We start from the raw sequence: 226,106 nt of genomic DNA on the forward strand, positions 1-226,106 counted from the left end.
GCGCTGGGGCCCTTCGCACCAAACCCAGAGAGGGTTTTGAGCAGCCGCTCGGGGGTTCCTGCAGGCCCGGCTCTGGGGCTGTTGCAACCTGGCAGAAACAGCTTGGCTTCTGCCCGTGTTGGGGCTTTCCCACTGCCCAGCCGAAAGGAAAACCAGCCAGATACCTTGGCAGACACGGACAGCACTAGCCAACAAGGGGGAGCGCCAGGAGAGTTAAGAAAGAGTTAGACATTTGTTTCATTCAAGGGTTTTGGGGCTTTGGCCAGACATTCTCGGATTGTTTGTCCTTACTTCAGCCCCGTGCAGGCGTGGGGCATTCCCCACCAGCAGCCAGGAGGCTGACCGCTTTCTTTTCCATCAGCTGGGCTTTATCATCCAGAGGGGAACCGCATTAACTAGTTGCTAAAGACACACAAAGCTTCAGCCAGCACAGGAGCTGGTCAGGAGCACCATCACCTTGCACGCCCCTCACCGCCCCAAGCAAAGATGTGCTTGGACGACTTGGGTCACAAGGCAGTTTCGCAGCCTGCTCCCACCTCATGATACCCTTGGCAGCGGGCCCTGTCCTGCGGCTCCCCCGCGGAGCATGTGGCATCGTGGAGCACCGGTGCTCAGTCTGCAGCCTTTGCTGCTTCTCAAACAACTCCTCAGGTCCCCGTTTCTTTTCAAGGAATGGGACCAAGCACAGTACCTGAGAGGAGCGAGCAGTCTTCCCCACCTCCTGCTCCCTCTTCGAGAGAGACATACTAGAAGAGACGTAATTCCCATCCTCCTTTTCTTTTCCCTGTACAAAAACAACCTTCACGCCTCTCTCTTTACACCAATCTTTCTCCAGCCTCTTCAACCCTCTTAGCAGGGCAAGTTTGCTCTCCACTGGTACACCCACTGACCTGCCCGCCTGAGCCACCTCCAGGTGCAGCAACAAGCAGCGGTGGAGTTTGCTGCTGTCTCTCCTGATGTGGTTTCACATCCGTTCCCCATACGTCCCAACCCCCTTTGTTGGGGCTGTTTGCAGAGGCAGTTCCAGGCACTGCTTTTCACCGATGTGAAGCCAAGGAGCTCATTTATGAACAGTAGTTTGAAATACTGTAATACTTGCCTTTCTCCAGCAGCTTCCTAGTGAGGATCTCGAGGCTTTCTGTAAACTGGAATTAGTCAAACCTCAGAGGCCCTCCTTGTATTTGGCATTACAGCTCTTTTGCAGCTGGAAGAAGATATTTCAGTTTGGTTACGTGTCTTGCCTGGAGCCATGCAGTGAATCACTGGCAGGAAGAGGAACAGAACTCAAAAGCCATTTAACTGCCAGCTCTGGCCATCAGACACTTCTCTTTCCTCCACCCTTGAAGTTACTTAACCCAGCACACATTTAATACTTAACACATATGTTTTGCCACTACAACAGCAAACACTAAAATTTGGGTCTCATTTAACAGCTTCGTGCCTTCGCTCTGAAACAGTACATCGAGAAGAGCCGAGGCAGAAGGATGTAAAACATGTGCTTTCTGGCAGGCTCCCCAGTTGTCCTCACCTGCTCAGCACTGCTCAGCCACGTCACACACCAACCTCTGTCCTCTGACGGTGTCAGCCAGCCAGGCCAGCTCTCCAGCGGGGGTCCTGGGTGTCTGGTTATGGTGGACACTTGGTGTATTGGCTTTGTGTGGCAAGGTTTTGGTAGCGGTGGGGGGAGTTACAGGGGTGGCTTCTGTGAGAAGCTGCTGGAAGCTTCCCCTGTGTCTGACAGAGCCAATACCAGCCGGCTCTGAGACGGACCTGTCGCTGGCCAAGGCTGAGCCCATCAGCGATAGTGGTAGCGCCTCTGGGATAACACATTTAAGAAGGAAAAAAAAGTTGCTGGGGCACAGAAATGGCAGCCGGAGAGAGGAGTGAGAACATGTAAGAGAAACAACCCTGCAGACCCCCAGGTCAGTGAAGAAGGAGGGGGAGGAGATGCTCCAGGCACCGGAGCAGAGATTCCCCTGCAGCCCGTGGTGAAGACCATGGTGAGGCAGGCTGGCCCCCTGCAGCCCAGGGAGGTCCACGGTGGAGCAGATATCCACCTGCAGCCCATGGAGGACCCCATGCCGGAGCAGGTGGGTGCCCGAAGGAGGCTGTGACCCCGTGGGAAGCCCGCGCTGGAGCAGGTTCCTGGCAGGACCTGCGGATCTGTGGAGAGAGGAGCCCACGTTGGAGCAGGTTTTCTGGCTGGACTTGTGACCCCACGAGAGACCCACGCTGGAGCAGTGTGCTCCTGAAGGACTGCACGCCATGGACGGGACCCACGCTGGAGCAGTTCATGAAGAACTGCAGCCCGTGGGAAGGACCCACGTTGGAGAAGTTCATGGAGGAATGTCTCCCGTGGGAGGGACCCCACACTGGAGCAGGGGAAGAATGTGATGAGTCCTGCCCCTGAAGAGGATGAAGGGGCAGAAATAACGTGTGATGAACTGACTGTAAATCCCCATTCCCCTGTGCTGCTGCTGGGGGGGGGTAAGGTAGAGAATCCGGGAGTGAAGTTGTGCCCGGGAAGAAGGGAGAGTTGGAGGGAAGGTGTTTTGAGATTTGGTTTTATTTCTCATTACCCTACTCTGGTTGATTGGTAATAAATTGAGTTAATTTTCCCCAAGCTGAGTTTGTTTTGCCCGTGATGGTAATTGGTGAGTGAGCTCTCCTGTCCTTATCTGGACCCACGAGCCCTTTGTTTTATTTTCTCTCCCCTGTCCAGCTGAGGAGGGGGAGTGATAGAACGGCTTTGGTGGGCACCTGGTGTTCAGCCAGGGTCAACCCACCACACTTGGACTCAGCAGACTTGTTTTGGCTGTGCTGGGCCCAACATGTCTCTGATGGGGTATACAGATAAGCCCATTCTCATTTAAATTCTCTCTTAGTGGCAGACAGAAATGGAGGTGGGTTGTGAGCAGGAGCAGATGTGGGCAAGCTGGCCTTGCACAGTCCCACCTGCCAGGCCCCGGGCAACATTTCTCCATCTACCTTAGCCGCTGTATGGAGGGACTCCGGCTTCATCCCAGCAGTAGCAGTCAGCGATGATGCTCAACAGGGCAGTCACCGCACCCCCCGCTCCAATGCTCCACATCGCCTCAGTGGGGCACGTGGTACCTGTGCCAGGGCACTCGGCTCAGCCTGTGGCCCAGACCCTGGCTTCCCAGTTCTGCTCTCACCTGCCGGACCCTCCATCCCCTGCTCCCGTGACCCAGCAAGATGTGCCATTGTCCTTCCTCTCTCAGTTGCCCTGGGTGCCTTTATCTGCTGGAGAAGGTGAGCTGAGCTTCATGAAGTTCACTCTGGATGCCTGGTAAGCAGATAGATGTGGAAAGGATGCTTGTTGCCTTGGCAACATGGCAAAACACAAACAACTCTGACTAACTCAGCATGGAAATACCCTCCCTAGAGGGGCAGGCAAGAGGCCAGAACAGAGCGTGCAGCTCTGGGGAATTTCCATCAGCACTGACACAGACGGGCTCCACTCCAAAGTCCTTCCTGGCTGCCCGTAACACGGCAACTCCGCATTACCACTGATGAACCAAGACCAGCATTTGGTCCCTTACAAATAAGGGAGACGGGCAGTTGTGGGAATAACTGGAAGGAAGGCAGCATAGGCACATGGAAAATGCTCACCTGGTGGGCAGGAGGCTGCCTGCAGAGGCAGAGGCAGAGCCAGAGGCCATTTCACAAAGAAGCCCAAAGCTACATTCCTCAGAGCAAGACGCATGACCAAATGGTGTGGTGGACCCACACACCGTGACGTGCAGTTTGGCCCACGCCTGGCCCACGAGGCAGATGCCAGGTCCCAGGACCTGCGTGTCCCCGCTCCAGCCATCCTGCTGTCAGAGGATCTTCTCCCACCGCCCTGCCGCCTGCCCGTGCTGCTGGAACCCACTCGGAAACCTTCCCCGTTTTTATCACCTGCCCAATCCACCCCACAGCAGGAACTGGAGAAGTCCTCTCCAGAGGAAAGACACTGTGGAGGGCAGGGGCTGCGCTGGCAGAGCTCAGCAGGGCAGGGGGCAGGACTGGGCTGTGTGGTCAGGGTGAGGGCACGAAGGGCTATTCGTGTGCTGCTTGGTCCAGCAAGCCAGGACCAGGCTGTGGCTCAGTATTTCAGCCATGAAGGTTTCGGCTGCTGGCCCCCTGAAGCGCAGGGTTAGTATCACTGGAAGGGCTAGGGTGCCGGGAGCAGGAGGTTCTCTGGAAATCATCGCCAAAGGCTACACGGGACAGCACCGGTTTATCCCTCCGCATAACAGCTTCCACTTCCTCATGTCCCACCATTGGCACTATAAACTTTTAATATTTGCCACTGTGGAGCTTCTTGTACTGATCAATAAATTTCCTAAAATATTATTCATTTGTTGAAATGAAACCGCTGTTAATGGGAAAACCTTGATAGGAGACTAGGAAGGGCTCACACAGGCAAACACACACGTCCTGGCATCCTGTGAAAGGCAAACAGTGTGAGGAGCCTGGTGGCACATCAGCCCTTCACCTTTTGGTGCCTCCACTAACGCAAAAGAGGAGATACACTGAAGGATTAACTATTGATCCATTGTTTTGCCCTCAGATTTAAATTCATTTCTCACTGCATTCTTCTATGTTTCTTTCTCATGACAGGAATTCAAGATTCACAGTGTTACGGAGTGAGAAAAGAAAAGGCATTTATGTCTTTTCAGACAAACTTAAAGGTCTTAAGAAATACGCAAATTAGTCCTATGGTTAACTGTCTAATTAGGGCACAAATGCTAAATAGCAAACTATCTTCCTCCTGGATCTATTAGCAAAAATGATCTTATAATTAAATGCAAAGTTTTTAAGTTATGGAATGAACTCTTCAGGCAGGCACATAACCTTCCCTACTTCCTGAGACCAGAAGGGTCGAGTTTAGATTCTCATCTTGTGTTCAGATCCCAGTCCTAAATCATACAAACTTGGGGTAGGATCCACTTGCTAAATCAAAACTCAAGCCACCAAACCAAACAGAACGGACTGCAGTGACAGACAAAACACTCAGTAATGCCAGCACGGTGTCTCGAGCAGCAAAGACTTACAGCGGCAGAACAAGGAGGAATTTCCAGTTTGGACACCAGTCCTTTCCAGTCTGATGCATGGCATCCTATGATTTCTCAATAAATTTACCGTGTGTTACCTTTAAGATAACCAGGCTCCTTGCTCCTGTAAACAGCTTTTCCAAACACTTCCTTTGGAGAGGTGGGGGTCGGTAGAAGGCTTGCAATCCACTTTTATTTAGAACTAGTGTGTACCTGTCTTTTCTTGTGTGTATACTGACTTCAGTCTCTGGTGAGTTTTATTACTTTAGGGGAAAACATCTCATTACAGCTTTCATTTTGCTGGAATAAATAAACATCCCCCACCCGTGTTCTTACAAATCACTCTCCATTCCCCTTTTCTACACCTATTCCATTTTGACTTAATATTTTAGAATAGGAATGCATAGAATTAGACAGATTACTCCAGGTATTTTGCCAGGCCCTTTGTCTTAATCCTGACTTCTGTCATGGGGAATTTCCATGGATACTACAAGCAAACTTTCATGAAGTTATGGAAGAAAAACTTTTGTAGGTTGTAGCCTATGAGCTTCTCCTTTTGCTATCGAAGCACTGAATAGCAGTTCAGAATTCTGCACCTCTGGTTACCAGCTATTTAGCGAGATACTACGGTGGTTCTTATTTAACAAATTGTGATGGAACTTTCACTTCTTCCTTTCAGATGTCACATCACCTCTGGTAGCTACCGTGAATGATTAAGCAGTCATTCAGATTCCCCTCCCCAAGGCCAGCAATCGCATTTGTACATCACTTTGATTTTCTGTGAATAGCAGACCACTTACAAGTCTGGAGGAATGCATTATTCATCTTTGAACTCCCCTGAAAATAATTTTAAACCATTTATAGCTCCAGTTGTTTGGAACTGGGGTGTGCAACTTTGACTCATGACCAAACAGGTCTGGTCAAACTCCTCCCATGATGCCAGGCAGGGGCCAGTGCTCAGAAGGGATTTCTTCTCTGCAGGTGTGTTCTGTTCTCCTCAAATCGGTAGTAATGTTTCTCACAGATGTTTGTGTTCAATCCAGAGGGGAGTATCTCCCTTTACCTGTGCCGTGAATATTTGTACCTCCTACTGCAGTGTATCATGCACACATGAAGAACGGGGCTATACACACCTCTTCCTGATGAAAAATGTATTTTATAGGGATATTTGCATTGAAATATTCTCTTAATTTCTCCTCCTGTGGCATGCCTTCAACTTTCATTGTCTTAGCGGGAATTGTGTACTTCCTTCTTCATCCTGAGGATGATCTTTTATATTGTCTTTGAGCTACAGAAGAATACAGATCTACGAACCAGGCTTCTCTGCCTTTTTTTTTAACCTCTTTTCTTGTACATGAAGTCTATATTAAGTTTAGATTTTTTTTCTTGCTGAAAACATGAGATATTTTACCCAGAGTGTTCTTCCACTTTCTCTCCAGACAGAAACAAGAAGGAAAGCACGAACATGCTACACTCTGTCTCTCTGGGCTTGCAAACTGTGCTTGCAAAAAGTGCTGGGTTTAATGCGGTCTTGTCAACAAGCTTATTCTCTACAGCGAGTGACACTTCAGACTGTCATCCAGCATTTTTAATGAGGGATCCCCTAACAAGCTTCAGGGATTTCAACAGCATTTTAAGAGCCTTACACAATTGCACTCTAACCAGAGAGGAGTTGATGTTCCACAAAGCAAAGCAGCCCAGCAGTAATGACACCAACAGAGCTTTCATGTCAATGGTTCTCCTTTACTTTTACAAGAGTGACTGCAAAAGGAAGAACAAACATCAACATTTGTCCCAACCTTAATTGCTAGCTTCAAAACCAGAAAATGAATTTCTTATAGCCATGTTGTGCTCCTGTTTTTAATGCACACGTGTAAATAGCGCTTTTATAATCCTCTCTAGCAGCTGTGTAAAGAATTACATTACAATGACAACTCCAAATTTAAAGTTGAAAGACATTTTTGTTTTAAGATTTTCATCTCCTTCCTGGCAAAAAACTGTCTTGAAAAAATACTCCACAAGCCTCTTCCAACTTCTGCAGGGAGCTGCTGTAAATCTGAGGAGGGGGAGCTCTTCCAAAAGGACTTTCAGAAGCCCTGATTATTTATATTCTCGTGTTTCCCTTTCATTTCTTACTACCTCATGTTGCAGTGGACACACCATTCATAATACAAGCTATTAAACACAGGTGATTTCTGACATTATTGCACCTCTACATGAGCCCCTCTCCCTCCTACAAGTGTCACTGCCTACTAGTGCACTACCACCCACCATGAGTGCACTTCTCCCCAGTTATTGACTTGCAGAGGTGGTGGAAACATCTCCCGCTGCACTCAAACCTCCAAGTTTTAAGCCCAATCTAGTTCCTCTCAGTTTACAACCAAGTCAGGCCAGGCCACGTGCAAACAGAGCAGGGTGCACCGTTCCCATTGCAATGATGGCTTCAGTTCAAACTGGACCACTTCTAGGCCCACCACTGCAGCTCAGCTAGACAAGCATATTTACAAATGCCCCTGTAGAAGAGCTTGTCTCAGCTGACTTGCTGCTGTGGCTGCTTTTCTCCTTCCCTTGACTAGACAGCTTGAACTACTAATACTGACATAGGCTTAACTTCGTAGCAACAGAGCACAGAAGTGCAAGTCTTGTCCCCAGCGATGCCAAGTATGCCATGGCAAGAAAGGAAACCATTTAAAGGGAGATCCAGGAATATTTTTAATCCTATAGTTTATTCAGCTATAATGCCAAATGTGATCTGCATCTGAATTTTGAGTGCAGAGCCCCACGTGCATGGGGGAGGAGACAGAAGAGAGTGTCACAACAAAGTGTTGCAGTGTTCATGTCTTTTTATTGCACTGTTTATTGCTGCTGTGGAAGAGAAGATAACTTGTGAGAAACCCCTGCACTGAACCAGAACAGCAATGACTGCTAGAAATTGTATTGCCCTCCTCTGCATAATACAACTTCACCCTCCTTAGCTCAATCAGGCTCAATCTCAGTGCCTTCATTTCCAGTGGGTAAAAGCACCCACACACAATTTCTCTGGCTCACTCTTAGGCAACAGCCATTTGATGCGGAGTCCGAGCCCCTCCAGATGCAGCTGATGTTGGTCCCAACTCTGCTTTAGGCAACGCATTGCCAGTGGGTAGATGGAGGTGATCCCTCCCCTTGACTCAGCACTGGCGAGGCCACACCTGGAGTGCTGGGTCCAGTTCTGGGCTCCCCAATACAAGAGAGACATGGACGTACTGGAGAGAGTCCAGTGAAGGGCCACTAAGGTCATTAAAGGACTGGAGCATCTCTCCTATGAGGAGAGGCTGAGAGAGCTGGGACTGTTCAGACTGGAGAAGGCTCAGGGAGATCTTACCAATGTATATAAATACATGAAAGGAGGGTGCAAAAAGGATAGAGCCAGGTTCTTTTCAGTGGTACCTAGTGAGAGGACAAGGGGCAATGGGCTTGAAATGAAACACAGGAGGTTGCCTCTGAACATCAAGAAACACTTTTTTACTGTGAGGGTGACCACGTGCTGGCACAGGCTGGCCAGGGAGGTTGTGGAGTCTTCATCCTTGGAGATATTCAAAAGCCATCTGGACACAGTCCTGGAAAATCAGCTCTGGGTGACTCTGCAGGAGCAGGAGCATTGGACAAGATGACCTTCAGAAGTCCCTTCCCACCTCAACCAGCCTGTAATTCTGAACCGGACACCTCCATACAAGATACCTGCGCTCTTGAGGGATGAGACCAGTAACAACAGCAAGACTCAAGCTACTTCCCATCTAGCTGCATGAGGTGGGACTGGCATCAACTCAATGGGTTTTAGGTAGACCATGGATGTAGGCTATGGTGCAGCTGCGTTGGTTCCAGTTCAGTCACAAAAGCCCCTTCAGGCCAAAATTCTCTGGGCACCTATTCCTATTTTAGGCTAAGGTAACCCATGCCTCCGTTTCATCTCTGCTTTTCTACACTAGGAATCTAGACAACTAACTCAGGCATAGATATCCAAGGAAAATGGAGAGAATTCCACCCATTTTGGTGACTGCTTGGAAAAAATCTACCTGAGGTACACATCATGGCCCAGAATTGCTGGGTTTTGTTGCAGTCTCAATAGACAAAGCCAGAAAAGGGTAAGGACTGAGATGCAGCCCAGAGGAAAGAGAGAGGAGCAATGGTGGACAAATGTGTCATGGGTTGTCACAAGTATTTTGTGACACTTGAGTGCAAAAATGCCTGAGCATAAGGGACCAATTGAGCAGAAAGCATGTAAACCACTAAAGCACATTTTCTGCTGAAAGTTGGCAGCTTTTCTGACCAGGCTATTTTTCAGAAACTGCTGCTGTCATCTGTGAAGTCAGAAATTGAGTTGAGGTGACTCTCCAAATAACAAAATGATATTTTGGCTCAACGTTGCATATTTTATCTTGGCTTTTGCAGGTAAATCGATTTCCCAAGATTTTAGAAGTTTATGAGGCGGTTCTGAGATTTAATTGGTCCTTGCTGCCATTTAGGGGTCAGTCTAGCCATGTCTGAGCTAGCCTCACAGAGTCCCTCTGAAGTTTTGAGAGAGCAGGAGGGTATTCAGCACTGGGATATGGCCTCACTAAGCATATTGAAATGTTAGAGGTACACAGTGGTAGCAGTTAATTCAGAGCCGTTCACCACACACGTGACATCCAGTTTGCTCCCCCTTGCCCTGAGCACATCCCCTATGTTTTTCTGTTTACTCCATTACCAGCAAAGGTCCTATTTTTGCGAAGAAATGCAACACTGTGCCGAGGCTGGGGAGGGCCAGTGACACACATCCCACAGGGACTTGTGCCAAAACTCAGAGAAGTCTAAAAGCAAGCCTTTTTCACATTTAACTATGAAATCTTTGCTCCTCCCGTACGAGAGGGGAAGTCTTATGCCTCTGCAGTATTTGCTCCTGCACTTTTTGCCTCTTGTCCAAAAAAAAGGACAACATAAAAGGATTGTATTAAATCCGTCACTGGGAAAAGACATTTTTTCCAGATAGATACAGCCCTTTCCTGAGTTACTGAAGCTAAAATATTCTTCAAAAACACTCAGCATGAAATGGAGATTAAGTCCCAAGTTTATACTTTGAGTTTTCTTAGGGAGGTTTTCGTGCAACTCTGCATTAGTCTGAGCTGAGTTGCCTGGAACAAAGGCTCCTGTTGGTCCGAGTGATCAATTTTAAACTCTTCTCAAATTCAAGAGTTTAGCAAGGCTCTTTGTACAACTCCCGCTTTCGATATGAACAATTTTAGGGGAAAACTTCCAGAAATTGCCACTCTGAGTTGCAAAAGCTTTGAATTCACAAATATTTCAGTGTGTCAGGGACAGTTCTCTGGCAAATTTGAGTGTTATTTTCCGGGAATAAGTGATCAAGTGAGCTGATGTGAGTCAGTCACTGCTGTACAAGACACACAAGATTTACCATTAATTCAGATCAGCTCAGAACCATTAGCGCTAAGCTGATGCTGGTGCATCGACTGAGGTAGACAAAAGGCTGCTGATTTCTAGCACCAGTACCTTGGGAAAAGATGAACAGGATCTGGAGGACTGAGTGGGGCTGAAAAGAGATTCCATTTCATATAGCGTTACCTCCTCATTTAGCCTTAGCCAAGTAACAATCCATCTTTCTTGGGCACAAAGCAACACACCAGAATCAGAACCACAACGAAGGCGGTGCGTGCTCCTAAATCATCAGTTCAGGGTCTCACTACAATTTAAAATGAAGTCATCTGACATTAGGATTATCTCCATGGCTGGAGAAATAAAGCACAATATCCTGGGTAGGAAGACAGGCTGCCTTGATTTTCAATCTTTGTCACCTAACTGCTGTCAGAAGACAAGTGTGGTGGAAAACAGTCCACAAACATGTAACAGCCACCACTTTTTCTTACTTGCCTTTTTCCAACGGCTAACGAATGAATGCACATGACTCGCAAGAATTGGGTCTGAGCCATATTTCTGAAGGCAGAAAGACTGCATAAAGACAGCCCCAGTATGAAGTAGAAAAAGACCTTTGTGGCAAATTGAATTTAGCAACGTCACCAGGAGCTTCTGACTCAGAGCCCCATTCTGCCCAGCTGTGCACTTAAACCACCACCACCCCCTGCCCCATACGTACCAAACCAGCACGATTCAGCCCACTTGGAGCTCTGCCATGAGCAGCTGGACAAAAGACGACTGATGCAGCCATAAAACAACATCTAATGAAGAAATTCTTTTCATTTCAGGGTTGTAATTAAGCCATACTTTGTCACACTGCTACTGGCTGAGGCAGGAAGGCTACCGATGAGTTGTACCAGGAGAAATGGCAGATGGGATCAGGTTGTTATTCCACTTCAGACCAGTCCATGTTGGCTTGAGTCAACCTCAGACCAGTTTAACCTAGCTTCTTCCTGGCCTGTTTCTGCTCCCTGGCAGGTATCCCAGATAAAAGGGCTGCTTGCATCCCTTGGACAGAGAGAAGGGTGCTCTGTCTCTAGCCGTTAGCAGGAAGGTGTTGCACGGGCTGCGGTTTTCCAGGGGCTCTTGGTGCAATGGAGGGGGGCATTGCTACACCAACAAAACGTGCAAGACCCCGCTGCCAAATGTGGGGAAGCTTCAAAGAACTTCTCGGGCCTCCTGCTCTCACTGTTCCCCGCAGACTAGTTATTGTGGTTTTCATTGTACGGGGACACAAAACACCCCATACGTGCACTTAAAGCAAAAGATTGAAGCACTTTCAGGTTAGCGTCCACCTCCTGCAAGTCAGGCTTAACATCCTCCTCCGGTGGGCCACCTAGACAGCTTAACCAGCTCCCAGGTAGGCATCTCTGCTTGCTGAGCAGTTCAGTGGTGAGCTGACAGCTCCCTCCTCTGTCAGAAAGCACTAAAAGCAGCCTAAAAATCTGTCTTAGTGTCACTTGTAGCAGTGGACCTGAATAACAGAGGGTATTATGCATTTTCTCTCATTTTTTGAATGTAGGTAGGGAGATTCTCCAGGACAGTTTCCTGGTGGTACAGGACCCTCCAGCCAAATGCACTGAGTGCCACCGAAGTTCTCATCCTGCCCTGCTGCAGCTGATTTGGGTGAGCCTTACAGCCAGCAGCAGGGCACGGCCAGGACTTCCTACCCCTTCCAGCTGTATAAGGACGTGCTAGGTGTCCTGCTCTGGTCCTTCTGCGATTTGGCTTCTCCAGAGTGTAGCAGCAGATGGCAGGAAGGGAACAGAGCAGAGGCACTGTCCCACTCAGGCACGACTGGAGGTTCTTATAGGTCACTAGCAGGTCTGTCCTTGCTGCTTGGCTACAGCATGTTTCACACTGAGGGGGTATCCATTACTGCTTCCCTTCCGCATGTAAGAAAAATAGTGGATTTACTAAGCATTTAATGGCAGGCTGAAATCACATATGAAAATTTAGTCCCAGTAGGATGTTATCCCTGCTGCATTCCCTCTGCTGACAAGCCAGCCTGGGATATAAGCAAAGTGGTGCATGTGCTGTACCTTTGTGCTTCAAGCAGAATTTAAGTCTAAGGGCTTTTTTGCTGGTTCTTGAAACAAAACTGGAAGGCGGGGGGGAGGCCTTAAAACAGATTTTGAAATACTAGCAAAATGGTGGGGAAATTTAATTATTTCAGGATCCAGTTGCATCAATATATTCTGTTCAGTTTACCCTCTAAAACTAAGGGAAACTGGTTTTATTTCACTTTCAGTATAATTCACTAGAGCTCTTCCAAATACTTCTAAATTCAGAAAACACGAAGAAACCAATCAGATTATCTTAAACTGCACAAAAAGACTTAATATTAAATGCCTTACTGTACAATTGAAATCTTCTATTCCCTTTCTAGTCTATATTCTAATGTTTTACAAAGCATTAAAACTTCTGTATAGTAGAGTTATTGCTGGATCCTACTAAACATCTCTGAATTTTGTCCGTTCTGCTCCATTTAAAAACTCAAAAGTTCTGGATAAATTTGGTCTTCGAGCATAAACTGAACTTCACTGGTCTTGCTTGCTTTCTGCTAGTCAAACTGTAGATCTTTCTGATAGGGTTTTTAATTCAGTTAAGTCTCTCCACACATACAAGGTAACTTACTCACTTTCATTGAATTTTCTTGCCATAGCAGCTACTGTGCACTTAAAGCCAGCAGAATGCCATGTACAAGCTTAAAGCAAAGGTGCTATGTTGGCGTGAAAGAAGCTAAATAATTGTGAATTGAAATTCAAAGCAGCTTTCAGCTGAGATACAAGTTAAAAGAATCATGCAGAAAATGACTTGCAACAAAAAGAGAATGATGGTGACATACAGAAAAGGTTTTCAGAACTGCAGGTGGAGCTGCTTGTGCCCTGTTTGTGGGAGAGAGGAAGGTGGGTCACGCTAGGATTAAGGGATGAGCTTGTGAAAGTCACTGCTGTCTGGTGCTGTCACACCCAAGAGCCAGCCAGGGTCTCTAAGAGGTACAGGCTTCTGGATACATGTTCCCAGGTAGGGATACGAGGTAAACTTTCGGTTCAGTTAATAAATCACCTTCACATGAGGAGAGCAGGAGGATCCCACACTTGGACAGGGAGTATGGAACATGAAGATTTCTGGTCACTTCACTGTAGGATTTTAAGCAGGGCTTGCTGCATCTGGGGAGGCAGGGGATAAGCTTTGAGATCCAAGCTGTTCTTGGAAGGCCTGTGTTCCTCTGAACCTCGATGGTTTCTGTACCAGGGTTCCTCTCAGTGGGAATACAGAGCTGCTTTCTCCACCAGCAGTCCTGCAACAGAGCTCGCTGCTCCTTGGGCCAGGGAAGCCTGACCAATGCCATCTAGGAGGTGCCTATGCCACAAGCAAACCTGTGCCAGTGTCATACACTTCAGCTGCATTGAGCTGGGGCTCGTAGGTTTCATTTCTCCAGCCATGACTGAAAGCCTATGTTTGACTAGAGGCTAGCAACTTTTTGGAGCCTCTGCTCCCCCTCTGCAAATCAGAAGCTTTGGATTTCCCTCTCCCTGTGGAAGGGTAGTTTCCTGTTCTGCAAAAAATCCCCTGTCCTGAGCACTGGAGTTCCCCTCCTTGTTAGGGCTATTGTGACAGCAACACTGATCAACACAGCGCCCATGGGTCCATCTGTGGAGAGACACTAGTGAGTTAATTGCTACAGCAACAGGGCAGGATGCTGAAGGGCTGGCTTTCAAGGTGGCCACTTCCTTTAGGACTTCGGACAGGAGACTTGCCCTTCAGGCTTCTTTATCTGCAAGACAGGTAAAAAACTAACTTCATGAAGGCCTGCACTTGGCCTAAATGCTGTGTAGACTGGGGAGAGAGGAAGACTGATGTCATAAATGGAAGAAATAGATCTCCTTTTGGTTTGGACTCTACTGCTGTTACTTTTTTTTTTTTTTTTTTTAATACTGGCACCATTGGGTGAGTTCCCATTTGCTTAAAAGTTAGGCCACATGCGAGGAACCTGGGAAGACACTTCACATGTTTGGAGTGGCTTGACCTGCTAATTTTCATCCTTTATGAATCTGAGCAGCCTAGGTTCAGATGAAAGTTCTTGACTTTAAGAGGAACTGGATATCCAAAAGTTTGGAAAGGTAAGTTGTTGGGGACTTTTGTTCGGTTTTTTTAGAACAAAACACACACCCCACCACCATACAAATACATTTTTACTGGTGTAGACAGATGCTTCATGCTGCTCAGCTTATAGTTCTAAAGCAAATACAACATTGACATACCATCATATTATGTTAGTAAGCATGTCTGGAAACATGTCTGGGAATGGTATCTAGAAAAAACTTATAAAAGCAAATTATGATACAATTAACTGGGCTGGGTAAGTTATGGAAGGACTTGTGCTAAATAATGTCATGCTGTGGTGTTAGAAGTAAGCTCTCATAGTTTCCTGGCACAGAAACTAGGTTCACTCTTCAATCAAGTGTATAGCTCAACTAAAAATATAACCCACATTACACTCCCTCAGAAGAAAAAAACAAAACCAAAAAACCTTATGAGCTACTGCTTCCTATTATTTCCTCTCAGTTTTTGTTGTTATTTTTTCTGATAGCTGTAAACACACTTGAGACACTGCCTGACTTAAGTGGAATTGATTGCAAAAGGTATCTCTGCAATAAAAACATCTGCAAAAGATATTCTGGGATGTTTCAGCTGTTCCTGGCTATCAGTTAAGAAACCTTTTTTCCCCTGTATGGACTCTTTTCTTGGTAAAAAGTAAACTGGGGGGAAAACAACAACAAATTACATTTATGACCAAACTGTTTCAGAATATGTTGCTTTAACTCATAAACTAAGTCTCCACACGTTATGTGGAAGGAGCTGCACTTCTCTACTACCTTCTCATCCTTGAAGCTGAGACCTAGTGGGGTCCTGGCCATAACATGGAAGTCAGGATGAAGACCTTGTTTTGAACCATGACACACACATGAGACAAAGATAAAAGAATGTGTGGCAAGTTAGCACTATGGACACCTTCAAAAAGTGTGGTTTACAGAGAGAATTAGACTGAGGATCCTCATAGCTCATAGCAGAGCTTGTTGCCTACCATATTCATTAAAATCAAAGCTCTGGATCCATTAAAAGCTACCTGTTTACCAAATTGGAAAAAAGCAGCTCCTGAAGCACTTTGATTAACATCATGCCCACTTGAATAGCACTTACCTGAGAGAACAGGCCCTGGGGCCATAGCCCCATCCAAACAGCTCTCTGCCTTGGGCAAGGAGATACTGCTCTAGGAAAAGGAGCACACACATACTGTGATCAAAACACCTGACTGTTTTGTAAACAAAGGCCAAACTTTCCAATGGACCATGAAAAAAAAAAAAGTAGTAGGCCACAAGGATCTCTACTGGACAGTAAGAATAAAAAAAAAAAGATTATGAAAAGAACCTATAACTGATTTGTGGTTAGAGCCCCACCAAGCTGGTGTCCAAACCACATAGGTAATTTCACTACTGACTTCAGACAAACGAACTTATGTCTCAATGTTCCTATAATGTTAGAGGCAGAAGCACACCCATCACCCCACAGGACAAACTATCACAGGCCCTCATGACTGTGCACACTGTCAGCTGTCCATCGAGAATCAGTACCAAGCTGCATACATTAAAACCATTTATCAGCTTGTATGAAATGTTTGTTTGATTAAAAAAAAAGTCAGCTTCCTTGAAACAGTTCACAGAGCAAGCTAGTCCCAGAGACACACTTACTGACAGGGGTTAAGCAGCTCCTTCCTCTATGGACACCAGAGAGTAGACCATAAAAAGGTCAGTCTAAAGTTAGCTGGCAACACAAATGCTGTCAAATGAGGGAATGGGGATGGGAAGAGGCACGCACCTATTAACAGGATCACATACCAGGATTGGCACAGCACCCAGTTTCCCTTAAGGGAACCCGGATTAAATAGACTATGCCCAAATGCCAGCTAAAGACTACCGTGCCTGTTGCACAAGGGAACCTCAAGAGACGCACAGAGGCTGACTGTCATCAACCCCCTCCATACGCAAATTCCCTTTTCAGCGAAGCGATGCCCAGGTGCCCCTAAGCAGTACCCTTCCTCCAGGACACAAAGGCGGCACTGCATCGACAACGGGGTTGTTGCATCTGCATCCCGAGATAACGGCAATCCTTGCCATCAGGCACACCAGAGACGTGCTCAGAAGATCCTGGCAGTGAGACGTGGCACAGAGTCCGACCCTTCTAGCTCTCTCCTGCGCTGCCTGCCAGCTCCTTGGCTTCCTCCAGCTCTGCTCCGTTTTTCTTAACAGCTCGACTAGAAGAAACAGGGAACCAACTCCCAGCCCAAAGAGGCTCATCTGAAAGGCCTGTAGACAAACAGGGCGCCCTGACACACCAACTCCCCACCGCAGCCGCCTTCCCCCCGGCCTAGCGAGACCGGACGGGGAGCCGTGCCCAGCAGCCAGCTTTCCAACACCGGTAGCTCCCCCACGGCCCACGCACTGCTGGGGCCGAAGGAGCCCCGCAGCTCACCCGGCTCGAAGATAAGCCGAGGAAGCGCACGCACACACCCCCTCCTCCGCCGGGGAAGGCCTCGGGGCGTCCGCTAAGACCACCCTCGGCCGCAGGGAGGGAGCGGGCGCCGCGGCCGACCCTCACCGGCGGCGGGCCCCAGCCCGGCGCGCTGCCGCCCCCCCTCAGAGCGCAGGCGCAACCGCCCAACCCGCGCGGCGTAAATAGCACCCGGGCTTTTATAGCGTCCCTTCCCGGCAGCCCCCGCGCCCGGCCGTGCCGATTGGCCGTAGGGGCGGGCGGGGGCGCGCGCGCGCGCGCGCGCGGGCCGGAGGCGGGCGGGGCCGGGCGGGGCCGGGCTGAGGGAGCGCAGCGCCGCGCCGCGTCGCGCCGGGCCGGTGAGCGCGCACGCCCCCGCCCCGCCCGTTTCCGTTCGCCGCTGCTCGAGCTCGGGCCTGTGGAGCAGGAAGCGGCGGCAGCGAGACCCAGCGCAGGCCGCAGGTACCGGGGGAAGGGGGAGGGGGGTATCTCCGCCGCCCGGGGTGGGGGGCAGCGGCGGCGGCTCGCCGGCTTTCCCCCCCCTCCCTTCGCAGCGCCGCCGCCGCCGCCGCCGGCGGGTGGGGCCCGTCCGCCCGCCCCCGCCGGGAGCCCGCGCCGCGGCCTGCGGGCGGGGGCGGCCGGGCCCAGCCGAGCCTCTCGCCGCCGCGGCCGGGCGGCATCGCGCGCACAAAAGGGGAGGGCGTGTGCGGCGGCCCGGCTGCCTCTCCGAGAGCCCCCCCCCCCCCCCCCCCCAAGTTTCCGGGCCCGGTAACGGCGCCTTTTCCGGGCGGCGGGAGCGGGGGAGGGGCGGGCTGGGGCTGAGGCGCGGCCCCGGGGGCTCCCCCCCGCCGGAGCCGCCCCGCGCTTCGCCCGGCCCTCGGCGCCTGGGCCCGCGGCGGGGACCCCGCTCCCGCCAGCTCCGCCGTGGGCGGTGCGGAGGCGGCGCTCGCTCCCCACCTCTCCCACCCCCCCCCCCGCCCCAGTCCTCCCCGCCGCGGGGGTGTGACACGAGTGGGCACCGGGCGGTGGGGGTGACCCGGCTGACTGGCAGCTTGTTGTGGTGACGTCACCCGGGCGCGCGGGAGGCGCCGCCACGCCGGAGCTCGGAGTCGGGCGGCGGGGGTGAGCCGGGTCCCCGGGACGGGACGGGACGGGCCCGCCGGCATGGATCGCCCACGAGCCCCCCCCGTGCGTCCCGCCGGGGCTGGCCGGGGGCGTGAGGTCCGGCGGAAGCGCTGCCCGGGTTTTGTCAGCGTGCAAACTTTTAGCTAGGGGAGAAATCGCCCTTCGGAGCGTAACCACAAACTTTTAATTTTGTGCTTTCGCCGTAGCCGAAGCCGGTGCGGCCTCCGCAGGCCGAGGGCACGCGGAGAAGTGTGTAGTGAAGAGCTCGGTTTTGGTTTAAAACGATCTAGTGGCGCGATCGGCTTCGTGTGGCCCAGCAGCCTGACCTTAGACTGAAAATTACCCAGCTTCAAATTATGCGCTACCTAAACCTTCTTTGTCAGGAAACCCGTTCCTTCAGGGGCGAGAGGAACCTCGAGACTATTTCAGTTGTGTTTGGGTCTTAAAAAAAAAAAACCGAAACAAAAAAAAAAACCAAACACCAAACTTATTACAGACGTTTACAGAGCTAAAGTTGTTACAGAGACTCAGGACAGACTATTGTCCCCAGTCAAATGGTGCCTTAACTACTTTGATATCCCTTTAAATCTGTCTCTGTGAGGTGTCTGGAACCGGGGTTTGTTTGTTTTTAGTTGCTGCCTCATATCCAGCTTTTGTTTCTCTCCCGGGGAACAGTTCACCTGTTTGTGGCAGGGAACCCTTCATGAGCAGTGGTTCCCACCCACTCTGTCTGTATGCGATGCACAATTTGGAGAAAACTAAATCCTAAGACCTTCCTAGGGAATGTTAGGTTTGTTGTTGCCTTTTCTTTTTGACAGAGCTTAGACTAGGTAACAATTCTGCTGTCTGTGTGATTTTAAAACAGTGCACTTCTTTTAAAAGCAAACTTTTATTACCTTCTTTTTATCTCAGAAATCTCAAAAATTAGTTTTACTTGTCCTAAATGCTGTTTGTGACTCAAAGTGTTAGATTCTCCAAGGGCTTTATTTTGGGGGGTTTTTTTCTTCGTTAGGGAAATATGAAGTCTATCCCTCCCCGAGAAGATTGTTTGTGAAAATATTTATTTTCTGTTGAAGGCTATTCTAATGCATCTGGGTGCCTTCCTCCTGCCCTGCTCTGGCCTTACCCAGGTCTCCAGCCACACAGCGCTAGCATTTCTGTTTCAAATATGCAGACTAATTCTGGTTCTGATTTGGACCAAGGTTGCATGTTTAAAAAAAGAAAAATTGCCATTAACCTTATTTCATTTTAATTAGTTCACTGGAATGCTTAACAGCATATTCAGCATAAATGCTTGACATAAATTATTTTTAATGGGTGATTTGTATCATTTAACACTAGAATACATGGCGTTTTTTAAAAATAATTTCTGAAGACATAAATGCACCTTCACACAAGGGGCAAAAGAAATTCAGTCACAGGGCTAAGCTGAGCAACTCTTAATGTTATCCCTCCTAGTTCACCAAACTCACACTTTGGCCAAGTGCCACAGCAATTGAGAGCCAGAGGCGGGGAGTTCTCTGAGCCAGGAATTGACAGTAAAAACATCCTAAATGATCTTAACTGCCACCAGGATGTAGGACTAGCGATGGCTCTTTAGATAACCAAATTCCAAATAAAAACAAGTTGATAGTTTGGAGGGGCTTGGAAATATCATTGTCTTTCCTCATTTTTTTTAATGGTAACTCTTGTTTTTCCTACTTTTTACACTTCATCTTTTTCTCTCAATGTATTTACATTGCCCCAAACCCTGATGGCTCTTCTTTATGCCGTTGCTGAGGTCCACTCCACCCTAGAAGTTTCTGACCTTGACTATTACCTTCTCACTAGCCTATTGTATCTTCTCATTCAGTCTCTCCGTAACATTTTATTCCCTGCTGCTGTGATGTCATTAGGTTCTTTCCAAGTCACCGCTCAGACGCTATCTTTTACACTAGACTCTCAACTGGCTCACGTGTTCTTCCACATCCATTTAAGCTCTCCTGAACCTCTCTGTTGTCTTACGATTTGTCTTCAAATGCAGTTTAACTAATGTGGAGGAAAAGTTTAATCAGCGGCTTTGAGGAAGTTAGCATCTTGATAAAGGCTAGCCAGCATGCCCTTTAAATCTTAAATTGATCCATGATGAGTCTGTCCTAGTAAACAAGTGATAAGGGTGAAACCCCATAATACAGAATGGTGCTGTGCAAAATAAATGCACCAAATGACAGCTTACCTTCATTCCCAGGGATACAGCTATGCAAATGCACACACCTGAATGCACAACAGAAATCCTCTGCTCCTTGCCTATTGGTGTGATTCCTCTCCTGCAACACCGGACACTGTACAAATAGCTAGGTAGCTAAGTAGAAAGAGGTAGTTGCTTGTTACTTTGGGGATCATCTCAAAAATAAGCACAAATATCCCAAAAGACACTGGTTAATTTATCCTTGCTTTAAGCCATTTTCCACCACTGTTCAGTGTCCGGGTGCCTTGCGGCCTTGATGTGATCTCTGTTCTCACCTCATTCTGAACTGTGAATAAAAGCTACAGAAAGCGTAATTGGAGTTGGTAGAGCAACTCTGTTCTGTCGATCCTCTCTTCTGTCCTTTTCCTGTCACGATGTTTTCACTTGAGAAGGGCATTTGAGACAGCAGAAGAACTAAGATATCCATAGACCACCTTTTAATTAAGATATTTGCCATCCACTGTTGCGTACACACAGCCAACAGCCAGTCCTTCCTAAGTGAATCATCTAATTAAATAATCAGAACAAGGTTCACTGTCTTTCTCTGACCAGCCTTCATGACCAAGGTCTCTAGCAGAAGGAACAGATGGAGAGTCACTAGTATACTGAGTAAAATTGGGCAGTACACCCACAATGAATATGAAGTCTTTCTTTCCTCAAGGTCTGACAGTTATGGGGTTTTTGTTTTCTTTTTTTATTGTTGTTTTTAATCAGAAGCGGGGCTGAATTCAATTTCTTTGCTCAGTTAATTAGCGGTGCTTTGCAACAATAAATAGTTCTGTCTCACCTGACAGTGTACTGACGGATTGAACTGTCACATTTGGAGCAGATCGCTAGTGTGGATGTGTACAAAGTGATTCCTCCTCCTCATCTTCAGTTTTAAGGAAGGTTGTCTTTGCGTGTGTCAGTGGTTTGAAAAAACTAGCAGCTCTCCAAGTACTAGTTATCTCTGTTTGCATTCTTTGCTAACATTTCATTTTTCTTGTATTTTACACCTAGAGGCTCTTTATTCTTCACCTTCTCTGTGCTCTGTTGAAATTTTGTGAGATGAGAAGGCCATCTTACAGTAGGATCTTGACTTGGTACTGACAAAGTGAATTGGCTCATTTTTTGAACCTCAGTCCAAAAGCTATTTGGAAAGGCTGGGTTCCATGTAAACCGCAGCAGAACTAGGCTTCTGCGCTTGAAATTGAAAATGTTGTTGGGAAGATTTTAAATTATACTGTGGAATGTTGACAGATGAGAATGAGCATGCAGTTTGGGATAAAGAAAGTATTAGAAATAAGAATACAGCCTTCAGAAAGTTCAAGTCATGAAGTTGACCAGAAAAGTAAATAAGAACGTGAACTCTGGCAAGTCAAATGAAAAATAGAAGGACCCGCCAGAAAGACTCTGAGCAACGTCATACTAATAGCAAAAAAAAAAAATTCTTTTCCAAGTACATCAGAAGCAAGAAAGGTGCTGGAGTCTGGAGGGCCAATAGATGAAGAAGAATAGAAAGAAATATTTGATGATGAAGCCATCAGTAGAAAGTTAAATGACTTATGTGCATTCCTGTTTACTGTGGAGGAGTCCAAAGAGGTTCCTATGCCAGAAATTCTCTTTATGGGGAACAGGACTCATTGGAAGATCTATCTCTGCTTGAAGTGTCAGCAAAGAAGTTTTTAGAGCAAAGTGATAAATACAGTTACAAAATGCCAAGACCAGATGGTGCTTGCCCAAGGGTTCCAAAGGAAACTTGGGCCTGAAATGACCGACTTATTAATTATGCTATGTAACTTCTCACTTAATACCTTGAAGCTGGAGAAGGAGAAGATGGCTTACATGGTAGCAGTTCTTAAAGATAGTTCAGCAGGATATCACAGAGTTCAATGCCTTTTTTAAAAAAAATTATAAAAAAAAGTAACCAGGTGGACTAACAACTTACAGTGGGAAGAGTCAGTGTGGCTTTTGCAAGGGAAACAGTGCTGCTTAAATCTACTGGAGTTTTTTAATGACTCAACAAGCACAGAGAATGGAAGTTCGGGACAAGAGAATAGGGATCTGTGTTATACCTATACTGTTCAGAGTACTCATAAATGGTGAGAAAGGTGTGGGGTCGTAAGGGAAGAAAAGACAAGAGCTGACTAGGAAGAATTGCAGCTCGTCCTTCTGACACTGAATTACAGGCAGTATAATGTCAAATGAAATTTGTTTCAGATAAATACAAAGTTGGGGGGTGGGAATCTTAGTTTGTTTATGCACCTATGGGGTGAAAGTTAATTATTGCCACTTAGGAGGAAGAGCTTGTCATAATTCTGTGAAAATGCAAGTTTAATGTTCCACAGTGATCATATGAGCATGTGTGAGGGGCTTTGGGGAAAGGAATAAAGAAGGAAACGGAGGATAGGATAGCATCATGGCTCTCAGTCCGTAGCACAATGACTACTGTGGTTTTGCACGAAGGAAGATGGACTTGGAGATACAGTGCAAGTGGAAAAGCAAAGAGGCTGAGAAGAATGGTCAGGGATAAGGAATGGATTCTGTACAAGGGGTGTTTAAAAAGGTTTGAACCCTTCAGCGTGACAAAGACATGACTGAACATAGTCTGGTCTAGATCGAAACCAATGGTCCCTCTCCCGCAGTCCGTACTGAGACCGCAGAATGCAGCGCCACAAAGTGCTTTGAATGACAATGATTTACATGGCTTTAGAATCAAACAGATGAAATCACAGAAGAAAATGCTATCAAATGGGCTGTTGAGCACAAAGATTAAAAAAACCTAAGAATACCCCCAAGGTGGAAACTGAGAAAGTACACTTGCAGAGGTATCGGTGCGTTTGCTCTTTTTACTCTTAGTCATCTGAGATACCTGCGTGTGTCAGGCAGGGTGCTGGACTTGATGGGTGTTTGATCTGAACCAGTGCAATCTCAACAGATGTCTTCTGGTGGGAGAAGAGGAGGAACACTGGTGAGAGTGTCAGCTATGCATATAAAAAGATGGTTGTCTGGAAGAGTTAGTGTTAGTTTCTCTTGTCCATACGTGCTTCTGCTGCCAGCTACGGGACAGCAGTGGGTACCTAAAGACAGAGCTGTCTTGCCCAAGCAGAGCCTGCCTTTTTTAGCGTGTGGGTGCCCCACATCCCATTTGACATGCTGGAGGTGTCTGGGAAGAGAGGATACCATGAAAAAAACTGGCACAAATGCAAAGCATCTTGCAGATTGCACACGAGTGGAAATCCACAGATCTACTATAATTACCTCAATATTAAGCCCTAATCTCATTTTGTGTAAAGTAATCTTGGGACTCAGTATTGCATAAGAGAAGTGCTCTCGTAAGTCGTGGTACCTACAGATAACAAAGATCTAGTCAATAGGGCCAAAGTAACAAGAACATTAAGTGAGAGTAGAGGGACAGCAATGGCAGCCACAGATCCTGAGGACAAAATACTGCTTTCTGCCCCCGTAGTCCCAGCTCTGCCTTCAGCCTTGGAGAGGGACTTGTCATGGTAGAGTAAGGCAGGGGAGAAATGCTGGAATTAGTCGTCTTCCTTGGGTTCTGAAATGGTGTTAATTTATGAATTACATAGAAATAGGGAGGTGAACAGCATAGGGGTGAACTTTGCAGATAGTTGAGAACAAAGAAAACTTGTAGTAGACCAGGAGGACCTTGATAAGTTTGGTGTTTGCAAAACAGGATGCACAGTGACAGTGTTAAGACAGAGGGTTTTGCTAGCACGTATTGCTGGTTTAGTTTCTAACCATTTTGGCTTAAACAGGCTTAAAAAAGATGTTTCAGGAACCCCCTTTTGCAATATTTTTCCCCAATCAAGTGTTGAAAGCGCATTAAATAACCCGGCTTGGAAAGGAAATGAAGGCATCTGTTTTGTTTGCACTTAAAAAACAATGCAAGAAAGCCCTGCAGATGAAATAGGACAGAAGTAGAAACTGAAAGTAGAAAATACAAAACAGAAGCTCAAAAGCATGTAAAGTAACTGGGAGAAAAAGGGAGCTCCAAGAGAAACCTATGACTGAGAAATTATGGATCTAAAAAGTTGAAATGTGGTAGAAACAATAAAGCCTTGCTATCTGCCCTGTTGGGAGGCCTGCCTTTGCTTCCAACCTGGCTCATCCCGTGTACCCTTGTCCTTGTTTCAAAGACTGAAGGCTCAGGCTCCAGCTTTTCTCACCGCTGCTTAGGATCTTAAGAGAAGTGGCTGTAGGCATTTTCTTTCTTGGTTGCGTCTCTTCCAGATTGTCCTTTTTCCAGTTCTGCCATAGTTGTTCTTCATATAGACGCTGTTCTATAGTTCAATCATCTGTGTTGCCCTGCTCCAAGTCATTTCCAGGTCCTTTATAGCCTTTTGGCATGGGGAGGATCACAACTGCACACAGAGTCAAAAGATGCAGGCATGCTTGTGGATTCCTACATCAGCTTAATGATTTCCGTTCTGTTCATTTCTTCCTAGTTCTTAATAATGGAATTTTAAAATTTTTTTTAGCTCTTCAGAGTGTTGAGCTTGTATTTTAAAGGAATTAACTATATAACCGTAAAATACTGCCCTTGAGTAGCAGCGATCAGCTCCCAGTCCATCATTTCATATAGGAAGTTGAATCTGGTTTTTACCTTGTATATCACTTCACATTTATCTATTTCAAATTTTATTGCTTAGGCACAGAGTCCGTTAAGGTTCTGAAATTCATCACAGTAAGCCCTTGCCTTTGTTACCTGAACCTTTTGGCATCATCAGTAAATTTTGTTGCATTGCTATTTTTCCTTGCTTTTTCAGGTCATTTAGGAATGTCAAGCGGTGCAGGTTCTACTGGTGGTCTTCTGTGAGAACTGAGCATTTCTTTCTGTCTGGTTTCCTATCTTTCGCCAGTTATTTATCCCTGTAATAAGGTTTTTTGATTATCTCTTTAAATAAATTAAAAAAAAAATTATAAAAAGGTTGAATGGTATGGCATGCCTAATCTGACCAGACTTGGTAATCGACACTTCTGTTTTGATATATATCTCAGCTCTGAAGATCTCTGGCCTGCAAATGGAGGAGTTCTATATAATATTTTTTTCCCAGAAAGTTCTTTACATACTGCAGCAGTTTAAGGAGTTTGAAAGAATGCTAATATGCAGTAATAATAAAGAGAAGTAGGACAACCTTAATGATTATAATCCCATCAGACTAAGACATCAATCCCAGGTACAATAATGGAATAAGTAACAAAGCGTTCAGGAAAGAATTAAGGCAATGTCACTCAACCTGGACTGGGGGAAATAGAAACAATTAGTGTTAATTGTTTCAGTTTGGTTCTTAAGTACAGGTGTTCATCTTAGCCTTCGGTTAGCACTTGACAGTAATTGCACGTCATTTTCAGTGAGAAACTAAGCCAGTACAAAATCAATATGGTTCACATTAAATTTAGTAAAAAGAGGACAGCTTTAAAAGCCAAGTGGAGACTCAAGTGAATCTGTCTAGTGAGAACATGAAGGAGCTAGCTCTTGGGCTGTATTTCTTACCGATCACCTGGAAGAAACACAAAATACCAGTATGAAGAAATTTGCAGAGGCCAAATAAATGAGGAAGTGACAAATAAAACCTCATCACTAATGCAGAAAATGTAACTAACTGCTGGAGCAAGAAGCATGGTAGGGGATTCTCTGTTGTCGCCTATTTTAAAGTCAAGAAACTCCACACTCGAGTTAATGCAAGGAGTGAAACATGTACTGGGGAATGACCAAGCTGCAGCTTGTTTGCACTTGAAACACAACTCAGGGTGTGGTTCTCTGATATGGCATGAGTGCATATAACAGCACACCCTTGTGAAAATGGGGGTGTCCCTCAGGGCTCCAGCCCCTGGGGCCTGTGTTGCAGCAGCCCCGGTGCGTTTGGGGCCGTGATGGATGATGTGGGATGGGAAGGTACACAGTGTGGTGCTTCTGGGCTTCCAAGGGCCCTCCTGGCTGAAGCATTTCACCATGACACCTCTACCACTTTGTTACTCCTTATGCTAGGAGCAGCCAGCTGATAGATCAGCCAGTTGCTACAGTCAGAGGTGTAAAAGTATTAAAAACAAAACAAAACCGCAACAACAAAAACCCCAACTCTATGCTAGGGTGCTTCAGTCTGGAAACCCTGTTACGTGAACAGCAGAAAGAGGGTGAACGAGGTACACTGTTCGTTCTCTTTCCATTTCGGAGTTAGGAGGCAGTAAAAGAAACTAATAGAGACAATCTTGAATTTGAAGGAAGTGGCTTTACACACAATGTGTAATTAAGCTGTGGGAACTCCCTCCAACAGGATGTTGTGAGTGCTGGAAGTTTATGTGGGTTCAAAGGGAGTCTGGACAAGCTCATGGAACAGAAATCTCTTTGAGGTTACCAAATTCATGAGAACCACATCTGACCCAAGAAGCTCCTGAGCTGAAAATGGTCAGAGGCTGGAGAGCATGGAGGAGGAAGCTTTTGGTTCCTTTTTCCTCTTCTGCTTTTCTGTAGGAATCCACTCCTGAGCTGATCCTGAATGCCAGGCCCTGAGGTAGAGAGACCTAAGTCCCAAGCCAACGTACCTGTTTTTATATGTGTGTAGACCTGTAGTAACAGACAGTCTGTGAGTCTCTGGATGTAGGAAATGTAAGTTTAGCTGCACGGACAAGTTGGTCCCTTGGTCAGTGTCTGTGCTGTAGCTGTTTGTGGGGCACAGTGCTGGGCGTAGAGGGTTGCACAGGTCATGGCTTGGGCGTTTTAACAAAAGATAGTTTGTGTGTTCCTGGGAGTGTTTGATCGTGCTGGCGCATCGTTCCTGTAAAGCGCAGGCGGGTGGGCTCTACAGGGAAGGAGAGTAAAGCAAAATGTTTTGCTCTTTACTGTGGTGGTTAGAAATCAAGAAAATTTATCAGAATCCAAAGCAATTTTCTTCTCTGAGACTCAGATTAATTGTATGTTGTCATACAGGATTTATCCTGAAGAGGAAAGCAAGGGCAAAGGCTGTAATTTGATAGGATGAATCCAGCTTTGAGACTTCACCTGATATCTCAGATTAGACGTACTACGTCCGCATGACACACAACACGGATCTAGTACTGACTGCCGATTCAGGTTTCCTCAAAAACTTTGCACTGGCAGGCTTTGTGCTGGATGAGGTATCTCCTGCCCTATCGCAGCCATCATAGAGGCAGCATAAACAACGCACTGTGCTTAACTGAAATGTATTGTATGCCCATGCCTATGAAACACCAATTTTGTACTTTTGGATAACTCTTTATGACTGTATGAAATTCATCAGTCATTAAGGGTTCACCAGGGCTGGCACTGGACCAGCGTTGTTAAGACCTAATGCAGTTAAGCTGACACTGCTCCCAGTTCTGGTGATGTGGTACAAAGAGGCTTGAGCTGGTTATTTGTGGAGTTAGCTGAGACCTGGTGAGGTTTATTAGCTAGGGTTGTAACACAGCTATACTGCTCCCAGTTTAAAGCTGGCTCTGGAAATACACAGCTATGTTTGCAAAGCACTTTTCCCAAACTAGTAAAACTTGCCAGACTTGAGCATGGTTAACGCACAGTCTGAGTAAACTGCTAGCAGAAAGCTGAATGCTCTCCTTACCCTGTCTAAGGACCTTCCTGAAGGACCTATGTCCAGTATTTTAATCACATTGGCTACTACACTGACCTTCTGTGTAATTTTTTAGATTGTACTTCAATTTTATAATAGAAAATTTCTGTTTCACTGTGGATTACATTTAATGTGCAACGTCAGTAGCCTGCCCTGTGCTTTGCCAGCTTTGGGACTTTTTTTAAAGTGTTAGATTTCACATGTAACCCTCAAAAAAAAAAACCCAGCAGATATCTTTTCCTTACCAACTACTCCCACATAGTGCCGTAGTTGGAAATAGGTCTATTTCGCAGTACTGTCAAACTGCTTTATGTGCTGTAAGGAATATAAATATAGTTGTTTCCCAAAGGCCTTGTTAGCAATGCTTTAAATAATGTGGCTTATCAGTTTATGAATGCAAGTGTCCACAGGCAAATTTGCACAGAATTAAGTAAATTTCAATTATTGAAATAAGCTGTGTTGACTGTCTCCTTTATAGTGGTGACTGCATTCATGTTTTTAGTGTTTGTATTCCAGTGGCTTGTAATTGAACTATATTTCTACCCCAGTAATACTTGATTTCAATTCATACATGGTAGCAAACGAGCACCATCACTCTGAGAATGGAGTTCATCTGGCTTTACTTTCAGTGCAACTGTACAGATGAGTTCTATTCTGGATGTCTTCAGAAATAAAGACAATAAATAAGTGGTCACTTGCAGCATGTTTTGGTGTATGTAGTTCTTCCAGGATCTTCTAGGAACCCTGTAGCCGAAGCATGGGTTGTATCTAACTCCTTTATGTGATTGAATCACCTTTTTTCTTCTTTTTATTTTTTTCTTACTCTTATTACAGTCCCATGGCTGTTTGTACCCATTTTGCAACTTCTGCAAGAGGTGAATTGGGGTCATAGTTTCCTTTACTTCACAACGATCGCTATTTAAGAGCATAGCTCATCCTGTATGGGTTATGTGGAAAAAAAAAATAGCATGATAGCACACATAGGCTTATGTATGCTCAAAGGAGTTGATTTAAGGTAGCATGAATAGCATTTCAACAGCAAACTGCAATGTTTCTGACATTTGTTTATACATACTTTCACTAATGAAAAGCATAGTGGAGAAAAAAAAATTACAAAATGTATAGTTGCTGACATTTTCCATTGGGACTTCAGTGGAGGAGAAGGTTGAGACACTTGCCTCCTGTTGGTAATTAAACAGCTGGGAGATGTGGGAATCCTGGGTTCTGCTCTAGAGGAGGGTGGATTTGAGCAGTAACATCCTCCTGCCATCTTCCTCCTCGCCTGTTTGCCTGCCCTCTCCCCATTCTCTGCTTATGGTCTTTGGATCATTTCCCCCACCCACATGCTCCGTATTCAATCTCAGTTTCTTCGCTGTCTGTATACAGCTGCTCTAAAAGGAGACCTATTTGCTTTTGGGCTGATCTGCTTTCTGCTCCAAACTGTTTTGGTAGTTCTCAGTTTTGATGCCAGACCTTGCTAAACAGCCAGAAGAAAACTTTGGGAAAAGCCTGCTCATCCATGTCCTCTTCATCACTGGAGTCTTTGGGGAAACTCATTCCTCCCCCCCCTCAAACTTGAACAAAAGTGAGTATATTTTAAGAGTCAATTCAGCTCCTGGTGCAGAAGCAGTTCTCCTCTGTGGTAGGTAGAGGGCAGGGCTTGACTGATCGGGATGGGGGACACTTGAGCAGGGCTTCATCTTCTGGTCCCTCAGCCTTGCTCTTGTTCCTCCTGCTGGCCCAGGACAGGGTTGACTGAATGAAGGTGGAAATGAAGCAAGTGAGAAGAGTGCCAGGCTGTAATTCGCTCAATAGCAAACTGTTTAAGTGCTGAGTGTGGAGGAGTCGGCAGCAAAGCAGTCTTTACAAGATTTCAAAATCCTCGCTTTCCAACATTTTGGTTTTAAGGACTTCAACAAAATTAGGTGGGAAAGAATTTAAAGGACTTTTTCCCCCTCAGCATCAGAAACATCATTAATGGTCCTGCTGAACTGCTGCTGCTGAGTGCTTGCTCACATATGCAGTAATCCAGATCTTTTTTGACAAAACTGTGCATTATACAAGAGATTGTCTGCTATACCATACAGGCAGATGTGAAATTGGTAGTAATTGATTGGTAACTGAAATTTAATCTAGTCGGGATACCTATGTGATGGTAAAGGGCTGTTTCTTCCACCTTATTACTTTCTCCAGGATGAAATCCAGAGCGAGACAGGCAAACCTGGCATGTTTGTTACCAGTTTATCCAACTTCAGATTGTCAACAGTGTGTCCACAATCCTCACTCGTGCTGTGTGGCCTTGGGATTTGCAGGAGAGGAGGCACTGGAAATGTTGTTCCTTGGAAAGATAAATAGCGTGCTGAAGAGAAGAGGCAAATTCCATTGCAGTAAACAATAATACTTTGGGGGGGGAGTACATTTAAAACATGGAAAAAAGTATTTTCCCCATTTCTCATTCTTCTGGAGTATTTGCTAGATTCTCTTAACAAGCAGGGCTTTATGCTGCATGAGTTTAGGAGCGTCACTGCACTTAGAAATAGCAGCCTCATGTAACAAGGATATTAGTGTGGCAACTCTCAGCAAACAGGAGCTCCTTGTGTTGTAACCTCCTGTGATGTTAGTGGGATTGAGTAAACGATGTTTAAAGCTCTTGTAATACCTGTGAAAGGCACTGGCCTAGGTTGAGGAAATGTCATAATTGAATCTCTTCCATTCGGATGAGTCACCTGAGTCATGTTGTGAGTTTCCACTTTGAATCTAGGAGACTAGCTGGTTTTAAGAATCCTATAAATGCAAAGGTGGGAGGAGTGGTTTATTTAAGAGTAGGAAAAATTGCAGATCTGTCGTCTTGCTGCAGAAGACGGCACAGATTCCCCTAAAACATCACTGCAGCCATTCTGTTACACTAATTGGGATAGAATATTTCTTGCTCAGTGTGCATTGTCAGTGATGCTGTTCCAGCAGCTTTCTGGATTTATTGGTCTCTCCCAGCTCTATGCATTGCATAAAAGGATGAATGTGTAGTACTTGTGAGTTACAGTTACAGTGAGGTAGTGGTGGCTTGGATTTGGTCTATTTGTAATATCCTTTAGGTAGTTCATACAGGGTTTTTTTTACCTCTAAACGTAGACACATACTCACTGGTGACAGGTTTTACTGCAGCAAATACTAACTTGCATGTAACGTAAGTACCATACATCTTAAAGGAAACTTTTTAGGCTAGCAAAGTGCTTTTTGATTCCTGTCAAAACATACTGCTGGTCCAAATTTGATGTATTTCCAGGCTTCAGAATACTTGATTAAGAAAACCAGAGCATGTAAAAATGCAGCAGAAAGACTCGACTGCTGTGAATGCTGTTAGTGTTGTCCTTGTGATATGCACCACTAAGACGTAGCTCCATTCTAAGCAATCACTTTTTTTCTCTGTTGTACTACAGAGATGTTGCTTTTCTGAGTATTTGCCAGACCTGAAAATCCCTTATAGCTACCCACTGGATAGGAATGTATTTATTTTAACTAAAAATAATTAGCTAAAAGATGCTGATCTATACACTGAGTTCTCTAAATTAGGAAATTATTATTGTAAATATGCTTAATGCACGGATTATGGGATGCTGTTGCTGTGGCCAGGTATCTGCTAAAATTTGAAGAATATGGGGGTTTTGGACATGTAGCACCACTAGAGCAATTTCCATACACATGGAGACCTTCAGCGGTACAGACAAGATGAATCTGTCATGAGAAGAAAGCTGGGTGCATGCCCAACAGCAGTGTTCCATCCTTGAACATCCACATGTTGAATAGAAGTGAAGTATATTGTTCTGGCAGCAAGTAAGGGTTCAACCTCACCAGTAGAGACGAAACTTCAAGTACCGTAAAGCTGTAAAGTTTGTAACCACCGATGTCAGGAAGAAACAAGTGGTTGTGATGTTTGGTGACTTCCTTCCAAGGTGGATGGAGGGGTCTATCTGGTGATCAGACCTGACATCCTGAGGGCATCTCTGACTACCCAGCATTTATAATCTGAGCTGTTTCTGAAGATGTGGTGAGGTCCATAAACAAACTAGTCTCAGCCTGTGCTGCATGCCATGGGGAATGCTTGAGGTAAGCAAATCAAAAGCAACTCCTAGGGCTTTTGAGGTAAGTGAAAGCTTCAGTGATATAAGTGGTGATCTTTGCATCCTGAATTGAATTTTATACAACACATTTGTTCCAAGGATATTATGCAGAAGAAATTCTTCTGTGGTAATGCTTTGGAAGGTGAAACCACAGTAAAAAAGATGAGGATGCCATAGGTCACCAAGAGAAGATAAGGTGTTTGAGGCTTTTTGTGAGCATCTTGGCAGGATCCTCTAGAAGTTGGTGATGAGGGAATTTTAATTACCTAGATGTTTGATGGACTAGACGGAAGGGACTGTTCAGCAGGTTTGAGATGTCCTGGTGACCGTCCTGCACATAAAAGACTGTGAACAGGGGAGAATCTCATGGGGTGGATCCCAAGCAGTGGGAAGGAAGTGGTTGAGCATACACTGCTGAAGGGCACCTTGACTGACAGAGTGGTCTTCCATGTTGGATCCAAATAATGTCAACAGATCTCAGGAAAGATCAGGCAGGGAGAGTTTCGTGATAGGCTTTTCTCAAGAAAGAGATCAAATAAAACTCTGAAATAATTTTTTATATATATATATAATTTTCAAGCTGGTATTTTAGGGAAGAGTTTATAGAAAGCACTGTATTAAATGGTGATTTTTTTTTACAGAATTGCAGTTTTCTTGGAGAGCTTAGGCATAAGTACATAGAAGGCCAAAGCATAAAATGAGATTCAACTGGCAAGGAACACTTAAAAAAAAAAATCTAGAGTGACGGAAGTATTTAGAGGAAGATAAAGGAAGAGTTGATCTGATAATCCACAGAAAAAGACAGTTATCCATAGGTGATGCCAAAAAGGTTGCCTACCCTAGGTGCTGTTGCAGGTAACACAAGTGATCAAGGGCCAGAGCCCCAGCTGCTAGCACAGAAGGGAGAAGGAGGGAGGATACTGAGGAAGGACAGGTTATCCCATTCCGTCATCCAGCCACTTTGTCTCCAGTGTGGTTTCATCAATGACCCAGATAATTACCTGGGAGTCATGATTATTAAACTTGCATCTGAGGCTATGATTAAGCTTGAGGACAGAACTAGAACTTGGAGGTAGAATAAAACATCAGTCAGAGAAAGGATAAATGAAAGCATGACAGTAGAACATTCAGCTGTGTTGAGTAGAGAGCAACTTGCTATGTAGCAGTCCTAATGAAAAAGATCTGGGAGATAATCATGAATTAAAAGCTGAACGTATCAACAGTGTTGTCTACTGGGGAGGAAGTGGGGGCGCGGAAAGACATACACTTTACACTTCCAGTATGGTGTTTTAAGCAACAGTATATCCTGGCAGGTCAGTAAAATAATCCTTCAGCTCTAGTTAATGTTCATAAAGCCCAAGGTGAAATACTGGATTCAGCTTTTGAGCTCCATGCTTTGGTATATTTGTGCCAATTGGACTGTGCCCAGAAGGGAGCAACAGGAGAGCCTAGGAAATATGATTTACAGAGAAGACGATGAATAAACTGGAGTTGTTTTGCCTGAAGAGAAGACTAAATGAAGGCATGTATTCTCAACTGCACTAGGGAAAGGGAATAATCTATTCTCCTATGCCCATGACAAATAGGATAAACAGTAATGGGCTTACATTACATCAAAGAAGGTTGAGAATACACATTGGAGGAAAGTTTCTCATAGTAAATAGTAAATATAAAGACGTTTTGTAGGACTCGGCATTACAGTTTTGAAGGGCAGATTAGACAAAGCTGACAGTAGGTAGAACTTGTAAGTAGTTGATCTTGACTTGGTACAGAGGACAGATGATTTCCGGTTCTGTAAAAATCAAATATTACCATTGCTAGAAAGTATTCAAAACTATCTAAAACCACTGAAAGAAAACCTTTTTAAAGCTTGGATCATTTTAAACCTTCCACAAATGTAAAAATAACCCCAAATCCCGAAGGTAAATAACTTGAATGCGCGTACATATATATTCACAAGGTGAAAGAAGCCCATTTTAGAAATAGATTTGGATTACTTGAGCAGTTGTGTCTGACAAAGCTGTGCTCTGCAAGTCCTTGAGCCCTTGCTGCTTGATGGGCTGAAATGGTCCTTCTCTGCACCTGGAGCAGAAGTACAGAATCTCTCTAATATCTGCTGCTTCTTCATCACCTAATAGTACTAAAGGTTGCTTTTAGATGGTTAGTTCTACCTTTTTACTTAATTTCATAAGGCAAGAGCAGAGATGGAGAGGAGAAAATGTTTTTGCTATGTGCTTTAATTCTCTTCTGTGCTTCTTCAAGCCCTTCTCCCCTTACCAGCAGCCCTAGTCATCCTCAGAGAGCTTTGTACTGAGATTGTCATGGCAAAAGTTAACTTACAAGGGTGCTCTCTCTCTGGTATTTTGGTCATGCAATGGTAGGTATTATGGTGGTGTTGCTGTTTGCTCCATTTCCAGGAAGCTTCGTGGGATGACTAAGTGGCTTCCCTGGAGTGCCTTTATGTTATGGAGAAGAAAGTAGTTATGGTTCTGTCCTCATTCCAGTCCCTTGTAGCCAAGTCACTCCCTAAATCTCTGGCTTGTTCCTGCAATGGTAACAAATAAATGCCTAGGGTAAAGAAAGAAGAAAGCAGGCACATTTATAGTGCTTCCCAAAGTACTCTCTCAGCCTCAAAGTACTTTTACTATGGAGATTTTCTAAGGCAGATGCAGTTTCTGCATTCTTTAACTCACATAGGAAGCTTCTCCCATGTACTTGCCCGGTCCTGTATAAATTTCTTGTGTCAATAACATCCTCTTGTTGGGAGTTCCCAAGGCCCATTGCCTTCTAGTGGACTTGAACTTTTTTCTACTATCTTTGTATCACCCCCCTCGCATTTGTTTGTGGGAAGTGATGATGAACAGTCATACTACTTGGGCCACTTGTGACTTTGTAGAAATTTGCCAAATCCAACACAATCATCTCCTTCAGTCCCACCCTGACTCGAGGCTTTTGTTAAACCTTTTCAAGCTTTCGCACCATCTTTTTGAGGCCAAAGTTGCAAGTAAGCAAGCCGTGGATTTGTATGGTCCTGGTACAGATCAATACATTGAAGAGCAGAGACCTGTGTGGAGCACCATGGTGGTGTCTCCCTCTGTGTCCCACCCTTTACTTAATGTAAGCTGGTAGCAGGCTATATTAACCTGGTAACAGCGATGTCCAGGAAAGCGGATTGAGGAGTGGGATGTGTCCTTCCATAATCCTTTGCAGTATGGTGGTTGTAATTCGAGGAACAGGCTGGTTACCTTGAGATCCTTCTGTTGGTGCTCTGATGTGGCAGCAGATGCTCCTCAGCCCAGCTGACCAGCACTTTGTGGTTCAGACAACTCAGCATGACAAGAAAATGTTACTGCCCTTGAATGGAAGCACCTCTTATTTGATTACCTAGAAGACACTTTTCAGAAGGTGCTCTTGGACGGTGCTGCTTGCTCACTCACTATCTCTGGATGTCCCTGTCTCAAACTTTAGAATAGGTCAAGAAATGGCAAATCAGGCTGCTCTCCTCTCCTTTCTATTACTTTTGCACCCAGTGGCTCACCAGTATGTTGACAAGTGCTGGGGAATGTTTTTCTCAAAAGGATGGGAATTTGAACTCACGTGATTCCAGATACCTGTCTGTCTCTGTAATGGACATGTAGACCCAATTTAAAAGTTCTTATTAATTGAAAACTTAGTGGTTGTTAATTATTAGCATCTCAGTTAAAAACTGTAGTGGAAGAATTAATAAGTCGTCGTTTTGTTTTTCAGCTATGGCAGCCATTCGAAAAAAGCTGGTTATAGTGGGTGATGGTGCCTGTGGAAAGACCTGTCTGCTGATTGTATTTAGCAAAGACCAGTTCCCTGAAGTGTATGTTCCCACCGTCTTTGAAAATTATGTAGCAGATATCGAAGTGGATGGAAAGCAGGTATGTACACTTCTGTAACAGTCAAAATGAACTTGGATTTATTCAGAATAGTGTGGAGATCTCTACGCTTCTTTAATAAGTGGTTAGTACACATGCTTAGTCCTTATGTTGTAAATATATTTTTAAATCTTAAGCATGTTCCTGTGGAAAAAATATTGGCCTTGCTAGAACCTGCTCATATCCAATGTTTGCTTAACAACCTGTTTCTAACCTTATACAAGTTGAGATTCTAAAGAACATACAGTTATTCCAAGTAAAATGTTGCAGTAGGTGGGAGGGGATGGAGCAATTCAAAGACACGCCTACACACTGAGGACACAGGGCTACTAGCCTTTGGAATTGCGTAGTGGAGTCCCTGTTTTGATAGGGACCTGGTATTGTGATTAATAAAGACTAGTTCCTGCACAGAGTCTTGTGTTCATACCCACTCCTGGCAATGTGCAGGATTCTCTTCAGAACAGATGACTGACAAGCTTCAAAGGGATTTGATGCTTGGAGTGTACATCAACATCATCTGTCCTACTTGTCTGAAGGAATGCAATTCTTAGCAGCCAAGTGTACCCACAGCTCACTGAGCTTCATTTTTAGTTTGTACTTCAGTAAATTAATAATTAAAATATTTCATTTTAGTTTTAAATACTTTGAAAATCAGTTTTCAATCTGTGTGACCTCTGAGTCCTTTTGCTTGCCAAACAAATAAACATGCCAGACACCTGCTCCAAGAGGCAGTTTTCAGAAGGCTGCTCTCTGAACACCGGATAGGTTGTCTTCTGCACTTATGTTATGCAGGGCAGTGTGTGATGTGTAAAATTGTCACTTTCCAGGATACTCTGGAAACACACAAAGCAGAAACTTTGCACCTTGAAAGCTCAACTATTTTCAAACCCTTTCAAGCAACCATGGCATATGTCTGTGGTGTTATCCTAATCACACAGAGCTGACCTCAGTGCCATGGGTCCTCATGTCAAGCGTGTGGCAGGTTTTTATGCTGACTGTGCTGAGCTTCCCTGTTTCGCCCCTTGCTGTGACATGTGCCTTTGCTCTGGGTTCAGCTACCGTCAGAACATCTTTCAGTCAGTTCTAGTTCAAATGCAGTGACAGATTGATTGAAACTGCTCAGTTTCGATCCTGATTTGAGCAAAAACTTTTTGAGCTAGTTTTGGGCTTTATGTTAGATTTGATTTTCTTCTGTTGCAGGCATGGATTATTTGTGGGTTTTAGTCATGATAGTTCATGCTATTTGAGTCTGAAAAGAACTTTTCTCTCCCGTGATATGAATGAGTAAAAAAAAAAATTTACTTTTAGACTAATATTAGATGACGTTTCCCCCCCAAGTGACAGTTTCTGCAGTTTCTATGTTGTATCTTAGACTCTAAGGACTACTGTTTAAAATATGTATTATATCCATTTCTCTCTTTTGTCACCTAGTCAAACTTCCTCATTCCCTTCTGCCTGAATCTCTGCGTCTCTGAATGGGTGAACAGGGAATCATGCCCTATCAGCTATATGCAGCCGGTATCTAAATAAAAATGGCACGAGCAGCTTAAGCACTGCATTTTCTGTTGTGGAAATGTCAGCTGATCTTGACATTTCTTAGTCACTACAGGTTCCAGCTATAAACTAATTGAAAATGTACATAATCCTAAAAAGCACATACTTAGAGAGTCCACTTTCACCGAAAACTGGTATTTCTGGAATGCTTATCAGAGAGATTCCCAGCCCTTTGGAGCCAATTCCCTTCAATTCTTCCGTCTTGCTTTTCTGCTGGTAGTTTTTATGTCCTTTCAGAGAGTTAACACTGGTCATGGATATAAAGAAAAGATTTTTGGAGTTACAGAACATAAAATTTCTAATACTTCTCCTGTCAAAGTGGTTTGTCTTGTCGTCTCTTCCTTTTGAGTGGTGTTGACTGCAATATTTTATCCGCTTCTCTTGGGTTACTGGCTTCTGAATCAAAACCTCCCTGGTGATCTGGCTAACTGCCTTACCTTTCTTTTGCAGGTTGAGTTGGCTTTGTGGGATACAGCAGGACAAGAAGACTATGATCGACTTAGACCGCTTTCTTATCCAGATACTGATGTTATACTTATGTGTTTTTCAATTGATAGTCCTGATAGTTTAGGTAAGTAGATCACTAATTGAATCGGAACCACTTCTCTGTGTCTCTGTATTCCCCTTGGAAATTGTGCTGTAAAATATATTTTCATGTGCTGTAATGATTGAGAGTATTCCTAATTTCAAAATTCATACTGGTTTGAATGTATAGTTTTCAGACATTAAGATCTTAAAGGAACCTGTATTCTTCAGCGATGCTGAGTGGCATTTTGAAGGCCTCGGCAGCACACTGTCTTGACCCAGGGCTCTGCTGCATAATTTGAGCAATGCTTAGCAGGGAGGCAGCTCCCTGGCCTAGATCAGCACCCCCAGCCCGGCAACGTTGTCTGGTGGGCCAAGGCAGAGTGCTGGTGTGCTTGTCCCTTGGGAGGTGCTGCCTTGGCCACCCCAAGCAAACAGGGAGGCTGTAGTTGCACTCTGCTGTGTCCAGGAGCCCTGTGAGTACATAAGGTGTCCACCGAGTGGCATGGCCCACCCAAATTCTGATTTTATTTTACTTTTTTTTTTTATTATTATTTCTCCTTGGAAATTGCAGGTTCTTAGGTACTCAAGACCGCACTGTATCCAGGAAAATAGAGTAACTTTGTTTCTATGTAAATGGGAAAGCTCACTTTGTGTTTTCATCCCTTTCCCCCCTGTCCCCCATTTATTCAAGAGACATCAGCTTGAAACACCCTGAGTTATTAGTCCCAAATAACCTGGGGTTTTTTGCTCTCTGCTTGGTGACTTAAAAAAATGGGCTAGAACTACACTGGAGGGTGGCGCTCTCACTGGTGGAAATGATCAGAGGCTGGAGATTTATACTTTCCTAGTCTGCTTTCCAGTGACCGACATCTGCTTGTGATGGAGAAAAGAGAATAAAAGAGTTGCCTGATTTATGGTTTCTGAGCTCCAAAACCATACATTTACAAAAATCTGTGTATTAGTTGGGAACCTCTTCTGTGTGGAGTCCAAGACTGAAATCTTTACTGATTGATTTATAAAAATCTGATGCATAGATATCGATGTATTTGATCTTCCAAAGATGTTTTTGAGGAGGGTAAGGAGCAGGAGACAGAGATAGTCTTATTTCTAAGACTCAACGTCTCTGGAACTTTGATTCTCACCAGTGGGATTTGTTCACTAGTGGCTATTTGTGAGGTTTCTTATTAGAATGCAGATAACATTAAGGTAGATCTTTAGACACATGGATTCTCTCTGTGTGTGTGACCAATTGTACTCTGACAAGAACCTTCTGTACAGTAACTGACTGGTACGTGTTTGTAATGGGTCAAAATTATGTCTGTGCGTTCGGCAGCTCCTAGCCAGGAAAAGTGAGAGACCCCTCTGCTTTGTCTATTAATGACAAGCCTCAAATTATTTTAACTGGCACTCACAAATGGGATACCAGTTCTCTCCTAAATGCATTAAACCACTGAATCCTTTGGAGTTTTCTACTGCCAGGGTGATCGCAATCACTGCAAGCTGTCCTTAGAGAGGCTTTTTTACTACACCTCTGTTCTATCTTACGGATGAACCCTGCCTCCCAGAGTTGTGTCTTAGGAAGAAACAAGAATGAGACAAAAAGGATCCAGGAAGCACAGAAATACAGTTAATGGAAGGATTAGTCCTGAATGCAGCAACCGCAATGGTTGAAAAATACCATTCCTGCCACAATTCACAGAAGGTTTGAGTAAATGAGCAAACAAAATGTTGCTTAAGATGTTACAGTGGTGTTACAGTCTGACCGGGGTAATGTTTGATAGCTGCTCAGTCTCATTTCCTGCCTTGCCTCCGAAGGGTAGCACCCATTGAATGGGCAGTTGGGTGTGAAAGTGTCTTTTTAGAAAAATCAATGCCAGCTTGGTATCTGGGAAATCCTGATCTCTATCTTCATCACTTCCACCTGATCCTGTGTTTAGATACATCTTTCATTGTCTTTGTCTCCCTCCAAAACCATTTGAGGTTTAGTTGGCAGCGGTGCTGTGGTCATGCCTGGTGCGGCTGTTAATGCCTATGTACAAGGTTTGAGCTGTGCTTATTTCTACTGCACGTGCTACTCCCCTGGCAGCTGGAGAGCTAACTAACTGACCGCCCTGGAAAACAAGATGGGTTACTGAACCTGGAGGCAGGGGGAGAGGGGGGTTTAATTAAGTCAAGCCTGATCTTGGCTATTTTTGCCTCCCTCTCCTCCCTTCCTGCTCACCAGTATCAGGGCGCCTGTGTCCCTGGAAGCTGTGGAGGGAGCAGTGAACTGCTAGATGGCTCTTCAGGTGTGCAGCATCTAGAGGCCGGCACCCCCTGAGCACTCCAGGTGCAGCTGCAGAGTTGCTGTTTTGGCTGTAGTGCAAAAACTGGCTTCAAAATGCTTGTCTAAGTTGTTCTTTCAAGCAAGAAAACAATGCCATAATAGTGAACATCTCTTCAAAAGCTGAATGGAATTTTGTGAAGATAAAAAGGGGTTATGTAGCCTGCAGGTACATCCACCAGTGAATCTCAGATGTCTTGAGAGCTTCTGAAAGCAAAGCCAAATGTTTTGGGCTGTTCAGCACTTCCTGCTATATAGAATTTATCAAGGTTTTGCTTTCAAAAGCCCTGAGGTCTTCCATTTGCTGCTCCATTTTTAAAAAAGTCATGCAGGGAAGTTAGGAGGAAAAAGCTTCTTGTATATGAGCATAAATTCATTTGCTGCAGATAGGGAGAAATGGCAAATCTGCAAATGACTTACACAATGTCTTTGTTTCTGTGCATCTGTAATTAGTTGTAGAACAACATTTCTGCTACAGTTAATGGGAGAGTTCAGAGTCATTGTTTGATGTTGCTTTTTAAAAGGAAGAAGTCATGTAAAAACTTACGCTTCAGGATTGTGCCCATCTTTAGCTTCCAGAGATAAATAAAATGTTTCTCTTGAAGCAAAATATTCCATAACACTCTACTTCAGAATTCTGCATGCTGTTCTTTGAAGTACCTTATGCTAACCCTTGTCAAGTAGCTACTGAGAGATGTAGAGAAGCCAAGAGGTCAGGTGTCCTTCAGCCTTAAAATTACCATAGACAGGCTTGTCTTTTTTGGTAATACCAGAACAGGTCTATTTGTTTCCCAAATTAAGAGTAGAAAAAAGGGGCATCAGTGTAGATTAGTAAGCTAAAAGCACTCGGGCAGCAGGTAAAAGCTTTAAAATAAAATTCTCCCCAGAAGTGGGTTTTAGTACAGTCATACTTCCATTTATTTTTTTCAGAAAACATCCCAGAGAAGTGGACCCCAGAGGTGAAGCATTTCTGCCCCAACGTGCCTATCATCTTGGTAGGAAACAAGAAGGACCTGAGGAATGACGAGCACACAAGACGAGAGCTGGCCAAAATGAAGCAGGCAGGTTCCTTTCTGACAGTCTTACAATAAATGAAGAAAGTGTGTAGTGGTTGTACCAGAGCGCTAAGTAGGCATCCGCAGCTTGCTGCCAGCTTCCTATGGGCTGCATAATGAATGCTTAGCCATGACAGAAAACAGAAAGTATGTATTACCTTTAATTGAGTGTTTCTTTTTTCATATTTGGAGATTCAATTTTCAGAAAAACACATTCTCAACAATGAAAATGGCTATATTGGGTTACTAACAGTCAGCTGCTCTCTGTGCTGGAGAGCTGGATCCCTGAGGTGGAAGGGAATTAATTAGCAGACATCAACGCATCAAGTGCATGCACATTCAAGTTGTTCTTTATTTTGTATGTTCTGGATGAGAAAGGAAACAGTTTTGCTGGTAGGTGTTTTGAAGTGATAACCGCAGGTGCTGTAGCTCATTCCTGAGCCTATCACTAGGTTTCATTTTCAGATTGAGTCTGAAACCCCCAGCTTGGGTATGGGACTGCAGATATTCTGCTCTGTCCTGGAATTTTTCCTCCTGTTGCATAATATTTGTTTTTATACAAAGGCTGAGGCATTAATTTTGGGATTTGTTCATAGGCTTTTGTTACAATTTTGGCAAAGAGTTGCATAAATGTTTCCTCAGAAATAAGCAATCACTTGCTCAAGTTTCAAAGGGTCTTGCAGCCTTCAAGCTCAGAGGTGTTAGAAAACCAATCGTGTCCTCAGGCATTGGCGCAGTATGCAAATATACAGCTTGTCTCTGTAATCCAGGCTGAGATGCATGCTGCATCTTGAGAAGATGAGCAAATTTTATTTTGAATCTGTCTTTATTATTTGAAGGATCACTCTCAGGGGAGCAATTAATTATTGACAAGCCAATTAATTATGTGCATCTAATCCAGAAATTCCTTTGCCTTTGTTGGGAAGCTGGGTGGGAAAGGGAAGACTGGTGCACGCTGGTGTGGTCTTGGATTGTTCTCACCTGTTGCTTTTGTGCTGTTACAGGAGCCTGTCAAACCCGAAGAAGGAAGAGATATGGCAAACCGCATTGGTGCATTTGGGTATATGGAGTGTTCGGCAAAGACCAAAGACGGTGTGAGGGAGGTTTTTGAAATGGCCACTAGAGCTGCTTTGCAAGCCCGGCGTGGCAAGAAAAAGTCCGGGTGCCTTGTCTTATAAAGTGTGGCCAGAGGAAGATGGCCAAAGCAGCACCCTGCACTTGAGTAATTTTGAAGTGCTGTTTATTAATCTTAGTGTATGATTACTGGCCTTTTTCATTATCTATAATTTACTTAAGAGATTTAAAAATCGAGTCATCTTGCTACCAGTATTTAGAAGCCAACCATGATTTTTATAACAATCTGCATCAAATTCATCTGTGCACCCAAGGTTAACCTCAACATTCCTCTAACAAACCTTTTCTGCACTCACAGGATATGCCAGGCGCTAATTGAAGACAATTCTCTATCTTCTTTCTTCTCTCTAGAAAGAGAAAAAGCTGTCAACACAGAGGATTGGTCTGTAACTACTTTATAACTAACGTCCTATTCTAATTGAGTACAACAGTTACATGGCTGTATGTGGAATCAAGTGTAGCTTCAGTGCTATCACATTTAGGAAGATCTGATTTTCATGGCTCAGTGGTGTAAAACATTAGTTTGAAAATGTGATCACTCTGAAATGACCAAGTCCCATTCAGCTAAGGAAAAGTGAGGGTTCTGTGGTTTCATGTTAGTTACCTTTTAGTTACTGTGTAATTAGTGCCAGTTTAAATGTATGTTACCAAAAATAAATCTATTTACCCCAGCTTAGATGTAGTATTTTTTGTATAATTGGATTTCCTAATACTGTTACTTGTAACCTCTGCGTTAAGGTGTTCTGGGTTTTTTAAGAAACTGTATTTGAAAATAAAGTCCGATGGAAAGCAGCTGATCCTCTTCCCCTGTTCATTTGTAAGAGTCTGACCCATTTGAATGATTTGAGTGGTCTGCACACCCAGGAGGAGTTTTTTCCATGACGTGCTGTAGGGATGAGAAAAGACAGCCTGCTCACACTCAAAGCTTCTGAACTGTTCAGTTGCCTTAAGTTCATTGCTGGACCCAGTTTCAAAACTAAAAAAAAAAAAAAATGAAACTTTTTGTGTAAGTTTGGTTACCATGTAGTGATCAGACTCCTAACCTGTGAACTTCTTGCTGTTCTGCAGCCGACTAAACTCTTTCTGTATTTTCATTTTTCCAACAACTAATAGAATAAAGGCAGTTTTCTAAGCTCCCTGTATCCTGGTGTCTGTATTCCTCACTCTGGGTTTTTGGCCCAGCATCTGACAGCCTGAATCAGAAATACCATTTTTGATACAGCTGTGATAGGATTTGCTGAGCAGTTCCAAGGGCTTTAATACTTATTTGTTTCCCAGCAAGTGACACCCACCCGCTGCTCGCAGCAGTTTCCAAATGCTGCAGCAGAGCGGAGGTGGAATCCCTCGCCCTGCCTGGCCCCTGTGGCGAGTGGCAAAGCTTCCCAGGAGCTTCTTTTGATACTCAAACCAGATGAGAGTACATCAGTTGAGTTGAATTTGCTGGTCTTGAGCATGGGAATGGACGAGCAGGAGGAGGCTACATAGGAGGGGAATGTAGGAAGAAGGGAGAGGACAGCAGTGTTGCTGTAGACGCACGCAGTGGTATGCAGCATGCTGGTCTGCCCTGTTGTGTACTCCACATGCTGCACTGCAGCATGTGTGAGATGTTGCACATGGCAGCACGTTTGCCATGCTGTTTTCATGAGGGATGCTTACAAGCGCTGCAACAAGGGATGGGCTCGAGGTATGGGCCGTTGTGCTGCACCCACGCTGGAGAGCAGCTCATGCTTATCCTGGGTGAGAAATACAGAACAGCAGTGTGCATCTCCACACTTGCACTGGTATTTACAGAGCTGCTGTCGAGCTGAGAGGCTCTCCCCATGGGGCTGGGCAGGAGGGAGTCCAGTTGCTGACGTCAACCTGTGTAAGTGAGCACCTAGCTGCATCTGAGTAATGTCCTAAAAAATGTTGCTTTTTTTTTTTTTTTTTTTTTTTTGGACAATGTTCCTGATCCTGCAACAAAGGACAAACAGACCTGGCTGTGGGAGTGCCCCATACCTCTGGGTCCTTGTCCTCCCTCTGCAGCCACAGACACCCCGGAGTGAAGCGTCTGGCCAGCCTGGCGGTAGCGGTGGCACCAGTCCCACCCTTCCCTCCTTCCTCTCCTGGGTGCCCGTTCTGCCCGCGTGGGGTGACGGGGTTGAACAGAGCAAGAAGTTCCCAGCTGCAGCTGCAGGCCTGCCCAGGAGGATGTCATTCTCTGCCCTGTTAACAAACTTGCTCACTCCTCTGCAGTTCCCTTTTTTGGGGGGGTTTTGTTGTTGGGTGGTTTGGGGGGTGGTTGCAGTTGAGCAAAACTGGGGTTTTTCAGTCTTGCAGAGCCGCTGGGTTGCAGTTCTCTATGGTCACAGTTACAGAGCAGCTCTTCATCTGCTCTTCAGTGGTTTTGAGCAAGGTCTGCATGTTCCTCTAGACCCAGCTCATGGTTTGTGTATCGGCTGGTGCGCTTCCACCCAGAAATGATTAATTTGTTATCCCAGGTTTAATCTAAGCTCTTGTTAACCTACAGCACCACCTCCCCATCTCCTCTGTCTTGTCCACCAGCTGGTGTTAGGATTGCAGGCCTGGCCTGCCTTTCTTGAAGTTCAGACGTCTTGGTAAGTCACTGTCTTTCATTCGTGACCAGAAGCTCCAGCTCCCTCTCCTTGTCCCTTGCACCACTGGCATCAGAGCAGAAGCCTGCTTAGGAGCGTGTGATTATTAAGCCATCTGTCCTCAGCCTTCCTGCTTTCGAGGGCTGGCAGCCTGGCTCCCTTTGGGTTCCTGTTGCATCTGTCACCTCTGGAGGCCACCTTTGTTCTGGATGAAACTGAGATGGACAGCCAGACCAGACCTGGGAAATGAGAGCTCAGTGCTCACACAGAGCGATCCAGCCAGGCAAGGAGGGGTGAAAGGGGCAGGTGAAAAGCTAGGAGCCAAGTGCCAGCCCCCTGCCTAGGGGAGGGAGTTCGGTACGGGAGTGGGGAGAAGATGTGAGCAGGAGGCCAGAAGGTGTGTTTTGCAACCTTTGTGGTTACTCACTGCTGTTGCTGTTAAACAGCAACCTTCTGACCTCACAGGACAACCATCACTTGTCACACACCTCAAAAGAGGGTCCCTTGAGCCCATCTAGTCCCTTGGGAGCTCCTCACACTCCTCTGGATCCAAGTTCAGCTGGCTCTCCAGAACGTGTCCAGGCCCAGGGCATAGCTCTGAGCCAACAAGGAAGTTCAGCTCACTTGGTTTCCTTAAAATTCACTCGTCAGGGAAGGGAAAGCCCTAACCTGCCTTGTCTGAAAAGGGCAGGGCCCCAGAAGTAAACTCTCAATTTCAGACAAAATCCCCAGGTCCAGCCCGAGGATTGAAAGTGCCAGTCTGAGCAGGTGTCAAAAGCAGAGATGCCTCTGTGGCACTGCCCTAGAGATCACCCTGAAGAGAAATTCCTCTTCTTCAAACCACCGTGGCTTGCCACGCTCAAGGGGTGGGTGAGGAGTCGGTGTGGACTGTAACCGTCGATTGACTCAAGAGCAAACATGGATCACATGCCTCTGCTCGTCCCATCAGCCATTTCCTGGCTGCTCTGATCTCAGGATGCTTGTTGTGGCTCCTGCTATCAGTGCTGCAACAGGCTGCAAAAATTTTCACGTCCCAGAAGATGCAAGATAATCAGGCGAGTCCCCAAAACTCAACGCAGCCAGAAGCTATTACAGTTCCCAGTCGTGGGGACAGGTGCCAAGAGCAAAACCACCAGATCCTGCGGTCACCTGGGAACCCAGACCAGAGATGCAGCGTTATAAGGTGGCCTGTTAGTGACAGCTGGTGCTTGTGATGAGTCCTCGCTACCAAGCATGAAAGAGAACAGACAGAAGCAGAGGGGGGCCCTGCGTACATCCCCCCCCCCCTTCCCCGTGCTCTGGGGCCCAGGCAGCCTTGGCTGGGGGCCAGGGCTGATAAGCAGCTGTCTGACCTCGGGGCTGTTGTGGATGGAGCTCGCTTGGTGCAAACGCTGGCAGGAGCCTCGGCAGGGGCTCCCTGCTTCCCCATGGGAGCCGTGCCGAAGCTGAGGCCCTTGCTCTTGGTCCCTGCTGAGGTGTGCTGCCCCACGGTCCCCGCTGGTCCCACCCGTGGACATCACCTCAAGGCCTGGTGCTGGACTTGCCTCTTCACGGCGTGCTCTGGAGGAGGGCGATGTTTCGGCACCCAGACCTGTGGAGGAGTGGCTGGGCTATGTTGCCTGGCGTGGGTACAGGCAACAGTGTAGTTCACTTAGGGCTGCCTTGAATCCATGAGAAAAAGAGCAGTTGCTACTGCGTGATTTAAAACTCCCTAAAACACACCAAAGCAGTAAGGCAAGAAATGGAAAAGCCACAGATGGGGAAAGCAACCGCTGAAGTAAAGGGAGGCTCTACCAGCCTCAAAGAGGTGGAAAAATTATAAAAGGAGACTGAAGGAGGGAATCTGTGGCCCCTCTTGGACCCCTCCTGTTCCTCCTCCTGGTGCACAAACTGAAGGTGTTTCTCCCCCCAAAGCGGCTCTCGTTGGCAGCGGTGTCCTAGCAGGACGCTGCAGCCCCCGGTGCCGCTGCCATACTCGGGCGGCCTTGTCACCACGAGGGTTCTAGCTCCCGGGACCACTTTGCGTTTTGCCGATTTTCCACAGCGTTTCTGAGAATCGGTGACGCTTCCCTGTCTATTACCCGTGGATGTGTAAACCGCCCAATTCTGAGCTTTTAATTGATCAGAAAAACGCCAAGCCTTTCCGTGAAGATGGGAAGAAGGCGGGGGGCAGCTGGTGAGAGTAGAGACTCCCCGTGGTCCCGGGGAAGGCTCCGAGCGGGAGGGAGAGAGGGAAGGAGGGAGGGCCGGGGGGGGGCGATGCCGCCCGGAGAGGTGGTAAGCGGCGGAGGAGGAGGGTCCCGGCGGGCAGGCGGGGCGGCGCGGCGGGCGGGCGGGCGGGAAGCGGGGCCGGCCCGGCAGTGCTGGCCATGGCGGCGGCGGGAGCGGGCGCGGTGGCGGGCGGGCTGGCGGGCATGTCGGCGCGGCCGCTGGGCGCGGCGGAGCCGCTGGCGCTGGGCTCGCTGCGGGGGAAGGTGCTGCTGGTGTCCAACGTGGCGTCGCTCTGAGGCACCACCACCCGCGACTTCCTGCAGCTCAACGAGCTGCAGCGGCGGTACGGCCCCCGCGGGCTGCAGGTCCTCGGCTTCCCCTGCAACCAGTTCGGGCACCAGGTAGGGCAGGGGCGGCGGGGCCGGGGAGCGGGGAAGGGCCGCCCGTCCCGGCTGGGCTCTCACGGGCTTCGCTCGGGGCGGTTTTCTTTTTGCGTCCCTAGGAAAATGCTACGAACGAGGAGATCCTGCTCTCGCTGGAGCACGTTCGTCCCGGCAACGGGTACAAGCCCAATTTCCTCCTGTTCGAGAAGTGCGAGGTGAACGGGAAGAACGCGCACCCGCTCTTCGCCTTCCTGAGAGAGGCGCTGCCCTTCCCGCACGACGACCCCTCCTCGCTGATGACCAACCCGCAGTACATCATCTGGTCCCCCGTCTGCCGCAACGACATCTCCTGGAACTTCGAGAAGTTCCTCATCGACCCCGACGGCGTGCCCTTCAAACGCTACAGCCGGCATTTCGAAACCATCAAGATCCAGGATGATATTGAATTGCTTCTGCAGAAGGTACCCAGGAATGTTCTCGAATAAAGCCGAGCGTCGCAGCGTTCGCTGCCCGGCCCCCTCCCTTCCTGCTCAGCTCGCTGTGCTCCTGCCTGTTTCTTTCGCAGGGGGCTGCTGCTCTGGCAGAAATCCCAATGTCTCGTGCAGGTTTTGCTTATGATGGTGCACCTTCCAAATTCTTGAAGTGTACCTGATGTTTTCAAAAGTTGCATGTGAATGTTTGGGAAACTATGCCGGGGAAAGCAGCTGTGAGTCTCAGTAGCTTACTGTGATTCTCTGAATAAAAAAAATACGTGTACTTTCTTGACGGCTGTGGCTTGATAAATCCGGGCAAGTTGGGTAAAGCGTGGTGGCCATCTTACCTGTTCATCAGCTCGTGTGGGTGCTCACAGGGGCTGACTCAAAGCACTCAAGCGCGATAGCACAGTCAGGCTGAAATGTGAATGCAAACCTAGGGCAGTGTGATGGGCAAACAACATCTGCGGGCTCTGCAAACTGTGAATCAGTGCCACGTCTTGCCCTGCGCGTGACGAGCTTGGCAGAGCGGGGGGGCGGCACAGAACAGAAATACTTTGCAAAACTGCTTACTGGACCTCACTTGAGGCTTGCCTGTGGAGGAAAGACACAGTGGCACATGGCCAGGGTGTGATTTTACACTGGCTGACAAACTCCAAGCTTGGCTACCAACAACAGGCCGCGACAGGTTAATAACCGTTCAGGCAAGTAGATGAGCGGTTCTGCAGCCTCCGCTGCTCCAGCTGTGCTGGCAGAGGGCTTGGGGAAGAACAGCTCTTTGGCCAAGGCCCACCTTGTCATTTGGCCTCCATCAGCAGATGCCCAGGGGGGACCTTAGAGCAGGAGCACCTGCTGTCCCTCCCCTTGTTGCAGAGCCACTGCCCCCTCGCTATCTCCTGGCTCTATCCCTTTTTGCATCGGTGGTAGCCCAACACGGATCTCTACATACTCACCCAGTCCTACATGAAGCCCGTATCACCTTTGTGCATCCCCAGTGCCTTGCAACGCAGGGAATCACACAAAGAACCGGTTCTTTTGTGTTCCCAGTGCAGAATACCAGCGCGTTCAACCACTTCTCCCACGGAAACTGTGCCTTGCCTCGGAGTGTCCTTGTTGCCCTTTGGGAACAGGAATTGCATGTGACAAAGTGCGGGTGCCCAGGGTTCAGGCAGTATTTTCTTCTTTTTATTCCTTCCCTAACACTTTTTTGACTCCTGTCAACCATGGAGCTGACGGGTATTTCACGGAGCTGTTACAATAATCCTGACATGTTGTTGCTGCGTGGCAATCCTGGGTTTACAGCCTGTTGCTGAATGGCTGGAATTAGGGTTGGTTTCCCCTGGAAAACCGCAAGCCTGTGCCAAATTTCACCTGCCATCTTACTGCCCAGTGGCTCAGGTCCTTCTGCAGGTAAATTTTCACTCCTTAAATGGCTCTGTAAGCACGTTTGCATTACAAGGCACTCCTCATGAGGCCTCATAGCACTGAGTATAAACTTGGTGCTGGACTGAGGAGTACTCAACACAGACTAGAAACTCGGGCTTTCAAAGGGAAGGCATAACACTTTCAAGCATCAGTGCACTGTTTTCATAATTAAAAACACTTGGGATTTGAGGTTCTTCGCTTTTTTTCCTGTTCATAGCTTCTCACCTCACCAATTCACTGGTTGCTTTGTTACTGTACCTACATTCAGGGCCCCCTCCGGTCTGAGGAGAGACAGTGGGGCAAAACCTACAGCTGGCTCCACCCTGCTTGCCGCTGCCCCTGAGTCATCGATCTTTGAACTTGGATTGCACAATCCTCACCGGGCTATTTCTTAACTTCCAGTACAGCTTTGTGGAAAAAAAACAGGATGTTTTCAGTAGCTATTTCAGCTTTGGAGCAGAAGCTGCTTGATTTGGGGGATTATTTTTTCAGTTGAATCTACTTCCCTCGTTAATGCAGGATGTTGAAATATGTGGAGAGTCTAGAGGATCGTGGGCAGCAGGAACTCACTGCATTGAAAAATCTTTCTCCGCACCAGCTGTGGCACTTCCTCAATCTTGGCTCACCAAACCTGAGCCATTTGAGTGGGACCTCCTTTGCTTTGCCTGTTCCCCACCGCCATGGGGGAGCCGATCCCAACAACTGCTGCTGTTCCAGTGGCACCCCTGCCAGAAAGGGTCTATCACTGAGCCCACCGGTCAGAAAGGCATCTTACACCGTGCTTATTCAGTGCTAATGGCCAAGGGATTTATTTACCTTCCGGCTGTTGGGGCTGTGCTAGCAGAAAAACAAAGCAGCAGCTCCAGAACAGATAGAGCCACGCCAGCAGAAGTACAGTGACGTGATTCCAGGATGAAAATTAGCCATGCCAGCAGGAAAACGAATGATTCCAGTGTAAGCACACCCAGCAGGAACTCTGCAGTGTAGATAAAAGCCTCCCAGCCTTGTTATCCCCTGTCTCATTTCAGCATTCTCCAGAGTAGGTGGCTTCTGGGGTAAAGTGGGCTGTGGTGGAAAGGGCAGCCTGCGGGCTGGAAACCTTCGGCAGCGACACCCGCAGAAGAGCACAGCCCCACGCAGGCTCTCGCGCCCAAATGTTATTTGGTGTTGTGACCAGAAGGGATGAAAATGTTTTTCTACAGGTAGCAGCTCTATGCTGAGGGTAGACCTGAAGAATCCCAGGTGATTCCTCAGGGATTATAAAATGGCCGAGTTCTATTTCTGTAATTTCAGAAACAGACTGACTCAGAAGGAAACCTTAAAATAATACTACTTTAGCACACATGGATGCTTCCATGGCTTGAGGATGTTGTCCTTTCAACATCTGGTGTCTGCCACATCTACACTCCTACACTCTATTTTTTTTGTACACTTTTATTGCAAACAGCCAATCCCTGCTAGCGTTCACCCTGCTTTTCCATTCTTCTACATATCAGAGTCCCATATATCCCCCTCCCTTTCTAGAGAATGTTTGGTCCCCCTCCTCCTCCCCTTAGCTGCTGATTGTTGCCATCAACTTCTTAAATCTTTAAGCAAGTTCATGTATTTGAAGCTGTCAGGAGCGTTAACTAGCTGCAGAGAAGATTATTATTCCTGCCCCTATCTCCGTCTCCCAGGTTCCCTAGTGTTCTGCCCACCAAACCCTAACACATCTCTTGAAATCATGGCTGATGAGATGTGGTGTTCAGAAGTGTCTACTCAACGGAAATGCCATCCAGTGGAGCCTAAGACTTTTCTTACTCAGCCCGTTAAATGTTCTTTCAGCTATTTAAAACCCCTTTCTCCTCCTGCTGAGCTTTGTTGCACCCACTAACTTTTAAGATAGCTTTTAGTCACCGTTTTTGATCATTGTCATTGTAGGGCAGGTAAGAAACACCTGCCTCCAACTGGGTGGCACTGGAAAGGGCTTTGTTCCTGTCAGTGCCACTCTCGCAGCGAGCACCCATCTAGTTCAGCTGGAGACAAGGGCAGGAAGCCAAATGGCTGAAAGGAAAGTGCTTGAGGAGACAGGAGAACACAGACACTCCCATCTACAGTGAAACTGTAATAATGTCATTTCCTAGTACTGAATCAGAAAGCTTTGAATGAGACCATTTTAATTGTTTACTGCATTTTCTATTAGGAGTAGGTAATTCATTAGCAGAGCGAGGTCAGCCATGTAAGCATTATCTCAGAACAGCTGACTCATTTTAAAAACACACCCAGTCTTGCCATAACAGGGTGTGTTAGTTCCTTGAAGCCCAAAGGGGCCCTGCCCTTTGAGAAAAACAGGAGTAAGTAACAGGACTCAACTCTCACTGGAAGGAGAAAATGGGTCTTCTTTTTCAGTGTTAAGTGGATGGACTTGCCCTGCTGTCAAAAACATAAAAGGCCTTTAGCAATTTACCCTGGATAGCTGCAGCGCTGCCAGGCCTGGCTGGCAGGAGGTAGAGCCCATCCGCCTACCACGCTGCTGGACACTGGCTGCCCAGAAGAGTGCTCCCCTGCACAGTCACAGCCCCAGCACATCACCCCCTGCCTTTTTTTCTTTGAGGTAAATGGATTTCTTTGGTGTATCAGTTTAAAGCAGGTTTTTAAGTCTCTAAATCATCATCTGAATCCTTCCCAATTTTCCCACTTCTGAAGGACAGGCTTCCTAAACAGCACAGGATATGCTATTCGAGAGACAAATGCCTAAACTGCTTCTTGGGAGGGTCTTTCCAGAGACACTTTCGAAACTCCTGAGTGCTCCCCAGCTGGTTACTCAGACCCATTCTCCTGTCTACTCCTGTAACAATCTGAAGCCTCCTTCCCTAGCCAACGCTCTGACCAGAGGTCTCCGTGAAGTCAGTTGCCACAGAAAATGGAGCAGGTAACACTGAAACCACGGAGTCCACACCAAACACTTCCGCCACCTGCTTTGGAGGAGGCCTCTCCGGGAGACCCTCTCGGCCACGGAGCCACCTCGGGGACGAGGCCCACCCCCCGCGGGGATGAGGCCTCCCTGCACCCTCGCAGCTTCCAGCCCTGCCTGCTCGCCGCCCCGCCGGCGCTAGAGGCCCGGGGAGGGGGGCACCCACCCTGCCCGCCCCCGCAGCCCCAGGGGCTGCGCCCACCAAGGGCCCGCATTCCGGGGCGGCCCAGCGCGGACCCGCGGGCCACGACTGCAAGATGGCGACCGCCGCCACAGCGCCCGCGCCGCCGGCCTCAACCCCCGCGCGCGGCCCCGCCCATCCCGTCAGAGGGCGCGCGGGCGGGGCGGGGCGAGGGCAGCAGGCTGACCCAGCGCGCATGCGTACGCGGGCCGACATCCGCCCGCGACGGGGCTCGCGCAGCGACATGGCGGCGGCTGAAGGCGGCGGGGCGCGGCCGGACGCGACGGTGCAGCGGGCCGAGCTGGGGCCGCTGCTAGCCACGGCCCTCCGGCCGGGGGAGTCCTGGTGAGCGTAGCCGGCCGGCCCTCCCTCCGTCCCCTTCCCCTCCGGGCGGCGGGGCCTGTGGGAGCGGGCCGGGCCGGGCCGGGCCGCCGCTGAGGGGGCCGCGCCGGCCGGTGTCGTGTGTTGCAGGTACCTGGTGGACAGCCGCTGGTTCAAGCAGTGGAAGAAGTACGTGGGCTTCGACAGCTGGGATATGTTCGGCGCGGGCGATCCCGGCCTCTTCCCTGGGCCTATCGACAACTCGGGTCTCTTCGGCGGTGAGTGCTGCCCGGCGGCGCTGGGCCGCGGGGAGCGGGGCCCTGGGCAGTGGGGTCTGGTGCTCGGGTCGCAGCCCCGGCTCGGGTAAGTGGCTCCCACCTGCGGTCGTCTCGTCGTGCAGCTTTCGCTTTTGAAGCGCTGTGTCCCGGGAGGATACAAGTGGCCCTGCCGGCCTCGTAAGTGAGGAGGAGGCTGGTGCGGTTTCTGCCCGCCTGTGGGAGGGTTGGTATTTTTTAGCATCGTGGTAGTATGTGTGTAGGTCATGAGAAGAAAGCATGCTGTTTGATGCCATGCTTTCTTATGTCTGTCTCCCTTTTAGATCCAGAAACCCAGAGTTTAAAAGAACACCTCATTGACGAGCTAGATTATGTATTGGTTCCCACCGAAGCCTGGAATAAACTAGTAAGGTGGTATGGCTGCATAGATGGACAGCAGCCTATTGTGAGAAAAGTAAGTATGGGTGAACCAAGGTCTCTTTAGCCTGGTTTCATTTTCTGATCTCTACCAAACTTAGACAATGTTTATTTTGCTAGAAGTGAGTTAAGACAGGATCCTCAGCAGCTCTTTGGAGATAATAACATGAGGTCTCTTTGACTTGGTACCTGAAAGAATGACCTTCCAGTATTACAGTTAAAATGCCTGAATCTTCAGTGATTCTCAGTTGATGGGTTATATGGGGTGAGAACCATGAACCTTGTTCTGTTTAACTTTTTACGTTATGATTGTTTGGACTGGTGCGGTGCTTTTATGTTGCATGGAATAGTTTGTGTTTTGTTGAAAAATGCAAGTTGTTAGTCAAGCTTATTGATCTTCCAGGACAGAATGAGGCATTGGAATAAGTGGTCTTTTAGTACAGATGGCTTAGGGACTTCCTCTGGAGTTTAAGGTGGTTCTTGTTTTCTCTTCCAAAGTTCTGTGATTCTAAAATCATGAGAAGGGACTATTTGTGGTTTTGTTCTGTAAGTCTTACTTTTGTTTGGCAAATGCAGTCATGAATGCATTCTGAGTATATAATCTGTTCCAGAAAGTGAGATTTACAGGCTGCTTCTTTGGAAAACTGTCAGACACTCGTTTGTGGGTAAAAGGTTTTTTGTTTTTATTTTAGTCGTAGGTTTTTGCACTGACTAAATTGAGCAGTGCCAGTCTGTGGGGTTCATAAAGACTATATCAACACTATTTGTTTGGTGTAGTGATTATTGTACAAAATTAATATTGCTTAAGTTTAAGTAGCATTATGTTACAGTAAGGGTTGCTTCCAGGTGCAAGACCCAGGAAAGTGTGACACCAGAATGGTAAAAGAAAGAAAGATCCCTCTCTTGGAGGCCCACTCATGCTGATCAGTGGTACTGGAACGTTGTCTTTCAGTGTGGGCTAGAAATTTTACGTAACGAGAAATTCTGACATCTTCAGAAAGTGTAAATGATCCCACGTTCACCAGGTGACCCCAGCTTCACTCTGCTCAGTAGACAGAACTCCTGTGTAAACCAGAAGTGGGGGGAGTGGAAAAGGATTATAGCATATAAAGGAGATGTGGGTTTAGTAGAAACAGATAACTTCTTGAGGAATAGAAAGTCTATACTGAGAAGAAAAACTAGAACTATTACTGATTAGTGCTTCTCTGAATGAGGAAGCTTTTGTTCCTGAACTGGCTAACCACTTTCACAAAGCCTGGGATGTTATTAGACACTCGCTTTTCTGAAAAATTCGGAAGTTGGACAAGAGGTTTGGAAGCTATTGGGGAAACACTTGGGTGACAGGCTTAACTCTGAGACTCCTTCTCCTGGGGTATCAGATGCCACTATTCAACGCTGTAGTTATTGGGGGCTAGAGCTTAGAGCTAGTGCTGTTTTATAGATATAAGATGCCAAGTTATTGTGGTCCAGTTAAGAGTAAATTTTTAAAGTTTTGAATTGCTATGAGAGTTTCAGTCTCTGTTGTTTATTGTTAACCTGATAACTTAAGTGATTTTTATATTTAAAAAAATGTTGAAATATAGCAGCATAGTATGTTTGTGGGATGTTACAGCCTCTTACGAAAAATATAAATCGAAAAGTCAGTGGGATACACAAGCTGCAGAACTGCACCTGAGTAGAACGTGGTCAGTATCTGGTTACAGTGTTCTCCAGATAGCATTGGAAGTAAAGCAGTTAAACTTGCGGTCCTTGAATGCTTTAATCCTTTTCCTAAAGCTGGATCAGCTGTAATTCATACATCAAAATATCCATAAAAGTAGGATTTGGGAAGTAATTTTCAGGCATCTTTGTGATTTTACAAGCTGGTATTTCTTCCATCCCTATGTGCCTGGTGATCAGAGACAAGTACAGGAGGATTAGATTAGATTTTGTTTGTGGTTCGGGTTTCTTTTGATAATCTCAAACCATGTTCTTGGGCAATCTTCTATAGAGTCCCACTGCAAAGTGTATTAATGTGCAAAATATAGAACAGTGTGCTTCCTCAGCGGTTGAATGCGTGTTGTGCTCAGATTGCTGTCCAACGGGATGACCAGAGTTTTACTTTGACAGAGAACAAGCTAGCTGATCAGACACTGTTTAAAAAGACATCTGCAGGTGATTAGAGACTCTTCTTGCCATTCATCTGTCCTAATGAACACAGTGATCTGATCAGAAACTTCTTCTTGGAAAGAGTTTTTCCAATTCTAAATACGGTTCTTATTTGTTTCTAACTATAGAATACTGGAGAACAGGAAGTCCCATTTAATGAAATTCCTTCTGAAAAAGAAATGGAGAACTTGTGAATTGGTTCCTTTGCATTCTTTAAAAAAAAAAAAGTCTAATTTGCCTGTCAAGCTGTTTAAACAGGGAGTTTTACTTTCTGTTGTAACAGCAAAATACTGAAGATCTTTGCAAATGTATTTGTTAATCATTTAGCTTCAAAGCACCTTGCATATCTAGTACAACCCTATAAAAGATCAGAAGAGGGAAGCATAATTTAGCTAAATTCTCACAGTAAGTCTCAGTCTTAATTCTTTGTTTCTTTCCAAAGCTGGGTAAAGTTGTTTTTTTTTTTCTGTAAAATGATACAGATGTAGATCATGGCAAATCTGGGGTCATGCGAGTAGAATAGAATAGGTATATTTCAGTTGGAAGGGACCTACAACAATCATCTAGTCCAACTGCCTGACCACTTCAGGGCTGACTGAAAGCTAAAGCAAATTATTAAAGGCATTGTCCAAATGGCTCTTAAACACTGTTACTCTTAAAAATTATACCTGCTGGTTCAATTAAATATCTCAATTTCATAGGCTCTATAGCTGCAAAGAACTGGGGAGAGAATTGAGTTGTGGGTTTTTTTTTGTTTTTTTGTTTTTTGTTTTCATCAGTTACATCACAGTTGTCTCATAACTGGCCTCTGAAACGTGCTTTTTTTTCTGGTATAAAGTCTTTCATGATCTGTAGGTGAAGAGTTGTGTCTAGTCTTACAGGATACCTTTTTAAAAATATGCTGAAAGCTCGTGGGATGGGTAGATGTACCTATTGGAGTATTCTCTCAAATGCAAAATTGATTTGAAAATGACTGAAATGAAGCAATGTCATCAAAACAAGTTCTGACAGATTTGTTTGTTTTTGCAAGGAGAGAGTCATGAGGTAGATTCTGTATACCATGCAGAAAAATCATTAATGCTTTGTCTTACTCTCTTCTAATAGAAAGGATTTTGCTCCAGTGTTCTAGGCTTGTTTGTTTTATGTAAACCTTAGCCAAAGACTAGGGGCAAAAGATAATTTTTTTTTTTTTCTAGAATGCATTTGATCTGTGTGATCAAATATTCTTCATGGGTAATTAGCTGGCACTTTTAGTTCAGCTGTGATGATGGGACCTTTGGATCCACAGGGGAAGGAAAGTACTGGGATTTCTTACATTTTAAAAACAAAACAAAACCCCAAAACAAGCTGATGGAGGCTGTGACTGAATCTGGACTTGAGAACAAGTCAGTGTTCAGTTTATGGCTTGACTTGCAAGACTCCTAAAGACTTAAAGTATTTAGACAGGTCTACCTTACAGAGGGCTGCTCGGTATTTTAACTTCGTGTTATTTTGTTTCTCACATCTGCCTTTTGTTTGCAGGTAGTGGAATATGGTCTGTTTGTGAAGCACTATAAGGTTGAAGTTTATCTTCTTGAGCTGAAGCTGTGTGAGAGCAGTGATCCTGACAATGTAATTAGCTGCCACTTTAGCAAAGCAGATACTGTTGGTAAGTAGTTCTCTGATGCATGAAGCTGTGGTCTGATGCTACCTCGAGATATTTTGTGCCCTCCAGAACAAGAATGATGTTGATAAACTGGCGCGAGTCTAGTGGGTACCAACAGGACAGTTGGGGTTGGAGCGTGTGATGTGTGAGAAGAGGCTGAGGAAGCTGTGTTTAGCCTGGAGAAGAGAAGGCTTTTGGAGGGACCTTGTAGCACCTATGAGGAGGTTACTGAGAATGTGGAGTCAAGCTATTTACTGAGTCACAAAGCAAGAAAACTGTGTAACAGACAGTAGTCATAAATTGAAACAGGACAGGTTCCAACTGAATATAACGAAAACATTTTCCCTATTAGGACAGCTAGACATTTGAACAGGGCCTGGAGGGGTGAGGGAATCTCCTGCCTTGCAAGTTTTGAACACCTGATTGGATAAGCCCCAAGCAGTCTGGTCTGAATTCAGTGTTGACGCTGGTTTGAGTGGCTGGACTAGGAACCTCCTCAGTTTCTTCCAGCCACAGTGGTTCTGTGTGCAACACAGGGAGTTGTGGTTAAGAGCTTTGAGGAGCACATTGCTTACTAACTCATGTCCTTAAGAAACATCCATGTCGCTCATGTAAAGCAGTTCTGTCTCTGGTTCTCCTACAATTCCCTCTCCCTAGTGTGTGAATATTTTAGTCATCTTCTTAATGGCTCTTCCTACACTTCTTGTTCTTCCTGAAATTTAGCCCCTCTGTCTTTCTGTATCATGGCTGTGTTTTCCCGTGTTAAAATGGTGAATGACAGCTGTCATATATGTCCATAAATGTGTCCATATGTCCATAAAGATGCTTTTTTTTTTTCAGTTTGCTGATGTATGGCCTGACAACAGTAACTGAAAACACTTCCTTTTTGAACCTATGTTATCAAATGATGACTGTTTCACAGAAGTTGGCCTTTGGGCAGAAACTTTTCAATGTGTTCTGAACATTATTGGTTTGAGGGCTTAACAGGCAAATACATGACTGAAAACAGAATTTATTCATTGTTTCAGACTAAATATTAGACAAGTTGTATGAGTAATTATAACTTTCATGATACATTTTCTATTCAAAGGATCTTGAAGGTTCAATGTTGTACCTCCTTGCTGAATGCCTGGCTTGTCAGGTTTTTTTTCAAAAGCACTCATGTTTTAGGTATTTTGGTGTTTTTTTTTCCTCCTGAACAGCTACCATTGAGAAAAAAATGAGAAAACTGTTTAATATCCCAGCTGAGAAGGAAACTAGGTTATGGAACAGGTATATGAGCAACACTTACGAGCAGCTCAGCAAGCTGGATAGCACTGTGCAAGATGCAGGGCTCTATGACGGTCAGGTAAGGGGCATAACTTTTTTTTCCTTTTTTTTTTTTTTTTTTAGATTCTCATGTACTGCTTTCTCTGATGTGTAATTTTTTTTCACTTGGTTTTATGTACTTTGAGCAAACATTGAAAATGTGATTTGTTAATGATTTTGCAAAATGTGCAGCAGATTTGTAGTTATCTTTATTACGTGAACTCTCTTTCAGGTTGTTCTAATAGAAGTGAAGAATGAAGATGGCACGTGGCCTGGACAGCATTTCCTGGCAAAGTAAGCAAGCAAGCATGTTCTAATGGGTTCTACTATTTTGTCAAGCTTGTTCACTTGTTTTTAGTGACTATGTGTTCTCTGTGGAAGCCTAATTATTACTGCCTTATTGTGCATTTCTTTATTTTGGGTATTTTGAAGGAGGAGATAAAATCTTGAATATAAATATTCTTCGGTGGTTCTGCTGCTGGTTTCTTGTCTTAGCAACAGTCTTCTTTTTAAAGCCCATTTCAAATAGGTTGTATAAGCTTGGGTTTCTACAGTGCTTAGGAGATGAAAGTGCTATTTATGTTGAGCTAGTCTAGTTAAAAAGTTACCTCTGCAGACTGCACAGTAAAAAAAAATAGCTGTCTTCTACCATTGTGGAACAAAAAGGATCTTGGAGTATATTTCCAAAGCTGCCAGTAGTGAATACTCAGAGTTCTGGTAGTTCCTCCTTAAAAAGGTATAGAAATAGCTTAACAACCCCCCCTGCCACTCAAGATAATTAGAAGTCTGTAAATTTTACACAGATATTATCTCTCTAATATCTAATTTAGAGAAGAGATGAGCAATATGGGGGGGGGTGATGAAATAATGTATGTATAGAGTGAGTGGTGTAGAATGGAAGTTGCTTACAATGATAAGAGCTGCTCTTATCCAGTCATACTACAGAAAGTAAAATCCTGTGATTTTACTAGTCTGATGGCCTACTTGCTTTCCCATGAGTAGGCCATTAGACTCGATAATGTTTTTCTGTACAATACAATTAACTTGTAGAGCTTGCTGCCGAGTGATCTGATTTGAGGTCAAGATCTTACCGGTGTTAAACTTGAAGAATGGATCAAATAGGTCACTGAAACTTGTTTTGAAACAATTCTGTACTTGTGAGATATAATACTGGGTAAATGGATCAGGAGAATGTTCCTAGGATTATAATGAACTTTTTGTAAGACTACAGTGCGAAAAGCATCTAAACATTCATGTCATGTACATAACTGAATACTAGTTGACAGTCAGTATTAGAGAGGGTGCCGTGCAAGACCAGATCATAACCTTTTGTTTCTATGTGAAGCGAAGCTAAAAAGGAGCCCTGTAGCATTTCCAGGCCTCAGTCTTTTTTTTAGCAGCTAGTCTGATAGGTAAAGACTTTTAATTAACCTGTAGTGATATTTAAATGAAAATGGTTATCAGTATGCAGATTAGTATTTTCTAATGATGTAGAAATAAAGATTTGCTTATTATAATGTAGAACTCGTGAAATTTTTTGACTTGATGCTGATAATGGGTAGCTGAAAGAATTGTAGTAAGTCATACATCTAGGATTATCTGTTCCTTTGTACGCTGTCTTGGCTAACTATTTCCTTTGCCCTTATCTCTGTCAGTTAAGAAACTAAGCATGTATAGTCCACATAATGTCTCCCTTATACAGTTGGGTGCATTGGTTTAGCAAGTTTTGCGCTCTGGCTCTTGTGCCCTTATTTAGTCTTTTAGGTTAAATGCATAATAGCTGTTTGTTCAAAAACACTGTTCGGGAAACCAAAGAGGGGAAGAAGAAGCTGGATTGCCCCTCCTCATTAGGATTGACTTTGGTGTGTGCTGATCAGCACACAAACTGCTGATCAAATGAGAAGGACCTTTTTATGTGGCCAGGGCAAAGCCTGTCTCTCAGGAAAGCAGTATGCTTTAATGTCTTTGGATTATAATGAGCCCTGCTGGACTAACATCATGCCTTCTTATGCAAAAGGTGGCTGTGTCATGTAAGGCAAGTCAGGTAGAAAGATTGGACTTTAAAATTCTTTCTGTGTTTGAAATGGAAGGAGGAAAAAGTTGAGAACTTAATCTGTTATAGACATATGATAACAAAAGATGATAACGAGCAGTATTTTCCTGTTAGGTTCAGTGATGTTTTCTATGCCTTTTTATGTCTTTAAGCTGCTAATATTCTACAGCAGTTGCCTTGATAACCCCAAAACTGTGTATGAATCATACTTGTACTGTTGAAAATAATGAGGAAGGCTGTACTGGATCTGGACCAGGTGTGTCCAGTAGCCTGCCTCATAGTGTGGGCAGTAGCAGATGCATGTAGGAGGAGTAAAAAAAGTTCCCTGTAAGAAGAGGGCATAATTAGCAATGTATCTGCCATGGTATACTGCTGTCTTCTGGTAGCCTGCAGCTCAGATGTTTTCAGAGATGATTGAGTCTAGATATTTATGTTGAATATATGTTGACAGTCTGAGGGGACATTTCTTCTGCATTTTGGTGATTCCTCTGTTGTGTGTCATCACTCCATGTCAAATGTGAGTGGGCTGGTGGCAATCTAGACTGGATCATTTGTAGATCTTAAGTTTTCTTTCTGCTGCTCTTTCAAGGTGTCCTGGGTTTGGCTGGGATAGAGTTAATTTTCACAAGAAGCTAGGAGGGGACACAGCCAGGATAGCTGAGCTGAACTAGCAAAGGGGATATTCGATACCATATGACATCATGCTCAGTATATATTTCATTGTGCATAACTCACTTCGTATATTCTTTTGTTAGTATTATTGTTACTATTATTTCTTCTCTCCTTGTGTTGTCCTGTTAAACTGTCCTTGTCTCAACCCACGAGTTATTTACCTTTTTCTTCTGATCCTTCTTCCCATCCCATGGGGGCAGGGGAGGGAATGAGTGAGTGGCTGCATGGTGCTTAGTCGCCGGCTGGGCCTAAACCAGGACAGTCCTTTTTGGTACCCAACATGGGGCCCAAAGGGTTGAGATAATGACAGATATGACCACAGCGTGTTAAAATAAATTTGTTATACGCATTTCTTATATAGTCGCTGGTCACAATGTTGGTTCATTTGTTCACATGGTGGTGTTATCTAAGTTCTTATATGCACTATGTATTCCCTGCGGTGATGTTCTGTCACCTCTGGGAGAGGGATCAGGACTGTCATTTTGCTGTACCTAGGTAATGTTGATTTATGATTACATCACTGGTCACGAGGTTAAGCTGGTTCTTGTATTCGGCATTGTTGTCATGCCTGTACCTCGGGCACCTTCTCTCAGAATGTATTAGCAATTGCACCCAATCTATGGGGAAGACGGGAGCAGGGGGGATACTTTCTCCTGTTCTTTTACCTCCCCTTTCTCTTTCAGGCTAACTACAACAGCTTGTGAGAATTTTGAATATCCTTGGGATGTTCAAGCCAGCATGCTCTTATTGCTATGTCTCCTTAATGTGTTTCAGGTCTTGTTTAGGGTTACAAAAAACTTCTTTTAAGAATACCACCCAGAGATCTGCCCCAAGGCTGGATAGTCATGGGTGGCACGGCATATGGGAGAATATGGGCAGGTATCTAGAGAACTTCTCACCTCCAATGGTTTGGAACTTCACTCCTGAACAACTACAGAACCCTCATGAAGTGGTAGAATATTTGAAAGGAAAATGCTGTGGCTATTCCAAAGAGGCACAACTTACCACACTGTGCTGGGCCCTGGCCAGCATCTACCAAACACTGCTCAATATTATGCAGCACCCTCAGCGGGCAGGGAGGGAAAACAGACCGACAGGCACTGCAGCTATTCCAACCCTCATGACAAGCACTGTGGCTACTCAAACTCTGGCGACAGGCACTGTGGCTACTCAAACCCCAGCGACAGGCACTGCAGCTGAACCAGAGAACCAAACTGTGCCAGTATCAGTTGCCCCTGTACAGAAGAAGAAATACACAAAAAAATCAGCTCACTTAGTGAGGGATGAAAGTGAACCAGGGTCATCACGAGAACAGGAGGAAGAGGCAGAACCAGAGATAATCACCCGATCCCTATCCCCGAGTGAGCTGCGAGATATACAAAAGGATTTCAGCCGCCATCCAGGCGAGCACATTGTCACCTGGCTGCTCCGATGCTGGGATAACGGGGCCAGTAGCTTGGAATTAGAGGGTAGGGAAGCCAAGCAGCTGGGATCCCTGTCTAGGGAAGGGGTCATTGACAAGGCGATTGGGAAAAAGACACAAGCCCTCAGCCTCTGGAGGCGACTTCTGTTGGGTGTGAAGGAAAGGTACCCCTTCAAGGAAGATATTACATGTCACCCAGGCAAGTGGACCACTATGGAGAGAGGTATCCAGTACCTGAGGGAATTAGCTGTGCTAGAGGTGATTTATAATGAGCGGTTACCCACAGATCCAGATGAAGTGCAATGCACACAACCCATGTGGCGGAAGTTTCTACGAAGCACACCACCATTGTATGCCAACTCATTGGCAATAGTGTCCTGGAAAGAAGGTGAGGGACAGACAGTGGATGAAGTGGCTGGACGACTCCAGCAATACGAAGGAAGTATCTCTTCTTCCCTACGGGCCTGCATCTCAGCTGTGGAGAAACTGCCAGACATGCTAGCCGAGAAACTGTCCCGAGAGTTCCAGCGATTCGAGGATAAGTTCTGCCCCGCACCTGTCCAGGCCCCTATCTCAGCTATTAGGAGTCAGCATTCTTCTGCTGAAGAGAAAGGGTATAGAAGGTACACATCACGTAGTACCCTGTGGTTTTACCTGCGTGACCACGGAGAGGACATGAGGGAGTGGGATGGAAAACCTACCTCAACCCTAGAGGCACGGGTAAGTGAGTTGCAAGGAAAAACAATCACAAAAGGGGATTCTTCCTGGAAAAATGCTGCTCCAGTTTCCAGTGGGCAGTTCCCCAGACAGAGTAGAAGGGCTGATCTCATTTCTGATCCTCTTGAAGGGACTTCTGATTCATGTTTACAAAAAGTGCGTAATGAATACTATGACCAGGATTAGAGGGTCCCTACATCCAGCCAGGTGGAGGAAAGGGACAACTGAGTTTATTGGACTGTGTGGATTCGATGGCCTGGCACGTCAAACCCACAGGAGTATAAGGGTCTATAAGGGTAGATACCGGTGCACAGTGTACCCTAATGCCATCAAGCTATAAAGGGGAAGAACCTATCTGTATTTGTGGAGTGACAGGGGGATCCCAACAGCTAACTGTATTGGAAGCTGAAGTGAGTCTAATGGGGAATGAGTGGCCTACACACCCTATTGTGACTGGCCCAGAGGCCCCGTGTCCTTGGCATAGAATATCTCAGGAGAGGGTATTTCAAGGACCCAAAAGGGTACCGGTGGGCCTTTGGTATAGCTGCGTTGGAGATGGAGGAAATTGAACAGCTGTCTACATTGCCCGGTCTCTCGGAGGACCCTTCTGTTGTGGGATTGCTGAGGGTCAAAGAACAACAAGTGCCAGTCGCTACCACAACAGTGCACCAGCGGCAATGTTGCACCAACCAAGACTCTCTGATTCCCAGCCATATGCTGATTTGTCGACTGGAGAGCCAAGGAGCGATCAGCAAAACTTGCTCACCCTTTAATAGTCCCGTATAGCCAGTGCGAAAATCGGATGGAGAGTGGACACTAACAGTAGACTATCGTGGCCTGAATGAAGTCATGCTGCTGTGCTGGCCATGCTGGAACTTCAGTACAAACTGGAATCAAAGGCAGCCAAGTGGTATGCCACAATTGATATCGCTAATGCATTTTTCTCAATCCCTTTGGCAGCAGAGTGCAGGTTGCATTTTGTTTTCGCTTGGAGGGGTGTCCAGTACACCTGGAGTCGACTGCCCCAGGGGTAGAAACAAAGCCCCACCATTTGCCGTGGACTGATCCAGACTGCAGTGGAACAGGGTGAAGCTCTGAACACCTGCAATACATTGATGACATCATTGTGTGGGGCAACACAGCAGAAGAAGTTTTTGAGAAAGGGAAGAAAACAGTTCAAATCCTTCTGAAGGTTGGTTTTGCCTTAAAACGAAGTGAGGTCAAGGGACCTGCACGGGAGATCCGGTTTTTAGGAATAAAATGGCAAGATGGGCATTGTCAGATCCCAATGGATGTGATCAACAAAATAGAAGCTATGTCTCCACCAACTAGCAAAAAGGAAACACAAGCTTGCTTAAGTGTTGTGGGTTTTTGGAGTGTGCATATTCCAGATTACAGTCTTAATTGTAAGCCCTCTCTATCAAGTGACCCAGAAGAAGAATGATTTTAAAATGGAGCCCTGAGCAACAATAAGCCTTTGAACAGATTAAACAGGAAATAGTTCATGCAGTAGCCCTTGGGCCAGTCTGGACAGGACAAGATGTTAAAAATGTGCTCTACACCACAGCTGGGGAGAACGGCCAGAGCTCTATCTCTATACTGACTCATGGATTGTGGTAAATGCCCTGTGGGGGTGGTTGCAGCAATGGAAGCAGAGCAGCTGGCAGTGCAGAGGCAAACCCATCTGGGCTGCTGCACTGGGGCAAGATATTGCTGCCTGGTTAGAGAAGCCGGTTGTAAAAGTACATCACGTAGATGCTCACGTACCCAAGAGTCAGGCCAGTGAAGAACATCAAAACACCCAGCAGGTGGATCAGGCTGCCAAGATTGAAGTGGCTCAGGTGGATTTGGACTGGCAACATAAGGGTGAATTAGTTATGGATCAGTGGGTCCATGATGCCTCAGGCCATCAGGGAAGAGATGCAACATACAGATGGGCTCGTGATCGAGGGGTGGGCTTGACCACGGATGATATTGCACTGGTTATTCATGAACGTGAAACATGAGCTGCAATCAGGCAAGCCAAGTGGTTAAAGCCTCTGGTATGGAGGGCAATGGCTGAAGTATAAATACGGGGAGGCCTGGCAGATTGACTATATCACACTCCCACAAACCTGCCAAGGCAGGCGCCATGCGTTTACAATGGTGGAAGCAACCACCGGATGGCTGGAAACATATCCCGTGGCCCGTGCCACTGCCTGGAACACTATTCTGGGCCTTGAAAAGCAAGTCTTACGGTGACATGGTACCCCAGAAAGAATTGAGTCAGACAATGGGACTCATTTCTGAAACAACCTCACAGACACCTGGGCCAAAGAGCATGGCATTGAGTGGGTGTATCATATGCCCCATCATGCACTAGGGTCCAGGAAAATTGAATGATACAATGGACTGCTATAAACTACAGTGATACTATAAACTACAGAGCGCAATAGGGGGTGGGACCTTCAAACATTGGGATACACATTTAGCAAAAGCCAACTGGTTAGTCAACACCAGAGGATCTGCCAATTGAGCTGGCCCTGCCCAATCAAAACTTCCATGTACTGTAGAAGGGGATGAAGTCCCCGTAGTGCACATGAAGAATATGTTAGGGAAAACAGTCTGGGTTAGTCCTGCCTCGGGCAAAGGAAAACCCATCCATGGGATTGCTTTTGCTCAAAGACCTGGGTGCACTTGGTGGGTGATGCAGAATGATGGGGAAGTTCGATGTGTACCTCAAGGGCATTCGATTTTGGGTGAGAATAGCCAATGAATTAAATTGTATGATGTTAATTGCTAAATAATCCTGCCACTGTATGTCATTGCTACTACAGTTGCTATATGCCATATCAATGGGATTACAGTAAGAATCGCCCAAATCAATGAAGTATGGACTTTGATGAAACTGAGTGAAGTGCAGCAGTGATGGAACTTAAACTGGCTTCAGCAACTGGCGCCCAGCAACTTCCTCAAAATAGACATCTTCAACCTGCAGACTGTGGGTGTGGGCCGTGCCAAATACACCAGCTGTGAGCTCCAGATGCAGCAATCCAACGCCACACACCATCTCTCCTGCCCTGAAAGACTGTTAAGACGGATGGAGCCCCAAAGTCATGGATTAAATTAACTCAATGGACATGTTAGAGGGGGTGGCTCATAGACTAAGGGAATGAGATCTCTGTGTGTTTATATATGCGTATTAAAAAAAAGACAGGAAAAGTGGTGGTGACTAATTGGAAAGTGTAGGATCTGGGCATGACGTAGGTGGTATAGAATAAGGGGTGGTTAGTATCCTGGGTTTGGCTGGGATAAAGTTAATTTTCACAAGAAGCTGGGAGGGGACACAGCCAGGATAGCTGAGCTGAACTAGCCAAGGGGATATTTGATGCCATATGATGTCATGCTCAGTATCTAAACTGGGGGAGCTGGCCGGTGGGGGAGGAGGGATCGCAGATTGGTAGCGTGCTGGGCATTGGGTTCCAGGTGGTGAGCAATTGCATTGTGCATCACTCGCTTTGTGTATTCTTTTATTAGTATTATTGTCATTATTTCTTCTTTCCTTGTGTTGTCCTATTAAACTGTCCTTGTCTCAACCCATGAGTTTTTAACCTTTTTCGTCTGATTCTCCTTCCCATCCCACTGGAGCAGGGGGGAGGAGTGAGGAAGTAACCGCATGGTGCTTAGTTGCTGGCTGGGCCTAAATCATGACACACAGGTTATTTCACAAAGCTTTTTTACCTATTTTTAAGGGATTTATATTTAAAAAAAGAGAGTGATGCTCTGGTTTTTTTGTGGTTACATAATAGGTTCTTAGTGAGTAAGCTAAATTTAACTTCTTTTTCTTGAATCATTGGCATTGCTCCATAGTAATGCATTTATAATTGCTCTGTGCTTTCTTTTCATGTCAGTCATAATCAGTTCTGAATTTTATTTGGCTTCCTTCCCTTTTTTAGCATATCTTCATATAAATGCATAAATACTTAATACTCTGTAGTTTGTAACTTATTTGATGTTTGTTTTATTGAGAATCCTTAAATTTTTTTTCAAGACATTCTTTTATTAAGGGTAGTTTCATATTTCATTTAGTTTTGAATACACTGTCTAAATTCCACCTCCCTCTGAAGTTGAAATCTAGGAAAGCACAGTGCAAAGATTTCTTACTAATCTCAGGTTGAGTCTTTTACAGAAGTTAATCTTGGAGCAGCATGGATTATTTTCCCTTGGAGAGCAATAATTTAGTAAATAAAATCATTAATAAAGCTTTTCTATATAATGAAAAAAATTAGCTGCTTGTTTAACCACGTTCTTTCATTTGTCAGATATCTCAGCAGACAAACCTCAAGTGAAAGTGTACCCTGTGACTTAGAGTGTGTTCTCAGTTGATCTTTAAAATATTTTTTTTTTTCCTTTTGTTCTGGAAACATTAGATGTCTGTACTGCAATGAAACGTTGCCAGCATTTTAATTGTTTCTGTGAGCTGGTAAAAGACTCGCTAACCTTAAGTGTAGGGTTCAAATCCCATTAATGATTTGGGACATGGCTTGTCTTTCCATGGGGGGGTGTGTGCATATACCTTGTTGCATTAAATCAGTATTACATGTTTAAGACTCCAGATTAATGAGTTTAGTACAAAGCCATAGGGACTGTTTATATGTATAAAATCTGTGGGTGATTGTGAGCAATTGAACTAGACAGAACTGGTGAGAGAGGAAGGAGGAGGCAAGATCCAGAGTTCCCAGCCCAGAAGAGTATGAGTGTCTTACCCTGTTCACTGATGATGTTTTCAGGGTGGGTAGGTTACACTGTATTAATGTTACAGAGGGTGATTCTGTAGTAAAGGAGGTTCTTGTCTGTAGGAAACAACTGATGCTTTTTGGAAGCCAAAGGTGATACCAGAAGTGAGTTGGAAGTTGCATTAACAGCATGGCTAAGAAGGATAAGTGAGACTATCACCTTGAAAACCTGTTCTGCTCTTTTGTGAGGCTAAGCAAGTCTGTAATGTTGATAAGCTGTTATGCTTTCTAAATAAACTTATATTTTGAAGTTCTGAAGAATTAGGGTTGTGGGTACATCTAGTGTCAGCAGGACCTGTGAATGCTCTGTGCTGAGGTTTGGTATGGAAGAGAGTTGAATAACTCCCAAATTTTAATCCTATCTCAGGCAAACATTTTGCTCCAATACTCTCTTTCTCAGCTGGAGAAAATACTGTTTAGCCAAGACCATGGGGAACTTTATATTTGAAGATCTTTCTTTGGGCTGCATCACTTTAATACTGAAAGCTCCTGAGAAAGTTTTTACTTAGAGTTTTGATGGCATAAACCAAATGCGACGTAGAGCTCTCTGCTGTTGGTAGAGGAACGGCGAGCATCCTCATAGCTGCCTATGTACTAAAAGAGGCCTCGGAAAGCTGGGCGTTCATGTCATTCCCTACTCGCAGAATATGTGTGCACAAGGTGACAGTGGGGTGGATGGGTTCCCTGTCATAAGGATTTTTCCCCACCATTTGCTGCTTGTCAGAGGCACTGGCTCCTACCAGGGGAAACCGCTTTTCCACATGTTTGGCAGCCTTCTGTGGATTTCCCCAGCCATCAAGCTGGCTGACGTTTTAAAGAAAAAAATGCTCTTAAACTCCACAGCAGTCCTTGGGTGGTATATTCAGAGTATGCCTGGCCACTGCTGTTTGTTAGTTTGCTGCTCCCTATGGAATAAAATACTTTCTTGTAGTTGGAAACTGCTCTTGCTACTAGACAAGATTTCAGAAGAGGGAATAGATTATATTTATTCAGGAATTTCAGAAGTGGAGGCATACTTTGTTTCTGAAGGGAGATTATATCAATGGCTGTGTGGAACTTGGTCGTCTTTAATTGTTACTTATGAGACTCCCAAAATAAAATCCTGAGCTAACAGAGTTCCAGCTCAGTCCTAGCACACTTTTTTTTTTTTATCCTGAGTATCATTTTCTTAGCACAAACGAACAAGAAATTGTGTCAGATCTATAAAAACAGCACCTTTTCCGTCAGGTATTGCATTTGAAAACAGGAGTGAAGTTGTATTTAGCATGTGCCTTGTAGCTGTCTGCTTCCCTTTGCAATATGCAGCAGGAAAATACCTTCTGGTTCTTTGGTTGCTGCTAGAATTTTCTTGCTATTTCTTCTTCCTGCTCTTCTGTTTACTGATGGCACTGTATACTTGATGGACCTTTCCCTCCTCCCCCCGGTACTCTCCTCAGTAAAAATGTTGAGTTGTTGCTTAGTTCACCCATCTTGTAACACATGGCTTTTCTCAACTACTCTGTCTTGATTTAGGCATCTGTTCAACCTGATACAACATTCAGTGATATCACATACCAGAAATTACTGTACAATTTTAAGACCTTGGTGGTTGATAATGTATTTTGTAGGTACATAATGCTATAATTAAATGCCCTTTCATATTTAAAACTGATCTCCGTCCCGCAGCTCCTTGTGTGCTGATGATTTCAGAGGACCCCTTCAGCAATCACGCTAAATATTTTGTGGGCAAACCTTTATTACGTGACTTTCAAGTGCTTGAGTTTGCAGCAGATGCCATGCTTTCAGAGTAGCATTGAGTACATAAGGAGGCTTTTGCATGTAAGAAGTCTCTAAATGAAAATCCATTATGGCTTCTGCTTTGCCAATTAAATTTTAAGTTCTAGCTTTTCCTGCTTTGACAAAAACTTCTTGTCACAGTATTTTTAATGGTGGGTTGTTTTTTTTTTTTATATTGGTAGTTTAAAGGAGGAGGACTAACTCTATTGTATGCTGTGAAGGTAGCCTCAACTGAATTGAAATACTTTTCCCATCTCTGTCTTCCAACCACTTGAAAGCTTTTTACAATATTTTTTTCAAGCCCTTCAGCTTAGCAGTTTTTCTACTTACCAACCATATGGCCTCACAGTTTCTGTACTAGATTAATCTGACTTGGTCTTCTTTATGCTGCTAGTCTCCAGATTTCTCCTCAGTTGCCATTTGTGTGGGTTTTTGAAATGTTGCATGGCAAGATGTGAAACGGCTGTCTTTAATTGGCAGACGGGGGCCAATGTGCATCAGTATTATGAAGCATGAAGTTGTGTACGTGGGAATGAAGAACATGAGACCGAAATAACATGCTGGACCCTGTGGGAATGTGGTTCTAGTGCTGGTTCAGTCTCCTGAATGTGAGCTCCTGTAGCAGCCTTGAGGCAAAACCAAACAAAAAACCTCAGTGGTTCAGTAGGGAAACGCCGAGTGTGCATCAGAAGACTTTTTTGATAACTGGAACACTGATAAAACTGCATGTGGAATGATGATGTCCTGTGAGGTTGTCAACAGATATGAAAAGTAGACTAATGAGAGGGGTTTCAGAAGGAGCCAAGTGAATTGTTGAATAATTAGCAAATAATTTTTATGCTAGAAGACTGAGAAGTTAAAGTATATCAGTGAAAAATCTAAAAGTTGATTTTAACACATAAAAGCTTCTGTGGGATACGACAAATGGAAATTGAAGAAGGAACTCTACAGGCAGCAGATGGAGATGAGCACAAACCAATGTCCAGATGATGAAGCTAGATACTCATACAGCAAATGAAATGCAAGTTTCTTCTGACTGTAAGGGTTATTGGTCATTGGAACAGTTTATCTGTGGTCTGCTGGATTGCCTGTTGCTGGCCACTGTGAAACTACGATGGTAGATTTTTCTAGAAGACATTTTAGCTCAGACAGGAGTTATCTTGAGAGACTCAAATTGTGCTTAAGCAGGAGGGCTGATTCAGCAGTCATACCACGCAGTCTTATCCTCAAACCTGTGAAATTATTTTCTCAAATCCCTGAACTGTTGCATGGTTAGATGAAGTCTGTCTTTGCTATAGTTTACTCCTGTATAGATTTTGTTGATGAAATGTAACTGAATGTGTTTATCCTTGTCAGAAACATTGCAGTGGTGATCAAAGGGAAGCTGCAGAAGCTCAGCACCTTCCAGTCCAGTCTCTGTTATGCCTACAAAGAGAAAACTAAGCAAACTGAGAGTAGTTTCAGTGGTAACCCACTGAGTAGCCCAGAACATTTTAGAAGGTTCTAACTCACAAACTTCAAAGAAGAAATAATGTTTATCTTCTACTTCAGAGCAAGGTGTTGGGGCCTCCATTTCCAAGGGAGCAGAAGTTATGTACCATGAGAGATGGCAGTGGCTTTGACTGGTCAAAGTCTGCATGTTCCACAGAAATGCTTTTTGGGGCACTGGGGATAAATGCATGGCATCCAGGACTTCTGTTGTCACCTCTGTGTGCAAATGAGGCAGTCTGCTTGAGAGCTTACAGGATTGTGGGGTCGTTAACAGTAGCTTCCTGGGCTTAAAATGGGAGGCTTTCAGAGTAAAACATTGTTCTTAGCTGCTATCTGTGCCTTTCATCTGGAATCATAGCTACCTTTGTGACCATCTTGTGAAATGAGGGGGAGCAGCTGTGCTTAGTAAATCCTAAATCTTTCTTCAGTTATTACAGATAGATGAGTAACTTGTAAAATATAAGAGTGCTTAGCATTTTTATCTTCCCAAGTGTATTTGATTTCTGGTTTGTTTTTTTTTTTTTTTCTCCACACTTCAAAAGCTGTTGGCCTCTCTTTTGTTGTTTTACTTCTTACATGATCCTTCCCAATTTTCTAACAGCAATTCACTCAAGATCCTTGGTGACTTTGTAGGTAGACCTTTTCCCACTCTGTGACTTGTCTGTTATCTTTGATTTCTGATCCATTTTTTGTCTTCCCTCATAGTTCTTAGCTTTTTTCTGTGTGTGTAGGATACTATTGAAGTACTTCTTGGAACTCTTCAGTTGCCATCTGACTCTTGATTATGCACTGCCTCTATGCTTCTATTGGAAATTTTGAAATCTCTTAAGAGGTCATCTTCGTTTTCTTTTCTCCGTTAGATTTTCTTCATATTATTTTCCAAGTGTCTTATTCTGTTCTCTTGCTGGGGTCAAACATGTCAAGCAGAGATGCTACATTTTCAAGTCTAGCATTTTCTAGATTGCCCTTCTTTGCTTCTAGATACTTCACTTCTACTTCAGACTTTTAAAACGTGTTCTTAATGGATTTACAGCCTATTGTTAGCTTAATTATTTTATTCTTGAGCCTTGAAACTCCCACATGTGGAGCATGAATCTGATAATTGTTGTTATAGTCTAGACCCTCTTGTTCTCTCATTGATCTTATCTTTGTGTCTAGATAGTCTTGAGAAGTTTTATCTCCAACATGTAATGACCAGAAGGTTGTGTATTGTCCCAGAAACGGTTGTCTTAGTTATTTTGGTAGATCTGCTCATTCTTGCTGGTATACTTTCCGGTATACTTTTTGGTTGTGCTGGCTGGTGTGGGTTTTTTGGGTTTTTTTTTTTTTTATGCTTCAGATTTAGACTGTGTTTGGGGTTTGTGTTTTCATCTGGAAGCTCCTGTTTTAACTTGTTTCCTTCTGTATTTATTTTGCTGCTATTATATTTCCAAACTGGTAAGGCTGTCCAACTGTTCTGCCTCCTCTTGGCCATTATGGCTTGTTCTTTGACTTTTAGTTCTTGCTCCACAGAGGTTTGCCAAGACTGTTTTCTTAGTAGCATCTGAGCTATGAATATGCATTTTTAGTTTGTATCATTTGAGAATCAGAGCCACATTAAAAGATACACAAGAACAAGCTAAAGTTTGAGGGCACTGTCCTCTGCTGGTGCTTTGCTGTGCTTTGGGTGTATTAGCCACTGTTGTGTGGCTCTTGGTGTCCTGTGCCTTTTTGCATTTAGTTTTGCATGTTTATTTGGGGAAAGAGTTGGCTCTTGCTATAGAGAAATTAATTAGTATCAAAATAGTTTCTTTATTTATGTAGTACTATCTTCTGGATTTGCTTTTTTTTTATGGAGCCAAAGCTGTCTATGACAGAACATTGTTGAATTTTAGTGCCTTGTTGGTCTTGTAACATTGTGTTCTGGTTCCTTTCTGGACCAGGAGAGTAGTAGTGTGGAATAGCCTGGGATTCACAACCAGATAGACTTCAGGCTTATGAACTTTTTTCATCCATTTCAATATCTCCAGTTTCAAAATGCTGAGGATTGCTATGCGTGTTGCATGTACATAGCAGTGTGTCTCACCTCCAAGCATGTATGTACATAGCAGTGTGTGTCTTGCCTCCAGGCAATGTAGTTGTATTAACTAGGCTCAGTAGCAAACTGTTTTGTGCCCACCCTGGTTATCTTCTTACTAATTAACGTTCTGTTTGAGTGGGTGATTTGGATAGGGAAGTAGGGAAGGACTGACTTTGCCACTTTTAATGTGGGGCAAGTGTTTTGTGGTCTTAAGATAGGGATTTTTTTGCTTGCTTGTTTCAAGGTGGTTTACTCATAAACTTAAAGCTTGCTTCCCTATCACTCATGCCATCTGAATTGCCTACTTATTTCAGTCTGGGACCTAGATTTTGCTCTAAGCAAGAATTGTTACTCCTGCTTCTGATGCTTTTGTTTGAGGTTTCTGTTCCAGAGAGGTGTTTGGAAGTGTGATCACACAGATCAAAACAGTAAATTCTGTGTGAGGGAAATGACTGTAATGTGGCAAGTCCTTGGAGTTTTGCGGGAGGTGGGGGCGGGGGTGAAAAAAGTAGTAGCACTGTTTCTACTTCTTTTTCCTTTCTCCCAGATCAAGTACTGCAACTAGCAGAAACTTTACTACCTCTTCAAAATCATCAGCAAGTTCTTATTCCTCAGTGTCTGCCACTTCTGTCATTACTAACGGTGATAGCAGTAACTCCTATGGACTGAACAGCTCCCACCTGGGCAGGGGGTAAGAGCAGGAATGTTCTTTTTGTTTCTTCGTCCTTCATGTGAATGAATACTCCTGTGCATCCTTGCCTGTATAGAAAAGGAGGAGTTCTGCTACTCTTGTGTACCTGTTTATCAAACTTTGCTTTTGAAACCACTATGTTCTGCTGTTCCTTGCTCACTTGCAAAAGTAGCGCATGTTCCAGAGCTTACTAACTACTAGGGCATTGGCTGATTTTGATGGGATTGGGGGTATGAGGGAAGGGATTATTTTCTTTCTCCATCTGCCAGTGTGATAGAAGCCTTTCCAGGTAGAGATCATAATTTTCTTACTAGCTCTTACAATATATCATATAGATTTATACAGACTCTTGCTGCATTAGGATAGTGTGCTGTGTACCTGTAGACAAAGGAAATTAATGTGTTATGAGCCATAAATTAATAATAGACTGTGTAACAATTAACGTTTCCAAAATTAGCACATATACTTCACATTCCTGGTATTCAATGTTAGCCACTATGAAGCAGCAGAAACATGTAGGCTGGTTAAACAATTTCATTAAACATTTTTTTGACTCTTACTTAATGTGATTCTTAAACAGCATTGAGAATTGGTAAACTCATTGTGGGGTTCACTGTGTTGTCTTTCTTCCAGAGGTTCTGGATTTGTCTGTAACTCTTACAACTGCAGGGACAGTGCTTCCCTGTCACAGCCTGGACTCTGTGGACTCAGTAACCTTGGAAATACCTGCTTCATGAATTCTGCATTACAGGTAAGAATTGGAAAGAACCCTCTTTAGAATTAAGCAAAAGAACAGTCTCGCAGAGATTGTGGATTAAAATCTGTGGAAAGAAAAGCATGTTTTAATGTGATTCAATGAGGAGACTGCACCTGGAATGAAAAAAACAACAACAAAAACAACAACCAAAAAAACCCCAACCAAACCAAAACGATCAGTTCATATTTAGTTTGGCTTACGTGTAGCATGTTAGTACTATAAAACATAGTACGATATGAAGGGCTGGATCCGAAATACCTTCTGAAAAGGCTATGGGGAAATTGTACTGAACAGATGCCTAGCTGTAATGTAAGGTCCTAATGCTTTGCTCTGGCAAGAATGGGCTGACGTGGAGGATGTTTTAACTTGTATGTGCAGCATTAGCTACATGAGCAGGGCACTGCACACAGTTCTGGGGTCCCTGTTTAAAGACTCTTGAAAAATTAAGAGTGTGAAAAGCCGTAGGAAGGGTTCAGGGTGATTGTGTGGAGTGGTAAGGTTGTAATGGTTATGCAAAGCTAATAATTATTGGTATACTTATTTAACTTAAGAGATTCAGTTTATTTGGTTAATTTAAAAAAATGCAGAAGCTTGTTAGGGATAGTTGTTTGCTAAGGAATTAAAACAAAATATGAGCCAACATATCAACTTTGATTTAAGCAATGGGCAAACTTCTAGTGTGGCACGAGTGCTACATAATGACTTCTGTCACTCTGTGGTAGCTTTGAAAGCTAGAAGAGGTCTTAAAATAACTATAATGCATTATGCATGTGGTATTCAGGATACCACAATAAACTTGGACTGCCTCACTTTTTTTGTTCGACAGGGCTTTATTTTCAGTTGTATCATGGTAACCTTAAACCACATTATGTTTTCTTGAACTTTACAGCTAAGAGACAACTTTTAAAATTCATTTTGATTATCAAAGTAACTTAATCTAAACACATTTCAATCTTGATTTTGCATGCAAACTAGTCATGTTAAAGACCAATTTCTTTCTTTCTTGTATTTTCCATTAGGCTTTAATTTTCTAGACATCAGTCTTTCAAATGCAGATTTCTGCCTTAGTTTTTGGAAATTCTTGGAATTTTGTCAGTAACAGTGTTCCAGTGAGAGACTGGTCAAACAATAGCAGTCTGTAAGCACTTTAATGTAATTTGCCTGGAGAAAGACACTAACATCTGGGCACTGGAACTGGAAAAATTTGATGGGAAATAAATTCCACAAGGTACACATCAAGGCAGTGAAAATGGGGTTGGCTAAAAGGCAGGACTACGCTTTCCTGACTCTCTCCAGATTGCCATGTGTAACTGTGCTGGGAGATCTGTGTACCTACACCTAGTTCATGAAGCTCTGTGCAGGCACCTGCTATGGGTCCTGAAATTTCAGGCATTCAGAAAGAGCCCTGTTTAATATTTTATTGCTATCACAGTGCCTTGATGTCCTAGTAGTTTTGATCATAATCTCAGACTTGGCTCTCTTTGTTCACATATCTAAGTCTTCTGAGTGTCACTTATTGCTGTAAGCTTTGATTCTTTTATTGAATTAGGGAAACTACTGTCTGTGCTAGTTTTACTTGTGTCCTGAGGTTTACGGTGATTCCCCAGGATATATTTATTACATCATCACCATGATACACTGATGATAAGTATGTAAATAGGAGAGTAGATATGGAGTAGTATGCTTCCTGCCTTTAAAGTTTGTTAACTTTTTGATGGGGATTTTTTTAATGGCTTGTCATTCTTCGGAGGACAAAGTATAGTTTGTGTTTCACCTCAAGGATGAACAAGGACCTCTCTTATTCTCACAGTTGTTTATATTAGGATTTCAAGGTTAGAGAGTGGATATGGGATGTAGACTTGAGAATATTAAGGTGACATCTCTAAAGACCTTCCTGACATGTTCTGTGCAGATTTCTGTGTAATACATCAGTAAGGTAGCCTAGCCTACCACCTCAGTAATGTGTGGAAAAACAGGTACAATGTACATTAATTATAGGATTTGGTGAGTATTGGCAGGACTGTGATTGTAAACTTTACTCTTCTGACACTTGCAGGCTTGGTTTTGTGTCAGACTTCAGCATTACACCAAGAGACTCTACTCAAATTGAAGCATCAGTGGAAGTTACAGAACAAATTAACAAAATGTGGGGGGACATAATGCCAAGAGCAGATATCTTCCAGAAGTCTGGGTTGTTTTTTTTTTTTTCATAAGGTTGCTTGCTCTTTGCTTTGCTGAACTATTAAATACAGTAACTTTAAATCAATGCTTAAAATTATTCTGCACCAAAGGAATGGAAGGTGACAAATGCGATGTCAGTTTTAAAGAAATTTCTGAAGAACCAAGGAGCTGCAGACCAGTGAGCCTTACGCCTTAAGATAAGGCTTAAGAGAAAGTTAAGAGCAGTAGAAACTGCTCCAGAGGGGTGACTTACACTTGTGGGCAAATACATTGTATAGGAGGGAAGTCAGTGTGGCATCTGCAAAGAGAAACCATGTTTCAGAAATGAGCTGGTGGTCTTTTGAATGCTTATTTGGTGGTATTTCTTGTTGATTTCAACCATGCTTTTGAGTTGCAATGGTTACAGTGTCCTGCCTTCCCAATAGATTTTTTTTTTTTTTTAATTAAATATGTACTCAAATTCAGTCTCACAGGTTTGTTAATAGCTTAGTACATGTTCTGATGTGAAAGCTGGGTTTGTTATTTCATTGTTGCACAGATTTATTGTCCTGTGCAGTAAATTAATTTTATTAATGCTTTTTCAGTGTCTGAGCAATACCCCTCCTCTGACTGACTATTTCTTGGAAGATAAATATGAAGCTGAAATAAATCAGAACAATCCACTGGGGATGAGGGGAGAAATTGCAGAAGCCTATGCAGAGCTTATTAAACAGATTTGGTCTGGGAGACAGTCTCATGTGGCCCCACGTATGTTTAAAGTAAGTACTCTATGTTCTTGTAGCGTAGCTCTTTGACAGAAGAAACAGTGAAAGCTAATATGCCTTCCACATATTTTGGTGTTATGAAAGCAGTAATGAGAGAATTGCTTCAGGGTTGTTTCACGTTTTGTGTAAATGCTTTTCAGGGTACAGGGAGGAACTTGCCAGTGAGTAGTGTCATACCCCAGAATTGGTTACTGCTCTTTAATGTTCAATGCCTTACTTAGTAAATGACCTTCCAGCCTGAGAGCTGTTTACAGATGCATCAATATGATCTTCGCTACAAAACTAGGCAAGGTCATGTGAATTTCCAGCCGTGAACTTTAATCAGTGAGAAAAGGCGTGCAAGTTATAAATTTAAAAAATGAAATTATAAAGTGGAGAGCAAATGCATCCCCTTGTCTATAACGTTATCTATTGATGTCATGTTGCCAGTGCTTCAGTGTGAAGAGCTGCTTTCAGCTGAAGTACTGCAATGTAGCAGTTGTATATGAACCCCTTGAAAAATTGTAACTATGTCTTTTGTTTTAAATATATTGCAAAGATGCTCCAGTGCAGAACAACGTAATTAAAGCATCCAGGGAACACTAAGAGTTTACTTCTGTAGTGCAATCTCAGTATGCTGAGGAAGAATAACATCCCAAATACATGAAATGAGCGATGACCTGATACTAATGTAAATGTGCATCCTGTTGCTGTTTAGCTTTTGCATGGTATATAGTCTTGAAGTTGAGGGTATATGCTTTTGAGACCTGGAGCAAAAGTCTCATGGACTACAGAAATCTGTCCTCTGTAGAGTCATAGGTAGTTCTGAAACAACAACAAGTTTAATTTCTGTGACTTGGAGTTGCTGACACATTATCCACTGCTTTTAAAGTTGTTCTGTACACTTCTGTTCAGAGGAAATATGTGAATCTGTAGGATACATCAATAAAAGTGTCTTAATGTGGGCTGTTCTTGTTTAAGACTGGAACAAGAATTACTCTTTATTTCCTAGTACAGTATCACTTGTGATTTTTCTAACAATTGTTGCTGATTTAGTGACAGTGTTAACTATCTCTGTAATGTAAACAGCCCTTCAGTTTGGGCTCCTTTGCGGTTGTCATCCTGAGTGGTTAAAATGTATTAAGCATAATTTTGCAAGTCTGTTGGACTCTTTGTGTTTATGAGAAAAACTAGTGATGGTCACTAGGACTGACCACTCCTTCAGCTAATTGTTGGTTTTCCTGTGGGACCCCTCTCCATTGTTTTTTTAGAAGCAGGAACACTAAATGGCAGTGTTGTGAGATAGCAGCTATGAAATAACAGGCTGTTATATGGGTGTGCTTTTTCTGGCTCTTGCTAACTCAGGCTGTTACGTTTCTTAGCTTCATATCACAATTTTTAGAATAGCTAGAGATTACTGTGGCGAGGATTTCAATCTCAGTTTTAAGCCAGTTTTGTTAGTTCATAAGTATCTTCTGCAGGCATTTTCAGTCTTGCAGTCCACCTGCTTCAAGATGCTACCTTACAGCAAGTCTGCATTGTGGGAACTGCAGGTTTCTGAAAGAGAAATTAAAGTACAAAATTCATCAGGCAGGTAGGTTTTGTGTACTGGTTGTTTGCAGGTTCCTAAATTAATACTGATAACTTAGATTTCTAGCATCACACTGCTAAATGCATTCTTCCCTCTCAACACCGGGGCGGGGGGCAGACCTAGTTGGGAAAATTATTCTGGCACTCTTGCTGCGTTAGCATCCAGTTCACTGTGGTCTGCTGCTAACAAGGTAGCATGGAGTTGATCGCTGCAAAAGCCAGGATGTGAGTGTTTTTATTTCTGTCTTTTACACATAGGTGGTGCTCACCCCCCTCTGACTCTTGCCTTTGTGTTTCAGACGCAGGTTGGCCGATTTGCTCCTCAGTTTTCAGGATACCAGCAGCAAGATTCGCAGGAACTCTTGGCTTTTCTTCTAGATGGCTTGCATGAGGATTTGAACAGAGTAAAGAAGAAGCCCTACTTGGAGCTGAAGGATGCCAATGGCAGACCTGATTCGGTACGGTGCCCTTTACTTGAGGGTAAGGCAGGTAGCGCTTCCAAGGGAGTTTAGTTGGCTTTTGTCACACTTCCTGGCCTTCCCGCTCACAGGCCACACAAACATTCTCCCTGCAAAGCAGTGTACCTGGGAGGGGAGAACCCTGTCGTGCTTTATGGCATGGCTGACTCTTCACGACACCTTGTGGCATGTTGCTGTTGCTCTGCCTTACAGCAGAATGTCTGTTCTTATACTGGCATGCAGGAAGATGTGGTTATGATACAATACTGTTGTGGTTCTGCAGTGGAAAGGAAGGAGGTTGATCTTGTGACATAAAAGCTGTCTAAAAGTAGGCTGTAGTTACTACCATAACCTTTCCTCCTTGACTACTCAGGCCCACCTTCTTCTTCCTGGTAGATTGAGCAGCAGCTTTTAGCATCAGTTTGAGGAGAGTGCTTACTGTGCAGGCTATCATACTTGCATGTGGACTTGGGTGAGACTAGAAGCATTGTCATGCAGAGGTGCCGGGGTGTCCCTCAAATAAGGGGCTGGACACGTGCCCTGGGCATGGGGTTGTAAGCAGCCATTCTGGTGTGCCACTGGTAGACAGCAGAGTGTCAAATGAAGTGAGCTTTTAGGCCAGACTTCTCATGTGTGCTCCCTCATGGCCTCTAGACAAATGTAATCCATGAGATAGATTTAAAACCAGGTTGAACAGGGTACATGAAATCACTGGTCAAGACAAGGAGAGAACGAAGGTATAAGTGACTTTGTACAGCCGTGGATCTTGAATTCCTAGTGTTTGGTGAACTACCTCATCTCCTTAAGAAGCTTAACTTGATTTTTCTCCTTTCTGGTGCCGTGGAAATGGGTACACTGATATTAAAGCAACTTCACATTGTATTTAAATTAAATTTGAATTTAAACACCCTTGGGCTCCAGTTACCCACTCTACCTAAATAGAGAAAAGTAATTCTCTTATACCATTTTCCTGACAGAGGCCAGAAAGGTGTCTTCTGTTCATTTTTCTCCCTGCCTTTTCTCTATCCTCTGTTTCCCAGTCAACACTGATGCATGAGCCCCTTGCAGACACTTTGTTCCTCTGAAGTTGGCAAACACCATGCTCACATTAAAATGAGACACGTGATAGTGAAATGTCTTTACCTAAGTGAACTCACATTCTCCTGATCAGGCTTTTACCTCTTGTCACAGTACAGACAGCTGCAACATACAGACAAACGCGGGGTCCAGAGTAAATATATTAGGTGGAAAAATGCTTTAGGAGCCTCTAAAAGCTAGATGCAGTAATTATTTTTTGGGAGTTGTATGTGACTAGTTGTTCTTCCTGTTAACTGGCAATAACTTCATGTCTTTTGCCTTTTCTTGCATAATATAGTGCATGTGGCAACACCACAAGAAGTAGTATATGTAATCTTTTTTTTTCTCCAAGAAATGCTGATAATTGTGGGATGGAAAGGATGCCCAGCATGCCTTCCTTTTATTTAGGTACTTCCCTCCCCCTGATATAGGAAATGTACATGTGTTTCTGCCTTGCATCCATATCACTGCAGTTGGTGGAGCTTATTACTCTGTTCCCATCTCAGCATCCTCCTTAGTGACAGTAACGTTGCAGTGTGTGTGTATCTATGGCACTTATTTCACTTGAGATATATATAAAATGTATGGTATTGTACGGTAAACTGAAAGTCTCATGCTAAGAAGAGCCTCTGACTGCAATGAATAGACAAATGCCAGTTATCAGATGCCCTTAGGTAAGGAGTTTGTAAGTTGCATTGTGAAAGTCTTAAAGGGACTGTAATTTGTCTCCTTTTATACTTTTTTTGTGAAACGTGGACCATCATTTTCCAGGGAAAAATTCTCTACTTTTTTCTCGGAAGTTGTAACTGCAGTTGTCTTTCAAAAGCAGGGGCAGCAGTCCATTCCTCATGGAGGAGAGTGGAGTGTATCTTGTTAGCAGCTTGCTGTCCTGAAGAGCAGCGTGTAACCCTGTCACTGTCCCCTTGGCTCCATTCATGCTACTGGCATTGTGTGCACTAAAGAATACCTGACCAAGTGACTCAGCTAAAACAGAAGTATTACATTTGACTTGACACAAGGCCTTAGTTTCACTGAGGAAAAAATCCCAGTGTGTTATGCTGGACACACTGGTAGACCCCCCCCTTTCTGTGAAATTTACCTGTCAGTATCAATTTTCTGAGTTTTCTTTGATTCCTGTGCTTGCCATGCTATGGAAGTGGTTGCGAGAAAAAAAACTTTTAATGTATTTTTTTTTCTTTTTATAGGAGGTGGCAAAAGAGGCCTGGGAGAATCACAGGCTGAGGAATGATTCTATTATTGTGGATATTTTTCATGGTCTTTTCAAATCTACCCTTGTTTGTCCCAAATGCTCCAAAGTTTCTGTGACCTTTGATCCCTTCTGTTACTTAACCCTTCCACTGCCCTTGAGGAGAGATCGTCTCATGGAAGTTACCCTGGTATATGCAGACCCACAGCACAGACCTGTCCAGGTGAGGCATGTTGAAGACACGAATTTCTTTAAGTCATCTGAATCTTTCTCTTAGGTTTTAAAGTTGAGACTTTTCAAATAATCCAAAGGACGATGAAGTCCACCTTTGAGTGAAGTAAGATGGTTTTTTTAATGTAAAAACTGGAAATTGAACACGTGAAATCAAGTGGCTTTGTAAAATCTCGGTTTGTGAGACTAGGGTCATGGGTCAGCTGGAAGTGGCTTACCTGTTCCTGTGATGAGATTACCTGTGCGGGATGTATTGCTTCCTGAAAGCAGTAATGTGTTTGGGTTGGCATGTTTACCTCATGTTACCTTGGAAAATGTAAAGGTGAAACTTACCTAAATGGGTAAAGCCTCTGAATTTCAAACAGAAATGGAAAACAATCCCTCTTGAAAAAAAAAAAAAGAAAAATTACTTGATTGCTTGCTCAATTCTAAGATAGACTGATTTTTAATCCCCCCCCCTTTTATTTTCAAATGGGCCTGTGGATAGGCACACGCATACCTAAAGTAACCTTGTGCTTGCCATGCATGTCAAGAGAAGCACAAGATGTGGGAGCCCCAAGCAGAGTGACTAGATGTCCTGATGCAGTTTTGGAGGCACTGCTTGGTAATATTTGCATGTGCTGTGGATTATAACTGTGGGTGGTAAAACTTGTGCTTTGTATATACACTGTTAGTTTGAGGAGGGTGGTAGGTACAGTGGAGAAGAATGTATGCTGAATTCACAATAAATTTTCATCCTGCTTTTTGTACAACTATGAAATTAAGGACAGCTACACTTGTTCTTGTCACCAAAACTTTATAAAGGGCAAGAACAAAGAAAGGATTCATTGAGAAAACAAACAAGTTACCAGTAGCATAGAGACTGAAAGGATAAATTCTACTTTAAAGAATCAAGATTAACAGAACTTCCGCTACCTGGGGCTTTTTTAGATGAGCTGGCCACGTGCATGTTCTGCATCCCACCTTCAGTCTCCTTGTGAGCAATTGCATTTTGTGATCTCCCAGTTGGGAAGCCAGAGGTGTGCACCACTACTCCCCTCTGGTGTGTGACACAAGGAGGAACTGTGTCTGTGCCATGTGGGTTGTGCTAAGAGAAAGTGAACTGAAAGCCACAGTGGAATATGCAGATGGATAGTATAACTGAGAAGATTCTGGTGAATATTGATACATAACTCCTTTTAGTCAAGGCAAGTACATTCCATGTAATTCTCTCTGAGTGTGTGCCTATCGGTAACCTACAGTGCCTTTGAATCCTTCTCTAAAACATACGGTACTGATTACTTGATGGAGGAAGGATGCCAGGTTAAACCAAACTGTAAATGCCTGTGTTCTGGTGCACCCGTATTCTTGCATCCATGCACATTCCTGGTTGCAGAATGTCACTTAGCCATGTTAAAAGCTCACAGATCTGTCTTCAGGGAAGTGTTCAGAGCACTGGAAGTGGAACCAATGGATTATCATATGTTTAGCATCCGAGGCAGAGCATTCCCACTGACTTACAAGATACTTCTGCTGAGGAGTGTGGAAGGTTTCTTGACTGTGCCCCTCATACTTTTTGTAGCCTAATGTGAGTGGTGCATTGACTCAGGCCAGCAGCCAACCACTCACGCAGCCTCTTGTTCACTCCCCCCTGCCCTCTTCCCAGCAGGAGTGAGGAGAGACTAGAAAGAACAAAAGCAAGAAAACCCATGGGTAGAGATAAAGATAGTTTAATAAGTGAAGGAAAAGTGGGGAGATGGGGACAATGACACAAATGACGCGAAGGAAATCACTTGCCACTTCCCACGAGCAGACCGGTGCCCAGCCACTGTCTGAGCAATAACCTTGGAAGCCAAAAACACCCTTTCTTTCTCTACCACAATTTTTATTGCTGAGCATTACATTATATATATATAGTATGGAATAGCCCTTTGGGCAGTTCAGGACCGCTGTCCTGGCTGTGTCCTCTTCCAACTTCTTGCCCACCCCAGCCTACCTGCGGATGGAGCATAGCGGAGACAAAGAGAAAGCCTTGACGCTGCACAAGCACTGCTCAGCAGTGACCAAAACATCAATGTGTTATCAACACTGTTCTAGCCACAAATCCAAAATGTGCACCATACAGGGTGCTACAAGGAAAGTAACTCCCTCCCAGCCAGCCCCAGTGCAGGGTAATACATGGTGTGTCCTATTCTGGGTGAGCTCTGGGGATTTCTTTCAGTCTGAGGACATGTCTGGAACAGAACTCTTAAAAGAGGTAAACTACAGCCTGTATTGATGACATTGCCCATCAAATGAAGGTTCATGTGGTCTGATCTGCTCAGGAGGGTCCATCCTTGTATGCCATCCACACAAATGTTTGCCTTCCTGTCTGTCAAGACTTCTAACTTGACCTCCAGAGGCACTGGGGAGAATGGCTCTAGGATGTTTTTTATCACATAAAGAAGCAGCCATTTATGTTCTGAGCAACCTGCTGTGTCTGGTGATTTTTTTTTTTTTTTTTTTTTGCTGGGTTTTACTACTGCTGAGCCTGATCAAAGCAGAAGGCCAACTGTTTACGGCTCTTTCATTCCCTCCAAATCCCTGCTTTGTAAAGTAGAGCTGAGATACAGAAGGCCTTGAAGTGTGTGGCTGTGACCTTAACTTCAGCAGAACTCCTATAAATTAAAGGTTTTATTTCCATTTTCTTGCTCGCTGCATTGCATGAGTTTATTTTGCCTAGTGTAAGCATGATGTTATCTTTGTTTCTAGTACCGGGTTGTGGTGCCAATGATGGGGGCCATCTCAGATCTGTGTGAATCACTCTCCAAACTCTCTGGTGTTCCTGCAGAAAACGTAAGGATAAATGCAGCACAGTAATTTTGATAAATGTTTGTTTTTCTTGAAGCATTTTGGTGGCTTAGCTTTTAGATGGGTGATAAGCTGAACTTAATGAAATAGTGACAAAACCCTAACAAGTTTGAATGCTGTTCTTTGATTGTAAAATAAAAAGATGCATGAAACAATCTGTGTTTATTCTAATACTTCCATTGCAGTAGACGAAGGGACAGAAAGCTAGCCCCCACCCCCAGCATTTCTGATAGTGTAGTTTCTTAGTACTGAGAGATGTTCTATGTCTGTTTTGGGTCCACCTCTTCTTGGATATCCTTTTAATAACAAAGGGATCAGGTGAGCTTTTCCAGAGGGAATGGTTTTCTAGTTGGTGGGGTATTCTCAGGATGCCAGTGTAGCACTTAAATTGATTTCAGTTAATTATAGATGTGACTGATCTGTGCCTGAAATCCTAGCCTGTTGCCACTTTGATCTTGGGATCTGTGCTGCTGTTTCCACCAGGCTGACTTGCAGCTGTTGGAATTGCATCTCCTCAGTACCTCTATAAAATCAGTGTTACTTGCTTTGTTTTTCTGATCCATCTTAACAAACACAGCTGATTAGCTACTGGGTGCTGTTATAGAAAACAGCGTTGATGTTGGTGTGCTGAAAATTCTGATAAAGAGAAAACAGGAATAAACTGTTGCTTGAATTTAAAGTTAGTTTGCCTAAATTTATGTAAGCTTTTATTATAATCTTTTTGCAAATATCACTTGCTGTTCTAGATGGTGGTGACAGACGTGTATAATCATCGATTCCACAAAATCTTCCAAATGGATGAAGGTTTAAATCATATCATGCCAAAAGACGACATCTTTGTGTGAGTAAAGTGGGAAGATGCCATGATGCGAAGAATACTACAAAACGTTCACTTTGGTTTCAGGATATAAAACCCGAATTCCCCCCCCCGCCCCGCTCTCAAAACCTAAGCCTTCCTGTAGACCTTTTGCATGACTTAGCAGTAATACAGCACTTCTCCTAGCAGCAGATCAGCATGTGCAGTGTTTAGTAGGTGTTTTCCTAACACAAAGGAAGTCGTGGCCCTGGGTAATGATGAACTTTGTGTTTGGTCTGTGTTCTGCGTTTTGGAACTTTCTACAAGCCTATTTCAGAGATGATAACCTATGTCTGGATTACAATTATGCTTTCACTGGCATTTTTAGGCAAGCTCAAGCTTACTGTTCTTATGCTCCAAATCAGCCAAAAGCCTTGGAGTTCTTATTAGGATAGCATGAAGTCTAAGCTGTTGTACTTTGCCTTTCCAAAAACCATCATAGTTGTTATAGCACCCAACTAACCATGACTGGGGGTTCTTGATAAATTCTTGACTGGTGCTTACGCTATTTGTATCTTAACTGTGGTTGTGAGGGACTTCAGCGAAGGTGAGGATTTGGTTGTGCTTGACGTTCTACATACATGTGGTGGATGAGGTGTCTCCAGTCATCTGTGAAATCTGGTGAGGAAAGCAAAAGTCATGTTCCTCTATTGCAGCTAGAAAATGAAAAATATTGCACATGAAGTGCAAAACGGACTTTGAGGCTCGCAACTGAACCTGGGGCTTGTGAGGTCAAATCCAGCCCTTTATCATAAGTCCAGTCTTCCTCACGTGAGAATATTCCAGTGCAAGGATGTTGCTTCTGTAAAATTGCTGCGCCAGTGTGAAGTCCTGCATTAATATACTCTGGTGCAATGTGTACCTTTCACTGAGTGGGATGCTGTGACACGCTGCTTGGTCCTATTCTGTCATGCTATCTGTCATGATCTAATTGCTGAGATGTAATGTCTGAGTTTTTCTGAAAGTTCTTGTTGTGTTGTTTTCTTCAGTTGCACCGAAAGGTGTGGCCAGTTAGGATGCTTAGGAAGGACATTTGGCTTCTGTGAAATCCATTTTGTGAGGGTATTGTAAAGTGTTAGATCGTAAGTAAGTCTGTCTCCAAAGCTAGTAAAACATTGAAAAAACAAGCAGCGTGATATTACAATGGTAATTACAAAAAACCCCCCACTTTCCTACAGGCATAATGTTGCGTATCCCTCCACAGAAAACAACTATGTCTGAATTGGGTCTGCTCAGGGGGAAGCATTAGCTGAACTGCAGCTCCACGTGTATTTTCCTTTGCAATCACCACTTCCTTTTATGTGCAGGCACAACTGTAAATGAGGTGATGCTGTAAGTCATAGTCAGAGTGAGTGAACTGACCTGGGTTAAAAATAACCCTGCAAGGAAGAAGAGAGGTAGAAGGAGGAAGTTTTGCTAATCCTGTTTTTCTATGTACACCCTCTAAGTTGTTTTCAGCACTGTGGGGCAAGAGCAAGCAGCCAGGCACCAGGGCAAGAATTAGGAGAAAGCTGCTCACAGGAACTCCCTTTAATGGGTGATGCTGCCGGGAAAAATATATGTAAAGTAATATTCTAACCTACAGGTAACAAACAGCATTAATTTATTGAAAGGGAGTCTTGTCTCAAAAATGCAACAGAGAAACACTGGTTCATAAAGAGCAAAACTTCTTATTTAAAGGTAAATGCATAATTACTTTTGTCGTGGACAATCTGTTTACTTTGGTTATAAAAAGTGTGTTCTTAGGTGTTCTAAGATTTAATGAAATCATTCAAGAAATGGTAATAGTAGTCTGAAGGTTCTTAAATTCCACTCTGTTTCCATCTGTTAAAGTCTTGTATCTGCTGAAGCAGGTGTGAAAGGAGGAATTGACAGTACATCAGTTTTGTGTTAAGATTGGTACAAGGAGAGAGTGATCAGGGTGGGTCTTCAACTCGGGACTTCTGAACTGCGGGTTTGAGTGATTCTTTAGGAATTTTTACCCTTTTGCTGTTACTTGCTTGTAGAGCCTGAGGTGAGCAGGCTGTGAGAGTGTAGTGGCACTGGCAGAAACTTTGAAAATTGTCACTGAAAGGAGTCAGATGGATTTAAGACTAGCTGTGTTAGGTTTTTGGTTTATTGGGCTCTTGCAAACTGACGACACTAGGGATATGCTGAAGGCTTTTTATTTTTTTTTTTTTTTTTTACTCCATGTGTTATGTGTTTCTAATATCTTTCTAAGAAATTATGATTTTTTTTTTTAATTTTTCTTCACAAGAAATGTTTTTAATTTTTCTTTGTATGTAGCCCATGGTCTAAGGAGTCCTTGAGATCTCTTAAAACTCTTCAGTAAGTTGAAACTGTCTTCTATAAGTTTTTTCAGGCTTTCTAAATCTTAACATTTAAGACTGTGAGAATTGTCTGAGTTGCTTTTGGAGGGGTAATATGGTCTGTTTGGACTTGGTACATCATTGCTAAAAAAGTGCATAACTTCCAAAGTAATGTGAATATTTTTGTCCTGCTGGCTTCAAAACTTGTTTTCCATTGGGGAATGTACTTGTAGCCATGGAGGTGCATCTCTGCCTTCTGCTTCTTGCAGAAAGGATGATTCTATACCTGCTAGAGAGGACTCCTGCACAGAACCCCATCCCAGCACTTTTAGCTGTCACGCTGGCCCTTGTATGTTTTCTTTCAGTGCTGGGACTTCTCTTGGGTTGCCTGCTTGCTTTTTTTGATGAGAAGCAAATGCTGCTCTGACTTGCACCTACCACTGCGACCCACCTTGGGGCTGGACCCAGGCACTGCAGTGCTTGCTTTGTGGGCCTCTTCTCCAAAACCAGAGCAGGAGCAGCCCTCTTCACTCCTCCTGTGTTCTCTGCGTAACTTGTTCCTTCTAGCCTAACTGGTTTAGTGTTCCTAAAGTATCCTGCTTTTTACATTTTTGGCGTGAAAACATATCTTATGCTTATCCTAAGTGCTGGTTGACTAACACTCAGCATTCGTTCCTGCACCTTAGCTGGGTTGGTGCAACTGTGGAACTAAAAGATAACCTGGGTCAGGATACAGGGCAGTGTTAAAGTAACCGTTCTCTTGTCTGGCCTGGAGTGCTGTGTCGCTCTGGACACAGCTGTCCTGTTATACACGTGGAAGCGGCTCAAGAGTGGGGCAGGGGTGGATTAAACAAACTTCTCAAGTGCTTTTCAGCCTGTTACATTTCTGGCAGAAGTTACCAAAAACAATGTGTCAGATCAGGGCTTGCTGCCTTCCTGAAGATGCTGTGTGATGCATGGCTAAAGAATGTGGCAACCTGGTGGTCCTATGTTCAGATTGCTGCTGCTGCCAGTAACTTCAGGAGTTTCTGATATCCCAGCAATTTACTTACCTTCTTAGATTACAGGCAAATATCTTGCTGTTTATTAAATGGAGCAATAAAAAATATTGCAAAAAAATCTTAAGTCTTTCAGAATCTTCCACTTTTAAAGAACAAACTTGCTTCCACTTGAAACTAAAAATATGTAATTGAAATAATGTAGAGTTGAGAAACATTCTGTTTCCCCAAAGTCAATGAAGAAGACTTGAGTGCCGATTAAAAAGCATTTTGTTCTTTTATTTTTAAATTAAGGCAAATTCTTTAGAGAAGTGACAGGAAAAGACTTGCTTCTTATGACTTGAAGGATGGCTCTGTATGCCTGCATAGTCCACAAAACGTTCAGCTTGGAAAAGATCCCCTTGTGCTGACTGGTGATGTAGTTGTGGGGTGTATCACTAGTTACACTGAGTAGTGTATCTCTCTTCTGTTCCTGAAAGAAAACTATCTTTGTATTGCTTAATGAAGGGGAACAGCTGCCTTTTATTAGAAAGTATAACTGTGTAATGTTTCACAGTGACCGTATTTTCACCCAAAATTCACAACTGAAATATATAACAACCTAAAAAAGATTCAATATATCATGCTAACCCATCAAAAGTTTATTTGCACTACATTTATTCTGGATATTGCCACAAAATAAACTTCTAAGAAGACTTTCTAAAGTGTTAAGTTGGGCTGACAAGATAGCAATTAATTTATAAGCAAGGAAGAAACCCTCTGGAAGCTGCTTGCCTACCATGTTTTGAAAACATAATTTTTCCTAAGATTGGTTTGAATCACTTAATTATCTTGTGTAGTAAGACTAAAACATATCAGCTTCTATTCTAGGAGATTAGAAGTTACAGAAAAGATGAGTTTTTTAATAGCATTACTTACGTTACAAATCAAATAGGAAAACTGCATCATTTCAGGATATTGTGCTCACAGTGCAGCAAAGCTAAGTGAGAGGTATGTCAGCTATCAGGTGAGAAAAACAAACTGGAGAGGGATATCTGGTAATTATGGTACCTTTTGCAGGGTGTGTTCTTAGGTACTAAATGTTAACCTAGATGTCTTTAAAGTTGACATATAATATACAACCTGGGATATGACTGAGGACCCTTAGTTAACCATTTGTATTTAAATAAGAGATATTTTCTAGAATCAAAACATCTCTTGTATTTAAATTAGCATGATACTGTCTCATTTACTTGAACTCTTTCCTAATTCATTTTTTATTGATCCCATTCCTTTTATATAGTGATCATCTGTTCTTATGTTCTGGTAATGTCCAGTGGCAAGAATTCCCTGTTGGCATACTGTCACATGAACATCTCATTACTTGTTTTGAGTAATTGAAGTTAGATGCAAAGTTTCTTTCACTGGTTAGAAAACAAAGTGCAAAGAAGTAAGCAATTCAGAACCGTTACATCAGTACAGCATATTCAGAAATAGGTTTCTCACGTGTACATTCCCCAAACTTATATTTTAAAATTGCAGACTGCTCAGTGGGTCCTAGTGATTTTTGAGGTGTTTTCCTGAAGGATTTTGCTGCCTAGTCTTTGAATTTGGATGTGCTCGCAGGTCTTTCCATTTGTTCCTTCCCGATAGCCACATTGAGAGAATTACGAGAGAAGCTGTGATAAACTTAAGACGGTACCCTTCAATGCCTGGTGGTAGTGTTTAAATCATCTTTTTAACAGTGTAACAGTTTCCTCACCTGAAAAGTGCTCCTCCCTTCCACTGGCAGAAACAAACCGAGGTTGTGTTAGTAATTGTCTGTGGTTGTTTGCCAGAGTCTGAGAACACAAAGAATGAGTGTGTAGTGATAGAGGCAGCTTCAAGGCTCCTGGGCTCTGATTGCTGCTCATGAGCAGCTGCCATCACATTGTTCCTTTGTGCCTTGCTTTCCTTGTCCCCCTCTAAACAGGACTTTGCTCAGAGTCCAGCAGAAATTCCACCTGTGATCACCTGGGTGGTTGTCTTCTGTAACAGAAATCAGTTGTTTCAATGGTTCTGAAGCTTTAGAGTCTTGTAGTAACTTAAACTGGCAGTTCTTCCCTTACATACATTTCTTAGCATCACCTTAAGTTGTCTCAGGACTGAAAAATTGAAATATAAATGGTCAGTCTCTTGCAGTATTTCTCCAGGTTTGCTTTGCTGAAAGCAGTAGCCAGACCTGGGTCTGCGTATGAGAAAAATAACCCCGTTGGTTCTACAGACTTCTGATTTTAGGGTGTTGTGTGCTAGCCAGCTAGCAACACACATCTCAATTCAAAATTCAAGGAGGATTTGAAAAATGTGGATGATCTGTGTCCCAGCAGGGATGTGATTTTAGGGGGCAAAAAAAAAAAAAGTCTGTATTTTTGTACTGTTGTCTTGTTTTTAACACCAATGTCTGTTAAGTCTTAACTTTCTATTTAGGCCTCTGTATTGGTTGATTACTGAGCAGAATATAGATTTCCATGAAATACTTCAGTTGTAAATATTACTGAGCAGGAACTCACACAACATGTTGCAGTAGGAGTAGTGTAGCTGGAATGTGCTTTATTGTTTTTCTATTTGCTTGACAGAGGGCATGGTCTGCAGGCACAGATATTGTAGTCCAGACTGTACTGTTGATGAATATTTGTGAAATGTGCAATATGTGGGATGTATAGAATATTGAGCTAGCACCTTTTTTAGGTGATTTCAGTGGTTGGAAAAGCTGTATTTTTTTCCTGTTTTCACCATAGGAATATGACAGAAGACACGTTCAGCTTTGTGTGATTTTTGCAGAGCACCTTGGACATCTTGAGACATGCATTGTGAATTTCCATGTCACCCTAAAGTGGTGGGAGATGCTGAATCTTGGGGGGGGGGGGGGGGGCCAAGAACTGGACTCCGTTTGGAATTTAAGCTGAATGGACAGTAATTTGGAGAAAAAAAAAAAAATCTGCCCTGGATGGCTAAGATATATTTTCCCTTTCAGCTACTCGGTTTCTGGCTCATCAGTTCTTGTGGTGTATTACCTTACCTGGTATGCTCTCTGATATTAAAACTTCAAAAAGAAGACATGCAAATGTCACTGGGCTTCTTGATATTTAAGCGACTTTAAGTAACTGTCAGATGCATCCCCAGATGAATCTGGCTTCTTTTACACAGAAGGACAAAACTATCCATTTTCTTCTCCAGGTCACCTGAAAGGGGAGGAGAATTTGGGGCTAGAATTCTCCAAGCCTCTTCTTTCACGAGGCTTTGCACTCACCTCTTTCTCATCATGACAGGCTTGGAAACATAGTGTAGTCCTGATGCAAGATGTGTTAATATTTAGCATCAGAGAAGAGGTGAGATACTTGCAGAAATAGAGGGGTTTGATATAAGACTTGAAGCAAGATTGCTGGCATGATGTGTAGGGGCAGTGCAGCCAAAGAACGGTGGGACTAGCCCGCTTCTCACAGCATTGTAAATGTTTCTCCTGAGGCATGTTGTTCCTGTGAAAGGACAGGGAGATCTGTGGCAAATGATCAGAAAGTCACTTATGTAAAGGTGGTCTGCAAATCAATTTGACAACATTAGTTCAGTGTTTGTGCTGAATGCTCTCATTCTCCAGGCTAAGCAGAGAACAGCATTCAGCACATAACCAAAATGCTTACTATTTCTTTTTCTTAGGTTCTGTGAAGTCCAGCCCCGCTAGGACCTCCGGCTCCTGCTCCAATGTAACACCCACACATGCACCATGCTGGTGATATCACATCACCCAGGGATCCTGCTGGAGCTTGGAGCCGGCCTACAAGGGGTCAGGTAAGTGCCACTTGAAAACAAACTCCACAGCCCATTTCAGGGGTATCACTCTTAGTGTTTCTTCTTAGTTCATAAGGCCTAAGAAGAAAAACGTTTTGATGGATAAACTAGATACCTCTGTTCTCTTAGCCTGGCTAATGGGGCATATAATGTAATATGTATTGTTTACCTTGATACAAGTTTCACAAATTGATTTGCAGGTCACCTTTAACCTATAAAAGTGTGCATATTTGAATAAGATACATTTAGTTTGCCATACATACCATGTTTTCTGCCTTCTCTTACAACATGCTGTGTATTATGTTTAGATGAGTTCATGGTCTTGAAAAACCATGACTGGCTGCAGACATGTCAGGTTTGTTAATGTGACTGAGGCTACAACAATTATTGAACTGAGATAGGTCAGCAAACCAGCTAGACCAGTAGTTTTATATGAAATGTTTGAGATGTGCAAAATCTTGCAGCAGACTGATCTAGAAAGTTTGTTCTCTCTTGCTGAAATTGGTGTTTTCTTGTTTGAAATGAGGGTTTGTGTCCTTTCCAAAATGAGCTTGTATTTTTTAAGCTTTGTAAAAATCTTGCTGGTTGAATTCCCTCTTCCTTTTTAATCTTGCTCCTCTGTAAGACTGGCAAAATCCTGTGACCAACTTCTACAGGGCAAACTACCTGTTGTCTGAAAAAGTTACATATGCAGTTTCTTATCTCTGAATTTACTTGTTTCTATGTCTTCTGGTATTATGAAAGAAAGTAAACAGATCAGGAGTATTTCCATCTCCTAGAAGAGATCAGAATATGTGCAGCATTTTCACCCAGGTTTTTTCCAGTCCTCTGTTCATTCTTGCTGTCAACTTTTGAACCTATTGTAATTTCACAGCAGCATCTCTGGGTTGGTGTGCAGTAGTAATCCTGTTCAGACGGATCTGTTTGTCAGCTTCTGCAATGGCATTTTTTTCTACACTTCTCTGTTCTCTTACAAAATATACTACTTTGTTGTTGCTATAGACTGACTTGTGATCCACATAGTGTTTTCCAGCTGGAATTAATATCATAGATCCCAGCACTTGGGAGGGTATGTTTCAATAACATACAACATACATGTTAGCCTGGTGTTTAGCTCCGAACATGTTTTGCTTTCAGTGCCCTTTCATGTAGCTCTGCTTTGTCTTTCTGTAGCTTTTCATGTTCCTGTGTACCTGCTTAACTTTAGTTTGCAAGGGAACAAAAGTTACCTACTTCATTGCTCACTGCCTCCTTTCTGGATTATAACCACAGACCTGAAGCCTTCATAATGCTGATGAAGACTGGTCAAGTCCTACCCTGTTGCACAGCAGTTTTCAGACACTCTTCAGAGTTGTCAGGAATTATAAAGGCAACCAGCCAATATCCAGCAGTGTGTTAGCAACTGAGCTAATGATTCTGACTTCTAAAACCATGTTGTGTAGTCTGGCGTAGCATCATCTTTATGTTCTATTACTTCAATTAAGTTGCAAGATAGAAAATTACAGTGTATTTTCCAGTAATTCCCAGTATCAGCTCTGTAGCCTTCCTTAAACTATAGATAAAGTATTTTATCTCATTTTTTTTTTTAGAAGGGATGGCTGTTGCTCAAGAGATTCAGAAAATGACAGATTCTGATTCTGATACGTCTGCCTCTAATACTAGTATGTAAAAAGCTGTTTTGAGGTGGAGTGGGTAGAGGGGCACTTGACTAACCAAGTTTGTTGTGTTTCACTGAGAAGTGTGCAAGATGCTCTTCTGCAGAGTGTTATAGGGGTACAGCATGCTGGCTGTTTGTGATGGATGGCACCTGCGTATGGGTAATACTTAGCATTTGCTTTCTGTCTCATCTGTTCCGTCGCATGGGCAGGACTTCATTCAGATGCATGAGGGTGAAGTATAAATGGGGGGCTGCATTAACTGCTGCTTGCAGAGCACAGTGTAGGTGGTGTGAGAGGCAGTCACAAGAATGTTGAGGAACGTGTGTATGTCGTGTATTGATCTGTTTTATAGGAGTCCAGCTTAAGGGTCTCATAGGACCTGGAGTTAATCATAGATGATATTCTGGGACTGAGTATGGTCTGTTGTTATTTAAACAGTGCTAAGTAAAATAATTCACCTCTTTGTGGTGCTGTTTCTCAGGAAACTTTAGCAGGTTTGAACTGTATCCAGTGCTGGTATCCAGCTGAATAGCACTGGCAGCCTAGAAAACCTCAACAGCCATTTGCATTGGACTGTCTTATGCTGACTCTGGTCTCTAATGCCCGTGGTGGGCTGGGCTGGGACTCTCTGGCAGGATATTTTTCTTCATGTACTTTACTGACTCAGTGCGAGTCTGGGATCCCTTTTTGTTTAAGTAAGATGGAGCAGAACTACAACTCTGAAGTTTGTTCTTCTCCTTGCTCTCCAAGGGCATTTTGAACACAGGAATAAAAAAATGTTTCTTGGCTCTTGAGAGAAGGGAAGTGGCTTGTCTAATGTAAGACAGCTGTTAAGAGTTGGTACATTCATTCAGCTATGTGATTGTGGTCTTGGTTGTTCTGTGTAGTGGCATCTTTCATGAAATCTTTCTTTCTCTTTCAGTTTTAAGATAAGTCTGGGACAGGTGACTCACCAAATTAAAGAGCAGTGTGACTTGGCATTCCTGAAAATGAATCTTTTGTAATGGATAGCCCTGAAGCGAACAATGTGATAGTGTTGGACTATGTGGTTTCTTTTGACTCTGACATCTGCAAATATCTCATTTGCTTTTTTGCCCAGTTGCACAAGCTGTGTCTCAGTCTCCTCACTGTTCTCCAGAGCTGTTTGTTTTCTTCCAGAATGTTTTTCCTGTGTGTTTACTGTCCTTGGATTTTTCTGTGAAGCAGATGTTTCCAAACTCTTGGTTTTCTGAAGCATTGGCTGCTCAGTGATGTGAGCTCAGGCCATTAACTGTACGAGAGGCTGGGAGAATGCAAGACCCAAGGTATCAAGAGGGTTTCTTTCTCCAGAGGGAACGAACACTGTCTGAGGGATTTCAAAGTACATTTAGTATTTTTCACTGGCGTCGTGATCTGGTTGAAGCAACATGTAGTTGTCAGGTTAATGTCTTGAGAGGTGAGTGGCAATAGGGATGTGAATTAGGAATAACGATGGAGGGAATGTGGCAGCCAAGTCGGTGGTAGGTATGTATCCTGTGCCATTGTGAGCCATGGGAAGTGTTCAGGAAACTGCTCTGTAGCATGAAGACAGAGTACAACCCTTTTTGTCCTTCTCAGGAGGACCTGGTGGAGAGACTTGTTGGACTGAATTCATATTGGTTCTACATGCTGTGCTTCTTGGTAGTGGAAATAACCCATGGAAATACCTGTCTTTTGAACAGATACGAAGTTTGCAAGTCAAGTGAGGATGGCTCGGATTATGTTGCTCTCTCTGTTTACTTTCGGGAAAAGACAATGAGGCAATCCAGCAATACTTCAGGGACCGTACTCTTTGGTCAGCCACTATTAATATCTGTGCCGAAGCACAAGCTCACTGTGGATCACTTGTACAGTGTGGTTTTGGAGCAGATCAGGTAAGTCATGTCTGTACCTTTGAATCCTATGCAAAGTTCTAGTGGTTGCTTATTCAATTACACTGTAATAGGATTGTTGCATCCTTGTTAACGGGAAGAATTTTCCTTGACTTGTGTGTGGTGTATAAACCAGGATTTGCATTGCATTAGTGTCTGGAGGCTGCAGGGACATTTCAAGGTCCTGGTTTTTTTGGGCTCTGTAAAAGTGGACTGTAAGATAATGCTAGTGGCAGTCACAAGGAAGCTATCTGCTTGGTGTTGCAAAATGGGTCAGGAGCAGGCCATGTTTTCAGGGCTCTCGGAGCCACCGTAATTATTTTTGCCTTTTCCATTTACTGCCAATAAAACTTATAACAAGTAGTGAGAACAGAGACTTACTGAGTTGTTGGTGTTTGACTCTTGGCCTGTAAATGGTGCTGTACAGGATGGGTTCTGGTTTGCTGAGGGGGATTGGAGAGCAAGAACTGATGATGGAGAGAGGTGCTGTTGTTCTGATGTACAGCTTTGGTATGATTGTGTGATAAATGTATTCCCTCTCTTTAGCCGCTATGTGAAGCTCCCTTTGGCAGAAGAATACCCTACAACCTGCCCAGACAAAGGAACCTGCAATGGCTCCAATGGTGTCGTTGAAGGTAAAGTCCTTTCAAAATAGGCTGGAAGCTTTTCAGCACTTGAAGCTTTTTATTAACATTTGGTTGGCTTAAGCTCTAGCAGATTGTTTTTTCACAATGATTAAACCACGGTATTGCATAGGACTTCTGCATGGTGTGGTGAGAAATCTTGTAGACCATTTTCCTTCCAAGGGACATCAGATATGTGTAAGCAGGAGCAGGGCAACAAGGTGTGGTGTGCATTCATCTTGACCAATGTTAGGGAAGTCCTTGCTTCCCTATTAGGTGTTCAGGAAGCTTTTAACACTGATGGCAAATGCATGTTTCCCTTTCCTCTTTTAAATGATTCACTTGTGCTGCTGTGAGAGTAACAACTGGAACAAGTTAAATGGGAAATTTTAAATGCGGGAAAAAATCTGCCCATTTTTCCCAAAGAATGGAAATAACTTTCCTGGAGACTTACATATTCCCTTCTGTAAAGACAACTGCAACCTTGCTGATTCTCTCTTGGGATGTTTATTAGGATGTGCTGTCAGATGGTGTGGTTGTTAAGCTACTGTGAACTGAGCACTCTCTGTCATGTCTAGGATATAAAACCCACCACGTTACCTGTTATCTGCTAAAGTAAAAAATACAACTTCAGATGTAGTGGTTAGCAAGAACAGATTTCTTTTTCTGTGTGTCTTTACTTTCTGAGTAATCAGTGTGTGTCATAACAGGCTCATGCAAACAGCTGTCCGTGTGAGGTGTCAGTCTAAACTTTCTCTGAAGCTCTTAAATATTGTGCTTGTTTTAAATTTTGTCAGGTGACATTGAAGAGATGGAGCATCAGGATGGTGGACAGGAAGGCAAGGAAAAGCTGGCAGAAGTTGATCCCTGCCACTCTGAGGGTTGTATGCAGATTGAGTCAGCAAGAGACCCGCAGCCTTGCAAGAAGCAGCATTTCACTTTTAGCCTCGTGAATTCCTCTGGGACTTCTGAGATAAACTCCATTGTAGAAGGAAAAATCTTAAAACTGAATGGTAATTATTGTCTTGCTGTCTTTTTTTCTTCCTTCTCCTCACACCTTTGCAATAAATGTTTCTTCTTTCTTGTAGCTTTTTCTGCGCTTGCTATTGACTGGGATTCTGATACGCGGAGGCTACTTTTTGATGAACAGGAGGCACAGGTTGTAGTATGCTCTTTTCATAAATAATCTATATGTAAACTTGCATGGTACTTAAAAGATGACAGTAAATGGTGAAATGTAGGTGTAGCTCCATTCATAAAAATTGGAGTCACCAGCATGAGGTATGTTTACTTAAAATCTTTTAGTGATAAGGTCTATAGATCTGTAATTGCTGATCTGTTTCCACTGTGTTCTGAAAAGTGGACATTTTAATTTCAAAGCTAAGTAGTCTAGTTCATAGTCCGCTCAACAAACAAAACAAACCCCCAAAACTCGAAAGAAGCCTGAAACCAAATTCACAAAGCCTAGTAGAAAGCTCTGTATTCTTTCTGTGAGAGTTCTGCTGGATCATGTTTTGTAACAGAATAACCTGTTGTTACTCTTTTGCAAAAAACCCCAAACCCACCAACTTTGAAGTAAGGACATACTGTATTTTCTCTTATGGACGTTGCTAACACAAGAAAGGAGTAGCTGGAAGTTTGAGTTGATTGTGTGGGTGGGGAAGGGCAGAAATAGGCAGCATGGTGAAGGTGAGCATGTTCCTTTTCGTGCTGTCAAGGATTAAAGACTAAATGGAATTGAAAAAAGTGTGCATCTTTTTCACTAGGCATTTGAAAAACATGGAAGTATGTTACAACCACAGAAGAAGAAGGCTGTGGTAGCCCTCAGAGACTGCATAGAGCTCTTCACTACTATGGAAACGCTTGGTGAACATGACCCGTGGTAAGAGCCTCTGTCTGCCTCCCATGTTTATCATAAAATGCCATAACTATTTGAGTTCACATTATTTGTCATGGGATTCTGATAATTTCCCAGGTCTGTCCTTCTGTCTTCATCTGTGAGAAGTCTATCAGTTCTGTGTTAAGTCATTGACTCAACAGGCTGCAGAAGTTAGTTAACAAAAAGTATTTGTTTCCTGCCTTTACTTAGAAGAAGAAAAAAAAAAAAAAGAAAAAAAAGTGGCAGTGGGCTTGTAGCTTCCAAAGATCAGGCTATTTTTAATTCCCCAGAATACATCTGTCTTCCAGACAGTATCAGAGGAAGTGGTTGTGGTAATAAAGAGTGAAAGCATGTGGCTATCTTAGGGTTTAATCCTGTATTATTTCTAGCTTGACCCCATCCTGACCTGCTCCTAACTCTTACCAAAAATCCATAGTCCAGAGGAGCTAAGTCCAGCAGATCCTAAGTGACCAAAATGTGATTGCTGTGTGTGCAGAAGATCTTTGGAGGTTGTTTGCTAGCTGTGTAAGAAAATAACTTATAGTGTAGTAGATGACTGGTTTTTATTCATTTCCAGTTACACGCTATAGATGTGTTTGCAGCTGTTACCTGTTTGAGCTGCATCAGGAGACAATAAAGAAGTAATGGGACCTTTAAACCTTTTTTTTTAATTTACAAAAGAAAAATTAATCTTTGTACAATGTTCAGTTAACGCAGTTGCCATAGGACATCTTGCCTATAAAGTGAAAGCAAGTTGCAGTTTGGAAACCTCTGAGGAAGGGTGTTCACCTGCATATTCCACAGCCAGAATGCCTTCTGTAAGGCAGGGACTGTACTGCGCTATTGAGGCATCTTTTAATGGAACGCTAGAAGCTTTTCTTTTAACGTAGTCATTCATTTCCTTGTTTGTTACTCCTTCCTCAGGTACTGCCCTAACTGTAAGAAACATCAACAGGCCACAAAAAAGTTTGACTTGTGGTCTTTGCCCAGGATCTTGGTAGTGCATTTAAAACGCTTCTCATACAGCAGATACTGGAGGGATAAACTTGACACTGTTGTGGAATTCCCTATCAGGTAGGATTCTTCCGTCAAGCGAGGAAGAGCTTGAAGAAGCTGGTCAAGAGAAGTCTAATTCTGATGTTACTGTTGGGTGGGCTTGTTATTAAAGCTGTAACTGGAACTGTCTTCTGGGTTTGAACTGCAAGACAGCAGGCATGAGTTGAGTTGGTTGGGATTGTTGGGGTTTTTTTGTTTGTTGGGGTTTTTTTTTGTTAATCTTAACCTTAATCAGTTCTATACATCTCAAAGAACACTAGTTACTAACAGGTACTGTTTCTTCTGAAATTAGGTTAAAACCATGTGATTCTGCTGAACCAAGAGAACTTGTAGAGAGAATTTAGCAAATTCATGGGGCAGAGCTGCACTTGTAGTTCTGAGAATTGCACAAGTACAAGATGAAAGCCTGCCTCATTCCACTGCTTCTTCTTGTCAGCATCCTGCTGCAGGATTAAGTGTATTCCTTACTACTCCCATCTCACTTTTCATGCCTACACAGGGACACTCTGAACTGTCTTTGATTCAGCACCTCCCACTAAATCTCTTGGCGGCGCTTGATGTGTTTACCAGGGCCTGCCCTGTGTGGGAGGGGTAACGTGTCTGGTCTTTACACTAATAACATCTGGCCATTGAGCAGCAGAGTGCAGCACTTCTCCACCAGTGCTGCCTGCCTGCAGAGCTTCACTGGTGTCATGCATCACTTTTTAGAAAGTGCTGGTTACTGGTGTACTGATACTTTTGGATTTCCTTCCAGGGGTTTAAACATGTCCGAGTTTGTCTGCGACCCAAGAGCAGGCTCATATGTGTATGACCTCATTGCAGTTTCCAATCACTATGGAGCCATGGGAGTAGGCCACTGTGAGTAACTGCTTCTGCGTCCTTTGTGTGCAAGGAAATATGGGCAGAGGGGTCATGGGAGGAGGGATTTGTGTGTTGGAGACCTGCAGCAGCCCACACCAAGGGTGTCTAGTCCAAAGCTTACCTGTGTTCTGTATGCAGGGGAATATTGTATTGGAAGGTAATGTCCCTCCTATTAGGATTTGCAGAGCAGGTAGCCAGTTTGTGTAGTTTGCAGTTGCCTGAGGTCTGACTCTGATGCCTGTGGGACCTTGGTTAGTAGACATTAGAGAGTGTGATGGTGTTCCCCAATCTGTGAGTGGAGTAAAAATTTTTCCATGCCGAACGTGAAACTGTGGAAAGGAGCTTCCTACTGGGGAGTGATGGGGAGAGTCTTCAGCGTAAGCTGTCAGTTCAGCTCCAAGACTCAGCTTCTTTCCCTGCAGCATACCAGAGGGCAGCTGCTTGTCCAATGTAGGTGCAGCATCACAGCTGCAGAGCAGAGATTGCCAGCAGTTGAGCCAGCCAAGCAGGAGCTTGCCAGGTTCACCCGGTGGTGATAAGACAAGGTCTGACGAGCAGCAGTCACCCATAGGCTGGGAAGACAGAGCAGAGGGCATACCTTGTTGTGAAGCTGGGTCTGATGCCTTTCTGCATTTTCTATCCTGAATTCTGTTTGCTGCAATAGCAACTTAAAGCACTTTTTTTTTCTTTCATTTTCCTTCGTTCCAGACTTTTTCTAAAACAAGCCACAAACAAATGTGTAGTTCTTGTGACCTCTTGGTTGCACAGCTGGCACTAGCTTACAATAGAATGTCTCCACCTTTACACTGACAAGGGCTCACATAGCAGGGAAAATGTCATGCCATCAGGAGAAAAAAACCCTTTCTTATACACGACAAGTCTGATAGATGACAAGTCTGTATTTTCTGTCACTGATTTTGTTGCAGTGTAGATGAAATGCATTTGTAGATGGAGTTCCCTGTATCAGGTGTCCGTGCAGATCCATGCTGTAGGTGGCACTTCTAGAACCACCCAGAAGCATTTTACTATGGGAGGATGATGAACTCCCATTTGGCAGTGTATGTGCTTAACTCGTAGAGTACGTCACTGTAGGACAGCATTAGCTGAACGGGGATATGTTTTGAGATTGGAGATCATAGTCACGGAAGTCTTGGATGGAAGAGACTTTGCAGGACTTTAGTCCAACTTCCTTTTCGAGTGAGGACTCTTGCAAGCACTAGATCAGATCCATCATCAACAGAAAACTTCTCTTTCACATGAAAATGCAGAGTCTTAAACTGTGTGTTTGGGAAAGCTCTGACTCAAAGGGGGTGAACAAAACACTGTAATTTTTTTCCTAAGTTTCTTTGCCCTATATCTCTGTTACCAGGGCTAAGTCTGGTATGTGGAACATGGTTCTAGACTAGCTGAACCAGCTAGCATGTTCTAGAAGATGTGTATGTCGGTGAACTAGGTTTGGGGTAGTTAATGTCAAAGCTAGCTCCTGGCCTCCCGTGCGCACTCAGTTTGAGTCTTGAGCATTGCTAGTGCAGCGCAGCTGGCGTGGTGTTACCTACCAGTCTTCCCGGGAGTACTGAGCTGCAGTTTCTTCTCCTAACAGACACTGCCTACGCAAAGAACAAAGTGAATGACAAGTGGTACTACTTTGATGACAGCAGTGTATCGGCGGCTTCAGAAGACCAAATAGTGGTGAGTACTTGGCCTGAGGCTAATCTGAGTTTGTGCTGAAAGTGCAGTTTCCTGCTTTGGGTGTTACATTTCCAGCCAAGCTTTGTGGATTGTTTCAGATGGTTTTCTTCTTTGTTTGGTAGACAAAAGCTGCGTATGTGCTGTTTTATCAGCGCCGAAACAGTGAGGAACATACTGCCCCATCTCCTCCCCAAGAAGAGTGTGACGGCATGGATACCAACTAAACATCACCTCCAGCACTTGCCACCATGTTAGCGGTTGCTCTTCTAAAGCCATGCCTGAGGCGTATGAAAATTTTTCTTCCTTCTGTAGGAGTCAAGCAGAAAATCTAGCACTGAAAGATTCAGTGCTGGGGGTTGCAGAATAGCACTGGAGAGCCAGGAATAGGTGCTGACACTTGGGTATTTAGAGGCCAAAAATAATATATATTGGAGCTTCAATAAAGTTCTTTTTAAAATCTGGCTGAGCTGTGTGGCTAGAGGCAGGGATCGGGGCTGAGCTGGGCTGCGGCTGTGGGTCTTGGGCTGAGGGTTGTAGCTGGGGTCAGGAGAGTACAGCCTGAGCTGGAGGCCAGGTCACAGCTGAGCCTTGCAGGGGCCTGCGGAGGAGTACGGTGGGTACAATTCTGTGAATCAGCATGGGGGCTTCCTGCCAACCCTCTGGTGTTGCTGTTGCGCGCTGCCTGTGTCAGGGAGGCTTGCTGCACCCTTTCTGGAAGCGCTGTTCAAATTTGTGTATATCTGGCCTGTCTGTCGCAGTATCTGTCATCATACCTTGGTCCCCTCGCTAAGCAGGAAATGTTTCTCTTTGTCGTGTCCTTTCACTGATGCATTTGAGGCTCTTCTGGGCAGTTTTGACTCTGCCTTTTTCATGTGAACACTGAATCCTGTAAGGTAGGAAATTTCACCAGAAGCGAATCATACCTGCCTGTGGTATTGCATATGTGCAGGCTGATCCACACAGCAATGCAGGATACAGCTGTTTTGGCTCCCATTCTTCTGCAGAGAAAATATCATCCATAAGGTTGGCGATTTCTTGTCCTCTCCATCCATCTCCCACACCTCCCACTTCTAGGCTGCTCTGTAAGCACTTTTCTGCCTCCACCATTTCTCCTATGGTTTGTGCAGTGGCAGCATTTTTATCTTTTTATCATTTTTGTGACTCCTTGGAGCTTTTTCTCCAGCAAAGCTCAGCACTGTGTCCCCCAGAGCTGTCACCTGTAAGGGTGACAGCCCAATGCAATGGATTGTGTGAGTTTTCAGCCTTTTCTCTTGCGACTTTTGTTTTTTTGGACTGCTCTTTCAGCCTTTCTCCTCCTTCCTTGAGTGCTGCCCTTTAGATCCCATGCTCCATCATCTTCTGTGAGGCTGCAGGTGTGATGGTCCTGTCTGAGGTCTCTCTGCCTTAGCTGTTCAATAGTTCTGCTCCATCCTTTTGGCGCAACTGGCAAATGCTCTTCCCTCTGTCCTCCTTTACTGTCTGTGTTGCTTGTAGGACTCGAGTCCAGCTTTCTTCTTGAATGAGGACTCCTGTGAGCACTAGGTCAGGTCAGTCCTCAGTGGAGAACTGGTCTTCCATGTGAAAAATGGGAAAAATCTAGAGCCTTAGTCTATGTTTTTTAGGGAAAGATCTAGCTCAAGGTGGTGAACCAAACAGGAGAGTTTTTCCTTCTTGGAGCCAGGTGCATTGGCAGAACAAAAGGCTAAGACAGGCTACTCCCCTGCTTTTTTTCCCACTGAAATGCGTGCTTGCAGCCACTCGGTCCTCTGTGCACAGTCCCTGTGGCTTCATTGCTGACCATAACCTTCTCTGATGGTCAGTGTAACAGTGGTCATCCATTTAACTCTGAATACACCACCTCAGCTCCCTTTCCGCAGCTCTCTGCAACAAGCCCCATAGGAAACTGCTGTGTGCCCATCCCTGCACCTCCGGTGTGCCGCAGCCGAGCAAAAGCCCAGCCAGCTACTCGCTGTCTTCTCTGGCTCTGAGCAATGGGAAGGGAAGGCAGCACTATGCAGCCCCTTAGCCAGGGCACTGGGAGGCCATAGAGAGGAGGAGGGAGGGCTGCCTCTAGCTGGCACACTAGTGTTGTGATCCTCTTCTGCGGAATTTTGCTTTTAAAGCATTGAAATTTGAATTTTGAGATCAGAATTGCTTAATTGCTTCTGCTGTTCTGGTTTTGGGGTTGTTTGGGATTTTTACAACTCTTAATACTATATTTCTGGTTTTTTTCCTCAGTGCTGAGGGGAGCATCCAAAAAGCAATTTTTAAGCTGTAGCACTGCACCGAATTACTCTGATCAGCATTTTTTTGTTTGTTTTACCCTGAAAGAAAATCATGTGGGCATTCCAAAATGGGGAAGAGAGGAAAGGGAGGGGAGTAAAAGACCTTTTTAAAAGAAAAATCAATCTGAAGTAGCCTTTGTCCTCTTCCTTGCCTCCCTACCTGTGCTGACACTGAGAAACACATCAGTGGGGCTACATCTCCGATGCTCAGATGCTGAACAGACTGTTGTCGTACTGCAGAAAAAGTGGCCCAGCTCTTACTTTCTCTGCCTCTGAGCTGATGGGCTTCAGCTGGTGTGTGTGTGCTGTAATACCAGACCTGTTTTTTAGACTAGCACTTTGTAAGTGGCTGGCTCTATTGTACAAAGAGGAAAATTAAAGAGTGGTTTGCACTGAAACTGGGTTTTGTTGTATTTTCAGCTTTCATTATGTGACCTGAGACTGCTGGTTGTGGGGATGCTGGGTGCTCCAGGAGCTCTTTCAGCTAGGGGAGGGCAAGTCCTGTGGAGCCAACCCCTCCCTGCTCTGCCAGTAGGGGTTTGGGAGAAAAACAGATGTTGCCTGCACCACTCTGTACATCTGAGAGTTTGTACTCACTCCAGGGTTGCCTTTTCTCGCCTGCAGCGCTGGGTTGCTGATATCTGGTGCTGCAGCAAAGCCCGTTCTTGCCTTTCTGTGGCTCTGGGCAGCCTCAGCTACAGCTTCCTCATCATTCCTCTTCCTCTGCGGATCTCGGGGGGGTGTCCTAGCCTTCCTTCTGTCCCGTTTCTCCAGAGGTATCATGGCTGCTTGTGGCTGTACCACTGAAATAGTTGTCCTGAAGTCACTGCAATTTCCTCCTGAAGGCAACCTGAACATGTATATGAGAGCAGGCTGGAAAAGACTGAGGAAGTTAAATGTGATGGGCTTGTGTGCATTTAGCATTGGTGTGCGTGCAGGGAATCTGAGGGATTGTCAAAATCTTGCAGGTCAAGGTGGGCTGTGAAGCCCCAGCAAGAAGGTTTGAAGTCTTCATGTCGTGATTACGGTGTAATAGCGGAGGAGCTTGGTCTTAGCTGGAGCCTCGGAGATGGTTGGAAGAGCCTTACTGTAGAACAGCAGATGGTGAGCTTCACTATGAAATGCTGGCCTCCAAAGCGTGGCATGAAACCCATCATGGGAAGAAGGGAAAGCAAAGTGGCAGCTTTCGGACGCGGAGGTGTTTGGGTGTTTTGTGTCAGCGTGCAGGCTCGTGGGAATGGCTTATTGTCATGGTTTAAACCCAGCTGGCAACTAAGCACCACACAGCTGCTCGCTCACTCCCCGCCGGTGGGATGGGGGAAGAGAATTGGAAGGGTAAAAGTGAGAAAACTCATGGGCTGAGAAGGAAACAGTTTAACAGGTAAAACAAAAGCTGCGCGCGCAAGCAAAGCAAAACAAGGGATTCATTCACCACTTTCCATGTCCAGGAAAGCAGGGCTCCATCACGCCTAATGGTTACTTGGGAAGACAAACGCCATCACTCTGAACGTCCCCCCCTTCCTTCCCCCAGCTGAGCATGACATCATATGGTCTGGAATGTCCCTTTGGTCAGTTGGGGTCAGCTGTCCCGGCTGTGTCCCCTCCCAACTCCTTGTGCAGCCCCATCCTGCTCGCTGGTGGGGTGGGTTGAGAAGCAGAAAAGGTCTTGACTCTGGGTAAGCACTGCTCAGCAGTAACTAAAACATATCAACACTGATTTCAGCACAAATCCAAAACATAGCCCCATACTAGCTACTATGAAGAGAATTAACTCTACCGCAGCCAAAACCAGCATGCTTACACAAGAACACAGAGGGCATGAACCAAAATGAAATTCCCCATTGCAAAGGGGAGGGAAAAATAACCTGAAACACAAATCATGTTGCCAGTGAAGCACTGTTACTAGCATTCAGGAAAGAGGTCTCTGAGGCAGAAAAGAACATCTCTGAGCTAAGGCTCCTGTTCAGAGGGGAGACAATTTTGGCAAGAACAGAAAACAGGCTGTGTCTCAGACTTGGCTCAGCTCCTGCTTTGAAGAGGCTGTGTCATTTCACCCCCGAAAAAGGACTCGGGGAAAAACCAACAGCCACAGAGTATGGAAGAGCTTCTGTGTAAGAACTGTTTCCCTAGGTTAGGACTCTTCTCCCTGAGGAAGAGAGATCTGAGGAGCTCCTGCAGAAGGACTAGCCAGGAACAGTTGCTCCCTGTTCTCTACAGTGCAAGAAGATGTCAGGTGGGAGCCTTAAAGCAAGGTATTTATATTCCCCACCTGGCACGGTAAATAGCTGCACGGGGACTACAGGGAACAACAGCCAGGCACCCTTCCTTGCTAGGCGTACCTCCTGCTGTGAGTGTGGCAGGCAGGAGGGCCCCTGCAGGCAGTCTGAGGTGCTTATAAATGGACTTGGGAAGGATTAAATTAACGGGGAAATAGTCTGTGTGTTTGCTACCTCTGCACAGAAATGCCATCTCTGGCTCTCTGTTGCCAGAGAAGTTGCAGAAGTTGCCCCCGTGACCACCAGTGTGTCCACCAGCAGGTTGACCAGGGCAGAAGACAGCAGAGGGGATGCTGCAGCACCAGGGAGCCTTGGTGCAGGCTTGGCTACGAGAGGAAGGTGAGCTGTCCCATGCTTTGCCATGGGCAAGTGGTATCTCCCTCTTGCTTTTGTTTTCTTCTGAGAAAGCTTCAAACCCCGATTATTGTAACAGGAAAAAAAGAGTATAAAGAGGAAGGAGAACCACTGCTTTCAGAAACCCAATCTGAAGGTGCATTACATACTTTGTTGCTAAGCCAGTCTTGAATTAGCTAACATGATGATGTTGTCTTAATTGTTCAAAAACAAAGGATAACAAGCTATGCATTTGTTCAAAAGGATAAAACCAGAAACATAGGCAGTACTTGTATACTTTTTCAGTCTCATGAAGTTTTAAGTTCCTTAACTCAAGCAACCTTGCTCTTTGTGTACTAGAACTAGAAATTTTAGGTCTTTTCTCCAGCATACATTTCCCAGGAATAGAAACAACTCCAGCTAGAAACCCACACTGAGAGCCTTTGGCTCAAATACAACACACTCAGTCCTGGGGCTCAAATCAAAGTTAGGTAACTACAGTTCTGAACATGGTGCTTTTCTTTTATTCTCAGCCTTGCTAAAATACATTATATAGTTTTAAGGAACAGATTTCTTTTCAAATTAACTTTTTTACAAGAAGAGACAAAAGCATATTCTCAAATTCAGAAAATGGAGGTCTGAAGTTCTTCCTTAAACATGCCTTCAAAATGGAGGTCTTTTGCCATGAGCTCCTCTTCTACATCTTCTAAGGCCCACTGATGATCAGTCAGTTCTAAAGCTTCCCATTCTGTCTGCATTGATAATAAACAGGTAGAGAAAGAAAAGCAACACAGTATTGAAGTAGTTAGACAAGAACTGCACAAAGCAGCACTTATTTACCTTAAAAACTGCAAACCCCCCCCAATTTCTATTAAAAACCTAGCAATCCTGTCAACTCTCAGTGTTTTATGCTTAATTGGGCATTAGTTGGTCAATAAAAGTACATTATCTACTTTCTGAGAACCTTCTAATCTTCTGGAATATTCCATTTCTTCTAAAACAACTGTAGAAACACAGCAAATTCTGTTCTGGGGCGGGGGGGGTCAAGTGCTTTGTGGTTAGTTAATTCTTTAGTTCAGAGACATTTGACAAAAACAGTTACAGGCCAAAAATTTTGCAACTGATCACAGACTTGATGTGCCTCATTAGACTGTTCTCCAACCAACAAGCTCCCTGGAGCTGCAGAGTATATTAATTCATTAAGCCAGGTGTTCATAGTAGCCCAAGACCTAAGAACAGAATTTCATCCTAAATATGAGAACGATCTCCCCCACTACTCATTTTCCACCACCTATGAATACAAATCTCTCGTCCTCATAGTCCATTAAGTGTTGCTCCAGTAAGTATTGTGGAATAAGCTGCATACACCCTGCAAAATCATGCCGTGCGATGCCCAGCAAGAGATTTGTGTTTCTTGGCCAGAACACTTCTGCAATATGGGCTTGCTCTCTTTGCTCCTGCAGGGGACCATGTAGCAGGTTTAGGTCCCTACAGGGCTGAACGGCAAAATTGCTCTGGGTAGCCAGTACTGACTGGAAAGGAAGCAGAGGGATGTGAGCCAGGAGGGCGCATGATACTGGCTGGAATTGCGCCTCAGTGCTGACAGTTTGTGAGAGAACAGTCACTTGCTCCACCAGAGCTGCAAACTGCAGCCACCCTCTCCCCTGGCTGAGCCTCTGGCTGGGTGATGTGTTTTTTTTTTTTACCAGGAAGGTTACTGAATACAAGAAACTGCAGGAGCAGACCATCCTGACTTCCCAGGCAGCAGGTTGTGTGGGTGTAAATCTCTACTATAGGACATAAAACCAGAAACCAGGACCTTCCCTTCATGCATAAACTAGGGTTGTGAAAGGTAGAGGCAATCTAATAAGCAAGTGCCAACAGAGACTGCTTAGGAGAACTTCAAGACACAGTCAAATCCTGACTGATTTTCTGTTGAGCTAATAACTTGCTTGCTTGATTTTCTTACCCAAGTTCCATTGTGTGCCTGCTGGACTTATGCTCAGCTGCACTATTAACACAACTTTTTGGGAGCCAGCTTCTCCTTTGGAACTAGATCTCAAGGGAAAGAAAAAATCTTCCTCTGCAACAGCAGAAGATGGCACATGAATTCAGCTTGTATTAGGAATGACTAACTAATCAGGTTTACTTCAGGGTATTAGGGCTCTGCCAGACTCAGGGCAACTTCCATACCCTTCACCAGTTGTCAGCTCTAATTTTAGGAAGAGGAATCCAGAGCAATTGCCTTACTTGATGCAGGGAGAGGCTGAGTTACATATAGCCTACAATCCTGTTAAGTTCACAGCAAACAGGAATGCAGGTGGGAATACTGTACCTTAAATGCTTTGTTAGTATCTGCTGGCATGGCCATTGCTGCCCCTGTCATTTGTTCTTGCATCACCCTAGACTGATCTGCAGCTACAAAAGAGAAATGAGAGGTTGATTTTTATTTGTGTCATTTAAACAGCGTCTCTTGGAGCACGGTGTCACCAGGCTGGTTTCTAGCTATAGACTAGAAAGTTGCAGAAACACCCAGAATGCAATACTAACGTGCCAGGAAGAGTTCTCACAAGACGTCTTCTTCCCACCCCCTACATCTTAGCTAAGTTTACATAAAATATGGAGACAAATTCAGGAAAATACTGTCTTCTGCATTCCAATACCCCCAGAAACAGTATCTGTCCTGACCGACATCTAGCATTAAGAAATCTTTGCAGCCTTCCTTTAAACTGGTACTTGCTAGAAATAAAAGCAAGCCTGAGAGCAAAATTTCTGCACAGCAATGTGATGGGAAGGAAAGCATGGGTTAATTACCATAGAAGTTTATGAGCAGTTAACCAACGGCTGGTGCAGAAGATTTGGGTACTTGCTGCTGATGATGTCAAACTTGGCCAGTGGAGAGTAACCTCACAGAAGTGAGAGAGGTTTTTGAGAGCTTTTTGGCTGGAAATTTAGAAATCCTTCCCCAGCCTCCCTCAGAAGTCATCCCATGGAAGGAGAAGCCGGCTCTTTCACAGAAATGACAGTGTCTTACCATTGTCTTGGCCCAGGATAAGAGTATAAATGCTTCTGAGTCCAAACACATTCAAGAAGTACCAGGACGCAGAGCTCACCCTGATAAATCAGAACAAGCATGGTTGATTTCAGTTCAGAGCTGGCTTGTGATCTCATTTCAGAAGCACACACAGACCATTCAAGGGTTATTAACACATTCAAAATTTTCCAAGTTAATATTCGACCTTGCTTACTGAGGACACAGGCTTACCAGGACGCATCTAAAGTGAGCAGTTCAATTCCCTGCTGCAACATCGGTTTAAAACGCAGCGTCAGAGGAAATGGGACCTTTGCTGCAGTATAAAAAAAAAAAAAAGCCCAGTTTCACAAAGTGACACTACATAATTGCAAAGCAAATGGCAAAGCGAGTAGATAGTACTTCTATTAAATCTGATGTAGACTGGATGCAATGCATACAATAACAAGTTAACATGTACTTTTGAAAAAGCTGTAGTTCTATATTTATTTTAATATGAAAAGACTTTTTGAAACTCAATCGGATGACCAAACCATCACAGGTATTGTTTCAGTGACTGTGAAGGGGAATGTCTTTTGTTAAGGTAACAGTTATCACATAAACAGTAAGACAAAAACCAGAACTGTGAATTTTTGATGCATATACTCTGCATTACACACTAACCAACTCCCTGGACAGGTTCAGAGGAAAATCCACTGTACCAACTTGAAGTTTAGGCAGTTCTAATAAATTTAAATATCGGTTTTGTCACTACAATTGTTCCTGAATACATGAGCTATTTTCTTTGTGACCATTGCCAGTACTCTGAAAACAATTTTCCCTCCTTTGCTATGGGGCAAGCAAATCAACGCAGTTCCTGGAGTGAATAGCAGAAGTGCCACAAGCCAAATTCACACTGCTTCCAATTGACTGCTTTCAGGTAGAGGAGCAAATCTCTGGCGCAGCCCAGACCCTCAAGGTCATCATCAGAAACATGGCCAGACTCATGGGCTGTGTTATTGCAGACACTTACTTGTGACAAACCCCGAAAACGTCATGTTGATCCAACCGCCGATGAGGATCATAGGCAGAACATTGGTTACATTCCCTTTCATCATATCTGTCAACATGGTAGGATCTGCAAATCACAGATTTGACGTCAAGTAGCAGTGTATCACAATAAAGGGAAACAAGACATTACTTCTTTAACGTCAGCTATTTTAATTAAGAATCTGCATGAGAGATAACAGTCCTATCCCACTATCTATCCCATTATCTATTAGTTTCCACTGTTGTAAAATACTTTGCAAAATGAGATGAGAGGCCACTGCTGCTGCCACCAGAAGGGTGATGTGTTCTCCGCTGTGTCTGACCCCATCCCTTGCTCCAGATTGCTGAACTTGCTTGACCCCTCTGCAAGCTGATTTAGTTAGAAAAGGGACAATGAACTATACAGCTAATTGGCTGCTGAGGTCTCTGGCCACATTAAGTTAAAGTTAAATCAGTTTAGAGAAGGTCCTGCAGGAGCTGGTGCAAAAAACTGACGAAAGGACACGAGTGAGAGCAGGACTTCCCATTTCTGGCAACACTGAGATGGCTGTGGTCTTGTGAGACGCTGCAGGCAGCTGGAGGTTGAAGTTAAGCAAAATGAAGTGACCTAACGTGTCGCTACCAAAGAGAAGGCTCTCGCTCCCCCCTCCTCCCCAACACCCACCTGCACAGTCCCACGCCCTCCCTCACATTCACTGAGCTCTTTGCAAAGTTGGTTTACCTTCCTACCTTGGCAGAAACTTATAGTTTTTCTGCCCAGCTATATTTATGGTACCTTAACATACCTGTCATTGGTGAAGGAGGCACTACCTTTCTTTTCGTTTTCTTAAAAAATCCATCCTCTGGGTTATTAAAATAATATTTCCGGGTCAGGAAAGACTGAAAACAAAAAGAGTCAATGCCAACACCATAAGAAATGAAAGAACAGAAGCATTATTTCTTGCTCAGACATGCAGACATCTTATGAGCTCTTTCGTAACGCATCCTTCTTTCTTGGGGAGGTACTTCACTGCCAGCGTGCTCTAAAGCTCCTCACTTTTCTGTTTCCCTGGATCCAGAGTACCGGCTCTCTGGCTTTCTAAAATTCTTAAAATAACTCTAAGGCTTCTCTGAAGAAGAATCCACATTCATTAAAGAGCTTTTAGCGCTTTGTGCAAAGTTCTTGCTGGTTCAGTACTGATACCGGTACATCGGAGATTTTCACTCCCCCCAGCTGACTTCTGGATTTTACAACATACATACTTGGCAGCGACTGAGCCAATATGAATGAGAGATTTTTAGTTCAGCAAACTAAACATTGTATGACTACCTCCTTATCCCAAGCTGTTATTAAATCCCTCTGTATTTGTTGCCAGATATTAAACACAACGGTTCGGACGCAGGCTTCGTTTTAGTATCCAGGTAAAACACCAAGCAGTGGAAGCTAACGTTAACGTCAGGGAAAAGCCACATACGGTGGCCGTGCGTCCGGGCTTCCTACGCATCTGCCACCGACTGCGCTTCTAGGCGCTACGCTGGGCCAGGGGAGACCCGGCCAGACCCTCTGACCCCGCGGGGCACTGCTGGAGCCGCCGCCGGCCGGGAGCTCCTCTAACCCCGCTGGCACAGCCTCTCGCTTCGCGCTCCTTTCGCAGCTACCCTCTCGGCAAAGCGCAAAGCCGCTCCCGCGGCTCCGTACCTGTTTTGGAATGTATTTTCCGTTTTCCCGAAGAACTCTGCTCCGAATCAGGACTTGGCTGGAAAAGAGACATGGGGCGTTAGCGGCAGGGCCGCAGGCGGCAGCGGGCCGGCCGCTGCCCCCCCCGCGGCCGGCGGGCGGGAGCGAACCGGGCCGGGCCGGGCCGGGGGCCGGCGGAACCCAAGGACGGGCAGACGAGAGGCGGCGGCGCCAGGTCCTCCGCGGCCGAGGGGGGGGCCCGGGCTGCGGCGGGGCCCGGGCCGAGGGGGCCCCGGCGGCGGCCCTGACCTGTCGGACACCTGCTCCTGCGTCAGCCTCTTGTCGCTCTGGAGGAGGATGGAGACGTAGTGCCGGATCATGCCCACGAAGAAGGTGATGAAGACGATGGGCAGCACCACCCACAGCCGGATGTTAGAGTCCAGCAGCAGCTCGGGCTCGCTCATCGTGGCGGTACCGCTACCGGCCCCGGCCCCGGCCCCGGCCGCCCACCGGGCCGCCCCGGCTCCGCTTCCGCTTCCGGGCGCGGCCCTTCCGCCGCCGGAAGGACGTCACCGCGCGCCGGTGGCGGGAAGCTCGAGCGCGAGCGGCCGCCCCGTCGCCTCAGCGGGCGGCTGCCCCCGCTGCGAGCCCGGCCCCGGGTCAGCGCCCCGGCCCCGGCGGCCGCCGCCGTGCCGCCCCCCGGCAGCCCAGGTGAGGGTCCCTCGGCGCGGGGAGCGCGCCCCGTCCCCACGCGGGCCCACGGGCCCCGGCGGCGCTTTCCGAGGCCGGTGTGGTTCGGGACGGCGTTTCCGAGCCCCGTTTGGGTGGCCGTTTGTTAGGAAGAGCGGAAAACCGGCTGTAGAGCTGGGCTGCCTGCTGGAACGCTAGGCTGCTCTCGGCATCCGGCTGGCCACCCCCCCGGCTGAGGCAGCTGGCATAAGCAAGCTCAGGGCGGTGTAAGCTTTATCTACCCCATAGTGCCCTATAAACCCTCAGGTGAGGTAAGCTGGCTGCCACAGAAATTTCCAAGCGTTTGGGAGTAGCTATAATAAGGAGAGGACTACCCGGGAGTGAGCGCTCTTCTTCGGCCTGTCAGTCCGCACCTCGGGTCCCGAAGAGCCGCTAAAGGCTCATCGTGCTCTTTTGGGGAATTGTGCTGCTTCCACCCTGATATTTAATGGAATTTGTTTTAACGGCCTCAGCCAAAGAGTTGAAATCGAGCATGAGATGATCAAGCATCTTTTTTTAATGATTTTAAAGTTTTAAAGGTGAGCCGAGATTTATTTTTTCTTTTTAATCACTGCCACCCACCAGAAGAGGACGAGTTGGGTGGAGGTTTGTGCAGACAGAACTCTTCTTGCGGTTGTACTGGGTTAGGAGCATGAACGGGGTCGGCTAACGTGGTTGGGCTCGTGGATACTAAATTGCTAATCCTTTGTAGCTTTCTGCGGGTATGGGGAGAGGATCACAAGTTTAGATCAGTGGATATTATCTGAGACCTCCTAGCTACTCACTTTAACTTGCCATTTAATTTGCCCGGCATCTGAAAGAAAAGCTAAGCCTTGTTTTATGAGGAACCGAATTTTAGAAAAAGTGATGTATTACGCTATTTAAATATGACAAGCTCTAAAATCTCAACCTGTACAGCAGAAAAACTGGTTAACCAGGCAATCTGCTTTTCTTTGAGCGATTTCAGTTTCTGGAGCATTTCCCTTCACTGTTCACTAATACATTCTAGATTTGCTTAAAAAACCCTGAATTAAAGTCACATCTCCTTTGCTCACTTGTCTTTTTCCTGTGTTTTTATAGGCAACAACAAAGGTTTTGTTACCATGGTTTCCAAAAGGAAATTGTCAAAAGTTGATGCTTCTGGAGAGAGCTGCAAGACAGACTTGCCGAGTAGGTGCTCAGGTATAATCTTACGGGCAATAGAGACCTGTTGGTAGAGGCAGCAGCCCCCAGGCAGTTCTGATAATGCTAATTGTTAGTGACGCTGTTGATCTTTAAACCCCTCTTTTAATCACAATGAAACGACAATGCTGAAAGCGGTGCCATATCTTTTCTCAGTCCCTCTGTTCGCATAGTTTTGATCAGCGTTTATGATCTTGAGCTTCGCAGTCTGTGAATCACATTTGATCAAAACTGATGTCTATAAATCAAACCAAAATAACCTCTCTATGTAGCCGGAGGGAAGATAGTTATTTTTTACTTTAGCAGATGGGGGGATACCTAAGAGGCAGGTCTGGTGGGAGAACTTAGATTAAATTTGTGCTTTTCAGGTCAGAGGACAGTATGCGCTCTAGCGTTGCTCGTGATCTGTTAGTGGGTATGTCTCCCATGAGAGTCAGCCACTGAAGGTGTATCTTAACTGTCTCTGGTTATGGGGTAAGGAAGAAATGTTCCTTTCTGGTGTCATGCTGCGAGGATAACTGCTTTATAGGATCTGTGCATTGGCTAATGACTGCTGTCAAATAGCAGTACAGTTTGTTGGTCTGGTCCCATAAGTGTATTCCTGTGTTCCTCTAATTTCTTACTAGAAGGTTAATTTTTAATTAGTTGTTTATATGAAGAATCCTTGCTATTTTTATTGCAGAGTATATTTGACATAGCATGTCTTGTTTTCTCAGAAACAAAGAAGTCGCGGATTTCTGATACAGAAAAGGCCTCTGCCCATGGTGGAGTGGAGAATGAGGGAGTCTTTGAAGAGCTCCTTAGAACATCAGGAATTATACTGAAAGCTGGGGAGGGACAGAATGAAATAGGTATGGGTTTAACACTTGCTCTCTCTGCTTGTGTCTGAAAACCTGCAAAGATGACTGGTACAAAGTAAAGATGCATTTTACTTGCAGAGCAAAAATGCTTGAGCCAGCTTGTTCCAAAGTTCAAGTAAACCTTCATCTGGCCTCTTATTTGTTATATACATCTTGAATTGCACAGTTCCTGCTGAATTCAGTGCATCACCTAAACTCATTATACCAGCTTTTAGGGTGTATACATGCTGAGTCAGAAGGCTTCTGAAAGATTATTGGAGGTATATGGAATAAGATTAGACTGCATCTGTGGTTAGAGTATTGAGTTCCAGAGGCAGGAGCTCTGAAACAGGAAGACGAACATCTCATGTTGCATTTCAGCACAGAGAAGGCCTTCAGGAATTCGACTATTAAGCCTTTTTAGTGCTGTTAGCTACTCTTAGTCCAGACTGGAGAACGCACAAGTAGTGATACCACTCAGGCTTTTGCTAACTGGACTTCTCGATAGAGCAAATGCAGAAGTATTGGTGGATGGGCTTGAGAGCTTGTACTTAGTGTAGCTGATGTTATGATGTTGTATGGATAAAACGTGTGTGGTTCTTTATTTTCTTTTTAAACTTTCTCCTTAGCTGTAGATCAAATGGCTTTCCAGAAGAAGCTTTGCCTCGCCCTGGAGAAGCACCCTACTTACCCAGGTGTAAGTAACGGACTATGCTTTGGCAGGAGCCAGCTTTAAAACTGTGTGCTGTGTAGCAAAAGATGCAAATGCTGCTGCCTGTCCCTGCTAGTCCCATACAAAAGTGTGCAACATGGTAGCTTATCTTGGATTTCTGTGGTCCAGACTCTCTAATTCTCTCAGTGTTGCTGCCCCAGCCTTTTGGTCCCATTGTCCTTCTGCTGTATCTGTCTCTTCTCAGCTGTTAAGTCTGAATAGTTAGACACAGAGGTGACCAGCATGTGTCTCTGTTAAACCAGCCTTGATGTGCATGCTCCAAGTTTGGTTTTGCATAATTCCAAGAAAAAGTGCTGCACTTTCACCACCTTGCCCTGTCAAAGTAATTAATTGGCAATATTATTCAATAGATAAAGACTCTTAAGGGAGAAAAATAATTTGCTTAACTTTCTAGTGGAAGCTGTGTTTGGTTTTGTGTTGGCTGGGAGCTGGCAGCATTAAAACTGCCACAATGTGGTGCTCCTCTCCAATCAACAAGCCCAGTGTGAAAGTCCTGAGGCCAGTGATTTGAATTCTGCAAATGTTTTTTTGGGTGCAGCTCTTGTCACATTAAATGTTGCTGTCTCAGCTGAACAGGAAGAAAGGCAAAGCCCTTTTAAATCAAAGTAAAATGTGAAACACTTGCTTTAGAGTTATTTTGTGGAACAACTAGTGTTTCCTTTTGGAAATGGTTTAGACTAGAGTTCATTTATTATCCAGCTTTCCTTCCATCACAATTTCTGTTTGCAGTTGCCTGGGTAGCTCTTCCCTGTTCTCATCATCTGCTCGCAAAGAGCATCCTAAAAGACAGCAGTTGATGGGGGCATCTTTTCAGGACATGGATAACTTCTCTCTGCTTTGCAGGTTGTGAAGCAATTTATCAGCGGCTTGGAATCTCATATCAAGGACAGAAACCAATTCAAGAACTGTCTCTTGCCGTGTACTCCCATACGGACTGAGGGGTCGAGGTCAGAGAAAATGTATTTTGTCTTCCCCTTCAGTCAGAGCTGGTCTCTATTTAAATGTCATATAACATTGAGCAGAGTGGAGGGAAAGGCCATAGCTCCGGCTGATACACAACAAGACTTGTTTGTTATGCAAAAGTGGCTAGTGTAATACCTTGCTATTTGATAGCAGTAAGTTTAAAGCGATAAGTCACAGAATTTACTAGCTGCCTGTGGCATGTGTTGGGCTCCATGGCATTTTATGGCAAGAACCAAATACTGGGAAAAAAATTTTGACAAGGCTGGTGAAGGCCAACCAGTTCCAGCTCACACTAGTCTTGTAGAGAGTAAGCTCGTTCAGAGCTAAAATGCAGTTTTAAATTTTTTTGCGTGCGTCTGTGGTTACCATGTGTTACCATAAGTCGTTGTAAGTGTTTTTAAAAAAAACCCAAACCACAAATGGAAAGAGTTACAGCCTGTTCTCCTAACATGTTTTTATTACAACTGTAGTGGAATCTTTCATCTTGCAGGACTCTGGTGCACTCGTATTGTGAAAGCCTCATTAAACTGCTTCTTGGAATTAAGATCTTACAGGTATGCGCACCTTAGTTTGCTCTTTACAGTGGTGTTGATTTATTTAGGGACCCTTTTGCTTATGTAAGTAGAGGATTAATAGAACTAGTTGTGAGGCAGCTGAGGCTACATCTGGAATATTGTCCAATTTAGTGACACAAAGATGCTGAGGGCCTGCAGAACATGGCATACAAGAAGAGACAGAGGGAATTGGGTTTGTTCAGTCTTAGGAAGAGAAGATTAAGGGAGATCTTGTGGTCTTCAAATATCTAGTTACATGCTACAGAGAAAACAGAGCCAGACTCTTCTCAAAGGTGAACAGGGCCAGGACGAGAGACAATGGCTTGGGTCAACCATGGGAAATTCTGATAGGATATAACCACTTCCACTGTAGAGAATGTTTTCCTTAAGTGCTAGAACAGGTAGGCTAGAGAGGTGATGGAAACTCCATCATTGGAGGAATTTGAATCTTGGAGGTGTTTAAAAATGGGCAAGACGCTGAGCAACCTGCTGGCAAGAACAAGTTCTGTTACGTTGTATACAAGTTGCATCAAGATGTATATGGAGTTGAAGATGACAGATCTCTCACCAAGGCATGGGAAACCTTAGAGCAGCTGTGGATTTCAATCCTCTTATAATTAAAATGTTTTAAAAGTTCTTGTCTTAAATAAATTTTTGGAATTGCATTTGGGCCAGGATTAAAGGGGGGAAGAATTAGACCTGCAAAGGGAATGGCAAAAGCATGTAGTCACTGTTTTCAAACTTACCTAAAGCTGATGCTTTAGATTCCTATGTGGTGAAAAGCAACTCAGCTGGGTCTGAGAAAGAGAGCTTCGTTTGGCCCAGAGGAATTGTGCATCCTGCCCTTATGCTCTGCTTCTATCAGATTATGTGGATAGTTTATGCCACTCTCAGCATTTGTGGATTTCAGCTTGCAGGCTGTGTGCCTCCTTTCTGGCATTAGGGAAGAGGTTTCTTATACAGGAGATATTTTTATTTGTCCTTTTGAGTCTTTTATTCTTATTCTGTGCATATTTCATCTTTTGTGAAAGATAGTTTTGGTGGCAATGCCACAGCACAAACAGTAAATCATCATCCTGACACTGTCTTTTTGCCTTTCTTCTAGCCTGCTGTCATAACACTGTTGTTGGAAAAGATCCCCGAATTCTTTTTTGACATGTGAGTATAGACTGTCTTTTCTCTGCCTTGAAATGAAATTTCTTCTTTTGGACAATCACCGTCTGTTTGACTTTAACTGTTACTTCAAATTTACCTGAATGGGTGTTTGCACTGATGGTTTTTATTTCATACATGTGTAAAATTATCTGTGAGGTACCATGACTTTAAACTGGTGGGTGCATAAAGCAGAAGACAAATTTATAGAAGCTGAAATACAGACGTATTTCATGATTCATTAAGCTTTTGGTAGCTACTGGCACAAGCTTTGGAAGTATTTCAGCAGAGGGACTATGGAGTGTCTCATTGTTTAAAAAAAGATTAAAGTGGCTGGCAGAGTTTTAGGAGGCTGCTAGATGCAAACAGACCTCCTTTTAAAAATGCAGATTGCATTCGAACAAGGAAAATAGAAAAAGCACCTGTTGGTTTTTCAGTGTAGAACATCAGAGCAGAGTGGGAGATCTTGAGGTGCAACATAGGCAAGACTCGAACACTTAAAACTCTTTTCCAGTGCTCTGCATGTTTATTACAGAGTTAGTGGAGCAGGTCAAGGGATAGAAAGAAGCTGAGGCTCTTCCTGATACAGTATTTGTTTGTGCTGAGTATCAAGCAAGATACGTATGCTGTACAGAGGTTGAGCCTGAAAATTTGTCTCAGGCTGAAATCTTGTTAGAGGAGGGTTTAACACAAACAGTCCCAAGGACTGAATTGTTTTCACCCAAGAATTCTAAAGGATCTGGGATGTAAAAGTGATAAGCTGTTAATTGTGCTGTGAACCCTTTGGTAAGTCTTAAAAATGGATGTTGTTTCACTTGTCTCCTATCAAACTGTAAGAAGAGTGAAGTTTTTTCTGTGTATTAATGACCAGTTAAAAATGGCGGGGGGGGGGAAGGTGGTCCACTTTGCAGTAGAAGGAGGATGGTGTCAGGGAGATCTGGGTTGTTCAGCATGTTTGTAAATGAAAAAGAGAATGAAAAGTGAGGTAACAATTTCTGGTAACAATTTCCAGGATAATATAATATAAAACTAATTGTGAAGAACAGTAGAGTTTTTTCAGTGGACTTCCTACTGTTTTTTGTTTTGTTTAATTATGGGACAAGAAAAAACGCTTGTTACAGCTAGTCTGTAACCACACCTGTACTGGTGGGCCAATTTCTCCCAAATCTGATGTAAAAGCATAGACCTGTCAGACCTCTACAGGTTTAATGCCAGTTGATGCCTGGACAGAGGACGTTCAATTTATTGTCTTATTGTAGGAAAGGTAGGGAGAACTTGGTTTATCCATGCAGCTTGGCATCAGCCAATTTATTAATATGTATGTGTTCAGACCAGTGTGACCAGAAGTTACAGAAGAGGGAGGGCATCTTACACAATACAGCTGCATAAACCTTGTTTTCTTAAAAAATCAGACTAAAAATAATCCTTGTTGTATAAATACAATGACAAACTTGGTGTTTTCACTGAGGAACGGTATCTTGTATGGGTGCTTCTTTTTGTTTCTTATTTTTAGTATCAGTTCCATGCTTAGCAGTAGTCAAAGCAGCAAACAGAATATTAGGGAAGGAATTGGGAACAAAATGGAAGACATCATGTCACTGTAAATGCATGGTACAATCACATTTTGAATGTGGCATGCAATTCTGGTCAGGCTGTCACAAAAGTACAGAACGGTTTCTATGTAAGTAGGGAAAAATATTGTAAATAAACTAGAATTCTGCCTGCCTTAAAAGGAGATGACTGGCAGAGAGATGATAGATGTCTGTAAAAGCAAGAAAGATTTAGAAAAGGTAATTGAGGAAGGTTTAACCACTGTTTCTAACTATGCAAGGCAACAAACAAAAAAAGCAGAAGTACTTTTTCAGATTATACATAATTACCCTGTGGAATTCAGTATTGCAAAATGTAGAGGTCAGAAATTACACACAGTTGTGTTTTGTTTTTTTTTTTTTTATAAGGCTTAGGGAGATTAATGGAGGATAAATGTACTGCTGGATAGCAGACGTGATGGACTGGGTACCAGCTTCTGCCTTGGAAATTTGCTAAACTGCTTATTGTTGGAAGTTGAGTGGAAACTGTGAAAAGACTGCTCTGTGAATGCCCTGTTACCCAAAACTTATCCAAAAGCATCTAATACTACAGCTGGGGACAGGGATGCTGGGCTCAAAGGAGACTTAGCCTAAGCTAGTGTAGCCACTCTTACAGTAGCACAGGAGATCTGAAGTAAGGTCACGTTGTACGCTTTGATTTTTGTGCCATAGCTTAGGATGGTGGTGGTGTGTTGAAACAGGCTGGCAGTATCCCTGCTTTATGTGTATAGCAAGTAAGAAGTAGGGTTCTTCCTAGATGGTGCTAAAATCTATAGGGGTGTTAATGATGTTTTCATAATATGGTTTTGATAGTTGGTTAGTTTGAATTGCATCTCATGGTCTTGCTGACCAGCAGCAAAACTTTTGAGTCTGTCTGTAGATCTGACTAACCTGTGTTTCACTTTTTCTCCTGTTATAGCGTGGGCACCTTTGGAACAAATTTTCCCCGGCTCATCGTCAATCAATTTAAATGGCTTGACAGGCTTCTTGACAGCCAGGTGGGTACTGATGGTGCAATCACATGTATGTTTTTTTCAGTCAACGTTGGAATGCCTCTCAGGTGGGGTGAGATCAATTATTATGCTAATGAGAGCTGATGTTGTTTTCATATTCACATGCTGAAGTAGAGATTTAATTCTTTCTGTTTTATTATGATCACCTTCACTGACTTTTGAACATCCCCTTTTATTATTTTTCTTCTTCCCTTGCTCTAAGTCTCCTTTTTCATAAATTTGTATCTGTATGTATGTATCCATATGGGTGGCCCCATTTTAGAGCTGTTGCTGGCAGGAAGTTACAATCCCCTCTTTTTTAATTTTAACAGAGATATTGGATACTTGCAAGCATCTGGGGATGAATTCTCTGTTTCTGCCTTGGTGGTTATTTTCTTTCTTTCCCTAAGTTAGTCATTCTCTGTGGTTACTTGTTTCCTTTGCTCACCAAGATAGTTATATCCTACCTGTAAAATACCATTGTTCCATAAAAGTCTATGCTATAATTCACGACTTCAACTTGACAATGAATTAAAGGACGGTTGGTATAAATACAGGCAAGTGACTTCCTGAGTGACCTTACATGCATAATATTGTTGCCATGCTAATGAACCACTTGCTTATGGTGAGACTTGTGTTTTACAAGTGCTCCTCTTGTCTGCAGGATCTTGTCAAGAAGTTAATGCAGATGGTTAATGTTTCTCCTGTACCAATCCAGCATGATATTATCACCAGTTTACCTGAGATCCTGGAGGATTCCCAGCAAAGTGAGGTTGCCAGAGAGCTCAGGTACAGATGATTCTGGCTGGTTTTTTTCTTTTTTTACCTTTTTTTTTTTTTTTTCCTCCTTGCACTTAACAGAAAAGATATCACGTGTTAATGCAGGTTGCACCCATACTGACTAAAGTAGTAGGATAACAGTTTGTTTCTGTTAATGGTAACATTCAGGGACAGCTAGCACTGGCTTAGGATGTTTTATTTGTGCTGTTATGCTCTTAGAGAGGTCTAAATGCTCCAAAAGTACTTTTATCTAAAAAATTACTGAACCCTTGACTACCTGGATACAGTACAGGTAGAATCCAGTTAAGTACTCATTACTTTTGCTGGATCAGTCTGTGATCAGTCACTTGCATATTACTGTAGACAGCTTTTGATTTGGCTTGGAATCTGCTACAGTAAGTGTCAATGCTGTTTTTATTAATAAAAAAAATAATCCCACAACACAATAAATGTGTGCACAAAGCAGAACATTCTGGCTCTTATATATACATTTCTCCAGCATATTTACTGACCCAAAGAACAGGGGGACCTAATACCAATAGTCATCCTCCCAGAAAGTGCTACCTTAAGCTAGCCCTTGCATGTCTTTTTTTATAGTGTATTCATTTTACACAATAATTTTTTCAGTAGTCTTAGCCTATATTTAATTATACACATGAGTATTTCTAATTCTTATCATTACACAGATCACTTACATTTATGGCTGTGCAAATTATCTTTTCATACCTGTAGTCATTATTTCAGCCTACACCTGCAAGCAGCGCACCCTGTTCCTTGTACCCTCTCAAAAGTAATTGTAGCTTTGTGTTTCCATTCTCAGTTTACTGTCTCAGCTCCTAGATAAAAAAGCCCCACACAATTAAATTTTTTACGCTAATCAAACTCCTAAGACTTCTGTTTTGTCTACCTGTATTTTTTCACAGCTGAGAATCTAAACAGTATCAGCAAGGCATATTTATTTCCATATTCTTAATAACCTCTACCCATTTCTGGTGTGGAAAAGTACTCATTGCTTATTGTAATGAATTAGGGAGCATAAAAAGAATTACCAGGAAACTGAAGATGATGTGTTTTTTCAACTAACAAAATTCAAGTAGAGCTTCTTGCTAGAGAAAGTTTATAGAAACTTAGATGGCAGCCAAGAATGATTAGATGAATTTCGGGAAAGGAAAGTCCACGAAGCTGTTAAACACAGCTGCACTCCTTTGGTCAAGAAGGTGCCAAACCACAGCTTGCTGGAAGCCAGACCAGTTTACATAGGAAGCACTTGTAAATACTTGTCCAATTCTTAGTCTATTTGTTCCCTATTGACCAGTGCTGGGAAAAGGATGCTGAATTAAACAGGTGTCTGGTTGGGCCCATTGTACCTTTCATTACATGTTTGCAATTATTAGAGCAAATAGTGTGACTAGGGGAGAGGTCACACATGAGACAGATTCAGTCCCTGACTTTGGTGGCAGTCTCAATTACACTTTGCTGTTGGCACGTCCATGGGACAGAAGTGTGGCTAGAAGGTATCAGACCCAAGTGATGTGTGTGGTTAAATCATATACCAGCAATCTCACTAATTTTTTCTATTTATGGTGAACCCCGGACCTTCCAGTTTTCAAGTTCTTGCTTGAGGCTTGTACCAGGTCTTTGTCCATGCTCCCTGTTTTTACAAGATTTGAAAAAGATAGATTCTTCATATCTGTTTCTAATCAGCAACCACAGAATCACAAATTCAGCAGGTTCAGAGAGGAGTGATTTAGGGAACAAGTTTTCCATAATGCCAGTGGCTTATGTTGTTGTCAGTTTCAGAGATTTTTTTGCAGTGACCACAAAAACTACTGGAATCATCCAATTTACTAAAGATCCATTCATGGCTTTATTAAAAGGATCATTTGTTTTCTTTTTCTTGTGTGTTAGCTGCTTACTAAAACAGGGCAGACGGCTAACAGTTCCAATCCTGGATGCCCTTTCTCGTCTGGATCTTGATGCAGGCCTTCTGGCTGAGGTAAGAGCTTTCACTGAGCAGTTGAGCAGAACCCAGCCCCTGCTTAGCAACATGAGAGCTAGAGCTGTTCAATCCTTCGAAGTATTTTGCTAAATCTGACTCCTACAGGCCTTTAAAAGTCCTGACCTAGCTGAAATTGGAAAGGAGTCAGAGAAACTAAAACTTTTGGAAACACGCATGAGGGGTTCAGTGAGGAACAGAGAGAAGTTTTCTGGCTGTTACACTATGCATTCAGAAATTTCAGGCACAGCTGTTTTAGCAAATGCAGAAGCACTTGGTCCTGTTGCAGTAAATTTTTAGTGCCTATCTTAAACCTTCTTATTGTCACTATTTCTTTTTTTGAAGTACATTGACCAGACTAGACTGCTATATTCTAAGTAAAGGCAGACTGGTGATTAAATAATTGCATGATCATAGTTTTTCTCTGCAGAATGCTGATAAAGGAGAAGAGACGATGTGTCTTGTGTCTTCTGGACATGCTGGATTGTTGCACTTGTTGCAGTTAGGCATCTTATGAATAGAATAAAATTGGTTCATCTGAGTGCACGAAATACTATTTTACATAGTCCCGAAAGGCTAGTGCTCATAACAGGCTACACCTCTTCTATGCCTTTCCCTTTTGAAAGCCATTTAAGAAATGATGGAGCCAAGCTCTTCTTAGCAGTGCCAAGTGAAATAAGGGGCAATGGCCACAAATTACAGCCTAGGAGGTTCAGGTTGGACATTTGGAAAAATGAGTTAGGGTCTGCAGCACTGACATAAATTATCAAAGAGGTGGCAGGTCTTGGGGGCCTTTCCTCCATCCTTGGATATCTTCAAGACTCAGTTAGCAAAGCCACAGTGAGTCTGATGTAGTACTGACAATATTCCTGCTCTAAGCAGAAGGCTGGACTGTAAGCCTCCAAAGATTCCTGCCCACTAACATAACTATGTTTCTGTGAACCATAGTCTTGCAGCTGATCCAGTATTGCTTTCTCCTCAGGTGCGGCAGTCTGCCATGACCATTGTGCCTTCTGTAAAACTGGAAGATTTGCCTGTAGTAGTAAAATTCATCCTCCATAATGTCAAGGCAGCAGATGCAGTAGAGGTACAGTATTTTTCTCTGTACTGAAGACCAGTAAGTTGTCTAATCCAGTGCATGTTTTAACAGAGAGCAGTTGCTTCACACACAAAGGTGTATGCTTTAATGTTTTCAAGTAAAATTTTTAATATTGCCAAGCTGTTGTCCCAAAAGCTGGGTTCTTTCACCCAGTGTGTAATAAGCTGATCAACACATCAAGTCGAGATATTTGTCTTTATTGCTATACTGCAGTATCGGGTGCCAGCTCTCCAAATACCTGCACACCTTTAGAAAAAAGGTTGAGGTTTTTATACAATCTTGTGACAAGGAAACACACACAGCAAAAATTGTGATAGGCTACACAAACTTATATAGTGAAAAGATCTTTTGAGCATGTCATGCTCTTGTCCAGTTCATTATATTAAGGTGGTCTCACATTTACATATTCATTATGCACAAGTGGGTGTTAATTTCAGTATTAAAATTAAGCAAGGCAAGGCAAGGACAGGGTCTTTACTTGATTCTCATCCATCATTGACTAATCTACCATTATCTATTCCTAATGAATAAGATGTTCTCAGTTCTACATACTGCACATATTCTAAGTCTCTACTTAAGTTTACATGATCACCTAGCAGCATCTCCAAGGTAATGCATTTCTTCATACCAACTATTTCAAAATTTGTTAAGTTTTGCCAACTTTGCAAGTTAATTCTGCGAGTTACTATAACAAAGCATCAAAGCACATGTAGAAACTGTATCTGTCCTTCGACATGGATTTGGCTATGCCTTCAGGCCTGAGAACTGAAACCTCCTCCTTTCTGCTGGCTATTGTAGATTTTTCTCATTTGTTTTTAGAATTTTTTTTTGGGGGGGGGGGTAAACATCTTAAAGAACTGAAAGCAGTCAAATTGTCATGAGCTAAACTCTTAGACTGAAAAGCTGTAGTGAAGTTAAGCTTTACGCCTCTGAATTTTATCTAAGAATTGTGCATTGTACAGACCTTTTAAGGGTTTTAAATTCCAGAAGTATCCAACAGACATGGGACTGCAAGTTGGTAATTCTCTTCTTTTCTCCACTGAGTTCGTGTTTTGATAACATTCCTACAAGGGTAGTACTCCTGTTGGAGGACCATTTTCATTCAAAGGTGTAAGCTTCTTCAGTTTTTGAAGTTGCTTTATCTAAGGAAACATACTCAGAATATTTTAAAAATTAACCTGATGTATTTTGTCGAGCCAGCCTTGCGGAACTATTGAACATGCCTTTTTTTCATACTTTGAGGAAGCCTCAGCCTAAGCCAGATGAGGATTGTGATCTGCCCAAATCTTTCAGGGAGACCACTGTGAAAACAGCATGCCTATAACATGCAAGCCAGTCTGTGCTGATGCACTGCAAGTTGACAGCAGTCAGATTGGTAAACTCACATGCCCCAGAATTCCTGTGGCTGTCATATATCTTGCACAGCTACTAAACAGGATAGAACTAGTTCACAGCAGCATACAGCAGATATAAGTGGAAATTTCATGGAGTAATTCGTAAGAAATCCTTTCCTGCTTTTTGCATGCATCTGCAACATCATGACATGACGGGTGAAGAGCAAAGTGTTGCTGGTGCATTTTCTAAGTTTAAAAAAAAAAAAAGAGTTTGAGGATGGTTAAATGCTTATGAGTCTTTACAAATACACGAGTTCTTGATTTGTAATTTTAGGGTTATTCTGGGAGATTGTGTTTTCTTGTTCCTCAGCTTTTTCTGTTCCTCCCTATATATCACAGTGATTTGTGCAAGGATTTGTATTTTACAGGTGATTTCTGATCTTCGTAAGAGCTTGGATCTGTCATCATGTGTTCTGCCCCTGCAGATCCTAGGTTCCCAGAAGAAGCTTAAAAGCCAAGTCCAGGCCAGGTACTTGAACAGATTTACATGATTCTCCAAGGGTAATGTGGGACAAGAGGACTTCAGCTTTTCTTTATCTGGTCACTCTGGCACACATGGTTACATACATGAGGCTAATTTATCCCACGTAAAGGTTCTGACACCTTTATTCCTTCCTGCTTGGTGTTAATGTAACACATTTGTCAGTCTTTGCCCAGCTGTCTTCCCCTGCCATGCATGTAGTTCCTTTTAAGCCATCTGCATCCATGTTTGCATGGGAGTAAGCAACTCTATAATAAAGTTGCTGCCAGTTCATCTGTTTTAAATTCCCTCCAGTATGTTTTTGGTTGATTCTGCAACCTTTGCTTCCACCCTTTTCCAAAATTCCCTATCCTTGCCAGAGCATTTGCTCTAGAGCATGGCTTCTTTAAGTAACTGCTGTGACTGCTAGGCTGCCTTGTTCCTTTTACTACAGTATTTAAGTGACTGAGTCTCCTCCTTTCTGATCATTTACAGTTCTTCCATGAGTCAAGTAACCACCAGCCAGAATTGTGTGAAGCTACTTTTTGATGTGATCAAGTTAGCTGTGAGATTTCAGAAAGATGTCTCTGAAGCATGGATTAAGGTAAGATACATGCATCAGTCCTTGTTTCCTTACTTAATTGGACTTCTAGTTTGAGCCTGAGCTTTTCTTGTAATCAAATGTGATATTAAAAGACAAATGTTAGCCCTTCATTTTACTGATACAGATTTCATTCTGTGTTCCAAATTAGCAGTGCTTTCTCAGGAGTCTGCTTTCTTCCTCAGTTACCAATTTCACAGTGCTTGCCAAATGGCCACTGGGCTCCACTGTACAGACCCCAGATCTTGAAGTGCAGGATAAACCTGGTTCTACATGTTTGCGAAAGTGCTTTGGAAAAAACAGTCTTAGATTTTTTTTTTTCTGTCTGTAAGAGAGTAAAAATGTATACCCGTATGTTGAGATTGAGCTGTGTGAAGCCTTAAGGTGCTTGCAAATGTCCAGCTAGAAATCAATATTGGCTGGTATTTGGCTAAATTTAATTTTAAATTGCATTTCAGTGTAAACCATGAGGCTGCTTCTTGTTCTCAGCCTTTCATTGCTCATTACCTTAGTTCCTTTTTCAAGCCTGATGTTGTTTGAGAAAGTCCTCATTCAAGCTGAATTTTCATGCTGATTTTTTGAGTGCCTTCTGTATTCTCTGCTGTTGGCAAGATCCAGTTTGCTGGCTTTGATAGCTGTCCTGTTGTGGAGGAGAGAAATCTGTGAGCAGTATTTCTTTTGGTGTCTGCCTTTTTTGATTTGGTTTTGGAATATAGTATTGTACTCTAGCATAATAGCTTCCTTGGTTTTTTTCTCTTAGGCTATTGAGAACACCACATCTGTATCTGACCATAAGGTAATACTTCTGACTCTGCACTTGTCTCTGGGAGTGTCCTCTTCTGCTGGTGTTCTCAAGGGCTTTCCTCGTGGATGTAGATGAGGAGATTTTTCTAGTTGGAGCAGAAACTGCCAGTGATGTTGCATGGGTGGTTCTTTTGGTATTTGACTTGTTCCTAGTATAACAGCCATCCATTTTCTTTGTAACTCTTAGTTCATCCCTTCTGAATGTCAGGGCACAGAGTTATCCTGCTTTAATTCTTTTCTGTTGGACTGATAAGGTTTTTCTACAGTTGTGGCTTTGGGGCTTTTTGAGCTCTTGATTTTTTTCTCAGTTTTCATTTCAAAGTGTGTAGTTGTCTGGACTGTTTGATATCTTTTCAGCAGAATGATTGGTGGTTATTTCCTCTAAAAGGTTCTGGATCTGATAGCTTTGCTGCTAATCCATTCTACAAACACCAAGAACAGGAAGCAAACGGAGAAAGTATTGAGGAGCAAAATTCGACTGGGCTGCATGCCAGAACAGCTGATGCAGAATGCCTTCCAAAATCATTCAATGGTCAGTGCTGATTCTGCTTTGGGACTCCATCTTCTCTTTTATTTCTCAAAGATCTTGTCAGATGGTGATTTAACCCTGTGCTGCATTATTTATACCATTCCAGTTATGTACACTTACTTCTGTTTTTTAATTTTTGGTTCCAGATCAGTGTCCCAAGGCACATGCCCTCTGTTGTAACTGTCATGTGGGTTTTTTTTTAGAGATGAGGTTTCCTCAGATGGGCTTTTTATGTTGGTGCAAAACCTCTCAGCCTAAGAGATGTGGTCTAGCCAAGATCTCCACTGTGTGTTCCAGGCATGCTGTTGTCTCCCACAGTGTTTTTAGAAGTTCATATGTTTATATGCACCGTTTTTCAAGTGCAATGTTTTCTAGGCCTAAATATATATAGGGCAAATGTTTGTAATGTGATGTAAATTACCATTTACTATGAGAAAACTGAAAAGATCAATGAAAAATGACACAGCGCTGCTTGTTGGAGGTAGAGGGCAGATGAGAAACGCTGAGTTACGAATTCAAAATGAGTTAATTCAACTATAATAATGCCTTAAGTAGCCACATTTTATTCTGAATATAAGTGGGTTTAATTCAGTTTTAATTTAACTCCCATCCAGAATAAGTTAAGATCAAGTAAATTAGGCCACTTTACATCTGAATAACAGCTTGTTGTTCAAAGGCACTCTGTGTGATTAAGCTAACTTTAAAAGTATCTTGATGTAGCGGAGTCCTTCTGTTAAAGTAACACCAAGAGTGTGTCTGTCCTGGGGCTTATATTTAGTGACACATTGCTGTAATGTGACTTCCCTGGTGTCACCCATAAGAGATATGCTGCTGTGAGCTCTGTAGCTTTGCAGGTTGGCTTCTTAACCAATCTGGAAATCCTTTGTGTGGAGAAGGTTGGAGAAACCCATTCTGGTGTGCCTTATCTGCTCTTGTTGCCCGTTTGTGCAAGAGAGGACAGTCAGAGAAGGCAGGAAAGCACCTTCTAGACTAAACAAAGCTTTTGGGATGAGCTGGAGCACTCTCTTTATTTAGAGAACTGAGTGTGTTGAAAACAAGCAGCAATAATCTCCTCTTTCATGATTTCTGTATTTCAGGTTATCAAAGACTTTTTCCCTTCAATCCTAGCACTTGCTCAGACATTTCTGCACTCTGCACACCCAGCCATAGTCTCCTTTGGCAGCTGCATGTACAAACAAGCTTTTGCAGCCTTTGACTCTTACTGCCAGCAGGTATAGTGTGATGGATGGCATCTGTTTTATTTGTTTCCGCTTTGTTCTAGAATGTATGTCATGATCCTTTAGAGGGAGAGGATTTTAGGCAGTTGGAAGCCTTTGGAGAGAGGTCTGTGCTGTAGAGGAAGCCAAGCAGAAGGTGGGGAACAATCACAGCAAGACTCTGGCAGCAAGTGGGTCAAGCACAGAGACTGCTGGGAGGAGCAGGGAGCAAACAGGCAGGCCTCAGAAGTGACAGAACGAACAATATGTAGCAGAGGGGACTGTGCTGGGTTTGCTGCAATTCAGAAAGCAAACAAATTGACTGAGATCTAGCCAGGAAGTCAGGATTGGCCCCCAGGGTCATGGAGGAGATTTGTTTGTAAACCCATATTCCTGTTCTATCTTACCTAGTCACTTTGAACATCCTCTATTTTAAAAAGCCATTGTTATAGTTTGTATTGAAACATTTTTTCCCTTTCCTTCGATAACTTACTGTGATGAAAAAGTTTACACAGATTTCCCTCAGAGCTCTGACCAACTTGGGCTCCTGCTGCATATTCTGAAATAATCACAGACTAGGCTTTCAGTTCAGAGTATGAGTTCCTGCAGACGTGCTGACATCAGAAAATTTGGGAATTGAAGACAGCTCTGCACAAGCTTTTGAATGTATTTGCACTTTTTTGGGCACAGTATGTTTATAATTAAGAGTGTTTCTAGCATTGTATCTGTATTACTTATTACAGCAAACCTAACAAACAGACAAACAAAAAAGCAACTGGGAAAAACCTGAGATGTGAAGGCATACCATGTCATCTGCAACAAGCTAGTGAGTCTAGTAATACTTTGAGAAGTTAAAAATTTCAGGAGGATAGCTATATTAGTAATTAGTGACATAGGAAAGACCCAGAGCCTCAGACAGTGGATGGGAGTGGAGAGAGATCCCTGTCCAGAATCAACTGAAGTAAGGCCATAAAAATATTTTTGCAAAAAAAATGTCAGTTTTGAACTGCTGTTGAAAAATATTGCGAAGACACTGGAACTGCTGAAGTTAGAGGCAATGTCTTCCTGGCTATGGTGCAGTGTTCTGTGCGACTAAGAAAATAAGGTAGATTTTTATCATCTTATGTGTTGGTAACAAAGAGCAGAAGCTGCAGTAGTGTTAGCAAGCAGGCAGGAAAAATTGGGCGAAGAGCTGCTTTATGGAATCATGGAAGCTTTTAGAACTGAATGAAGTTCAGGCTCAAGGAGAAAGTCAATATTGTGGATATCGGGAATTAAAGAGCAAACTGAGAAGGACTTAGAAAAATATGGTTGAGTTTCAGCATGATTATCCGTACTCAATCAACATATTCTATATGAGCAGAACAGGGCAGACATTTTTGTGTTGATATTTCGCTATGGTTTCTCTGGGGGCTTTTTCCTTAGGAAGTTGTGACTGCTTTGGTGACTCATGTATGCAGTGGAAATGAGACAGAATTGGACATTTCTCTGGATGTGCTTACTGATTTGGTGATGCTGCACACATCCCTACTGATGCGCTATGCCACCTTCGTGAAGGTATGTATATTTCTGGGGGCATACTATATTTCAGGTCACTTACGCTACTTTGCCTCAGATCCAGAATAGGTCAGTACTTTTCAGAAATAGAGGTATTGGAACAACTTGTACCTGTAAAGCTATCTGTCTTGAGAAATGCCGTGGTCAGAAGTGAAAGGTATCTGCTATGAAAGCATGAGCTGTAGGATAGGACTGTATGATTTTTTTGACAGAAGAAATTGAGATAGACAAATTGAAAAAGTTACCCTTCCCTGTAGCTGGAGAATGCTTAAATTGCAGGCATGGAATGACACCTATGACAGAAGGAAAAAGCTGTCTTTATTAACATCAGCTGTTTCAAATACTTGGCACAAACCTGTCCGCTTTGTGGACTGCCTGTTCTACCACATTGAAAGACTGACAGTACTTTAGCCAGTATTTGAATCCTAAAACAAAATTCCTGGCAGGGATGGGAAAAGACTTATGTCCTGAAATTTAAAAGAAGAAAGTGCTCAATTGGGAGAAAAAAATGGACTATTGACTCCTAAGAATGACAAGCAGGGTCAGGCCTGTCCAGTTGCCTGTTTTTCAAAAGTAGTAAAAGTGGAGATTGAGTGAAGAGCAAAACAGCAAGGCAAGCATGTAGCAATACTTGAACACTCCCCCAAGAGCCCTTGAAGACTATGGGTATGGGTATTCCCCCCACCCCTCTGACTTTTTTTGGTGCCCCCTTGGTGTTGGTGGATTCCGTAGTTTAAGTACACACTGTGGGAAAGCTATATGCTTTTTGCTGTTTAGCTGGTTGATTTTTAAATGTAAATTACTTGCTTAAAATATGCGGCGACATGGACAGTGGGATTGAGTGCACCCTCAGCAAGTTTGCCAACAACGCCAAGCTGTGTGGTGCAGTTGACATGCTGGAGGGAAGGGATGCCATCCAGAGGGACCCTGACAGGCTTTAGAGGTGGGCCAGTGCGAACCTCATGAAGTTCAACAAGGCCAAGTGCAAGGTGCTGCACATGGGTCAGGGCAATCTCAAGCACAAATACAGGCTGAGCAATGAGTGGGTTGAGAGCAGCTCTGTGGAGAAGGACTTGGGGGTATTAGTGGATGAAAAACTGAGTATGAGCCAGCAATGTGCGCTTGCAGCCCAGAAAGCCAAAACAAAAGAAGCATGACCAGCAGGTCGAGGGAGGTGATTCTGCCCCTCTACTCTGCTCTCTTGAGACCCCACCTGGAGTACTGTGTTCAGCTCTGGGGCACCCAACATAAGAAAGACATGGACCTGCTCAAGCGAGTCCAGAGGAGGGCCATGAAGATGATCAGGGGGCTGGAGCACCTCCCCTATGAAAACAGGCTGAGAGGGTTGAGGTTGTTTAGCCTGGAGAAGAGAAGGCTCTGGGGAGACCTTATAGCTGCCTTCCAGTACTTAAAGGGGGCCTGCAGGAAAGACGGAGACAGATTCTTTAACAGAGTGTAGTGATAGGATGAGGGGTAACAGTTTTAAACTGAAAGAGGGTAGATTTACATTAGATATTAGGAAAAAATTCTTTACTGTGAGCGTGGTGAGGCACTGGAACAGGTTGCCAGAGAAGTTGTGGATGCCCCATCCCTGGCAGTGTTCAAGGCCAGGTTCGATGGGGCTTTGAGCAACCTGGTCTAGTGAAAGGTGTCCCTGCCCATGGCAGGGGGTTGGAACTAGACGGTTTTTAAGGTCTCTTCCAACCCAAACCATGCTACGGTTCTATGATTCTGTGATTCTAAAAAAGGCATTAAGATCTGCCATAAGAATTTGGAATGCAATCTGTCACAGACTCGATGGGTATAACAGGAAAAAATGGGACTCGCTTGTCTCCTGGCAGAGGGAAGATGTGATAAGGACTCAGGGTTGAAAGTAGTCTTTGGAAGAGACAACCTAAAACTCCTGCTCATAATTGAATGCGTTGTCAGAAGTGCGATGGGGAGTACTTGCTCACAGCAGTCTGCAAAGACCTGCTGACCTTCCTCCTGACCTTGTTTGCATGTTCCTGAGCTGGCAGATCACTTGCAGATTGTGGTTTCTATGGGCTGATCCTTGATGCATTACCAAAGCTCGTATGTGAAACACGTTAATCAGTGCTCTGGCCACAGCTCAAGGTCTGGCAGTGCACCATGTTTGACATGCATCTCGGAGGTGGTTGAGATGCTAGCCAGTTACCTGTAAAAAGATCTGTAGAGCTGCAGATGCCTGCCGTATTTGACACTGAGCTGGAGCCTCTCCAGCACAGAGAGAGCATGCAGATCTTAGTACAAATCATCTCCCCAAACAGCTATTTTTTAATCTTAAAACTAGGTGAATTTTCTTGAGGGTTGCAAAAGTGGTTATCTAGTCTCGTCAAACTCGACACCTCATTCCAAATCCTGCTTGAGGTTGGCCAGTAGTAGGAGAAAAATAATGGCAGCAAAATGCTGTGTCAGTTGTAGGAAAGCTAGCTTGGCTCTTGGAAACAGCTGGACTCTTTTTCACCGAAGCACTGGAAGAAGAAATATCCTGAGAATGCCAGCCAGCAGAGAAAATTCAACCCCTAGATTGTTAACAACTTGACTGTTACAAGGCTTGTAATGGAAATACTAGTAAAAAACCTATAATGTTCATTTTGTCAAATACTTTGAATCTTGTGACAAAACCTGTGATAGAAGATAAATAGCTGTCACTAATGGAATTGGAACACTCCCAAAATCCTTATTGTAGCTAGATTGTTCTTCCCATTCAGCCTGTGAGAAAAGGAACTGCTGTAGTTAAGGCCAGAGCAATAGTTCTGCATTTATGTTTGTTTAATTTGAATGTAGCTTTTTCCTGCATGTACAAAAAAGGTAAAGTTAACTGTCTTCCCTGTGGTTGACGATGTATTTTTGGGAATATGGAAAGGGTTTCTTGATACATCTGAGCTAGTTTGTGGCTTCTCTCTTGCAGACCGTTTTAGACTCTACACAGAAACTGAATCCATGCCAGATCCGGAAGCTTTTCTACATTCTCAGCACACTAGCATTCAGCCAAAGGCAAGAAGGAAGCTATATTCAGGTAAGCAGAGACACAACAGAAAGGAGTTCAGGCTGTGCCTTGGTCCTTTTTGCTAGGTTAACTTCCAGAGTTTGTGTTTTGCAAATAATAGCCTCATCTATGAACAGTGATTGATGTCAGGATGTCCTTCAGCTTAAAATTCTCTTCTCCCCCAGTGACTGCAAACCAGCTTGAAGCTCCAGACTTTCCACCCTGTATAGCAAGGGCTCATCACAGTGACTGCATGCCTCACATCTTTCCCAGAAAGGTCCTCTTCTCTTGCATATCTAAGAAAGGTAGAGTTGTTAGAAGTGTTGGTGGAAGGGGACCGATGGCAGTCTCTAATCTAACCTCCCAGTCAAAGTGGGACTGTCATCAACATGATACCAGGTTGACTGTGGCTTTGTCTAGCTGAGCCTTGAAGACTTGCAAAAGTGTAAATTCAGCAGCCTTTTTGTCAAGCTTTGTTTCTCCATTGCTTGGAAGCATTCAGAAAGCATATTTCAGCTTCCTCCCCAAGATGTTCATCTTGATTCAGCTGCTTAATGTTTGCACACCAGAGACAACACACTCTCACGTTAAAAGAACTGAACTACATAGAACTACTCTGCTGTGAAGTGGTAGACTTCACACCTTTTGTGCCTCTAGTTTAAACACAAGAAGCTATCAAACCTGGTCTGTCTAAATTCATATTCGTTTTACCTTGTATGATTCAGCTGCAGCATAATAGTGGTGGTATCAGATACCTTTGTCTGGATTTCTGACTCCTTGAGAATGGCAGTGATCAGATAAAGATAAAGAAATATCTCAAAGACATTTACTTCACAGTGGAGATGTCTGGGTTTAAAATCTTCCTGTTCATAAAGCTCAGCTCTTAGAAATTAGGACTATTTGTCTTTCTTTGAGTCCCTGCATAGTTTCTAGTTGTGGATATGTTTGCACACAGTAGCTTGAGACTATAAAGGAAATCTGCTCTTCCTCTCTTCCTGATTGGTCTGTGGCATGTAAAACAGCAAGTCTGTAGTCATTTCAGGTCTTCCCACTCACCCTGCTAAGATGGAGGTCTTCACTGCCAAAAGTTCCAGTTGTATGGCAGGTTTAGCTCCTTTCTGAACTACTTTCCTCAGTGATTCCCCGCCTCCCAGCCCAAGTCTTTATTACATGCAACTTGTGAAAATTGCCTTGGCAACACTCAGGGTGATTTTGCAGCCCAGAAGGACTAGCCATCAGGAAGAAGTGTTCTGCCTGTCACCCTCATAAATTGGAAAAAGAAGGGGAGTAGTGTAAGCTCTAGAATTTATTCTGAGCTGAGATTTTGTAACTGTGGGGTTCCAAGGTTGGCAGTTTGACTCTGTGCTCAGTGATACCAAAGACTCCAGGGGTAGATCTCCAAATAAATCAGTATCCTAGGAACCAACTTCCTCTTTGCCTTCTCTTAACTGTACTAAAACCGATGCCTCTTGGACATGAGAATCTCTACAGGCAGATTAGGCATTTGTCCTTGCACTTCACAGGTCATTCCACAGGCATCTTGCCTAGTGAAGGTCAAGAAAAGACAGCATAACCGGGTACTGTCCTTTTCTCTGCTACCAGTTTGATCTTGTTGGCACTGGTAGTTTGCGTAGCATAACTCAAGCCTTCATCTCTTGTCTCAAGACCTCTCTTTGGTCAGAGCTTGTGCTTTCATGCAGCTCTCAATTCCTGAGGATCTCTGTATGGGCCAACCTCCTCCTTTGCAGAACCAGTAGGGTGAGTTAATAAGAATGAATGCAGCCAGAGCTGTTTTGATTCCATGATGTTTTTCAGTGACCTGCAAGACCTTTGCTGCTTTTATGAAGCTGCTTCTGAGTTCTCACATGTGCTCTGTTGCAGTCTGAGAATGCTGCTCCTCGTAACAGGGATGCTGCTCTTCTGCAGTGGTCGCTGCTTAAGCTAGCAATAGGACTGTTGCTAACTGGCTAAAATAAGCGGGTTTTCTGCTTAGTGTATTCATTGTTCCATCCCTGCTTTGAAATCAATTACTTCCTGATACCTACTTTTAGATATCAGGAAGCTGAGCTGTCCCTTAGCTTTGGTCAGAACCCACTTGGCAGCCCTCTCCCACGATTGTCTGCTTAGCTAAGGTTTCTGTCTTTTTTTCACCTACAGTTTATCAGTTTAAGGGATCAGGCAGAACGCATCCCTTTGTCAGAGACACTATTCTGTACCAGTTGGTGGCTGCCCTGTTTTAGCCTCCAGTCAGCTGTTGAATCCTCATCTCTCAAGATGATGGCTTTCTTGATTAGCATTCCTCTGCCAGCAGTGCAGATGCAGCTTGGATTACTGTGGCTGATTTGCTACACGCTCTTCTGTGCTTTGCCTTCAATCTCTTCAGCAAGTATTAGACTTCTCATCCAGAACACTGGTCTCCCTACTCTCCTGAAGCATCATACTTCTATGACTGAGTATGCTTCATGTTTTCAGTGTCAGGAGACCTCTTAGTCTATCATCAGTGGTCTAGACTTTTAAGAAGTCTTCAGAATTGTTTATGCCCATTTTGGGAAAGTGCAGCCAATCAGCTGCTTGACACAGCTGTTGAAATAGAGCATGCTGCATTGAGACCTGCTGTGGGCTTACCGAGCTGCTGCAAAGAAACCTTTACAATTGTGCAGGGTATGATTGCCCACGCCCGGGGGACAAGGGAGGCAGCATGAGAAATGTCTTAATCCCAGGTGTCTGGTATGCTGTTACCTACCTCTCTCTTTGGACCTTCACCAAAAACTGCACCATCCCTCAGCATCCTGAAGTTGACAGTGCTTTGGAGGGCAGCTCTGCAGTTGCTGTTTGTGTGTGAATGGCTCCAAGACCATCTGCTATTTTTCTAATATATTCTTCTATTAATTATAGATGAAACCTGGACCAACTACATGTTCCGTGTAGTAATTAGAGCAAAGTCAAAGCTAGTCACTTTTAATGCTGTTTGCAGCCTTACCTAGAGTTGTGACCAGTATTTTCATAATAAAGGAATCGCAGAATGTGCATTGCTTTTGCAAAGGTGTAATCCCAATAAACCATCTCCCTGCAGGCTTTGGAGATGACATTAAGTGAAGATGCCAATAGAATTGTGAGTGATGCACACAAGTACCTCTGTGGTGATGTGGTCTGTGTCTGTCTTTTTAGGATGATATGCACATGGTGATCAGAAAATGGCTCTCCAGCACAGTTCCCAACCACAAACAAATGGGGATTATTGGTGCGGTTACGATGATAGGCAGCGTGGCATTAAAAAGGTGAGAGAGAATGTAGCAAAGATGAATTTAACATGCTTTCAGTTCAGACCAAAGTGGGAGTGGGACAAAGAAAGGAGGGCATTGCCTTCTTGCTCATGCACATCTTGGTCAAATCCAGGAACTTAAAACTCTTCTCTGCAGACTGCAGTATTTGGTGTTACAACCTGTTCAATACTGCTCACCTGCTGCTAATCTCAAATGTGTCCTGAATTTCTTGTTAATGCCTATTCATGGATGCCTTGACTAGCACTAGCAGGACCTATTGCTTGGAAAAAAAATTGAACACTGCTGGACTGACTGCAGATCAGCTTCTGACACTAAGGATGAATAACCTAGTGTGCTCAATGTTTGAATACAGGGAAATCTAAAAGAGAAGCGAAGAGAAAGATCGTTACTGCTGTGCTGGACATTGGTGTGACAATTGCCAATGTACCGTATAAGTAATTTATGAACAGCATTCATAAACCAGGCAAACTCCTGATAAGAGCTGTGAGAAAGATTAAAGCACCTGGAAAATAAGAATTTCACTGGTGTTGGGAAGAATTATGTAGCTTGCTGATCTTGCACTTCTTAATAAAATGCTTTTGCTCTTTATTACTTGAAGAGGAAAGCCCATCTTACCTCCAGGCCCCGAGTCAGTGGACTTCATTATGGGGATGACTAGAGGGCTTTAGGTTTCAACAGGTTATAAAAAGCATATCCTTGAAGAAGACATCGAGTCTTGTCCTGAGGGTCCCAAACAGCAGCAGGTCTTTTCCTAATAATGTTCCAAAGAGCATCTTTTTCATGTATAATTCTCCAATTTCTGGAAAGAGAACCTTGTGTGTGTGATGGGTTTTGCCATCTCTTAAGTGTTGTGCAACAAAAGCAAGATTATCAATTGCTTTCAGAAATGAAGGAGATGGTAGTTCATTGGAGAGACCAGAGCTTAACAGCGAGCGTGATGGGCAGGTGAGTGCCAAGAATGGGTAGTTACTGGGGCAGTGTGGGAGAGAGGGAGGATATGGTCAGCAAGGAGATGTGACTGGAAACACAGTCTTAGGTGAAGTAGTATGTGTGTAGCTTTACTGGGCCTGGGATTCTTGTATATTGACTGCAGAGCCAAGAACCTATTAAAAATGGTTTTGCAGAAACAAAGATCTATATTAAGATAGCATCCGCTGGTCTTGCCTATGGCTAGTCCAGGACAAGCAGTATTGCAGCCATCTAGTAAAAGTCTTCTATCCAGATGTTATTTCAAACACAAAGGAAAGAAACAGGACAATCTGCTTCGGTGAGCCAAAGGCAGCCTTCACCTTCCTCTCAGCTTGGCAGCAATGCCTTTCAGGCCATCTAGAGAAAGCACTTCTGCTGTACAGCGTTGGCCTAGCCTTGGCCTTTTTTCTTAATTCCTTTTGAAGAACCTTCTTCTAGGCTTGCACTCTATTTGGTGGTGCTGGGCAGACTCTTTTGTGTTACTTCATGGTGGAGCTGGGCCAGGACCTTAAAAGACCTGTGTGCCTTCTTAAAACTGGGTCTTTGCAAGACCAGTCACCATGGGCTGTTACCCTAGAGATGATGCTTTGGATATACCTCAAATTAGTGTAAAAGGGACTCAAGGTAAAAGCTTGAGTTGGATCCATTTACCTTACCCATTTCTGCAGACTGCTCTCTCCCCTTTCAGCTTTCTACCTTGCTGGACCTCGTGGGCTTCTGCTGTGAGCAAACACCAGAGGTCTTGGCTCTGTACTATGATGAACTTGCCAGTTTGATTGAGAAGCAGAAGGGGAATTTGGACTTGCAGCTACTGGTACGTTGCCGAATAGTTTGAACTTAATCACTTATCATGTTTCTGACAAATTCATTTGTTTTTCAGGCATTGGCAGGACAGAGTCAATTTGAGGATTTCACTCCAGTCTGAGAACCCTTTTTTTGTTCTAGGCATGCTTAAGGGCCTGTAAGAGATTGATCAGATACAAAATCCCCTTTCAGTGCTCTCAGTTTTTTTTGATTGTGGCAGATTCCTCATTGTGCTTTAACAGCTTCCTTTATGTTAACTTTTACATGACAACAGGGAAGCCTTTTAAAGGAAATTAAATTACATTTCAGAGCGTGCTTTTGAGATTCATAGGTAAAAGTAGAATCTGAAAGAACTTTAAACTTAGTATTGAAATTGGCTTCTGGTCAGACCGTTAAGGCTATCTGATGCCTAAGGACTTGGAAGAGCCACAGTCATTTATGGTAATAAATAAATAAATGGTATTTACGGTAATAGGAAGAAGTTTGTGAAAGCCACTGGACAGCTCTTTCTTCTGGCTGGGGACTCTTTTTGCATGTGTGCTGTGCCTGCCAGCAGGGTAGCAAGCCATCTTGGGGCCCAGGAGAGCATGGAAGGCTGCTGTGGAATTGATCACTCTTTGTGGCACAGGTGCTTTTTGCACCTGCTCGTTACGGAGAGGAGGAACTGCGTGTTAGAACGAGGGAAGGTGACCAGGGAGCTGTGAAGTGCTGGCAGTCACTCTGAACATCTCTGTGCCTAGGGCTAGAAATGCCAGTCTCCTGAGGTCCAGCTGAGTGCTCCAAGGAGGAAAAGTAAAGGAAGGAGGGTTTCTTCTTTTTCCTTGCAAGCTGAAATGTAAAAGCAAGCTAAGGTTCTTCTTCCAATTTTTGTGCAGATTTTTTGGGGTCTTCTCATTGTCTGTTTGTCCAGACTCTGTCACATCTATTATTTTACTTTTCCCTTAATTGTTTCTAGCAATGTAAGCATGTGAAGCATGTGGGACACATTGTGTGAAATAAAACTTTGCCAGTACTTCATAGCCATTTCATTTTGATGATCAGCTCTTAGGACAGAGAACTTCCCATGGCTGCTTTCCTCTTCCAGCCAGCTGCTCTGCCTCTCTGAAGCACTGTGGAACTTTGGAAGCCCACATCCAAAAAGCAGGGGAGAAATTGGTTGTGCATGCTTAGCAATGTTTCCTGGCTTTGTCTCTAAAGTCAGGCCCTGGCTCTCCTTGCAGGCAGTGGGCTTCATTGCTGTGACTGTTCCAGGATACTTTTGCTTGGCCTTGTCATCTGCATTTTCCACTGCTGTGTTGAAGCTTTCTTCACTAAGCCCCTTTGCTGAGCAGGTTTTTTTTGCTTTCTTTATAGGACGAGTTTGGGAGGAGTTTGGTGGAGGACTTTCCCAGTGACTTTGTGGTGGATCTCAACCCCACAGTGGATGGGTATGCTAATCACAGGCTAAGTATTTGTAATGTTTCTGTCACGGAGAACTGAGTTTGTCAACACGAGCTTGTCTGTCTTTCCTTGCAGTTCGTTCTTGTTCCCAGTGAAGTCCTTGTATAATCTGGATGAAGATGAAAGTCAGGGAGCAATTGCTATTAACCTCTTACCGTTGGTGTCGCAGAGCGAGCTTGGCAGGGTCACTGATGGAATGAGTAACCAAAGTAAAAGGTACTTAGACACTTAACTGTGGGATAACTGCAAAGGTAAAGGAATTGTTTTCATTTGGTGCACTTCACTGCTATCAGCCCTGCCTGCCGAAGTGCCTGATAAGGAGCTGGTCAGAGAATTTACCAGTTTCCAGTGTTCTTTTCCTTCTCTTGCTGTTAGATGTATTCAGGTAGGTCTAGAGGCATAAGCTGGTTGGGAACTGGCAGTCTGTTCTGGCTCAAGCTGTTTAGGTGATCTTGGGTAAGTCATGTTGCATCTGCCTTGTTTCCCATCTCTCATGTGAGAATAGTAGCTCTTTCTTCCAATGTTATGGTGATATTGAATGCCATATTGAGATGGATAGGCAACTCTGAGGTGGCAAAATTAATATTTTGAGTGATGATTCTCAAACAGAGAGTCACCAAGGACTTAGTGCGCGTCAGCAGTACGTGATTTGTTCTCACCTTCAGTTGTACTTTGACAACATAGATGGGCTCCAGAGCAAAACCACAAACATGCAGCCACAAGTGAAATCTGACTGAGAAATATGGGCTTTGTCTTTGGAGAATGGAACAGGAAGCATGTAAGAATTAAAAATATCCAATTAAACAGTAGAATGTCAAAGTTAAAAATAATAAAAGGCTTTTTTTTTTTTTTAACTGGCACCTTCATATCACGCATAATTTATTGTCATAAGATTTTGTTAAGATTTCAGTTGTGCTTAAAAAAAGACATGGTCACTTTAAAATATAGCTACTTTACATGCATCTGTGGAAAAAATTTTTATTTTCCTCACTCAGAATGTGAGCAGTGGCATGCTACAAAACATTCAAGAAGGTTTCTCCACTGCTCACAGCTGTCTTTTGCACAATTTCTTATAGTTCCTTCTGAGTTATTCAACTTTGCTTTTTACCAGAAATAAATCTGATGCCATTTTTGTCCATTACAGCAGTTTTTCTGTCCTTATGTGCTTTTTTCCAGAAAACTGGTGATCACCAATTTTTTTTTTTTTTTTTTTAAACCATGTGGTGCATTTTGCTTTGTGTTGCTGGGACTTGCAAGAAGCAAAATAGAAGGCATAGGCAAGGTGGCATGGGAAGGACATAGGACATAATGGAAAACTGATGGGCATTTCTGGAGGTATATAAAACATAGGACCCACTCTATTTCTTTTTTTTTTTTTTTTTTTTTTTCCTCCAGGGTAGTGTCACCGATATGTCTGTCACCCTGTTTCCGATTGCTGAGGCTCTACACTGGGGAGCAAAACAGTGGAAGCCTGGAGGAGATTGATGCCTTATTAGGTATGGGAAACGGACCTTTTATAGAGTGAGTCTGTCTGACTTGTTCCTGTTCCAGATCTGCAAAGACTTCCTGCAGTTGTAGGAAGAATTGTGCGGTTTTTGAAGGAGGCTGAGATGCTCTGTTGCCCACAAGGAGGAGGAGAAGCAGGGGAGATAATTGCTTTGTCTGGGGATGGAGTGGGTGACGAGGCTTACTCCAAATAGCCATTGGAATTGATACAGGCTTTGGTAAGAGACTTTGTCCATGCAAAGACTGAAGGATGGGTAGCAAACCCAGTCCAACATGTTCTCTTCCTGCTCTTTCCCAGGTTGCCCCCTGTACCTGACTGACCTGGAGGTTGAAGGGAAGCTGGACTCTTTATCCAAGCAGGAACGGGAATTTCTGTGCTCACTCCTGTTCTATGCTCTCAACTGGTTTCGTGAGGTGAGTAGAGCTTTGTCTGCAGGTTCTGGAGTGTCACTGAGGAGTATCCCTTACAAACACTAACCCTAGGCTTCAGGGGTGCAATTGTTGTTGAAGAGTCTTGCTTTTTAGAAACCTTCTCCAGCAAGGTCCTGGTGATCTCTCCATGTTCTTCTCTTCATTATTATTTACCCTTTGTCCTGCTGCTGGCAGTAACTCTGCTTTCTTGGACAGAGGCTCTAAGGACTGCCTTGCTGATGTGAATTTTCCACCTGCTACTCAACTGCAGTCTCGACACTCTGGCACATTTTGGTGTATGCAAATTGGTTTTGCTGTTGCAGGGAGGATGCTGTAAACCCCCAATATATGTCTAAACTATGAGGTAATATATGTCTAAACTATGAAGGGGGCATCAGAAAGAAAAGGTCAGTCTCACCACACTGGAGAGCAGAGGAGCCACCAGCTGGTCAAGGGCATTGATTGTTGTCTTCTGCCTGGCATGTGTGAGGCCCTGCCTGCAGTACTGTGTCCAGTTTGGGGCTCCTGTTGTCATTCTGGAGTGAGTCCAGCAGAAGCCACCAGGCTGATGAGGGGCTGGAGCACATGGCATATGGGGGGAGGCTGGGAGAGCAGAGGTTATTCAGCCTGGACAGGGGAAGCCAGAGGGGATGGCATGTTGTGGTCCTTTACTATGGTGCCTTTCTTGGAGATGCTCAGTGCTCTACTAGAAAAGGCTCTAAGCAACCTGTTTAGTTAATGCTGCTTTGAGCGGGGTATTGGACTAGAGACTTCCACAGATCCCTTGCAAATTTGGTTGTGATTGTGTGCTTTGTTGTATACCTCTGTGAGCTTACAGAAGGGTGAAATGCAGTGCCTTCAAGCAGATTTGGACCACGTATTTGCTAACATTGGTGGTCAGAGGGAATGTTCCCTGCTGGGGTTATTTTGATAACATGAGCTATGTCAGAGTTGGTGCAGCTCCACATCCCTAGTCCTCCCTGTTCCTGCCCTTCTCCCAGGACTGCCTCTTTCCTGGCAGACCTTGGAATTGCCAAGGGGTTTCTAGAGGCACAAGCAGCACAGAAACCTGGCAAGGTGCTGTCTGCTAATTCCTCTTCCGTTCACATTAGACCTGTAGGTGTTGCTCTATTGCTTTTTGTAGATTGCACCAATTATGTCCATGTTCTCATGGGCTTCTGAAGAGCTTTGTTCATGCAGTCTGGATCTGGTCACACAGGCCACTTGTGTTGTGTTGTGTGCTTATTCAGGACTTGAGGATGTTATTCAGAAAAGAAAAAGGAAAAGTGGGTACAAATCTCCCTAAGTCAATGAGTTTGGTTTGTATCTCTAGGTTATAAATGCCTTCTGCCAGCAACAGGATGCTGAGATGAAGGGGAAAGTTTTGACTCGATTAGAGAACATCACAGAGCTGCAGACTGTGCTGGGAAAATGCTTGGCAGGTGAGTATGAAACACTTACACGTTCTGGGCCTGCACCAGCTGTGAAGTGAAAGGGATTGGCTTAAACATCAGTGGAGGAAGTATATGGTAACACATACCGCATTTTTACAGTGGCCTAAGAGTTCATGCATGGACAGCTATTGTTTTTAATTTGTCTGAGTCCAAACTGCTCTTCTCAATCACGTCCTCAGTGACATCTCTTTGACTGTTCTCAGGCAGACTTGGCAGAATCTGCCTGAGTATGGTAGATACTGGAGTGAACCAGCCTCTATCCTAAAGAAACAGTGTGTTTCTCCAGTATTCAGGTTGTAACAAGCTGTTAAGGGATGTTATAAGAATCCGCTGCCTCTAGCTGCTCTAGGCCCATTAATTCCTCCTGCCCAGCTGCTAGAGCCCAGCGTGGAGACTCCAGGGTCTCTGTCCCAGGCCAATGGACACAGCTACATGGACTGCCACAGACAAGGTGCTGCCTTCAACAGCACCTATGTATAGGACTCACATAAAACATAAGTACAGACAGCCAAATCCCCATCCTGCTCTTCAGCTGGTTAAGACTGAAATTCACTGGTGAAGGCACACACACAACGCACTTTAGAGTCACAAGCACATGAACATTCGCAGATCCCACAAGTATTGGCACAGCCTCTTCGTCTGCCCAATAGCCTGCCCGGATCCCAGGCCCTCTAGTCTGCCTCACGGGTCCCCTAATCACTGGCTATTCCAGCTTGCCACTTGCTAGCGAACAGACACGCACGCTCACACACTCATCTCGCAGGCACAGGCTCCATACACAAAGTCTATGTGACCGATAGAGGTGCTCCCAAGAACTATGGCACCCGTAACTACTGACACTGAAACCCTTGCTCACTCCAGTTGCTGACACCGCAGGCCCAGGGTGGTCCAAGTCTAGCTGCTGGCCCAGTATTTACTCACACAGGTCTCTCCAGTAATTGGCATTTAGTCCTTGTGGCACGTGTGTGTGCACACACACACACACAGAATAGTGAGTTTACACTGAAATATAGTTAAGAAAGTACTTAAGAAGGAGATAGGACAGACTGCGGTGACCAGGCACAGGGTTCAGTTGGACAAGCGTACTGATTGGATAGTTCTACTGACCAGCAATGCTTTACTCACGGCCAGTCCTTTTTACACTGTTTCTGCCCATTCTCCTCTTTGTTTCTCCCCACCCCAATTCCCTGCACATTCCTTCATTAATTTGCATAGTTCTACCCTCCCCCCCCATCAGAATATCCCAAATCCTCAAGTTCTTCTTTTTCCTCCCATGTTATCAGTTACAAAGTCCAGGTGTCCATTCCCAAAGCCTTGCCTGGAGTTTCTTAATGGCCCATCAATTATAAACTGGAGACTTTTGGTCTTTGGCATCATCTCCATTATCCCTTGTCTACCAGGTTTGTGTCTGTCCTTGTTTATGGCTTCTCTCTTTACTTAATATCTCCTGTTACACTGAAAATGTCTTTGATAAGATAAACGTAATGAAGAATACACTGTCACCTTACACATACCCTTACACAAACTATCCATTAAGAGCTGTGTTTGTAAACCAACAGACCAACTTCATCCGAAATAAAGTGCAGCCTCAACACCTTTCTGCTGCTCCAAGAGCACTACAAGGCCAGCACAGAAAGGGCTCAGATGTGCTAAAACAGCCCTTTAAGCTTCACCAACATGGACAGATCTCCAAGGACAGCTGAGCACTTGTTATCCTCCCTTGCTGGAGGAATGCAAAGAGCTGTAATTCCAGGGCAGTGCGGACATAACAATAAGGCTAATTGGAACTAAATGCACCTAAGCATAAGAGCAGAGGCATGTTCACCAGGACAGTGAAATGTATGGTACTTCCTCTACATATGTATCTTGCCTGTATTTTTTCATTCAGGAGCTGAAGTAACCCAGTTTCTACATTTTGGCTCTTTCAGCAACCCCTGGCTATGTCCCACCACCAGCTACTTTTGATTCTGAAGTTCTGGAGGCTGTGCCGTCCATTAATGCTGGTGGTCCAGTGAGAAAAAGGAATGGTAAAGAAAGTTTAAAACATTTAAGCAAACAGATGTGATGTGGGGTTTGACTGGCATATTGCACTATAGCCATTGCACTTGTGTGTGCATAAAGCACAGAATTCCTCATAAGGTCTGTCTAGCTTGAAATCTTACCTGATCAACTGCTGTTGCAGCTGAAGAGGAGATGTAAAAATAGTCTACTCCAGACAGGGGTTGGATAGTCTATCTCCTTGGGAAAGCTGATGCTTAGCATTTAACAGTGAAAATCCAGGGCTTTCATTGACTTTTTTCACCTGTGAAAGTATTTTCTGCAGCAGTCAGTTCTGCCTTTGATGGGTTCTGGTACTGAACCTGTGGCTTGAGCTGCCTTGCAAATCTCTGACCTTTAGTTTGTACCTAACTGATCTCTTAGGAACATTGTCATGGCTCTGCTGCGCAAGGAAATGCTTCCTTCATCCTTTCCCATTGCTAGCTCCCACAGAGAAGAAACAGAACTTGCCTTTTAGTTTTTCAAGCTGAAGTAGATTTGCTTTGTTCTTTCTTTCTCTAGTTCTATTTCTAGTTTAGATTAACATTTCCTGGGAACATGTCTGCCTTTGAGCCAGACTGAACAAAAGTTCACATTCCATTCAATGAAAACAACTGGAAGAGGCTACAGATTAGAGAGCCCTTTTCTCCTGTGCCAAACCCATTCTGCAGGGACTGGACCTGTCACGTAGGAGTGATTAAGGCAGAAGGAAAGTTATGACTATGTTCTGCAGGCAAAAGGAGGATCCATCACTTCAGATACTCTATTTTGAAGGAGCAGAAGTAAGTGCTCAGACTAGTAAGCCCAGCCCAGCCCAAGAAATTCCTGAGCTTAGCTTGTCTTGCCTACAAAAAAATCAGTGAGTGCTGTGACCATGGGTTGCAGCCTTGAGAACACACAGTTTTGACACCAACCTTGCTCCTCCTTTAGGTGTGCAGCATCTTATTGTAGCTGAGCTAAATTAAATAGTTTAATGCCAACACTTAGGGGAAGGCTTCACTCTCCCCCTTAACACCTCTACTCTCAGCTGCCTGATTTCCTGCCCCATGTTATTACATGGTAGCTATTTTGGCTATTTACTTTTTGCAAGGTTAGTTTTTTGCTATTTTGCCAAGTTGACTGCTTAACCAGTGATCAGGCTTCCCCAGTCAGTGCAAGGCAAGTGTCAGGTGTGTGTGGCTCTGAACAGGAGAAAGGGAGGAGGAGGAGCAGGACTACCCCTGAGCCATTAGATCAGCTCAAGCACTGTCATAAAATCTAGCCTAAAACTTCCTTAGTGGAAAGGAAATAAGGAGCTCCTTCGGAGAGACATAACATATCAAATTCACTTTCCAGTCTGATTCAGAGGGTTTATTTATTGTGACATGGAAGACCTTCTCCTGCCTGACTCTGCTCTTCCAAAGCTAATGCAATAAAAGATGATACTGTTTCACTTCGTCTATGGCCCCCAGAAAGGATCACAGAGATACAAAAGTAGAAGTCTCTGATGCTCATTAGCATGGCAGTTATAAAATGGCAGATGAAAGTGTATGCCAAACTTTGCACTTGTTGGGGATTTCCCTGAGCATTCCCTTCTCCAGGTTGCTTATGAAGTTGAATAAAACCAATTCCTGAAGGACTCAATGGCTGATTCCATCTGAAAAGTGCACATTAAATGCTACCCTTTGCTCCTTCTCCTCTAACAAGCTTTCAGTCCAAGAAAGCACTATTCCAGTTCAGTTCCTTAATAGTTTCTGGTGTAAAACCTTGTCAAAGTTTTTTGGAAATCTAAATCTCTTCTGGTTGATGGATCCCTTTTTAACCACATGATACCAACACCCTGGCAGGCTAGTGAGGCAGAAGCTTTGCAGAAGCCCTGCTGACTTTTCCCTAACAGACTGTACATCTGTGTGCTCAGTTATCTTAATTTTTTATTGTAGACAGCTCTACCATTTTCCCAGTGATGGAGAATAGATTCATTGGTCTTTAATTCTCTGGATTCTCATTAGATCCCTTTTTATTAAGAGGAATTATGTTTGCAAGCTATTGGTCCTCTGGCACTGTGGCCAGCAGTTCTGACATGTCACATTTGAATTCCTTTGGGGACCTTCTGTGAATGTCACCTGGCCCTGGTGACTTATTGGCTGTCTGTTTGGTCTAATATATCCTGTGCAATTACTTGAAATCAATGCCATTTCTTTGATCTATCTGCTACATAGTGTGTCAAGTATGAGAATCTCCCTACCGTTGTCAGCAGTGAAGACTGTTGCAAGGAATTAATTGAGTTACTCCGCTGTTGGCTTGGCATCCCTGCAAGTCCCTTCTGTAGTTGTGTCTTACCTGCCTTTTCCAGGTTCTCTTCCTTTCTCAATACTGTCTCTGAGGAAGAAACATTAAATTTTGGTTCAAGCATTTTTTAAGATGATGTCCCACTCATTTTTGCAATCACTTCATAATGCTTAAACTACACTAAGAATAGTGAGACTTGCTTTAATTTCTTACTGTGATTTTTATAAAAGAGAAGCTGGTTGTGGGGGGAGTCCCAAATGCATTTGACTCTCTTCTGGACTGTGATCTTGGTTATGGATGACACACCACCTGTGCATGCTCCGTGCTTTCTTAGGGCTGATTAAAGTACAGCCTGTGCCGTTTCCCTGGCTGCAAGTGCTGTCTAGTGTTAAGTGCAATGTAGCCTTTGTTTGTGAAGTTGCTTTCTCTTTAAGGAAGGAAAAAAAAGACTGATGGCAGCAAAGCCAGCTCTGCAGATCGTTCTCAAGCAGATGACAGTTCTGAGGGAAACCAGCCTGATACTGAGCTCTCTGAGCTGGAGAAGGTAGGTATATACTCCTGGGGACTTGCAAGAAAGACAGACTAGGGAAGATGACATAGAAGCATAAACAAAGAGGGGTTGTTTATTTCAAAAGTCAATGACAGTCAAGTGGTTCAATTCTGCTTTCTGACACCTGCCTCCCATCTGAATTTTGAAAGTTGTCTGCTGCAGAGGCCAGCCACTTTCCAGCAGGCAGCGTGGTTCAGGGCAGGGCAAATATGCAGGATTATCAATAATACTATTAGTTGCTCTCTGGTTAAGACTATGAAAGGTTTTGGTTTTAAGCCAGTGTCCCATCTCTCAAATTACTGCAGTAACCTGCCATTCTTAGACTTAGGTCAGAAATTGTGAGATGAATCTGGAAAATACAAACCCTGGTAAGGACTGTATCTCCCACTGATTCTAGTCTGCTTCAGTCACGGGTGCTCATTTTGCAAATTTTCCTGGAGGCATTTAAGCGATGTGTTCATGATAAGGCATCTTTAAAATTATCCATTTTCATCATATGCTAAGAACTATTTCCCAAATGTATCAATTAATGAATTATTGGATTTTATTTCTTGTTCTTTTGAATAAACTCTTACAGTATTGTCATCATGTCTGGAATGCGAGATCTGTGCTGGCTGAAAGAGAGAAGCCAGGAGAGTGTGCCCAGCTTTGGGCTTAGCATCCTGGAGGCTGGTATCTCATAAGCATCCCACAAGGCCCCACTTGTACCACTGTTACTAATAAATGTTATTGAGAGTTCATTTTATCAATTTCAGCCAGGCAAACATGCTTCTACTTCCCTGCTGTTGTACACGTATGATAACTGAGTCAGAAATCATAACAAAGTCACTTAAGTTACAGGGCAAAGGCTCAAATAGTTTTGGGAAGGAATGTATCTAATCTCTCTTACTTAACTAGAGTACTGGTCCTAGACTAGTCCTTAGATGCCGTGCCCTGCCCAGGACGACAGAATACAGAAATCCTGTTGTGAGCCACATGTAACATACATTGGCTCCCGCGACAGGGTTCTGTGGAGCAAATCTCTAAGAACTTACAGATTGTCAACCAGAGGCAACAGAACATCCCATAGTTTACCATCCTGGTATTTATGAAAGACAAAATATTTGCCTTCATCTCCCGTGGTGCTTATGTTTGCTTATGGTGCAAGTCCAGAATGGGTTTCACAATGGCCACTGGTTGACAGAAAGGACATAGCAAAGATTATTCCAGTTTCATAAGTATTTTTTTTTCCTAGAAAATATTTAGTGACTTGTACAGTCCAAAATGAAAATGCTTCTGATTCTATGTGCTTATGTCTCTACTAGCTATTGTGAATTCTTAGTCTTTTTTTCAACCTGGCACAAAATATAGAAATCTGTGTGAAGGAAGTAGCTTTATTTGAGCTAGAAACTCTTATAGTCTTGCAGGTTGCAACCTTAATTCTGCCATTTACTTTTCAGACTGCTGCTGAGAGAGAGGCAGGAAATCCTCTGGCGCAGCTGCAGAGCTATCGCCCATACTTCAGAGAGTTAGACCTCGAAGTGTTCACTATACTCCACTGTGGGCTGCTGACAAAGTCTGTCTTGGACACAGAGATGCATACGGAGGTGAATGGAACACCGTAAAACCATACTGACAAGGCTTCATGTAACTGCCTCTCTCAGAGGCCTTGGCCCTTTCTGGTCCATTAAAATAGAAGATTGATGTTAAGATGTGTTGGTCCAGGGCTGTGAGCTAGGCACCAGGAGAGAATTTGCCCCCAAAGAAACCAAACTGCTTCAGGGCACTGAGATAAAGAGGACTTCCTGAGAACAGCAGACAAGTAGTGTAGTAAAGTTAAAAACAAAGTAACATAAATGTTGCATAAAAGGAAAAGAGCTACAGTATAACCTGTATAGACCTAATGGAAAGAAAGAGGCTTTAATATTGAACACTGCTAAGCTGTAGGATGTTAAATACACTAAGAGGTGGCTTACCTATTAAAAAGAACCTATGATATTTAAGTAAATCCCATGGTGCAAAAAGGCAAGTATCTCAAGGCATCAGCAGACTGGAAACTCAGCGCAAATGTGGGACTGATGTTGTGGATGTGCCCTCAGTGGGCAGGGTCCTGTTTATCATCTGGGAGCATCACAAAACTGCATTGCTATGGGTGTGGAAAGCAGAAGTGCTTAATTTTTTTACCCTCTTTGTAGGCAGGCTGAGTCCATCTGGAGTGTAATTTTGTTAGGCTACAGTAAGATTAGTAAAATGTGAAAAGGCCATGGCAGGCTAGAGTACAGCTTGGCCTGCTCCAAGGACAGCTGTCTCTGTACATGCAGGTCACAGGCTAACTGGAAGACTGTTTGACAAGTCTCTTGGGCTATATGGTGTTATTTCAAACTACTTCTTGGCTATTACTCAGTTGGTGAATTTTGTGTCTTTTTGGGCTTAAACCTCTTTTTATCCTTAGGAGCTTATTTTCAATGTCAATGTATGTAAATCAGTTCTCTCTCAGTAGTTAAGTGTTACTGACATTGCCTCAGGTATGTTCAGAACACCAGGTTTGTTCATGCTTTGAGTAACCAGAACCAATGCCCCATACCTGCCAGTGGGGAGACGTAAAACCCTAGCATCTACCAAATAGGTCCCTGGCTGAGGTTAACTAAGCCAGGAGTCATAACTGGAAATGGAGGGGGTGAACTTGAGCTTCAAGGCACTACAGTTACATGCTGGGTCCTGGGATTGATTTTTCTTGTAACTGCAGGCTCGTGAAGTTGTGCAGCTGGGGCCTGCTGAACTTTGCTTTCTTCTGGATGACCTGTGCTGGAAGCTGGAACACGTGCTGACCCCAGGCTCCACAAGGAGAGTGCCCTTTCCAAAGGCAAGTATAGCAGCAGCTGGTGGGTCTAGACCTGGGCTGAGGCAAAGCACATCAGTGGCCTCCAGGCCTTTCCCAAGAGAAATGTTCTTCAGAATTATTTTCACCTAACAGTTAAATGGAAGTCTGATGCCCAACTGTGTGTCAGAGCAGCATTTGCTCTTTCAAAAGAGACTGCTGTACCACTTCCCTTGCTGAAGTGCTTGCAGCATCTGGTTCTCTGCATGTCTCAGGAAAGGTTGTATAATTGAGGCCTTGTAGCTTTAAAACTCAAGTGACCCTTTTCCTAGCACTCCCCGTGGAGACTGGCTCTGCTGTTCAAGCAGCAGCACAGGTTAGGCAGGCCAGATAGCTGCTGGATCCAACAGAAGCTGCTGGATCCAACAGAAGCTGCTGGATCCAACAGAAGCTGCTGGATCCAACAGAAGCTGCTTCTGTAGTCTTTAGAAGAACACCCTGAGTGCAGTGACTCCTTGCATTCCTGGCTGATGCTTTCAGGAGGAAAGTAAACAGGTGTGGCCCATTGCATTAAACTATGAGAAATTCACTATAACCTGATGGACTCCATCATATTCAGTGTTCTTTGTCTTTCTATGTATCTTAATTCCCATGTGCAGAGACTGTCTTTGTGTTTGAGTAAAATGTAAAAGAGCTACATGTCACAGCAGTTTTATTCTTTTTGTTGAATGTTATTCACTTGTCTGAGTTGGTGCTGGTTGTTCAGCAGAAGCCAACTTTCTTATTCTGTGACCCTTCCTGACAGAGTGTATGACATCAGGAATTGCACTGCTCAGAAGCAGTCTAAGAGGTAGCACTTGATGCGAAGTTATTCTCAAGTAAGGCTGACGAAGTGACTTTAATCTTTTGGGTTTGCTGCAGGAAAGAGGCTACAAGGATATTGGCTTTTCCCACCTGTGTCAGAGATCTCCCAAGGAAGTTGCTATGTGTGTAGTCAAGCTACTAAAGCCACTGTGTAGTCACATGGAGAACATGCATAACTACTTCCAGGTCAGTGGGCAGAAATTTTGACTCAAAAGACTGTCAAGTTTGGTCACCTCTAAAGGTATTTTTGGTTTTGTTTGTGGGAAAAAGAGTGGCTTTGTTTTTCTTCAGGTTTTTTAAACATGGAATTTACAGAAATGGATTGTTGTGCCATTATTTTTCCTTGGAATAGCATTTAATGAATTATTTGTTCTGTATTAAAGGCAGTTGTTATGCAAAATCGGGGTGTGGAAGATGATCCAGGAACAAACATCCAGGAGCACCAGCTGATGTCCTCTTGTTACCAACAGCTGTTACTAACTTTTCGCTCCCTGTTTGCTTGGTGAGTTCAAAAAAGTATAGTTGCCTAAATGAGCAAAGTCCATTTATTGCTTCCTCTTCTTGTTCCTTTTCTTTAAAGTGTTTGTACCCAGAAAATGGCCTGTCAGCCATGCAGAACAACACACTGTAGTGGTTGGGGACTTTTAAGCACTTTATAGTTACGTCAAGCTTCATTGCCTAAACTGTAGGTGATGAAGCACGGAACTGGCTAGAATTCAATGTGGTTTTGGATCAAGACCAGCATAAGTGGCATACTGGCACACCTAGTTTTGCAACTCCCATTCTGCCTAGGGATCTTGGAATTTCTTACCCAGTAAGTCCCCTCATCCTTTGCTAAATTGTCACTGCCTGAATCATGAGCAATGAAAGAATTTCTTTTGCCAATGGGAAAGGATGAATGTGTATTTCATTGACAAAAAGACTGTGCTGCTGATGCACTCGAACTGGATTCATAAATGTCAAACTCAACAATGCATGTGCATCCTGGATTTGACCTCTTCATCTGCTAATATAATTCAAGATAGCATCACAGAAGTTTTTTCTGAACCCTAGTTTAGATCTGTGTGCGGAAAGTGTTTTACCTTTGTACTTAAAAAAACAGTAGTAATGGTGTAAAAAGTGTATGAGGTCTGAGGTCTGCTTCTGCTGGGCACTACTGGAGCCTCGGGGACCCTGATCCACTCCTGACTATTCCTGGATTGGTCATTTTCTCATTAGCCAGTATGCATGTTGGTTGTTCCTGAGTGTACCCATCTTGTAAACCAAAGAACCTGACCCACTTTGTAACCACAGGCAGCTCAAGATCCACTTTGCTATTTAGTTTGGATAGAGAGTAACATAATTCTGTTCTGCTGTGGGTCAGGTGGCCATATATTGGGGCTAGCTGTTCAGCCACTTAAGTCCAACAACCAAATTACAACTCCTTTTACATACATTTGATCAAGCCCTCTTACATTACCGATTGTTAACTGACTTGTGTGTTAAAGGTGCACTTGAGCATTACAATTATCATGTCCATGTATTCAGTCTATAGATCTAGAACATGGATGTATTTGAGCCTTTTCAGAATGCATATCCTCACTGAATGATTTCACAGATACTGGTAGTTCAAAGAATTAATAAAGATCTCTACAGTATTCCTCTCTGTTAGGCTCCTATCTGTTGTTCAAGAGGTGACCAGCCACTATCACTGCACTTGCACAACAACTGTGATTAGGCATCCTCTTTTTTTCAGGTCTGCATAGCATTGTTTTAGCATATATGGACCTCCACTTATGTGAGATGGCCTGTCCCCTCCTAGCCAGGTCTGCAGACTAACTGAAAAGTTAGTATTGTGTGTGCACAAGGTTTTCCATTCCCTGGAAAAGATGGGAAAAAAAAGTGTGTATGAACTAAGTTTGCTGTCAAGATCAGTTTCCATTTTTTTGTGTCCCCTTATAACTTTCATATTGCAAGGTTATTCCTGTATATCTAGCTTCTTTATTTTTCTTGTTGCAAAAATATGCCCAGATATGCTTTTGCATCTGATACCTCTCTTCCTTCTAGTCTGATGATGAACTGGACTTTTTTTTTTTCTTTTTTTTCCTTCCTCCTCAGGAATGGTTTTTCTCAGCGTGAAAATACTGACTTGCTAAGGTCAGCTCTCCAGGTGCTTGCAGACAGGCTAAAGCCAGGAGAGACCGAGTTTCTTCTTCTTGAGGAGCTGATAAGGTAGAATCAGTATTTCCAAAGCTCTGGAAGGGATTTCAAGCAGTTTTCACTGTTTTGTATGGGCATTATGGGTAAATGGGTGTTTGGGAGCTGTCATAGAGAAAACACTACCTTCAGAGAGCTTTGTATTTAATTGAATGGCAGTGCAGTCAAACCTAATGAAAAGGACCTACTGGATTATAAAATATGCGTTAGTCTGTGGGTCTCGTTCATTTGTATGCTGTTTGAGACTAGGAGATTAGTAGAATTCACAGAAGTAATTCATTTGTTCTGGGTAGTTACAATGCCTACAGGAACACTAGGTGAAAGCAGTATATAAAGATGTTGCAAGACTTAGAGCGACTGGGGCTTGAGAGAAGTTTCTTGGTGACTGAATTTTTATCTACTAGTGGTTGACTACCCCTTCTTCAGAAGGGCGCTGCCAGGGACAAAATACTGGGCTAGGGAGACCTTGGATCTGAGCTGGTCTAATACTTCCTTTTTATTTATGTGTTTCTGGGAGATTACCCTATCTACAGTGTTTTTACCTTTTCCCTTTCCTGTCATCCCCAGTGAGAGTTTTCAATACCTACTGAATTTCCAGCAGAGTGTTCCCAGTTTCCACTGTGCATTCATCCTCACTCAGCTCCTGATCGCCATTGCTGAGAAACCAATGGCTGGCTGGAAGAAAGAGAAAATGGGTAATGTGTGAAGAACCTCTAATCTCAGATTAGTTTTTTCATGCTGTCCTTTGCCTGTAAATCTTGGGTTCTATTTCTGGAGTGCATCTTTTGGGGGAGAGATTTTCCTTTGGTATCCTAGTAATCTTACTAGCTTACAGCAGTAAATATATTGGAATCTCGTAGGTATTTGTTTTGCTGTGCCTCAGTCACATGCAGGAAGGCAGACTCCAGCTCTCTCAGCTGGCATTTTTAAAAATCACAGCCTCACAGCTTTTAAGAGTTCTAAGAACAAGCCTGCTGTTCAATTTTGGTACCAGTTTAATCACTGATTATGGGAGTGATCATAGACTTAATCTGATGTAGCTTCCTAGTGTAAGTACAGAAGTCTGTGACAGCTTATTTCCAAAAATTATGGAAATGAACTGCAAATACAGCTGTTACTTCAGAGCAGAGAGAGGAAAACCTGTATGTTCTTAACCCCATGCAACAAACATTTTCAATTAAGAGAGCTATTCTCAGGGATTAGGACCCGTTCTGTAAGAGGAACAGCATTCAAGCAGATAAGGCATGGACATGCTTGCAGGGAATATACAAGAAAACTAGTTGGTCTCCACTTTGTCACATGCTGAAATAAAGACTCCAGACACAGTCACCTCTCTCAGCCATACCTTGTCATACTAAGACACCTCTGGAATTTGTCCTTCTCAGATCCCCTTAGCCACTCAGAATTGTAAGTTCCCTACTTTGAGATTATTTTACTATTTTAAACAGTCCCACGTTGGAAGAACTGCCCACTGAGTGTGGCAGGGAATAACCAATTTTAAGTAATAATTTCCTGGGTTTAAACATTTCTGCAAGAGACAAGCAGGTTTGTTAGCAGTTTCGATTTAAGAAATCTATAAACTTCAAACTTACCTGTTCACATTTATTATTATAGTACTGTGGCCAAAAAGTTAAGTCACTTGTTATTGGAATTCCATTTCTAGAAATGGATGCCCTAAGGGTTGTATATTGGCCTAATTAAAAACAAACAGTTGGCACACTGTAGGAACTACCAAACAAATAATGCTTAACATAAGTTTGTCAGGGAGAACTGGTCAGAAATGGATCACGGTTCTGATGTGAACAGGTATTCCAGACCAGGAACACACTGGATGTGCATATATTTTGTTATCATGATGTATGTCCTTGTGGCCTTACTGCTTTTTAGGGGAAATGCATTCTGACTTACCGCAGTTCAGGCATATTGAGGTGTAGCGATATTGTGATCTTTCAAAAGGCCATTTGGATACACTGCCTTTATATGGAAGACGGAAATTGTCTTGGATTCTTCCTTCAGTAAGTTATCCCTTACCTTTTACAGCTTCACTAGCAAAGCAGTTCCTCTGCCAGTCATGGGTGAAGCCCGGTGGAGACCGAGAAAAGGGCAGCCAGTTCAACAGTGCGCTGCACACTCTGCTCTGGTAAGGCTCAAGCCATTGTCTCAAGCACGCCGAGACGCTCTTTTTCTAATAATTACTGTTGCTGCAGAGAAATGACTTCTCTCAGTCATAACGCTCACATTTACACAGTTTGGCACTGTTTATATACTGTTTATAGAGCACTGAAAGACAGTGAGTGATAGGAAGAATTCTGTTAGCCATTGGCCATAGAAGCATGTTTGGACCTCATGTTTGCTAGACTACAGCTTGTCAGTGTACATCAACACATCTATACATGTATGCATGCATATGTACACATATAAGTGTGGATCTGGACCAAAGTGTCTGGTTTTGTTTTCACTAAATTGAAAGCAAATCAGCTTTCACTAAAGTCAGGGAGAGCAGGACCAAGTATTATGTGAAATACAGTCACAGAATCACAAGATGGTTGAGATTGGAAGGCACCTCTGTAGGTCACCTTGTTCCAATCCCCCTGCTCCAGCAGGGTGACCTAGAGCAGGCTGCCTGGGACCATGCTGGACACAACCCTCTGAGCTCAGCCGTTCAGCCAGTTTTCAATCCACCTCACTGTCTGCTCATCCAGCCCATACTTCAACAGCTACTCTATGAGAATCTTACAGGAAACAGTGTTGAAAGCCTTACAAGTCAAGGTAGACAATATCCACTACTCTCCCCTCATCTACAAGGCAGTCATTTCATTGAAGGTTAGCAGGCTGGTCAGACATGACTTTCCCTTGGTGAATCCATGCTGACTACTCCCAGTCGCCTTCTTGTCCTTCATATGCCTGGAAATGGTTTCCAGGATACTTGTTCTACCACCTTCCCAGGGACCAAGGTGTGGCTGACTGGCCTCTAGTTCCCTGGGTCCTTCCTCCTGCCCTTCTTGAAGACAGGAGTGACATTTGCCTTCTTCCAGCCCTTAGGCACCTCTCCCAGTCACCGTGATCATTCAAAGATAATTGAGAGTAGCCTCATGATGGAGGTTCTTGAGCTTGGAGGAGGTGGTCCTTGAATATCAACCAGCTTTCTTGGACCCTTCTTCCCTCTAGGCCCTTGCCCCATGGCAAGAAGATTCATGAAGAGGCCAAAGTCTGCCCTCCTTATGTCCAGGGTTGTGATCTTGCTGTTTGTCGTGCTCCCTCCTCTCAGGATCCTGAACTCCACCATGTCATGGTCACTGCAGCCAAGGCTGCCTTCGACCTTCCAATTCCCAAAAAGCCCTTCCTTGTTTTTAAGTGTGGGGTCCAGCAGAGTACCTCTTGTCATCAGCTCTTCTGTCACTTGTGTCAGGAAGTTGTCACTGATGCTGTCCAGGAACCTCCTGGATTGCTTATGCCCTGCTGTGAAATATTAAATCCAGGTTTGTTTCAGATCATGGTAGCTTTTAATGACATTACTGTAACAGTTTTAAGTATTGCTTTGGATTTCCTACATGATTGCGTTTAGCATAAGAATGAGCTTGACAGTTTTAGGCCACATGTTGCAGGTAGGGCAGTGTTCAAGAACTTGCTGTGTTATTCTGCATAATATTTACTGATGAACTAAGCTGGTTTTGGATTTAGTGTCTACCTGGAGCACACAGATAACATCTTGAAAGCTATAGAAGAAATCTCCAGTGTTGGTGTTCCTGAACTGATCAACTCTGCCAAAGATGGATGTTCTTCTACTTATCCTACACTAAGCAGGTAATTATATCAATAGAGACTTTGAATTTCATGAGATGCACAATGGCAATTTCTGCTTTTCAGTATTTAATTTTCTTATTTTGTGGTCTATTATGGTTTAATGTTAGTACCGCTGTGGACTACTCTGGGCTTTTGTAAACATTCTTTTGGCAGTGCACAACAGGTTAGTACACAGTTAGCTTTAGGTCAAGGTGGAATGGCCTTGTGCATTAACACAACATTGAGTTTATTATTTGTGAGCCATTTTAATTGGAGAGTGAACTGCTGTCTGTCATCAGGTATGTTGCCTCTTTCTGTGCTACTGTGGTGGTATAAAGCACTCTAAAAGTCAGCCTCAGAGGCCTGGGGTGGCTGTAGGCAATCCTGGGCTGGTATGCAATGTGTAAAAGCACACTCAGGGTATTTCTGCTCCTACCACAGGAATTTGGAAGCACAGTTTACGCAGGGGTGGCCAAAGTCCCCGCGCTTTGGAACTACCAAAATCATCTTATGCTGACAGCCGCAAGCCTTTTGCTGTGCATCCCCCAGAGCTACAAAGAAGTGGGTGGTTTCTATGTGTGGTTCATACTGGGGAAGTAGTAGTGAGTTCCCAGGATTCTTCATCTGGGCGATGGGGCTGGGCTAGACATGCTTATGAGTCTTACGGCCAATCTCCTGTGATTTCCTATTGAGAAGGATGGCCAGCTGGGTAACTTTCAAGTTTTTCACATTGTTCTGGGGACAAGAAGCCTATCTAGATTCTCAGAGCTGGCTTTTAGTTTTTCTCTCACTTTCTCCACAGGCAGACATTCCCAGTTTTCTTCAGAGTAATGATGGCTCAGCTAGAGAGTTCAGTGAAAAGCATCCCAGCTGGGAAACCATCAGACTCAAGTGAGGTAGGAAAATAAATGCACTGGACTCTGAGGGGAAGAAGACATAAGTTAAACTGTACAGTGCAATAAAGATGTATAAATTGGAAAGGAATCTACTTCGGAATTTTGTCTAGGAAATGCAGTCAGACAGCTTCATTCATCAGCCAAAACAGATTTTTATCTGTTTTGTACCATGTCAAAAATCCACTAAATCCAGCAGAAGCTATAACCAGAAAACAGGTAGTAATCAGCAAAATACTAAGCTGTGCAGTTGGTCTGCATACCTGTGTGGGACCACAAAATTATTTTGCAACCAGGAGCTGCTCTGAGAGCAAGGAAGTGTGTTAACGCTTAGCATTTTAAGCCATGTGGGCACTGAGCAGGCTGGAATTGCCATAAAGTGGTTTTGCTGTGATAAATCTGCCTGTGGTGAAGCTTTGTTCCTCTGTCTTCAACAACAACAACGATGCTTTGGCTACCACAAATGCTGAGAGAGCATCCAGAAAGGTGAGAGGAAATACTCCATCTTGGGTTATTGTCCCTTGCATCCCATTAGGTGCAACTGGAGAAGCTGCTGAGGTGGAACATTGCTGTGCGGAATTTCCATATCCTTGTTAACTTGGTCAAGGTGAGGTTCTGGTTGTTTTTCTGGCTTTACCTTCAGATTTCCAGCAAAGTCCAGTGTGTTCAGGTTCATGAGCACTAAGGGAAAAACATGAAGTATGGCTGACTAGTGGAACAACCTGGAGGTGGTAAATAAAGCCAGTTATAATCTGTGTGCAAGGGTTTCCATTTAGCTTTCACTTCAATACTACTTAATTCTTACAGCCTGCACATCTTATTAACATAGATCTCACACAAATAAGTCTGCACAAAGACAAAATGATGTAAGGAAGTACAGAAAAAGGACTGAACAAACACCCCAGTTCTCTAGTACAGTGTTTTGTGTCTGACAGAGTCCACTGCCAGCTGTGGAAAAGGCAGACGGGAGGAAACCCTTCAGGTAGATCTGGAATAACATCTGACAGAAGGAAACATTCTCCTGATGTACTTAGCTGAAGGCAGGCTAATACTCTGAACAGGAGGCTTGGATTCCTGTCTATTACCTGCATTCAGGGCTTATCTGATAGCTCTCAGCTTCACTTGCTCTTTGGTAACATACGATCTTCCTTAGAATCCTGCTGACAATCCATGTCATCCTGTGGTGATGAACTCTAGAGGCCAGCCCCACTGGATGAAATATTCCCTTCCATCAGTTTTGGAGTTGGTACATTCAGTGTCACTGCGTGTGATGATGTTTTAGGCAGAAGGTGATAGGTACAGCTGCCCTTTTCTTCTTGCTTAGGTTGGTCATTACTGTTTGCCTTTATCGTATCTGATTGGCAAGTCCAGCTTTTTCAAGTTCAGCTTATGAGCTCTGGTGAATTGAGCTGGATTCTTCTATACAGCAGCATTCACTAGAGCCCTACATGTGCTCCAGATGTCTTTTGAGAGCACAAAGGGTAGAGCTGGACCAGCTAGTTCTGTTTTGCAATCCATAGCAGCACCAGGATACCTTCACAGCTCTCATTCACATCTGTGTGCTATGCCAGTTAAAACGTTCATTAATTAGTTATAGAATTGGTCACTGGCAAAAATATATACACAAACGTATACCAGAAGAAAGCCTTCAAGAGACCTGAGACCATCTGTTCCATTTCTTTGTTTGCTGTTGGACCACAGCTGTGTATGACCTGTGCAGTGACACCTGGTATCTTTTGCCAGCTGGCACTGTTTCCTCCAAAATACATTATTTTGCACATCTCAGTTTTGCCTTGTCCGTTATATGTTTACTTGCCCATCAGCTGGACTTGGGTCTCTTGGGTCCCAAAGTATTAAGAACTTCAGACTCATTGAGATAATTTTGTGCCATCTGCAAAAGGTGCACCTTCGATCACCAAACAGCCATCCTGCCAAGTACTTCCGCCTGACAGGCAGTACATTTCACATGCTTATGTGGTGTTCCCTGTTGAAACTTGAGAATGTATGTTGCCTTAGAACAGGTTTCACACTTTAATGAAGGGGAGGTATGTAATGAAGGGCTATTTTTAATTGGCTGCTGTGCTTACATTGTTTCCTTTGGACTTGTGGACCGATCTGGCTCTCTTTTTTCCTGTTGCCCAAGTAGGTATTTGACAGCAGGCCTGTACTCGGCATCTGCCTGAAGGTAAGCAAGAATTCAAAATAACTGAAGAGAGCAGTTTCAATACCAGCTTTCTTGAATCATTGCCTCCAGTGGAGTAGAGTGGTTACTGAATTCACTGGAAGAAGCAGATACTGTTTCTTAAACCTTTGACTGTCTTCCACTAATCCTCATTGTATGGCTCGACCACAGCTAACTTACTGCAGTTGGCATTACTGACTTTAGACCCTTTCTCCTTTCCCCTTTCCCCATGGTACTCCAAATGAGAGGAGACATCGCAGCAGACAGATCTCCCTTGGAGCCCAGAAAGATCATGTGTCCCTCTGCAACTCTCCCTTTTCTGGCTAGGACTCATACATAAGTATAGTGATTCTAACATTTTGTGTTTAGTTCAGTTTTATTCCCAATTTGCTAGTGAATAAAACCAGGGATGTGTACAATGACGACACCTTGTCCTCCTAGCCTCTCTTTGGAGTGATTAAAGTGGGGCCTTTTACTGATCCTGTATATTCCAGTACTTCCTTCACATGAATATGGTCTTTTAATAAGAACAGTCTCCAGGGAAGCTTGAAAGAATGTATCATTAGCTTATCTGACTTTGTGATGGTTCTTTGAAAAGGCATTTAAACATGCCTTCTGATATATTTATCATTCTTTTGTAGTACGGCCGTCTCTTTGTAGAAGCATTTCTGAAGCTTGCCATGCCTCTCCTGGACTACAGCTTTAAAAAGCACAGGGTAAGCCTTTTGGAGACAGAACTGTGTGGAACCAATTGGGAAGCATGACTGATGCTTGCTAGGAGGAGATTCCTGTCTCTGGTCACATGTTGGCATGACACTTGTGACAGTTCATGACGAACGCATCTAATGTCTCCAGCTGTGCTCTGCCCTGTTTACTTGCCCGTCCAGTGCTCTCTCAGCAAACAGATCACTGTTTCCCAACTTGCCATCAGTCTTCTAGTTGGATGGCTTCACTGTTAGCAAAGGAAGCCCTTTCCACTTCCACCTCCTTCAGAAGTTATTACCACAAAGGTGTCACTCACAGACTAGGAAGCTCATGTGAGCAGTCAGGTTGGTGAGGGCTTGCAGTCCAGATGGACAGTGACATCGGTGTGTTTGCAATAATTCTTGGAGCTTTGAGCAGGGCAACATGCATGAGCGTAGATGGACAGGCCAACCTTGGTGCACTACGTGACAAGCAAGAACAGTTGACTTCTTCCCTTTGCTTTGTTGTAAGGCAATCCAGCTTTGCCAGTGAGACTCGTTCTTTGGCTTAGTCTTCACAACTCGTCTCTAATAGATAACTCCTTTCTATTGCAAATGTAAGATGTATTCTCATGGATTTTTGAGGGAATGAGGTTATCAAACAGATATCTAGTCATTGCTACTGGACAATAGAAGGTGCCATGTAATTTGCTCAATAGAGAGGACTGATATCCAGAGTTTGTGCTGGATGTGTTTCAAATACCACAATCCAGCAGTATGTTTTATACTTTTCCTCTGGTTCTCCTACTTCAGAAGGTTGTACTCAAGGCAAAATGTGACAAGGTTGTCTTGATTTTAATTGCCCCACTTTCACTGATAGGCATTCATTCCAAACTCTGATTCAAAATCAGTTTCAGGTCAAAGTGCTTGGCCTTATGACCTGTGGTCATACTTTTATTACCAGTTACTTATATGCACTGTGCAAGCCTCCTCCTATGGCTTCATCCTGTTCGTCTGATGTTTCCTGCATACTTGCATCATATCTCTATCCCATAACCCTTTGAAAGGATTGCTAGGACTAATACTGTTTCATTATTCTTGTTTTCCTCATGGAAAAATCCTTTGAGAATGATTTGCTGGTCTATTTATTTATTGCAGGATGATGTGCAGAGTTTGCTGAAAACCTTGCAGCTGAGTACCAGACAACTTCATCACATGTGTGGCCATTCCAAGGTAAGATAAGTTCTAATTGCAGCACAAACTCCTGTCCTAAGAATGATTTATTGCTCTTCCACTGCTTTTCCAGGGCATAGGCAGGTTCTATTTGCAGGCTTCTAGCATTGTCTGTACAAGCAAAAACTCTGAGAGGAGAAGAAATAGCCTTGGTTAATAGCCCAAAAGTTGAAGTATTTGATCTGGAAGTGGCTGACTTGGATGTCAGATCAGGTTAGCGTACTCTTTTTTTAGGACAGAGGTTCTTGACATCTTTGGTTGTTGGCATCTGTAAGAGGGTGTTTCAGAAGACACAAGCTAAGACCTTAGAGATCTTGCATAAAGTATAGATGCCAGATTGGTAATGTGGGAGAGAAGCTTTGGCAAAGATCAACAGCCTTGCGAGACAGAACAATCAGCAACAGGAGGTGGACCTTACTCAAAGTCGTCTTGAGGTGCCTTTTTGGCATTGTTGCGTTGATACTAGGGAAGAGGGCAAAGGGAGGGGAGAAAGGTGGCAACACGCAACTGGTCTGCTAGTGTCTCTGTAGGAGACTTGGGGCAGGAAGGAAGGAGAGGATTAGCACCCTGCTTACAGTGTGGAAGGCCAGTGCTTGTCATGAGAGAATCACATGGGAGAAGGCAGTTAGAAAGAACTTCATGTGTGCTGCTTTGTTCTTGTTAGACTCCTAAGAGGTTCAAGAACACGTGTCCAAGAAGGGAGCTTTGCCAAAGCAGCTGAAGGGAGAAAGCCAGCTATTAGCATGGCTGTCCAAGCTAGATTTGCTACTGATTTAGTCCAGAGCTGGCATCAGGAGCATAAAAGTCTAGCTGGAGATCAGAACATGCCATTGCAGCTATCAGCATAGGGGAGAATTGGAAGTTGGCATAAACCCTGGAGATGCTAAAAAGTCCTTCTCGTGTTTGAAAGTGAAATCCTCAGGCCCGCTTTAAAGTCACAATTCACCTTGCAAACAGGATAACATCACTGCAGCTTGTGATGTCTTGTCTTTGCACTTGACTGGCATTTTCAAGTGCTGTGTCCCATGGCCCCTGTTAGCATATAACTGCAATTAGCGAATGCTTGTATTTTACCACTGCTCTTGTATCTGTTGCAATCTGATTAGGTCTCTGTGCCAAATAATTTTTGCAAGAATGAGAAGGTAGCAGCTGAATCTAGGCAAATAAATGTATGCAATGAATGCTCCACACCTGTTTGAAGAGGCGTTGACACCAACATTTGTTAAACCAGTCTATATTTTACTTTCATAAAAGACTAGTAAATGCTCACTGATGTACCATACAGTGTTATCTAGGATTTGCTACTCTTCCTCAATATGAGTGTCTTTAAAGACCATCACACAGCAGACAGTAGCAATCAGCTTTGCCTATAATTTCCTAAGTATTTGTCTTTTACTCTTTCACACCAGGCCTCTCTTCTGTTTACATATCTAATGCTGGACATAAGGACAGTTTCTGGAGACAGATTTTTGCAAATGCCATAGTACTTTGAGTCTTCAAACTGCATGCAGACAGTTGGGCAGGTTCCAAGACCCAGGGAGCACTGTGATTGTTGATTGTGTCATTAGCGAGGTTTTCCCTGATTTGGTTCTGATTAGTGCTGATGATTGCTAGGTCCAGCCTCTTACACAGGCTAGAGAACAGATTGCTGTTGGTATTCAGTTACCCATTCCCCACTGGCAGAACATGAAGCAAAGCAGTATCCCTCTTCCCAGGCATGTTGAACCCTTCCAAGAAACAAAGCTGATCTGATTTCAGAGTATAGCTAATGAGACCATCTTAATGCAAGAAGGTTACAAAGTATCCTCATGAAAGAGGAAAATACTTATGCACAAAATAATTGTTTATGGCTCTTGGCAGGTTTTCTGGTTTAGCAACGACTCTATTCTGTTCTGCAGATCCAAGCCTAGCAGGAAGAGATGCTCAACTGGAGCTAAATCTCACACAATACCTGGCATAGCTGCGCCTCCTCAGCTGGTTTTTGCTTACAGCAGCTCCATCTGTTCCCTCCTGTCCTAGTTCTCCAAAAGCCAGTGTTTCTTTGTTCTGGACAACCTGGCTTTGGAGTTTATAGTGCGCACACATTCCGTGTAGCTAGTGTAAAGGAATTGCATCAGACACTGAGCAAGAAAAGATTGTCACTGCAGTGGCTTATTCAACACCTTTCTCACTCTTTCTTCTCTGTGCTTTGGAATTCAGCAATTTCCTGACATGAAACTCCCTGCAGTGTTAGTTTGTAGCTTGTGGCTATCAGCAAGTAGTTATCTCCCTTCCTAGGTAGGTAGTTTTGGAGTCTGGCCACTTGTAGCATTGCTTTTTGCTTTGAACTGGAACAGTGTGATTGTCCATTGCTGACCTCCACAGTTAACTCTGCTATTTCACCAGTAATAGCTTGTACGTGAGTCAGACTTACCCAAACGCTATCGGCTGCATGCACCTCCAGCACCAGCAGCAATGCAGCAATTTGTGTGCAAGCAAGCTGTGGCTGCCATGAGCTAGATGGCAGCAGTGTGAGATCTGTGCGTGAAGAGCTGTGCGTTGTTCTTGGAGAACAGGAGAACAAGTGACACCAGTCTGTTGCTGAGATGCTGGAGCACAAGAAAAGTAGATTGTCAAAATAATTTCCAAAGGGTCAGCAGAATTCATCTGACTTACACAGAGAAGTCACTAGCCCCTCTCTCTGGTTCATGAGAAAAGCTGAGGCTGCTCCTATTTTTATCCAGAGTGGATATGGCTGTTTGGATTGTTGCAAGGGATCATTTTGCTGCCTTAGACAAAATGCTTATCTGAGTTTTATTTTTTAACAAAAGCTATAAAAGAATTTGGGCAAGAAATGACATAATCTGAGCGAGCTTTGTGGGGATCATGTCCCATCCCGCCCACCTGTATAACCAATGGCTTTTTAAATAGCCAGAATACTTAGACAAGAATCAATCGTAGTCATGTTTTACTGTTTCATATTTAGATTCACCAAGACATTGGACTGACCAACCATGTGCCTTTGTTGAAGAAGTCACTGGAACAATTTGTATACCGAGTGAAGGCAATGCTGGCATTCAACCACTGCCAGGAGGCGTTCTGGGTGGGCATCCTTAAAAATCGCGATCTTCAGGTGAGAATCACTGTTCTGCCTAGGGTAATTAAAATCTTGGGAAAGACAATGCTCATCTTGCCCAGACAACTCCAACTCTGCCCTTGTGTGCGGGTAGAGCTAAAAGGCCAACTTCAATGTGACCATATTACAGTCACGTCTAGTGCAGCAGAACGAAGTGGTTTATTTCAAGATTAAGGGCCTGGATCTCTGGGGGCTTCCTTGCAGCGAGGCTCTCACACTGAAGTTGTCCGTTTTTATTGTCCGTAATGAATGGGTACGGGGGATCCTTCCTCTGCTTGGTGGCAAGAACTACACGCAACGAAGGGAAGAGGTAAGGGTCACTTGAACACCTCTTCACACACTCTTGTGTGTGGCTTTAACAGAAGCCAATTCTGGCTGTTTTCTTCATCTTTCACTGTAGAAGCAGGACAGTTGAAACAAAACCCACTTTTCACTCAAAAGCGTTCTATTTAAGATGGTAACAAAATGCTGCTTTCCTCCGGCCCATCCTAGCAGGCTTTGGCTGGCTCGCATACGCTCAGTACAGGTCTTTTGCCTTCACCTTAGGGAGAAGAAATTCCGTCTCAAGCCTCTGAAGAGAGGGACTCCGGTGAGGAGGACTCCGCAGAAAGCCCTGCTGAGGTACTTCTTCGCAGGGGACGCTGCCCGCCGCCTTGAGCGACTTGGCTCAAACTCTGCTTAGAACGCGAAGGCGGCGGGCGGGGCGGAGCGGGTCGGGGGGCGGCAGGTTCGGCTCTGACGGCGGCCTCCCCCGCAGGAGCCGAGCGGGAGCGACAGCAACGCCAGCGACGAGGAGGGCGCGGCCGGGCCGGGCCCCTCTCCCGCGGAGCCCTGAGGCGGCGGCGGCGGCGGCGGGTGGGGCCGGGGGCGGCTCCGCCCGGCGCCGCGCCGCGGGGGGGGGGGTGGGGGGGGGGAGGGAGGAGGTGTAACCCCGCGCAGGCGCGGTGCGCGCCGGGGCGGCGGCGGGGGCGGCCATGTCGGTGCAGGAGGACCCGGTGCAGCGGGAGATCCACCAGGACTGGGCCAATCGCGAGTACATCGAGGTGATCACCAGCTCCATCAAGAAGATCGCGGACTTCCTCAACTCCTTCGGTGAGGGCGGCGGCGGCGGCGGCGGGGGGGGGGGGTGGCGGGCCGGGGCGGGCGCCCGCGGTCTCTCACTGCCGCTTCCCCGCAGACATGTCGTGCCGGTCCCGGCTGGCCACTCTGAACGAGAAGCTGACGGCCCTGGAGCGCAGGATCGAGTACATCGAGGCCCGGGTGAGCAGGGGGGCGGGCGGGCGGGAGAGGGCCCGGCCGGGCCCGGGGCCGGCCGTGGCTGAGGCGTTTCCTCTTCCCGGCAGGTCACCAAGGGCGAGACGCTGACATAGGCCTGGGGCGGCCCCGGGCCCCCCCCACCCCGCCGGAGCACCGCCGCCCCGCACCCTGCTCGGGGCCTGCCGCCGCCACCGCCGCCGCCTCTGCTTGTGTTGCCAATAAACCGCTGTGCTCCTGCCCTGCCTGCTCTCTGCCTGCCTGCCTGGGGCCGGGCCAGGGGACGCCCGGCTCCCTGCCACCGTCTTGGATGTCCAGAGCCTGCCCTTCCATCCGCCTGACCCGCAGGGTTCGGGCCGCGTTCCTCCCCGTACGTGGGGGCTCTGATGGGAGGGGGTGCGCTCCAGGGGCTGCAGGCCTGGCTGCTGTCAGCTCCGGGAGGCGCCTGACCGCCCTTTGAGGTGCTTTGTGCTCTTGCTGGGGTCGCAGTGGAAAATCTGGTGATCCCGACGGTTTGGAAGGTGTCACAGCCTGCACATGTGCGCACTGTCGGGGCTAGGTGGGGACAGCAGGCTCACCTGGCGTGGTGCACATGCCACAAGAGAGTGCTCTTTGCTGGCACCTGGGAAGAGGTGCTTATCCTCCTCTCTAGGGAGGCAAGTGGCAAGGAGAAGGAAGTCTCTCTTCCCTTCCCACTACTCCTCTATTTATCTCAGTTTTTCAGTGGGCATCTACAGCTGCAAACTCACTGCTCATATTTAGTGTTTGTTGGGGAGTCCATGGAGTTGGTGTCAGTAAAGGTCGTCTTGCTTCCCAGCCGGCTTTAAATGTCTCAGTATATTATTCTCCAACTGGAAGCTGTCTTTTTCATGATGGCAGTGTGATGTCTGCAGTGTTTACTGGACACCTGGGTAACTTAATGTTCTTTATATTTTTGAGGCTGGCAGGTCTGACATCAGCTGGTTGCTCCTCAGCATGGGCTCTCCATAGGAAGCTCTGTGTTTTCCATTGTTCAAATAAATACTCCTCCAGCCTTTCCCTCAGCTCACCTAGCCAGTTATTCTTTACTGTCAGGTTGGGCTGCACATCTGGGAGGCTTGGCCGCTTCTGGTGCATAGCCCCAGTGGAAATAAGTGCTTTGTACCAACTCTGCAGAGCTTACAGTGGAGTAGAACAGGCACAGATCATTGCTTGGGGGTGACGTCAAGTGATGAGAGATGGTGCTGTCCTACAAGATTGTTGGGTGGAGGGAAAGCACCTATCTCTTTCCTCAGGCAGTTGCTTTGTGGCCCAAGTACATCAAAAATACGCCCGTGACCCATGCCCTGGTTATTCTGCATGTGCTGAAGTGGAGTCCTGAGATCTCTATCCTTGGAGATAACTTGATACTTGTCTGGAAAAGGCCGTGAACAGCTTGATCTGACTTTGAATGGGGGGGGGGGGGTGAGTTAGAGACCACGAGAGGTCCCTGCCTAAATTATCCCAAGATTCTTCATCCAAAGACTGAATGGGAGACAGAGGGTACCACAGACATCCCTGGGACTGGGGCTGTACCAGGCTGACCTCTTCACTTGAGATCCATTGCTTGTTCTTGGTCCCAGCTAGTAGTGTGCTGTGTTTCTCTCGGATCCCTTCCTGGTTTCCTGACAGGCTGTTGTAATGGTTCTCCCTTTTTCCTCTGACCCCAGGGTTTCTCGCAGGAGTAGGTGTTGCCACACAGTTGGTGTGGCCAAAGCAGTTTTGGTGTAGGGATCTGTCTTCTGGAAGGTACTGCTCCTCCCAGGACACATGCTCCCACAGAGCTTGAGCACTGTGGGATCAGCCTGTCTGGTTCATCTCCCAGCAGGGATGCTGGGCAGCATACTGTGGTATGGAGTTCTGCCCTTTTTCTTTCCCTTTCAGGGAGTCTCGGTAGTTCCCTAGGGCTCTGCAAGACCAGGCTTTCTGGATTGGTGCTGCTTATTCCAGGCCATCTCTGGGAAGCGGAGAAGCCTCCTCGTCCTTGGGCTGATACTGCTTCTTCCAGCAGCTGCTGTGTTGTGCAGCCTTGGAGTAGATGGAGCTTTGATACATTTGTTTTAAAGACTGGGGAATTCTGCTTGCCTTTTTTTCTTGTACTGTGTCTTTTTCAGAATATGATGCCCCAGGAGCCCACATTAAACTTCTCTGGAGTGGATTTATGTATTGTAAATCAAGAGATGGGTTTATGTGCCATGTTAGCAGTGCTGTTCTCCCCACTGCACATTTAACGTAGCAGGAGATGTGTTCTGTGGCCTCAAGCATGCTTTCCTCTTGTCCTGAGGGAGCTGGGTGCTCAGGCACCCTTGCAGCTCTGGTTATTGGTAGCTGAGACCTTCTGGTGGTCTGAGAACTTTTCCCAGAGCCTGAGCTGGAGAGTAAGCTGTTTCGAAGCCTCTTACAAAGGTGCCAGAATAGAGCAGTTTCATTAGAGCCTGAGCCACATCTGTAGCTTGAGAAAGGTTTGCACTCTCAGATGGTAAACAGTGGGCTTTTAGTGCTTGCTGCCTGCCGGATGGGCAACCAGACCTCATTGGAGTGACGAGAGGGATCCTGCGGTCCTCATTGGAGTTAACAGTTCCAAGGTTTGGGAATGACTGGTAGTACTGAATTTTGATCTTGGATGGGAGATACGGTGATACTGTGTCGGTATCACCATTTTTCTGGTGTCGGCAGAAGAGGGAGATAGAGCTTGAATTCAAGCTTTGCATACCCCATCAAGGTTGTAGTGTCTGATCCAAAGCACGTATTTTAAGATGAATGGATTGGACCAGACTTCTCAAATGATTCTAGCTTCTAGTAAATAACCTTTGGGCTCTCTAGGTACGTACTGCTAGCAGACCCTTGATTTTAGGAGACAGCTTTAAAGTTAAATGTACCTTCATCCCCTCTATGTTGCAGGTGATTGAACCTGATAATAATTCAGTGCCCTGAGGTGATCGCAAGAGAGGAATGTGTTAGGACATAGCTGAGTTGTTGAGGGAGAGCCGCGCTTTGTCCCTAATAGCTTTGCAAAGCTGGACTTTTCTTTAAAGGTTCCAGAAGATGGTATCTGCTTGCATCCTGGTGGCAAGGCACTGACAGCACTGGAAGTCACCTTGAGTAGTTGTCTCACAAAGAGAAGATTGGCCCTGCCTGCCTGTGATTGCCAAGTGATCACACCAGGTCAGTGAGCTGGGAAAGTCACAGGGGTATGGAAGTTCTCCACATTCACTGAGATTTTTGTGCTAGCAGTATTGCTCTAAACTCTACAAAGCATGAGGGACCTGGGACTTGGTCCTAGTGCACATAAAAGCTTCAGGGTGGATACACCATCAGCTTATCTTTCCCCTCACCGTCCCTCTCTCCCCCCGCCGTCTGACACATCCTTGTGTGTTTTCACTTTATATCACAGAAATGTGAAGCCAGTAGTTGACAGAACCCTCTTTCTGGGGAGGGGAGGATTCTTGTTGGGTACATCCTGGAGCAAAAGTTTGAGAATAATATCCTGGGGAAACAATGGATAGATCAAATTCAGAGTACTGCTGACTTTAGAGTCAGACCTGTGGCAGGATTGTAGGTACAGCTTGAGCTGGGTTTGTCAGTGCAGCCAAGCTGTTGGCCCAGCCCTGCTGCATGGCTGTCCCTGTGTTGCCCCTGTGTCAACAGGTCACCCCACATCTCGTGCCTCGTTACCCCTGTAGGCTTTTCTGCTTCCTGGCCGTGCTGTCTCCCAGCAGGGATGTTGCTGAGGTAGCGGTGCAAGGTCAGGTGTCAGCTGGCCTCGCTGACAGGGTTACAAAAGGGGTTCTAGGAGCAAACCCATTCCACAAAAAGGATTAAATATCAAAATCCTTGGTGCTGCCTGTGTGCTCAAAAGTGCTGAGGAAAGGGGCTGTCTCAAGAGGGAGGATCAGCTGGAGCAGAGAACAGTCCCTTGGGCTCCCTGTGCTTCCCGGGGAGTGTGTGCTCTCCCCTGCCTGTGTTGGGGACACACTATCCATCCTGCTGATGGTGGCAAGGAAAGCACAAGGCCCTGGGCCTCAGCAGCCAGCCTGCAACGCCCCCTGCAGAAAACTGCTATTTTAGCTAAATTGGAAGGACTGGCAGCTGTTGCCCCAGGGGCCAGACAACCCTCCTCCTCCTGCAGAGCTGCATCCCTCAGAGGTGATTTGTGAGCCTGTACACTTCTGACCCATGGTAAAGGGGAGCTCCCATCGTGAGGGAGCATTAATGTCACTAGCTTTAGCCATTAAGGAGGGGATCTTGTGCTTGTCTCGAGACTGAAGTGCTCGCTCTTTAGCCTCACAAGCTGTTGGTAACAGCACCTGAGGAGGTCAGTAATTCTCCAGAGCATGATACATCCTGGCCTACACCTTCAGCTGATTTAGCCTGCTCAAACAGAAGAATCATGCAAAAGCCAAGGGAATGTGCCAGGCCTCTCTCTCCCAGGCAGTCCCTTGTTTGTTCATTAACTGGCCAGAGGAGTGATTCTCAGGTCACTGACTGTGGTAACTCGTGCACGAATGGGCTGAGGCTGGACATGTCATGCCAAGGGAGCTGCAACAAAGGAGAGCTCCTTCCATCTTAGGTGGTTGGGCTGCCTGCTTCCCCCTGGCCCTGAAATCCCTTGGCTGTGGATTCCTTTTGTTCTGGCAGACTGTGAGTTCCTTCCTCGCTGCCCCTGTGACAGTGCCTGGAAAAGAGGTCAGAGCTGTGGGCTGAGCCCTAGGTGGGACTGTCTCCCAGTCCTTGGGTGAAGCTGCCTGATGGGGTGTGCTCCCCTCCCTGGGAGGGCAGCTTCCCCGGCTGTGCTCCAGCAGCTCTCCACGAGCACCCTCAGAGCCATCCCCACGCAGCCTCGGCCCAGCCATGAGGTCACAGGCCATGTACAGAAAGCCAGAGCTGCTCATTTTATAGCACAGCAGCGAGAGAGCCCACTAGGGCTGGGAAAGGGCAGCCGCAGCCTTCGCAGCAGGCTGTGACACCCTGTGCCTGCAAAGGCCTGCAGAGCTGAGCATCAGCAGAGCCAAGTAAAACTAAAATACACCCCTGGAGAGGGATATGGAGGGCAGGGTGGGAGCAAGGCTGTCGCCATGGCCAGGGACAAGGCCACACGATGGCAGTTTTTCTGCACAAATGCTTCAGCACACGCTGAAGGACCTTCAGGGAGTTCAGCAGTGCTGACCGGCTGGTGGCTTTTTCCCTAACTTCTGACCCCACAAGAGGGTGGATGTTGAAACGTTGATCACGTGTAGAGGGGTAAAAAAAGGAATAACCTCTGGGGAGTTGCAGAAATTTGGAGCACTTAGCCTTTGCCAAACTGGGAGCTGCATTTGCAAGAGCAGCCACAGCCACCTTCTGAGCAGCACAAACTATTAAGGGTCATATCTGTATGCCTGTGACACACCTAAGCAATGCGCACTGTGGTGTAACAAAGCTGCTGGTGGCTCAATAGCTGCTCCACACGTTTCCAGACCTGCTGTAGCAAAATCTGATGATCACTTATTTCAAGGTCTGTAAACACTTGGCTTGCCAGCAAACGCACAGGACAGCTGCTTAGCATCTCCATAATGCCCAGCCAAAAAAATGAAAACTTGAGACTCAAGAACCTGCAAGGTAGCCTGCTATTAGCAATAGTATCATTGGTAACGAGGAGAAACAGAGATGACCATTTCTCTGGAGTCTGTCAACAGGGTCTGCAATATGCACTAATTTAATCTTGTGCATCTTCAGCCTTTATTGCCACTGTCTCAGTAGTGATTAGAAACCAGAGATTTTTTTTAATGTAAATAATAAAATTTGTGCTATAAGAATATAGCTGTAGCACCCTGATCCACTTTCTACAACACATGATATTAGAAAGCTTCTAATGAATTTGAAGAAAATGTAATTTTAACTAGAAGTAAAAGTTTAAGGAAGCAATAAGAAAAAACAGAGGTGAGCATGGTGTTCTGCTTGGTTCTTGATGGGGTTTAGGAGAGGTGCTAAAAGATGTGTATAGAACAAGAAACTCCTGTTTCTAGTCAAATATTAAATAAAATTAGGCCTAGTTCTTAAATTCAACAGGCTTTAGCAAAAATTAGTTTGAAATATTAGTATAATGAATTAGTTATTACAGCAAGTAATCCCACAGAAGGGTACAGAATGAGAAAAAAATCTCCAAAAGGTCTCACTAAAGTTCAACATGATCCGCTCTCCCATATGACTCTGCAAAAACTTTCATGGCTAAACCTCAGACTTGCTCTCAGCTCAGCCAAGGCACATGGCTGTTTTCTCATTATCTCTCAGCATAAGAGGGTGTTATTAGTTTAGTGATAGTCTGGAGGGTTGGGGGGTGGGTTGTACTTACTACTTCTTGCTTTTCTCTTCTCTCTCTCTCTCTCTCAAAGGTGTTCAGAGTTTAAAACCAGAAAGGTATCTGTAAACTAGCCGTAGCCTGCAAAATGCAGCTGACAGTGAAGTATAATCCTCCCTCAGTTACTTGAATTTTGCAGTCTCACAACAATTGTTTAAGCAGACTTTATTGAAAGAGAAAAGTAGCAACTGAATAAATGCACAGAAGGGACTAACTTAACCAACCCTTTGGATAAAAGTCAGGGTAGGGCAAAAAGTGTCATGGGAGTGTTTTAATCCATCAGAAATGTGATGACTAAATAAGCAATTACTACTCTGAATACGTGCCATCACTGGGCCCCTCCTACACTCACTTAGGAGTATTTCCACATTTCTCATGCAATCTGCCTGTGTGACAAATCTGCACACATGCTGTACCCAATTAGTGTCAAGCATAAGTGCTGCTCAGGATGTGTCTCATGTCTCTAAACCCCTCCTGGAAGCAATTTTCCCAGCATACAAAGAATAAATCACTATTCTCCTAACTTTCTCAGAGGACAGTCACCAAATAAGGGCAAAATAAACACATGTAATACATGATAAAGCATGCTAATAAATTAGATAATATTCTTCCAGCAGAAGTAGATGCAGAGTATTAGCTGCTTTAAGTGTTAAACATTACATGTAATTAGTCAGGGTAGGTGAGACAAGGCACTTGAATGGGCACTTGTGGAAAACTAGTGGAACAGCCTGCTTAAAAAACAACCCAAACAAAAAAACCCCCAAAGAACTAGAAAAGAAGAAAATCAATGCACACCTACTACAGGAAGCATAAGTTACTTTGTGTCCCAGCCTCTCCAGAAGCACCAGTACATGACAAAGAGAGCAGAGGGAGGGTACGCAACCTGCTCTGCACATGCCCTCATTGGGCACCGACTGCACCAGGGTGAAACAGTTAGCTTAATTCGACAAATGACAACATGACCACACCTTGTATAATCAATAGACACACTGTGCTATTGGAATGTCCTTAGTAGTCTCCTATGACACCAGCTATCACTCTTCACACACATTTTCAAGTGACCAAACATCATGCTTAGACAGAGGCAATGCTTGCTGAGAAAAAGGAACTCTTACACCAGGATGTACCACAAATCCTCCTGAAATGAAGCCAAACCCCAAACTGTATTTTAGTCCAGCAGCGGAAAGGTTGGGTTACCTCTGAGCAGGCCTAGAAGGAGCTCAGGAGGCCATGGAAGCTGGGCTGCTTCCTTAGGTGAGAATACTATGGGCCAAAGACAAGATACTAGCATAAGAAAGGCTTAATTAATTAGTTAATTATGTACCCAGGGGCAGCTGTAGTGGGAAACACCAAGGTGAAAATGCCTGTTTCAGTGTAGCTGGTGTATGTTAGGTGCTGAGCTGGGCTTCCTTTTTCAGCTCTCGTGCACAGGAGAGGTCTACCCCTGCTTTCCTACTCTCTTGTTGCCTTCTGCTGAAGGCTGGCTGGGTCAGAAACCATCACCTGCTAGTGAAGGAGCAGCTCCCCTGAAAAGAAAGCAGTCAGTGGTGGCTTCAGTTTAATATTGTGCCGAAGAAGTTACATGCACCAGAGGTGGATGAGAAGGGCTCAGAGGAGAGCACCGATGAGCTTACCACAGGTATAGGACAAGCAAAGCCAAACAGAGGGATGCTTTGTTTCAGGTTATTCTAAGAGAGGCAGTGAGGATTATGAGGAAACAGTTTGTATGTCTTTCTCCTGCCAGAAGACAGAGCATTAAACTTGTAGTCAAAGAAGTAAATTGGTACTCTGAGTGGCCGAGAGTGTATAGCAGCCTATATAGAGCAAGACAGCCAGAGCATATGGGTGCTGCACAGCCAGGCAGTGAGGACATGCAAGCAGTCGCAGGCATGTGAGAAATTGCCTGTGGGCAACTCAAGGACCTGAAGGACCTTTGTCTTTCAGGACTGTCCATCCTGATCTCTGATATTTGTGATTATCAGAACTCAAGAGGCCATTAATAAGAGTTACAGGTAGCAAAACAGATTGCCGTGAAAGGGCAAAGAGAAACCCCTCTGTTTACCACCATTCCCTCAGGCTAATCAGGAACTGGAGGCTGGATCCAGCCTAGGCTGCTCCCTGTTGCTTTCCAAGAGTGAGCAGACAATGCACTGCGAATGACACTTGACCATATAACAAATGGAGGATTTGCATCCATTCACTTTTTATATGTGTTGCTGGAAAAGCACACCTAACTTGATAAAAATCTAACTTCCAGCTATGAAATCCAGAGAACTTTTGCACCTGGTAAAGATTCAGGTGGAAATCTATCACAGGGTGCGTGATGAGACCTGAGAGACCGCTGGCCTCTAGTGAAAGCAAATGCTAGGCAGGGGAGGTTCGCTTAGGAAATGCTGATATTTTCTTTGCTTCAGCTGACTTAGGTATTGGGATTCCTGTCTGATACTAAGCAGATAAGCTTGGTGTGGGGTTTCAGGGAATTGAGCATGCCCCGGGGGGGCTGAGGGCTGGCCCAAGCAGGGTGGATTACCTGGGAGTAAATGGCCAGTGCTGCTCCTCGCAACCCAGCTGGTTTCTGGCAATCAGGGCTGGCTGCCCCACCTCACTCATACCCCACACACCTGCAAACACAGCAGGAGATCGTCCTGTTTTCAAGCTTATCACCTGGTCAGGGTGGTGTAAAGTTCTTCCTCAGAGGGGTAGCTGCACTTCTTACCTACGCAGGAGCCCTCAGCGACTTCAAGTGCAGAACAAACAGCAGAGGAAGAGTTTGAACGTGGCTCAGTCTGTGGTGCCTCGGTGAGCCCATCCATAACCCGGAGGTGACTCCGGTTTTGTGTTTTCAGCATCTCTCTGGTTGCAGGAGACAGACGTGATGGATGGTTTCCCTTCCCTGCCAGCGGTCCAGCTGCTCCATCACAGGACACGGCAGCCCTGGGGCACGGGGACGTGGGCAGCGGGTCTGCCTCGGGGATGATGGTGGGGGCTGTTCCTGGGGGCCCCAGCCCAGAAGGTTGGACCTGCCCCCCCTCTGGCAATGTCCTGTTCCTGATGAGAGCGTGGTACGAAAACCACCCGTCTCCTTGCTCCCTGCACACGTGTTCCCCCTGCGCCTCCCTCCCTGAGCCTGGGGACGCCGTGGGCAGGAGGGCAGTGTGCCTGGGCCTCCCAACCGCCATCGTGGCATCCCCGCTCGGCTTTATGGGAGCACAGGGCCTTTCCCCTCAGAGAGGGATCCCCGGCCTCCCGCGTCCCAGACGGGCCAAACAAGCGGGCCCGGGGCTCCAGTCCGAGCAGGGGCTGTGCTGGAGCAGCCATGGGGTGGGGGTCCCGCCTAGTCAGGGCTGCTGAAGCCCATCGGTGCCCGAGACAGGCCGGGAAGCCGCCCAGCTCCTCTCCCCCACGCCGGCAGGATTGGCCCTCGGCCACCTTCCCCAGAGCTCGGGGACACGGAAAACACGCAGCTCCTCCCGCCATGCCTGGAGCGTGGCCGCCGGTGGCCGGGGGCCGCCGCCGGTCTCGCTGTGAGTCAGGGCAGGACACGTGAGGCCCCAGCGCCGGCCCCAACGCCTTCCCGCCCGTCTGCCATCGCGTGCCAGGGCTGGCACTGAGCACACCCTGCCCCGGGATCCCGAACCATCGCACAGCCCTGCAGGTAAGTGCCGGGGAGGGGTTCGGGAGCTTTTTGTGGTCGAGACCGAGGCTGTTTCGGGGTTGTGTCCTGGCTCTGGGTACACGGCTGGGTGGTTGTTTACTCCCTGAGGGATCACACCGCTGTACGAGGGGTTGTGGCACGGTGGGGGTGAGCCACAGGACTTCCCTGTAACCCCTACGTCGTCTTGACGGGACTTCCCCATCTTTTAAATTTTTTTTTTTCTATAAAATCCTCATGGCAAGCCCTGTACTTCATGCGTAGAGGAAGATTTGTTTGCCTTAATTTTACTTAGACTAAACCCATGAGCTCTTCTGGCTTCTGATGAGCTCATTTTCTTCCCTTCAGAGCTCTCCTACAACCACAGAGAAGAGCACACAGCACATAAGGAGAAACACAAACCAGGTAATTTCAAATACTGTACGTAAATGTGTATGGGAGTGCTGCCATTACAGTACCAGGCAGCAAACCGCCCCAGGTTTGCAGGTGTAGGGCTGGCAGCAGCACAGCCGCCGTGTCCAGGCTTGCTGCAAGAGCCGGGAGAGGAAGGAAGCGCTGGTGCTGTGGCAAGGGGCGGACAGGCTGCACCCGCTCCCTGCTCACCCCCATGGGGACAGTCACACCGAGCCCGGGGAGCTGCCCTCCCGATGGTGACACACACTCACTGGGTCTCTCCACCTGCCTGTCTTCAAGGACACTGTAAAGATTGAAAAGTCTGAGTTTTGCTACTTCTCCGTCGCATTTCAACTATATTTGACAACAGGAAGGCAAGCAGATGAATAGCAGAAGTATCTTACTGGTGGCATTGCCCGAGGAGACTAGAGTAGGAATGGTTTCAAACTGAGCCAGTGTGGATCAGTTTTTGTCGTCTCGCTGGCAGAAACTACCAGCTTTCACCACTGCCACAGTCCTCCAAGACATCTTCCTGTGGAACTAACTGCTAGGACCAACTTAAGACTTGCAGGTGTGCTTTATGAAACTTGTTTGGTTTGGTTTGAGAGAAGGGCAGGGAGGGACTTTATGTTTAAAATAAAATTTGGCAAGATTTGGTGTCAGCATATAACTTAAAATGAAAAGTAAACGTAGTTTCAAAGGGAAAAGGTTTATGATTGTCTGGTTTTTGTCGTGAAATCAGAACAACCTTATTTTACTTTATTTACGTTTTTTGCTATCCCATTGAACAATTTCACTCAGATACATTTCATCAGCTAAGCAAAAAGTTGTTGTGTATGGCAGTTATTAGCCTCACTTTCTAAACAACTAGAAGTCCGACTCTGCACACGGATTTTGTTCTAACTTGTTAAAAAGACCTTGCTGCAATTAAGTTCTGATTTACTGTGGGGAAAGCAAGATGAGGTTTGTTGTTCATGTCATTCCCCAATGAGCTCACGGCCAGGCTGAAATGACAGTATATCATCATTCTTCTCTCATTATGAGGTATAATCAACTAAATCACTTTTAAAACATACAATAATTAAATGCCTATACTTATCCTTTGTTTAGATCTGATTTTCTTTGCAGAAGAGCCACAAGAGAATTAATTGTCCATAGTCTAAGATAAATTAGGTACCCAACTTCCTTAGTTACGTAAAGCTTGGCGACTGACTGGGCTTAGCTCTGCTGGAGGCACAGAAAGGGAGACAGGAGCAGACGCTGGCTGCTCCTGGATCCTCTTGTGGCATTCAGGTCTTATCATAGCAGGATCCATAAGTGCATTAGGCAAATGTGTTTCTGTTGCTGGTACAGCTGAGCAGTCCAGTCATTCTGGCCAGCAAATGGAACAGTTTTAAGGTAAATCAGTCTGATAGCAAATGAGGTTGACAGTGTCTCCTCTGCCTTCAGTGTTGAATCTGCTTTTCCTTTGCACATGGTAGGACAGATCTGCTAGTGCCTACTTGCTTGCTCTGTCTTCAGAATGACGCAAAGCCGGCATAAGGCAGCTGCTGCGACAGGTTTGTGTTACAGGAAAAGCAACGTGCCTTGAATGTGCCAATGAAAGTGGCCCTCATGAGGAGCCCCAAAGACAAACCTCCTGAATTTCGCTCAACAGTGAAATATGTAGATATTTATAAATACTTTTATGAAATGGACTTCATCAGTCAGAAAAGAAATGTTTATATTTAAAGTAATTTTGTTCCTTTAGGCCTGGTATTTCAACTGTGCAGTCCACAAATAGGTCTAAAGGATTTAATTTACAAAAGCAAACACTGTTGCAAGGTTTAAGCTGAGTAAATAGGAAGGCAAGAAAGATACTGCAAAAGGCTGAAAACCATAGCTGGAGATGCATAACTGCACAGAAATTATGTTCTTTATTGTGCAGCCGAGAATGAGTTTATCCAGGGTGTGGTATGCTGGAGTCCTGTATTTCAACATCAGCTGTTGCTTACCGGGGCAGAGAGGACAGATGCGTTTCCTGCATTCCCTATCCGGTGCTCACAGTCTCACGTTGCCAGTGACTGTCACACAGTGCTGCTGCCACAGCTACAGCAGCAAAGGCTTTAAGTCAGGCAAGGTTTGTGGGAGAGGTAAAAGCTTTTATTAGACTAACTGGTAGAGTTCAAAGCTTGTTTGTCCAAAAACTTGCCAGTTTTTCCATGTATATCAGGTGGTTAGATAAAACATATTACCTGCCATCGTAGATGTCTTGGATAGCCTCATCGTCAGGAATGATTTAAAAATGTTCTTAAAATATTAAATTTTTTTTTTTTTTCACAATACACCTAGGAGTTAGGTATGCAGTTTTCTGGGCTTAGCCTTTAAAAGTAGTTAAAGAGGTTATGTAATTTTCCCAGAGCCAAACAGCAAACCACTGGCTAAAAAGAGTTTCAAACTAAGGACCTCATCACTTGAAGAACACCAAAAATGTGGGACCTTGACCCTGGTTCCAAGGGAGGGATGGGTTTTGCAGCTACTTTCCAGTCTGTTTGCATGTAATTTACTCTGAGAACTGACACACTAAAAAGTTGTTCTGTTTCCAGAATGAGGATGTTCTTGCTTGTGTGTTATACTATCCTTCTGAAGATATTAACTGGACCTGTTTTGGATTTTGTATTAGAATATTTTTCTGACTGATACTAGAGAACTGAAATTGCCTGTAGGAAAAGAAACAGTTTTCCATCTGGAAAATTTAAAGGAAATACTTAGTTTTCAAATTGCTTGATTGAAAGTGTTTTGTTGAATGGACCCAAAAGTCATATTGTAAGAAAAAGTGTGGGTGTATAAACTGTTTTCCTATTGCGCTGTGCATAGTGGAAACTGTACTTTAGGCTCCCCAAAAATCTTCTTTTACATCTCGGTACAATAGTGTTTTAGCTGAAATGCTGCATGAGGGGAGATGCAGTCAGTGCAGGATGCCTGGACCACAGTAGGCGGAGGCAGTTGTTCAGAACCACAACCACCACAAAAAATGCATCATCAGAACAAAAGAACCTCAGAACAAAATTTCTGGGGCAAGTTTAGCAAAACAAAAGGAAACATTGGATTTTGGGGATGTCAGAATGTTTTGTTTCCATGGCAAATACTAGAAAGAAATCTGGGATGGACACTTACAAATTTTTAATTCATAAGCCTAAAGTTAGTGGAAATTTACTTTTCATGACAACTTGGGAAGAACAGATGTTGAAGCGTCAAAGTCTTCTGTGAGACAAAGTACCGATGGTACATTTTAAGTATAAGGATGTCAAAGGTACAGAATAATCATTCTGTTTTGTGAATGGAACAGGGCCTATTAAGTTACTCACATCTGTGGTAAATAGTTAGACACCCTTGTAGCTGTAAAAAAACAACAATGTGAATGATCAAGTCAGACTTCTTTTCGTTTTACTCATGATGATCAGACTTTTGTTCTTTCTTAATAACCAAAGACCAGCCAGCAAGACTCACTCAGAGGAGTCAAGAATGGGTCCCAGGAGGGTAAATGAATCATCATGTGAAACTCCCATTGCAACAGAGAAGTGATTTCAAAACTAAAGTGCCCAGAGATAGATGCCATGTTTGCAGAAAATCAAGTGTAAGACAGAAAAACAGAGAAGTTCAGATCTGATCTGTTTCTAAACATGCTTTTTCTCCCCTTTCGAACAGGTACAGCAATGGAGAACTTGAATATCTTATTCCCAGATTTTACTGAAGAACAGCAAGGTAAGGGTAGCACACAAAGATCAAAGCTTCGTCTCATTCACACTACACAACAGTGTTTGCTAGAGTAGTCTTGAGTCAATGAAACCTGTTTCCTCTGAAAACATTCCATCCATCTCCTTGCTTGTAAGAGACCAGTAGTTAGTTCCCAGCTCTTCCAGAGGCTTCTAATCAGGCCTTGGGGCATGTGCTTGTCAGAATTTTAATGCACAGCAAAATCTTCATGCATCTAATGCCTAATGAGCTATCTCAATACCTTGGTATCCAGCCCTTTGTGTCTTTGTGCCTGTCTATAAAATAGTGTGGTCAGAATAAGCACTCATAGTAGGAATACTTCCCCTGCTTCTCTAACTGAGACAACAGCATCACAAAGACATCAGTAATTTGTATGGACTATCGACATTTTTCTACTTTTTTCTTCACTGTGAGGGTGGTGAGGCACTGGAACAGGTTGCCCAGAGAGGCTGTGGATGCCCCATCCCTGGAAGTGTTCAAGGCCAGGCTGGAAGGGGCTTTGAGCAACCTGGTCTAGTGGAAGGTGTCCCTGCCCATGGCAGAGGGGCTAGAACTAGATGATCTTTAAGGTGCCTTCCAACCCAAACCATTCTATGATTCTATACCAATTTCTGGCAGACTGAGTTGCTTTATACAGTACAGCACTACTCTCTTTCCTATACGCTAACAACACGCTGATGTTGGGCAGCACGTTAGAGTCTGATGTCTGTCACTACACCTACACTGAACACCACAGGAACACTACCATGCAACCCACCTCTACTGCTGCACAGTGATTTGCTTGTTTTTCCTCGCAGACATTTTCCAGAGAGTTTTTACTGCTGATGCCACTTACTTGGAGAATCATGAGAAAATGGACCAGTCCTTCTGGGAATCACTTGTAAAATGTTTAGCCACCACTGACCCACCCATCCTGAATGCTGAAGAAAAGAACAATGTAAGTTACTACAGAAGCATGCATCCTTTGTAAGGCATTGCTTTACAGATACTTTTATACTTCTCTGATATATACTTTGGGGAGAGAAAACACACACTCCAATTGTCTGGTATGCTAAAACATGCTAAATGGTGTAAAAGGGCACGTGGATAAATGAGACTTGGGCACCTGCTTTTTACTTCATTGTTCTTCATGTGCAAGAACAACTGGCTTTGTATAAATTCCTCAGGATCAGTCCAGCTCACCATTTTCTAGGCAGGACCATTGTTAGTAACATTTTGCTGTAAGACACTGCAGAGATTGCATGTCCATTTTCATACCCTATATTTCTCCAGCTCTTTAAATAGTTAACTATTACACACCACGGTTTTTTCCCAGTTCACAGCTCTGCTCTGAGTTGCTGAATGGAGTTTACATTCTCTTCCCATATTTGGCATTACTCTTTGTCCCTGATTTCCCTGTTGTATAGTAGGGGCAGGCGATTACAATTCCCACAGATGGGGTGAGATACATTCATTTATATAGCAGGGTATGTTTTTACAGGCTATGTTTTATGGGGAGGACTATTTGCTATTTACTTACCTTTCTTTCAGCTCCTCAACAGCTGCAATGTCCTGCCTGGAGGCTGTGCGGCCTGCCTGAAAGCCATAGAGAAGAAAGGAGTCAGGGCAATGGCTGTTCTTTACCTCTTGCTGAAGACAACCAACCCATCTGGATATAGGCAGCTGCCCAGCTCCAAGGGAAAGGGTGAGTTCTACCTGGCTGCTCGTCAGCTATTTTGTTAAAATTACTGTAGTGCCGGTGGGACTTGACGCCAGTTTGAAAACTCTGATATATGCTTGGAAGTGATTATTAGTGAACAACTAAAATGTCTAGAAATACTGCTTAGAAAAGTCACTTAGGTATGGTGATAATGGGAGCCAAAGATAGTATTTTACTTTAGTTTGACTTGGGCTTCTTCTGCAGAAAAACGCATGTGTGTTTAGGGAGAGAGGATGTCCTGAGATGATGATGCCAAAGAAATTTCTCTGGCTTAAAGTGGTGCCTCAGTTTTTCCTGTCTAGCTGGATTCATGACACCCAGGATACTTTTTTGCACGGACTGTTATCCAGCCAGCCTGGACCATTCTAAGCTCTCATAGTGGTAAGAAATCCAAGCCAATCCAATATTTTATCACTGAAAATATTTTTGCAAATGGCCCTAGTATTGTCCCACAAACAGAGTTCGTTTACCTGGTGTGCAAGCCAATAACACACAGAGTCAAGGTATTTTCAAATTAATTTCATTGATGCGCATGAATGGGTGCCTGTCTCAATACAGCATACCTTTGTCTCAAAAATTCCCACGTTTATACACTTAAGTAATACATATTCATTATTATTTCCCTTAACAATTGGTTCTTTCTTCTTCACCTCTCGTAAATTAGTGCGCAGACTCTGCCTTCTTTCTTCACTGTCTTCTTTTGAGCAGGTGGTATCATTTGAACAGGTGGTCAATGAGTCGGTGGTTGAGCTCTCCCCCTGTAGGAATTGCCTTTTACCTACTTCTTCCCTAATCTTGGCAGTTCCAAGCAGTTCTTCAAGGTTTGTTGATCAGACCACAATCCATTATCTTTTCTGACATAAGCATTCTACCTATCTACAAAGCTCCATTGTCTAATAGTTTATTCCTAATCCATGTCTAGTTATTGTTTCCCTATTTTAAATATTAACTGATGGGGGGGGGGGCCCTGTACACAGGACTTTAGCAGCTCCCTGGTTATTTCAATCATGTTATACATATTAATTGATAACACTAGCAGCACATGTACTAGCAACTAAAAGGAGCGGCTAGAGGATGCCACTCAGGGTGCTGAACCTGGCAACAAGATACAAACAGACTCCACTGCACTTCTTATTTGCCCAGCTGTGCAATAAGAAAGTAAGTGCAGTTCCACAGGGTCCACAGAGTCATTAATTGTCTTTAATAGATCACAGAGCTGCACTCACTAAAGATAACCCTGAATTTAACTGGAGATACTCAAGGAGATCCTGTTCCTGTTTCTGCCTTGATCAAACATGTTCATGAAGGGGAGAGACCTCCCAGCCCGGACAGCAGCCCAGCTTTGGTCATGTCTCAGAGTAGGAATGTTTGTCACAGCAGAGCCCCCCTTCCTGCTCTTGTACAGTGAGCAGCACCAAGCAGCCAGGGGGGAATCATGTCTAGCTGCATATGTCCAAATACTACAACTAATAATGAAGAGATGCACAGACCCGCCGGCCCTCAGCACAGAGTCGAATTTGAAGCTGTTAAGAATCACCTGCAACTCCAGCCAGACAAGGCAGGAGCACTTCACCGCCTGGCCCAGAAGTCAGCATCCTGCAGATTTCTCCTCCTCGGTGATTTTGCCTAGCTGGCTCCGAGGGCTCTGCCTTTGTGCCACAAGAGGGTGCTGGCACTGCGGCATAAACACAGGAACTCACAGGGGTGAAGGGAGAAGTAGCCCAGAGAAGGGTGAGCAACCCCTCTCCAGCTAAAGCATCTTTTCAGCTGCAGCGGCTATTGCTTCAGGGAGTGGAGATTTTCACAGAGGTAGCATTAGGGGCAAATTAAAGGCCAGAATATGAAACTTTAGGCATCTACCACAACCATTTAAGAAAGTCTAAACAGTAGGGTATATACTGCTTTCATTTGTAATGCTTTGTACTACTCCTTGTGTGCAAAAAACACAGCTGAAGTAAGACCAAGGGTCTGATTTCCTGTCAGACAACCTTTAATAAAGCATTGTGCAATCTGTCATTGTAAAAGAGAGAAAATGTAAATAGTTGTTTCTGATATTTTTTTTTCCATCTATATATAAAACAGATGAAAAATTGAAACTCCTGAAGAGATGTGAAAGAAATCTCATGCTTTCACAAGGGGAAAAAAAGGCTGAAAACTCATCCCATGAGTCCATGGATGAAGATACACAAGGTAAAGAGGATTTATTTTATTTTTCCCTGATACATAACTTAGTCTGATTGCATGTTCATAAGAGATTCACAGAGGAGACTTGCAGCAATTCAGTAGCAATTCTGCAGAACTCTGAAAAAAGTAAGAAATTGTGCAAAAGAGAGAACACAGAAAATAATCAGTACCCCTAGATTCATTATCAGTGAAATAGTGGCTGCCTGCCACTCTTGTGGAAGCTGGAGGTTTCAGAAACATAGAAATCTGCTGCAAGATTTCTTCCCAAATAAAAGATCATAACTTCTATGATCTTCAGTGCCTTTATGGTCTAACTGAAGCCTGTGCTATAGCAGGAGGCAAAGAATAATCAATGTACAGTAGTAGCTGGCAATGCTTTAGTACTTCTCTAGCATTTCTTATTAGCAAACATCAACAGTATATCAAAAGTTATTTTGGCTGCCACTAGACCGTTTCATTCATGGAAAATGAGAGAGACTAAGAAGTGATAGGCAACATGGAAGTGATAATGCTGATACTGGCTTATTCTATTACAGAAAGCCGTTAGCTGATTAAGATCAAATGAGTTGCATTTAGAAATAAATTTTTCAAACTCATCAACAGTGCTGATGATATATGTGTTTAAAATAAGAACTTTCTCACTATACCCCTTTATACAAATTATTCCAACTTCAGATTTTGCTGGTTTTCTCCTATTCAGCCAGCTTTGAAGAGAGCTGCGAGGCAAAAGCAGCCAATAATGATCCTTGCATTTCAAAGCCTTGATTTTTACCTACATATGCCACAGCCATTATTGTATTATGAGCAAACAATGACAGTGCTGTTGTTTCTGATACTGCTGCCACGTTTTTCTTTAATCTGATAAAAAAACACTTTCTCTATCCAGACAGTGATGGGGAAGATTTAGGAAGACAGAAGACTGAAGGCCAGTTACTTGGAGGTAGGACAAAGTGACAACAGTATTGGTTTTTACTAGAGACAACCAATATAAATCAAAAAAGGATAATTTCTGGCATTCTTTGGTTTGACTTTTGAACAAAGGTATACTAACATGTATAGATGTAGGAAAATGACCAGTCAGAATTTGGCTGTAGGAAAGGCATTTCCTATGAGATGAAGCTCAAGTAATACTAACACTCAGCCATGCCCTGTGGTTAGAGTTGAACCAGGAGAAGAGCGAAATCTACTGTTGTGGGAGAAGTCCTGCTGCCTGGGTCTGTACAGCTGCCATTGAAATGCAGCAAAAGAGTTTTGAAAATATCTATTGCAGCCACTGCTTACAGGGTCTGCAGTCAGCCCTCAGTGCTGACCGGAGATCATCAGAGAGGACCACACCTTGGATCTTGTCCCTGAGGCTTTTCCTTTCCTTCCAAATGAAAAATGAAAAATAAGTACATTATCGATGAAGAAAATGTGCCATGACAACACACAGAAATAGCTATCAGCTTATGGTATAGAACCATGGATGTAAAGAAGTTAAGGCTTTAATCATGTAATTAATGTCTTAAATTTGATCTCAGCCCAGGTGTAAGAGCAGATCATTTAAATTGATATTAGGAGATCTAATTTGTCTCACAGGAGTCTGATTCTACCCGACTCCAGATAGTGTGAGAGATGGAATAGGGGGGGTTAATAATCCATTCATGATTCTGACTTTCAACCTGCATAACCCACAACAGAGCTGCCCTCTCTAATGAGTTCGAGTTGGTATCTACGTTGTCACTTTACACAACCACACTAATTTCAACAGAGTTGCATGAGCTAGGACTGGCAGCAAGGTATGCATACTCATTATGGATATTAATCTACATAATCTTTGCATAATATTTTAGGCATACCAGCAGAGGTTGTTCCCTACAGAGATTCAGGTAAGCGTTCCCAGATAACCTCATCCTGCTGGAAGGAAGACTGTAACTGCAGTTTCTTCTTTCTGACATGCTTATATATTAAAAAATAACCCCCTGGCTGTAAATCCATTGGTTTCCTGTTAGCCTTGCATTGGACCTGGGCATGGTGCAGACATTTTGTTGCAAGCTTGTCGTAGTGGCTGGCTGATAGCAGGTGATTTGTACAAGGAGTTCTAGCAGATTAACCCTTTTTTTTTGTAGGCCTATCAGCTCACAGCAGTTGTCATCCTTTTTAGGGGAAAACCCAGTGATTCTATTGGGCAACTATTCAGTCTTTCCCAAGACTGCAGTTTTCAGCATTCCCTGCAGCCCTCTATCTCCTGCTGAACAGGGATGCAAGACTGGGAGGGAGCTGTAACCTGGTTTCTGCAAAACAGTGATACTCAGCTCTGAATGCCTTCTTCACTTAGCTCAGAGCACAGAGCGTTCCTCAACAGAAGATACTAGGTGAAAGCCAAATGACAAGCAACAGAGAAACAGTACCAGCTGAGAGGCTGGAACATTCATTCTAAAGGCAAATTTCCTTTTATCAGGCACTGCTGAGCAGCAGCAGAACAGATGTAAAAAGCCCATAGTAGGAAATTTTCAATGGCTTGATTGCATTACGAACCTCATCCCTCCCACTCCCAGGCCAATGCCACATTCATTAGTTAGGAGAGGCAGACAGCCCAACAGACTGGCCTTTTTCAGGACACCTGCTCAACCACTTTTCTTCTGGGCAGTGGGGAATAGTTGCTGCAACTTGGACTGTTTCAGCTGAGGACAGAGTTGGGAGGAAGATAGAAATTGCAGCATAATCCCTAGGGGAAGTTTTTGAGTTACCTGTCCTCAAGGAGCTACATCAAATACTGGGGTAGAGGAACACATTGTAATACAATATTCTCCCTGCAATGCCAGGTGCAGAAAGAGGATTACAGTACTTTTTTTGGCTTCTCCACCTCTCACCATGGCTTTTGTTGCTTCAGTTCTAGATTACTTCAATACACCAGACTGAGATGCTGAAAAAATTTAGCTAGTGCAGGACACCATGCCTACTGTATTGGACAGGTTCCGGTGATCCACATGCAGCACTTGTGATCCCAGCCCTACTTGGTTTTAGCAACTGAATATTAACATAGAGGCCATCAATCTTCTACTGCCCAGCTATTTCAAAGGACCTGGGATCACTGTGAATAGTCAGTTTTGTTGTAATCTGTTCTTGGGCCCTTTTAACTTCTTTCATTTCCTGTACTTTCAAGTACTATTTTGTCTATACTGAGTCACCAAATAGGTGAATACTCGCTGTGCTTGCTAGTGCTGATAATGGTGGGAAACAACATATTTGTATTTTTACCATCAGAAATAATAAAACTATGTTGCTTTTCAGAGATTACCAGAAGAGAGGATTCAATTGCAGATGGTAAATACAAACAAGCAAATGGAAGTTTTTTCTTGTGGATGGTGTCTTTCAGGACTCAGTTTTGCTTAGTGATGACGGTTGTACCAGCTCCTTGATACCTAGATATTTCCTAACCAAAAAGTAGAAGTTTGAGAATAGTTATTAAAATATACTGTAATGCTTTAATAGAAGAAATACTGTGCAAGTCATTCCATGATGTAAAGTTACAGTGGGACTATTGCATTTAGGAGGCAGATTAATACAGAACTGACACCTGCCAAGTATGAACTGCTGTTCTGATAAATTCTGCGTCTATAGATCATTCATACAACTGCACAGAAGAACATTTGTGAGTCAAAATAGTGCAATGCTATGTTAACATTAATAACCAAATAACTGAGTTTGTCCCCAAACCAGAACTTGCTCAGTCCAGCATGCTCAAAGAATCAAAAATGTGACTCCAGTATCAGGTGACCCAGAACAGAATTTCTTGGCAAAGTTTAGTTGCTTCACAGTTCAAAATCACAATAGCAAAAGTCTGTACCTCATTTGGAGTGCATTTCCAGTACTCTCTTGTTACATCTTTAGAGAAAACTAAATTCACTGCCAGGCAGTGGTTGCCTGGATGCATAGTTCAATGTAAATGAAATCAGCATCTAAAACTTGTGATAAGTCAACTCCCACAGGCTTATACGCAACAGACTGCCTGGGGGTCCTCTCAAACAAAAATGGAAAGACTTTCTGCTTTGAACACGTCATTGGAAATCTGATAAAATATTCAGCTCTTTCTGACTTTTGACAATATAATCAGAGAAAGAACACAATTTGGCAACTCTGCTCACAACTAGCATAGAAAAAATGCTCTCTATTTAAACCTCTCAAATATCTAGCTTGTTGTTATGCTGTTCTTTCTACATATCAGTGTAGCTAGCTACAGGAGACTAATTGTCAGCTACAGTTCTTAATTGCGGAGGTGCAGAAATACTTCAACATCAGGCTTAAGTAGACTGATGGTACTCATAGGCTTAGTAATGAAGATGGTTATATTACTGTAGCTGTGATTGTGCAAAGCACACAAGTATCAAACTGAAGCTCCCTTGTACTACTGCTTTACTCCCCCACTGTAATTCTGAGACTATCGATTGTCCCAGACTAGACAGAAAAGTGTGCTCTAAAACAATTCTCTATTGCTAATGCAACCATCTGATTATGCTTTTCTTTAAAAAAAACAAAAGACCAAAACCCCTGCTTTTTTGGGGGTGATTTTAAAATTGCTGATTGGATCTTTCTGAAAGGCTTGCAGATCTTTCCTTTGAACAAACAGTTTTACCTGTATTCTGCTCCTAGAATTGATTTCAGATACAAAAAGGGAAATAAACTTAAAACTCCTTAATTTGAGTTTCACGGCAATAAAAGACATTTCTTTTTTGTAGCATATGAGAACACTCGCCTCCATCAGTGGACAGTACGGTGGATGGGCATACGGAAGGATGGTAATTTTTAAAAACTTTTTTTTAAATTCAACTGCTGTCAACCCTGTTGAATCTTAGTACACGAATAAGATCTCTGGCTCTAAAAGATTTTAATTTTTTTTTTTTTGACATGAGTAGTTTGTTGAAGTGCATCAAGGCTTCTCAGTGAAAATCATCAAGACTTCTCATACCAACTTGCGTGCATCTATGTTTTGCAGTTGAGTGTGGTGTATGAGACCTCATGTGGAAATAGACTTTGTTCGCCGAATGATACACTGTACCTTAAGGTGTATTCGTAAGGGCCACACCTGCAGTTGCGACCTAATTTTCCCTCTCTATTTCAGATGAATTCTTTCATTTTGTCATTCTTTGCTTTGCAATTGGAACTTTACTAATTTGCTACTACTACTACAAAGGTAAGACAAGACTTCAGTAGAAGGATAAATTGTTGCACACTAGAAAAATGAACAAAGCCAAACATTTATTTTGTTGCCTTAGATTGGACTATTTCTCTTGGAACTGGTTTAATCACCTTTGCCTCCCTGGAAACCACTGGGATATACTTTGGTCTAGGTAAGTGTATCTGTAGCTGCCAGCTTTGTATCCACACTAGGAATACAAGGTCACACAGTCATTAAACTACACCAGTCTATAAAACAGCTAGTGCTGAGATTTCGTAAATCATCACACAACTATCCTGTAACATCTCATTCACAATTACACAGTGTGGCTGGAGACAAACATGCCTTAGTGACACTGAAGGGAGAAGTTGACTCATTTTTCGTTCTCAATGATCACAAGACCCTGAGTCACCTCTTTCTGCAGCAATGGCCGAATGCTAAGTTGCCATGACAACGTATAATTTTAGCAGCAAGGCAGTCTTCCCAGATACACTCTATAAGCTGCTGTGCACTCAGGCTGCCATTCATTCCCCTGGGACTGAGGCAGCTGAACACCCTGAGGAAGAGCTCTCAGCAGAACCTGGATGGCAGCAGCTACTGAAAATTATATCGAAAAAATGGTGATTCTTGGCAATCCCTAGGGATGTCATAGGAAAGGTGCAACTAGCAGCAAGTTATGGCTTCCCAGCTGAGAACAGAAACTGCCTTTGTAATCTTGTGCTAATATTTTTGGTAGGTTGTGGATGGTTCTCTCAGGAATCAGTCTTGTCACTACTTTGTTATTAATGATACTGAAAAGTGCTTGGGTTCATTAGTATTGCAAGTGTCAGTGTTTGGGTTTTGCCATTTTTCTATTTTTTTATGTTTTATGTTGCTGTCTGGCTCATCTTGAAAAAAATGTTTGTTTTCACAATTAGTGTATCGAATTCGGAGCGTACTTGACAGCTTTGTTCCTCTGATTGGCAAATTCAGGCCGACAGGTAATAGTGATCTTCTTACTGACTGCATGCATATTCCCTAGACCTTCCTGGGTACTTAATTTTGGTCAAGTCTTAAGACCTCTTCTCTAAATTACAATTTCCAGTCATCTTAATTAAAAAAAAAAAAAAAAAAAAAAAAAAAGAAATATTTTACTACAGTTCATGACAGCTGTTTGGGTTTGAAAATGAATTATTCTTGACTCTTTCCATGTCGCAGAGCATTTTCACATTTTTACTACTTTACTCTGTATGGGGTATTAACTATTTCCTGACAATGTCCAAGTAAGAATTCTATAGCTCAGTTAAAAATTCAGGGTGGGGGGTAGGTTTCTCTTGTTGGGTCTTCAAAGTGACTCCAGGCTCATGTTTATCTGTGTTCATGAACACAAAACATGAAGAATGCTGAAAAGCTGCATAGATATATGACAATTTGAACACAATAGTCCTGAAAGTCTTCTTTTTCTTTATCATACAGGTATGAGGAAAGCTGCCTAGCAGGAGTATTTCAGGACAGTTCCACAAAACCCTTCTGGCTGAATTTCTACTATTAAAAAAAAAAAAAGTTTTATGAGGCAAACATAAAAACCTAATGGCTAACATGAAATACAGAAGTGTTAAACCATAGAAAGACATCATTCCCTCCCCTCAAAAATAAAGCTGAAACTGCATTACAGGGTCCCATTCTTTTTTCTGAAGTGATTCATGGCTCAGCAGAGCTCATAAGACAATCTAGATGCAGGTTTATTAAATATAAACACATTCGCCTTCTCTCCCCCATGCAACCATGTTAGTCTGCCTATGGTGTATCAAAATCAACAAAATTACCAATATTATCCTCCGCTGGTTCTGGATTAGGCTCTGGATGTTTCAGTAGGAATCTTGGCAACCACAAAGCCACCTCCTCTTCACCCCTTGTGATGTTGCAAACCAGGCAAACACCAGCTGCTTGCTTACACAGTTGAGCCCCAACAGTGCAATAGCACTGAAGCAGATTAATTTATTGTGGCAGAACTCAATATAGTGGGCGTATAATGATTTCACCCAGTGAAAGCTGGGTGAGATTTTACATGCAGTGACATAATGGTGCAGTAATGAGATTATTAACAGCAGCAAATTTCATCTCTTCTTCTGAGAGGAAAAATAAAATGCTTGATTGACTCACCCCCCAACATTTTTCTTTCTTTGAGTAAAATAAAGTGCAACTTTGACATTCTTTTAATTTTACAGGGACATGTTACACATAATATATGTAGGGCTAATGCAATCATAGGCAGACTGCAAAAAAAGGGGATACCTTTAAATTTTCAGTAAAAATGTAAGGTCTTCATACCCATAGAAGGATGAAGACATCAAGTCAGACACAGAGCCATGAAACATGAAATTGTAAGGAAAAGTAAATCTAAAAGCCATTAGCCCAAACAGCCCAGAGTTTTAGAGAAGCAATTTCAAGCCTTGCTCAGAAAATCAAAACACTTACTTTTTAGATGTACTTAATTTTAAATTTTAAGCACCAGCATTGATCGTTCTTGTGTGTTGCGGTTCCATTTGCACATCCAGAAATATCAGCAATTGTATGAAGGCCTGTACCAACACAGCACAGCAGTTACCTAACATGTCAGGGGTTAAATTAAGCAGTAAGGATGAATGCAAGTTATTTCATAATATTTATGTTCTCATTTATATATACTATTTACATGTTTTTGTATAAATAGCCTGTCACACCAAAATACTGTATATTTTGTGTTGTTAGTCTGCAAATAAAATCTTGCTCAGACCAGTGTAGCATTGTTAACATCAAATGGCTTTTGGGCAGACTGACAAGTTTGCATAGTCACCCTGCTCTGACAAAAATTGCTTTTTTAGTTTCCTCTGCTGTATAATGTCTTTCTGAAAGGTAATCGTGGAAGTCAGGATGAGAAACATATTTTAGTACTAAATATGTTTTCAAATTTGGTACTCTGCAGTCAACAAAATAAATTTTTAATTTTTTTTTTTTTTTTTAAACAGAAGTTGCTTAAGGGTAAAATAAGCAAAACATTTAAAAATCACCCAGTGGAACACATCATGCAAGATGAACAGCTCACCCAGCTTGGAGCAGCTCACATGAGAAGAGTCAATTCTATAGAAAAAAGCAACTTACGTGTTCAGCCGCGTCCTCTTGGGTATCTGGGAATTTCCTGCTGTTCTTTCAGATCCTTCTTCTTAAGTCCATCTCAGCTTTTTAAAACACTCTTGCCTCTTGCCCAATGGCAAGGCTCTCATTCTGGTCTCACATATCACCCTTGCTGCAGCACTGGCCAAGTGCTCAAAAATATGATACAAGTTCCTATGAAGAGTTTCAGTCTCCTTAAACAAGCTTGTGTTCACTGAGCTACTGTTCTTCAAAAGTCCAGCAAGTCGAGCCCACAGCTCATGGCCCATTCCCATAGCTCTGCTGGGCCTCCACCTCCCACTGTGGGTTCCCCAGGAGCCGGTACATCTCCTTCCACTTCGACATCACTCAGCACATAGGGTCCTTCCTTCCTGGCTTTGGTTTTAAATGGCTGGGGGGCAATGCAGAGAGGAGGAACTGAAGCAAAGGCACTAGCCACCCTCCTCCCGCAATACACGTTCCTGCTTTTCACTATCTAGTGCCTAACATTTCTGTACAGAAGAGGGGCTATTGCACTCTTCTGGCAGCTTGGGAAGAACTCTGTTTTCACCAAACTCCCTTCAAGACAGGATTTTAGTCTTCAGCAGTAAGTTGGACCAAACACTACTTGATTCACTCTAGGCTACAATGCCCAACATCTATTTCCCTGCTGAAGCACAGCCCACCCAGACCTTCAGTGAACACCCAACACTTCCACACTAGAGCTCACAGCAGGCAAGGTTAGTTGCAAAGCAGAAAATGCTCCTGCTATACAGCAGGCAGGCAAAGGGCTGCTGCCCACAAATTGTTAAATAACCCGAAGGTTTTTCAATGACTGAAAACATTCAGATGTTACCCTGCTACATAAAACCCCACAGAGAAAAAAAGAGATTAAAAACCAGAAGGTTTTTTAAGCTGGTATTTTTATTAGAACTCTCTACATAAAGCACCTTTGCCTGCCTTAAACTTACAGTACTTCTCTGAACACTGCTTTTCTGTAACACAGCACAAGATGCTTCAAACTACTCCGCATTTCTTGATTTGGACACTGCCACCTTAACAGCTTGCACAATGGCATCTTTATCAATGCCAAACATCTTCAGGAGCTCAGCTGACTTCCCGCTTCGTGGTACATGAGACACAGCCAAGCGACTGACTGTGATACCAGGCTCACCCACTACGGCAGCACACACTGCTTCTCCAATGCCACCTATGAAAAAATTCAAACACGACATACATCTGTATGCTTCAACAGGCAACATATAGATTGCATGTATATCTGATCCAAAGGTCCCTGCAAGTTAAATCCCCAATTCACATGCTTATAAGTAACATGGATCACAATATATGTCTGAGTTGCCCATTTGTGAAATGAAAACAATTCCCTCTTTCAAAGCCATTCTGAGGACAACCAGCCTGACATTTCTGAAGTACTTACAAATTGGCAGTAAGAAACACATACCCCCAAAGGGCACAGAACTGTCAGGAAGCCCTCACCACTTCAGCATCAGCCACCGAGAGCCAGGTTTAAAAATATATTTAGACTGAGGAGTATTTACAAGCGTACTTAATGTGCTGAAAGTCAACTCCCACCAATCTCAACAGCATTTAAGATCTCCATCTTTTCGCAATGCCTGTACATGCCACTAGGTCCCTCTCTGAGTTATGTAATATATTCACAACCTTTGCTTAGAGCTCAGCTCAGACTGAATCACTGTCAGTCACAGGGACAAAGGACACAACAGGGAACTGCGTGGCAGCATGAGACACACTGGAAGCAGGAGTACTAGGGAAGAAAAAAACACAGGACTGGTGTCAAGAGCTCTGAGACCTGAGAGGAGAGACACCTTGGTGCTGCACTTCAGTTAGGGCGTATCCATGAACGCAGGGCTTTTCACAGCTCTGGGCATGGTGGGATTTAACCAGTCAAACTTAGCCTCCAGCCAGAGGCACCTCCACAGATGCGGCTGGTAAGATCAGCCTGATGTGGCCTTGCAATGCATTCAGGCTTGTGACGCGTGTACACTTGACCTTCCTTGATTGTATCACACAGCGAAAGCTGTGCCAGTGTAAATCACATGTTCATCACCTCAGAGTGTGATGATTTTGCCATCTCGCAAAGCAGCAGAAAAAGATTTGTCCAGAGTTGAAAGAAACTAGAAAATGATGAGGCTCAGGGATGCTATCACCATCCACAGCCTGGAACAAAAGTATGGTGTAACCAGCACTTACGGTAATACCAGATCACTTCAGATACCTGGCAAGAGTGATGTTTCACCTTAAAATAGGATAATCTCATAATATCTACTAATTTCTATTAGTAGATATCTACAGTATCTACTAATGCCGTAGTTCACAGCTGCCCCTTTGCTGATTTCTCCATCTCCCCTAAAAAGGGGCAAGCCTGACATGCAATTCACAACAGCTGCTCTCTGTTTGCATATGGTCTCATCTTCACAGGACATGTTTGCACAGGCAAGCCCCTGAGAACCTGTGCAAACAAGACATGTCAGAGAGCAAGCGGTAGCAGGTTATGGAGTTAACTTCAGCTGGAGGCTGGTCACAAGTGGTATTCCCCAGGGCTCAGTATTGGGGCCAGTTCTGTTTAATATCTTTATCAATGATCTGGATGTGGGGATCGAGTGCACCCTCAGTAAGTTTGCAGATGACATGAAGCTGGGCAGGAGTGTTGACCTGCTGGAGGGTAGGAAGGCTCTACAGAGGGATCTGGACAGGCTGGATCGATGGGCCGAGGCCAACTGTATGAGGTTCAACAAGGCCAAGTGCCGGGTCCTGCACTTCGGTCCCAACAACCCCATGCAACGCTATAGGCTTGGGGAAGAGAGGCTGGAGGCTGCCTGGTGGAAAAGGACCTGGGGGTGCTGGCTGACAGCCAGCTGAATATGAGCTGGCAGAGTGCCCAGGTGGCCAAGAAGGCCAACGGCATCCTGCCTGGCCCATATCAGAAATAGTGTGGCCAGCAGGAGCAGGGAAGTGATTGTCCCCCTGTACTTGGCACTGGTGAGGCTGCACCTCGAGTACTGTGTTCAGTTTTGGGCCCCTCACTACAGAAAAGACATTGAGTTGCTGGAGCATGTCCAGAGAAGGGCAACAAAGCTGGTGAAGGGTCTAGAGAACAAGTCTTATGAGGAGCGGCTGAGGGAACTGGGGTTGTTCAGCCTGGAGAAAAGGAGGCTGAGGGAAGACCTTATCGCTCTCTACAACTACCTGAAAGGAGATTGTAGCGAGGTGGGTGTCGATGTCTTTTCCCAAGTAACAAGTGATAGGACAAGAGGAAATGGCCTCAAGTTGCGCCAGGGGAGGTTTAGATTGGATGTTAGGAAAAATTGCTTCACCAGAAGGGTTATCAAGCATTGGAACAGGCTGCCCAGGGAGGCGGTTGAGTCACCATCCCTGGAGGTATTTAAAAGATGTGGAGACATGGCACTTAGGGACATGGTTTAGTGGTGGACTTGGCAGTGCTAGGTTAATGGTTGGACTTGATGATCTTAAGGGTCTTTTCCAACCTAAATGATTCTATGATTCTAAACAAAATCCTGGCACAGAAGCTGGGGGAGTCTTATAGAGACTAATCCACTTCTCCCAAGAAGCGTTTTATCTTAAAATTTACTTAGGAATCACCTTAGAAATTCCTTCTTGCATGCATCATGCACTTTTTACCCTAGCTTAAGAACACTACAATATACCAGCCACAGATTCTGAAATGGCCTGTAAGCAGGTGAAATGAAGAAACAAAAAAGAGTCCAGTGAGGATGCAAAGTGGTCTGGCTCTTCATAGGCCCTGATCTGCTCTTTTATAGCAGGAGGAGGAATTTATCTCAGAGTGATAGCGGAAACTGCCAAAACCACCTGACTTCAAGCAGCCTGGAATCAAGCTTTTGGACAGAGGGAAAACTTAAGAAACCTGCACAGCAATGGTCTCTCTTGCAATTTAAACTGCAAAGCAGCTGCTGTGAAGCCATTCTGAGAACATTCTGTGCAGAATCACTGCACCACAGCAGGAATTCACAATTTCACTCGGTACAAATAAATCAAGACTTCACTTGGACCAAGCATACAGAAGGGCACCCAAGGCCAAGTTAACCAGAAAGGCAGCCCTGATTAACCCATTATATCTTAGGAAACTTTCAACCCTCAGTGTCATCTTATAATCATAACAGCAATATAAAAGGCTAACCCCTCTCTTTTCCTTTAACTGAATGACAGCATCAGGTCCCATACTTCCCTCTCAGGTCTGGAAAAGCTGTGAGCTCCCAACCCCTGGGGAACAACTGTGTGGGCTGTGACCTCCTGGACCCAGCTCACCTTCATGGTAATGGTCCTCAACAGTGATGATTCTGCCCTTGGTCGCTCTTGCATTTTCAAGTATTGTCTTCTTATCTAGGGGCTTTATAGTGAAGGGATCAATCACACGGATGAATATTTTTTCTGCAGAAATAGAATGAAATTATTTGCAACATGAATTTGGAGAATGCAAGACAATGTAAGCGGTACATCTTTTAGAGCCATTATGACAACTGTCTACACTAACTCCCAGGTATCTGTACCTATGGCTTGTCTATCACGGAACCCAGCCAACCCTAATTTTTGTATGCATTCTTTCTTCACGCACTTTGTGAGATAGTAATATCCATTCATTCCACAGACAAAACACTTGAGGCAGAAAAGCCTTGGATAAGTCACTCAAGGTCACTAGGAGTGCCCATCAGCAAAACAGTAATCTAACTGGCCCTCCCACAGGTAAGAGCAGAATCTAGTCACCAGGAAATCCTTCTTATTCAGACTGTCAATCACGATTTTTTTATCAGACCTTTATTTTGCCTTTAACTTTATTGTCAAGCCAAGCACAAGCGCCTCCTGCTTCTTCGGTCTGTAGACGTTCCCCAGAGAGGGACTTTTTACAAGGGCATGTAGTGATAGGACAAGGGGTAATGGCTTTAAACTGAAAGAGGGTAGATTTAGCTTAGATGTAAGGAAGAAGTTCTTTACTGTGAGAGTGGTGAGGCACTGGAACAGGTTGCCCAGAGAGTTTATAGATGCCCTATATCCCTGGAAGTGTTCAAGGCCAGGTTGGATGGGGCTTTGAGCAACCTGGTCTAGTAGAAGGTGTCCCTGCCCATGGCAGGGCATTTGGAACTAGGTGATATTTGAAGGTCCCTTCCAACCCAAACTATTCTATGATTCTGAATTCTTCATTGCAGGCTGCACACCTATCAGGTATGTCTGTTTGACTCGCACCAGCCCTGATCACGGCGCCCTTAAGGTTGGCATCAAAACCAGAATTTGTCCTGTCATCGTAAGGCAGGCTCAGATCACTTGTTAAAGCTATGTACAAATGGCAATTGTTTATAAAGAATAGCAAATTACATGAGGTTTTGTCTGATCTTGGCTAGCTGAACACTGAGTCAACTCTTATCATACATAAAGAAGCACTATGTTATGCTGACAGTTTTGTGACTGAAGGCTCTTTAGTAGCAAATATATTTTAGGTATTAGACACTGCCTCTATACGATGGGATTATCTCTCCATAGCTGGTTATTCACACTTCCAAGATCAGCAGAGCATCGCAAAGCATGGTAAATGCAGAAAAATAACAATAGTTCTGAAAATACAACTTTCAAAATGTCCTGAGACTGATGGCTCAAGGTCATGACAAAATATCTGTCCACCTAGATACAGCATACAAAGCTACCCATAAGCCACGGGCAGCATTAATTGTATTATCTGTTACTATTCGTCATTTCTTCCTGGGCACATGCTACTGACTCACAGATGGATTTTTGATGTTTTCTTTCTATTCTTATTTCGCTGAAGGATTTTTATCTTTACTGTGAGATGTCAGTGCATTTGAGCACTATCATAGAATTATTGCCTCCCGTGCTAGTTAAAAGTTGATACATTCATTCAAAAAAACAAGTTAGCAGTGAACCCTATCTACACAAAGGCGCTGCATATCAACAGCATTGTGTAAGAGCACACACAGTTGCTGTGGCTCAGCTGACAATCTGTATTCTGTTAACTGGCCCCAGCCTGACTGCATTCTATTAGTGTTGGCACCCTAGCCCACCCAGACAATATGCCAGGGAAGGATCACTCCTGCATCTTACACACTTCCTCTAAGGTTCTGCCTGCAGGGCACTTTCAGACAGATTAGCAGTTCTAAGCAAACTTTGATCTGATCAGTTTGGCAATTTTCATGGCTACTAATGCTGCTAACCTAACTAAAACATACTCAGTTAGGCAAGATTGGCAGATATATACTATGTTGCACTGTATCAGTTTAACAAGTGACTAGCTGTCTGTAGCATTTTAATTAATGTTTACCAGTACAAACCGTGAGCAGTTAGGCTGAGTGGCATTGATTTCTTTGCTAAATGATAAATGATAAAAAAGGAAAAGAAAAAAAAAAAAAGTCAAACCCATAATCTGATCACCTTTTCTCAGCTGCTCTGCTGCAGCCAGAGCCTCATGCAGAGTGACTCCTGCTCCGATCACAGTCACTTGGTCATCCTTACTCTTCAGAACCACCTGCAAGAAAATGTTTCCATGTATTTTTAACAATAAATCTTCCTGATATTTCTAACATTTCTGGAGATTTTATTAAAAGGATCAAATCTTTAGCATTGGAATGCTTTAGAGGGAAAAGGGCTTTTACAAGAGGGACTTTGCATATTTTTTCGGATTCTGTTTATCTGGGCAATATTTACCTTTGCCTGTCCAATATGGAAGTCCTCATTGTTGTTGTAAATGACAGGATTTTCAGGACGACTAGTTCTTATGAAACAAATGCCCTGTTTCCGAAGTAAACATGTTATAAGTTACAAAACCAGAAAGGTGTTGACATTCTAGTTTGTAAACCCTATGAAAAAAATACAGCAAAATGACTTTTTCTGTTTGTCTGGTTTTCACCCTTCTATGTTATTTCTGGTTCTACTGAGTAAACTTCCCCCACCCCCATTAGTCCTTTTTCAGTAGCTGGTTGTTTCAGACATCACAATACAGTTAACCTCTTCTCAGAGCACGCTGATAACTTACAATTTTCTTTCTGATTTCAAGATCTTTATTACTTTTTTCTTCTCTTGTGGAAATGGAAAGTCCTACTTGAGTTAATTAGAATCTTAGAACTTTGCCATACATGTGCAAATTTTACACTAGTAACTTTAAAGGAATAGAAGAAATGCTCAGCTGAAAGCAAGGAAAAATGCTTTCCATCAGTTAATGTTCAGATGCCCTTCCAGAAGAAGTAACAAACCAGTACTTATCTAATCTCTCTCTCATGTTACCTCACACTCCTTCCCCTCCCGCCATCTTTTTTTCACAAACTACATCACATTTGTACACACCAAACTTCCACACTCCTTCACTTAAAAGCTGTACTAGCAAGATTGAAATTTTTCAGATTATTTGCTCCTTTCTCAAGGTAAACTCCTATGGCAGCCTAAAGTACCACCAATCAAGGAGATGATCCAACCCAATCCTACCAATGACATTTGACCATTACTATGTCAAATTAGCTGAAGGTAAGAGAGATCAGAAACTCTGTCACAGCCACATGGGAAGTCTTAGTCGTCTTCAGCCACAGTCCAATTTAACTGCAATCCATCACTGGCAACAGAAGAGCAAAAGATGACCACTGAGACTGTCAACTAGTGTAAGCACTGGCTTTCAGTATCTCCCAAAGATGTAGACTGTCTTAGACTAATTGAGGACCTGACTCCTGAGCTTTCACGTACGGGCACCTGATGATCAAAATCCTCAAGATAAATTTATCTTTCCATATCCAGCTTCGATTTTGACCCCAGAGATATCATACTAGGAGTGTACTTTCTGTAAGTTTGCTGAAGACCAACAAGAGTTACACTTACCCTTATTTCTGAGCTAGTTTAGACCCAAACTGCAATCGCTGTGTAATCATTTACATCTCCCCAAATCTGGCCCACAGCATTCCAGACTGTTCATTCTGCACTAGCCTGGACAGAATGTCTGCAACCTTTCCATGCAAAGAAAACATCCCACTGCCACGCTGGAACCTTTGAAAGAATTTATGTGGGTAGAGACATGCAAGAAACATGCCAGAAGCAACAAAAGTAGTAAAAAAAAAAAAAATTATTTTCTGGCTCAGAAGTACCACGATGCAAACCTTGGTGTTGGCAGCTATTTCCACTGCTTTTTCAGTGGCTACAGCATCGCTAGGGTAAAACACAGTGGCATTGGGAACAGCCCGGAACATGCACAGATCCTCCAGTCCCATCTGAGATGGCCCATCCTCACCTAAAAGAATTAAACCAGGGTTACAAAAGAGTAAATGCACATTTTTGACAATCACTCAATATAGCAGTGAGGTTCAATGTAAACCAGAAAAAAAAAATAAAGTATAAAATCAGGCACACACAGGGCATGCAAGTCTACCTGCTTGAGAAAAGAATCATCTTCTCCTTAAACTTGGAACCATCTAAACAGTAAATACAGATAGAAAGAGACTAAAAAGAAAGAGAACTGGGGTTAAAAAGAAAAAATAGAAAATAAAGTATAACAATAAGACAACACAAAAGGAAGACAACCAAAGCAGGAAGGGTACAGATACAGAAAGAGGGTCACAAGATATCTGAGCATCTTCAGATTTACATGTACTGAGGCTGCACGAGCAAAATTTATACTTTTCAATAGTGTTCCTCTAGATTTAAACTGCTGGGAATGCGAAAGGAGAATTGCATGTGTTCCATCAGAAATGGAGTGAGCACTTGGTACAACTACTCTCAAATTCTTAGGCTCACCTCAAGATTAAATGAAGGGTATGTATTTTTCAATACTACAAAAAGTCTTTTAAAGAGCAATAGGGCATCCATGTTGTTAATTTAACAACTCAAGCGCCTTATGGCATAAACTACAGATCTATAAAAAAGAATTGTTAGCCAGAACATGTGCCATGATTTTTCATAATTAAAGAAACAACCACCACAACACCCCTCTGCCCCCATTGACCTTATGTAACGGTGCTTTGGGAATGGCCCTGTTCCAAACTAACCATGCAAAGAATTTTGAATCCAGTCATGTCACAGCCTGCAGAGGAGAAGCAGGGCAATAAGCCTTCCCACATGCACCCACTACCTGTTACTCAAGAAGGACGAGTTCACGAGGAAGGAGGAGGGTATTTTCATAAGAGCAGCACAAAACTCTGAAGAACTTTAAACATGTTAAAGAAATCAATCATTGAACTCTGCCACTATACATTACTAATAAAGTAACCATGAACCATGAAAAGAGAGTGTCTCGGCTTTCAGTCATGACTTGAAAAAAATTCTCAACATCATAGTTTCTAAATCTGTATGCACTCTGACTGAACGAGTGGGATCTCAGTGGGCATAAAATGCACCCACACAATGTATACATAGAAGAAAAGTGAAATTATGAACAAAATTAACAGGTACCTGAATCAGAATCTTACCCAAGGTAAAGAGAGTACTCGCGCTTGTCCTACTTTTGCTAACATGGTGCCAAAAATACCAGCATTCACAGCTCATACTAGTAATTTACAGATTAGCACTAAGTTGAGTTCAGCCCCAAGTGCACATCTTTACAAAAATCCTGATTTACATGGTTTTAGAGTAACGCAGATCAAGAGAGTAATTTTCAATTACATCTGCAAAACCTTCATTTATAGCTTAATAAAAAAATGTGAGTGCTTAATACGAACAGTATCAAACATCTAGAATATACAAATTGTTGTTGAAACAACTGGTATTTCTATTTTTGACACATGTACACTATGATTTCTTTCCCTATATGTTCAGTTTGGAAAATACAAATTTTCCATTATTCTCTTACAACCTTGAAAACATATTTAATATTTCATTAGATGCTTTGGTCCATCAGCAACTATTGGTCTAGGAGTGAACTTAGTACAAGTTCGGAAGGTCACTGTGATAGTTATTTCTCATAAATTTAACAGGTCCAAATTTCAATGCAGCAGAAGCCCAGGTCTACGTAGAACTGCGTACATAAAACTTCAATTTTCACCACAGATCCAGTTAGGATTCTGAATTTCATGCAGGCCCAAAGTTCTAATAGGAAGTACCCTAATTCATACCCTTCCATTTAAAATTGAATTTTCTACCTGCTAAAGGATTTCTCTGAATTACTTTCTTTTACAACTCAGTTGCAAAACTTTGGGTTCAAATTCTTTTTTGAAAATCAAGAGTTGAGGCCTGAATCAGATTTGTAACTCAAACAAATTTATAAATCTAAATATGCACTTCACAATCACAGCTCCCAGCAGAACATTTCAAGCGCTGAAAATTGAAACTTGGAAGTGTGGTTCTAGGAGACAATTCAGGTAACCCAAAGGAGTTTTATCTTCTTAAATGAGCAAAGACCAAAGCTAAGTGGCTTTTACACCAACACCCTTTGCTGCTTGCTAAAAGACTTAAACTGGCTTGAACTACACTGCGATGAGGTGAGAGGACTGATTTCAAAAAGAAAAGAGGATTGTAATAGAATCCCTCCCTCAATGACATATACAAGCCATAATCTGATATACTCAGTCTCCACTACTAAAGCATACTCTATACTGCTGCAAGTTAAGTTTGCGGTTCTGGATGAGACTACACACGTTTATGAAGCATCTTTACATCTTTACCAATATTACAGGTCAAACTTACTATTTTGCTTTAAACAAAAAAACCCAACCCTCCTCCAAACCATACTGTTAGCCAAAACTATTAAATCAACTGAAAAGTTGATGGATGCAGAGAGCCTTAATTTACTACCCCTGTCAGTTCTCCCTCTCTTTCTTTTCCCTTATATAAATACCTAAAGGTTTTTCAAGCATGAATGTCTACTGGTATTTTCCTTCTTGGTATGCAAGTCTGCTCCTGTTTTCATGGGTGATGTCTATGCATTTCATTAAAAAAAACACAAAACTCCCTCCTCTCCCTCAAACCAAATTCAAAACCCAATATGATCCAACATGTATCAAACAGTTATGTTGTGAAGCAAAGACCAGAGAAGGTAATGCTAGTGAGGGCCTTCAGCCTGTTGCTCTGAGATGTGCTGGCTACACTGCAGCATGCTTTAAGTCTTACAGAGAGGAGCCAGGGGCTCTGGAGGTAACAGGAGCCAAGAGGGAAACAGCAGTGAAATACCTCAAAGGAGTTAAAGGGTGTTCCTCTAAGAAGGTGACACGGCTGACAGCCCAGATGAAGTGCCTCTACACCAATGCAAGCAGCATGGGCAACAAACAGGAGGAGTTGGAAGCCACCACGCTGCTAGAAAGCTACGACCTAGTTGCCATTACTGAAACTTGGTGGGACAAATCCCATGACTGGATTGCAGCTATCGATGGCTACAGGCTGTTAAGAAGGGACAGGTGAGGAAGGAGGGGCGGAAGCATTGCCCTCTACATCAAGAAATGAATAGAGTGTGAAGAGCTGTCTCTGAAGAATAGCCATGAGCAGGTTGAAAGTTTATGGGTAAGAACCAGAGACCGAGGCAACAAAGGGAACCTTGTGGTTGGTGTCTAGTACAGGCTGCCCGATCAAGAACAGCCTATTGACAAAGCCTTCTTTGCCCTCCTCCAGCTACAGGAGGCATCACTCTCATAGGCTCTTGTCCTGCTGGGGGACTTCAACCACCCTGACATCTGCTGGAAAAGTAGCACGGCGAGCTGTAGGCAATCCTGGAGACTCCTGGAATGCACTGAGGATAACTTCTTAAGCCAGGTAATAGACAGCGCTACCAGAGGGGATGCAATACTGGACCTGTTGGTCACCAACACAAGTGAGCTAATCAGTGATGTCAAGACTGGAGACAGCCTGCCTGGGCTGCAATGATCATGCACTGGTGAAGTTCACAGTCCTGAGGGATAAGGGTCAGATGAAGAGCAAAGTCAGTACCCTGAATTTTAGGAAAGCAAAATTCCAGCTCTTTGAGGAGTTAGCCAACAGGACCTCTGGGAACCTGCCAGGGACGAGGGAGCAGAACAGAGCTGGTAGATCTTTAAGGACACTTCCCATAGACTGCATGAGCTCTCGATCCCCAGGTGTAAGAAACCAGAAAAGGAAGGAAAGAGACCGCCATGGATGAGTCAAGACCCGCTGATCAAACTAAAAGGCAAGAATGAAATGCACAGGCAGTGGAAGCAGGGACAGGTATCCTGGGAAGAGTATACGGACACTACTTGGTTGTATAGGGATGGGGTCAGGAAGGCCAAGGCCCAGCTGGAGCTGAACTTGGCAAAGGATGCAAAGAATAATAAGAAGGGCTTCTACAGATATGTCAGCCAGAAAAGGAAGGTCAAAGAAAGCATACTCCCTCAGTGAGCAAGACTGGCAAACTGGTAACAACAGACAAGGAGAAGGCTGAGGTACTCAACAACTTTTCTGCCTCAGTCTTCACTGGCAATCTCTCTTCCCACACCTCTCGAGTGGATGGACCACAAGATGGGGACTGGTGGAGCAAAGTCCCTCCCACTGTAAGAGAAGATCAGCTTTGTGACCACCTGAGAAACATGAACATACATAAATCTATGGGACCTGATGAGATGCATCCCAGAGCCCTGAGGGAATTGGCTGATGTAGTTGCCAAGCCACTCTCCATAATATTTGGAAAGTCATGGCAGTCAGGTGAAGTCCCTGGTGAGTGGAAAAAGGGAAACACTACACCCATTTTTAAAAAGGGTAGAAAGGAGGACCCTAGGAACTACCAACCTATCAACCTTACCTCTGTGCCTGGGAAGATCATGGAACAGATCCTCCTAGAAGCTATGCTACAGCACATAGAGGACAGGCAGGTGAACTGAGACAGCCAGCACAGCTTCACCAAGGACAAGTCCTGCCTGACCAACCTAGTGGCCTGCTATGATGGAGTAAACTACATCAGTGGACAAGGGAAGAGCTATGGATGTCATCTATCTGGACTTCTGTAAGGCCTTTGACATGGTCCCCCACAACATCCTTCTCTCTAAATTGGAGAGATATGGATTTGATCAGTGGACTGTTCGGTGGATGAGGAATTGGTTGGATGGTCACATCCAGAGGGTAGTGGTCAACGGCTCAATGTCCAGATGGAGATTTGTGACAAGTGGTGTCCCTCAGGGGTCCGTACTGGGACCAGTACTGTTTAATATCTTCAGTGACACAGACAGTGGGATCAAGTGCACCCTCAGCAAGTCTGCAGATGACACGAAGCTGAGTGGTGCGGTTGACACAGCTGAGGGACGGGATGCCATCCAGAGGGCCCATGTGAACCTCATGACGTTTAACAAGGCCAAGTGCAAGGTCCTGCACATGGGTTGGAGCAACCCGTGGTATCAATACAGGCTGGGGGATGAAGGGATAGAGAGCAACCCTGCGGAGAAAGATTTGGGGGTACTGGTGGATGAAAAGCTGGACATGAGCTAACAATGTGCACTCGCAGCCCAGAAGGCCAACTGTATCCTGGGCTGCATCAAAAGAATTGTGGCCAGCAGGTCAAGGGAGGTGATTCTTGCCCCTCTACTCTGCTCTGGTGAGACCCCACCTGGAGTACTGCATTCAGCTCTGGAGCCCTCAGCACAGGAAAGACATGGACCTGTTGGAGTGGTCCAGAGGAGGGCCACAAAAATGATCAGAGGCATGGAACACCTCTCCTATGATGACAGGCTGAAAGCATTGGCGTTATTCACCCTGGAGAAGCGTAGGCTCCAGGGCAACCTTATTGTGGCCTTCTAGTACTTAAAGGGGGCTTTTAAGAAAGATGGGGACAAACGTTTTAGTAGAGCCTGTTGTGATAGGACAAGGGGTAATGGTTTTAAACTGAAAGGGGGTAGATTTAGACTAGATATAAAGACGACATTTTTTACAATGAGGATGGTGAAACACTGGAACAGGTTGCCCAGACAGGTGGTAGATGCTCCATCCCTGGAAACATTCAAGGTCAGGTTGGACAGCAGTCTGAGCAACCTGATCTAGTTGAAGATGTCCCTGCTCATTGCAGGGGGGGTTGGACTAGATGACCTTTAAAGGTCCCTTCCAACCCAAACTATTCTAGGATTCTATGATAGAATAGAATTACATAACAGTGTCACAGTTTAATTAGTACTTTGAGGTTTCTGGTTTTTTTAATCAACACATTAACTGCTCAGTAGTAAGAAATACTGAGGTAAGCTGAAGCAATTATTTCAAATCAGTGACCTTCAAAGGCATAATAAAACAAAAATATTTATTCCTTGTAAAGTGTTTTCTAGATTGGTGGACAAGAGCATCTGTGCAAGAATAAGTATCATTAGTTTCTCATTTTAGGGACTGGGAAACAAAGCTACAGTAAGCACACCACTATCCTCATCACAGAGGACGTCAACTGGAGAGATGGAAAGGAACCTAAGCTCCTCACTTTCAATCCAATCCCTTTATATCACTCTATACTTGTAGAGGAGAAGGGAAAAGTCCTATTTAATAAGGCCAAACTGATAAAAGAGAAAAAAAGCAGAGAAGCTGATGAAGGCTTAAAAATCTCATTCTTTTCAAATACGTGTCTGATAAAATTGCAAATATGACTTCTTCCTATAAACAGTGCCACTGTTATACCATCACAGCTGTATTACTGATTGTCTCCACAAAGCATTATCAGTTCGACTGCCAGACACTTATCACTAAAGGGATAGGAACTGCTGATAAATAAGTCAAGGCTGCCCTTACCAATAGAAACACCGCAGTGTGACCCACAGAGATTGATGTTACTCTCGGAGATGGCAGCCATACGGATCTGGTCAAACGCCCGTGTGAAGAAGGTAGCAAAGGTGCTGGCAAAAGCAACAGTTCTGTCACGAGTGGCACAACCAACTGCAATGCTCACCTGAAAAGAGGGAGATTGTACAAGAACAGTGAATTCCTCATTTGTCAATTGTTTCCAAGAGATCATCTGTGGGACTTCCTACTGCAAAACTTTAGCAAAAAGCTTTCAATGCAGATAAAAAAAGATCTCTGTCCAGTCCTGCTCCTAATTGTTGGCCTTTCCAAAAAGAAAAGGAGGCAACTCACTCACCAAGTATCTATCCTCTAGCATCTCATCTGCTCCTTGCCTCAACTGCTAGCTGTTGTTGTTGATCCTTATTGGCAGCTTCTTTTCTTTATCTGCTCCAAGCAGCCATTCAGAGAGTTTTAAGACTTATCCCCCTCTTTCTTTTCCTGGATCAAAGGCTTACACTTTCAGTCCAAAGGACATGGTTTTACTACCTCCAGCAGACAAAAATTATCATACTAAATGGGAATAGATTTACCTGTGTTATTTGGACTGGTATTTACTAAAAGGGCCCTTCTTCAGCAAGATGCAAATTAGAACAAGGTCCTTAAATTGTTTACTGCTACATTTACCCCATACATTTATTTTATACAGAAATTGTTCTGCTCTTTGTGGCAAATTTCTCCTAAGCTGATGTAAATCCAAAATGCCTGACTCAATCTCATGAAACTGCCCTAGTATAAAATTTACAAGAGACAGCCCATGGGTTCTTTGGTTATAAATCATTAAAGACAACAACAAATTTCTGCCTGAATTTGTGTCTTTAATTTCATTTGCTTCAGTGAACGCATACAGGTGGCAACCAAAGACTCAAACAGATGAGTTATCAAATTATTTTAGTCCTTTCTGTACAAGTGTCATCAGGCTAAATTTATTAACTGTTTCTCTGTCCCCATCTTTATACCCCAGTCTAGTGTAGAACTCATTGTCACATTGTGACATTCCATTTCTTGTGAAGGAAAAAAAACACCTAAAAAGTCTTTTCAGAGTTAAATCTCTACTAATCACACTGTGGAAAGTATTACTGTTGTTTACATGTTGCCATGTCCTTGTGTTCTACTGAAACACAGACAATATGACCACAAAAATAAAAAGAAAAAAAGCGGTGGATTTAGGAAACAATGATTAGAAGCACTCCTGTTGTATTATATTTGTAAGCTTTTGCCATAGCCTAGTTTTTCCCTAAGAAGTGAACAAGTCAAATTAAATATCCATGAATACACATATGAAAAACAAGTATTAAAACCCCACTCTCTGAAGACTCAGACTGAATGGTCTCAGATCCTGCTGTGTAATATCAGTATTTCATACAACCAAGAGACCGGTTACCATGTTCTGTTCAGCAATGTAGCATTCAATGTAGCGATTCGGATGTTCTTTCTTAAAAAGCTCTGAGAAGGTGGAGTTCTTTGTGTCTCCATCCAAAGCAATCACTCGATCATTAGCATGGCCCAGTTTTGCAAGTGCAACACCGTAAGCTTTGCGGGTAGCCCACTAGGAAAAGAAAAATATAGCAGTACTGTTATAATTTTCTGTTTCTAGAAGCTTTTTTTTTTTTCCCATTTTCTTGTTTTACCATGAGTGCATGCACATACAACTAAAAAAAACCACAAAACACAACCAGAAACATTTTAAATGTTAGCAGTACTAAAAGTACATATGAGAACACAGAAGAGTAAATAAAAAAGGAAAAATACAGTGAAGCATCAGGACACACATCTGTGCTGAAATCAGCAACTCCCTACCAATCCAGCTAGGATATTTTGAAAACCTTGGTTTCCAATCATGGAAATTCACTGAACCTCATGGAGTATCTTTAATTTTAAATACACATAAAATAGTTTGGATAATTGATAATGATCACAAAATGAAGAAGAGTGATTTGAGTCTTGATACTTTAATATATACTTTCAATACCCACTGAGTTGAATGTCTGTGTCACACCACAGAGGTAGGTGTTTTGCAGGATACTCAAAATAGGAGAGTAGAGGTGGGTAGTTGAAATCGTGGCAAGGGATAACACAAAACCTCCTGCCATCCATTAAGCAGTCTCGCACTTCAAAGATATCTGACAAACAGTGACAAAGGAGGGGACTACCTTTTCTCCCACTTTGTAAGTTGGTGGAGATGGCATCTTAATATTTCTAATATTTACTACAGGTGCATCTTCTTCCGGGAGGGCTGGAGAAAGCTTTTTCTTATTTTGGATTTTGTCATCTATTTCCTGAATGACTTGTTCAGCCATGTTTTTTGGAAGGGGCTTTCCATGCCAGCTTTCCTTATCTTCAACACCTGTGTATTTAAAAATCACATTTTTAGCTGCAGATTTTACCCAAATAAAAGTGCAGTGGAGTGTGACAGTCTAGCATAGTCTTCCAAGGAAGAACTTCCTTATTATTGCTACTGTAAACAACTACAATAGTATTCAATTACATTAAGACAGACATGTTTAAATACATAAGAGAAATAGTCAAATTCCATATATTCCAAACCAGTGATGAAATTCCAGCATATACTGAATTGTACTGATTTTTTTCCAGCAAATACTGAAATTGTTTTTAAATTGGTACCTAAAAGACCTGGTCCATAAGTGTGGCAAGAAGTAAACAGCAAATCAGTGTGAACAATTAACATGAAATTTCAACAGTTAGGCCTAAATAAACAAACTTAGCTAAGTTTCAAACAACAGTTAACCAAGCTGTCTAATTCAAACAAGACCTGACATTTTACAGCTTTATTTTAATAGATTCTGATGACTCTTATCTTTGGGCACCTGGCACTAACAGCAAAATTACCTCTCCGGGTGATATGCTGCTTTTCACTGAGTAAGTCACTAAGAATAATGAATTTTGCTTGCTTACTCAATGGAAAGGAATGAAGATATTGACTCCTGTTATTAACATTTATCTGGTCAGAAAGACAAATTTACAGAGTGCTGCTAAAAGCTGTAGCTGAACAGAATCATGGCAACCCCTGACACACTGAATATGCATTCACTCCATTCTGTGGATACAATAGCTAGCACACATCTCACCTGCAAGAACCAAAAGCATTTTCTTAGCACTAACGCTGTTGAGAAGTATAAAGAGTTTGAAAGACTTTCTGCATTTTATTGCTGAAATGTGTACATACACATCTGTCCCCTAGACAATGACATTTAGGTAAGTTTCATACCACGTGAAAACTACAAAAGGACCTTAGAGGCACCACAAACTCCAGAATTCCAACAGCTGCTAACCTATGAAATAATTTCAATGGACTACTGTATCCTGTATCTCAATGAATTACACATCAGATCATACGAAATAACCTTAGTTGACCAGGTAGCTTATGTACCATGTCTCATGCAGCTTTGTCAAAACTGTAAATACAGCATCCCTCCTCATTTTCTATGCATTTATACTGTCTGGCTGGTAATAAGCACACCCAGTTATCTGCAACACAGGGAGAAGAGAGCTTCTGTGACAAAGTTACTCCCTTCTCAGAGTAGTCTCTGTGAGTCTAGGGATCAAGAGCAAGCCAAGAAGGGTGCCCTCTTTCGCTAGGGCAATTTTCAAGACCAAGTCATACAGTCCAATGTTCCCTCCTGCCCCCAGCCATCTTCCAGACTAGAAAAGACTTTTTAAAGAATAACAACTCAAGTACAGCTGACAGCAGAGGAAATCCTGCTCTGCAACTGGGGATCTGCAAAAGCCCAGTCAACATGGAAGTGCACCTGGCTGGATAATGTCAAGAACTGATAGCCACATCTTTGCCTGCTTCCAATGAAGCGTCAATCTAATGTCCTCCATAAGAAAAGGCAACAAAGGAAAAAAACAATAGGGTAAAACTCTGAGTTTTCAGGTTGTATGGTAGTATGATCAAGTAAAAAAGTTGATAGGATACCAACCTTTTTCTAACGTATGACATATTAAACTTCTGTATTTTTTAATGACTGCATCTTTATTGCAGCACTACCTACATATTATTATATACACACATATATGCAAAGCAATAGATGTTTTATTACCTGATATGCCTTTGCCTTTAAAAGTCTTTGCAATGATAGCCGTTGGCTGATGTTTGGCCTGGCCAAAGGCTTTGCAAAGTTCCTCCACACTGTGTCCATCAACAATGATAGCATGCCAGCTAAGAACACAAACAGATCAACTGTTTCTAAAGGGTTTTATCATGTGACACTCTTTGGTAGTTAGCAATAACAATAACGAATACTAACTTCATTCTAATGCAGTGTCTTTTTAAGAGACCCAAAGTATGCCAGAAACATGAACTAGCATTAATTTCAGATCACAAAATATCATAGTCCCTTTTTTACCATGCAAAATGAGTCACAGAGGGATTAACAGCTACTAGTAAAATTCACAGCCCACAGATAACTAAGTTATCCTACATTTCTTCAGACATAACAGCCATTTTTAATCACAAGAGCAAATCAAACATCTAGAAATCAATTAAAAAACTGACAATGAAAGTTTATTAAAATAATAAAAATGCTCCACCATAATTTGCATGGCTGCTATTGTATCTGACAGTTTATCATGGATTTTTGCATCTACATAGAAATATACATTTCTAAAATAAATGAAAGCCAATACACAAAGAATTCTCTTACGAGTAATGGTTTCCGCGCCCTTTTTTCTGATCTACTTGCTATGACAGTATATTTGGTCACACAAACAATTATGAAATCTGTATTTAATGTGATAAAAACTGCTTTAAGATACTCTAACAAATTTATCTAAGTAAGTAGACCTTTTATTTTTCCTCTAAACTAAAAATTCTGCCACTTTTAATATTCCTGCTGTACTAATAACAACAACCAATATCAGGCATTATGAAAGACCGTCTTTCTTGGTGATGGTATCCTTTAGAGCTGAAAGCTCATTTGAAAAATTCTGAAATGCAAATAAAACATACAGTTTCAAATTGGAGGCTATACTGAACTTCTTCCAATCACATACCCAAAGGCTTCACAGCGTTTCTGGTAAATTTCAACATGATGCTGCAGAGGGGCAGGGTCACTTTGTCCAAGACGGTTAACATCAAATATAGCAACAAGATTATCAAGCTTGTAAAATCCAGCAAAGGCCATTGCCTCCCAAACAGACCCTTCAGATAACTCTCCATCTCCAAGCAGACAATACACTCGATAGCTAGAAGAAATTAAAAAAAAAGAAAAATTAGCACAATTAAATCAAAAGCAAAACCCCTCTAACAGTTCATAGTGAGAATTTGCTGCTTTGTCTATCCCAAACGTAACTCCCATTGCTCAATGCATTCACCTCAGATAACCTTAAATAACCTTAGACAAACTAAATTAAAATACTTTTGAGCTGTTACACATGAAAAAAATAAGATGAGAAATACTGTACTCCTTTTCAAACCTTGGTCTCAAAAAAATCAGGTCTTAAGCTTTTGCAAGGCTTGAATGAACAAGCCCATTAAATCCTGTCATTGTGACTCAGCAAGATCACTAACAATGCGTGAAAGGTTACTGTCTGCTTCCTCATTCCTACCATATACTCTCTGGAAGGACGACCAATAATTTAACTTCAGGAAACTATAAATTGGGGATGAACTCAACTACAGATTAAAGCATGTTGCATAACCAAATTCAGAATCAGGAAAAAGATAACCAACATGATATGACTTTGTAGACTATTTCTCCGAACACTGAAGCTTTTTATTTAGGTAAAACTCAGTTAGCAGGAGTACTGTCTGATCTCTACAGAATTCAGCCACTGTATTTTTCTTTTATCATCACTCTCTTTTTTTTGGATGACAAAGCTTTATAAATGGTTATTACCTATTAAAATTAAAAAAGAATAGTAAATTAGCCTTCAAATATATAATCTTAAAACAAAATAATCAAGATAGCTGTTAGCGATTTTTTTTTTACTAGACATTAAGCTATAACAGACTTTTGATCTGAATCCCACCTGCCTTTGGCTAAATCTGAACTCCTACATAAGCTGCTCCCCAGTACTCCACACGCAAGACCACCTTTTTCTTGTGTCATGTAAGCACTGGTTAGATTTTTTCCACACGTAGCATCTGCTAAACTCAATTAAAATCAGCAAGTCATCTTTCACAGAAATGATTTCAAGCTAGTGAAGTGTAGGACACATTAACTGGGCAGCCTATCCTCGAATGTACTAGAACTGTCACATAAAATATATCAACTACATCAGGCTATTTTCCTCCTCATACAGATTTGCCTTTAGACATCTACTTTTCTTGTGCACAAAACAAATGGCAGAAGCAGACATTTTTGTCTCTATGGAGTCGAGTGCATTTCTGATAATATTTTGAAGCCCTACTTTATGATTCAGTGGTGCTATTATTGACCATAACAGTTCCTTATCTAGATACATGTTCTCCATTATTTGTCATCTGACTTTGAACAGATGCATCTCTAGTTTGTGTCTTCCTTCTAAAGGGACACATACCAGTCTCAAAATGGCTATCAATTACTCTTTGGAAGTTAGAGGCTGCTCCAACAACTTATGTCTTCTCTGTTCAGGAACATCACCTTGCAATGTTGTCAGGTTACAAAAGGAACACACATATGCACCAATTCTTGCTAATCTTTAAATTCTTGATAGTTTCACTGGCAATGGCTTTGTAATTATCAGGCTAGTAATCTATCATTTAAAACCTGAATCTGAAATTAGATTTGGGAATGGAAAATAGAATAAAGGAGGTTTTTTTTTTCCCCCAATTGAGATAAGAATATAATTTCTTTTCACAAAATATTCCCATTGAATGCCTATAATCATGAAATATGAAGATGGAATTACCTGGCTCTGTCAAAGAATTTGCCAGTGTATGCCATTCCACATGCAGCACCAAGACCCTGACCAAGAGATCCAGTAGCCACATCAGTGAATGCTTGTCTCTGAGAATAAAAAGACAATTATTTTACAGTTAAGAAACAGAGGAACTAGATTCCAGTGCTAGAAGATGGTTCAACATACATCAAAATTCAGCTTCTTGGCCATAACAATATAGTGCAATTCCCTCCAAATCTTGCCTGTTCCCCTTCTTTCCCTGCAATGCATATACCTTGATGATCAGTGTCACAAGCTAACTAGGCTCTCTGAGAGGGAATGCTACCTATGGCCCAGCAATTTCTCAGCTATGCCTTGGATGCCAACAGTTAAGAATTGATGGTTTTGTGTAAAAAAGAATCAATTGAAACAACTGGCTGGGAATGGAAAGACCAATGAAGTGACCAAACTGGATATAAACTCTTCAAATACCTTAAAGCTTCTTGAAGGATGAGAAAAGCCATGCTGGAACTTTATATAAACCTTTTTTAAATGGAAAATATTGACAAACAGGACTGTAGGGGAACTTTACTACAACAATAAAGCTCGTTTTTACATGTTCATTCAAACACAGACACTGATTCAGTTGTGAAGCCATAAATATCATCATCCTTCTTATAAGTCTTTATTTTTCTTGTTCTGTAGCTGGCAACCAAGAATTGCTGCAAAATACATGCACTTCTTGTTTTACAGAAAACACCATCTTATATCAAGGTTATGAGCACTCACTGGTACTGGGTGTCCTTCTAAGACAGAATCAATTTTCCTCAAGTTCAGTAATTCTGCTTCTTGTAGAAAGCCAGCCTCTGCCCAAACAGAATATAAAATTGGTGCTGCATGACCCTAGAAAGAAACATAAATTTTAAACAAAGCACAAGTTCCACAATATCCTAGTATCAAAGCAAAATTCTACAAAGCTGACAAACCCTGGTAGCAGGTTCTTACATCCACTAAGAAAGCATCGAACTATAAAACAATTTTACACACAACATTCACACTGATGCTTTTTTCCAGTGCCCCATGCCCCTGCTTAGAGCACCCCAGATAGCTGACTACAGTTAAGACAGAAAGAATGCAGCACTCTCGAGGGCTATTTAGGATGTCCTCAAGAAAATCAACATGGGAGAGTAAGAAGGCCTCTCTCAGCCATGCAGGTCCAATTCAGAAAAGTAGTTTTGGTATCCAAATAAAAAACCTTGATTCAATTTGCTTAGGTACGAGTTTTAAGAACAGAGCACTGTTAACTAAACCAGTAAGCAGATGCATGAGCAAGTATTATCCCATTAGAACTTCTTCAATACATATGAATTCAAAGTAAGATGCAGTGAGTGACAACAGGCAAAATTTTAAGCTTTATACACTCAGATCCTTGCAGCCAGGTCCATATGGACAACTGCAAAGTAGTAGTCATCTTCAACCCATGGAGTCATTAGGAGTCAAAAAAGCATGCAAAAGCTTGAAGCCATTTACCAGCTCCGGGCAGAAACCCTGATTAATTAGACAGAGGTAAAGCAAACGTGAAGAAGCGACTCTCTCTTATTGTTTGCCACCTCAGCATTAGCTGCTTGCTTCTCATCCAATTACTTATTTCAGAATGGCAATCAGAAGTGGCAACAGTTGTTACATCCAATGCAGGGATATACACCATCAGCTATGCAGCCCTATTGTAAGACACCATGTGAGGAACTCTGACTCAGAGATGGAACTTGCCTCACTGGAATACTTCATCTGCCAGTTTTTACATCATTATGTTTTCTGAAGGCCCCTCAACTGCCTTTATGTCATATGATCAAAATGTCCCTTGTGATTTGCAAGGGCACAATGCAAAAGGGGAGAGAAACACTAATGGCTAGTCCAGATTGTGGTTTTATGTGTTTTCTGAACCACAGTGGCTTCAGAAGTAGTATTGACTTTAACATCATATTGGCACAGCAGGAATGCAAACTACCCACTAACCTACCATAACTGTTTCATACAATGCTCCCTGAAAAGCTGACAGTAATTAGTGCACATTGTGATGTGACTACAGGCATAACAGCACAGCTGCATTTAACAAGTAGAGCACCAAAGCTAACTGCAACTTACTCATTAGAAAATTGGTTATGCCAAAATAAAACAGATGTTAATATTTCTTGACAGATTCTATAGACAATATAGTAACATTTATTATTTAATATTAGAACAACTTAACATAGTGAAGTTAAGACTTATCAAGACACACTATACAGACACTTTTTAATTATTTTTGACTTATGCTACACCTTAACTCAACCAGCTTTTGTCTTTCTGAAGTAGACAAATTCCAACCTCTCAAATATTTCCAACCGACTTCTGTGTAGATGCAAGCATAAGTAAGCACAAGTCAAGGAAGACAAGTCAATTTAATTTACAGACAGACAGCTCTTCACTAGCAGACTGCAAGAGTATAACATAACAGTTATTTTACCTTTGAAAGAACAAACCGGTCGTTGCTGGCGTTTCTGGGATCTTGCACTTTGTATCTCATGGTATGGAAAAACAGCACAGACATAATCTCTGCTGCACTGCAACATGATGTAGGGTGGCTACAAGTCAAGACAGACCCAAGATTACCACTTCTCATTATTGTTTGCTCAGAACCATATCTTTAAAATATCACTTAACCAGTCTCCTACTCCTCAGCATTAAAATACACAGTCTTAAGTGTTTTTGATAACCCATCCCATCTACCATTACCCCAATGCCAATTAGTAGTACTTTGAGACAAAGGGAGCCTTCTTATCTAGTTGAAGTGGACGTTAAAAGATAGACCCTGGTGACAGCTCAAGGACATATCTTCTAGAGCTCTCAGTTCTTCTTCATGACAAGGAACACCACCCTAATCGGTGACCGTGAAGCACAGGAAGCAGTATGACCCTGTGCCTGAAATCATACTCTACTAATTTATCTGACAGCAGAAATTTACACTGATGCAGAGAAAACAAAGACAGCTTTCCACAGTACTTTAGCCACTCACTGAGTGAAGGAATTAAAAGCATGGCATCATGACTTGTTCAGGCCCAGTTGCACAGGCAGGGATTGGTAACACAAGATTAACTTTTGCAGAAAGTTCTGGAACATTTAGAACTGTGTAACATAGGTACCATTTTATTTTACCATGTCAGAGCTGATAGAACTAGAATTTCTAGAGAGAGCATTAAATAATACAATTCTTGTATTTCATCTTCTACTGAAAATGGACACAGAAATACTGTCTCCAGTAAACACCTAGACACACGTTGTAAAATACCAATTTGCTTAATCTCTGGCTAAGAGAGGAACCAACATTTTCTACATGTACATCTATATCAGTTTGAAATACTGAACTGGTTGGTTTATCAAACATTTATAAGTATCTGGGATAGTCTCTCCCATTGAACTATCTGGGACAACTTTTGCAACAATTTTCAACAGCAGCACAAATTAATACTTCAACTATAACTTGCTTTAGAAACACACAGGCCCGTTTCAGAAGCAACTATGCCATATAGTACCAATAAGTGAACATAAAGTTACATGAAAGGGGTTATTCCCAAGTGGCAAATATTAAGTTATTCCAACACAAGGTATATTTCATTTGAAGTGTAATAGAAGGGTATACAATTACTTTTATTTATCTACATTACTGTAATTTAAATAATGATCACTGTAGTTCTTATGCACCTTGAAGGGATGGCACTACTTGACCACTTGAGTGTATCAGCCTTCGCTTTTCACTTGCAATAAAGCTTAAAAGGGGTAAGGAGGCTCTTGAAAAACCTTTATTGAGTGCGGAAATTAGCATTTTTCAGATTTTACTGGTGTAAACGGGATCATTCTTGACATCAGTGGTTGCTACTGAAGTACAGGAAAGTGAATAATGAACAGTAAGAAGGTTATGGCTGCAGAAATCTGCACCAGCTTTGAAAATAATTTGCAGTCACATCTCACTTTCTCTTCTACCAATGTTTATTTTTCATCTTTAACACAACACTCTTAAAATATTTGACCCTACTTGTAAAACAGGACAAACTTACTATGAAAGTGTCACATTTCGTTTCCCGCATGTACATTTACCATGCATGTTAGGATTAGACAACACTTTCACTAGAACTTTAATCCAAATATTCTCTTCTGGTAGTAGTAAACCTTCCCTCCCAACATCCCCAACAGTGCTGTAATAAGAATAAAAACATGCAAAACACTAGCAAAATATGAATTACGGTTAGTGTCCAACCCTTAGTAAGTACTCGCACACAGGGAACCAAAAGAATTAGCTTTAAACCATGGTTCAAACATATTAGTAAATATTTATGTATTTGAGTTAATCAATAAGCCTTACATGCTTGTTTAAAGCTTTCATTCCTTTAATTTTATTAACTTTATACTTAACCATACTTCTATGAACTCCTGGTCTTGGTAAAAAAAGTTTTAAACAACCTAAAATGGTAGCATGTGGAAATAAAAAAAAAAAAAGTAGAAAAATTTAATAAGTTACCTGAAAACTGGGGAAAAAAAATAAAAACAAAACTTGTTAAAACTACAGGTTAATTAAATGACTTCCTACTAATAGAAATTACCCCAAATTTAACTACATATCGGATACCAGAAATCATTCTAAAAATCAACTACACAATTTACTTAAATACAGCCATCTTAACTACATCTACTGGTCTTCTTATTAGCTCATACTTTTCTAATAAGTTCTGTTAAAAGAATTCCTTGTTAAGCCTAGCAAAGTGTATTTGGATTACTTGTACAAGGGGAGAAAAAAAACCACAGCAAGTCATCGCCACTATTCTCACACAATCATCCACATTTTGTTCCCGATTGATAAACAACCTAGAACTTTGTGGTGGTGGTCCGATTAACACACTTGTCTGCCAGGTAGCTTCTGCTGAAGAACTGCCTTAACTTTAGTAGGAAACCAAACTAAAGTACATTAGAACACTGAAATCCTGGATCCACAGAAATTAAGAGTAAAATAATTACTCCAGCATAGTTTTGCAGGGGTTTTTTTATTACTTGCATCAATTTATATTAGCTCCAGCTACACACATCTACACATTTCAACTAAAAAGAATAGTGGTGGAATGTTAAAATGGAATACTGAGTGAAAGACAAAAGCTAAAAAATTGAAGGAGAAGATAATCTGCAACAAGTGATCATACCACATGTTATGAAACTTAACTGCCTCTTAAAGACACCCTTGCAACTTCCACTATTTAGAATGTAACCATCTAATTCTAGGAAGCCAGGCACTGTTTCAAAACTGCAGAAATTTATCATCAGCTACAAAAGAGACTCTACCAGTTTTGATGAAAATGTCTGCACTACTTACCTAAAAGAAAAACTTCTTCCACGCCCAAAAGCAAGTATGTTCAATCTTTACAACTAACAATCAATTTTTTTCCCCAACTAAGGCATTTTAAGCACAAAACTTTTTTCCAGATCACTGAATTTTTCCACTACGGCTGGTAAAGTACTCAAAGTGATATGTTCGGGCATCTTCAGGATCAGACTACCTTATCTTTTAGCTCTTGTCCAGACAAAGGCTGTACTTCCTTTAACAGAAGTTAGTACAAGTAAAGTTTGCAAGAACTGGTGTGTCAGATCTACCACTTGTGCTACAATATATGCCACAGTTTACAGAAATTACTTCCTTGAAAGAAGTAGGCGGGTCCTGTTTTGTTTGAAGTGCTTTTATTGCAAGTATTTCCTTCAGTTTTACAAACTACACCTTTAACAAACGCAAATTTCCTTAAAGTCAATGCAAGCATAACAATTTTCTTAATTAACTGTAAACTTCTGTTGCATTCAAACATCTTTCTACACTCTTAGTTTATACCAGCAATTTAAGCAAAGCTTACTATCTCATTCAGGTTTTGGAAAACCACAACCAGGTTGTGTAAAAATTTCTGACTCTACACAACCCTAGTGCTAGAATAAGATAGAGTGATTAATGAAATGCCTTTGTGCAAGAAGTACTCAATATTGTAGCATACACGAACCAGGAATAAAAAGCTTAAGTAAAATTACTTTTACTGTTGCTTCATCAGTATGGGGAGAATAGTTTTACTATTGAATTTTACAGACCACAGAAGAGAAGCAAAGGCTGTAGCAAGACCCTTATTCTTCAACAGCACATCAGACAAAACGGAGGAATCATTTTATCTGTAGATAAGACAACTGATACCATACATCTCTGTGGCCTGCTTAAAATACACACTAGAAGCTCAAGACTGAAGCCCAAGCTCTACTAAGTAGATTTAGCACAATTTTTCTTACCTACGATTTCACACAGGCTTGTATAATACTGCCTGCACATTGTAGCTTGGAAACAAATCAAGAATTAAAAGAGCAATTGTTGGGTATCCTGTACTTCTCTCTCCAAACTGGACCAAACAAGCTACAGCTTTGTAAAAACCCACTCCTACAGCTAGCTGAGAGGTTCCTTGTGTCCCAACACTCCATTTTACAGCAAGAACCAAAGCAGCGTTTTCATTTGCTCTATGCAAAAGGAACGAGTAAAGTTCAGTTTCTGTATGCTTTGAGAAAGAGCCATGTGAGGTAGCCCATGCCAGACACAGGATGGAATGTGTGAGGCAATCCAAAGAAGCAGCTTTAAAATACTTTAGACACCACCTTTCTCCACACAAACCTCAACATCCAAAGGATTCCTTCAGGTTTTTGGGTTTTTTGTTTTTAAAACACTACAGCCGCTTTCAAAGAGGTCCAAAGGAGGAAATTGCAACAAGATGGGATATATTAAAAAAAAGAAGAAAAAAGAAAAAAGGAAAAAAAAAAAAAAAAAAGGCCAGCATTCTATATGGAAGCGCTCAAATGTATTATTCAAGCAGAAAAAGTGGCTTTAATTTTACACGAGTAAAAGCGGATTGTTTGCAGAGATTTTTTTCCATAGGTAAAGCACGATCAAAGGAAGGATAACCCTGGAATCTGCACACATCAGAGCCTACGCTAAATCCTGTCCAGAGGCCTGAATAAACTGCCCATTTGAGACCGCGGGCATTTCACAGATAATCCCACTTGGGCTCACTTGAAATTCTGTGCAGAATTAGTTCCAACTGACGGGCACGAAATGAAAAAGAAACCGCTTGTGCCTCAGGCACAAATTCTTTGGTTTTCAGTCCTGCATCAACTTAGCATTCCCGGCCTCTCTCCGCAGTCACAACACCCGCCGGACCCGGCGACCGACGTGGCCCGCGGCGGGGCGGCTGCTGCCCCCGGGCTGGGCCGGGCCGGGCCGGGCGGGTCCGGGCCGCCTTCGGCCGCGGGAGCCCCGCACCTCACCGCGCTCCTCGCCACTGCCGCCATTTCCAGATGTAGCACCTCCACATCGAGCAGCTTCGCCAACACCCCCGACGTGCCGGGGGGGTTGTCGGGGCGGGTAAAGGGGATTTGGCCGCGACCCCCGCGGTATCACGCCCCCCCCGCGCTCGGGCTCCCTATCCCGCGCAGCGCACGTCCCGCCCCGGGGCCGCCTCAGCCCTCCCGCCCAGCCGCGGGAGGCACGGATGGACCCCCAGCATCCCCGCCCGCTCGGTATGCTGCTGCACAACGGGCAGAAAACAGAGAGCGGGGGTGGGGGGCGGCTCTACCCTCACCGGTGTGTCCCCAGGCAGCGGGTAAGGGGCTGAGGGAGCCCGGCGCAGCCCCTCCCAGCGGCACCCCGCCTCGGCCTCGCCGCTGAGCGGACGCACGACCCTCGATGCGGGTGGGGATGCTGACCGGCGGGGCGGGCACCGCGGGGCCGGTCTGCGGCCGGGGCTGGGGCGCAGCCCGCCTGCCTCACTCACCCGGAGCCGGCCGCGGTCGTGGCTTTGATGGAGCTGATGCGGAGCCGGTTGGCCGTGTCCTTGAGGGCCTGCAGGGTCTGTTGGTCGGGCTTGTGGTAATCCTCCATAGGGGCGAATTGGGAGGGCCGCGGCGACAGCGGGGCTCGGGCGGCGGTGGCACCTGGGGCTGGGCAGGGACGGCGGCGCTCCGCGACGGCTGCAGGCAGCGCGCCTCAGCCGGGCCGTGCGGTGGGGGCGGAGAAAGAGAGGGAAGGGGCAGCCGCCCCGCCTGCCGCCTGCGCCGGACCCGGCCGCGCACACCGCCGCGGCCGCCCGCAGGAGGGGAGGGGCGGGGCGGGGCGGGCCCGGACCGGGCGGCGCGGCGCGGCCTGGCGGAGCCGCCGGCTCCCCCTGCCGGCGCCAGCAGGCGGCTCTGAGCGCCCGCCCCTGGCCGCGCGCAGGCGCCGTTGCCGCCATTTCGCTCCCCCGCCTGGCAGCCGGTGAGAGGGCGGCGCGGCGGCCCCTCCCGGCCGTGCGCGGTAAGTGGGGGAGGCCGG

At 43.7% G+C, this 226,106-nt stretch overlaps 8 protein-coding genes across 32 annotated transcripts; 6 read left to right on the top strand and 2 right to left on the bottom strand.

Moving 5' to 3' along the window:
- The first annotated feature begins 17,369 nt into the window (after positions 1-17,369).
- Positions 17,370-43,763, top strand: RHOA (ras homolog family member A). The gene is made up of 5 exons (XM_052775653.1): positions 17,370-17,528; positions 35,873-36,030; positions 38,032-38,152; positions 41,363-41,493; positions 42,492-43,763. Exons 2-5 carry the CDS (start codon positions 35,875-35,877, stop codon positions 42,663-42,665), a joined length of 582 nt encoding a protein of 193 aa, XP_052631613.1. The 5' UTR covers positions 17,370-17,528; positions 35,873-35,874; the 3' UTR covers positions 42,666-43,763.
- Positions 43,764-47,545: 3,782 nt separating this feature from the next.
- Positions 47,546-48,565, top strand: GPX1 (glutathione peroxidase 1). The gene is made up of 2 exons (XM_052775652.1): positions 47,546-47,827; positions 47,929-48,565. Exons 1-2 carry the CDS (start codon positions 47,585-47,587, stop codon positions 48,292-48,294), a joined length of 609 nt encoding a protein of 202 aa, XP_052631612.1. The 5' UTR covers positions 47,546-47,584; the 3' UTR covers positions 48,295-48,565.
- A 4,472-nt stretch (positions 48,566-53,037) lies between these two features.
- Positions 53,038-103,768, top strand: USP4 (ubiquitin specific peptidase 4). Of its 13 annotated transcripts, XM_052777764.1 has the most exons (23): positions 53,053-53,186; positions 53,313-53,440; positions 53,761-53,891; positions 57,524-57,650; positions 58,850-58,995; positions 59,188-59,249; positions 62,455-63,726; positions 74,469-74,612; positions 75,246-75,363; positions 78,135-78,308; positions 80,183-80,341; positions 82,624-82,848; positions 85,587-85,670; positions 86,432-86,526; positions 97,011-97,202; positions 97,746-97,834; positions 98,620-98,835; positions 98,911-98,981; positions 99,589-99,704; positions 100,626-100,775; positions 101,512-101,615; positions 103,219-103,307; positions 103,430-103,768. In XM_052777764.1, exons 1-23 carry the CDS (start codon positions 53,086-53,088, stop codon positions 103,529-103,531), a joined length of 4,095 nt encoding a protein of 1,364 aa, XP_052633724.1. In that variant the 5' UTR covers positions 53,053-53,085; the 3' UTR covers positions 103,532-103,768. The 13 variants fall into 13 exon arrangements, 10 of the variants coding, with proteins under 10 accessions (XP_052633726.1, XP_052633724.1, XP_052633725.1 ...); XM_052777766.1 differs by lacking the exon at positions 62,455-63,726 and having other exon boundaries at positions 53,038-53,186; XM_052777765.1 differs by lacking the exon at positions 74,469-74,612.
- Positions 103,769-106,131: 2,363 nt separating this feature from the next.
- Positions 106,132-169,443, top strand: FANCD2 (FA complementation group D2). 5 transcript variants are annotated; one of them, XM_052777759.1, is made up of 44 exons: positions 106,132-108,207; positions 115,728-115,829; positions 116,546-116,680; positions 117,298-117,365; positions 118,245-118,348; positions 118,855-118,918; positions 120,024-120,076; positions 122,579-122,657; positions 123,316-123,440; positions 125,340-125,427; positions 126,410-126,514; positions 128,289-128,389; positions 128,876-128,984; positions 129,742-129,777; positions 130,174-130,317; positions 131,412-131,546; positions 132,957-133,088; positions 136,021-136,128; positions 139,267-139,376; positions 140,267-140,327; positions 141,040-141,165; positions 142,509-142,582; positions 142,671-142,811; positions 143,991-144,091; positions 144,400-144,515; positions 145,846-145,954; positions 147,895-147,993; positions 150,706-150,815; positions 152,261-152,407; positions 153,547-153,663; positions 154,540-154,668; positions 154,866-154,984; positions 156,580-156,693; positions 157,246-157,373; positions 158,719-158,818; positions 160,360-160,482; positions 161,264-161,357; positions 161,890-161,961; positions 163,501-163,539; positions 164,178-164,252; positions 165,378-165,452; positions 168,418-168,564; positions 169,114-169,188; positions 169,325-169,443. In XM_052777759.1, the coding sequence occupies exons 1-44, from the start codon at positions 108,159-108,161 to the stop codon at positions 169,400-169,402; spliced, it is 4,416 nt and encodes a 1,471-aa protein (XP_052633719.1). In that variant the 5' UTR covers positions 106,132-108,158; the 3' UTR covers positions 169,403-169,443. The 5 variants fall into 5 exon arrangements, with proteins under 5 accessions (XP_052633719.1, XP_052633720.1, XP_052633723.1 ...); XM_052777760.1 differs by having other exon boundaries at positions 115,728-115,817; XM_052777762.1 differs by lacking the exon at positions 106,132-108,207 and adding an exon at positions 114,842-114,919 and having other exon boundaries at positions 115,728-115,817.
- EMC3 (ER membrane protein complex subunit 3) lies at positions 108,703-114,465 on the bottom strand. Its single transcript, XM_052777775.1, has 8 exons — positions 114,228-114,465; positions 113,940-113,997; positions 113,047-113,140; positions 112,245-112,349; positions 111,467-111,548; positions 111,236-111,315; positions 110,537-110,619; positions 108,703-108,953 (listed from the first exon to the last, which is right to left on the bottom strand). The coding sequence occupies exons 1-8, from the start codon at positions 114,380-114,382 to the stop codon at positions 108,825-108,827; spliced, it is 786 nt and encodes a 261-aa protein (XP_052633735.1). The 5' UTR covers positions 114,383-114,465; the 3' UTR covers positions 108,703-108,824.
- Positions 169,444-169,489: 46 nt separating the features above from the next.
- BRK1 (BRICK1 subunit of SCAR/WAVE actin nucleating complex) lies at positions 169,490-170,637 on the top strand. Its single transcript, XM_052778973.1, has 3 exons — positions 169,490-169,659; positions 169,745-169,827; positions 169,911-170,637. The coding sequence occupies exons 1-3, from the start codon at positions 169,542-169,544 to the stop codon at positions 169,935-169,937; spliced, it is 228 nt and encodes a 75-aa protein (XP_052634933.1). The 5' UTR covers positions 169,490-169,541; the 3' UTR covers positions 169,938-170,637.
- Positions 170,638-170,861: 224 nt separating this feature from the next.
- Positions 170,862-196,313, top strand: TMEM40 (transmembrane protein 40). 9 transcript variants are annotated; one of them, XM_052778964.1, is made up of 15 exons: positions 170,862-173,004; positions 177,595-179,831; positions 180,177-180,233; positions 183,909-183,965; positions 184,775-184,914; positions 185,508-185,661; positions 187,759-187,866; positions 188,747-188,800; positions 189,693-189,728; positions 191,134-191,166; positions 192,579-192,638; positions 192,962-193,033; positions 193,116-193,190; positions 193,936-193,998; positions 194,474-195,775. In XM_052778964.1, exons 4-15 carry the CDS (start codon positions 183,917-183,919, stop codon positions 194,491-194,493), a joined length of 864 nt encoding a protein of 287 aa, XP_052634924.1. In that variant the 5' UTR covers positions 170,862-173,004; positions 177,595-179,831; positions 180,177-180,233; positions 183,909-183,916; the 3' UTR covers positions 194,494-195,775. The 9 variants fall into 9 exon arrangements, with proteins under 9 accessions (XP_052634924.1, XP_052634927.1, XP_052634925.1 ...); XM_052778967.1 differs by having other exon boundaries at positions 179,023-179,831; XM_052778965.1 differs by lacking the exon at positions 170,862-173,004 and having other exon boundaries at positions 173,801-179,238; positions 179,589-179,831.
- A 720-nt stretch (positions 196,314-197,033) lies between these two features.
- Positions 197,034-225,889, bottom strand: TKT (transketolase). Its single transcript, XM_052778963.1, has 14 exons — positions 225,571-225,889; positions 220,203-220,320; positions 218,486-218,599; positions 217,727-217,824; positions 215,888-216,079; positions 214,936-215,054; positions 213,025-213,218; positions 212,256-212,420; positions 210,824-210,980; positions 204,292-204,422; positions 202,859-202,942; positions 202,586-202,679; positions 200,456-200,578; positions 197,034-197,339 (listed from the first exon to the last, which is right to left on the bottom strand). Exons 1-14 carry the CDS (start codon positions 225,675-225,677, stop codon positions 197,152-197,154), a joined length of 1,884 nt encoding a protein of 627 aa, XP_052634923.1. The 5' UTR covers positions 225,678-225,889; the 3' UTR covers positions 197,034-197,151.
- Positions 225,890-226,106: the final 217 nt, after the last annotated feature.

This window comes from Harpia harpyja, chromosome Z (assembly GCF_026419915.1).
Source record: "Harpia harpyja isolate bHarHar1 chromosome Z, bHarHar1 primary haplotype, whole genome shotgun sequence".
Lineage (NCBI taxonomy): Eukaryota > Metazoa > Chordata > Aves > Accipitriformes > Accipitridae > Harpia > Harpia harpyja.

What these genes read in the sequence shown, in the direction of transcription:
- TMEM40 (XM_052778964.1), top strand. Translation starts at nt 183,917, where the DNA reads ATGGAGAACTTGAATATCTTATTCCCAGATTTTACTGAAGAACAGCAA. An exon ending in ATGCTGAAGAAAAGAACAAT is followed by an intron (nt 184,915 to 185,507) that starts GTAAGTTACTAC and finishes CCTTTCTTTCAG; the next exon opens with CTCCTCAACAGCTGCAATGT. An exon ending in TGGCAAATTCAGGCCGACAG is followed by an intron (nt 193,999 to 194,473) that starts GTAATAGTGATC and finishes TTTATCATACAG; the next exon opens with GTATGAGGAAAGCTGCCTAG.
- BRK1 (XM_052778973.1), top strand. Translation starts at nt 169,542, where the DNA reads ATGTCGGTGCAGGAGGACCCGGTGCAGCGGGAGATCCACCAGGACTGG. An exon ending in GGACTTCCTCAACTCCTTCG is followed by an intron (nt 169,660 to 169,744) that starts GTGAGGGCGGCG and finishes GCTTCCCCGCAG; the next exon opens with ACATGTCGTGCCGGTCCCGG. An exon ending in TCGAGTACATCGAGGCCCGG is followed by an intron (nt 169,828 to 169,910) that starts GTGAGCAGGGGG and finishes TCTTCCCGGCAG; the next exon opens with GTCACCAAGGGCGAGACGCT.
- RHOA (XM_052775653.1), top strand. Translation starts at nt 35,875, where the DNA reads ATGGCAGCCATTCGAAAAAAGCTGGTTATAGTGGGTGATGGTGCCTGT. An exon ending in TCGAAGTGGATGGAAAGCAG is followed by an intron (nt 36,031 to 38,031) that starts GTATGTACACTT and finishes TTTCTTTTGCAG; the next exon opens with GTTGAGTTGGCTTTGTGGGA. An exon ending in TGATAGTCCTGATAGTTTAG is followed by an intron (nt 38,153 to 41,362) that starts GTAAGTAGATCA and finishes TATTTTTTTCAG; the next exon opens with AAAACATCCCAGAGAAGTGG.
- EMC3 (XM_052777775.1), bottom strand. Translation starts at nt 114,382, where the DNA reads ATGAGCGAGCCCGAGCTGCTGCTGGACTCTAACATCCGGCTGTGGGTG. An exon ending in CAGGAGCAGGTGTCCGACAG is followed by an intron (nt 113,998 to 114,227) that starts GTCAGGGCCGCC and finishes TCTCTTTTCCAG; the next exon opens with CCAAGTCCTGATTCGGAGCA. An exon ending in TATCCTGGGCCAAGACAATG is followed by an intron (nt 110,620 to 111,235) that starts GTAAGACACTGT and finishes TCTCTTTTGTAG; the next exon opens with CTGCAGATCAGTCTAGGGTG.
- USP4 (XM_052777764.1), top strand. Translation starts at nt 53,086, where the DNA reads ATGGCGGCGGCTGAAGGCGGCGGGGCGCGGCCGGACGCGACGGTGCAG. An exon ending in AGCAGCCTATTGTGAGAAAA is followed by an intron (nt 53,892 to 57,523) that starts GTAAGTATGGGT and finishes TTTTGTTTGCAG; the next exon opens with GTAGTGGAATATGGTCTGTT. An exon ending in CTCCAATGGTGTCGTTGAAG is followed by an intron (nt 97,835 to 98,619) that starts GTAAAGTCCTTT and finishes AAATTTTGTCAG; the next exon opens with GTGACATTGAAGAGATGGAG.
- FANCD2 (XM_052777759.1), top strand. Translation starts at nt 108,159, where the DNA reads ATGCTGCAGCACCAGGGAGCCTTGGTGCAGGCTTGGCTACGAGAGGAA. An exon ending in ATGAGTAACCAAAGTAAAAG is followed by an intron (nt 142,812 to 143,990) that starts GTACTTAGACAC and finishes TTTTTCCTCCAG; the next exon opens with GGTAGTGTCACCGATATGTC. An exon ending in TACTCGGCATCTGCCTGAAG is followed by an intron (nt 163,540 to 164,177) that starts GTAAGCAAGAAT and finishes ATTCTTTTGTAG; the next exon opens with TACGGCCGTCTCTTTGTAGA.
- TKT (XM_052778963.1), bottom strand. Translation starts at nt 225,677, where the DNA reads ATGGAGGATTACCACAAGCCCGACCAACAGACCCTGCAGGCCCTCAAG. An exon ending in ACCGGTTTGTTCTTTCAAAG is followed by an intron (nt 218,600 to 220,202) that starts GTAAAATAACTG and finishes GTTTCTTTCTAG; the next exon opens with GGTCATGCAGCACCAATTTT. An exon ending in TGAGGACCATTACCATGAAG is followed by an intron (nt 197,340 to 200,455) that starts GTGAGCTGGGTC and finishes ATTTTTTCATAG; the next exon opens with GTGGCATTGGAGAAGCAGTG.